Below are 288,358 nucleotides of genomic sequence, written 5' to 3'. Positions count from 1 at the left end.
AGGGAAAGGGGGGATACCTAGTCAGTTGTATAGGGAAAGGGGGATACCTAGTCAGTTGTATAGGGAAACGGGGATACCTCGTCAGTTGAATATGGAAAGGGGGATACCTAGTCAGTTGAATATGGAAAGGGGGATACCTAGTCAGTTGTATAGGGAAAGGGGGATACCTAGTCAGTTGTATAGGGAAAGGGGGATACCTAGTCAGTTGTATAGGGAAAGGGGGATACCTAGTCAGTTGAATATGGAAAGGGGGATACCTAGTCAGTTGTATAGGGAAAGGGGATACCTAGTCAGTTGAATATGGAAAGGGGGATACCTAGTCAGTTGTATAGGGAAAGGGGGATACCTAGTCAGTTGAATATGGAAAGGGGGATACCTAGTCAGTTGAATATGGAAAGGGGGATACCTAGTCAGTTGAATATGGAAAGGGGGATACCAAGTCAGTTGAATATGGAAAGGGGGATACCTAGTCAGTTGCACAACTGAATGCATTCAACAAAATGTGTCTTCCGCATTTAACCCAACCCCTCTGAATCAGAGAAATGCGTTGCCTTAATCAACGTCATCGGCACAGTTGTTGTTAGGGGTTAACCTCCTTGCTCAAGAGAACAACAGCCAATTTTTCCACCTTGCCGGCTCAGCGAGTCAAACCAGCGACCTTTCGGTTACTGGCCCATCGCTGTTAACCGCTAAGCTACCTTATCTCAGGGAGAACAGCAGTGTCTTTGTGTTACAGTCAAAACGGCAGTAAAGAGGGCTTTATTTTTTAGCAAGATGCCAGAGAGAAAGAGAGGAATAAGAGCAGAGAGAGTGTATGAATGAAAGGGATAGGGAGAGAGAGATAGTGAGAGATAGTGAGAGAGAGCGAGAGGGCGCGAGAGAGAATGAAAGGGATAGGGAGTGTGAGAGATAGTGTGTGAGAGAGAGAGAGAGAGAGAGAGAGAGAGAGAGAGAGAGAGAGAGCAGCATGTCAGAAATCAGCTCAATGTAATTGAAGAATCCACAGACTCTAACCACCACTGGGAAAATTGGAAAACACTAAACAAACAACAACACAAAGAATTATCTATCCAAAATGGAGATGTATGGGTAAACCACTTCTCCAATCAAAACGGCAGTAAAGAGGGCTTTATTTTTTAGCAAGATGCCAGGGAGAAAGAGAGGAGTAAGAGCTTTGTTGATTTCAAAAAAGCCTTAGACTCAATTTGGCATGAGGGTCTGCTATACAAATTGATGGAAAGTGGTGTTGGGGGTAAAACATACGACATTATAAAATCCATGTACACAAACAACAAGTGTGCGTTAAAATTGGCAAAAAACACACACATTTCTTCACACAGGGTCGTGGGGTGAGACAGGGATGCAGCTTAAGCCCCACCCTCTTCAACATATATATCAACGAATTGGCGTGGGCACTAGAAAATTCTGCAGCACCCGGCCTCACCCTACTAGAATCCGAAGTCAAATGTCTACTGTTTGCTGATGATCTGGTGCTTCTGTCACCAACCAAGGAGGGCCTACAGCAGCACCTAGATCTTCTGCACAGATTCTATCAGACCTGGGCCCTGACAGTAAATCTCAGTAAGACCAAAATAATGGTGTTCCAAAAAAGGTCCAGTTGCCAGGACCACAAATACAAATTCCATCTAGACACTGTTGCCCTAGAACACACAACAAAACGATACATACCTTGGCTTAAACATCAGCACCACAGGTAACTTCCACAAAGCTGTGAACGATCTGAGAGACAAGGTAAGAAGGGCATTCTATGCCATCAAAAGGAACATACATTTCAACATACCAATTAGGATCTGGCTAAAAATACTTGAATCAGTCATTGCCCTTTATGGTTGGGAGGTCTGGGGTCCGCTCACCAACCAAGACTTTACAAAATGGGACAAACACCAAATTGAGACTCTGCATGCAGAATTCTGCAAAAATATTATCAGTGTACAACGTAGAACACCAAATAATGCATTCAGAGCAGAATTAGGCCGATACCCACTAATTATCAAAATCCAGAAAAGAGCCGTTAAATTCTACAACCACCTAAAAGGAAGCGATTCCCAAACCTTCCATAACAAAGCCATCACCCACAGAGAGATGAACCTGGAGAAGAGTCCCCTAAGCAAGCTGGTCCTGGGGCTCTGTTCACAAACACAAACACACCCCACAGAGCCCCAGGACAGCAGCACAATTAGACCCAACCAAATCATGAGAAAACAAAAAGATAATTACTTGACACATTGGAAAGAATTAACAAAAAAAACTAACTAGAATGCTAGCAAACTAGAATGCTATTTGGCCCTAAACAGAGAGTACACAGTGGCAGAATACCTGACCACTGTGACTGACCCAAACTTAAGGAAAGCTCTATGTACAGACTTAGTGAGCATAGCCTTGCTATGAGAAAGGCCGCCGTAGGCAGACCTGGCTCTCAAGAGAAGACAGGCTATGTGCTCACTGCCCACAAAAGGAGGTGGAAACTGAGCTGCACTTCCTAACCTCCTGCCCAATGTATGACCATATTAGAGAGACATATTTCACTCAGATTACACAGATCCACAATGAATTCGAAAACAAATCCAATTTTGATAAACTCCCATATCTACTGGGTGAAATTCCACATTGTGCCATCACAGCAGCAAGATATGTGACCTGTTGCCACAAGAAAAGGGCAACCAGTGAAGAACAAACACCATTGTAAATACAACCCATATTTATGCTTATTTATTTTCCCTTGTGTACTTTAACAATGTGTACATTGTTACAACACTGTATATATATATAATATTACTTTTGTAATGTCTTTATTGTTTGAAACTTCTGTACGTGTAATGTTTACTGTTAAATTTGATTGTTTTTTTTCACTTTTGTATATTATCTACCTCACTTGCTTTGGCAATGTTAACATATGTTTCCCATGCCAATAAAGCCCCTTGAATTGAATTGAGAGGGAGAGAGAGAGAGAGAGAGAGAGAGAGAGAGAGAGAGAGAGAGAGAGAGAGAGAGAGAGAGAGAGAAGAGAGAGAGAGAGAGAGAGAGAGAGAGAGAGAGAGAGAGAGAGAGAGAGAGAGAGAGAGAGAGAGAGAGAGAGAGAGAGAGAGAGAGAGAGAGAGAGAGAGAGAGAGAATGAATGAATGAAAGGGATAGGAAGAGAAACAGAGGGAATGAGAGATTGGTGTAGTATAATGTAGATCCAAACTAAGCACAGCTACACAGCCTCTAAGGCAGGGCTTCCCAACTGGCGGCCCGTGGGCGGAAACTTGGCCCCCCAAGTTTTCTGACCAAATCAACATGTAATTGTTGGTTATAAAAGACTGTCAAAACACCAGGAAATCTGTTCCCAAGTATTCACCAGCATTATAGAGAGATGTGTGATTGTACACAAATAATACAAGTGTATAATAATTGATTGGATTTATTTAGCACTTTTCTACCAACTGACTCACTCAAAGCACTTTAGAGAGAAACTCAGCTGATCCACCACCAATGAGCTGCACCCAACTCAGTGATGCACAGAGACCATTTCTGTGCCAGAACACTCACCACACATCAGCTATCAGGTGGAGAGGTGCGGAGTGATATATGCCCATTAGGAATGAGGGGGGATGATTAGATGGCCATGATGGAATGTGGCCAAATTGTGAATTTAGCCAGCACCCCCGGGGTGAACACCCCTACTCCTACAATAAGCGCCATGGGATTTTGAATGACCACAGAGACAGGACACCCCGAAAGACGACACCCTACGCAGGACAATATTCCCAAATGTAATCAAGGTTTGAAATTATGATGTTTTAGTCAAATATTATATCTGTTTAGGCTTCTTGTGGTCAATTGGCAGTTGGCAAAAAAAATATTTTTCCATTATGTTCTGGCCCCCCGACCATCTGCTCAATAAAAAATTGACCCACAGCTGAATCTAGTTGATGATCCCTGCTCTAAGGCCAAGCAAGGAGAAGCAAGGAGCAATGAGAAGAAGAACAGAAAACACTGTTCAATGCCAGTCAGATCGATAAGGACAAAACGGACTACATCAAAGAAAAACGTCAATATCTACAAGCACATTTTTAGAGAATAGAGAACAATGAGCAGATTTCAGTGTAATGTTCCAGAAGCTAAGAGAAAACAGAGAGATTGATCCTGTCTACAGCCCTGGTCTCAGAACTATTCAACTATCCCACATTAAGAAACCTATTAAAAAGTTTAAGAGCACAAGACAGCTGAAAGTGGAACACTAGGCAAAACACGCCGATGCTGATTCTGACCTAAATACAGCAGAGAGAGAGAGAGAGAGAGAGAGAGAAAGAAAGAAAGAGAGAAAGAGGGTGAGAGAGAGGGAGAGGGAAAGAGAGGGGATATAGATTGAGAGAGATGGGGAGAGAAATAGAGAGAGAGAGGGAGAGAGAGTGGGAGAGAGGGGAGAGAGAGAGGAAAAGACAGCGAGTTGGGGTGAGAGAGCGAGAGAGAGAGCGAGAGAGAGAGCGAGAGAGAGCGCGCGAGAGAGAGAGAGAGAGAGAGAGAGAGAGAGAGAGAGAGAGAGAGAGAGAGAGAGAGAGAGAGAGAGAGAGAGAGAGAGAGAGAGAGAGAGAGAGAAAGAAAGAAAGAAGTCGCTCTGGATAAGAGCGTCTGCTAAATGACTTAAATGTTAAATGTTAAAGAAAGAAAGAAAGAAAGAAAGAAAGAAAGAAAGAAAGAAAGAAAGAAAAAGAAAGAAAGAGGGTGAGAGAGAGGGTGAGAGAGGGGAGAGAGAGAGGAAAAGACAGCGAGAGGAGGAGAGAGAGGGGGGGAGGAGGAAAGAGAGAGTGAGAGAGAGCGGGAGAGAGCGAGAGAGATCGAGAGAGAGCGAGCGAGAGTGTGAGAGAGAGAGGGAGAGAGGAGAGACTGAGCAAGAGAGCGAGCGAGAGAGAGAGAGAGAGAGAGAGAGAGAGAGAGAGAGAGAGAGAGAGAGAGAGCAAGAGCCAGAGAGAGAGCCAGAGAGAGAGAGAGAGAGAGAGAGAGAAAGAGAGAGAGAGGGTGAGAGAGGGGAGAGAGAGAGGAAAAGACAGCGAGAGCAGGAAAGAGAGAGGGGGGGAGGAGGAAAGAGAGAGTGAGCGAGAGCGGGAGAGAGCGAGAGAGATCGAGAGAGAGAGCGAGAGTGTGAGAGAGAGAGGGAGAGAGGAGAGACGGAGCGAGCGAGCGAGAGAGAGAGAGAGAGAGAGAGAGAGAGAGAGAGAGAGAGAGAGAGAGAGAGAGAGAGAGAGAGAAAGAGAGAGCAAGAGCCAGAGAGAGAGCCAGAGCGAGAGCGAGAGAGAGAGAGAGAGAGAGAGAGAGAGAGAGAGAGAGAGAGAGAGAGAGAGAGAGAGACAGTCTTGAAAGGTTGTTTCAGAAATAACTTGCTACTTAGCCCCGAGGACAGCTAGTAACCTCAATGCAAACTGGCTTCACTTTAACCACATCATCGATCGCAACTGTTCACATAACCTCATCCCTCATCCGTTACTCTGGACCCTGATCTCTCTTTTGAAGAACATATCAAGACCATTTCAAGGACAGCTTTTTTCCATCTATGTAACATTGCAAAAATCAGAAACTTTCTGTCCAAAAATGATGCAGAAAAATTAATCCATGCTTTTGTCACTTCTAGGTTAGACTACTGCAATGCTCTACTTTCCGGCTACCTGGATAAAGCACTAAATAAACTTCAGTTAGTGCTAAATACAGCTGCTAGACTCCTGACGAGAACCAAAAAATTTGATCATATTACTCCAGTGCTAGCTTCCCTACACTGGCTTCCTGTCAAAGCAAGGGCCGATTTCAAGGTTTTACTGCTAACCTACAAAGCATTAAATGGGCTTGCTCCTACCTATCTCTCTGATTTGGTCCTGCTGTACATACCTACACGTACGCTACGGTCACAAGACGCAGGCCTCCTAATTGTCCCTAGAATTTCTAAGCAAACATCTGGAGGCAGGGCTTTCTCCTATAGAGCTCCATTTTTATGGAACGGTCTGCCTACCCATGTCAGAGACACATACTCGGTCTCAACCTTTAAGTCTTTACTGAAGACTCATCTCTTCAGTGGGTCATATGATTGAGTGTAGTCTGGCCCAGGAGTGGGAAGGTGAACGGAAAGGCTCTGGAGCAACGAACCGCCCTTGCTGTTTCTGCCTGGCCGGTTCCCCTCTTTCCACTGGGATTCTCTGCCTATTACAGGGGCTGAGTCACTGGCTTACTGGGGCTCTCTCATACCGTTCCTGGGAGGGGTGCGTCTCCTGAGTGGGTTGAGTCACTGATGTGATCATCCTGTCTGGGTTGGCGCCCTAGGACCATGCCTCAGGACTACCTGACATGATGACTCCTTGCTGTCCCCAGTCCACCTGGCCGTGCTGCTGCTCCAGTTTCAACTGTTCTGCCTTATTATTATTGGACCATGCTGGTCATTTATGAACATTTGAACATCTTGGCCATGTTCTGTTATAATCTCCACCGGGCACAGCCAGAAGAGGACTGGTCACCCCACATTGCCTGGTTCCTCTCTAGGTTTCTTCCTAGGTTTTGGCCTTTCTAGGGAGTTTTTCCTAGCCACCATGCTTCTACACCTGCATCGCTTGCTGTTTGGGGTTTTAGGCTGGGTTTCTGTACAGCACTTTGATATATCAGCTGATGTACGAAGGGCTATATAAATACATTTGATTTGATTTGATCCATCCACATACAGTAGCCTTGTCACCCATAATGTAAAACCTCATCTGTTCACATAACCTCATTCCTCCACATACAGTAACATTGTCTTCCATAATGTAAAACCTCATCTGTTCACATAACCTTGTCCACATTATCTACATGCCATGATCTGAAATCTCATCCACGTTGAGAAAGTAGTGAGTAGCACACCTGCAGGTCTGCTTACTTCAACACTCATTACATGTTTACTACAGTGGGATGAAACAGCTCACTGAGCCACAAGCCCTGTCTGAGTAATGCCACACGGCCACAATACCATTTCTACTATAAACATGACAGAACTGTGTTAGAGCCACGTAGTTCAAAACACAGAAAACAGAGGCCAAGACAAGAATATGTGTACACAACTATCATCCATATCTCACACAAGTAAACACTGTAGTAGATGCTGAATACAAGTGTGTGTGTGTGTGTGTGTGTGTGTGTGTGTGTGTGTGTGTGTGTGTGTGTGTGTGTGTGTGTGTGTGTGTGTGTGTGTGTGTGTGTGTGTGTGTGTGTGTGTGTGTGTGTGTGTGTGTGTGTGTGTGTGTGTGTGTGTGTGTGTGTGTGTGTGTGTGTGTGTGTGTGTGTGTGTGTGTGTGTGTGTGTGTGTGTGTGTGTGTGTGTGTGTGTGTGTGTGTGTGTGTGTGTGTGTGTGTGTGTGTGTGTGTGTGTGTGTGTGTGTGTGTGTGTGTGTGTGTGTGTGTGTGTGTGTGTGTGTGTGTGTGTGTGTGTGTGTGTGTGTGTGTGTGTGTGTGTGTGTGTGTGTGTGTGTGTGTGTGTGAGTGAGTGAGTGTGTGAGAGAGTGAGAGAGTGAGTGGTGAGTGGTGAGAGATCCAGACTCACCCTCAGGGCTTCTATGACCAGGTCCCGGGCCTCCAGCTCCCCCTCCATGATGCTGAGCAGGGTCAGGAGCTCCGGCTTGCTCAGATTATCCATGTTAAACTCACATTTCTACAACACACACACACACAAATAAATACATCTTACTTATCACATATTAACAGTGAGAGATGTATTAAAAAGTTTATTTTTAAATGTAACTGGGACACACATTTTTATACAATATTATACTCTCTTCTTAGAAAACACTCATAAATATGCATGTTTGTAATCAAATCCAAGGGAAATGACAGATGTTTTGGCAAAGAGGGACATGAAACTTCAGAGCACCAACTTACTGAAAACTGCATCAACAGCAACAAAACAGTAGAGTTAGAAATGTGCATGATGACTAACAACACTCCTCAGATGGGTCTCATTAAGGTTTGTTATAATGAAGCTGAATGTCTGGCTGTACATTGAGGCCATTAAGGTCAAAATACATTTAGCCACATCATTAAAAGCTGATTTGGCCATTTGGACTCACAGGGACAACGGACAGATGGATTGGGATGGAGGATAAGAGGTAATTGTGAGTGACCAGACCACTTTCTGCTTTTGCATCATCAATCAATTAAAAGCTTTTCCAACCTCTCTGAGAAATGGCTGGCTATACATTCCTGGGTTTACCGGTAGAGTTTTTGGCGAGGAGAGAGAACATTGGAACGGTGGCTGCTTCTGGTTCGTCTACATTCCATGATAGAGACGACACTATCAAATTGACTGACAGATGACAGACTGACGACTCGTTGTTCTGATTGAATAAGACTAACTTGTCTGTCATCCTCCTTCCACAATTTAAGATGATATTGGGAGCTTAACTAAATTCATATAGGTGTACAATGAAAATGATGCAACCTCACAGGCTGAGAGGTGCACTGAGATAAGATTGGAGGTGATAAAGTTACTTGGCAAGAACATCTGCAGAGAAACCCTCTCTTATAGCACTAGATACAGGGGTGGGCAACTCCAGTCCTCTGATTGGTGTCACAGTTTTGCCCCAGCTAACACACCTGACTCCAATAATCACCTAATCATGCTCTTCAGTTTAGAATGACATTTGATTAATCAGCTGTGTTTGTTAGGGGATGGAGATAGAAGAACATCCAATTCCATTTTTCATTCTAATTTCTTTCAGCTGAGCTTTTGTTTTTGCACAGCTATTTGTTCAATAAACCAATAAACGAAAATAAAAATCTGGAGAGGGAGGGAGAGACGAGCTCCTAGCCTCTAGTCACAAGCGCTCTATTTTATCTCTGCTAAGGCAGATGCGTTTGTACCTGTTCAATTTGGTGACATTCAATCACCCTGCCACAGATACGTGATTGTCTATCATAATTCTGAATCCCTGCCAATGTTTCTCCATGTTCATCATCGATCCAGCAGCCTCCTTCATAAAGATCCATTAAATCACAGACAGAATATATAACCTATGAAACCAGCCTGGTCTTTCAGCAGGCTGCTGGAGTTCAAAGTGTTCCTAAATACTAGGCGTCCCAATACTGTGTCTGGATAACAAGACATCGTAAGACTCTTATGGCTTGAGATTAGAGGTCGACCGATTAATCTGAATGGCCGATTAATTAGGGCCGATTTTCAGTTTTCATAACAATCGGTAATCGGTATTTTTGGACACCGATTTGCCAATTTTTAAATATATATATTTTAAATGTTATATTGCTTTTTGTTTTTTTTACACCTTTATTTAAGTAGGAAAATCAGTTAAGAACACATTCTTATTTTCAATGACGGCCTAAGAACAGTGGGTTAACTGCCTTGTTCAGGGGCAGATCGACAGATTTTTACCTTGTCAGCTCGGGGATTCATTTTTGCAACCTGGTTACTAGTCCAACGCTCTAACCACCTGCCTTACATTGCACTCCACGAGGAGCCTGCCTGGCAGACTGACTACCTGTTATTATTATTCGACCATGCTGGTCATTTATGAATATTTGAACATCTTGGCCATGTTCTGTTATAATCTCCACCCAGCACAGCCAGAAGAGGACTGGCCACCCCACATAGCCTGGTTCCTCTCTAGGTTTCTTCCTAGGTTTTGGCCTTTCTAGGGAGTTTTTCCTAGCGACCGTGCTTCTACACCTGCATTGCTTGCTGTTTGGGGTTTTAGGCTGGGTTTCTGTACAGCACTTTGAGATATCAGCTGATGTACGAAGGGCTATATAAATACATTTGATTTGATTAGATTTTACGCGAGGGCAGCAAGAAGCCAAGGTAAGTTGCTAGCTAGCATTAAACTTATCTTATAAAAAACAATCAATCTTAACATAATCACTAGTTAACTACACATGGTTGATGATATTACTAGTTTACCTAGAGTGTCCTGCGTTTCATATAATCGATGCGGTGTCTATTAATTTCTCATTGAATCACAGCCTACTTCGCCAAACGGGTGATGATTTGCGAAAAACGGGTGAGCGCATTTGCGAAAAAAGCACTGTCGTTGCACCAATGTACCTAACCATAAACATCAATGCCTTTCTTTAAAATCAATACACGAGTATATATTTTTAAACTTGCATATTTAGTTAATATTGCCTGCTAACATGAATTTCTTATAATTAGGGAAATTGTGTCACTCCTCTTGCGATCCGTGCAAGTGTGAAGTCCATTTATTCCTAACAAAGGCCGTAATGAATTTGCCAGAATTGTACATAATTATGACATAACATTGAAGGTGGTACAATGTAATAGCAATATTTAGTCTTAGGGATGCCATCCGTTAGATAAAATACGGAACGGTTCAGTATTTCACTGAAAGAATAAACGTTTTGTTTTCGAATTGATAGTTTCCGGAATCGACCATTTTAATGGCCAAAGGCTCATATTTCTTTGTGTTATGTTATAATTAAGTCTATGATTTGACAGAGCAGTCTGACTGAGCGATGGTAGGCACCAGCAGGCTCGTAAGCATTCATTCAAACAGCACGTTTGTGCGTTTTGCCAGCAGCTCTTCCCTGTGCTTCAAGCATTGCGCTGTTTATGACTTCAAGCCTATCAACTCCCGAGATGAGGCTGGTGTAACCGATGTGAAATGGCTAGCTAGTTAGCGGGGTGCACACTAATAGCGTTTCAATCGGTGACGTCACTCGCTCTGAGATGGGTAACGCTGCTTCGAGGGTGGCTGTTGTCGATGTGTTCCTGGTTCGAGCCCAGGTAGGAGCGAGGGGAGGAAGCTATACTGTTACAATGGCAATACTAAAGTGCCTATCAGAAAATCCAATAGTCAAAGGTATATGAAATACAAATGGTATAGAGATAAATAGTCCTATAATTCCTATAATAACTACAACCTAAAACTTCTTACCTGGGAATATTTAAGACTCATGTTAAATGGAACCACCAGCTTTCATATGTTCTCATGTTCTGAGCAAGGAACTTAAACGGTAGCTTTTTTACATGGCACATATTGCACTTTTACTTTCTTCTCCAACACTTTGTTTTTGCATTATTTAAACCAAATTGAACATGTTTCATTATTTATTTGAGGCTAAATTGATTTTATTGATGTATGTTAAAATACGTGTTCATTCAGTGTTGTTGTAATTGTCATTATGTGGTCCTTCTGTAGCTCAGTTGGTAGAGCATGGCGCTTGTAACGCCAGGGTAGTGGGTTTGATTCCCGGGACCACCCATACGTAGAATGTATGCACACGTGACTGTAAGTCGCTTTGGATAAAAGCGTCTGCTAAATGGCATATATTATTATTATATATATATTATTACAAATACATTTTAATACATTTTAAAAAACGGCCGATGAATCGGTATCGGGCTTTTTTGGTCCTCCAATAATCGGTATCGGTGATGAAAAAGCATAATCGGTCGACCTCTACTTGAGATACTGTAAAATCATTTTAGTCATGCAAGCAAGTAAACCAAGTTACAGTAAGATTGAAGCCCTTAGAAAGTATGGCAAGGGTAGCGGGCGGCAGGGTAGCCTAGTGGTTAGAGCGTTGGACTAGTTACCGAAAGGTTGCAAGTTCGAATCCCCGAGCTGAGAAGGTACAAATCTGTCATTCTGCCCCTGAACAGGCAGTTAACCCACTGTTCCTAGGCCGTCATTGAAAATAATAATTTGTTCATAACTGACTTGCCTAGTAAAGGTAAAAAAAAAGGAAAAGAAAAAAAATCTATTTCCTTCAGAACAGCCCCAACCAAGCTAGGATGGGGTTAAAAGTGAAGAATCCAGCAATTGATTCACTCTGTTTCAAGCTTTCAAATGAATTCCCAACCCCTACGCAGCATTCTCCCCATGCTGTGCTGCTGCCAGTGAGCCATTTGGAGAATTGGAAGTCTTTGAAGGCTTGCATGACACTATCCCAACCAAAGCCTGTACGTGATGCTGTCATGTGGGCCCCCGGTCTTCATCAATGTACTCGTTTGGCATTTCTGCACAGTGAGCAGGTGAGGGAAGCTAAGGCTAATTTGTTCCAAGAGTGAGTTGAGTTCCTAATGGTAGCCTATTCCCTATATAGTGCACTACTTTTGACCAGAGCCCTAGTAGTTCACTACATAAGGAATAGGGGGTCATTTGGGAAGCAGACGTGGTGTGCTGTGCTGCCTGCAAAATGGCAGGAGCCTGGCTAGTATTCAGCTAACTCCTCACTGTACTGGAGTTAATCAGGACTATGTCACTTCCCATTGGGACACACAGAAGAGGACAAGACTGAAGACCAGCTTCAAGCTTTAAGGCCTCGTGGTTTTGTTACATTGAAAAATGTTACTGCATATGCTTAGAAACTAGGGCTGTGATGATACCAGTATCACTGACCAGTGTGGCCCTACCACCACCATTCATCAACCTCTGACCCCTCACTAAACCAAGTGAACCGGTCCTCAAGGGCCCTTCAGAAAAGAAACTCCCTGACCAAGGGCCAACAAAAGAGGGTGTTGCAGGCAGGACTCTATAATGCGACTAAATATTTTGCTGTGCCACCAGGAGATGTACTTTGGGAGCACGATGAGCCTAGAAAAAATTATTCCAGATAATAATTGTTGTAATCATAAGGCTTCGCTGTACCATTGTTTCCGAGTCCCTAGAGAAAAACAAGAGTGCATATTCGTTAGCATCATGGTTGCACCATTACTACAGAGAAAACGGCTTGCTTCTAGCCCAAACAGGTCAAATGATCTGACCCATATTACTGGAGAGGACGGATGGTTGGTTGATGTGCTGTCCTCGAGGCACCTGTTCAGCTGAATGCTAAGTGTAAACTAGCCTCCGGGCCGTAAAAGCAAGGGAAGGAGTGCAGTGTGCACTGAACACGCTCAGTAGAGCTGGGCTGGCGGGCTGGCTTGGCTGACACTGACACGGTACTCTGAGCTATGCCAGCTGAATCACTGAAATTAAGACCAATTTAGAAACGTCTCCGGTGTACATACCCCCTCCCCCTCTCCTTCTCTCACTGCTCTGGCCTCCTTCCTTTCGTCTCTCTCTCTCTTGCTTTTTTTTCTGCCCCCTTCCATTACTTTCTTACTTTCTCTTGCTTTTCTTGCCTTCTGAGTCGTTCCATGTCATTTCAGAAAGCCATGACACCCACCATCTCAGATGGTCCTTCTGTAGCTCAGTTGGTAGAGCATGGCGCTTGTAACGCCAGGGTAGTGGGTTCGATCCCCGGGACCACCCATACGTAGAATGTATGCACACATGACTGTAAGTCGCTTTGGATAAAAGCGTCTGCTAAATGGCATATATTATTATTATTATTATATATTATGGTTCTGAAATTGTTTCTGTAGTTGGAAACAGGTAAGATTGGCATTCCTGAAACATACTTTTGTTTCAATTTAAGCTAATTAATTACACCCAAATTTACCATTTTAATTTATAGGATTCAGACCCTATTCAATAAATATATTACCCAACATCAGATGTGTACCAAACATCTTCCTACCAAAGAGTAAGACATTTTTTGTCAAAAACCACCAACGGACCCTCCACACCCCACGCCAATCCCACCCCAACCACCAGTATACAGTATCAGCTCTCTATGTTTGACATAGAGTATAAAATAAAGCTGTGACTTGGAGCATTGCTTCTTCATACTATGTAATATATTCCCTGTGAATCTGGTGATGTTTTTTTTGCCCTGTTCAGAGATTAGTCATTGAAGTTACCATAAAGAAGTGTGGAAGTACCCGATTTTGACCACTGGATGCCCCTGTTCCTGCTATACCATCACACTCTATTATCCATTTTAGTGTGCTACTTTGGGTAGAAAACCAATAGATTTTGCTCATATTGAAAATAAACTGTGTGGTCATCCTCACAAGTCAAGTCAGTCCTCCATGAAAGCAATTCACTTTGTCCGTCTCTTAGCAACCTAATACTTCAACCCAACTCCCGTTGAATGGTCCAACAGTGGCGGCTCACTGAGAGGGCTATCACTTTGACTTTTCCTACAAGCCCAAAACTTTGATGGAGAAATGGGCTAGGGACTACCCTAACAAAACAATACATTGCATGGCAGTATTGTGTTTTTCAACTAAAATATATATCATGAATCAGCTATATCAGCTATACAGTATATATTTTGATATTTACCATTAAACCCAACCCAATACCATTACCATTATAAAACACTATACAGTGTGTGTTGGGACTTTTACCATTAAAGACCATCACATGGAAACCATTAACTGCTGTAGCCCAATGGTTTGCTTGTCCACCAGGAATAGTCTAACAGTAACTAATCCAGACCTTTTATGATGGGAAAAAACATACACAAAGGGGACGTTTCTTGGACACAGATTAAAGGAAACTGTCAAATATTTTTCAACTTCATATTCATTATCTCCAACGCAACTCCAACGTCAACATCAACATAACCAACATAAACATTTTTTAAAAGTCCTCTCACTGTCAACTGCATTTATTTTCAGCAAACTTAACATGTGTAAATATTTGTATGAACATAACAAGATTCAACAACTGAGACATAAACTGAACAAGTTCCATAGACATGTGACTAACAGAAATTAAATAATGTGTCCTTGAAAAAAGGGGGGGTCAAAATCAAAAGTAATAGTTAGTATCTGGTGTGGCCACCAGCTGCATTAAGTACTGTCGTGCATCTCCTCGTGGACTGCACCAGATTTGCCAGTTCTTGCTGTGAGATGTTACCCCACTCTTCCACCAAGGCACCTGCAAGTTCCCGGACATTTCTGGGGGGAATGGCCCTAGCCCTCACCAGCCCCCAACAGGTCACAGACATGCTCAATGGGATTGAGATCTGGGCTCTTCGCTGGCCATGTCAGAACCCTAACCCTAACCCTCTTTAGTGTCCTAAGTTTTCATAACTGTGACCTTAATTGCCTACCGTCTGTAAGCTGTTAGTGTCTTAACGACCGTTCCACAGGTGCATGTTCATTAATTGTTTATGGTTCATTGAACAAGCATGGGAAACAGTGTTAAAACCCTTTACTATGAAGATCTGTGAAGTTATTTGGATTTTTACGAATTATCTTTGAAAGACAGGGTCCTGAAAAAGGGACGTTTCTTTTTTTTTAGTTTATGTGAAAATTGCACGTTTCTGTGTTAGATAGAGGAACATACGTATTTCTAATGAAATCATCGGTGTACATCATGTGATTTAAACTAATTATGAGTAGGCAATGCCTACTAATTGCATACTAATTGTCTATTAATTTGAATTGTGAAGACTTGAATTGTGAGGACGATCACACAATTTACTTTCATCATGTGCCAAATGTATTGGTTTTCGACCCAAAGCTGCAAAGGAAATGTTGCACTCTTGAGTGCTAATGTTTGGAGGATATATTGGCATGCGTGTTGTTAGAGGGCTGGAAAACTGTGCCAATATATCCTCTAAACACCGGCTTCGAGGGGATTATCACTTTTATACAACGGGTTACCAACATATTACAATAATGATTGACATATTTTCATTAAATGGACGTATCAATGGACGCGACCAAGTGGTTCAGTCTTTTTGTTCTGTATCTATGGACGCGACCAAGTGGTTCAGTCTTTTTGTTCTGTATCTATGGACTCAACCAAGTGGTTCAGTCTTTTTGTTCTGTGTCTATGGACGCGACCAAGTGGTTCAGTCTTTTTGTTCTGTATCTATGGACTCAACCAAGTGGTTCAGTCTTTTTGTTCTGTCTATGGACGCGACCAAGTCGTTCAGTCTTTTTGTTCTGTATCAATGGACGTGATCCAGTCGTTAGCTCTAAATGTTCCATTGCCATGCTGCCTGGCAACGTTCTTATCCCTTGCTTGCTAGCCAACTATGCCTAACTTACAGTCACGTCAAAAAGTGTAGCCAGAATAACAGCAAAGTAGCTGCATTTGCATTTGTTAAAGCTTTTTTCTAGAGACATTTATTTGGATAGATCCATAACAATGAGCTAATGAGGTGCAATTTTGCCTGGCATAGAAAATGTGCTCACTTGTCAGGACACTGTTGTTCAGAGGAGCTAGCCAACAACACAGCTACAGTAACAAAATCACTTCAAACTCAAATCAAATCTTATTAGTCACGTGCGCCGATTACAACAGTGAAATGCTTACTTACGAGCCCCCAACCAACAATGAAGTTTTAAAAAATACAGACAAGAATAAGAGATAAAGGTAACAAGTAATTAAAGCGCAGCAGTAAAACAATAATAGCGAGACTATACACAGGGGGGGTACCGGTACAGAGTCAATGTGCGGGGGTACCGGTACAGAGTCAATGTGCAGGGGTACCAGTACAGAGTCAATGTGCAGGGGTACCGGTACAGAGTCAATGTGCAGGGGTACCGGTACAGAGTCAATGTGCGGGGGTACCGGTACAGAGTCAATGTGCGGGGGTACTGGTACAGAGTCAATGTGCGGGGGTACCGGTACAGAGTCAATGTGCGGGGGTACCGGTACAGAGTCAATGTGCGGGGGTACCGGTACAGAGTCAATGTGCGGGGGTACCGGTACAGAGTCAATGTGCGGGGTACCGGTACAGAGTCAATGTGGGGGTCAATGTGCACCGGTACAGAGTCAATGTGCGGGGTACCGGTACAGAGTCAATGTGCAGGGGTACCGGTACAGAGTCAATGTGCGGGGGTACCGGTACAGAGTCAATGTGCAGGGGTACCGGTACAGAGTCAATGTGCGGGGGTACTGGTACAGAGTCAATGTGCAGGGGTACCGGTACAGAGTCAATGTGCGGGGTACCGGTACAGAGTCAATGTGCAGGGGTACCAGTACAGAGTCAATGTGCAGGGGTACCGGTACAGAGTCAATGTGCAGGGGTACCGGTACAGAGTCAATGTGCAGGGGTACCGGTACAGAGTCAATGTGCGGGGGTACCGGTACAGAGTCAATGTGCGGGGGTACCGGTACAGAGTCAATGTGCGGGGGTACCGGTACAGAGTCAATGTGCAGGGGTACCGGTACAGAGTCAATGTGCAGGGGTACCAGTACAGAGTCAATGTGCAGGGGTACCGGTACAGAGTCAATGTGCAGGGGTACCGGTACAGAGTCAATGTGCAGGGGTACCGGTACAGAGTCAATGTGCAGGGGTACCGGTACAGAGTCAATGTGCGGGGGTACCGGTACAGAGTCAATGTGCAGGGGCACCGGTGAGTTGAGGTAATATGTACATGTAGGTAGAGTTATTAAAGTGACTATAAATAGATGATAACAACAGAGAGTAGTAGCGGTGTAAAGAGGGGGGCGGGGCGGAGGGGCAATGCAAATAGGCTGAGTAGCCATTTGAGTAGATGTTCTGGATTCTGTTTAAAAGCGTCTTGGACCAAGACTTGGCGCTCCGGTCCCGCTTCCCGTGCGGTAGCAGAATTGAAAAGCTGGAAAAACTGCAAATTAGCTGCATTTCGTTTGACCTTCTTTCAATAAATATGTTTTTGTATATATCCATTCAAATTATGACAGCTGATTCATGATTTCGACTGGCTGAGAAGCGCTGCGTGTCTGTCTCATTCTGACTCCCGGCAGGTTCATTACTATGGGACAGCAGGAGATTGAATTTGAATATTGAAACAATGTTGTAAATGTCAGAGAGACAGACAGCAAGTTTTATACAAATCTCCGCTGTTGAAAACTAGATGTTATTCTAAAAGAAATGTGAGATAATGTCAAGATGCTTTTTATAGTGGAGATCGAGTTTATAAAGTACCTGGCTGCGTTGATGAGACAGAGGATTGCGCAGTCAGATGGAACAGAGTAAATAGGCATTTTAACATCATAGATTTAGCCGGTGGCAACTTGTGGAATAGACACCGTCTGGAATGCGGTTATAACCAATCAGTATTCAGGATTAGACCCACCCGTTGTATAATATGTAATAAACACAAGAGACCAGCAAAATGGATAAAATGGTGAGGCGGTATAGCAGGAACAACAAATCAAATCAAATGTAATTTATTTGTGACATGCTTTGTAAACAACAGGTGTAGACTAACAGTGAAATGCTTACTTGCGGGCCCTTCCCAACAATGCTGCTACTCTCTGTTATTATCTTTGCATAGCCACTTTAATAACTCTTACCCACGTGTAGATAATTACCTAAATTACCTCGACACAGGTGCCCCCACACATAGCCCTGCTATTGTTATTCACTGCTGCTCTTTAATTATTTCTTGTTCTTATCTCTTACTTTTTAAGGTATTTTCTTAAAACTGCATCGTTGGTTAAGGGCTTGTAAGCATTTCACTGTAAGGTCTACACTTGTTGTATTCGGCGCATGTGACAAATAAAATTTGATGTAATTTTGATTGGTGTGGGGTGTCCGTAGCTGGGTTTAATTTGTTTGTCTTACTCATTGGTAGGAAGAAGTTTGGTCCAAATCGGATGTTGGGTACTATATTTATTGAATATTATCTAAATACTATACATTAAAATGGCCAATTTGGGTGCAATCAACACACAAAAATATATATAGAATAGGTGGAGTTCATGGTAAAGTCAAGTGGCTAATGGGAGACTGGCCAGTCCAGTGCCTATTCTGCATGAATTGACTGACTGGTCGATAGACAGCAATGGTCTGACTGAACAGAGCACATGGAACCATCCAAGCATACCACAACCAGGGAAAGGTACCACGGACCCCTCCCGCGGGGCAAAATATTGATTAATTTGCACAGAGGGGTAGCAAGCTGCTGCCCTGGCACATATGTATGTTGTAACCTGCCTGTCTGCAAGACGAGGGGCCAGTGTGAGAAGTCCCAGATAGATGAGTGTAAACAAGTGCAACTCAGCCTGATTAGTCAGGAGACTGCAGACAAACAAACACTTTCACTAAGATTCAACATGTCTAATACTGTTCTATTGGTCACAGGTCAAATCTAAAGTATTAGTAGGCCTACAGAATACGGAAAAGGTTTTTTGAGTGCAAATAGCCAAAAATGCTTTATGTTCAGACAAGTGCTGCTGAATATTGGATTGTAGTGGTGTGGTTTGGCGGTCCTCATAGGATAGCCTATATAGGCTTTTCTTTTCTAACCATAAAGGCAATATTTTTCAAATGCAAATTTGCATGTAGGCTACATCAGATAACAATATATTCACATTAAAGCCACAATGACACAAAGCACAAACCAACCATTAACATATTTTGTTTCAACTTAGAGCTTTTGATGTATAGAGAATAATTACAGCATTGTGCATTGAACAGCCATCTCAAAAGCAGCGTCCTATCTCGTAGCCTATTCAGAAGACGAGCCAGCGCAAACCTATAGCCTAAATTGTGGTTCAAATGTAAGTTGCCTACACATTGAAACCACCGTTTTAACCACACTGTACCAACTGTATTTACAACACCGCAAATCAGTGCTTTATAGCCAACTACGCTTCCCCATATCGGTCGTGCCAACAGACTGAGCTTTTTGAGGTGTGAGAAATATATTAACCCAATTCCTTTGATTTTAATTCTCATAACAGACTTGGATCATATGTATATAGTCTATTTGGAAAAAAATCTGAGAACCTTTGTTTTGCTGTTCGCTACATTGTCACAAGAATAACATCTTGCTGTTGCTTCAAGATGAACACTCAGGTTCATAGAGAAATTCACCGTCTTTCTGTATTCATTATTCCTGTGCCCGGTGCCTTTATTCCAAAACGAATCATGCAAATATAGAAACATATAGACCTGGCTATAATATGAAAAGGTCTTACCGCTTCGACACTTCCAAGGACTGTTGTTGCCAGTGTTTGTATCGGAGGACGCTGTTCCCCGCTCGCTCCCTCCGACGCCATCTTCCTACTGTAGCGGTCTGCTGGAGTGCGGGCACCACACAGAACATAAAACAACGCATTCAGTACCACTTTAACTACTACGCTGCTGAATGCAAATTTCACATACGACTGTAGCCTCAAATTGTAAAAACACTCGAGAGAAAAATGTGTCTCCGCGGATGAGACAGTCTAGACTAGACCAGACCATGGCATTTCGGGGAGCGCAGGTTGGTTAAGGGCAGTAGGCGTGGACCCTAGGCGTATTCCAGATGATAATGCGTTCTCAATTTGAAAGGAGGTGCGTTGCGCGGTGGCTAAAGAGTGACAAAAAAAAATTGTGGTGAGGACAATTGTGGTGGGGACAAGTGTCGCCAAGGCTGTGTCCTATTTCTGCCTAAACCCACCATGCCAAGGCTTACAACCGAGGCTACCTCTTACCCTTCCTATGACTATGTGGAATCGGTGGATGTGTGAATAACATAGCCTGATGAAGGATGGTCTTCATGTTGTGTTGTCATGAGTTATTTTAACATGCCGACAGTCAGAGTAGCGGTTTCGGCCTATTGGGATAACGTATGCCTAAGAATGGAGCATAGATACAGTAGCCTATATCATTCACTGTTTTGTATAATTATATCAAATATTCCAAGTGCCTAATGTCAGCTAAAATATCCAGGATATACACATTTTTTACAGGTTAGATTGTCCTGTAATTATTACCTCATAGCCTAAACGTTTTTATTAAATGTAGGCCCAAAGACCTATAGGCTTGTAATCTAGATCTGCGGCCTGAGATATGCCTTTGGATCGATAGATCATGTATCATTTCTGGTACCATTTATTTCAATGCTGTCAATAATGGCTCTGCAGTCTCGACAGATGATCGACCATTGATATGAATTAGTTATACTGGGGTTTCCAGATGTACCATTTAGGATTACAGAGTTGATCCCCGCTGCCTATTTATTGCCTTGATACACTATTTGGGTCAAATAGCATTGTGGTGATGTACAGTAGGCCTGCGATAATTACTGACGGGCGTTTGTGTTTGGACTGTTTTATAGCTGGTGCCATTGCTGCTTTGAAATTACACGCACAGTGAAATACCTTGGTGTGTCCCATTTCTCTGTTCCACAGACTCTCTTAGCTTCATACTGTATGTCATAGTTAGAATTAAGTGTGTATAGTACAGTACTGGGTTGTCTCAATTACCACACCTACAGGTGGACAGTGGACAGCTGCCAGTCAGTCTGTGCACTGTTCATTTAAGATGTGGCCCAGGCCCTTGGCTCGCAGACACAGCCTATTATTGTCCTGGCTCCTGTCATGCGTCAAATCCAAAACTCATGTCTAAATCAGATGCAGATCGCTGGACATTGCTGGAGATGTCATGCAGAGATAATCTTTTCCATCCATCCCCTTTCTCAATCAGGGTTCTGAAGGGAAACGTGTCATTAGTTGGAGATTATGGGGACTGTTGATGAAAGGGGCTCAGTGCCTTCAGAAAGTATCTACACCCCTGGACTTTTCCACATTTTTGTGTTAAAGCCTGAATTCAAAATATATTATGTTTAACAATACCCCACAACACCTTATAATGTCAAAGTGGAATGATGTTTTTCAATTGAATTATAAATGAAAGCTGAAAAGTATTGAAAAAATTAATATTCAACCCCTTTGTTATGGCAAGTCTAAATAAATTCAAGAGTAAATCTGTGCTTAATAAGTCACATAATAAGTTGGACTCACTCCGTGTGCAATAATAGTGTTTAGCAAGATTTTTCATGCACATTGAACACATTGAATATCCCTTTGAGCATGAAGTTATTTACACTTGGGAGGGTGTATCAGTACACCCCAGTCATTACAAAGATACAGGTGTCCTTCCTAACTAATTTGCCAGAGAAGAAGGAGACCGCTCAGGGATTTCACCATAAGGCCAAGAGTGACTTTAAAACAGTTACAGAGTTTAATGGCTGTGGTAGGAGAAAACTGAGGATAGAGCAACAATATTGTAGTTACTCCACAATACTAACCTACAGTAAATGACAGAGAGAAAAGAACCAAGCATTTACAGAATACAAATATTCCATAACATGCATCCTGTTTCCAACAAGGTACTAAAGTAATACTGTAAAAAATGTGGCAAAGCAATTCCATTTTTGCCCTGAATACAAAATGTTATGTTTCTGGCAAATCCAACACATTACTGAGTACCACGCTCCATATTTTCAAGCACAGTGGTGGCTGCATCATATTATGGGTATGCTTGTAATCGTTAAGGAATGGGGAGTTTTTCAGGACAAAAAATAAATAAAATGGAGCTAAGCACAGGAAAAATCCTAGAGGAAAACCTGATTGTCTTCTTTCCACCAGACACTGGGATATTAATTCCCCTTTCAGCAGGACAATAACCTTAAACACAAGGCCAAATGGACACTGGAGCTGCTTGCCAAGAAGACAGTGAATATTCTTGAGTGGCCGATTTACAGTTGTTGTGTCTGGACTATCATTAAATGTCAAGACTTATATATATCAAATCAGTTCGCTAGGTTTAATTATTACGTGATTAAACTAATCATGTAAACATTAATTAACTAGGAAGTCAGGGCACCAAGGAAAATGTTGAGATTTACAGAGTTGTAATTTTCCGAATATAACTCTCTATTCAACATCTGATCAATTAGTCATTCTCATTAATGTATTATTATTACCTCATCAGTTCTCATTACTGAACGTCACAAACCCTTGGATATCTGCATGAACCCTAGCCTAAATCATGAATCGGCTTAATTATTTATTAACTAACTAAATAAGCACTCAAAATTACATAACAAACAGACAGTAGAGGGTTAGTAGGGTTACTACATGATATAAAGAAAAAGTCCCTAGTGGACAAAGCCGATAGGACGGCTTGGTAGACTAAGGAAAGGGGTGGGGACTGAGAAAGAGCGGGAAATATAATCATTGAAATGTCGGTTGTTGGTATTCTCATACTAGACTTACGTAATTTCTAGCTGCAGACTAGTAATTATACGTCTAAGATTTGCTCTTATTCTGTAGTGATCGATAGTCTCAGAGTTGAACTATTTCCAGCAGTGTAGCCAAAACTACAGCTGTATGGTCTAATGGTGTATAGAATTGTAGCCATTCCAACATGGGGACTCGCTCGCTGACTTAATGTATATTTTGTAGGAAGTGGGTTTTATACTCTGTGGAAAAATGGGCGGTTCTATGACGCCTAATGTGATGTCTGGGCTCACGGGGGTGTGGCCACTGACTAGTTCATCTTTGTATGAAAATGCATACTCTCATTTAGAAGGTTAACATCACATTACATCTTTTCCCACGTAGTTTGATGTTTAATCACATACGTTTCACAATATTTAGATGTAAACCTGACAGCTGGGAAATTGTACACTTTAAGAGTTATAGTTATGTGTGTTTCCTGTCCTTCATGAGGTCACTAAATGAAACACACTCGTCATAACTGTCCCTTAAGTGTCCACGGACCATTCCCACATTCTCTAAAGTAGAAACATTGTTTAGTTCTCTCATTTTGGAGATTAGGAGTTTTGAAGAAAGAGAAACTCTTTGTTCTGGTAGACTCTCTCCCTGCATGGCAGTTTCTACCAGGTATTTATGACCATTGTAAAACCTGATGTGTGAGAGAGAAAGAGAGACAAGGAGGGGGGAGCCACGATATACACCCAAAAGGCCATGTTGTGACAGTTCCCCTCTGGTGGGTTCAATCTTGTGATTATCCTGAAAGTTGCAAACCAACATAAAAATAACGTGATGTCCGGTTGGTGATCGCCGTTGCAGGCCCCCTCTGGTGGTTGACCTTGGTAGGCTGTCTGAAAGTGGAGCAGTTCACCACAAGGATGGGCAGTGGATGTCCGGTTGGTGATCGCCGTTGCAGGCCCCCTCTGGTGGTCGACCCGGGTAGGATTTCTACAAGCGGAACAGGCCGACACAAGGATGGGCAGCAGATGTCCAGATTTGGATTGCCGTTCCGGACCCGTCGTCTGGTTGTCCAGACTGGAAGATCTGGGAAATAACTTAAGCAGATGTTAACAACGCACACACGCACACTCACAAAATATATAATTGCATTTCTTTCCAAATGAGCGGTGTGGTGATGGTGTGGTGTGGTGATGGTTGAATGGTTGTATGATGGTGATGGTTGTATGGGGACTTTGTTTATGGCTCTATTGCTTCCTAAGTGTCAAAGGAACTGAAACGTAAAGGTGTGAAAGCATAAACAAAAGATACACAAAATATAGTTATCACAACAATAATCTAATTGGACTGTATTCTACATACTTTCAAGATCTTGGCAAAATGACCCTATGCATTGTCTAATGATCAAAGTTGGGGCTGAAAATGTGTTCTCATTTGTTACTGACAGTTACCCTCTGTGTGTAACTTACTGTGTGTAAACTGTGAACTCCGGCGCTGCTGTAAGATATACAAAACAGCTATTTTTAAACCGCTGAAGGGGGCTACTATTCCTGTTGACTTGGCCTAATTGAAAACTGACTCGGGGCCAAATCTGACTAATCATGTTTAGGCTAATTGGCCGTCCAGTGTTCCCAGGGCCAGGCGGAGGCTAGGCTTAGGCGGGGGCAAGGAGGGGGCCAGGGGCATCACAGCATAAACTATTGATATGGGACTGGCCAGGTCTGGATAGTGGGGGTTAGGGAACAGTAGACCTGAGCTGCATCCCAAATGGCTCATTATTCACTTTAGAGTGCACTACCTTTGAAATAGGATGCCATTTGCGAGAAGTAGACCTACCCTACCTCCCATGGAGGACCCCATGTGAATGGTAATCTAACGAAGCCTTATTTTACATGACGCTCATACAATATGCATCATGCAATGTACTGCAGAACTATTAGCCTTAAGCTGAGGTAAACCACAGCACAGGGGCTTATCTCAATATTTTAACAATATAGAAAGTTGTTATGGGATGCTTGTCATTTTTTGCAGAGCAATATTATGATGGAGATAAATGCATCATAGGAAATGTGTTGTCGTACACGTTATATGCAGTAAACCAAAACTGGTCCTTAGGCCCCACAGGCTTTAAGCCTTGTGTAATTGATATCCTACCTAAAAGAGGTGATTAAAAGAAGTCCTCATGCATGCCCCTACATATTGACCCAAGATCAGTGTTGCGTTACTAAGGTAAGTATTCAAGGAGGGTAAATCTGATCCTATGTATGATTCTATGTATGATATGATTCTACCACACATTATAAGGAGTGTCTTCCCTGGGGGATGTGAGGACACTCAGGACAGCCCACAGAGGAAGTAGCAATCAGAAAGAGAGAGAGAGATAGGGAAAGAGGGAGAAAGAGAGAAAGAGAGAGAGAGAGATAGAGGCCTCTGTAACTGGAGGTGTGTGGACTGGACTGATAGTGATAGATGAGGCCAGCTATGGGGAACTGACCTGAGGCTAGGCTACATGCCCCCCCAACCCTCTTTTGGGACTTGGCTCACAGTGACTTGTTCTTGGTCGGGACACACGGTAGGCACAATAGTTTCCTGTTTGCGACGAGGTGGGAAGGAGTGGGAGGAGGGGTACCAGTGTGCTTGTGCGTTTGGGTCATTCGGCAGACAGACCAGACGGCTTAGATAAAATGACTCTGTCCCGGATTAATCGCATGTCCTGGCGAGACCTTCAAATGGGGAGACACAGAAGGTCCGGATAGTGACTAGTGACCAACAGAAAGAGAGAGAGAGAGAGAGAGAGAGAGAGAGAGAGAGAGAGAGAGAGAGAGAGAGAGAGAGAGAAGAGAGGTGATGTAGGGAGAAGAGGAGGAGGAGATGGAGAACGGAACTGGGCCACATCTCTTCCTGATTGTCCTGAGTGGATGCCAATGGCTGAAGCAGACCTCTCTGTTGCGTCACCACTGCGGCCCGCGGCTGAACAACAATCACCACTGTCTTCTCTGCCCGTGCTTTTTCCTCTCCCTCTAAAACTTTGGGCCAGCATCTTCTGTTTGAGGAGCAGGAGGAGCAGGAGGAGCAGGCGGAGCAGGTGGATTAGGTCGAACAAGTGGAGCAGGAGTGTGTTTACCCATAATAGTGCATTTTGTAAATAAGAAATAGTATTTGTCATAGCAATTACCCATTGCAAGATCTACATATACTTCTACCGATCAAAACACAAACTGTTTTGAAATGATATGACAAACCACAAAGGAATAGACAATGAAGACAGGTTGCTAGGGAGATAAACGTGTGAGGCATGCAGCAAGACTGTCAGGGAGAGATCCCAGCATATATTCTGTTTGGAAGGAGGTGTGGAAAACGTTAGGTCTGGACTATGGCAAGTATGGGCTAAAAAAAATATGCATACTGTCACATTCACCAGATTCACCAATAGAACAATGAGCCAGATGTTAAATCGGATGTATAAATTTGAAGGATCCGGTTGGCATTTCCACGCACCACCAAATATGGTGATGAGAGGAAGCACAGGGGCCGGCAGTGGGAGAAGATGGAGCGAGATGGATTTTTTCTGACATTCAGCAAATTTTCTCCTCGATGAAACATTTTATCTCAATACAGTTTTCTGTTACCAAAGCTAGAATCTGTTATGAACAGACTTGAATATGTTTTGGACACTTTACCCTTTGCAAAAGTTTCAAATGATTAAAAACATTTTTTTTTAGAAGTGCAAGGTCGAATTGAATTATTGTACAAGAGCACTTCACAGAGTAGGCGTTGCCTAACAGAAATATGCAAATACATGCTAGAATGCGCCAATAGGATCTCGCTTGCTTGTGCTTGGCTCTGCCCACCTCCTTGCTTGGTCTGCCCACTATGATTAATTTTCTCTTATTGGAAACAACAGGCTGTGGTCTATCTTGGGTTAGTTTAAAAAACCTTTGCCGAATAGGTGCGGTGAAATGTGACGTTGTACAGGGTCAACCATAGTAGTAGGCACCCCTGAAGCAAATTAGGTTTAAGTGCCTCACTCAAGGGCACATCAACAGATTTTTCAGTTACTGGGCCACAGCTCTAACTGCTAGGCTACCTGCCGTACATACATGAACTTGAGAGGGTTTCCCCCCCCCCCCAACCACCCACTCAGGCTTTCATATTGACTCCGTCAAACTCTCATTTGTAATTACAGTAGCCCTATAACCTATACTTTCACAGAAAGTGATAACCTATATTTGGCTTAGGCAGGTAAAGAAGATATACTGATCCATCTAGTCAGCTCTTCATCACAACCACACACTTACTGGTTAGTCTCTCTAGACATCCGCCTTCCACAATTTAAAAACGCTCCGACCTAGGGTCTGGTTATCCAGACTACTTACTGTGTGTGTGCTTGAAGTGCAAACAACTCTGTGCTTACATTAAGTAATACAGATAGTAGGTTCTCTGCCGTACAAACATTTAAACAGTTTTAGCATTTAAAATCCGGGATGGTGATGTGTTCTGTTGAATATTTATTCAACCTTTATTTAACTAGGCAAGTCAGTTATGAACAAATTCTTATTTTACAATGACGGCCTACCCCGGCAAAACCCTCCCCTAACCCGGTCTACGCTGGACCAATTGTGTGCCGCCCTATGGGACTCCCGATCAAGGCTGGTTGTGATACAGCCTGGGATCAAACCAGGGTCTGTAGTGACACCTCTAGCACTAAGATGCAGTGCCTTAGACACCTGTCACTCTGGAGCCTGGGAAAATAGTGTCTAAAATGTTCATGCATTAAAACATAATCTGGATTCAAATTCATTCTAATGTGGGAGATGGAGTCTGATGACACAGTAGTATACTCATCCATGGGATCAATAGTGGACGGCCGGGGTAGGGAATGGGAATGGGGGCGTGCTCGGTCCGCTTTTTCCTGTAGTCCACAATCAAGACAAAGGAGATGATTGTGGACTACAGGAAAAAGAGGACCGAGCACGCCCCCATTCTCATCGATGGGGCTGAGGTGGAGCAGGTTGAGAGCTTCAAGTTCCTTGGTGTCCACATCACCAAACAAACTAACATGGTCCAAGTACACCAAGACAGTCGTAAAGAGGGCACGACAAAACCTATTCCCCCTCAGGAGACTGAAAAGATTTGTCATGGGTCCTCAGATCCTCAAGAGGTTCTACAGCTGCACTATTGGGAGCATCCTGACTGGTTGCATCACTGCCTGGTATGGCAACTGCTCGCACTACATAGGGTAGTGCGAACAGCCCAGTACATCACTGGGGCCAAGCTTCCTGCCATCCAGGACCTCTATACAAGGCGGTGTAAGAGGAAGGCCCTAAAAATTGTCAAAGACTCCAGCCACCCTAGTCATAGACTGTTCTCTCTGCTACTGCACGGCAAGCAGTACTGGAGGGCCAAGTCTAGGTCCAAGAGGCTTCTAAACAGCTTCTACCCCATAGCTATAAGACTCCTGAACACCTAATCAAATAGCTACCCAGACTATTTGCATTGCCCCCCTCTCTCCTCTACACCACTGCTACTCTCTGTTGTTATCATCTATGCATAGTCACTTTCATAACTCTACCTACATGTACATATTACCTCAACTAACCGGTACCCCTGCACATTGACTCTGTACCGGTACCCCCCCCTGTACATAGTCTCGCTATTGTTATTGTTTACTTGTTACTTTTATTTCTTACTCTTATACATATTTAACTATGGGGCTTGTAAGCATTTTACTGTTGTATTTGATGCATTTGATGAATACAATTTGATTTGATTTGAATAGACAGTTACTGCCAAAGCTCTGTGGTAATGTGTTGCCTGCCCCCTTTTGGTCAGCATTGGGTGTGACTGCATTTGGGACCTCAGCAGGGCTAGTGATAGAGCAGGGCTAGTGATAGAGCAGGGCTAGTGTCCAACAGTTTGATTGGTGCAAACAGCTGTATCTACCAGTCCTCTGGGTTCAAATACTATTTAAAATGTTTCAAATGCTTTGAGTGTTTTCTCTAGCCTCCCAACTGTCCCAGGTGGGCGGGGTTTACAGTTTGGAGACTATTTCCTTGGTTCCATTGGGCCACGCATGCTCAATCAAGCCCAGGTAAAGTAGGCTATTTAATATGATTTCAAATAAGATTTTAACCCAGGACTTTAATCCACACTGTAGAAAAATATATTAAGACTTTAAAATGATGAAACAAAAATAGTGTATATTTTTGCTGGTTTATTGAACTTTACTCTGATATCAACACTGAGTCATTGACACAACCTTGTGAGAGGACAGAAACACAAGGTGTCTGTTTAACAGTTGTACAGCCTGTTGAGACGGGTGATGTCGCTCTGGCTCATCTGGGAGGCGTTGCCAATCTCCACGTTCTGGTTGGGGATGGGAACCATGGTGGGCTGGTTGTTCTTGGAGAAGGCGTACCTGCAATCACATCACACCATCATGAACACTTGGGATGAGTGGGGGTAGGCTTACCATATTATTATATTTTTGGAAATGGTTTTACGCTTATCTAGACAGGTTAGAAGTAGAATCGGTCAGATAGATGAATGGGACACAGTAGGAAGGGCGGAACATAAAGTTAAATTCCACATAAATAACATGTGCTAGGAGCCGGGTGTCTTACTGTTAAACCACAGGCTCTGTACAGAATTAGAATTCTATGAGGCTGGTTAGGCAATTATTCAACTGGCTAAGCATCTACTGGTGTGAAAGTGGTAAAACAATGGTGACTAACCTGTGGTACTGCATGACGGAGTTGTAGTCATAGGCCGTTCCCTGGTTCAGGGTGGCGATCTTGTTGAAGTTGTGCTCCATGCCTGGAAGAGAGAGAATATGTATAGATTTTGTATAGAATATGTATAGAACTTGCCCTAATAAATAAATGCAACGGTTGGTGACCGATGCAACAGTGTGTGTGTTTGCCCGCATATGTAATGTACATGTTTGTGTGTGGACATTCAACGAATATAATAGACTGTCTGTGTATGTACACATGTGAAAGGGATCCTACCGGACTGGACATTCTGGAGGAGAACGCGGATGTGATTGTCACGGTCGCTGCGGGTCTGTTCGTGGTTGAAGCCCAGGGCATGTAGGAGCTCGTGCTGGGTGGTGCCGTGGTACACACAGCCGGATCGGCTCAGAGACACAACCTGGGCATTGCCAGAACGACCAACATAGGACCAGCACCTGCCATGAATGGGTTGGACAGAGTTGTAACAGTGCAATTAGTTTTAATTGTCTCTGTCAGACCCACACAAATGTACTTAAACACACACACTGTTAACAGAAATGTGTCATGCCTTATAATGCAGTTTCATGTCTCAGACTGAACTGTCCTAACCAATGAAGTATATAAACCCTGGATGACTGACACTGGGTGCTGTATTGAAGGCTCCCGCAGCAATCTTGATACTCCTCCTCTATTGTAATTTCTTGGGGGAAGCAAAATAAATGCATTTATTAAAGATGCAACGTGCAGAAATGGCTCCTCCATTTCCTGGTTGCTAAAATTCGAATAGTTCGGCTTATTTCAGTTTGTGACAGAACAAGCACCCAGAACAAGCACCCAGAACAAGCATCCATAACAAGCACCCAGAACAAGCACCCAGAACAAGCACCCAGAACAAGCACCCAGAACAAGCACCCAGAGTGTAGAGAATCATTGTACCATCTAAACTGCTGTGACATATATTTTGTTTGAAGCTGGTGTACAAAACTGAAAGGGAAGCATAGAAATAGAGCACGTAGAATAGGTCTACTGCTTCTTAGGTTTGCTTTCAACGAGAATGACAGATCTATAACTAAAATCTCTATGTGAATTTGGTCAGATTTCCCCAAAAGTTGACACATTTATTATTTTATAGACGGCTTAATGCATCATTTTAAATTATATTGTGTGAGCTAAACATACAAATATATAAAAACATTTTCCTTGAAGTTGAGAGTACTAATGTTACTGTCCCCAGTACAAAAATACTTAAATACATGTAATTTTGTCCTTTAAATATTTAACTGAAAAAGATCCTCATGTAGAATTGTAAGACCTATGAACTATATGTAATTCCATAGTGCACGTACCCGTTCTGGGACTGGATGTGCAGGTAGTCTCTTTGGTTGGTGCGCTTGATGAAGTTGATGCAGGAGAAGCCTGCAAAGGACTGCAGACCACGCTCAATGACTTGCAGCTCCCTAGTGGCTGGCAGGACACAGATGGGACAAGAAAAACTACTGTTAAAAAACGACTACTCTATCATGAAACTTGCTACACAATACTGTTAATGTCCAGTAACATGGTTGGGGAATAATAGATTACATGTAATCCGTTACATGTAAGGGATTACAAAAACCGGTATCTGTAATCCGTTACATTGCCAGCAAAAATAGTAGTCAGATTACAGATATTTTTGAAAAACTAGATGATTACTTCGAGGATTACTTTAAATTCAGAAAGGATGTTTGTGAAAAAAAATCATTGACACTTCTCTGTTTTCTCAATGACATTCAAATCAGAGTTGAAAAAAGGCACAAGTTTAAATTTGTTCCATCTGAGCAAGTCTGACCACAAATCAGAGACCACTATGATGACACAAAATCTGTTCGATGGATCGCGGGAAAAGAGCAGGAATTGGCTTTGTAGGATAAAGTCCAAGCTATGTCTTCCAACTGCTGTCGCCATCCAAAGATTATTCAATTTGAATAAACGTTTAGAGGTAAGGATGACAGCAGTGGTGTAGTCTACGGCGATACGGATATCCCTTATTATTGATATCTACATAGCGCATTGATGTGAATCACACTGCTGCTTTCTCATTTAGCTATTTGCGCCTTACGGATTGTGGTTGTTGTGTATGGCTGTTCACAATTCTAAATATGTATTTGAACCCAATAATGGTTGAATTCAATACATTTACGGTGCCTATCAATCATTGTTTTTGAAACCAGTGAAAAATGCGCTCTTGCAACAGCTGCATAGTGCAGATCGCAGCCTATGGAATAAAGTGGGGCTTTAAGTGCTCAATTCATGTTGATCAAAAAAATCCATAGGTCTAATGGACACATGCTCAAACTCACACACTTTTGATAGACTTAAAGGGGTAATCTGTAGTTGCTACATCAATTTTTTGAACAAATAAATTATATAAATCCATTAATTCTTGAAAGATATAACTTATAAATGCCGTATGAGTTTAGTTCAACTGTCACACTCCATGAGATCCCAAAATATAATCTTGTTTTCTCCGATGTTTGTAAATATTCTAAATGTAAAGAAACACTGTATATTCTTTTAACATGGTTAAAACAATAATGTTTATATCATGGATGGTCAGTCCTTGCATCCATAGCTCTGTCTACTATCTGAGAAATTACATTTCTCCAGGCCCATCCCTCAGCTTTTTACCAAAACAGAGGCGGGGCAAGTATTTCCAAGTCATTTTCTTGAAGATCAAGGGGTATAACATGTATTTTAATGACTGGAATACTGATAGACTTAGTTTTTAATGTAAAGATATAATTCATTCGTATTATTATATGTAGTAGAAAGCGATGGGTTAGAAGAAGCCTAAATAACCAACCCCAAAATTAAAATGCAACATCCATATATGGCCAGCTATGTAAACTTTAACATAGATTTAGCCTGCAATAGATGTTGTTCAATTGGTAACATACTTTTTTGTCTTCTTCTAATGCCTCTTAAGGGGAAAGTAATCTAAAAGTAACTGAATGTAATCAGATTACGTTACTGAGTTTGGGTAATCCAAAAGTTACATTACTGATCAGAATTTTGGACAGGTAATTAGTAACTAACGGATTACATTTAGAAAGTAACCTACCCAACCCTGGCCAGTAATGATTAGTTGTTACTTATATGGCCTACTTATATAGCTTTATACGGTAGATTGGGACTCATGTACAGATGTAGGACATTAATATGTAGTGTACAAGGGCTTCTGAAGTTTATAATTTACACTTTAAAATGTAAGACTTGATTTGAGCCTTTTTTGTTTGATCAAACCCTACAAAACAAATCTATTAATGACAATCCACATTTGCTGTTGCTGCAGGATTATTTTCCTGCTCTAGCAAACTAGCTCCAGTTAATATCCAACATCGTTAAATAAGATATCATCATGACATGGTACTTACAGTACTGGTTGGCGATGACGTAGGGCACATAGACTCTGCCGTCGCTGGACTTGGGCCACATGCAGCCGCGAGATGTGCAGGGGTCAGCGTTCCTCTCAGCCTCGTTGACGTAGGCGATGTCATCCACAATCAAGGGCTCATTACGGGTATGCACTGGAGGGACGGGGACAGGACGTCAAAGTGTGACACCTTGGATCAGTTTCCCTGATACTGATTAAGCCTAGTTCTGGACTGAAAAGCAATGCGATAATGTATTGTTTTTTTTCTAATACATCTTTATTTCATATTTCATATCACTCATAATGTAATCTGAAAGTGTTGGCGGGTATTGTATATCACAATTTAAAAACTGTCTTACCAACATTCCTGTTGGCCTTCTCCAGCAGCTCAGAGACAGAGAGCTCCTATAGCACCATGCAGCAAAGACAGACAGAAATAATGTCTTTGACAAATCAGCAAACATCTTACTATGAATAGTTAGGTTGTTTCACAAAATATGCATACGTCCACACTTACATGGACGACACACACACATGCATGGATGCAGACACACAACACATACAGTAGAGAGTTTAGTAGAGTTTTACTCACCTCCTCGGCCCAGGCGGCCACGACAAGCAGGGCCAGAAGGCCCAGAGTGTACTTCAATGCAGACATGTCAACAAACAACCTGCCAGGGTTAGACACTGTCAATAACTCTGAATACCACCACAGAAAGTAATTGACTTACTGTAACTTTCCTGTAGTACAGGTGTAGGATCTTAATTTGATCACATTGTTGTTGCAGGAAATGCAAATATGTAGTATATTCAAGGCTTGCAATGCTTCTAAACTTTGTAATTTCCACTTAAAAATGTCAGACTTGATTTGCTCTAACATAAAATGCATCAACGCCTACATAAATGTCCATAAATTTAATCACCTTTCCTTTTGCCTCAGGATTATTTTCCTACTGAGAAACTGGTCAAATTAAGATCCTACACATGTAGGTGCATGACATAGCTAGAGAATGCAAAGCACACGAACAACACTCTTACCTTTCGGGAAATGAAGTGAGGTTGGTTTACTGGTCCAGACACTGCACCTTATATAGTGGAATCTACCGGAACATTATCAATTTTTGGACAAGTTTGGCAATGACATTGAAAACACCCCTTTCTGCTGATAAGATGCAGATATGTTGTCTCGATGACATATGGCTAATTCTCAGACTTATCAGAAAAAGTTAGAAAGCCTTTCCTAACTTCTCTATTCCTTGAAAATGCTATTTAATATTTTGCAAATCCCCATGGCCTGAGTTCTGTCAGTAAGATAATCACGTAACCAATAATAATCATGAAACCCCTGTGGATTACTTGTTGGCTATTGCTAGCAAAGTATTGAGGACATCTATTTCTGTAAATAGCCTAAAAGAAAGGCTTTGGCTACAATTTCTCTGGTTATTCAGCAAGTTTCCTCTATCAGCATCCAGCCCAATATCATTGTGAATAGGCTTAGAAGTTCTGATATAGGTGGCAATACTCATTTTGGGTGCCGGTACTGTTTATATTTAGGTGCAGGAGCTCCACAATATTTTTTAGCTAATATTCTATAAGAGGCACAGGAGCTCAATCAGTAGAAATTTGAGGTGCCGGTACTCAGCTCCGGTGAGCTCCTGCCCAAGTTAAACACTGCTCCTGAACTTATTTAGGCTTGCCATAACAAAGGGATGGAATACTTATAGACTCCCAATACATTTCAGCTTTTCATTTTTTATTCATTTATAAAAATGTCTAAAATCATAACTCCACTTTGGTTATTGTGTGTCGGCTAGTGACAAAAAAAATCTGAATGTAATACATGTTAATTTCAGGCTGTAACACAACAAAATGTGCAAAAAGTCAAGGGGTGTGAACACTTTCTGAAGGCACTGTAAGTAAGTAAGCCTTGTCCGAGCCAGAACTGCACCCAGTTTTACTGTACTGCTCAATAAAATGATTGATATGAGGTAAAATGAATGTACATTTAGGTTCATCGACCAATGTCAGCAAAGAGTTGAGCCTAATCTTTTTCATTTAAAACTTTGATATTGTATAGACTTAGTATACTGTATGTATATTCATATGATATGAGTCATTAGCCAAACTATGCATTTTTGTGATAAGCAGTCACAACTGTTCGCCCTTTACTGTGACAGCAACACTATGGAAGTCGGTTAATCTGCGACTTCAAGTTGTCTTGAATGTTGGCTCATGCTGTATATTTCATATACATAATATTACTTAATTTAAAAAAATAATCTCTGATCAAAATAATAATATGGCTCAAGGGTGGGAGGTGTGGCCCTTTCTGTCCAATGAGGACATTTCTGTACAATATGAACTATTAGGGGAACCAATTAGACCCTTCTGACACATCCAGAAAATACTTGGATGTTGGTGTAAATGTCAGTGTGAAGCCAAAGGCTCAGAATTACTCAACAATAACTTTTCTATTCTATAGAATTGGGACATTTGAGTGTCCTAAATCACTATTATTTGTGAAATGTTTTTTTAATCATAATACTAGCTACACCTAGTATTATTTTTCTTAATTTACTGTAGCTAAATTAATTGGTCTTATGTTTTATAAGAGCCAGAGAGGTTCTCTCTGGAGAAGCTAGCTAATACAGTTTTAAAATGAAGAAGAGAAGGCGGTATATTTCCTTGTCAATCCCACAACTCAATGAGGGGAAGATGGCGGCGGTTTTAGAAAGGAGTTTCATAGAAATAAGTCGGTTTGAGAGGGAAACCCTACCAACATTCCGGGAAATAACTGTAAACCTAGGTACATCTTCATGGATATTAAAAGAGTGACCCGCTCTTTATTTGCTCATATGAACTGTTTATATGACAAACTGTGTATAGAATATGGTCATGAGTGACCCACCATGCATGGTAACTATTGACATCATGTAGCTGGCGTGTGGCCAACAAGCTATATTGCTAGTTAGTATGATAACGGTATCCTCTGCAGGTGCATTTGTTACCTCCGAGCGCCAACCTAAACCAAAGTTAGCCAACCGTACTGTACGCCGCTTTAGCTACACCTTATGCCGAAATCATTCTCAAGTATTGGTATTCTGGTGAATGAGTTGTTTGTTAGCAGCTTTCCACAGTCTGGTTTTCCTCGTTTATTGACAGCTGTCTTTTAGTTATCGGGCAAAGAGAGCGTTGTGATGGTGCAAACCTAACAAGTGGTCAACCACCTGTCAGACCTAAACAGTTTGAGACTGTCATGTGTGGTTTCTCGACGGGTCTGAATGCTCTTCCTGGCAGTGTGATATACCCAGACAGTGTAGGAGGCTTTCACTATGAGGGAAGTGGAAAACTCCTGTCCATCACTAGCAACAGATTCATACACTGGTGAGTTTTTTTTAACCTTTATTTAACTAGGCAAGTCAGTTAAGAACAAATTCTTATTTTCACTGACAGCCTAGGAACAGTCTTAACTGCCTTGTTCAGGGGCAGAACGACAGATTTTTACATTGTCAGCTTGGGGATTCGATCATGCAACCTTTCAGTTACTAGCCCAATACTCTAATCACTAGGCTACCTGCAAGTTGTGCTTGCTATGTATGTTCTTATATACCATTGGTCATGTAGTGTATGTGGACACCAGCACGTTGAACATCTGATTCCAGATTCATGGGCATTAATGAGGTTGCCCTCCCCCCCACCCCTGCTATAACAGCCTCCACTCTTCCGGGAAGGCTTTCCACTAGATGTTGGAACATTGCTGTGGTGACTTGCTTCCATTCAGCCGCGAGGATTATTGAGGTCGGGCACTGATGTTGGGCGATTCGGCCTGGCTCGCAGTCGGTGTAACCAATTCATCCCAAAGGTGTTTGATGGGGTTGAGGTCAGGGCTCTGCAGGCCAGGCAAATTCTTCCACACCGATCTAGACAATCCATTTCTTTATGGACCTCACTTTGTGCACAGGGAAGGGCATTCCCCAAACTGTTGCCACAAAGTTGGAAGCACAGAATCGTCTAGAACAGTGGTTCCCAAACTTTTTATAGTCCCGTACCCCTTCAAATAATTAACCTTCAGCTGCACCAGGGTCAGCGCGCTCGGTATAGGTACATGGTTGCAAGGGCATCAGTGTCTTAACAGCGTGATTTGCCAAGGCAGGATACTCTGAGCATAGCCCAATCCAGAAATCTGGCAGTGGCTTCTGATTCAATTCAATTTTCACAGAACCACTTGTTGCAATTTCGATGAGGCTCACTTGTTCAGATATCGGTAAGTGGACAGGAGGCAGGGCATGAAAGGGATGACAAATCCAGTTGTTTGTGTCATCTGTTTCGGGAAAGTACCTGCGTAATTGTGCACCCAACTCACTCAGGTGCTTCGCTATATCACATATGACATTGTCAACTCAAGTTAATTTGCACACGAAAAATCATACAATGGAGTCTAGAGGTCGACCGATTATGATTTTTCAACACCGATAACAATTATTGGAGGACCAAAAAAGGCTGATACTGATTAATCGGACTATTTATATATTTATATATATATATATATATATACATACATACATACATACATACATACATACATACATACATACATACATACATACATACATACAGTGGGGAGAACAAATATTTGATACACTGCCGATTTTGCAGGTTTTCCTACTTACAAAGCATGTAGAGGTCTTTAATGTTTATCATAGGTACACTTCAACTGTGAGAGACGGAATCTAAAACAAATATCCAGAAAATCACATTGTATGATTTTTAAGTAATTAATTTGCATTCTATTGTATGACATAAGTATTTGATCACCTACCAACCAGTAAGAATTCCGTCTCTCAGAGACCTGTTAGTTTGTCTTTAAGAAGCCCTCCTGTTCCCTACTCAAGCAGCTTGGTGAGAAGGCAACAACTGTTGGCGTAATTATTAGTTTGGGAATAATAATCCTTGAGTGTAGGAAGCATTCCAATTAAATTCCATTCAAAAATCAGGTTGTAGGTTTCAATTTGGAGTGAATGTAATGTTTAGGGTAGCGTCCTGGTTATGTCCCACCAGATTTAAAAAAAAAACATGCTGAACAATTTGCTCATCACCTCTGTCTGTCAAAGGAAAATTTCAGCTCGTCTCTCAATTTTAAAAAAAATGTGTCAATACTTTGCTCCTTGATAACCAGCGCACTTCTGTATGTTGTGAAAGCGTTACATGGTCGCTGCCCATATCTTTGCATAGTGTAGAAAACACTCGAGAGTTCAGGGGCCTTGCTTTAACAAAGTTAGCCATTTTCACAAAGTGTCTAAAACATATTTCAAGCTGTCAGGCATTCCCTTGGCAGCAAGAGCCTCTCGGTGGATGCTGCAGTGTACCCAAGTGATGTCGGGATCAACTGCTTGCACGTGCGTTTCCACTCCACCTGGACTAGTCTTGAGGGAAGTAAACTGCTTAGCGATTTCGACGGTATCAAACGTAACATCACTAGGTACTGTTAGGTTCTAATGCTGAGTAAAACACTCAATGGACATTATGAAAGCTTAACAAAGTTTATTCTTCCCAGAGGATCAATACAGCTGCATTAGACAAAACATGTTTCCACCAACACAAGTGTACATACTCCAATATAGGCCCTCCTCCTCCTCTCCAATCCTTACATCAAATATGGTTTGACAGGAAGAGGGTAATACACCATAATTTCTCCCTTAAGGGGATCTGACCTGACCTCAACCCCTCATTTGCTTAATCCACAGATGTACACCCATATCCCCTATAGTAATCCTGTGACTTCCTCCCATCCACCCAGCACATACCACGGCCATCTGGCTTTGACTTGCTGTCTCATCTACGTCTTCTCTCCAGGTCCACCTCCGGGGACACAGTGCAGCTGGTGCAGCAGTCTCTGGACACCAACCTACTGAACAGTGCTGTTAAACTCAAGATCACACACTGCCCTCTGCTGCCCGGAGGCGTACACATCCAGGAGACCCTCAACAATGTCACCATCCTCATCGTCACCAACCAGACTGTGCTGCCACACCCCACACGCATGTACCGCAGTGTAAGTCCCTCTTTAGGGTGCTTCTAAACCAAAATGCATGAATCGTATGTCCGACGCAGTGGAGTGGGGAGAAATTATTTGTGTGAAACATTCTGTTTTTAATTGGTTGACATAATCAATGTTCTTACTTTTCTGACAGACAGAGCAACACAACCTTTTCCCAGCACACTGTGCTGTATACAAATATAATTTTCTCTCTCTCTTACCTCTCTACTACAGGAGCTGGTGACAGAGCTCGAGATGCAGTCCATATTTGCAGACGTGGGGAAAATGAGTCTGCAGGACCCGGCCCACAGCGGAGTCATCCCCAGCCCTGCGGGCCAGACAGTAGGCCCCACCGCCTCAGCCTGGCTCAGCCACCAGGGAGAGGCCCATTACGCCCTTGCATCACCTGCAGGGGGTATCCTGGTCATCACACTGCCCCCACACGACACACAGGCCAGGTTGACCATTCTGGAGCTGAAGACAAGCTCTGTGATTCAGAGACTGGCTGGCTGGATGCCAACTGCCATCAGGTTAAAGACATGTTTTTTACTTCATGAATAGATTGAGTCTGGGTCCGTGTAATCGCCCCATTGTGTAAACCAACCCTGGTTCTTTTGTTCGTGTGTATGTGTAACCCTCCGTGTGTGTCCTGTCCAGAGGTGAGCAGGGCCCTGGGGACCTGGCCCTGAGTCTGGCAGTAAGGAAACTGGAGTGTGTAATGGACTTGGATAGTGTAATGGACTTGTATGCCTATATATCAAGAGATGATCTCTGTAAAATTGTGAATTTAGTTTTCTGGGGGGAAATGAATATAATTTGGAGTGCTGTCCATTTCCTACTCTGCTTACCTCCATTGTGACGTCACAGTTCCACGGCAGGTCAGTGGAACCAGGTGTTTGTGCAGCCTGGCCCTGAGGAAGAGGTCCACATCGGAGCAGACCAGGACCCCAGGGTAAGACAACACCACATCATTCATCACTGATATCAAATGGGATTTGAATTAATGAATCTGAATTTAATTTATTAAATTAACTGATTAATCATAACCTGATTTGATGACGACACCCTCTATCCAAACATCATTGCAATTTATCAGTATCCTCTTTTTCCATATTGTCACTATTGTGCCTTCCCACATCAGAAAAAAATATCTATCTATTGTGTTATGACAGGAGACCTACCTGGACATGCTCTTCTCCCCCCTGAGATTCACTGCCTCTGCTATAGTCAAAGCCCTACAGATTTACAGGAGAGGCACAGAGCGAATCACTGATCTCCCATGGGAGACCCTCAAGAAAGAGGTTATTGTCGCTGTGGAGAAGGAGGTAAGCTAGACAAGGCTCCCTGCTTTCTGCGTATTCTCTCCAGCTTACTCACACAGCGTCTCCTTCTGACTTTTTTCTCAGCTTGTTTCTGCTGCGTTTCCTACATTTATGTCTCTTTCCCCCTCTAGCTGCAAAGCAGTGTGACATAGTTTGAGTTCAGCCAGGAGGAGTACAGGCAGCTACAGGTGGAGTTCTGGTCCAAGTTCTATGCCTGCTGTCTACAGTACCAGGAGGGTCTGGCCACACCACTGGGCCTGCTGCTCAACCCACATACACACATGGTTTGTGTGCTGAATAAGGTACAGATTGGAAGAGACTACATTACACTACATTCTTGCATATGTTTAGTTGATTTGGGACCATGTGACCCAAAAGGGGACAAAGGAAACCTGGTCATTTAAAACATATTTTTTTCATGTTTCATATTAAAATAATTTTGCTGGATTGCAGTGAATATGTGACTGTTTGATCCAGGGCTTTGTGTCATTCCTGGTGCCCTGCTTTGCTGTGGAGCACCTGTACCTGTATTTTGAGTACCTGTTCTCAGAGGAAGAGACACCTGTGGCTGAGGGTAAAGACCTCTCTCATTCATCTGTGTCTGAGAATGTATAGTAGCCATTTTAGATCGAGAGCTCTTTACCTACTGGGTTTTTGTCAAGTGTAGCCATTCACACTTTAAGTGTTTCAACGTGAATTTGTTTCTCCTTGTTGAAAAGGTAGACATGGTTTGCCATTTTGCCTCTGCAGGACTCCCTAACTCATCCCAGTTTCTCCTCGTACCATGTTTCCCTATGTCCAGACCCGGAGGTTGGTCGTGACGTGCTGCAGCTGGTGCAGTGTCTGAGGCTGGTGAGTGACGCGGTGCCGGGGGACATGGCCTACACGATGGAGAAAGCCCTGGAACATCTCCAGTCACCTGAGAGGGCCCGTGCGGAGATGCTGCTGGAGAACTTACTGGCCAACAGCAGGTCAGTACGCGCACACCTCAACAATTTTTGAAAATTACTATGTACTGTCTATGGAGGCCAGTTGAAAGTCAATTAATGATTTGGGGAAAAATTGTCATAGGAAAAATAATTTCAACCAACAAATATTCTTGACCTCCTATGGGTCATTCACATGCAGGCATTGCCGTGCTATGTGGAGTTTCGTGACTGACTGTTATGCATCTTTCATTCCCATCGTAGTGAGAATGTGATCGAGGACATCCATAACAAACTACAGGACGTCCGTAACCCTTTGGCAGCCATGGCCATGCTGATCAGAGAGATGGACCTGGAGACTGACTCGGAGCCAGGAGGAGAAGGGTCTCTCACCACAGGTAAGACCTATATTATACCATGCTATACCTACCACACTATACAATGGCTAATATACAGTACCAGTCAAAAGTTAACACACCTACTCATTCCATGGTTTTTATTTTGTCAAATGTTCTACATTGTAGAATAATAGTGAAAACATAATACATGATTCCATGTGTTATTTCATGTATTAAGCAAAAAAAGTGTTAAACAAATCAAAATATATTTTATATTTGAGATTTTAAATGATCCACCCTTTACTTTGACAGCTTTGCACAGTCTTGGCATTCTCTCAACCAGCTTCATGAAATAAGCCCCTGGAATGCATTTCAATTAACAGGTGTGCCTTGTTAAAAGTTAATTTGTGGAAATTCTTTCCTTAATGCATTTGGGCCACTCAGTTTTGAAGTTGGCCCTATTTGGTAAAAGACCAAGTCCATATTATGGCAAGAACAGCTCAAATAAGCAAAGAGAAATGACAGCCCATCATTACTTTAAGACATGAAGGTCAGTCAATCCGGAACATTTCAAGAAAGTTTCTTTAAGTACATTTAAAAAAAGACATCATCAAGGGCTATGATGAAGCTGGCTCTCATGAGGTCTGCCACAGGAAAGGAAGACCCAGGGTTACCTCTGCTGCAGAGGATTAGTTCACTGGCGTTACAAGCTTCAGAAATTGCAGCACAAATAAATGCTTCAGAGTTCAAGTAACACACAGCTCAGAGGCATGGTTGAATTTCTGCAAAGAAACCACTCCTAAAGGACACCAATAAGAAGAGACTTGCTTGGGCCAAGAAACACGAGCAATGGACATTAGACCGGTGGACATCTGTCCTTTGGCCTGGAATGTCCAAATGTGACATTTTTGGTTCCAACCGCCGTGTCTTTGTGAGACGCAGTGTGGGTGAATGGATCTCTGCATGTGTATTTCCCACCGTAAAGCATGGAGGAGGTGTGATGGTGCTTTGCTGGTGACACTGTCAGTGATTTTATTTAGAATTCAAGGCACACTTAACCAGCTTGGCTACCACAGCATTATGTAGCGATACGCCATCCCATCTAGTTTTCACTTAGTCCCACTATCATTTATTTTTCAACAGGACAATGAGCCAAAACACACATCCAGGCTGTGTAAGGGCTATTTGACCAAGATGGAGTGCTGCATCAGATGACCTGACCTCCACAATCCCCCAGCCTCAACCCATTCATGTACATACTACCTCAATTGGGCAGACCAACTAGTGCTCCTGCACATTACATTTACATTTACATTTAAGTCATTTAGCAGACGCACTTATCCAGAGCGACTTACAAATTGGTGCATTCACCTTATGACATCCAGTGGAACAGCCACTTTACAATAGTGCATCTAAATCTTAAAAGGGGGGGGGGGTGAGAAGGATTACTTATCCTATCCTAGGTATTCCTTAAAGAGGTGGGGTTTCAGGTGTCTCCGGAAGGTGGTGATTGACTCCGCTGTCCTGGCGTCGTGAGGGAGTTTGTTCCACCATTGGGGGGCCAGAGCAGCGAACAGTTTCGACTGGGCTGAGCGGGAACTGTACTTCCTCAGTGGTAGGGAGGCGAGCAGGCCAGAGGTGGATGAACGCAGTGCCCTTGTTTGGGTGTAGGGCCTGATCAGAGCCTGGAGGTACTGAGGTGCCGTTCCCCTCACAGCTCCGTAGGCAAGCACCATGGTCTTGTAGCGGATGCGAGCTTCAACTGGAAGCCAGTGGAGAGAGCGGAGGAGCGGGGTGACGTGAGAGAACTTGGGAAGGTTGAACACCAGACGGGCTGCGGCGTTCTGGATGAGTTGTAGGGGTTTAATGGCACAGGCAGGGAGCCCAGCCAACAGCGAGTTGCAGTAATCCAGACGGGAGATGACAAGTGCCTGGATTAGGACCTGCGCCGCTTCCTGTGTGAGGCAGGGTCGTACTCTGCGGATGTTGTAGAGCATGAACCTACAGGAACGGGCCACCGCCTTGATGTTAGTTGAGAACGACAGGGTGTTGTCCAGGATCACGCCAAGGTTCTTAGCGCTCTGGGAGGAGGACACAATGGAGTTGTCAACCGTGATGGCGAGATCATGGAACGGGCAGTCCTTCCCCGGGAGGAAGAGCAGCTCCGTCTTGCCGAGGTTCAGCTTGAGGTGGTGATCCGTCATCCACACTGATATGTCTGCCAGACATGCAGAGATGCGATTCGCCACCTGGTCATCAGAAGGGGAAAGGAGAAGATTAATTGTGTGTCGTCTGCATAGCAATGATAGGAGAGACCATGTGAGGTTATGACAGAGCCAAGTGACTTGGTGTATAGCGAGAATAGGAGAGGGCCTAGAACAGAGCCCTGGGGGACACCAGTGGTGAGAGCGCGTGGTGAGGAGACAGATTCTCGCCACGCCACCTGGTAGGAGCGACCTGTCAGGTAGGACGCAATCCAAGCGTGGGCCGCGCCGGAGATGCCCAACTCGGAGAGGGTGGAGAGGAGGATCTGATGGTTCACAGTATCGAAGGCAGCCGATAGGTCTAGAAGGATGAGAGCAGAGGAGAGAGAGTTAGCTTTAGCAGTGCGGAGCCTATCTGCATTGTGTCCTGCCAACCCCTCTTTAACGCTACTGCTGCTCTCTGTTCATCTTACATGCATAGTCGCTTTAACCATATCTACATGTACATACTACCTCAATCAGCCTGACTAACCGGTGTCTGTATGTAGCCTCGCTACTGTATTTAGCCCCGCTATTGTTTTTCAGTCTTTTTACTATTGTTTTTATTTCTTTACGCCACCTATTCACCAAATACCTTTTTTTGCACTATTTTTAGCTACTTTTATAGCCTCGCTACTGTATATAGCCTGTCTTCTTACTGTTTTATTTCTTTACTTACCTATTGGTGAGAGTCTGTAAGTAAGCATTTCACTGTTGTATTCGGCGCACGTGACAAATACATTTTTGATTTGAATTGGGATGACTTGGACCGCACAGTGAAGAGAGAACAGCCAACAAGTGCACAGCATATGTGGGAACTCCTTCAAGACTGTTGGAAAAGCATTACAGGTGAAGCTGGTTGAGAGAATGCCAAGTGTGCAAAATTGTCAAGGGTGTCTTTGAAGAATCTAAAATTATATTTTGATTGAACTTCGCTTACCTCATGATTTCATAGTTTGTCTTCACTATTATTCTACAATGTAGAAAATGGTAAAAATAAATAAAAATCCTTGAATGAGTAGGTGTCCAAACTTATGACTGGTACTGTAAATCAACACAGATTTGCCCTAGATAATTCTATATGGTGTCATTTATTGACCGGTAAGTTTAGTTTTTATTATTATTTGAATAGGAAGTTAAACTGAATGTTTTGAGCTTAGTCTGTGTGAAAATGGACCGGTTTAAACTGATGTGTGCCCCCCAGCAGGCCAGTCCCTGTCGTGGCGGAGCAGTCTGTCCCAGCTGTATGGTAGCAGTGTGGCCGTAGCTGTGGTGTGTCAGGCTGTCTGTCAGATGGCCATGACCAGAGCCCTGTTCTGTAGGGACCTGCTCATACTGCAGCAGCTCTACGTCTAGGAGACAATGTAAGTAGTAGTAGTACACACACACTGAGACAGAAATACAAACACATCACACTAGGGCTGACCCCCAACAAAAACAAATCTTGGTTGACTGAGAGAAGACTGTTCTTTCGACCAATCGGAATCGTACAACTTATTTTTGTAGACACAGCCTGTGTTTTAATCAAACCAACTATATGCACTGAGCTTGTCTAATTCTAAGCGCACTGTTTGAAATAATTAAGACACATTAATGACCAGAGACTGTCAATTGCAGACAGACCGCAATTGCAGACTTGCTTTGCTGTGGTAAGAATTAGTGAGTGACCGTGTGACTAGCACCCATTGTCTCTCTCCTCCATGCTGCAGCTAACACTACAAAACGTCAAGTGTTTATCACGCTGTCCATGTTGCTGAAGCTGCAACATAATTACAGCCATTTCTGACTGAATTTTTGTTACCAAAATCCCTCATTTGTTTAGGAAAAGCATTCCCTATTCCCTCAACCTTTGCTTTCTTTACTTGACACGTATGCATTGCATGCACGGGACCAATGGGGCCTGACCTATAGCATATCATAATCCCATTAATAAATTGGTTATAAGAAACTCTGAACACATGTGACAGCAAAATGAATACAAAGGACGTGACGAACCAACTCGAAACGGGAATCTTTACTGGTTGTTCAGGGGGTAAAGGGAAAGTCAGATGTGTGGAATAAATGACTAGTTGTGGAAAATACTGGGTAAGGAGCAAGCACTGCATGCATATGATGTGTGCCAAACAGGTGCTGTTGGATTACAATATAATTTTTACAATATAAACCTTTATTTAACTAGGCAAGTCAGTTAAGAACAAATTCTTATTTACAATGCCGGCCAAACCCGGACGATGCTGGGCCAATTGTGCGCTGCCCTATGGGACTCCCAATCACAGCCGGATGTGATAGACTGGATTTGAACCAGGGACTGTAGTGACGCCTTTTGCACTGAGATGCAGTGCCTTAGACTGCTGCGTCCGTGTTAACTATTTAACTGTACTAGAATACTTAAGGCCGCTAAAATATTAAGTATTGGTATCAGTTTTTTTTTGGCAAGGAAAATATTGGACATCGGTATTGGCCGAAAATGTCATATCGGTGCATCACTAATTGAAATGCATGCCTAAGTTACAGTATTAACAATAAACAGGATGCGCTCTTTGGCCTACAGCTCGATGGTTGTCATACAAGGCTGCTATACTAAGCCTATTGATGACATTACTTATTATAATGATGACCATGACAATAATATCAAGAAAAAGGAGGGTTAGTATAAATATTTCGAAGTGTAAACAACACTAAATAAATTGTAAGTAATACCAGAGGCTGTTCTAATGGGGGAAAAAAGTTTAAAGGCTTTATTACAGCATGGCAAAGATTTTAAAACAGCCACATTTGTGAAATTGTTTGACCAACATGTAGTGGCTGAGGCTTGGTGCTCACGGAATCAGTAGGCTATTAAACAAACAGAAGCAGGATCTGTCTTATTTCTGTTTATATGTATGATTTATAAAGCCAGGTGTGTTTAAGTTAAGCCATTCATTATAGACCTAATTAAGTTGGCTTTTTCTCTTCTGCTAACTCCAACTGCAGCCTCCGCCGCATTGTTCTCAACACCAATATGCTGGTTAACTTTGATATTATGCACACAGCAACATGGTCTAGGAAAAGGCGCCAATTCAACAGCACATTGATGTTTCAGAACCGTGGAGAGCGACCACTATCCAACGCGGGAGAAAGTGCATTTTTTTATAAAATATTTGTATTAGTGTTGCACCATTGTTCTTAGGTAATATAACCATATACAATTTCAATAGCGCATGTCTTAGTGAATGACTGCCATCCTCACGGCCTCCACAATGGATTAGTCCACATAGACAGGTGCACTATCAGACGGGTGTCTTGTACACCATGATAAAATATATTTTTTTGTTACTGCTGACTGAATGAATCTTGGTCGACCAACAAACAATTCACCAGTCGACTAAATATGGCCCGTCAGTCTGCTCTTTTGACTAAACTGTGTGTGTGTTCCCGGGTGGAGGGCCTCCGTTGCTCCAGCTACAACAGGACCTGATCCCCCCCGCTTCTCTCCTCAAACACATCACCCAGAGCCTGACCACCACAGAGCCTCTTGACATCATGTACGCACGCACACAAACACACATTCCATCGCAACACAACACACAGTATTGAATTCAGTGAATTCTGCCTGGTTGACATTGTGTTCTCCCTCCAGAGATGTCAACCTACAGCACCTGTCAGTCCTGGAGCTGTCTGATTCTCCAGCTATGGCTAGCAACAGATCAGGTCAGGTCCTATGTGTAGCCTCCGTCTCTCTAAGAAATTACTTTTTTTCCTGTTTTAATCAGGAATTCCTGCTTTTCTGACATTGCCCTCTATTCATACATCATTGCAATATGCCTAGATAACCCAAACCAATATCATACTTTTGTCTGAATTTTCCTGATCAGATCCCTATATCCAACTCCGTTTTCTTTTCCCCTTAGTCCGGAGCCCCCAGACGGTGGTGGAGCTGTTCTACCAGAGCGTAGCGCGGAAGGCCATCATTACCCAAATCTACTCCAAGCAGCACAGCCCTGCTCCACTGGCCCCACATGGTCTCCAGCATGGTCACCCTGCTGGCTCGGCAACTGTATCCTACCACACACAGGACTGTGCTTGGCTAATCAAAAGTTGGTGTTTCCCTAGGAAAGGTTATCTACACAGCTGGCATATTTTTAAGCTGGGCGAGCCCCAAAATGGATATTTAGGCAATGTTATTTCTGTCCTCATACACTGCTAGGCTAGTCGAGGCTAGAGTTAATATGCTTTACGCAAGGTTATTACACACCACATGGCTAGCACATGCTATGCTATTAAAGTGAGGCGAAGCTACATTTGATGTGCTTTAGGCAAAGATTTGACTTTAGCCTTAGAGGGTTGCAATGAGGTGCACTGTAAATAATGTCAAGGTTGGCCCTTAACACTATCTTTATAGCTGGCCCAACAACCTTAGCTTCCAGTTCCCTGAGTGTCTGATGGACAACTGCCAGTACGCACAACTACAGGTGAGACGCTTCCCACGGACTCAACTCTCTAACACACTATTTGTGTTGCATCATGTTTTAATTTTTTTTTTTTGTTACCTTGACTGCATAACCAATGTCCTAATTGGGACAATAAATATGTATTTATTGATTTAGGCAGATTTAATTAATTAGCCAACTGATGCATTTTTAAATATAATATTTTCTTAAGCTCTCCTTTTCTCTCCCTTCAGGAGTATATGCGTCTCATTGGGCCGTGGTGTCAGGTTAACGTGGGCTCCTGCCGCTTCATGCTGGGCCAATGTTACCTGGCCAACGGAGAGGGACAGGAGGTGTGTGGTTTTAAAGTGGAACTAACAGCGTTTTTAACTTCTTTTCACATATGGAACAAACAGACAATCATATCAGTCAAAAACTTTAAGATAGAACCTTTTTTTTGATTTGCCTCAACATTCCATAGGTGGGCCTAGGAGGGCATAGACCCATCCACTTGGGAGCCAGGCCCTGCCAATCAGGAGTTTTTCCCCACGAAAGGGCTTTATTACATACAGAAATACTACTGTTTTATCAGCTGTCCGGGTGGCTGGTCTCAGACGATCCCGCAGGTAAAGAATCCAGATGTGGAGGTTCTGGGCTGGCTTGATTACACATGGTCTGCAGTTGAGGCCGGTTCAACGTACTGCCAAATTCTCTAAAACTACATTGGATGCGGCTTATGTTAGAGAAATTAATATTAAATTGTCAGGCAAAATTTCTGGTGGAGAACTTGAGAAATCTGTGGCATTGTTGTGACACAACTGTACATTTTAGTGGCCTTTTATTGCCCCCAGCACAAGGTGCCCCTGTGTAATGAAGATTCCGTTTAATCAGCTTCTTGATATGCCACCTGTCAGGTGGATGGATTTTCCTGGCAAAGGAGAAATGCTCACTAACATTGATGTAAACACTTATGCACAATTTGAAAATGTTTTTTTTTTTTGTGTGTATGGAACATTTCTGAGATCTTTTATTTCAGGTCATGAAACATGGGACCAACACATGGTGTGTGTTATTTTTGTTCAGTGTATATAATTCACCAGTACATTTCTTGGTAGTTAAAAATGATTGCTATCAGGTAAATCACAGCTGGCCTGGTACAATGTTTTGCTGCCTTCATTCAGGGATGCAGTGTTTCAATGTCTAATTTTGTACAAAAACAGATGAATGTAACAAAGGCTGGGAATGACAATACAATCAAACTAACAACGGCGATGATCACAAGTCGGTCATAATGTGGCTAATAGGCAACAAGCTAAAAACACGGAGCGTAATGTTAGCTAGCTGCTAGGAAGATGTCATGTCATTGGAGGAGTGGGTCGAATGACTTTTTCCCCTCATATCGTTTTCCGGTGGCTATACACAGCTAGAGATGCAGGTGTCATTTGGTTAGCTAGCAAGAACTTGAACGACTGTTATCCAGTTAGCATATCTCAGAGCACTCATCTGAGTATGCCAGAGCTCAGAATAACTGATGAATTTACAAACATCAACACCTGCTGAATGTGGCTGGTGTCAGTAAACGTAGGCAAAGTCATGAATGCTCTGGATAACCTGTAAACAGCCTAACCAGCTCTGTTAGGTTGAGTAAAATGGTCAGAGTAAGGCATTCTCTCATTTGTGTCTGGAGCTAGCTAGCTAGCAAGCCAGCCAAACTATTGCTATCAGGTTGTAAATCACAGCTGTCCTGGTACAATGTTTGCTACCTACATTCGGGATGCACCGTTTCAGTTTCAAAGGCTCAATATTTTGGATTAAAAAAAGGACGAATGTAACAAAGGCTGGGAATGACAATACAATCAGTTAACTTTGGGTGCTTGGTTGGGACAAGCATGCGTTGTTAGCAGGTAAGCTGCAGAAGAACGAAAAGGCTACAATTCCCTATCATTTATCAGTGCAATTTTGACGGCCAACTAGTTGAAGTTTTGGTTTATCTAATGTTCCTTCGTTAATGTTAGCTCATCTTTCTCTGGCTAGCATTAATTGTTGATCTTTATGTTGATGTCCATAACTGAGGGAGAGAGAGCCTACCTTTTCATGTTTGTTTGATCAATAGGACTGTAAAGTTCCCAAATGTAAGAGGACTCCCAAGTGGTATTGACATATTTGCAGAAATCCATGCAGGTGTATTTTGAGGCTTTTGGCGACTGCGTTCTATTGATCAAAAGTCGTACTACTGTAATTGCCTGAAAACACACAGTCCAGTTCACTGTGAACGATTGCAGGCCTGAGGCAAATAAAGGCCTACTGTAGCTCCGATTTGGCTATGGCGCACCGGCCTGCGTAGACGCTGGTCCTGGATGAGGGATGTTATATTTACTGCAGTTAATTGTCCAAACGCATGGCTGCTTTCCCACTCTATATTGCTATAGAACTTTCACAAATGCCTTAGATCTGGTCATTTAAGTTTACGTATACTAAGTGCTCACTTGTCAGAATGTTTTAAAGTGTCATGCTTCCTGGGGGTTCACATTAACATATGTTAATCAGATATCATGTTGCTCAAATGGAGTCAGTTCCACTTTAAGGGTCGCGGTTGCATTTCAACGTGTCATTATGACCATGGGAAGAGTTGTTGCGATAGTACAGAAGGTGTAGTGGCTGAAAGTTGTTGCTTCACAGGTGTGACAGAGCAGCACCAGTAGCTGTTTTCTGACCCCCATTTGTGGCATTTTGTGTCCAGGCACTGCAGTGTTTCCAGGAGGCGGCGGCAGAGGTGGAGAGGGAGGAGTTTCTTTTGAGATTGACAGGAGCCGAGGAGGAAGCTGCGGCTGCACCGAGACTACAGTACTACAACAAGGTTACTATGGGAACACGTTCTTTAAATAATATATTATTGGATTATTTATTAAATGTAGTTGGGTGCTCGTGCCCTACGAACCCTTTCAATCTGGATGTGTGTGTGGAATTAGTTTTTTTTCTTTTTTTGTAGTGTTTTTACTTATTCTCAAGTGTGTGTTAGGTGCTGCGGTTGCTGGAGGACATTGGTCTGCCAGAGCTGGTCATCCATCTAGCCACTCTGGCCGTCACGGAGGCCGTCAATGACCCAGTGAGTCAGGCTGCCCTGTGGACCCGCATCATCTGGACACAACAGCCAAGCCTACGAAGCCCTCACACAGAACCCTGACTCCAGCAGCCAGTTAGACTGTTTGCGTCAGCTTGTTGTGGTTCTGTGTAAGCGTTCTCAACTTCAGGACCTGGTCCAGTTCTCCTACGTCAACCTGCACGATGAGGTAGACACAAATACAGTAGTGGGCAAATGTTTTGAGAATGACAAAAATATTCATTTTCACAAAGTCTGCTGCCTCAGTTTGTATGATGGTAATTTGCATATACTCCAGAATGTTATGAAGAGCGATCAGATGAATTGCAATTAATTACAAAGTCCCTCTTTGCCATGCAAATGAACCCCCCAAAAAAATGTTCACTGCATTTCAGCCCTGCCACAAAAGGACCAGCTGACATCATGTCAGTAATTCTCTCGTTAACACAGGTGAGTGTTGACGAGGAGGCTGGAGATCACTCTGTCATGCTGATTGAGTTCGAATAACAGACTGGAAGCTTCAAAAGGAGGGTGGTGCTTGGAATCATTGTTCTTCTCTGTTAACCATGGTTGCCTGCACGGAAAAACACGTGCCGTCATCATTGCTTTGCACAAAGGGCTTCACAGGCAAGGATATTGCTGCCAGTAAGATTGCACCTAAATCAACCATTTATCGGATCATCAAGAACTTCAAGGAGAGCGGTTCAATTGTTGTGAAGGCTTCAGGGCGCCCAAGAAACTCCAGCAAGCTCCAGGACCATCTCCTAAAGTTGCTTCAGCTGCGGGATCAGGGTACCACCAGTACAGAGCTTGCACAGGAATCGCAGCAGGCAGGTGTGAGGTGAAGACTTTTGGAGGATGGCCTGGTGTCAAGAAGGGCAGCAAAGAAGCCACTTCTCTCCAGGAAAAACAACAGGGACAGACTGATACTCTGCAACAGGTACAGGGATTGGACTGGGGTAAAGTCATTTTCTCTGAATCCCCTTTCCGATTGAGGCATCTGGAAAAAAGCTTGTCTGGAGAAGACAGGGTGACTGCTACCATCAGTCCTGTGTCATGCCAACAGTAAAGCATCCTGAGACCATTCATGTGTGGGGTTGCTTCTCAACCAAGGGAGAGGGCTCACAATTCTGCCTAAGAACACAGCCACGAATAAAGCATGGTATCAACACATCCTCAGAGAGCAACTTCTCCCAACCATCCAGGAAGTTTGGTGACGAACAATGCCTTTTCCAGCATGATGGAGCACTTTGCCATACGGCAAAAGTGATAACTAAGTGGCTCGGGGAACAAAACATCAATATTTTGGGTCCATGGCCAGGAAACCCCCCAGACCTTAATCCCATTGAGAACTTGTGGTCAATCCTCAAGAGGCGAGTGGACAAACAAAACCCCACAAATTCTGACAAGCTACAAGCATTGATTATGCAAGAATGGGCTGCCATTAGTCAGCATGCCAGGGCGGATTGCAGAGGTCTTGAAAAAGAAGGGTCAACACTGCAAATATTGACTCTGCATCAACTTCATGTAATTGTCAATAAAAGCCTTTGACACTTATGAAATGCTTGTAATTATACTTCAGTTTTCCATAGTAACTTCTGACAAATATCTAGACACCGAAGCAGCAAATTTTGTGGAATTTAATATTTGTCATTCTTAAAACTTTTGGCCACGACTGTACATTCTCTTTACATTTGGTTAGAGCGCATTATGGACTATATAAATGTATTAGATTAATCAGATCAAGTTTTGGACCTTGTTTCTTTTCTGGCTGCAGGTGGTCAGCATCAAGAGTCCAGAGCAGTGGACCTGATGTCCCACAACTACTACGAGCTGCTCTACGCCTTCCACATCAACAGACACAACTACAGGGAAGGTGAGAAGAGCCTGGGACTCTGTCAGATATTAGCACTTAGTTTAGAAATGAGGCTGGCGGTATTTCTTTCTGATGTGTTTTGCCCAATCTGTGTCCTCCAGCGGGTAGGGTGATGTTTGAGTACGGCATGCGTCTGGGCCGGGAGGTGACTCAACTGGGTCTACTGTTGCCTGGCCTCCCTCAACTGTCTACGCCTGGATTGTCCAACCCACCTCTAGAGCGGTGTATGAGAGGCCCGCTGCATTCACCAAAGAGGAACTACGATGGAGAGTTTACGACTGGTCCAGGTGAGATACGATAGGCATTGATAACTATTTGTGGTGATTATAATTTACTGCTATAAATGTTCCTTTTTGGTCATTACCATCTTTACACCACTATGTTTGGGACATGGTGGGAAGTGTGTATGATAACATGCTCTTTAAATTCTACAGTATTGTAATTGTTTGTCCGTTAAGTTAATGTTTTAAGTATCTCTATATTTCTGTTATTACGGGGCTATCACTGTTAGTGTGCCCGTGTCTCGTAGTTGATGCTCCTGGCCTGAGTGCAATGGCAACCGTGTATTGTGCTAATACGGTTGCTTAAACCTTGTTAAACTGGAACCTTGTTGTTGTGTCATTTTGAGTTAACATCCGTGTCCCTGCAGTGAGTGGTCAGAGACATCCTGGTGCTAAAGGACCTTCAGAAGGAGTACGCCCTTGCCCGTAGCCGCCTCACCCTGGCTCAGCATCACCCTCCACTGCCATTGCAGGTACAAACAACACTGATAACATATTCCCAAAAGTGAATGGAAAGTGACTTGTCAGTAAGCCATCGCCAATGATGTTTTGCCTTGATACCTCTTAATGTGATCATTTAGAGGGGGGAACATTATTCCTGTAAGGAAACGAAACCCCTAATCGAACACCAGAAATGTAACACAGTTCTGTGTGTGGTGTTGCAGGCAGCGCCTCTGCAGTGGAGATGGTGTCCCTACTGGTCCAATGTATTTATATTGCCCTAAATGCAAGACATATTTTCTGAGAAGGACCCCTAGATATGAATTAAATGGAAGAGTCCGTAAATGTACCTTTTTGTAGTTGTATTTGCTCCCCATGTATGATAAAACAAGCTTGTTTTGTTTAGGGGGTGGATGCTGCAGCGTTGTTACGGCTCTACCTGAACTACGACCTGCTGAAGGCAGCAGCTGAGCTGGTGTTGGAGTATGTAGATGCCCTCCTGGGGAAGGGACACCAGTACTTTGGCATCGAGGTACACTATACACTGAGTGTATAAAATATTAGGAACAGCTGCTCTTTACATGACTGACCAGGTGAAAGCTATGATGTCACTTGTTAAATCCACTTCAATCGGTGTAGATGAAGGAGAGGAGACGGGTTAAAGAAGGATTGTTAAGCCTTGAGTCATGGAATATTTGTGTCCCATTCAGCGGGTGACTAGGCAGGACAAAGAACGGTATGGTAGGTGTCTGGTGCACCTGTGTCAATAACTAAAAAGCTGCTAGGTTTTTAACACTCAACAGTTTCCTGCGTATCAAGAACGATCCACCATCCAAATGACATCTACACAAGTGTGGGAAGCATTGGAGTCAATATGGACCAGCATCCCTGTGGAACGCTTTCGACACCTTAGAGTCCATGCCCCAATGAATTGAGGCTGTTGAGGACAAAAGGGGATGCGACTCAATAATTAGGAAGGTGTTCCTAATGTTTTGTACACTCGGTGTACGTCACTTCCCATGTTTATGATGCATGGTTGCTTTACCCATCTTAGTTGAACACACTTGATTCTTATCTCTAGAGAAGGGTCTAAAATGTCAATATAATGGATTGAAAAGTCAAATGTTTGTCCTTTAATTGTTTCTCTCTGGTAATGGTGTTGTACAGAGGCCCCTCTCAGCCACAGCGCCATTGGTGTGGCTCCCATACACATCCATCGACCAGCTCCTCCAGTCGCTCAACAAGACCCAGACCAACGCCAGAGTAAGTTGTTTCGAGATACTGTTTTTGAAATCTGTTTGACAACCTGTGCTGACTTGACATCAAACCTGACATGACTGTCCTCAGTTTAAAAGTTAACATGCACCACCATACTCCTCATTACTTGTCCTCTCCATCTCAGATGTACAAGAAACTGCAGGACAAGCTGAATGACTACCACAAACAGGTGGACCAGAGGACAGCTCCAGGCCCAGTAGAAGCACCGTCTGTCAGTCAAAACACACCACTGCTTGCATCTAAATTCTACTCTGCTACCAAAGTGTGCACTTGCACACTCAGTCATCGATTTCAAAGCATTGGATTGGTGTAAGAATTGGCTGGGGGATGTTTCCACCATTGCTAATTCCATGACAGGGAAGATGGAGGTGCACACTTTAGGAGGTGGGTGGAGAATCGGGTACAGCCTGGCCCCACTGCCCCTCCAGGTGCTGTCACTATGGCCATGCCTCTGTGGAACACAAAAGACTCAATGGAAGGGGAAATGCATGTATTTTTGTATTACGGGTATATTAAACTGACTTATTCGTATGCACTTTGCCAGATTGTTTTGTGGTAGACATTTTGTGTTGTCTAATTTCTGGCTAACATTGAGAATGAGGGCTCAAGAATATGGAAAAGAGGAATGAGGAAAAAGTGACGAGTCTTACCTGCTTGCTGCATTTACATCTACTGTATACACTAACTTGCCAGTTAACTAGGTACTGGGTCAGACCACTCTTTGCCTCCAGAACAGCCTGAATTCTTTGGGCATGGGTTCTACAAGGTTTCAAATGTTTGTTGCTCAGTTGGTATCAAGGGACCTAACGTGTTCCAGGAAAACAGTCCCCATACTCGTACACCACTGCCAGCAGGATGGGTCCATGGATTAATACTGTTTACTCCAAATCTTGACTGCTGTCAGCATGGTGCAACGGGAACCAGGATTTTTTTTTTTGTGCCCAGATGATAGGAGTGGGTGTCTGCTGCAATAGCCCATCCGTGACGAGGATCGATGAGTTGTGCGTTCCGAGATACGACGTTATGTCTGTGGCCCTCCTGTCTTGCATCGACATCTCCATCGACATCTCATCAACAACCTGTTTTTCACCCACAGGCATGACTGCTGCTGACTGGATGCTTTTTTGTTTGTTGCACCATTCTCTGTAAATCCTAGACCCTGTCGTGTGTGAAAAGCCCAAGAGGTTGGCAGATACTGGATCCAGCTTGCCTGGCACCCATGGTCATACTATGCTCAGTCACTTAGTTAAATCAAACAGTAACTGAATGCGTTGATGCCTCTGCCTGCTTAATGTGGCTATAGGAGCCATCCATTTTTGTGAACGGGTGGTGTACCTAATAAACTGGCCGTTGAGTGTAGATTGAGTTCCAACTAACAATTTTTTAAAACATTTTTTATGGCGGTACATTGTGATATGTTTTGTACTTTACTGCCTGAACGTTTACAATGCAAGTCAAGTTTCTTAGTATAAGTTGTCTTTTTGGTCATAGGAAACGATGGCAGAAACATTATGTTGAAGACAAAATAGCAGAATTGGTCAGGAGCCTGTAAAACACCCGCTAAAGATTGAGTCATTTAGCAGAACGATTTACAGTAGTGAGTGACTCTCATACTAGTCCCCTGTGGGGATCAAACCCACAACTCTGATTTTGCAAGCACCATTCTGAGCCACACAGGACAATTACATTCCAGCGCCAAGATAGAAGCCAAACATGAGTTGGCTTGGGTGTGTCTTTGCCACCACCAAGACACACCCATCTGTCAGAACCTTTCCCAAAGTGGTTTCCCCCTTCTCAATCACAACATATCAACCTCTTGCAGGTTCAGTTCAATAACTACAGGCAGATGTATGGTGAGATGCCGGAGGAAGCTTTGAATAGGTCCGTAGCCTACAGAGTAATATCAGAATGCAATTTATGAAGATAATCTATACTAAGCGTTTTGATAACTTTCAAATGTAGAATAAACAACCCTTTACATATTACCATAGAAGCAGTGTTCTAATATACCAATGTGCATCTTTCATCGTCATTCCCAGCCGATACTGTGACTATCGGCATTTTGTCTGGTGGTAATAGGCTACCGTGGCAAACATCTGTGGTGTCCTGTAATCAACGAGTTTCCTGATCCTGGTTGCAGAATACACAGGGTTTCTTCCTCCCCATATTGACTGATACCATTCAATTAAATATTTTTTTGTCTAAAATGTTCATGCAGAATGCCAGATCAGTATCCAGACGACTTCATCTTGCAAGTGTCCATGTACTGGTGCCACACATACACAGTCACTATTCTATTACCAATGGCACAAACCGGTACTATGGCCTCCCAAGGCACTGCACCTCAGTGCTAGAGGAGTCACTACAGACCCTGGTTTGATTCCAGGCTGTATCATAACCGGAAGTCCTATAGGGTCGCGCACAATTGGCCCAGTGTCGTTAGAGTTTGGCCATCATTTGTTCTCAACTGACTTGCCTAGTTAAGGTTAAATGGATAAAAAATGTTGAGGTTTGAACAAGTCAAGACTACACTTCACAATTACTACTAGTATCTGCTTGGCTGGGTAATTAACCTACTCTCATCAAGCCGGGTATTTACTAATGCAACTTTTCACGTAATACATTTCTGTTGTTGACGAAGCCGTCTGTGTCAGAAACCTTATGATGGCGTGTCCTTTTCATTGGAGTCGAGGGATACAACGGAGGTGTCACAAGGGTACTTGTGGTATTCTGAGGTAACTGACAACCTTTGAAAATAGCAAGTGAACAGTGAAGGAAATTGTTTTTGGCGGTGACTAAACCATTGCAATCACATTGCTGGACATTTTACAGATATTTAAAAAATAAACCGTGTGCAGGTTTTAGAGCTTAAATAAATACCTCACCACAAAACTAGATACAAAAATAGAAGGTTAGTTAAAACACTAATCAAATGTACAAATGACCTGAAAGAATCACAAAATAAACACATGTTTTGTTTACATGTGTGTGTGTGAGTTGGGCTATATGAAGGAGATTACTGAGTAGTTTGGTTCAGCAGGCTGACCCAGTCTTCGCTTGAAGTTATTGAGGGATGATGAGGTTTTGGCAATGTGAAAATAAGAATTCCAGAGTATGGTTGGTACCCCCAGTGTCTGATTAGAGAATTGACTACATGAGGTGGGGGGGGTGAATGTTATCGCAGTGTCTTGTGTTATATAGGGAATGGAAATGTCCCTTAACGTAATCCACAAACCCTCAATTACAGTGCCTTGTGAAAGTATTCGGCCCCCTTGAACTTTGCGACCTTTTGCCACATTTCAGGCTTCAAACATAAAGATATAAAACTATTTTTTTTTGTGAAGAATCAACAACAAGTGGGACACAATCATGAAGTGGAATGACATTTATTGGATATTTCAAACTTTTTTAACAAATCAAAAACTGAAAAATTGGGCAGGCAAAATTATTCAGCCCCTTTACTTTCAGTGCAGAAAACTCTCTCCAGAAGTTCAGTGAGGATCTCTGAATGATCCAATGTTGACCTAAATGACTAATGATGATAAATACAATCCACCTGTGTGTAATCAACTCTCCGTATAAATGCACCTGCACTGTGATAGTCTCAGAGGTCCGTTAAAAGTGCAGAGAGCATCATGAAGAACAAGGAACACACCAGGCAGGTCCGAGATACTGTTGTGAAGAAGTTTAAAGCTGGATTTGGATACAAAAAGATTTCCCAAGCTTTAAACATCCCAAGGAGCACTGTGCAAGCGATAATATTGAAATGGAAGGAGTATCAGACCACTGCAAATCTACCAAGACCTGGCTGTCCCTCAACTTTCAGCTCATACAAGGAGAATACTGATCAGAGATGCAGCCAAGAGGCCCATGATCACTCTGGATGAACTGCAGAGATCTACAGCTGAGGTGGGAGACTCTGTCCATAGGACAACAATCAGTCGTATATTGCACAAATCTGGCCTTTATGGAAGAGTGGCAAGAAGAAAGCCATTTCTTAAAGATATCCATAAAAAGTGTTGTTTAAAGTTTGCCACAAGCCACCTGGGAGACACACCAAACATGTGGAAGAAGGTGCTCTGGTCAGATGAAACCAAAATTGAACTTTTTGGCAACAATGCAAAACATTATGTTTGGCGTAAAAGCAACACAGCTCATCACCCTGAACACACCATCCCCACTGTCAAACATGGTGGTGGCAGCATCATGGTTTGGGCCTGCTTTTCTTCAGCAGGGACAGGGAAGATGGTTAAAATTGATGGATGGAGAAAAATACAGGACCATTCTGGAAGAAAACCTGATGGAGTCTGCAAAAGACCTGAGACTGGGACGGAGATTTTTCTTCCAACAAGACAATGACCAAAACATAAAGCAAAATCTACAATGGATTGGTTCAAAAATAAACATATCCAGGTGTTAGAATGGCCAAGTCAAAGTCCAGACCTGAATCCAATCGAGAATCTGTGGAAAGAACTGAAAACTGCTGTTCACAAATGCTCTCCATCCAACCTCACTGAGCTCGAGCTGTTTTGCAAGGAGGAATGGGAAAAAATGTCAGTCTCTCCATGTGCAAAACTGATAGACATACCCCAAGCGATTTACAGCTGTAATCGCAGCAAAAGGTGGCGCTACAAAGTATTAACTTAAGGGGGCTGAATAATTTTGCACGCCCAATTTTTCAGTTTTTGATTTGTTAAAAAAGTTTGAAATATGCAATAAATGTCATTCCACTTCATGATTGTGTACCACTTGTTGATTCTTCACAAAAAAAATAGTTTTATATCTTTATGTTTGAAGCCTGAAATGTGGCAAAAGGTCACAAAGTTCAAGGGGGCCGAATACTTTCGCAAGGCACTGTATAAACATAGCTCGAGAAATAACGTAATCTCATATGGAAACGAGACGGATTGGCTCCAGACCGGTGGCGCAGTCATACTATGCAACCAACTGTGTGTGACATGTTGCTAGTTAGTACACTGTTGTGGTCATACATTAGTTAGCTAGTACCACCAGTTGCATTCATAATTTTTGTGCCCAAGACATGGATTGCACCTCGAAGGATAATGTAATAGTGGCATGGAAATACGATGACACTGCTAAATAATTAGTATGAAACAACTTTGCCATGTCAAATTTACTTTAGAGAAGTTGCCATTGACGTTAATGTTACTAGCTAAATAAATAGCTAAAATATGGTGGTCCCCTCAATTTGAGTAAACTGGGTAAAGTTACAATGCATCTAAAGTCAATCTGGCAACATCACAATCACGACAAAAATGGGTGTCCTACTAATGATTTGCCTTCTTTTGAAACGTTTGTGTTTCCAAGCCAAATCGGAGTGGTATTGAGGCAGAATAACGTTCGTCGGCTAGTTAGCAATAATGACCATCAGTCTATGGTCTAGCTACATGTATATAATACTCACCACCACTGGGGACCAACGAACTCCAACCACATATTCCGCATGATAGCTTCCTTCTCAGGGGACTCAAACTTGTGGTGCGGGTCAGCTGCTTGTTCACCTACACCCGCGCAAATGCTAATAATGAGCGGTCCGGCGGTGTCCCAAACGCCGTTTTAAAGGGGACTGACTTTGTCAAAAATGATCTCAGTTACTATTTTGACACTAATACATGTTTCTGGTCGTTTTCAAATCGATTAGTTGGTTTTTATCGGCAGTAGCTCTTCAAAGCTTGCTGAATTGTTACAAATAGCGTAATAGCAATGTAAAGGTAATTTCTAATTGAGCAGACATATGCAGCTTTGACGTTAAATGCAGAAACATTGCTTTGAAGTTTCAATCACACTAACGTCGAACTTCCGCGATACATAATCGAACAGAGCCCTAAACGTCATATTGTAAAAAAACATTTTTTTAAAGGCACCCTGTTGTGCCTAGCTCCTTCACTCTTGAACAATCAGTTAGCTAGTGAGTTGACTGGCTCAAAAAAACATTGATGGGATAGTTCCACTATAAATACCCACAAAAAGAACCTTGTCGCTAAAGAATATCATAAATTGAAGGGCTGACAGCCAAATTAGAACTGCACAGATATCAGATGGCATAATCACATCCTGTCATTTACACATCGACTCATACCCAATACCAAGTCTCAAAACTGCATCAAAACTTGGGTTGCGTTCCCCGCTCCATGCATCAACCAATAGTGGCGTGCCGTCGTGCACCAGATTGTTAGAACCTATGTGTTTTACCAATACGTGAAATACCTATCCGGGCGTTATAAGATCTGGCATGCGTTAGCAATGCCACGACAGAGAAACATTCCGTATATTCATACCTGGCTTCCAGTTGAAGCTCGCATCCGCTACAAGACCATGGTGCTTGCCTACGGAGCTGTGAGGGGAACGGCACCTCAGTACCTCCAGGCTCTGATCAGGCCCTACACCCAAACAAGGGCACTGCGTTCATCCACCTCTGGCCTGCTCGCCTCCCTACCACTGAGGAAGTACAGTTCCCGCTCAGCCCAGTCAAAACTGTTCGCTGCTCTGGCCCCCCAATGGTGGAACAAACTCCCTCACGACGCCAGGACAGCGGAGTCAATCACCACCTTCCGGAGACACCTGAAACCCCACCTCTTTAAGGAATACCTAGGATAGGATAAGTAATCCTTCTCACCCCCCCCCCTTTAAGATTTAGATGCACTATTGTAGTGACTGTTCCACTGGATCTCATAAGGTGAATGCACCAATTTGTAAGTCGCTCTGGATAAGAGCGTCTGCTAAATGACTTAAATGTAAATGTACCTAGTTTAGTACTAGAATCAGTGCTAGGTCATCTAGGACTAGAGTTGGGGGGGGGGCAATTGATGAGTTGAATACATACAACAGAACAGACATTTATTGTGCCAGGATCTAGTGTACATAGTCAGAAACATGTAGTGTACCATGTAATCCTCAGATACTGAAATTACAGCAGCAATGCATGTAGTGAATCATATCATTCAAAATGGCTAAATGGAATGCTTTGTTCAATAATTCTGATTTGTACCAGAGGGGGGGGTGGGTGAGGAGGAATGCAGTCCAGTCTTATTAACATAATAAACAACCCAAATGCACTGTAGAATGAGTGAAGGAGAAGAGGTATTATATTACCATAGGAATAAATTGGTATATCGCAAGTAAGTACCTACTTTGGTAACCAACCACACACAACAGAAAGTCTGTTTAAATCTCATTTAAGACCGATTTCTGGAGTCTCTTTGAATACATTTCCAATGTTTCCATGGCCTGTGTTTATTAAGAAAGTCCCCTGTGTGGACTGCCTTCACATTTTTTATCTAAAGGGGTTCATAGTAGAAAAAGGTGCCAGGAGGATCCGTTCAGTCAGACAGTGCTTTTGGTGGGCAGCTCCGTGCTATTGTGCCGCGTTTTCCTCGACATTCCGTCGTCGCGCGGCCGAGCCTTCTGCAGGCTTGACATGGCGGCGGTGCGCTCGATGTCAATGAAGGCGTAGAGCTCGGTGCGGCGCGTGGGGGTGGTAGGTGGCAGCGGCGAGGTGGGGGTGCGGGGTGTGTGGGGATTGCTGGTGTCTGAGGAGGCACCCTTGGCAGCTGCGGATGAAGAGGTGGTGGTAGATTCCATCTCCACCTCGATGTAGTTGAGCGTCTTGGGAGTCTCCTGACACAGCAGCCCCGACGGCCGGCGGAAGTCAAAGTTGAAGATGGTGGGTCCGTCGGTGCGGCGGCGTACCATGTCGGGGGCACAGCGGGCACTGAGAGGAGCCGTCACGTTCTCTGTGTTGACGTAGTTGTGGGAGGGTTCCATGGCTGAAAGAGAGGGGTAGGCTGACAGGGGTTGGGAGTAGGAGTGGTGGTGGTGGTTGTAGCCGTTGAGGGATGGCGTCTTCAGCCCCCCCTGGCCGCCTCCATTGTTCTCCACCTCCTCGTTGCTGGGCTTGCGGGTCTCCCAGACGGGCGGCAGGGACGGGAGGTTCTCATAGTCCAAGAGGGCCGTGCGTCGCTGGGCTGAGTTGTTGACATTCTGCAGGGTGTCGGGGGGCGTGCGGTGGAGGCGGGGAGCTGTTATTGGGGCAGTAACCCCGACAGAGGTGCCGTTGGAGTGTGTGTGGGGCGGCTGAGACTGGCCCTCCAGTAGGGCTGGGGCCTCTGTGGCACAGTGTGTGTCGGTGTGGCTGTTAGTCTCCCCCTCTCCGAGATCTGGGGACTCTGGGTCCTCCTCTGCCTCCTCTCCATCTCCACCCCCAGTAGACTGCTTCCCCTTGGCCATCTTCTTCTGCACAGGGGTGGGTCCCAGCACGAAGCGCACCCCCAGGGGCTCGAGCAGTACCTGGGGCTCTTCCTGGAGCTGGGGCATGGGGGGCAGAGGCTCTGGTCTGGCTACCCGTGGAGGGGGGGGTGTAGGGGAACACTGGGACTGGCCTGAGTCGGGGCTGTCCAGGGGGGCTGGAACAGTCAGAGGGCTAGGCTGGTCATCCAGCAGACCTGTGGTGTTCACATAGGTGTGGATCTGTAGACGGATCAGGAGACGGGGTTAATATAACATCGTCATCACACCAACTCGGCAGCTTTTACATATTACCCATCAATGTCACAGTGGATGTTCTCTTTAGTCTAGGACAAGGTTCTCAATTTAAATTAACATTATTTTGGCCAAGGGATCCATGGAATAAGTTTAGTGGGTGTAATACAACACAATGTAATCAGAGTCCAACATTATGGCCGGGGCCAGTAAAAACAATAACCAGTAACTTCTCCGCACATTTTAACATTCCAGTTCCACATTTACCTGCTCTGTCACAGTCGACCATTGAAGACTAGACTACACACGGAAAAGTCATGCTATTTGTATTTTAACAATATGATTGGCCATTCATTGACGCACCACCACGCTCCCACGAGTCACAACTTCTCAAGCACTCAAACAGTACATGAGTTGGATTCCTTGACACAGCACACGCGAGCTGTCCAGAACAAAAATAATCACCCATCAATCTACCTACTGATATTATTTTAGGGAAAGTGATTTATAGAAGTAAACCTTCAGTAGTGGCTACTGTTGATAGTCTGCCAAAAGAAAGCTACAAAGACACCTAGCATTTGTCTTGGCTAGCCTACTGTAGCAAGGTCCATATCTTGTTTGGAAAGCAGAACAGCTTAATGGGAATTTCATATTCATCATCTCCAGCACCACCCCAGCAGCAACATATGTGCAAATAGTGTGTTTCTATGTTAGATAGAGGAAGATAAGTGTTTCCAATGACATCCATGTGCATCGTGTGATTTGAACCAATTATGAGTAAAAATGGCCTACTAATTGGTTCATGTCATTGGAAACACTTATACTCTATTTTTTACTAGGAAACAGAAACGGGCCATTTTCACATACAGCGCATTTGGAAAGTATTCAGACCCTTTAACTTTTTCCATATTTTGTTACATTACAGACTTATTGTAAAATAGTTTTTTTTAAACAAAAACAAAAGGGTTTTCAAAATGTTTGCAAATATATTTTAAAAAATACAAATAATTATATCAAATTTACATAAGTATTCAGACACTTTAGTCAGTACTTTGTCAGTGATTACAGACTCGAGTCTTCTTGGGTATTACACTACAGGCTTGGCACACCTGTATTTGGGGAGTTTCTCCCATTCTTCTCTGCAGATCCTCTCAAGCTGTGTTTGTACTTTGCTCGATCCCTGCCTCTGAAAAAGATCTCCATAGCATGATGCTGCCACCACCATGCTTCACCGTAGGGATAGTGCCAGGTTTCCATTAGACATGACGCTTGGCATTCAGGCCAAAGAGTTCAATCTTCGATTCATCAGACCAGAGAATCTCCAAGTGGGCTGTCACGTGCCTTTTACTGAGGAGTGGCTTCCGTCTGGCCACTTTAACATAAAGCCCTGATTGGTGGAGTGCTGCAGAGATGGTTGTTCTTCTGGAAGGTTCTCCCATTTCCACAGAGGAAATCTGAAGCTCTGTCAGTGACCATCGGGTTCTTGGTCACCTCCCTGACAAAGGCCCTTCTCCCACAATTGCTCAGTTTGGCAGGGCGGCCAGCTCTAGGAAGATTATTTCGGACATTCCAAACATCTTCCATTTAAAAATGATATGGGCCCCTGTGTTCTTGGGGACCTTCAATGCGGCAGAATTATTTTGGTACCCTTTCCCAGATCTGTGCCTCGATACAATCCTGTCTCGGAGCTCTACCGACAATTCCTTTGACCTCATAGATCGGTTTTTGCTGACATGCACTGTCAACTGTGGGACCTTATATAGACAAGTGTGTGCCTTTCCAAATCATGTCCAATAGATTGAATTTCCCACAGGTGGATTCCAATCAGGTTGTAGAATCATACTTTCCAAATGCACTGAGTCATTATAACCAAATCTAGCCTATTAATAGATTAATATAGAGAGGCCCTGCATTTAAAAACTAAACCCTGTCTGGGACAGTAGATATCCCGTTCAAAGTGCCTTTGAACGGGGTATGGTAGTAGGTGCCAAGCGCACCGGTTTGAGTGTGTCAAGAATTTCAACACAGATGGGGTTTTTCACGCTCAACAGTTTGCCAGGTGTATCAAGAATGGTCCACCACCCTAAGGACATCCAACCAACCTGACACAACTTTGGGAAGCATTGGTGTCAACATGGGCCAGCATCTCTGTGGAACACTTGACACCATGTAGAGTCCATGCCCAGATGAATTGAGGCTGTTGTGAGGGCAAAAGGGGCTGCAACACAATATAAGGAAGATGTCCCTAATGTTTTGTACACTCAGTATATAAAGCTATAGGGGCTGGAGTATTTCAGTGTGCTGGCCTTATTCTATTCCCTCAGATGTTAATGTGTTTGAAGGGAGTTTTCTGCCATTACATGTTTTGTGCGGGCTGCCTAAGTGTTATTTCAGGTCGCTTAAGTCCAAACAGTGTAACAAAAATAATAAATCAACGACTAAATCCAGTTATAAAGTATGCAGAAAGATAATGAACCTATATATCTTTTACAATATCTTTGAGAATAAAAAGGGGCTCCTGAGTGGTGCAGCGGTGTAAGGCACTGTATCTCAATGCTAGAGGCGTCACTACAGACCCTGGATCGATTCCAGACTATCACACCCGGCTGAGATTGGCCCAACGTCGTTCGGGTTTATTTTAAGTAATTTTTTTATTTAACCTTTATTTAACCAGGTAAGCCAGTTGAGAACAAGTTCTCATTTACAACTGCAACCTGGCCAAGATAAAGTGCGACAAAAACAACAGAGTTACACATGGAATAAACAGACATACAGTCAATTACACAATAGAAAAATCTATATACAGTGTGTGCAAATGTAGTAAGATTAGGGAAATAAGGCAATAAATAGGCCATAGTGGCGAAATAATTACAAATTAGCATTAAGACTAGAATGATAGATGTGCAAGTGGAGATAATGTGGTGCAAAAGAACAAAAATAAATAACAATATGGGGATGAGGTAGTTAGGTGTGCTATTTACAGATGGGCGGTGTACAGGTGCAGTGATTGGTAAGCTGCTCTGACAGCTGATTATTAAATTATTAGTGAGGGAGATAAGTCTCCAGCTTTAGTGATTGTTGCAATTCGTTCCAGTCATTGGCAACAGAGAACTGGAAGGAAAGGAGGCCAAAGTAGGAGTTGGGGGATGACCAGTGAAATAAACCTGCTGGAGCACGTGCTACAAGTGGGAGTTGCTATGGTGACCAGTGAGCTGACATAAGGTGGGGCTTAACCTAGCAAAGACTTATAGATGACCTGCGGCCAGTGGGTTTGGCGACGAATATGAAGTGAGGGCCAGTCAAAGAGAGCATACAGGTCGCAGTGGTGGGTAGTATATGGGGCTTTGGTGACAAAACAGATTGCACTGTGATAAACTACACCCAATTAGCTGAGTAGAGTGTTGGAGGCTATTTTGTAAATGACATCGCCAAAGTCAAGGATCGGTAGGATTTGAGTGTAGCAGCAGCAAGAGCGACATCATTGATATACACAGAGAAAATAGTTGGCCCGAGAATTTAACCCTGCGGCACCCCTATAGAGACTGCCAAAGGTCGGGACAACAGGCCCTCCGATTTGACACACTGAACTCTGAGAAGTAGTTGGTGAACCAGGCGAGGCAGTCATTTGAGAAATCAAGGCTGTTGAGTCTGCCGATAAGAATGCGGTGATTGACAGAGTCGAAAGCCTTGGCCAGGGTGATGAATACGGCTGCATAGTATCGTCTTTTATCGATGGCGGTTATATCATTTAGGATCTTGAGCGCAGCTGCGGGGCACCCATGACCAGCTCGGAAACCAGATTGCATAACGGAGAAGGAATGGTGGGATTCGAAATGGTCGGTGATCTGTTTTGTTAACTTGGCTTTCGAAGACTTTAGAAAGGCAGGACAGGATGGATATACAGTTGAAGTCGGAAGTTTACACACACCTTAGCCAAATACATTTAAACTCAGTTTCACACAATTCCTGACATTTAATTGCAGTAAAAATTCCCTGTCTTAGGCCAGTTGGGATCACCACTTATTTTAAGAATGTGAAAAGAATAATAGTACAAAAAAATTATTTCAGCTTTTATTTCTTTCACCACATTCCCAGTGGGTCAGAAGTTTACATACTAAAAACTAATTTAGTGTAGCATTAACTTGGGTCAAATGTTTCAGGTAGCCTTCCACAAGCTTCCCACAATAATTTGGGTGAATTTTGGCCCTTTCCTCCTGACAGAGCTGGTGGAACATTCAGGTTTGTAGGCCTCCTTGCTCACACACACTTTTTCAGTTCTGCCCACACATTTTCTATAGGATTGAGGTCAGGGCTTTGTGATGGCCACTCCCAATACCTTGACATTGTTGTCCTTAAGCCATTTTGCAAAAACTTTGGAAGTATGCTTGGGGTCATTGTCCATTTGGAAGACCCATTTGCGACCAAGCTTTAACTTCCTGACTGATGTGTTGAGATGTTGCTTCAATATACCCACATTTTCCTCCCTCATGTTGCCATCTATTTTGTGAAGTGCACCAGTCCCTCCTGCAGCAAAGCACCCTCACAACATGATGCTGCCACCCCCATTCTTCACGGTTGGGATGGTGTTCTTCGGCTTGCAAGCCTCCCCCTTTTTCCTCCAAACATAACGATGGTCATTATGGCCAAACAATTCACCAGACCAGAGGTCATTTCTCCAAGAAGTACGATCCTTGTCCCCATGTGCAGTTGCAAACTGTAGTCTTGCTTTTTTATGGCGGTTTTGGAGCAGTGGCTTCTACCTTGCTGAGTGGCCTTTCAGGTTATGTCAATATAGGACTCGTTTTACTGTGGATATAGATACTTTTGTACCCGTTTCCTCCAGCATCTTCACAAGGGCCTTTGCTGTTGTTCTGGGATTAATTTGCACTTTTCACACCAAAGTACGTTCATCTCTAGGAGACAGAACGTGTATCCTCCCTGAGCGGTCTGAAGGCTGCGTGGTCCCATGGTGTTTATACTTACTATTGTTTGTACAGATGAACGTGGTACCGTCAGGAATTTGGAAATTGCTCTCAAGGATGAACCAGACTTGTGGAGGTCTACAATTTGTTTTTCTGAGGTCTTGGCTGATTTCTTTTGATTTTCCCATGATGTCAAGCAAAGAGGCACTGAGTTTGAAGGTAGGCCTTGAAATACATCAACAAGTACAACTCCAATTGACTCAAATTATGTCAATTCGCCTATCAGAAGCATCTAAAGCCATGACATAATTTTCTGGAATTTTCCAAGCTGTTTAAAGGCAGTCAACTTAGTGTATGTAAACTTCTGACCCACTGGAATTGTGATACTATGAATTATAAGTGAAATCATCTCTAAACAATTGTTGCAAAAATTACTTGTGTCATGCACAAAGTAGATGTTCTAACCGATTTGCCAAAACTATATTTTGTTCAGCAAAAAACTGTGGAGTGGTTGAAAAATGAGTTTTAATGACTCCAACTTAAGTGTATGTAAACTTTCGACTTCAACTGTAGGTCTATAACAGTTTGGGTCTAGAGTTTCTCCCCCTTTGAAGAGGGGGATGACCGCGGCAGCTTTCCAATCGCTAGGGATCTCAGACGATACGAAAGTGAGGTTGAGCAGGCTAGTAATTGCGGCTGCAACAATTGCAGAGGATCATTTTAGAAAGAGAGGGTTCAGATTGTCTAGCCTAGATGATTTGTAAGGGGTCCACATTTTGCAGCTCTTTCAGAACATCAGCTATCTGGATTTGGGTGAAGGAAAAGCGGGTGGGGGCTTGTGTTGGCCGGGGTAGGGGTAGCCAGGTGGAAAGCATGGTCAGCCCTAGAAAAATGCTTCTTGAAATGATCGATTATCGTGGATTTATCGGTGAATGACATTGCTTCCTAGCCTCAGTGCAGTGGGAAGCTGGGAGGAGGTGCTCTTATTCTCCATGGACTTTACAGTGTCCCAGAACATTTTGGAGTTTGTGCTGCAGGATGCTAATTTCTGTTTGAAAAAGCTAGCCTTTGCTTTCCTAACTGTCTGTATATTGGTTCCCAACGTCTCTGAAAAGTTGCATATCACCGGGGCTATTCGATGCTAATGCAGTACGCCACAGGATGTTTTTGTGCTGGTCAAGGGCAGTCTGGAGTGAACCAAGGGCTATATCTGTTCTTAGTTCTTTTTTGAACGGGGCATGCTTATTGAAGATGGTGATGAAAGCACTTTTAAAGAATAACCAGGCATCCTCCACTGATGGGATGAGGTCAGTATCCTTCCAGGATACCCAGGCCAGGTCGATTTACAGACGCAGGCAATGAGGCTGAGATCCTGGTTGAAGACAGCAGAGGTGTATTTAGAGGGCAGGTTGGTCAGGATGATATCTATGAGGGTGCCCATGTTTACGGATTTGGGGTTGTACCTGGTAGTTTCATTGATAATTTGTGTGAGATTGAGCGCATCTAGCTTAAGAGTGTAGGACGGCCGGGTGTTAAGCATATCCCAGTTTAGGAAATTTCAGGATATTTGGTGGCCTTCCTAAGGATTCAGACACGATTAGGACATCAGGGTTGGCGGAGTGTGCTAAAGCAGTGAGTAAAACAAACTTAGGGAGGAGGCTTCTGATGTTAACATGCATGAAACCAAGGCTTTTACAGTTACAGAAGTCAACAAATGATAGCGCCTGGGGAATAGGTGTGGTACTGGGGTCTACATGGCCTGGGTTAACCTCTACATCACCAGAGGAACAGAGGAGGAGTAGGATAAGGATACAGCTAAAGGCTATAAGAACTGGTCATCTAATGCATTGGGAACAGAGAATAAAAGGAGCAGATTTCTGGGCGTGGTAGAATAGATTCAGGGCATAATGTACAGACAAGGGTATGGTAGGATGTGAGTACAGTGGAGGTAAACCTAGGCCTCCACCTAAGCCCCTTTTATCCATAAAAAAAAAATAGTTTGGTGTTGAGTTGCTCTCTCACCGCATCGTCAGCCACTAGCAGGGGGTGTGAGGACTCCTCTCCCACCGAGGGCAGGCGGGTGCTGGCCACAGACGGGTGGCGCGTGGAGGGGGTGTCGCCCACCGAAGGGATCCGGGTGACACCATTGGGCACGGTGGGGACAGAGTAGCCCAGAGCTAGATAGACATAGAGAAGGGAAGAACTGGGTGGGGTCAGTTGGGACAATGTCCCAGAGACTATTTGGAACAGGCCATTTCTTTGTCGACAAGCTAAACAAAAGAGTAGGTAGCCTAAACTTTTCAAATATAGTAGATTGACATATTCTAGTGATTGGCGGCAGGGTAGCCTAGTGGTTAGAGCGTTGGACTAGTAACCGGAAGGTTGCAAGTTCGAATCCCCCAGCTGACAAGTTACAAATCTGTCGTTCTGCCCTGAACAAGGCAGAATGAACCCACTTTTCCTAGGCCGTCATTGAAAATAAGAATTTGTTCTTAACTGACTTGCCTAGATAAATTTAGATAAAATAAAATGTTAAAAAATGTTTTTTTTAAAATGGCTGAGGAAAAGTAAACGTGGACAGTTATTCTAACATGTTCAAAGAGCACATCAGAATTGGGTAAGAAGGACCGGACCGCACATTGTTGCATCCTAGACTTGCATGTTCTGCTAATATGAATTACCTTATTCTAAATGCGATTTCTGTCATTCTGAGCACTGGGGTGGGGGGGATACCGTAATCAGGTTACGCACCCAATGCAGGTCCAGTACATTTCTCAAATGTCCGGCAACATGGAAATCATATATATTTCCGTGTTGTATATATGGCAATGGGCATTTCAGGTCATTGCAAGTATGGGAAGAAGTATTCATAATTGGGCCAGTTCTAGTTGTAGGATGAATAAGGTCTTACCAGACTGGTGGTTGGCCTCCAGCACGGCCTCCTCCACCACACTGATGCTGTGGCTGTGCATTACCTCCTGCAGCATATTGAAGATCTCCTCTGCCCGCACACACTTGAAGGCAAAGATCCCTAAAAACACACAAACAAATGCAAAGGCAAGAAACAAATAAAACACAGTCAAACTGCAGTCAAAACAGTGAAATTGCAGTCAAAAAACAACCTAGGAATCACATATGGGCGCACGACCGCAATACAGACAATTGAGACGCACAACCACTATCAGCACTGCTTAGACCTTCATGTTTACAAAAGGTTTGTACATTTATCGGGTCTTCGAACCTATGCCCTTGTCTACCTTGTGATCACTGATCTAAATGGACTAGGTAGGGGAAGGCAACAGAGTGGTAGAGATAAAGGACAAGGAAAAGATAGCAAAATATCAATAAGGAACACATTCTTTATCCCTTTACTAGAAGCACAAGCATTTCGCTACACTCGCATTATCATCTGCTAACCATGTGTATGTGTGACAAATAAAATTTGATTTGATTAGGAACTACCATAAGTACAGCATAACGCACAAAGAGAAAACACAGAACACACAGCTATGCTCTACTTGTGCAACAAAACAAACAAAAAAATTCCCTCTCACAGCACAACACCACACAGAGTCAGACACAGGCATCAATACTGTAACCACAGAAATAGAATCAGTAAAACGGACATCCAATCCATACTTAAGTCAACGATGCCATAATGATTATATTTCTGACTAATATTTCTGGTAATCACAGTATTATGTCATTCATCATCACAGCATGAGGTGGGAACACAAGGAGTGTGACTTACCGGAACCCATAGTAACCACCCCCCTGTCACAACCCCCACCCCTCCCTCTCTCTCACCACCAGTCCTCATCCTTTTGAAAGCATGGATAGAGTCCAAAAATAACCACACAGACATATGTGTCATTGGCATTGCAGCATAATCAACGACAGGTCCAAGTCAATATATCAACAACAAAGCTGATGTTGTTGGGGCCTAATGGACCTAGTTGCAGATGTGATTCAATGTATTCTGATGTTTACCATGGTTCATGTTAGATCCACAACACTGTGTATAACATTTTCAACATTATTACACAGTTGTATGTATACTCCTGCCCAGGCAGCTGAGGCACCACATACGTTAGTTAGCTTTGGAGTGACAAATAAAGAATCAACAAATAAAATAAGTTAAAACAATAATTGTGTGGAATGGAAATCTCTATTAGTTGACCTGGTCCCGTCTTGCAGCGGTGGCCGCTCTCGAATGAGAAGAGGTTGGAGTCGTAGCCATAGCGACGCAGGCACATGTAAGGCCACCTAACATCGTCACGGCGATGGGTGTGGAGGACCAGCTCTGCCTCTGTCAGCTCCATCACGCCCGAGCCCAGCTCGTTCCCATCATCATCCACATTTATCACCTGGGAACAGAACTATAACTTTAGACAACACTCTGTCAGTCAACACAAACATGTCTACACTGCAATGCACTGAAGATGGTATTCATTGTGAAAACAATATTTCCCATTAATTCAAGTGGGAAGTCCACAGATTGTTTTTTACATGTTGCGAAATCTGTCATACCTAGAATTCGGGTTGACTTAGCTCGGCAATGGCCCACCATTGAAGTAGGATTGTTGTAACAGATCAAGAGACCAACCTTAAATTTGGTTTGATGATTATCTGGGATTGACTCCTTCTCTGGACAGCTCAAGCAGCTTCCCATGGCTTCTTCAGAGCACCATCTGATGTCTGGAGGATAAGGAATGTGAAACCATTAGAGCCAATACAGTGTCAGTGAGTGAATGAACATCATGGAGTTGTAGTTAGCTACATGTGATTGATGTGAAAGAGACAAAGTGACAAACTTTATTAACAGAGGGTTTCTTTCTTACCTAGATCCAGCCACCAGTATCCCTGGTTCTTTCCTCCGAGGCTGAGGAGGAGCAGTCATGATGCTTTATCTGCTATGCCAACATAAAATGTGGGCCTGCCCTGCACACATTTAGTTTACTGTCAGCCAAGTTAGGTAGCTAGCTGGACGAATACATTTGACAACTGATGATCTAGCAAGCTAGTGTGTGATACAATTGGAGTTAGCTAGCTCGTTAGCCTTTGTGTCTTCCAATTTTTTTTTAAATATAACGTTCGCTAGCTCGGAAAGCTCATTAGCTAGCTACGGTGGCTAACTCCATTGTAGTAGCATGGGCCAAAGCTTTTTTAAATTAGATTTGATTACAGATTTTTGACTTAGTTACCTTATTGATATGAAACGGTATGACTAATAGAATTGTTAATTAAGCGATAGTGTCCTCATCTTTTGGTTAGACGTGGTGTGGACAAACTAGCGTAGCACCTTCACGTGTAGCTTTCTGGCTAACTAGTTAGCTAGCTCTCCGGACTCGTGAGGACGGTGGTTACCTAACTTTACTAGCCAAGATAACTAACGTTAGCTAGCTAATTAGTAATTGGTCAAAAACTAAGCTGAATCAAATGCATCTCTTTGCTAATACATTAACGGATACATACGAGTCCCTGGCAAATGGATGGGGTAATTCTTCCAAACGTTTCAGACACAAACGATCGCAACTAAGCGAGCTAGCTCTGCTATAGCATATTAAGCTAGCGTTAGCCTGTTGTGTTAGCTCAACTCCACCATCCTTCCTCTGGGTTGCTAAAGCGCCAAAAAAAACAATCACAACTTCTTCCAAAGGTGGCTACCATTCTTGTTTTCGAACGCAAATTGGTGTAATTCCATGTATAATCCGTTATGTCTCGATATAGAGTTGAACAATAAAATAAGCTATTTTACCTTAGTCGCACCGTCTTTTAACTAACGTTGTTATGTATGTAGCTAGCTAGCTGGCCAGCTACATCACAGCAACTTGGCTAAACTTCCTAGAGTTTGAGGCAATCATTTTCGATGTGGTGAACTGCGCACGCGCGGGGATGAGGTTTGTTACTCTTGGTGGCATCCCACCAAATCATGACTCCAGCATACATCAATATTGACAATGAATCATAGATACATTAATAATATGAATAAAACATTAAAGCAATTATATTTTTTTCAGTTATGTAAGTATTTTATTGAAACACTTGAAGAATATATTAATTCCCTCATCTTGATATTATTACAGGCTTACATTGATTGCAACATGGGAAAACTGCATTCAGTAACTACTATAATTTGTGTAACGATTCACAGAATCCAATCATTCACTCATATGATTACAGTCATGTTGACAATGTAGGGTTGTGGATTTGCAGATGTGTGATTTGTAGTTCCATGACATGATGATAAAATACATCATTCTTATTTTACATAGGCTACACACAAATGTGGATTACACAACATACACGGTGTGCTTTCATAACGCATATGATAATCCTTTTTTATATTCAAGCGATATATATCACAGTTATACAATATCTACAAATACATGTATAATGTATTCATCTACATACATATATCATATATTTATGTATGTTCCTCAGTGCTTATGAAAATAAGTGTAACTTCAAACAGAAATAATTTTTGTCTAACATTTCAGAAAAGTGACTTGTGAAAGTTACAGTAGCCTATACACTTATTGAATATGTGAATACTGTTATATGAATTTGATTGATGTATTATTAGATTTTTTACAGTTTTCGGTGTATAATGTTTTTTGGTCTGTGCCACATAATAATGTGCAAATGATAGCTTAACAAAAAAAATGAAAAAACTGTGTACAAATGCCAACAATGCAAATGTAAAGCATATACACAAACACACAGATATAAGACATGTATATACAATTCAGTTAAACTTCATATCTGATATAATTAAATAGCTATACATTTTATTATATTTCATAATATCTGGAAAGAACAATCAACAAAAATAGTAGAAAAATAAAATTGCCACGTATCCCTGCAGTGCTATACTTGTGAAAGTACAAACTGTTTTCTTTTTTTCTCTCCTTCAGTAGTCCTTACAATCTTTAATAACTGGCATATACCATATCTGTAGGCAAAAAAAACAAACAAAAAATATAATTTGTGATGACAGCCAACTACCAAACCTCATAGATATGTGCTACCATAGCTGCATTGTGTGTTTGAAAGAGTTGCTTATTAAGTAACCTGGTCTTATACACTGTATGCGTTGTAGCCATCTCTACTATCTTTGCCATGTCATACACATTTGCTACACTAGGATAGTGGGTTTGATTCCCGGGACCACCCATACATACAATGTATACAAGCATAACTGTAAGTCGCTTTGGATAAAAGCATTTGCTAAATGGCGTATATTATATTACTAACACAGACAGGAGTTGGCTAAGCACAAACCGACTGGACCATGCACCAGGCTAATATTTGAAAGAATAGATCATCTGTGATGTCTTCCAATTATGAACTACAATACAGAGAGTTCTAAGGAATGTGAGGGCTTACCTCGTTGGGGGTCAGGGTTCACATTCTCATAGATAGGGTAGAGGGGGTTCTCCTGCTCACTGCGAAGCTTCCTGGCTCGGAGGACGTCCCTCACACACTGGTGCAGGTAAGCATACTGGCACTGGAAAGAAAATGACCACATCCAGAAATATAACTGTTATTACAGGATATGTTATTACATAACATGGGTTCTGGGGTTCACACACACACACAGCCAGTGGACCCCAACAGACAGTCTCACCTCAGTCTGAACCATGTGTGAGCGGTGGAGGCGCAGGTCGAAGACAGCTCCGTAGATGTCCACTGTGTCCTTGGTGTCCAGCTGCTGCAGCACTCTGTCCAGGGATATGAAGGTGCCTGTGCGGCCCACGCCAGCACTGTCATAGGGAGGAGAGGGAGACAGAGAGAGAAAGAAAGAGAGAGAGGGTCGGAGGCCAGATACATTTTAGTCACACTACCCAAACGGAGAGGGTAAATATAATTTGACTACATAATTTCAGTAAATTTGAACTGACCTCAACGTTGGTCATTACTGCATGCTGTAGCTATAACCGTTTCTTCAGGGAAGACAATACACTATATCTCAGTGTGTCCTAGAGTGTTGTTTTGTGTTGAATGGGTGACCTAGGGAGTTGGGGACCCACCTGCAGTGAGCCACGGTAGCCCCAGACTCGGAGGTCCTGTTGATGTAGTCCCTGACAGTCCTGACAAACTGGATGAGTGACTGGGTGGTCTCTGGGACGCCGTGGTCAGGCCACACCGTGTAGTGGAACTGACGCACCACCCTGGAGTAGTTCAACTGGTCCTCCTGCATGGAAGACAGGACACAGCTGGAAAGAGAGACTTACTAGGGGCTGACTACACCTTAAAGGGTTCTTCAGCTGTCCCCATAGGATAACCCTTTGAAGAACCATTTTTGGTTCAATTTAGAACCCTTTCCACAGAGGGTTCTACATGGAGCCCAAAATAGTTCTACCTGGAACAAAATAGGGTTCTTCCTGGAACCAAAAAGGGCTCTCCTATGTGGACAGCCGAAGATCCCTTTTGGAACCCTTTTTTCTAAGAGTGTACACACAGCTAGCTACTTATTCAACACCATAGTGCCCTCAAAGGACCCTGGAACTAAACACCTCCCTCTGCAACTGGATCCTGGACTTCCTGACGGGCCGCCCCCAGGTGGTAAAGGTAGGTAACAACACATCCGCCACGCTGATCCTCAACACAGGGGCCCCTCAGGCGTGCGTGCTCAGCCCCTCCTGTATTCCCTGTTCACTCATGACTGCACGGCCAGGCACGAGTCCAACACCATCATTAAATTTGACGATGACACAACAGTGGTAGGCCTAATCACCGACAACAACGAGCCCGCCTATAGGAAGGAGGTCAGAGACAGGGCCGTGTGGTGCCAGGCCAACAATCTCTCCCTCAATGTGATCAAGACAAAGGAGATGATTGTGGACTACAGAAAAAGAGGACCAAACACCCATTCTCATCGACGGGGCTGCAGTGGAGCAGGTTGAGAGCTTCAAGTTCCTTTGTGTCCACATCACCAACAAACTAACATGGTCCATGCACACCAAGACAGTCGTGAAGCAGACACAACAAAACCTATTCCCCAGGAGATTGAAAATATTTGTCATGGGTCCTCAGATCCTCAAATGGTTCTGCAGCTGCACTATTGGGAGCATCCTGACGGGTTGCATCACTGCCTGGTATGGCAACCGCAAGGCACTACAGAGGGTAGTGCGAACGGCCCAGTACATCACTGGGGCCAAGCTTCCTGCCATCCAGGACCTCTATACAAGGCGGTGTCAGAGGAAGGCCCTAAAAATTGTCAAAGACTACAGCCACCCTAGTCATAGACTGTTCTCTCTGCTACTGCACGGCAAGCGGTACCGGAGCACCAAGTCTAGGTCCAAGAGGCTTCTAAACAACTTCTACTCCCAAGCCATAAGACTCCTGAACATCTAGTCAAATGGCTATCCAGACTATTTGCATTGTTCCACCTCCCCTCTCCACATCCCTGCCACTCTCTGTTGTCATCTATGCATAGTCACTTTAATAACTCTACCTACATGTACAAATTACCTCAACTAACCGGTGCCCCTGCACATTGACTCTGTACCGGCACACCCCTGTATATATTGTTATTTTTTACTGCTGCTCTTGAATTACTTGTTCATTTTATCTCTTATTCTTATCCATTTTTTTGAACTGCACTGTTGGTTGGGGCTCGTAAGCATTTCACTGTATTCTGCACATGTGACTAATAAAATTTGATTTGATTTTTGATTTGATTTACTATACTGTAGTCTGTCACATATGATACATCAAGACAGCATTAGGTGAAGACAATTATGGTCATATTTCAATATGTTAAAATCCAATCACTACTATGTATGAAACTGTATATAAGGCCAACACACAATATATAACTTTCTACATAACAACCTGGTATTTTTTTAAATCAGTGAGTGTCATCCACACTCACGCTACAGATCTTGAATTCCCGGATAGTCCATTCTGGCAGCACAGATTCAGACAACATCTGAACTATGAGGTCTCCGTAATACAGAGGGTCCTGGTCGAAGGGCCAGTAGTGATCACACTTCACCTGGAAACACATGGATAATAACATTGTAATTACACTAGTAACAATCTTCTAATAACATGTTGTTTCATAGAACATGATAGCAGCTACTCCCACTGGACAACTACTCCCACTGGACAACTACTCCCACTGGACAACTACTCCCACTGGACAACTACTCCCACTGGACAGCTACTCCCACTGGACAACTACTCCCACTGGACAACTACTCCCACTGGACAGCTACTCCCACTGGACAGCTACTCCCACTGGACAGCTACTCCCACTGGACAACTACTCCCACTGGACAACTACTCCCACTGGACAGCTACTCCCAAATGGACAGCTACTCCCACTGGACAACTACTCCCACTGGACAACTACTCCCACTGGACAGCTACTCCCACTGGACAGCTACTCCCACTGGACAGCTACTCCCAAATGGACAGCTACTCCCACTGGACAACTACTCCCACTGGACAACTACTCCCACTGGACAGCTACTCCCAGTGGACAGCTACTCCCACTGGACAACTACTCCCACTGGACAACTACTCCCACTGGACAGCTACTCCCACTGGACAGCTACTCCCACTGGACAGCTACTCCCACTGGACAACTACTCCCACTGGACAACTACTCCCACTGGACAGCTACTCCCACTGGACAGCTACTCCCAAATGGACAGCTACTCCCACTGGACAGCTACTCCCACTGGACAGCTACTCCCACTGGACAGCTACTCCCAAATGGACAGCTACTCCCACTGGACAACTACTCCCACTGGACAACTACTCCCACTGGACAGCTACTCCCACTGGACAGCTACTCCCACTGGACAGCTACTCCCACTGGACAACTACTCCCACTGGACAACTACTCCCACTGGACAACTACTCCCACTGGACAACTACTCCCACTGGACAGCTACTCCCACTGGACAGCTACTCCCACTGGACAACTACTCCCACTGGACAGCTACTCCCACTGGACAGCTACTCCCAAATGGACAGCTACTCCCACTGGACAGCTACTCCCACCGGACAGCTACTCCCACTGGACAACTACTCCCACTGGACAGCTACTCCCAAATGGACAGCTACTCCCACTGGACAACTATTCCCACTGGACAGCTACTCCCACTGGACAGCTACTCCCACTGGACAGCTACTCCCACTGGACAACTACTCCCACTGGACAGCTACTCCCAAATGGACAGCTACTCCCACTGGACAGCTACTCCCAAATGGACAGCTACTCCCACTGGACAACTACTCCCACTGGACAGCTACTCCCACTGGACAGCTACTCCCACTGGACAGCTACTCCCACTGGACAACTACTCCCACTGGACAACTACTCCCACTGGACAGCTACTCCCACTGGACAGCTACTGCCACTGGACAACTACTCCCACTGGACAACTACTCCCACTGGACAGCTACTCCCACTGGACAGCTACTCCCACTGGACAGCTACTCCCACTGGACAACACTGGCCCGGACGAAGCAAAATGACTGCTCCTTCTACACACCCTGCCTTTCTCCACACACTGGGTCACCATGACAACATTATGGACGTTCTGCTCCCACACCATCTTCCAGAAGTCATCTTTGGTTCCAGGAAGTGGGCCCTGAGTGGCGATGTACTCCCTACGGAAGTTGTTCCCCTGAAAGAAGAAGAGATTTAATTTACATTTTGTTTTTCATCTGACCTTTATTACACTAGGAAAGTTTGGGGAGAAGATGAAAAAGCTGCTTAGGACTGTAGGCTTGTTGTAGCCTTATGCTCGACAGGGAGCAAAGTAAGTAGCTCATCCCAGGTATACTAACTGAGGAATAAGGCTGAGAATTAAACAATCAATCCTGCCATGACTAACTGAGTTCATGCAGTACTGTCTTTGTTCACATTATACCCCACCCCCTCCAATGCTCCACCCCGACCCCAACCAACCACCTCCAGCGCCCCATCCCCGACACCACGCAACAGAGGGGATTTGACCAGAGTGGCAGTTGGTTCGGATTTGTCTGTGTGTTTGGATAACTTACAGGAATGTAGCTGGCATTGATGTAGTCAGAGCACGGATCATCATCCACATAGGACAGCTTCACACGGGTCGAATCGTCTACACAACACAGGCCGTGTACAAAGACATTGAGTTGGCATTTTAGTATGACACAGTGGATGCTGCGGGGAGGACGGCTCATAATAATGGCTGGAATGGAGTAAATGGAATGGTATCAAACACGTGTTTAGTACCATGCTGTTCACTCCATTCCAGCCATAAACTCCATTCTAGCCATTATTATGACCCATCTTCCCTCCAACAGCCTCCACTGTTATGACACATACATGACCATGTACATAATACATTTTAAAATAAGGTAAAGAGCATTACTACTGTACATGAGCCTTGTAGACAAAACTCCTTGCAGACAATAAATACATCTCTCAATCCCCTTGTCTTTTGTCTATGTATTTGAACCCTATGAAATAGCATGGTTTGTTTGACTCACAGGGCAGGATGTTGTTGTATCGGTTTTTCCCTCTGTTCTCTGGCAGCAGGGCTGTGTCCAGGGGCTGGTTCCTTCCTACGTCTTTCAGGTCCTTACACAGGAAGTGGCATGTTAGGGTTACCATAGATACCTACTGTAAGTAAATACTGTATGCATTCCATAACATTTCACAATCAATCTACCATTTCACAAATTTAAATTAAAGGAGAGTTATCAGAAAATAAATATAAATATACACATTTCTATATTGTTTTTCTTTATTAAAGTAAAGGTAATAGGAATATTCAGATTTCATCTAAATGTACTCTAATGCTAATATGTGTGAACGAGATTGCCCAACTGACAGTGAATGTGATCCAGTCTTACCTCGTACTCATCAGACAGTAGGTAATTGGAGTCAGCCTGGAGTTTAATGTAGTGGGACTCAAAGTGCATGATCTTGATGGGGCTGCAGGATCAACAGATAAAACATTTTGAGCAAAACAGAGTAGAGCAAAAGACAAACCAAAAAGGACTTACAGTAATTGGGTGAAACTAATAACAAAAGCATTTAAACATACCTTGAAATACGACGATTACTGGGGAAAAAAGGGAGATACATGTAAATGGCTGAAACTCATTAATGGTAATTTCTTTGTGAGTTTTTATCCTGCCAGAAAACACCTATTTTATTCTATATATATATAAAGTGGGGCAAAAAAGTATTTAGTCAGCCACCAATTGTGCAAGTTCTCCCACTTAAAAAGATGAGAGAGGCCTGTAATTTTTATCATAGGTACACTTCAACTATGACAGACAAAATGAGAAAATAATATCCATAAAACTACAGTGTAGGATTTGTAATGAATTTATTTGCAAATCATGGTGGAAAATAAGTATTTGGTCAATAACAAAAGTTTATCTCAAAACTTTGTTACATACCTTTTGTTGGCAATGACAGAGGTCAAACGTTTTCTGTAAGTCTTCACAAGGTTTTCACACAATGTTGCTGGTATTTTGGCCAATTCCTCCATGCAGATCTCCTCTGGAGCAGTGATGTTTTGGGGCTGTTGCTGGGCAACACAGACTTTCAACTCCCTCCAAAGATTTTCTATGGGGTTGAGATCTGGAGACTGGCTAGGCCACTCCAGGGCCTTGAAATGCTTCTTACGAAGCCACTCCATCGTTGTCCGGGCGGTGTGTTTGGGATCATTGTCATGCTGAAAGACCCAGCCACGTTTCATCTTCAATGCCCTTGCTGATGGAAGGAGGTTTTCACTCAAAATCTCACGATACATGGCCCCATTCATTCTTTCCTTTACACGGATCAGTCGTCCTGGCCCCTTTGCAGAAAAACAGCTCCAAAGCATGATGTTTCCACCCCCATGCTTCACAGTAGGTATGGTGTTCTTTGGATGCAACTCAGCATTCTTTGTCCTCCAAACACGACAAGTTAAGTTTTTACCAAAAAGTTATATTTTTGTTTCATCTGACCATATGATATTCTCCCAATCTTCTTCTGGATCATCCAAATGCTCTCTAGCAAACTTCAGACGGGCTTGGACATTGGCTTAAGCAGGGGGACACGTCTGGTACTGCAGGATTTGAGTCCCTGGCGGCGTAGTGTGTTACTGATGGTAGGCTTTGTTACTTTGGTCCCAGCTCTCTGCAGGTCATTCACTAGGTCCCCCCGTGTGGTTCTGGGATTTTTGCTCACCGTTCTTGTAATAATTTTGACCCCACAGGGGGGTCTTGCGTGGAGCCCCAGATCGAGGGAGATTATCAGTGGTCTTGTATGTCTTCCATTTCCTAATAATTGCTCCCACAGTTGATTTCTTCAAACCAAGCTGCTTACCTATTGCAGATTCCGTCTTCCCAGCCTGATGCAGATCTACAATTTTGTTTCTGGTGTCCTTTGACAGCTCTTTGGTCTTGGCCATAGTGGAGTTTGGAGTGTGACTGTTTGAGGTTGTGGACAGGTGTCTTTTATACTGATAACAAGTTCAAACAGGTGCCATTAATACAGGTAACGAGTGGAGGACAGAGGAGCCTCTTAAAGAAGAAGTTACAGGTCTGTGAGAGCCAGAAATCTTGCTTGTTTGTAGGTGACCAAATACTTATTTTCCACCATAATTTGCAAATAAAATCATTAAAAATCCTACAATGTGATTTTCTGGATTTTTTTTTCTCATTTTGTCTGTCATAGTTGAAGTGTACCTATGATGAAAATTACAGGCCTCTCGTCTTTTTAAGTGGGAGAACTTGCACAATTGGTGGCTGACTAAATACTTTTTTGCCCCACTGTATAAGACATAAAACCCCAATAGAACTGATCTCATATGGCCTCTCCTCTTACCCCCTGAGCACTCCTGAGGTGGGCCTCTCTCTCCTCATGCTCATTCGGACCACTGGCCCCTCCTGCACACTCCTGTAATCACAGTTTGGATGTCAGCATACAGGTGTAGTATGTAGAGTGCAAGCTAGAATGTAGTGTACATGACTAGATGGAACTATATTCCACATCAGGTAACTGAAGCAAGCAGTGGAATCAGATTGAATAAACAGATAAAAAATACACCTTACGGAACAGCGGGGACTGTGAAGAGAGACACACACACAGGCACAGACACACATGATAAGACACACACTCTACACACACGTACACATGGATTTTGTATTGTAGATATGTGGTAGTAGAGTAGCGGCCTGAGGGAACACACTTAATGTGATGTGAAAAGTGTTATGAAATGCAATAAGTTAAATTGTATATAACTGCCTTAATGTTGCTGGACCCCAGGAAGAGTAGCTGCTGCCTTGGCAGGAACTAATGGGATCCATAATAAATACAAAATACAAATCCAGGCCAAGCCAGGGACATGCTCGTATGCAGCGTATAGGTCAAAGTATATGAGGCAGGGAGGGCCAGGAACTGACACTTTGCGAGCCTTCTGTCTGCAGATGAGCAGTGCAGTGACTCCCACCATCATGGCAATGAGGAACATACTGGCACTGATGCCCTCGATCACACCGCTCAGGGGCTCTGTGAGAGGAAGAAGCAACCAATCAATGGTGTTTCTCACAGAGGACCCATCACTCACCAGCATTTCTCATTAACTACCAATCAAACATCAGCATCACACACCATAAACCAATCAGAGTGGTCTGTGAAAAGTGTCCCACCTGCTTCTGTTACCAGGGGAAGGGACAGGTAAGTGTCTGTGTAGAGGGGTGGGTTGTATCTGCTCTGCTCCTCGTCAAAGAGCTGGGTGAACGCACGCACACTGAGCCTAGAGAGAAGAGAGAGACAACCATGACATCTCATTATCGTCGCACTGCATGACAACAACAGAGTTGAATTACAGGTCACATTTTATTTAGATAGTCCCATATAGATGATCTACAGATGGTCTTACTATTAACAAACTATCTGTTCATAATCAACTGTTTGCTAAGATTACGGTTAGGATTAGGTTTAGAATGAGGGTTAGAGCAACGGTTAGGGTTAGTTATTGGATAGTTAGTTGAAATGTTGTTGAATTATTGAACATCTACTGAAAATCTGCATACCAACTACTTGGAACTATCCAATTCGATCAACTACAGATAAAGGAAAATTTCACTATTAACCTTTATTTAACTGGACAAGTCAGTTAACAAGAAATTCTTATTTACAATGACGGCCTACCCCGTCCAACCCCTGGCCAACCCCTGGACGACGCTGGGCCAATTGTGCCCTGCCCTATGGGACTCCCAATCACAGCCGGTTGTGATACAGCCTGGAATCGAACCAGGGTCTGTAGCGACTCCCCTAGCACTGAGATGCAGTGCCTTAGACCGCTGCGGCACTTGGGAGAAGCGGTCTAACATCTAGCTGTCCAGCAGCGGTATGACATCATCATACACAACAGGGAGAAATCCTGCTGGCAGAAATCAGCAACAAAGAAACTACAGATCTGCCCAGACTGCGGGAGAATACTTGATTGATTTGGGAGGAACCCTGTACTCTACCTGTATGCAGTTTTGGGTTTTAGTGGGCCATCACAGAATGGGTTGTGGTCTCTGTGTGTGTCTGGGTTCTGCTCCCTGTCCTGGGCCTGTAGGTGGTCACAGCCACCCCCGAGGGTGTCCATGCCTGTACCCAGGCTGATCTCAAAGCTCTGAGTCCCGCTGTCTCCTGGCCCCTCTGTGCAGCGGCTAGGGAAGTAGCTGGTCTGGTAGGCCTTGATGGAACTGTTGGATTTGTAGTCCAGATAAGAGGGCAGAGGGTGGTGCTGCTCTGGTTGAAGGTTTCCATCGTCTGGAGGGAGAAAACACACATATGAGGAGGTTTAGTAACAGACTCAGACCTATTGCTGTGGAAAGTCCTTTTGAGGGAGAATAAACATCATCCACCCATCCATCCACTGACATACTGACACTTGTACAATGTTTGTTCTAACTTCAGTCCCCTTACCTTCAGACTCGGTCACCACCACTGTGAAGAACTTGACGGCTCCATTGACATCACTGAACCAGCTGCAGTTAAACTTGAACAAGATGGTGTTTTTGGTGACAAGAGCAGCCCTGTCGTTAACCCGAGTGGTCAGGGAAGGAAGGGGTGGACCTAAAAGGATAAGTATCATGATTACAATCAGTCATGATGACTGTAGAATGACCAGAGGGACATACATACACACTGTAACAGCTAATGGCAATGACGTTGACCATATCATGTGCTCATCATCACACGGTCACCCCGACCACATGGCAATCACAAGTCCGTCGGAACTCACGGTCGATCATGGTGACCACGCTGTCCTCGGCGGCCTCGCTGGTCATGCTGTCGGAGATGGCCTTGACGGAGACGGTGTAGCGCTTGTGTGGCTCCAGCTGGGTGATGTGGTAGAGGGTTCTGTCGCGGCCTGTCCGCTGGGAGTACACCAGGGCGTGGGAGTCCTGGAGGCACTCAATAGTGTATGAGTCAAAGTCGGCCTCCGGAGGGGCCCAGGAGCAGGAGATGGAGGTGGAGTTCTGGGGGCGGCAGTGCAGGTACTGGACACGCTCTGGCTCTATGGACGGGATAAACGGTAGAGGACGCCAGAGGTAAGAACAGAGATCAAAATGCCACAGTCACACTATATTCTCTCTAGTGCAGAGGTCAGAGCCGTACCGTGCACAGGATTTTGTTCCAGCCAAGCAACAACTTTAGTTACCTCGCCTCAGTCTTGCACTACTTGAACAATGTACAGTATAGCCTACTTGTTCGAATGCTCTTATAGATGGGTGGGCTGTAGGCAGAGCTCCCACCACCACCAACACCACCACCACCAGCCCCACTGACGGTACGCAGGATGAAGCTGTACAGGCGTCCTGGGTATAGCCCCTTCAGAATGCGGCTCCCGGAGGTCCGGGTGTGGTAGGGGTTGAATACAGACAGGTGGTCCCTGGGGGCCCACTGCAGGTCAAAGTCGTCATAGTCGCTGCCTGCAGGACCACTCCACGTCAACTCCAGGGAGGTGTTGGTGACTCCACCAAATGATACAGAGGTAGGGGGTCTGGGGGCTGAGGAGGAGAAGATGGACACACAAAGGAAGGCAGATCAGCAACTTCAAGCAAATACTGTCAAACCCAGGCTCTATTTTACCTTAAAAACGACCCTCAAACTGATTTTAGAATAGTGTATGTCGTAATTGTGTTGGAAACCATGTGTTTGATGTATTTGATACCATTCCACTAATTCCACAAGCCCATTCTCCCCAATTAAGGTGCATGTGCAATGTCCTTTAAATAAACATGACTTGTCCTAATGTCTTACCGGTACGTCCATGAGCGGTGGCCCTGTTGGTGAGCTCTCCGCTGCGTGTGAGGATGACAGCATGGTAGAGACGCCCGGGGATCAGCGCGGGGAAGACGTGCTCCATGGTGTCTGGCCCTAACGTCTCCTCTGCCTGCTGGGAGCCATCTGGGTTGTAGAGGGAGAGCAGGTAGCCATTTAGCTCCCCCACCGCCCGCTTCCATGACACCCACAACATCTCCGACTGGTTACGACTCTGTGCCTGGAGGGAGGTCACTGCAGCCGGGACTGAAGAGGCGGAACGGACAATTGGACTGTGTCAAATCATGATGTAAAGTCAGTGAGACATACAGTTAGTTCTCCAGTTAGTTCTCCAGTTAGTTCTCCAGTTAGTTATCTAGTTAGTTATCCAGTTAGTTCTCCAGTTAGTTCTCCAGTTAGTTCTCCAGTTAGTTCTCCAGTTAGTTCTCCAGTTAGTTATCTAGTTAGTTATCCAGTTAGTTCTCCAGTTAGTTCTCCAGTTAGTTCTCCAGTTAGTTCTCCAGTTAGTTCTCCAGTTAGTTCTCCAGTTAGTTATCTAGTTAGTTCTCCAGTTAGTTCTCCAGTTAGTTCTCCAGTTAGTTATCTAGTTAGTTCTCCAGTTAGTTATCTAGTTAGTTCTCCAGTTAGTTCTCCAGTTAGTTCTCCAGTTAGTTCTCCAGTTAGTTCTCCAGTTAGTTCTCCAGTTAGTTCTCCAGTTAGTTCTCCAGTTAGTTATCTAGTTAGTTCTCCAGTTAGTTCTCCAGTTAGTTATCCAGTTAGTTCTCCAGTTAGTTCTCCAGTTAGTTCTCCAGTTAGTTCTCCAGTTAGTTCTCCAGTTAGTTCTCCAGTTAGTTATCTAGTTAGTTCTCCAGTTAGTTCTCCAGTTAGTTCTCCAGTTAGTTATCTAGTTAGTTATCCAGTTAGTTCTCCAGTTAGTTCTCCAGTTAGTTCTCCAGTTAGTTCTCCAGTTAGTTCTCCAGTTAGTTATCTAGTTAGTTCTCCAGTTAGTTCTCCAGTTAGTTCTCCAGTTAGTTCTCCAGTTAGTTCTCCAGTTAGTTATCTAGTTAGTTCTCCAGTTAGTTATCTAGTTAGTTCTCCAGTTAGTTCTCCAGTTAGTTCTCCAGTTAGTTCTCCAGTTAGTTCTCCAGTTAGTTCTCCAGTTAGTTCTCCAGTTAGTTATCTAGTTAGTTCTCCAGTTAGTTATCTAGTTAGTTCTCCAGTTAGTTATCTAGTTAGTTCTCCAGTTAGTTCTCTAGTTAGTTCTCCAGTTAGTTCTCCAGTTAGTTCTCCAGTTAGTTATCTAGTTAGTTCTCTAGTTAGTTCTCTAGTTAGTTCTCCAGTTAGTTCTCCAGTTAGTTATCTAGTTAGTTCTCCAGTTAGTTCTCCAGTTAGTTCTCCAGTTAGTTATCTAGTTAGTTCTCTAGTTAGTTCTCCAGTTAGTTCTCCAGTTAGTTCTCCAGTTAGTTATCTAGTTAGTTCTCTAGTTAGTTCTCTAGTTAGTTCTCCAGTTAGTTCTCCAGTTAGTTATCTAGTTAGTTCTCCAGTTAGTTCTCCAGTTAGTTATCTAGTTAGTTCTCTAGTTAGTTCTCTAGTTAGTTCTCCAGTTAGTTCTCCAGTTAGTTATCTAGTTAGTTCTCCAGTTAGTTCTCCAGTTAGTTCTCCAGTTAGTTCTCCAGTTAGTTATCTAGTTAGTTCTCCAGTTAGTTATCTAGTTAGTTCTCCAGTTAGTTCTCTAGTTAGTTCTCCAGTTAGTTCTCCAGTTAGTTCTCCAGTTAGTTATCTAGTTAGTTCTCTAGTTAGTTCTCTAGTTAGTTCTCCAGTTAGTTCTCCAGTTAGTTATCTAGTTAGTTCTCCAGTTAGTTCTCCAGTTAGTTATCTAGTTAGTTCTCCAGTTAGTTATCTAGTTAGTTCTCCAGTTAGTTCTCCAGTTAGTTCTCCAGTTAGTTCTCTAGTTAGTTCTCCAGTTAGTTCTCCAGTTAGTTCTCCAGTTAGTTCTCTAGTTAGTTCTCCAGTTAGTTATCCAGTTAGTTCTCCAGTTAGTTCTCCAGTTAGTTATCTAGTTAGTTCTCCAGTTAGTTCTCCAGTTAGTTATCTAGTTAGTTCTCCAGTTAGTTCTCTAGTTAGTTCTTTGTTACCACGTCATTTCTGTGAGAGAAACACATTATGCGTTATGTTTTGAGGACATTCAGTAGTGATCCAAATCAATTTTTCAAGTACTGCCCAACCCTTTTCACACCCCTGCCCTCAACATCTCAGTACCCCCCAACACTTCTCATACCCCTGCCCTCAGCATCTCAGTACCCCCAACACTTCTCCCCCAACACCCATACCCTGCCCTCAGCATCTCAGTACCCCCCAACACTTCTCATACCCCTGCCCTCAGCATCTCAGTACCCCCCAACACTTCTCATACCCCTGCCCTCAGCATCTCAGTACCCCCAACCCTTTTCACACCCCTGCCCTCAACATCTCAGTACCCCCAACCCTTCTCATACCCCTGCCCTCAACATCTCAGTAACCCCCAACACTTCTCATACCCCTGCCCTCAGCATCTTAGTACCCCCATCTCAGCCCTCAGCATCTCAGTACCCCCAACACTTCTCATACCCCTGCCCTCAGCATCTCAGTACCCCCAACCCTTTTCACTTCTCAGTAACCCCCAACACTTCTCATACCCCTGCCCTCAGCATCTCAGTACCCCCCAACACTTCTCATACCCCTGCCCTCAGCATCTCAGTACCCCCCAACACTTCTCATACCCCTGCCCTCAGCATCTCAGTACCCCCCAACCCTTTTCACACCCCTGCCCTCAACATCTCAGTACCCCCCAACCCTTCTCATACCCCTGCCCTCAACATCTCAGTAACCCCCAACACTTCTCATACCCCTGCCCTCAGCATCTCAGTACCCCCCAACACTTCTCATACCCCTGCCCTCAGCATCTCAGTACCCCCCAACACTTCTCATACCCCTGCCCTCAGCATCTCAGTACCCCCCAACCCTTTTCACACCCCTGCCCTCAACATCTCAGTAACCCCCAACACTTCTCATACCCCTGCCCTCAGCATCTCAGTACCCCCCAACACTTCTCATACCCCTGCCCTCAGCATCTCAGTACCCCCCAACACTTCTCATACCCCTGCCCTCAGCATCTCAGTACCCCCCAACACTTCTCATACCCCTGCCCTCAGCATCTCAGTACCCCCCAACCCTTTTCACACCCCTGCCCTCAACATCTCAGTAACCCCCAACACTTCTCATACCCCTGCCCTCAGCATCTCAGTACCCCCCAACACTTCTCATACCCCTGCCCTCAGCATCTCAGTACCCCCCAACACTTCTCATACCCCTGCCCACAGCATCTCAGTACCCCCCAACCCTTTTCACACCCCTGCCCTCAACATCTCAGTAACCCCCAACCCTTTTCACACCCCTGCCCTCAGCATCTCAGTACCCCCCAACACTTCTCATACCCCTGCCCTCAGCATCTCAGTACCCCCCAACACTTCTCATACCCCTGCCCTCAACATCTCAGTACCCCCAACCCTTCTCATACCCCTGCCCTCAGCATCTCAGTAACCCCCAACCCTTCTCATACCCCTGCCCTCAGCATCTCAGTACCCCCCAACCCTTCTCATACCCCTGCCCTCAACATCTCAGTACCCCCCAACACTTCTCATACCCCTGCCCTCAACATCTCAGTACCCCCCAACACTTCTCATACCCCTGCCCTCAACATCTCAGTACCCCCAACACTTCTCATACCCCTGCCCTCAGCATCTCAGTACCCCCCAACCCTTCTCATACCCCTGCCCTCAACATCTCAGTACCCCCAACACTTCTCATACCCCTGCCCTCAGCATCTTAGTACCCCCCAACCCTTCTCATACCCCTGCCCTCAACATCTCAGTACCCCCCAACACTTCTCATACCCCTGCCCTCAGCATCTTAGTACCCCCAACACTTCTCATACCCCTGCCCTCAGCATCTCAGTACCCCCCAACACTTCTCATACCCCTGCCCTCAACATCTCAGTACCCCCCAACACTTCTCATACCCCTGCCCTCAGCATCTCAGTACCCCCCAACACTTCTCATACCCCTGCCCACAGCATCTCAGTACCCCCCAAGCCTTCTCATACCCCTGCCCACAGCATCTCAGTACCCCCCAAGCCTTCTCATACCCCTGCCCACAGCATCTCAGTAACCCCCAACCCTTCTCATACCCCTGCCCACAGCATCTCAGTACCCCCCAACCCTTCTCATACCCCTGCCCACAGCATCTCAGTACCCCCAACCCTTCTCATACCCCTGCCCACAGCATCTCAGTACCCCCAACCCTTCTCATACCCCTGCCCACAGCATCTCAGTACCCCCAACCCTTCTCATACCCCTGCCCACAGCATCTCAGTACCCCCCACCCTTCTCATACCCCTGCCCACAGCATCTCAGTACCCCCAACCCTTCTCATACCACTGCCCACAGCATCTCAGTACCCCCAACCCTTCTCATACCCCTGCCCACAGCATCTCAGTAACCCCCAACCCTTCTCATACCGCTGCCCACAGCATCTCAGTAACCCCCAACCCTTCTCATACTGCTGCCCACAGCATCTCAGTACCCCCAACCCTTCTCATACCCCTGTCCACAGCATCTCAGTACCCCCCAACCCTTCTCATACCCCTGCCCACAGCATCTCAGTAACCCCCAACCCTTCTCATACCCCTGCCCACAGTATCTCAGTACCCCCCAACCCTTCTCATACCGCTGCCCACAGCATCTCAGTACCCCAGGAGCAGTACAGCTCACTCACTAGTCCTGGCCCAGATAGCTGAGTCGTTGGTCTGCTCCCCGCTGCGTGTCAACACCACCATCCTGTAGGGGGCACCAGGCCTCAGGCCCTGGAAGGAGACCTGCAGTGTGCTGGGCTGGCCGCTACGCCGGTCGTACAGCGTGTCATCCCCGTTGTACAGGTAGAGGTCATAACCTTCGAACTCTCCCTGCGGGGGAGACCAGTGGAAGGACAGGCTGCTGCTGCTGTTGGCCTGGATGGAGAGGTCGCTGACCGCCGCCGGACCTGGGAGCACAACACTACTCAGGTCCACATATATCTTCCTTCCATATTGCCTCTATACATCTTCACAGTGACTCTGATTCTCTATTCCCTGTTTTACTAAGACTTCCTGTATTATTTGTGTAATCTTACAATAAAGCCTACATAACCGATTGTTCTCCAGGAGGAGGCTTGGACAACCTGCACTACACATATTAATACCACTTGACGAACTTGTGTGGGACATAGTGAAGATGAATCCATGCAGTCTTACGTGTACGTGCTTCAGCAGTGACGCCCTCGCTGTGGACCCCTCCGCTGGTGGTGTGAACCAGGACGCGGTACCTCTTCCCTGGGGTGAGGCCTTCGAAGCGATGCTGGAGCGGCATGGAGCCGGAGGATGCCTGGGAGCTGTTGGTTACGAAAATGAGTACTGTGTTGTCTGTGCATTATATTTGTTACACTTTTTTAGGCACCATTTCGTTACTGCAATTGAACCAATGGAATAGTCCCAAAATGGCAAACACTGCCCATCTGGCCCAAGAGGTAGGAGGCTTAATCAAGCCTCAAAGTATTGACCATTTGAATCTGGCTGTGTTGGTGAACCCAGCTGTCTTGGTGAACCCAGGTGTGTTGGTGAACCCAGGTGTTGGTTACCTGTTGGTGACCAGGTGTGTTTGTGAACTCAGGTGTGTTTGTGAACTCAGGTGTGTTGGTGAACCCAGGTGTGTTGGTGAACCCAGGTGTTGGTGAACCCAGGTGTTGGTTACCTGTTGGTGACCAGGTGTGTTGGTGAACCCAGGTATTGGTGAATCCAGGTGTGTTGGTTACCTGTTGGTGACCAGGTGTGTTGGTGAACCCAGGTGTGTTGGTGAACCCAGGTGTTGGTGAACCCAGGTGTTGGTTACCTGTTGGTGACCAGGTGTGTTGGTGATCCCAGGTATTGGTGAATCCAGGTGTGTTGGTTACCTGTTGGTGACCAGGTGTGTTGGTGAACCCAGGTGTTGGTGAACCCAGGTGTTGGTTACCTGTTGGTGACCAGGTGTGTTGGTGAACCCAGGTGTGTTGGTGAACCCAGGTGTTGGTGAACCCAGGTGTTGGTTACCTGTTGGTGACCAGGTGTGTTGGTGAACCCAGGTGTTGGTTACCTGTTGGTGACCAGGTGTGTTGGTGAACCCAGGTGTTGGTTACCTGTTGGTGACCAGGTGTGTTGGTGAATCCAGGTGTTGGTTACCTGTTGGTGACCAGGTGTGTTGGTGAACCCAGGTGTTGGTTACCTGTTGGTGACCAGGTGTGTTGGTGAACCCAGGTGTTGGTGAACCCAGGTGTGTTGGTGAACCCAGGTGTTGGTGAACCCAGGTGTTGGTTACCTGTTGGTGACCAGGTGTGTTGGTGAACCCAGGTGTTGGTGAACCCAGGTGTTGGTTACCTGTTGGTGACCAGGTGTGTTGGTGAACCCAGGTGTTGGTGAACCCAGGTGTGTTGGTGAACCCAGGTGTTGGTGAACCCAGGTGTGTTGGTTACCTGTTGGTGACCAGGTGTGTTTGTGAACTCAGGTGTGTTGGTGAACTCAGGTGTGTTGGTGAACCCAGGTGTGTTGGTGAACCCAGGTGTGTTGGTTACCTGTTGGTGACCAGGTGTCCCCTGTCGTCCAGGAGCTGCAGGCTGTATCCGTCTGCCACGCCCCGGGCCTCCTGCCAGCTCACCTGTATAGTGCAGGTGGTGTGTCTGTTGTCAGCCTGCAGCCCCGTCACTGCAGAAGGGACTGAGGGGAGAGGGGACACAGAATTAGATAGAGTAGACTATCATACAGTATTGTATCTCCATGTAGGGGACAATGTCACACATCATTTTACCAGCCAATCACTATCTGTTAATTACCCTTCAAAAGTTGATTAAGTAAGAAAACAGAACAAATCAGTTCCATCAAATATACTGATTTCAAACTGCAGATATATAATCAAATCAAACAAAATCAAATAAAAGATAGCCAGACGCAGTGAGACTGACACCCAAATATAGAGTATGAAATGCCAATGCACTGCTTATGAATGCAGTATGTATGGGTTATGAACGTGTTATGAAGTCCTTATCTAGCCTCCTCACCGGTGCGTCCGCTGGCCGTGTTGTTATTCAACAGTATGCCACTGATAGATCTAATGGTCACACTGTACAGCTGCCCAGGCTGCAAGGAGCTGAACCCTAGTTCATTCTGGTGTTTGGGTACAGGCCGCGTCTCCAGCCTGCGTGCCTCTGGTCCACCCAGCAATAGGGACACGGAGTAGCTGTCCACGTCACCCTGCCCCGGGGTCCAGCTGATTTTCAGACTGCTGCTCTGGCCATTGTTACTCACGTGGATATTCTTGACTTTGCTGGGGACTGCAGACAGGAGGAGAAACGAAAAGAGGGAGAAATAGCAGGAGAGGGAGAAAGAGGGGTGGAAGTGGGACGGACATTGTTGTTAGTTTATGTTTTGTTTGTGTTAGATTATGTGGCATTTTGTTCTATTTTGCTACCCCAATTCAATGGAGAAGTTCCAAAAGTGCAAACAAATTCTGCCCATCGGGCACCCCAGGCAGACTTGAATCAAACAGAAGTATTTGAAAGAAAACAAATGTAACCTAGTATTTGAACACAGCAAGTCTGTTGTTTTGGTTTACCTGTCCTGCCCTCTATGAACTGGGCCCTCTGGTTGGGACCGCTAAAGGTAGAAACATGGATCTTATAGAGGCGTCCCGGGGTGAGGGAGGAGAGGAGACACACCCCCACGCTGCTGCCCAGGGTGATGGGCGGGAACACCTACATAATAATAATACATAATACATTGATTATACATTGATTATTAATACATTTTGCAAAATTCAAGTAATACATTTTGCTTTTAAAAACACCCAAATTCACAAATAGAAATAAAGCAACAATGAAATATAAAAACATCACACAAGGAAATATGACGAATATAAAAGTACTGTAAACATGAAGACAGGCTAACCAGGTACTGGACTGGACCAGGAAGACTAACCTTCATGTCGTTGAAGAGGAGCTGCACCTGGTAGTGGTCAACGTCCCCCGGAGCAGCCAACCAGGTGACACGCAGGTCCTCCGTTCCCCGCTCAGCTAGGGCTAGTGACCTCACCGCCGCAGGGACTGTCACAGACAGATTCCAGATAGAATAGAAAAACTTTAATATTCTCAGAGAGGCTCTTAATTTTGCATACAAAGGAACAGAATGTAGGGAGACAGGATAAAAAGAAGCATTTACCACAACTAGTTATTACCTGAATGTAGCTAGCCAAATTATTATTACAGACAAATACCACTCTGGTATCTACATATTGTACATTGAAACAACAGAAGAGATATAACAGATGACTATTCGTTTCACTCACAGGTCCTTCCATCCGTAGACACGCTGGTCTCATACTTCCCGCTCCAGGTGCTGACGATGACAGTGTACAGCCTCCCGGGCACCAGGCCGTTGAACACACACTCGTTCTGGCTCTTCATAACCGTCTTGTTCTGGTGGAAGATGTTGTTGTGCTTGATGACCACCTGGTAGTAGTCAAAGTCCCCAGCCGCATGGCGCCAGTACACCTTCAGGTAGTCATCCCTGGCCGAGTGGATCGCTGTGGGGTTCTGGACACTAGAGGGCTCTGGGGAGAGAAATTCAATTGAATTGAACTTTGAGACATTGACCAGTGTATTATCATGTCTAACTAGACACTTCATGACTAAAACCACGAAATGGAAAACTGAAGCAGAGGAGCCCCATTTCAGACAGACAGACATGGTAGACCTACGTGTGCGTTCCTGTACGATGGTGTGATTCTCATAGGCACCACTCCTGGAGGTGATGGAGATGTTATAGAGCCGTCCAGACACCAGGGACTTGAACACACACTCTGGGCTGGATTTGGACACGGCTAGGGTGTGGACCGTCTTCTCCTGGTCCCCCAGAGTGACCAGATAACTGTCCACGTCACCTTTGGCCGGACGCCATGACACGCTGAGGAAGTCCATACGACCGTTGTTGCTGACCGTCACCTCGCCTACGGCAGCAGGGACTGGAAGACAGAGAGAGAGCGAGAGAGAGAGAGAGATGGGAACTGAGTCAGTCATTCTGTGTATCACTGTTCATATTTGCAGCTGGGAAGCCTGAATAAAAAATGTATGTGAATAAAATTAAAGTAAAAACTTGTCTAATAGCTTATTTTTCTTGTAAATACTGGAACATTAACAGTTGTTCATGTTTTCTGTTCAGTAATACTGTGGGATATGTAAGGAACATAACTTAAAAGCTACAACACAACATTAAGTTGGTAGTAATCACAAAGTTGTCTACCTGTGCGTCCCTCTGCCACGCTCTGCCTGGAGACTTGTCCTGCTCTGATGGTGGTTACTACCACCCTGTAGAGGGCTCCAGGCTTCAGGGCCAGGAAGCTGTAGGCCATGGTGTGGGCTGGGGCGCTCTCGTTCTTGATCACGCTGCTGTCATGGATGAGCAGCACGTGGTATGAGTCCAGCTCTCCGGTTGCCCGCTCCCACTGGGTCTGGAGGCTGTCCGTGCTGCCACCGTTGGTCACACAAAGACTGGTCACCTGCGCTGGGGCTGGGAGTAGACAGAGAGAGATAGAGAGGCCATCAGAGATGTGAGACATTACAGAGAAATTGAGATCATAAAGAGTCATTGAGTCAGAGACACAGCATCAGTTCTGTCAATGGGGAAAAAGCTCATTATTATATGACTACAACAACTCTGTTACAGTATATGACTACAAAACTTGTATGGAGCAATGGAGCAGTGCAAGAATGTTCAACTCTTACCCTACGAGGTCTGGAGCCTGCTGGTTTTCTCTTCTACCTGATAATTAATTGCATTCACCTGGTTCCAGGTCGAAATCTGTCCCTGATTAGAGGGTAACAATTTGGGCTCCCGAGTGTAACAATTTGGGCTCCCGAGTGGCACAACGGTCTAAGGCACTGCATCTCCGTGCTAGAGGCGTCACTAGGGGAAAGGGGGATACCTAGTCAGTGGTCCAACTGAAAGTATTCAACTGAAATGTGTCTTCCGCATTTAACCCAATCCCTCTGAATCAGAGAGGTACAGGAGGCTGCATTAATGGTCATCCGCGTCTTCGGCGCCAGGGGAACAGTGGGTTAACTGCCTTGCTCAGGGGCAGAACGACAGATTTGACCTTATCAGCACGGGGATTCGATCCAGCAACCTAACCTTCCGTTTACTGGCCTAACGCTCTAACCACTAGGCTACCTGCCGCCCATACAGACCCTGGTTCGATTCCAGGCTGTATCACAACTGGCCGTGATTGGGAGTCCCATAGGGCGGCGCACAATTGGCCCAGCGTCATCCGGTCTAGGGTTTGGCCGCGGTAGGCCGTCATTGTAAACTAGGCTTGCCTAGTTAAATAAAGAAAATAATAATACTAAATAATGAAAAAACGCTGTGGAATTGACTTCGAGGTCCAGAGTTGAGTTTGAGAGTTCTAGTGTCTAGTCTAGAACATAACCATACTGGGGCAAAAACATCATTATTCATATCCCTTGGGAAACGTGACTCACTGGTTCGTCCAATCACTGAAGTTGAGCTGTTTAGGCCCCCACTGTTGGTCGTGACAGTGATGGCGTACTGGTGTCCGGGCATGAGGACGTTGAAGGTGCACTCCCTGGCGTCACGGGACAGTGTCCTCTGGGACACGACAGTGTTCCCCTGTCTCAGGACCACAGTGTACCCGTCCCACTCCCCTACAGGGAGAGACCACAGCACGCTCAGAGACGTCTCATCACTGTGACAGACGACCAGCTGCTGGACAGGCCGAGGTGCTGAGAGAGGGGGAGAGAATGAGTAAATAAGTAGGGGGGAGAAAGGGGACAGAAAGGGGGGTGAGAGAAAAGGGGGAAGGAGATGTGAACAAGTAAAGAGAGAGGGCAAAAAATGATCAACTTCAGGAGCCATGACAATTTCATTTTAAGAGCCATCCTACATGGATATAATTTGACCCATAAAAACATTCCACATATACACCAAGCTTAGCATCAAAATATTTGTAATGTAACTTACCTAGCATTCCCTGGCAGTGAGCAATGTTGCCAAATGGGCCAGCCTTCACCATGATCTGAGCTGTGTAAAGCCTGCCAGGCACCAGCCCCAGGGAAGCCCCAGAGAAGGAGTACTGTCTCACTGGCCTGCTTAGTGTCTTATTGACCAGAGCCACTGTGGCATTCATTAGCAGGATGCGGTAGTTCTCCCATTCCCCTCTAGGCGGTGACCATGTCATCTTCAGAGTGCTGCCGTCACTGAGGCCCAACATAGTCAATTGAGACACCTTGTCTGGCACTAAGGAAGGGAGAAAGGAGGCAATGTAAAGGGAGGAGGGAGAGAGGAGGCAGTGTAAAGGGAGGAGGGAGAGAGGAGGCAGTGTAAAGGGAGGAGGGAGAGAGGAGGCAGTGTAAAGGGAGGAGGGAGAGAGGAGGCAGCGTAAAGGGAGGAGGGAGAGAGGAGGCAGTGTAAAGGGAGAAGGGAGAGAGGAGGCAGTGTAAAGGGAGGAGGGAGAGAGGAGGCAGTGTAAAGGGAGGAGGGAGAGAGGAGGCAGTGTAAAGGGAGGAGGGAGAGAGGAGGCAGCGTAAAGGGAGGAGGGAGAGAGGAGGCAGTGTAAAGGGAGAAGGGAGAGAGGAGGCAGTGTAAAGGGAGGAGGGAGAGAGGAGGCAGTGTAAAGGGAGGAGGGAGAGCGGAGGCAGCGTAAAGGGAGGAGGGAGAGAGGAGGCAGCGTAAAGGGAGGAGGGAGAGAGGAGGCAGCGTAAAGGGAGGAGGGAGAGAGGAGGCAGCGTAAAGGGAGGAGGGAGAGCGGAGGCAGCGTAAAGGGAGGAGGGAGAGAGGAGGCAGCGTAAAGGGAGGAGGGAGAGAGGAGGCAGTGTAAAGGGAGGAGGGAGAGAGGAGCCAGTGTAAAGGGAGGAGGGAGAGAGGAAGCAGTATAAAGGGATGAGGGAGAGAGGAGGCAGCGTAAAGGGAGGAGGGAGAGAGGAGGCAGTGTAAAGAGAGGAGGGAGAGAGGAGGCAGCGTAAAGGGAGGAGGGAGAGAGGAGGCAGCGTAAAGGGAGGAGGGAGAGAGGAGGCAGTGTAAAGGGAGGAGGGAGAGAGGAGGCAGTGTAAAGGGAGGAGGGAGAGAGGAGGCAACGTAAAGGGAGGAGGGAGAGAGGAGGCAGTGTAAAGGGAGGAGGGAGAGAGGAGGCAGTGTAAAGGGAGGAGGGAGAGAGGAGGCAGTGTAAAGGGAGGAGGGAGAGAGGAGGCAGTGTAAAGGGAGGAGGGAGAGAGAGGTTAATGGAGGTGTTCCTGCAGCCAGATCTTCATTGAAGATCCAGAGGTGAAGTTAAGGATTATGGTGCACATTAGTATTTCCTGGCTTTTGTGGCTTTTGACCAGCCCTAATTTTTCACTCAAAACAGTTTTGATATGGAACTAGATAGGCATAAACTTAATCTGAGGTGTGACATTGACATTGACCCTCCAGAACAATTTACCAGTTCTACCCATGGTCACAGCCTCAGTCATCTGGTCTCCGACCTTTGACCTCATAGACAACTGATAGGATCGTCCAGGGGTCAGGCCGCGGAAGACCACCTCTGTGGCATTGGGTGGCAGCGTCCTGTCCTGATCGGCTGAACCCAGGGTTGCAAGGGAGACCAGGTATGTGTCCACGCTGCCCATAGCTGTGACCCAGGAGGCCCTCAATGAGTCCAGACTGCCGTTGTTCTCCAAGAGGAGGTCTGACACCGCCGCGGGGACTAGGGGAAGAAAAACAACACGTGTCAGAGTCTGGACTAGTGGGAGCACTGCTGAATGATGGGCTACACATCCCTCTTAGCCATTTCCATTTGAGGGGGAGTTTCAGAAACCTGAAAAGAGGGACTTTTTTTATTCTGTTTTTTTAAAGTTGATTGAGAGGGATGTATTTGAGGGAGGTGACAGCAGGTCTTTTTGGACACTGACACCTTTCCAGGACACTTGTTCCTGTCCAACTCGAAGGACCATAAAAAATGACAAAATCTAGTATTGTGTTCAGTGGCTGTGCAGTGTGTTACTGGCTAGCCGTATTTGTGTGGTGGGTTGGGAGGGGAAGGAAGGCCTCGATTGGCAAGCCAGCTGCAGACAGAGGAAGGGAAGGGTGGGATAGAGAAGCCTAAAATATCTTGGAAACAACGACCGACAGAGAGCAAGGCCATGGTGGTGGTAGGGACTGTATAAAGAGAAGGGTGCAGTGTTGGAAAGTTAAACAAAGCCCTGCAAACTAAGCCAGATAAATGTGTGAGAAACATTCCACCCTGAACCTGTATTGAATTCACTGACATTGAAGCCCTAGGACTCTACTCCTCTTTGCTGGATAACAAAATCTAAGCAGGAGTAGACTTGGTTAGTGGTTGGATGGGTGAACACTTCAACCAAAAAAAGTATCATTCTTACTATTCCAACAGGTGAATTTCAGAGTCCCTACCATAATACATGTGAGGACTGTCACCACTGTTACCTTACCCCCCAAACAGAACTAGCATGACATTTCCTCTGTGACTGTTACCTTACCCCCCAAACAGAACTAGCATGACATTTCCTCTGTGACTGTTACCTTACCTCCCAAACAGAACTAGCATGACATTTCCTCTGTGACTGTTACCTTACCCCCCAAACAGAACTAGCATGACATTTCCTCTGTGACTGTTACCTTACCCCCCAAACAGAACTAGCATGACATTTCCTTTGTGACTGTTACCTTACCTCCCAAACAGAACTAGCATGACATTTCCTCTGTGACTGTTACCTTACCTCCCAAACAGAACTAGCATGACATTTCCTCTGTGACTGTTACCTTACCTCCCAAACAGAACTAGCATGACATTTCCTCTGTGACTGCTACCTTACCTCCCAAACAGAACTAGCATGACATTTCCTCTGTGACTGTTACCTTACCTCCCAAACAGAACTAGCATGACATTTCCTCTGTGACTGTTACCTTACCTCCCAAACAGAACTAGCATGACATTTCCTCTGTGACTGCTACCTTACCTCCCAAACAGAACTATCATGACATTTCCTCTGTGACTGTTACCTTACCTCCCAAACAGAACTAGCATGACATTTCCTCTGTGACTGTTACCTTACCTCCCAAACAGAACTAGCATGACATTTCCTCTGTGACTGTTACCTTACCACCAAAACATAACAGGCATGACACATTTCCTCTGTGACTGTTACCTTACCTCCCAAACAGAACTAGCATGACATTTCCTCTGTGACTGTTACCTTACCACCAAAACATAACAGGCATGACACATTTCCTTTGTGACTGTTACCTTACCCCCCAAACAGAACTAGCATGACATTTCCTCTGTGACTGTTACCTTACCTCCCAAACAGAACTAGCATGACATTTCCTCTGTGACTGTTACCTTACCTCCCAAACAGAACTAGCATGACATTTCCTCTGTGACTGTTACCTTACCACCAAAACATAACAGGCATGACACATTTCCTCTGTGACTGTTACCTTACCTCCCAAACAGAACTAGCATGACATTTCCTCTGTGACTGTTACCTTACCACCAAAACATAACAGGCATGACACATTTCCTTTGTGACTGTTACCTTACCCCCCAAACAGAACTAGCATGACATTTCCTCTGTGACTGTTACCTTACCTCCCAAACAGAACTAGCATGACATTTCCTCTGTGACTGTTACCTTACCTCCCAAACAGAACTAGCATGACATTTCCTCTGTGACTGTTACCTTACCACCAAAACATAACAGGCATGACACATTTCCTTTGTGACTGTTACCTTACCTCCCAAACAGAACTAGCATGACATTTCCTCTGTGACTGTTACCTTACCTCCCAAACAGAACTAGCATGACATTTCCTCTGTGACTGTTACCTTACCTCCCAAACAGAACTAGCATGACATTTCCTCTGTGACTGCTACCTTACCTCCCAAACAGAACTAGCATGACACATTTCCTCTGTGACTGTTACCTTACCTCCCAAACAGAACTAGCATGACATTTCCTCTGTGACTGTTACCTTACCTCCCAAACAGAACTAGCATGACATTTCCTCTGTGACTGCTACCTTACCTCCCAAACAGAACTAGCATGACATTTCCTCTGTGACTGTTACCTTACCTCCCAAACAGAACTAGCATGACATTTCCTCTGTGACTGTTACCTTACCTCCCAAACAGAACTAGCATGACATTTCCTCTGTGACTGTTACCTTACCACCAAAACATAACAGGCATGACACATTTCCTCTGTGACTGTTACCTTACCTCCCAAACAGAACTAGCATGACATTTCCTCTGTGACTGTTACCTTACCACCAAAACATAACAGGCATGACACATTTCCTTTGTGACTGTTACCTTACCGCCCAAACAGAACTAGCATGACATTTCCTCTGTGACTGTTACCTTACCTCCCAAACAGAACTAGCATGACATTTCCTCTGTGACTGTTACCTTACCTCCCAAACAGAACTAGCATGACATTTCCTCTGTGACTGTTACCTTACCTCCCAAACAGAACTAGCATGACATTTCCTCTGTGACTGTTACCTTACCACCAAAACATAACAGGCATGACACATTTCCTTTGTGACTGTTACCTTACCTCCCAAACAGAACTAGCATGACATTTCCTCTGTGACTGTTACCTTACCACCAAAACATAACAGGCATGACACATTTCCTTTGTGACTGTTACCTTACCTCCCAAACAGAACTAGCATGACATTTCCTCTGTGACTGTTACCTTACCACCAAAACATAACAGGCATGACACATTTCCTTTGTGACTGCTACCTTACCTGTGACTGCTTGTTTGAAGACAGCATTCTGAAGGCCTCCAGCCTCAGTCACCACAGTGACAGTGTACAGTGTCCCAGGCAACAGGTCATTAAGGATGTGGGAGGTGACGCTACTCTTCAGGGTGACGTTCCTGACCAGGCTGCCCTGCCGCTCCCTCAGCAGCACTCTGAAACGCTCTCTCCTGCCTGGGCCGGGCTGCCAAGAAACCCTCAGGCTGTTGGAGGAGGCCAAGAGCTGGAGGCTGCTGATGGCTGAGGGAGCTGGGGGAAAAATACAAAGTGGTCAATGCCAGTGAGCAGCTTGTTGAAGTCTAACAAAGTAACAAAGTAGATCAGTGATTTCTATGTTATCCAAGTCAAACAAACATGGAGGCACTGAAGTGAGTATAGGAATAGGGGTACGGTAGAATGGCAGTAGAGCCGACAGTAGAATATCATACACAATTTGTTTATCATAAATATCAGGTGATCAGCACATTGGGTGTAGAAATCCTGAAAATTACATGCAAATAGAGGACCAGTGAAACCACATAACAACAGCAAGATGGTCCCTCACCTGTGGTTGCAGTGGCCAGCACTGGTGGGGCAGTTTTATTCCCAGCTATTGCCACCAGGCTGAGGCCATAGAGGGTGCCAGGGGTGAGGGTGGTAAAGCCTGACTGAGGGACGGCAGTGCCCATGATGCGAGTATTGCGGCTCTCTCCTGTTTTAGTGTCCTGTAGTGTGAGCTCATACCAGTCGACCAGCCCGCGAGAGCGAGGCCAGGATACATGCAGGCCTGGGGAGCCACCGTGACCCTGACTCTTATACTGAGCTGCCTGGACCTGGTCTGGTAGGACGTCCAACCTGGATGGACTAACCGGATCTAGGGGAGGGAGGGAGGGAGAGAGGGAGAGAGAGAGAGAGAGAGAGAGAGAGAGAGAGAGAGAATGTGTTAGTATTTTTGCTATAAATACAGTGCCTTGCGAAAGTATTCGGCCCCCTTGAACTTTGCGACCTTTTGCCACATTTCAGGCTTCAAACATAAAGATATAAAACTCTATTTTTTTGTGAAGAATCAACAACAAGTGGGACACAATCATGAAGTGGAACAACATTTATTGGATATTTCAAACTTTTTTAACAAATCAAAAACTGAAAAATTGGGCGTGCAAAATTATTCAGCCCCTTTACTTTCAGTGCAGAAAACTCTCTCCAGAAGTTCAATGAGGATCTCTGAATGATCCAATGTTGACCTAAATGACTAATGATGATAAATACAATCCACCTGTGTGTAATCAAGTCTCTGTATAAATGCACCTGCACTGTGATAGTCTCAGAGGTCCGTTAAAAGCGCAGAGAGCATCATGAAGAACAAAGAACACACCAGGCATGTCCGAGATACTGTTGTGAAGAAGTTTAAAGCCGGATTTGGATGCAAAAAGATTTCCCAAGCTTTAAACATCCCAAGGAGCACTGTGCAAGCGATAATATTGAAATGGAAGGAGTATCAGACCACTGCAAATCTACCAAGACCTGGCCATCCCTCTAAACTTTCAGCTCATACAAGGAGAAGACTGATCAGAGAATGATCCAAGAGGCCCATGATCACTCTGGATGAACTGCAGAGATCTACAGCTGAGGTGGGAGACTCTGTCCATAGGACAACAATCAGTCGTATATTGCACAATTCTGGCCTTTATGGAAGAGTGGCAAGAAGAAAGCCATTTCTTAAAGATATCCATAAAAAGTGTTGTTTAAAGTTTGCCACAAGCCACCTGGGAGACACACCAAACATGTGGAAGAAGGTACTCTGGTCAGATGAAACCAAAATTGAACTTTTTGGCAACAATGCAAAACGTTATGTTTGGTATAGAAGCAACACAGCTCATCACCCTGAACACACCATCCCCACTGTCAAACATGGTGGTGGCAGCATCATGGTTTGGGCCTGCTTTTCTTCAGCAGGGACAGGGAAGATGGTTAAAATTGATGGGAAGATGGATGGAGCCAAATACAGGACCATTCTGGAAGAAAACCTGATGGAGTCTGCAAAAGACCTGAGACTGGGACGGAGATTTGTCTTCCAACAAGACAATGATCCAAAACATAAAGCAAAATCTACAATGGAATGGTTCAAAAATAAACATATCCAGGTGTTAGAATGGCCAAGTCAAAGTCCAGACCTGAATCCAATCGAGAATCTGTGGAAAGAACTGAAAACTGCTGTTCACAAATGCTCTCCATCCAACCTCACTGAGCTCGAGCTGTTTTGCAAGGAGGAATGGGAAAAAATTTCAGTCTCTCGATGTGCAAAACTGATAGCGACATACCCCAAGCGACTTACAGCTGTAATCGCAGCAAAAGGTGGCGCTACAAAGTATTAACTTAAGGGGGCTGAATAATTTAGCACGCCCAATTTTTCAGTTTTTTATTTGTTAAAAAAGTTTGAAATATCCTATAAATGTCATTCCACTTCATGATTGTGTCCCACTTGTTGTTGATTCTTCACAAAAAAATGTGGTCCTTCTGTAGCTCAGTTGGTAGAGCATGGCGCTTGTAACGCCAGGGTAGTGGGTTCGATCCCCGGGACCACCCATACGTAGAATGTATGCACACATGACTGTAAGTCGCTTTGGATAAAAGCGTCTGCTAAATGGCATATATTATTATTATTATATTATTAAATACAGTTTTATATCTTTATGTTTGAAGCCTGAAATGTGGCAAAAGGTCGCAAAGTTCAAGGGGGCCGAATACTTTCGCAAGGCACTGTAATATGATAGACAACAAAGACATCCTTTAAACAAGTGGCCAAGGGGCCAGCATCTTGCCGATATTATATAAACCTCAATTAAACATCTTGATATTATACAACTAGGAGAAAAGGTCATGAAGAATATCTGGATCCTGTCTTTGTGCTTCACTGAAAGCCAGTGGTGGCTGCCTGCGATGGAGCAGAGCGATAAGATTGTTTTGGTTCTTTAAAGAATGTGGCGATTCGCTGGGAGACCTGCATGCGTCTTGAGTGAGAGAGCGAGCCTTGACAGGAAACGACAAAAACAAAGACCAAATGGAGAGAGAGGAGCAGAACAGGGTAAGTGGTGCCCCCCACAGCTCAGCAATTAACTTTGACCCTTTCTTCATAATGCTTCCCCTCTGAGGGCTCTTCAGAGCAACCCCAGGAATCACATTAGCTAATCAGCAAGGACATTGTCCATCCAATCCTAGAGCCACATTGGGGCACTTTACAAGACCACTACTGTATTACACAGTAACTACATTGTATCTGTAAATATAAAAACAGTACTGGATAAAGTCCAAGTGATTTGGAAGTCCAAGTGATTTGAACTGTTAATCTTGAGGATTTCATCCTTTGTAGGCTACTGTCAAATATTGACATTTCAAAGTCCACACACAAAGACCCAAGAAAAAAAATCTCGGCCACACTTTGAATGCAAAGTTCTGGAGTGCACTGTAGTCTAATCTATTTGTCCCATGAAAACAAAACATGGAGGCCTCCTGTATCCGTTAGTACAAAGAAACAATGCTTGGCGGGAAGTGGCTCTGGGGAGAAGGAGATCTGTCTGGAAACAAACACTTAAGATTAGATGCTCTGCATTGTTACTGACCTCTACTGTTACAACCTTAGGTGATTTGAGCAGCAGTGTGTTCCAGAACTTCCCTGGTTCTAATCTAGAGCTGTGAGACCAATGACCAGAGGGCTGGCTCCAAGTTCTTGGCAGGACATTCTAAGGTTGTGGCCTTGACAATGTTCAAAGGATTTTACAAAGGATAAAGTGTACTGGACTTCAGCGGTGTTGGCACAATAGTTCTCTATTCTCCATGTTCTTCATTATCAAAGCGATGCACAGAATCTATTCAGTGCAACATGGTTCAATACTGGGCAGAACAAAGGCTTGACTACTGTAAGAATAAATCAAATAATACAAAAGGATATGAATGAACATACACAATTTCAAGCCATTTCACAATACATCAAATATTACAGTAAAATTATATGAAAGCTAAATTCTAAATGTTGCTACATACAATTTAAGTATCAACGTTTGTGCAATAAAACACTAACAGAAAGACAACCAAAAGGAGCTGTTGAAATAAATTAGATGTTTACAATATATTAGAATCTAAGATGTCCTAATATGATATCATATGTGTTAGATATATTTAATGATGGCGAGTTTATGATAACAGAGGAGTCATGCCACTACTAACTGTTTGCAGTGGTTCTGACTGCCAAATTCGATATCTTTGAATTAATCAGGTGTAAAACTTAATCTTTAACGAAATATAATCATTCGAATATCATGATCAACAATAGAAATAGACTAAAATCAACAGAAAACATATATAGTGCATGATACTGGGGGAGGGGGGGTTCTGATATTGTAGGACGTTTAAGATGAATTAAAGTCAATTTAACAGTCTAAAATACATTTAGAATAGAATACCATTAAATAGGTTAAAATATAACAGAAACGAATTTTACTTTATAACACGTAGCTTACCTGTTCGCACTGATACGTTTCTCCTCTCTCCATCAGTCTTCGGTATTACTTCAAAGTGGTGTAACGTCCCAGGTTCTAAATCCCTTATATCGCAGATATACACATCACTATACTGCCCATATAGATCACAATCCGTTATATCGGAACGACTATTCTCATAAAACACGGTGAAATTACAAGCTTCTCCTGTTGTTATTAATTTGAGTACAATAGAATCCGTCCTGGCGATGGTCTCTGTCAGGTTGACTGAACATTTGACAGCATTAGTGGTATCGGCCTGAAAGGAACACAGAAGTGGCAACATGTAACCAAAAGATAGGCTAAGCAACAGTAGGCAGCAAGTGGAAAATAATCCAGGTTAAATTGACTTTAACCATGACTCACCTCGACACAACACCACCATAAACAAACGATCAAAATAATAGTTGCACATCTGAACATTGCGCTCGTTGATTTAAATCCGTTAGGTCAATAAATAAAAATAAATAAAAATCAAATATATTCCAACATTGGTTGTCATAATCGGTCCATAAAATAACAATGTATATTTATTTTCTGAATTTCACAATGGCATGTTGGAGGCGGCTACAGGGGTGGCACGTGCCTAACCAAGCATGGCATCTCGTTGTGATTTTGTGGTTGCCCAAAATCTGTGCAAAGTAGACCACGCACAGTCTCTTCCCACGCTATCATCTCGTCACTTTCAATCTCTAGTCCACATTATTTTCCTACACCCTTCCTCAATGCTCAGGCGGCTGAACCATCACCGGTGTCAGGTAGACAGACTGCTCAGGAAATTGATTCCATATCAGCATCTACTTCCGCCCTCTATATACACTTTTTCTAACACCTACAGTAGCCTAAGTTCCTATCAAATAGTCTGTCTACTTGCTCACAGCCTTAACCTTCACTTGAGTCTGGACAGCAGCACCTTGAGTAGCCTCCTTCTCTCCCCGTGATACCCCACCCTACTTTCCTTCCTGCCTGTCTGTCTCTCTGCCTTCTCTGTCTGAAGAACTTTAGGTCCACTTAAACTAACACCCATAGGATACAGTAGGTTAAAAGGGCATGACATGGGTGTAATTCATAGCCTACTATTGTGATTGCAGAATTTACTCTGTTGAAAGACTATTTGAATATGACTAATATATTCTATATGACTATTTGCCATTACTATAGCCCCTCTTTCAGAAGGTCTGTTCCAAGCTTCACTACCTTTAACGTTCCTTGTACAAATATGCATGCAAATATGATTTTGAGTTTTCTTTATGGAATTTCACAAAATCAAAATCGATTGAAATGTTAATTTCCTGTGACTGTCGTCATCACGCACCTGTGGGATGGAGGTCAACTCTGTGGTTGTAGTCGGTACTGTAGTAGTTGTTGTTGGAGCTGTAGTTGCTGTGGGTGTGGTTGTGGATGTGGTTGTAGTACTTCTGGGTGGAGCTGTAGTAGTTGTGGATGTGGTTGTGGTAGGTGGGTTTGTTATAGTTATGGGTGGTGTGGTATATGTTGTCGGCGGGGCTGTTGTAGATGTGATTGGAGTGGTATTGGGTGGAGTTGAAGAGGCAGTAGGTGGGGCTGTAGAGGTTGTGGGCAGGGCTATTTTCATTGTGGGTTTTGCTATAGTCTTTACTGTTGAAAAGGTTGTGGGTGAAATTGAGGATGTTGTGAGCTGAGTTGAAAATGTTGTGGGTGGGGCTGTGGCAGCATTGGGTGTGGCTACTTTCCTTGTGAATTTTGCTGTACTCTTTGTTGTTTTGACAACAGTAGGAGATGTAGGGGCAGCGGTTTTTGTAGTCGGCACAGTTGTGGTTTTGGTTGTAGATGGAACCACAAACTTTCTGGGGGGTACTTTCCTAGTTTTGGGGAAAGCTGTGGTACTGGTAGGTGTGATGGTAGAATCAGAGTTAGTGGTTGAAACAGAGGACAAGATAAATAGAGCAGCAGAAGTTGTGACTTTAGCATCAGAGGTAACGACCACTACCGTAGAAGTAGCTGCTGAGTCTGCTTTAGAACTTGTCTTGGGCACTGAGGAAATTGTAGAGGAAACCACAGTCATAGTGGTAGCTGCAGTTGACACCATCTCATCTACATTAGGTGTGGTGGAACTGGAAGTTGGTTGGTTTACTGATGGAGTCTTGGCTTCGTTCCTCGAGTCGAGGAGGGCATTTTCGGTGGCAGCACTCACCGTTTGGTCCATGGCAGAGTCAGTTGTGGACAAAGCAGGACTGGACGAGAGAACATCATGGCTGTGGTTGAGAACTGCCCGTGATGTTGTGACGGCCGTTGGGATGGAACTTGGAATGAGACCCATCGTGGCCGTCCTTGTCCGAGGCTTGACGATGTAATTAGTGTGAGTCGCCACCACAGACGTATATGTCGCCACCCTATTGGTCGATGTAACCGGGACTCTTAATTTAGAGATCTGCCGGGTGGTCCTACTATGGGTCCTCATAGTGTTTGACGAGGAGTGTGTGTTTATTATTGTTATAGGGGCTGTTCTGATGGCGTGGGTGTATGCCAAAGGTTGGTGTGTGGATGAACACATTGTGGGGGTTGAGGTTGAGATGGTGGTGAAACCTAGAAGAAAGAGGGGTTATTGTGACTAGACGTAAACACATGGTTGTAATATTATTGGATAACATTGAAATAAATTCAAGATACTGTATGTGTTCCATAAGTAATAACGCTAACCCAGCCCAAGTGTTCTTACATGGGAAATTAAAGAATTTGACCGTAAGTTCCAGACAACGCTGTGCTTTGATGTGGGTGTTTCCTCCTAAAAGAAACACACTGCATGCTCACAACGCCTTATCAATATGTTAATAACATGGTAATAAATGGTTTATTGTCATGTTATTCATCTTTTTAACAAAAAAGTTAAATTAGGTGAAATAAATAGCTAGGTATTGGTTTTATTGGTCACATTTTACTTGGATAGTCCATCTGTAGATGCTGTACAGACAAACTATCTGTTGATAAGCAAGTGACTATGTTTATAGGCAACTGCTTGCTAAGGTTATGGTTAAGGTAAGGGTTAAGGTTAGAGTTAGGGCTAGGGCTAGCGTTAGTAGGACCACCCGCTAGGAGGAAACACCCACATCAAAGCACAAGTTTAAGTTACGGCTAGCGTTAGGGTAAGGGTTCAAGTTACGGCTAGCGTTAGGGTAAGGGTTCAAGTTTAAGTTACGGCTAGCGTTAGCGTAAGGGTTCAAGTTTAAGTTGCGGCTAGCGTTAGGGTAAGGGTTCAAGTTTAAGTTACGGCTAGCGCTAGGGTAAGGGTTCAAGTTTAAGTTACGGCTAGTGTAACGGATGTGAAACGGCTAGCTTAGTTAGCGGCGTGTGCTAAATAGCGTTTCGATCGGTTACGTCACTTGCTCTGAGACCTTGAATTAGTAGTTCCCCTTGCTCTGCAAGGGCCGCGGCTGTTGTGGAGCGATGGATAACGAGGCTTCGTAGGTGACTGTTGTTGATGTGTGCAGAAGGTCCCTGGTTCGCGCCCGGGTATGGGCGAGGGGAAGGTTTAAAATTATACTGTTACACTAGCGTTAAGGTAAGGGTTCAAGTTTAAGTTACGGCTAGCATTCGGGTAAGGGTTCAAGTTTAAGTTACGGGTAGCGTTAGGGTAAGGGTTCAAGTTTAAGTTACGGCTAGCGTTAGGGTAAGGGTTCAAGTTTAAGTTACGGCTAGCTTTAGGGTAAGGGTTCAAGTTTAAGTTACGGCTAGCGTTAGGGTAAGGGTTCAAGTTTAAGTTACGGCTAGCTTTAGGGTAAGGGTTAAGTTTCGGGTTAGGATAAGGGTTAGGGTTAGTAGATGGTTAGTTGAAATGTTACTGATTGTCTGTAGATCATCTACAGATGGACTATCAAAAAAATTAAGTGTTACCATTTTATTATATGTGATAACAGGTGGCCTGAATAAACATTTAGTGTAAATTAACATTAAACAATACCAGTTAGGCTTACATTGTAGCATGTGTAGTTTTTTTATTTCAAGTGTGAAATTAATAGCCTCTTCTATGTCCCCTGTATGGTCATTAAGTTCACAGGAAGAACACTGCTGACGTTCTTCCTGACTGAGTGAGTGGGCTGATAAAACACTTGACAACAATGTGCAGGAAAGTCAGTACCAAGAGTGTCATCCTCTGCTTTCCTCAAGCATTCACACCATACCAATGTCAGACAAGTCCAAAGCTGACATGGTGCAAGTCATTTAGATGCAGATCTTATCTGTGTGATAATTCTGCTTTTTAAAAATGACAATCCGTTGCATTACTGTAAACTAGGTAAATTATGTCATAACGAGTTTGTTGGGTCCATGTAGAGATACTGTTGGCTACTAATTCTGTAGTTGGGCCTTATCATTTTACAAGACGTTCTCTTCTCAAACTTCAGATGAGGAAATACAAAATATCCATAATGTTCAAGGCTACTAAATCGGCATGCCTACTTATAATTGATGTATGGTAGTTGAATGCACAGATATATATTATTATCTGAATGCAAACGAACAGAAGACTTGCAGCCCATTTCCTCAGTAGAACACTCACCTTTAAGCGGGCATAAATGGGTAATCACCTGTCTCCCTCCAGAGTAGATTTCCTCATACTTAGTCCAGTTGGAATACCTCTGGTCTCCTCGGATCACAACCCGTATACCTTGTTTCTTCAGGTACATGGGCTTCTCCGCTAACCCGAAAGTTCCTCGTTTGTCGTAGCATTTCCAAGCAGGTGCGCTGTCACAGTCGCTGATCGTGGCCAGGCGCGCGTGCCGAGGTATTGCACTGCTCGGGTTGGCCCAGAGACACTTGGCTGATTGTGTGTGATGCAACTTCATATCTTTCGTCCATTCCCATTGTTGATAGGGACTGGTGACATTGCATCTGCCGAGGATCACAGTCGTTTTGTGGGTTGACAGGCACAGTTTCTTTGGTGTGTGCGCAATAAGGAAACCGTCTAAATGGGAGATACAAAGAGATGGTCAATAGTGGGGGACTAACAATCATCGAAAGGATGAAGAACTAATGCCAAATTAATAATATTTTGAAAGCAATTTAGTAATATAATGTTTGAAATGCATAAGGCCCAACATTTCTTGTAGCCTACGGGCTACAAAAAACTACAGTCTTACAGAAATAGTTTATAAACGTTTCCCATTATTATGTTAAATCAGTTCTCAAAAGGCAACAGTTTTATTCGATTACAACTAGTACTTTTCTTTGGTTGTAGCTGAATAAAATAGGTAAAATTGACGTTATTGTTATTAACGAATAATTCCTTATCTCAAACCTGAGTGAATATATTAGGTTAAAGCTGTCCGTTAAATACGATCACGGTCAATATGAGATCAAATAAATATTTTCTTTGACAAAGAATGAACTCTTTATTGTTACAGTGAGATAACCTACTTGGGTCATAATATTTGGAATAACCTCAATCAAAAAATTCGTTCACTGACTGACCCTTCCCTGTATAGACAAGGATGAACTAAAGTTTCCGTTGTTGACTATCTTCACGCAAAATAAATGTGGTTATTAGACTACTGTAATAATCAGCAAGTTAATTAACCAACCTCTTCACACTTTAAAAGACAGACTACTTACTTGTCAAAGAGCATCGAAAAAGTATAAAGATAACGAAAAACAAAGTATCCATTTTAGTCTACAAGTTGTAACGGTTTGACGCGTCTGCTGGATTCAGATGAGTTGAGGCGTCGAAGGGAAGTTGCCTTCTGGGAAGGACAAAGTCAGTGACCAGCGCTTCCTTCTATTCAATTGTTTTTGTGGTTTCATATTAAAGTACCCTTCAGTACTGGACATCGACAGGGAAATGCTCTTCTATCGGAAATACCAAAGAACATCGCAGATGTTTAAGTGTTCAGATGGCAGGCAAACAGATGCAATGTGGGGACAGGTTTCTATACCCTGGATAGATGGTATACGATGCGATGGGCGTGATGCGTAGCTGCCCAAGTTTGGAATACTGACAACATAAGAAAAAATGACAAGAACATTATTTTATATTTTTCAGTGTTGACATTTTATTATTTAGTGTAAAGCCAACAGCAAACCCAACCAAACCCAGTTATTATCATATTCAAAATTCCATTTAATTTCATATAGGTCAATTATTTGTTAATGTCACAATTTCCCAAAATGCTAAACTTAGACCTAATTCATAACAAATCTGGAAGACAATTGGAGTTATTTTATTTTTAATGCATTGCATTATTGTTGCTGTAACAGATGTGTTAGAAGTCAACTTACCTGGTAAAGTAATTAACAGAGTAAATCATTACATAATACAGCTATTTACAACTGTAAATGTACCAGTTATTTTTCTGGTATGAGTGACAATGTCAAATGATTACCAACACTAGCTCAACCCAATGTGCCCACAGTGTTCATCTGGCCTCCTCCAGCTGACAGACAGTGATGAACCTCATGGCTTCACAGAGTTGATTTATCTATTATTTTACCAGGTAAGTTGACTGAGAACACATTCTCATTTGCAGCAACGATCTGGGGAATAGTTACAGGGGAGAGGAGGGGGATTAATGAGCCAATTGTAAACTGGGGATTATTAGGTGACCAGATTGGGAATTTAGCCAGGAGACTGGGGTTAACACTCCGACTCTTACCATAAGTGCCAGTGTCCCCAATCACTGCCCTGGGGCATTGGGATATTTTTTTTAGACCAGAGGAAAGAGTGCCCCCTACTGGCACTCCAACACCACTTCCAGCAGCATCTGGTCTCCCATCCAGGAACTGACCAGGACCAACCCTGCTTAGCTTCAGAAGCAAGCCAGTAGTGGTATGCAGGGTGGTATGCTGCTGGCATGCTGCTGACTTAAATCATGCCAGCCCTACACACAAACACAAACTAATACATATTACCATTGGCCTATGAGCATTAAAATACAAGGCAGTTGAAACATTGGTAAGGTATCTCTATGGGTGACAACACAAAACTGAGGAAACGAAACTGCATATGCTTCCATATTTTGTTTACATGCACAAAATAATTGATTGTGAAAGGGTAATAGAGAAAGGGATGGACTGGGAAGTGGTAGAGAAAGAGCGAAAGAATGAGAAACTCACAATAAGGGCTACAACACTTGGAGAGCCCCAGAGAATCTCCTGGGCCAGCAGAGTTTTGGGGCCTTCGCTCAGGCTCTGCTCTTTTTTCCTGGTCTTATCTCCAGTAAGAGTGGGTCCTTTGTGGGACAAGGGCCCTCAATCAACCCCCTCTTTCTGACCCCCCATCTCTTTCCCCTGCGGAACACTCTCCCCCCTCCCTAACATCCTGTGCTAGTCAGGGGAGAGATCTCTCTCTCTCTCTCTCTCTCTCTCTCTCTCTCTCTCTCTCTCTCTCTCTCTCTCTCTCTCTCTCTCTCTCTCTCTCTCTCTCTCTCTCTCTCTCTCTCTCTCTCTCTCTCTCTCTCTCTCTCTCTCTCTCTCTCTCTCTCTCTCTCTCTCTCTCTCTCTCTCTCTCTTAGCAGGACATCTCCTCCACCCTTCCTCTACATCCTCCTGTCAGCCTCCATACCTTCAACCTTCAAATGTCACCGACACATGAAGCACTAACTTGTCCTGGACCTTTACTCATTGGCACGTTGTTAGAAAGCTCACGTTTGTTGATTTAAATAAAATCTAATTTTGTATCCAATTTAAAGGTGAACAGTTAGTCTGTGAGACTTTTTTGTTGTCGTTGCTTATTATAGGGTCCAACACAGAAAAAGTTAGTAAGCAGTGATTCTTACAGAAAATACTGCTGTTAAATATCTGACCTAAACCGCAACAACCCACAGACACCCAGCACTGCAGAGCCGATTTCTGCTTCACAACTTTTTAAAAGAACCTCAGAAACTCAATCAGATCCGCTTTAGCCAACATCTGCATAGCGGTTGTTTTGGTGGTGTCGGAGGTGGAACTGTGTTTAGAGCTGTCAAATCATTTACATTACATTTAAGTCATTTAGCAGACGCTCTTATCCAGAGCGACTTACAAATTGGTGCATTCACCTTATGACATCCAGTGGAACAGCCACTTTACAATAGTGCATCTAAATCTTTTAGGGGGGGTGAGAAGGATTACTTATCCTATCCTAGGTATTCCTTAAAGAGGTGGGGTTTCAGGTGTCTCCGGAAGGTGGTGATTGACTCCGCTGTCCACAAGCAATCCCGACTATAATCCAACAAATCCCATGCAATCCCATGAAGTTTCAACACTCAAATTAGACTGACAGGCTACAATCTCCTCATCGAAATTAACATGAAAACATGCATTAGCCTCACATGAATGGTTTGACATTTGAGAGTCATTATTTCTACCATGGATAGAGCCTACACTGTCTAGTACCATTTTGAACTAACGCAGGAGGGATAATAAGGAAGGGAGTGGTTTGTGACACACAACAGCAGCCGCTCCCCGATTCATCAGCTCATAACACGGGGCGTTAGGTAGCCTAGTGGTTAGAGCGTTGGACTCTAACCGAAAGGCTGCAAGTTCAAATCCCCAAGCTGACAAGGTACACATCTGTCGTTCTCCCCCCGAACAGGCACTTAACCCACTGTTCCTAGGCCGTCATTGAAAATAAGAATTTGTTCTTAACTGACTTGCCTAGTAAAATAAAGGTTAAAAAAACAAACACCTCAAACACCGTCAAAACATCAGCTATATGGATCTGGCCAACGCTAGTTAACGCTCAATCTGATTGAATCCAGGTCTAAAGGCTGTCACTCCTCTAAAACAACATCCACAAACCAACCAGTATACAAAGACAGCTTCTATTGTTTCAGTGAACTAGTCGGACATCATTTCAAACCGAAAATCTTTACCCTTACCATCTCACTCACACTCACTGTAACACAAGGTCACAAATCTGGACCTACATGGCATCTGTCTGTCTGTGATTTTACCAGTTATTTGTGTGTCCTCCCTTTTCCGGTATGTTCTGGTCGGGTCCCTAAAGTCCCACTATGGTTTCCTGCTCATCTCTGTATCTCATCCCTGTGTCTCATCTCTGTGTCTCATCTCTGTGTCTCATCCCTATATCTCATCTCTGTGTCTCATCCCTGTGTCTCATCTCTGTGTCTCATCCCTATATCTCATCTCTGTGTCTCATCACTGTGTCTCATCTCTGTGTCTCATCTCCCTGTCTCATCTCCCTGTCTCATCTCTGTATCTCATCCCTGTGTCTCATCCCTGTGTCTCATCCCTGTGTCTGATCTCTGTGTCTCATCCCTGTGTCTCATCCCTGTGTCTGATCTCTGTGTCTCATCCCCCTATCTCATCACTGTGTCTCATCTCCCTATCTCATCACTGTGTCTCATCTCCCTGTCTCATCCCTGTGTCTCATCTCTGTGTCTCATTTTCCTGTCTCATCTCTGTGTCTCATCTCCCTGTCTCATCCCTGTGTCTCATCTCTGTGTCTCATCTCTGTGTCTCATCCCTGTGTCTCATCCCTGTGTCTCATCCCTGTGTCTGATCTCTGTGTCTCATCCCTGTGTCTCATCCCTGTGTCTCATCTCTGTGTCTCATCTCTGTGTCTCATCTCCCTATCTCATCACTGTGTCTCATCTCCCTGTCTCATCCCTGTGTCTCATCCCTGTGTCTCATCTCTGTGTCTCATCTCCCTATCTCATCACTGTGTCTCATCTCCCTGTCTCATCCCTGTGTCTCATCCCTGTGTCTCATCACTGTGCCTCATCTCCCTGTCTCATCCCTATGTCTCATCTCTGTGTCTCATCCCTGTGTCTCATCTCTGTGTCTCATCTCTGTGTCTCATCTCTGTGTCTCATCCCTGTGTCTCATCTCTGTGTCTCATTTTCCTGTCTCATCCCTGTGTCTCATCTCTGTGTCTCATCTCTGTGTCTCATCTCTGTGTCTCATCCCTGTGTCTCATCTCTGTGTCTCATCCCTGTGTCTCATCCCTGTGTCTCATCTCTGTGTCTCATCTCCCTGTCTCATCCCTGTGTCTCATCCCTGTGTCTCATCTCCCTGTCTCATCCCTGTGTCTCATCCCTGTGTCTCATCTCTGTGTCTCATTTTCCTGTCTCATCCCTGTGTCTCATCTCTGTGTCTCATTTTCCTGTCTCATCCCTGTCCCCCCCAACACACAACAAAAAGCACCATTCTGCACTAACTGTAATTTTTATTCAGATATTTGGAACAACCCAAATAAATAATCATAACATTTAAAACTATATAAATAGAAATATATATACAGAAATAAGACTCATTCATATCAAAAAGAAATAACAAATTGTATTACATACATACAAATAAAGAGAATCTAATTATTATATCAGGTAATAGTGTAATAATTCAATTATCTTTATTTGTATTTATATGCTACAATTTGTTTATAGTTGTCTTTGTTATTTATTTTTGATACTTATGAGTATTATGTTTGAATATATATTTCTATTCTATTTATTTTTAACAAAAAAACACAAAAAAACTAAACTAAATTGCACACATCCTATATCACACAATACACAAATAGAATAACACATTTATAAAGAAGAGAACCTGATTATTACACTATTGCACTTCAAACAAGAAACACACAAACTCAATTCCACAACTAATTGTATTAGTACTGTACAAAGTTAGAGGTGCGCTATTTGATAGATTCTCCCGCTCCCTCTACCCCGGGCTTCCAGTGGGGAGACCTGAGGTCAACCTACCACCGCCCCCTCTCAATCTCGTACTTCTGAGTGGGAGACCTTCCCAGGCAGTAGCCTGCAAAGCTCACAAACTAGAATCCGGGCGCCCACTCCAACAAGGTTAATTGACCCACAGTCCCACACAGTGACATGATATCATTGACGTGACGTGCAAATGTCACCATTCAGATTTGTTTTGTTTTGTTGTGCAGGCACCCCATGCCGGCTCGGCAAGATGCCGCCCTGGGCGGCTGCCTAAGTCGCCTATGCCTAATTCCACCACTGCTTGTGTCTCATCCCTGTGTCCAGACTGACACAAAATCACCCTTCTGGCAGGTATGCAGCTCAGTTTAGTCAATCATAACATGCTGTTAATGACAGTGAGCAAGACTGTAGTATTGGTTTCAATAGAGGGATGACAGTACAGTAACAGAGAGAATGTTGTACGATAGCAAACCTTGACTCATGATGGTGATGCGTTTGTAAGGTACTCTTATCCGCCTATCCCTTATGCTGCAAAGGGAGAAGCACCTGTAAAAAATAAAATCATATGGTTATTGTTACAACTAAAGTCCTTTGTAAAACACATTTTCAAATGATTTCCAAAAGTAAGATAAAGCAACATACCTAATTCTTGATGTGCGTCTTGACAGTGGCTGGTGTGGGATATTGGCTGATCTGGTCTCTCCAGGTCTCATGCTACTTGTCTCCTCTCTGTCGACGCATTGGGTTCTGCCTGGGAGAGCAGAGAGCTAAGAGGTCAAAGAGACTGTGGTGGGTCCCGGTCCCACGGGGTGGAAGGGTGTTGGTGCACTCCTATGCTGAGCCAGGGCGGTCCCTGGGTGCCCCCCTTCTCGCTCCCTCGCGCTTTCTCTTTATTTCACCCTCTCTTTTGTACCCAGCCTTGCCAGTCTGTTCCTGCCACTCTAGTGCCAAGGTCTCGATAAAGGGCGGGATAATAGCATGCTGTTCCAGAGCACAGAAGGCTGCAAGATATAAGCACAATGAGTTAGATTAAAATGACATGCTTTTATCCGGCTCAGTGTTGAAGCATGAGTAGAATTTATATTCATCTTACTTCTCTAGCTAGGGCCTTTCACTACACTCCCTCTGCACAAAATGGATGGATGGGAAGATTTAGTACCATTTCGAGTGAGCTTGTATACTTAACCCCACAAGAAACGACCCTGCTGCTGATTGATCGGAAGTTCCACCCTCTACAGGAAGACATGCTGTGTAACCCTGGTCTGTCTACATAGACCCCCAGAGCTCTGGACTCACAGACCCCCAGCACACCAGCTCTAGACAGACAGACAGACAGACAGACAGACAGACAGACAGACAGACAGACAGACAGACAGACAGACAGACAGACAGACAGACAGACAGACAGACAGACAGACAGACAGACAGACAGACAGACAGACAGACAGACAGACAGACAGACAGACAGACAGACAGACAGACAGACAGACAGACAGACAGACAGACAGACAGACAGACAGACAGACAGACAGACAGACAGACAGACAGACAGAGAACCCAGACTACACTATTCATGTTGTGTCTACAGTTTTCCAACTTGGTCCTCAACCCCCAGGTGTTGTACGTGAGTGATGGTACAGAGCAGCATAGGCAAGATACAGTAGATGGTATCGAGTACAGTATATACATATGAGATGAGTATGTAAACAAAGTGGCATAGTTAAAGTGGCTAGTGATACATGTATTACATAAGGATGCAGTCGATGATATAGAGTACAGTATATACGTATGCATATGAGATGAATAATGTAGGGTAAGTAACGTTATATAAGGTAGCATTGTTTAAAGTGGCTAGTGATATATTTACATAATTTCCCATCAATTCCCATTATTAAAGTGGCTGGAGTTGAGTCAGTGTCAGTGTGTTGGCAGCAGCCACTCAATGTTAGTAGTGGCTGTTTAACAGTCTGATGGCCTTGAGATAGAAGCTGTTTTTCAGTCTCTAGGTCCCAGGTTTGATGCACCTGTACTGACCTCGCCTTCTGGATAATAGCGGGGTGAACAGGCAGTGGTTCGGGTGGTTGATGTCCTTGATGATCTTTATGGCCTTCCTGTAACATCGGGTGGTGTAGGTGTCCTGGAGGGCAGGTAGTTTGCCCCCGGTGATGCGTTGTGCAGACCTCACTACCCTCTGGAGAGCCTTATGGTTGAGGGCGGAGCAGTTGCCGTACCAGACAGTGATACAGCCCGCCAGGATGCTCTCGATTGTGCATCTGTAGAAGTTTGTGAGTGCTTTTGGTGACAAGCCGAATTTCTTCAGCCTCCTGAGGTTGAAGAGGCGCTGCTGCGCCTTCTTCACGATGCTGTCTGTGTGAGTGGACCAATTCAGTTTGTCTGTGATGTGTATGCCGAGGAACTTAAAACTTGCTACCCTCTCCACTACTGTTCCATTGATGTGGATAGGGGGGTGTTCCCTCTGCTGTTTCCTGAAGTCCACAATCATCTCCTTAGTTTTGTTGACGTTGAGTGTGAGGTTATTTTCCTGACACCACACTCCGTGGGCCCTCACCTCCTCCCTGTAGGCCGTCTCGTCGTTGTTGGTAATCAAGCCTACCACTAATGTGTCGTCCGCAAACTTGATGATTGAGTTGGAGGCGTGCGTGGCCACACAGTCGTGGGTGAACAGGGAGTACAGGAGAGGGCTCAGAACGCAACCTTGTGGGGCCCCTGTGTTGAGGATCAGCGGGGAGGAGATGTTGTTGCCTACCCTCACCACCTGGGGGCGGCCCGTCAGGAAGTCCAGTACCCAGTTGCACAGGGCGGGGTCGAGACCCAGGGTCTCGAGCTTGATGACGAGCTTGGAGGGTACTATGGTGTTGAATGCCGAGCTGTAGTCGATGAACAGCATTCTCACATAGGTATTCCTCTTGTCCAGATGGGTTAGGGCAGTGTGCAGTGTGGTTGAGATTGCATCGTCTGTGGACCTATTTGGGCGGTAAGCAAATTGGAGTGGGTCTAGGGTGTCAGGTAGGGTGGAGGTGATATGGTCCTTGACTAGTCTCTCAAAGCACTTCATGATGACGGAAGTGAGTGCTACGGGGCGGTAGTCGTTTAGCTCAGTTACCTTAGCTTTCTTGGGAACAGGAACAATGGTGGCCCTCTTGTTTGTATTCGGTCATGTTACCAGACACCTTGCCCTGATTAAAAGCAGTGGTTCGCGCTTTCAGTTTCACGCGAATGCTGCCATCAATCCACGGTTTCTGGTTAGGGAATGTTTTAATCGTTGCTATGGGAACGACATCTTCAATGCACGTTCTAATGAACTCGCACACCGAATCAGCGTATTCGTCAATATTGTTATCTGACGCAATACGAAACATATCCCAGTCCACATGATGGAAGCAGTCTTGGAGTGTGGAGTCAGCTTGGTCGGACCAGCGTTGGACAGACCTCAGCGTGGGAGCCTCTTGTTTTCATTTTTGTCTGTAGGCAGGGATCAACAAAATGGAGTCGTGGTCAGCTTTTCCGAAAGGGGGGCGGGGCAGGGCCTTATATGCGTCGCGGAAGTGACGCTGAACAGTAGATTCAGTAGTTCTTCTCGACTGTATGTAATGACACCTAAGATGACCTGGGGTACTAATGTAAGAAATAACACGTAAAAAAAACTGCATAGTTTCCTAGGAACGCGAAGCGAGGCGGCCATCTCTGTCGGCGCCGGAAGTTAGCAGGTGATTATGTACAACAACTGGAGGTCCCAAATGGAGGTCTCTAAGGACTGGGATTGGAAACACTGTCCGCATACAATGCTTTGGTTGTCCAATAACAAAACTGTCTGCAGCTGTCTGATTACATAAGTGATCAGGCTATCAGGGCCCTGTGATTGGGCAGACCGTCTCTTCTCACTCCATGTTATTTCAACTTGCTCACACCCACCCACCCACCCACCCACCCACCCACCCACCCACCCACACACACACACACACACACACACACACACACACACACACACACACACACACACACACACACACACACACACACACACACACACACACCCACACACACACACACACACACACACACACACACACACACACACACACACACACACACACACACACACACACGTTTGCTTTAATGGGAGTCATAAAGTGCTTCCTCTTTGTCATTCAGTCTGGCCCAGGCAGGGTTTGGCTGCTAATGCTAGCAGCTCAGGAAATCTCCTTTCCTCTGCAATTAGCCATTTCCTGGTTCAATCAGAGCCTGGTGACCTTGTGCACACACCCTGACCTATGACCCCTGAGGAGGGCTGGAGAGAGATGGATGAACCAAACTGTCTGTTTCTGTGATGGTGGGGCAGAGATCCCACATAGTACAGCTATACAGGCAGCTTGCTATGTGAAATACAAATGTGCCTTAGTTCTAATGATAATGTGTATATTGTGAAGTACTTGACATGTTGTCACTGCTGAGGAGCTGTTGAGGTACATTACCTGCCAAAAGTTTGGACACCGATTCATTCCAGGGTTTTTCTTTATTTTCTACATTGTAGAATAATAGTGAAGACATCAAAACTATGAAATAACACATATGGATTCATGTAGTAACCAAAAAGGCATTAAACAACTAATAAAATAGTTGATATTTGAAATTCTTCCAATAGCCACCCTTTGCCTTGATGACAGCTTTGCACACTCTTGCAATTCTCTCAACCAGCTTCACCTAAAATGCTTTCCCAACAGTCTTGAAGGAGTTCCCACATATGCTGAGCACTTGTTGGCTACTTTTCCTTCACTCTGCGGTCCGACTCATCTCAAACCATCTTAATTTGGTAGGCCAGTTCATCTGATGCAGCACTCCATCACTCTTTCTTGTTCAAATAGCCCTTACACAGCCTGGAGGTTTGTGGGTCATTGTCCTGTTGAACAAATGATAGTCCCATTAAGCCCCAACCAGATGAATGGCGTATCGCTGAAGAATGCTCTGGTCGCCATGCTGATTAAGTGTGCCTTGAATTCTAAATAAATAACTGACAGTGTCACCAGCAAAACACCCCCACACCATAACACCTCCTCCTCCATGCTTTATGTTGGGAAAAACACATGCAGAGATCATCCATTCACCCACACTGCATCTCACAAAGACACGGTGGTTGGAAAAAAAAAATCTCAAATTTGGACTCCAGACCAAAGGACAGATTTCCACCTGTCTAATATCCATTGCTCGTGTTTCTTGGCCCAAGCAAGTCTCTTCTTCTTATTGGTGTCCTTTAGTAGTGGTTTCTTTGCAGCAAATCAACCATAAAGGCCTAATTCACACAGTCTCCTTTGAACAGTTGATGTTGAGATGTGTCTGTTACTTGAACTCTGAAGCATTTATTTGGGCTGCAATTTCTGAGGCTTGTAACTCTGCAGCAGAGGTAACTCTGGGTCTTCCTTTCCTGTGGCGTTCCTAATAAGAGCCAGTTTCATAATAGCGCTTGATGGTTTTTGCGACTGCACTTGAAGAAACTTTCAAAGTTTTTCTTTGCTTATTTAAGCTGTTCTTGCCATACTATGGACTTGGTCTTTTACCAAGTAGGTTTATCTTCTGTATAACCCCCCTACGTTGTCACAACACAACTGATCGGCTCAAACGCATTAAGAAGGAAAGAAATTCCACAAATGAACTTTTATGGAGGCACACCTGTTAATTTAAATGCATTCCAGGTGACTACATCATGAAGCTGGTTGAGAGAATGCCAAGAGTGTGCAAAGCTGTCATCAAGGCAAAGGGTGGCTATTTGATGAATCTCACATATAAAATATATTTTCATTTGTTTAACACTTTTTTGGTTACTACATGATTCCATGTGTTATTTCATAGTTTTGATGTCTTCACTATTATTCTACAATGTATAACTTTTGACAGGTAGTGTATATTGCATTATAAGTGAGAATACAACTTCATTACTTGTCAATAAAACATTCCATGTATTCTCTGTTGGTAGAAGAAGGGAGGGGAGAGGAGGAGGAAGGAGGTGGGGAGAGGCGACTGGGAAAGGAGGTGACCCCTCTCCTCTGGCCAACCAGACTGATGATTGAAACAGAACACACAGATCACACCTTACATCCTGGTCAGGAAACAACCTGACACGCACTCCTGTCCCAGCATTTCCCCTTTTATAATCAGGCAGAATTACACAAGCATGTCTAGGGATCCTGATAACATCCCTGTGAGTATGCAGGTCATCCCTTGGTTCATATCCACAGGCCAAATTTTCTTCCTCTTATTGACCATTCATGTGAAAGGTTGAGGTTAATCTTAAATGGATTTAAAAAAAAACGTAATATTAAAACATACAATCTACTTCTTGCAGTAAAGCCGCTCAACATTTACATTACATTCAGTCATCTAACAGACTCCTTCCAGAGCGACCCATGGAAGCAACCAGGGTCAACACCCTGCTCAAGGGCATGTTGACAGATCTCCCACAAGGTCAAAAATGGGGACCTGAATCAGCGACCAATTAGCCACAGGCCCAAGCACTTAACCTCCAGGCCACCAGCCCTCCAAGATCTCCCCCACCCACAGTTCCCAGAGAGCTGCTCCTCAACCATCCGAGACCTTACCTCCACAGCCCCGCCCTCCGAAAAAAAGTAATACAGTAAAATAAATCCATCACCCACCCAAGACCCCACCCCCCCAACAACCCAAAAAATGAACAAAAGAGAAAAAAGAGAAAGACAAAGGAAAAGAGAAAACAATAATGCAAAAAACAAAAGACATCAAGGACAACAAAACTTTTCAATTAATCGAAAATGAGACATGGCAATCTGCATAAAGGAAAAAAGGCCATTTTTAAACAATGCTTAACATTACTTTGACCCATTTTAAAAGAGAGTCACCGAATTCTTACTTTATCAAAGACCTTTTCAAAATTTGCTGTGAATACCAGACTGTTAGCATACAAGGACAGAGAGGACAACTTCAGACAGTTGAGTGGAAAGACCAGCCCAAGGTAGACCACAGATTTAGGATCAAATTACTCAAATCCTAACCTTAACCATAAAGAAATATAATCTACATGACCCTGGACAACTTCCATGAAGTTGCTGTGGTAGTAGACGATGAACTTTATGTACCAGTTAAATGATCAAGTTCCTCACTGGACACAGTCACAAGGACACATGACCAACTATGGACATCACTCGTCCATCCTGACACAAAGGTCAGAACTATTCAGGAAACTCTCTGAGGTAATGAGGAAATTCAGTTGAAGTTTACTGAATGATGAAAGTTTCTTTACAGTAAATGGGGAACAATATTTCCTCCCAACTTTGAGAGATCAGTCTCTTAGTCATCTCACTCAAGATTAACCCACAGAGATGCATGTAATGGAATCCGGAGTGACAGATATTACCACAGGGGGTCCCATTTTCACAATGGGCAATAGTTGTGCCTTACAGAGTGGTCATCCAGAGCAACTGTGTGGTTTACAGACAGGTGGGTGGTGTGCATAGCCACAGGAAGTAGTTTGGGGTGGGGGTGCTGCAATTTGGGGAAGGGGGATGCAGAAAAAATATTTGCCCGCGCTGAAGATGTTTATATCAGTCTGCTAATACAGGATTATAGTAAAGGCCCAATGTATTTGAGTGTTAACAGCATTTGTAACTTGCGTCTAATAATTATCTGTACAAAACAGATAATCTCATAATACTTGTGGAATATAAAAATACTTGCTTGATATGTTTTCCAGTTTCTTGAAATACTTTGCAAATGCAACTTATTTCTATGTGAAAACTGAAATGGTCTATTCATTCCTTTTCCATTGTAATAGACGCTCTTATCCAGAGCAACTTACAGTAGTGAGTGCATACATTTTCATACTTTTGTACTATCCCCGTGGGAATTCGAACGCACAACCCTAGCATTGGAAGCACCATGCTCTACCAACTGAGCTACAGTACATCATCACATCACAAACCACTTGATGTCTCAATGTACTCTACTGTACTGTGCTTTGTTTTCATTAACGTCGATGGAAAGTCACAGGTATAAACCTCGATGACCAGCCTATGTACATTACAGTAATGTACATTTACATTAAGTGGTTTGTAAGGATGGTAAATAAATACTGCACAAAAAGAGCTTGTTTTTTATGTTATTTGATCAAGAAAAATATTTAATTTGATGTGGATGTTTTGTATCTTTGCCCCTAACTTTGCACATTTTGATGTAAATGTTTGAGGACAGGGTTTTGTTCTTTCTAGACTCCATTAGAATGTAAATTTCAGAGAAAAGGGCAGGGCAACAACTCCAACTATTGAATCCTGAAAGATACAGTTCTTAGTTCTACAACTACCTTTTGGAGATGCTGGAAAAAAATGTTTTTGCTGCGCTACAGAGTCTATATCGGGCCGCTAATACTAATAAAGGCCCAGTGCACTACTTTTGTGAAACACCTTTTACAGTGGGGCAAAAAAGTATTTAGTCAGCCACCAATTGTGCAAGTTCTCCCACTTACAAAGATGAGAGAAGCCTGTAATTTTCATCATTAGGTACACTTCAACTATGACAGACAAAATGAGAAAGAAAAATCCAGAAAATCACATTGTAGGATTTTTTATGAATTAATAAGCAAATTATGGTGGAAAATAAGTATTTGGTCAATAACAAAAGTTTATCTCAATACTTTGTTATATACCATTTGTTGGCAATGACAGAGGTCAAACATTTTCTGTAAGTCTTCACAAGGTTTTCACACACTGTTGCTGGTATTTTGGCCCATTCCTCCATGCAGATCTCCTCTAGAGCAGTGATGTTTTGGGGCTGTTTCTGGGCAACACGGACTTTCAACTCCCTCCAAAGATATTCTATGGGGTTGAGATCTGGAGACTGGCTAGGCCACTCCAGGACCTTGAAATGCTTCTTACGAAGCCACTCCTTCGTTGCCCGGGCGGTGTGTTTGGGATCATTGTCATGCTGAAAGACTCAGCTACGTTTCATCTTCAATGCCCTTGCTGATGGACTCAAAATCTCACGATACATGGCCCCATTCATTTTTTCCTTTACACGGATCAGTCGTCCTGGTCCCAGAAAAACAGCCCCAAAGCATGATGTTTCCACCCCCATGCTTCACAGTAGGTATGGTGTTCTTTGGATGCGACTCAGCATTCTTTGTCCTCCAAACACGACAAGTTGAGTTTTTACCAAAAAGTTATATTTTGGTTTCATCTGACCATATGACATTCTCCCAATCTTCTTCTGGATCATCCAAATGCTCTCTAGCAAACTTCAGACAGGCCTGGACATGTACTGGCTTAAACAGGGGGACACGTCTGGCACTGCAGAATTTGAGTCCCTGGCGGCGTAGTGTGTTACTGATGGTAGGCTTTGTTACTTTGGTCCCAGCTCTCTGCATGTCATTCACTAGGTCCCCCCGTGTGGTTCTGGAATTTTTGCTCACGCTCACCATTCTTGTGATCATTTTGACACCACGGGGTGTGAGATCTTGCGTGGAGCCCCAGATCGAGGGAGATTATCAGTGGTCTTGTATGTCTTCCATTTCCTAATAATTGCTCCACAGTTGATTTATTCAAACCAAGCTGCTTACCTATTGCAGATTCCGTCTTCCCAGCCTGGTGCAGGTCTACAATTTTGTTTCTGGTGTCCTTTGACAGCTCTTTGGTCTTGGCCATAGTGGATTTTGGAGTGTGACTGTTTGAGGTTGTGGACAGGTGTCTTTTATACTGATAACAAGTTCAAACAGGTGCCATTAATACAGGTAACGAGTGGAGGACAGTGAAGCCTCTTAAAAGAAGAAGTTACAGGTCTGTGAGAGCCAGAAATCCTGCTTGTTTATAGGTGATCAAATAAATATTTTCCACCATAATTTGCAAATAAATTAATTAAAAATCCTACAATGTGATTTTCTGGATTTTTTTTCTCTCATTTTCTCTGTCATAGTTGCAGTGTACCTATGATGAAAATTACAGGCTTCTCTCATCTTTTTAAGTGGGAGAACTTTTTATTTATTTTTTTATTTCACCTTTATTTAACCAGGTAGGCTAGTTGAGAACAAGTTCTCATTTGCAACTGCGACCTGGCCAAGATAAAGCATAGCAGTGTGAACAGACAACACAGAGTTACACATGGAGTAAACAAATTAGCAAGTCAATAACACAGTAGAAAAAATGGGCAGTCTATATACAATGTGTGCAAAAGGCATGAGGAGGTAGGCGAATAATACAATTTTGCAGATTAACACTGGAGTGATAAATGATCAAATGGTCATGTACAGGTAGAGATATTGGTGTGCAAAAGAGCAGAAAAGTAAATAAATAAAAACAGTATAAAAACAGTATGGGAATGAGGTAGGTGAAAATGGGTGAGCTATTTACCTATAGACTATGTACAGCTGCAGCGATCGGTTAGCTGCTCGGATAGCTGATGTTTGAAGTTGGTGAGGGAGAAAAAAGTCTCCAACTTCAGCGATTTTTGCAATTCGTTCCAGTCACAGGCAGCAGAGTACTGGAATGAAAGGCGGCCAAATGAGGTGTTGGCTTTAGGGATGATCAGTGAGATACACCTGCTGGAGCGCGTGCTACGGATGGGTGTTGCCATCGTGACCAGTGAGCTGAGATAAGGCGGAGCTTTACCTAGCATGGACTTGTAGATGACCTGGAGCCAGTGGGTCTGGCGACGAATATGTAGTGAGGGCCAGCCGACTAGAGCATACAAGTCGCAGTGGTGGGTGGTATAAGGTGCTTTAGTGACAAAACGGATGGCACTGTGATAGACTGCATCCAGTTTGCTGAGTAGAGTGTTGGAAGCCATTTTGTAGATGACATCGCCGAAGTCGAGGATCGGTAGGATAGTCAGTTTTACTAGGGTAAGCTTGGCAGCGTGAGTGAAGGAGGCTTTGTTGCGGAATAGAAAGCCGACTCTTGATTTGATTTTTGATTGGAGATGTTTGATGTGAGTCTGGAAGGAGAGTTTGCAGTCTAGCCAGACACCTAGGTACTTATAGATGTCCACATATTCAAGGTCGGAACCATCCAGGGTGGTGATGCTAGTCGGGCATGCGGGTGCAGGCAGCGATCGGTTGAAAAGTATGCATTTGGTTTTACTCGCGTTTAAGAGCAGTTGGAGGCCACGGAAGGAGTGCTGTATGGCATTGAAGCTCGTTTGGAGGTTTGATAGCACAGTGTCCAATGACGGGCCGAAAGTATATAGAATGGTGTCGTCTGCGTAGAGGTGGATCAGGGAATCGCCCGCAGCAAGAGCAACATCATTGATATATACAGAGAAAAGAGTCGGCCCGAGAATTGAACCCTGTGGCACCCCCATAGAGACTGCCAGAGGACCGGACAGCATGCCCTCCGATTTGACACACTGAACTCTGTCTGCAAAGTAATTGGTGAACCAGGCAAGGCAGTCATCCGAAAACCGAGGCTGTTGAGTCTGCCGATAAGAATATGGTGATTGACAGAGTCGAAAGCCTTGGCGAGGTCGATGAAGACGGCTGCACAGTACTGTCTTTTATCGATGGCGGTTATGATATCGTTTAGTACCTTGAGTGTGGCTGAGGTGCACCCGTGACCGGCTCGGAAACCAGATTGCACAGCGGAGAAGGTACGGTGGGATTCGAGATGGTCAGTGACCTGTTTGTTGACTTGGCTTTCAAGACCTTAGATAGGCAGGGCAGGATGGATATAGGTCTATAGCAGTTTGGGTCCAGGGTGTCTCCCCCTTTGAAGAGGGGGATGACTGCGGCAGCTTTCAATCCTTGGGGATCTCAGACGATATGAAAGAGAGGTTGAACAGGCTGGTAATAGGGGTTGCGACAATGGCGGCAGATAGTTTCAGAAATAGCGGGTCCAGATTGTCAAGCCCAGCTGATTTGTACGGGTCCAGGTTTTGCAGCTCTTTCAGAACATCTGCTATCTGGATTTGGGTAAAGGAGAACCTGGAGAGGCTTGGGTGAGGAACTACGGGGCGGAGCTGTTGGCCGAGGTTGGAGTAGCCAGGCGGAAGGCATGGCCAGCCGTTGAGAAGTGCTTATTGAAGTTTTCGATAATCATGGATTTATCGGTGGAGACCGTGTTTCCTAGCCTCAGTGCAGTGGGCAGCTGGGAGGAGGTGCTCTTGTTCTCCATGGACTTCACAGTGTCCCAGAACTTTTTGGAGTTGGAGCTACAGGATGCAAACTTCTGCCTGAAGAAGCTGGCCTTAGCTTTCCTGACTGACTGCGTGTATTGGTTCCTGACTTCCCTGAAAAGTTGCATATCACGGGGGCTATTCGATGCTATTGCAGTCCGCCACAGGATGTTTTTGTGCTGGTCGAGGGCAGTCAGGTCTGGAGTGAACCAAGGGCTGTATCTGTTCTTGGTTCTGCATTTTTTGAACGGAGCATGCTTATATAAAATGGTGAGGAAGTTACTTTTAAAGAATGACCATGCATCCTCAACTGACGGGATGAGGTCAATGTCCTTCCAGGATACCCGGGCCAGGTCGATTAGAAAGGCCTGCTCACAGAAGTGTTTTAGGGAGCGTTTGACAGTGATGAGGGGTGGTCGTTTGACTGCGGCTCCGTGGCGGATACAGGCGATGAGGCAGTGATCGCTGAGATCCTGGTTGAAGACAGCGGAGGTATATTTGGAGGGCCAGTTGGTCAGGATGACGTCTATGAGGGTGCCCTTGTTTACAGAGTTAGGGTTGTACCTGGTGGGTTCCTTGATGATTTGAGTGAGATTGAGGGCATCTAGCTTAGATTGTAGGACTGCCGGGGTGTTAAGCATATCCCAGTTTAGGTCACCTAACAGAACAAACTCTGAAGCTAGATGGGGGCGATCAATTCATAAATGGTGTCCAGGGCACAGCTGGGAGCTGACGGGGTCGGTAGCAGGCGGCAACAGTGAGAGACTTGTTTCTGGAGAGAGTAATTTTCAAAATTAGTAGTTCAAACTGTTTGGGTATGGACCTGGAAAGTATGACATTACTTTGCAGGCTATCTCTGCAGTAGACTGCGACTCCGCCCCCTTTGGCAGTTCTATCTTGACGGAAGATGTTATAGTTGGGTATGGAAATCTCTGAATTTTTGGTGGCCTTCCTGAGCCAGGATTCAGACACGGCAAGGACATCAGGGTTAGCAGAGTGTGCTAAAGCAGTGAGTAAAACAAACTTAGGGAGGAGGCTTCTGATGTTGACATGCATAAAACCAAGGCTTTTTCGATCACAGAAGTCAACAAATGAGGGTACCTGGGGGCATGCAGGGCCTGGGTTTACCTCCACATCACCCGCGGAACAGAGAAGGAGTAGTATGAGGGTGCGGCTAAAGGCTATCAAAACTGGTCGCCTAGAGCGTTGGGGGCAGAGGATAAGAGGAGCAGGTTTCTGGGCATGGTAGAATATATTCAGGGCATAATGCGCAGACAGGGGTATGGTGGGGTGCGGGTACAGCGGAGGTAAGCCCAGGCACTGGGTGATGATGAGAGAGGTTGTATCTCTGGACATGCTGGTTGTAATGGGTGAGGTCACCGCATGTGTGGGGGGTGGGACAAAGGAGGTAACAGGGGTATGCAGAGTGGATCTAGGGGCTCCATTGTGAACTAAAACAATGATAACTAACCTGAACAACAGTATACAAGGCATATTGACATTTGAGAGAGCAATTGGTGGCTGACTAAATACTTTTTTGCCCCACTGTATTTTCAAAAAATAAAGATATTTTTAATTCATATATTTTTTTTTATTCTGATTTTTCAGGACCCCTACTTCCCGCGGCTATGGTGGTGGGTGGCATTAGCTGCTGTAACATCACTTCCGGGGCATCATGCACCCATTGTTATATAGGGGGCACGAAGTACATGAGGACGGAGGGTCTGTATTGAGCTGTCTGTATCCTCCTGACTGGTGTTTCTTTTTTTTAAGAAGCTGAATATGCTTCTTTGCATCTCTGCAAAAATCTGGGTAAAAGATTGAAAGGAAAGGGAGTCTTATTCATGACATGTTGTCATTTCTAGGGGAAGTCGTGAAGAGGGCATGACAAAGCCTATTCCCCCTCAGGAAACTAAAAATACTTGTCATGGGTCCTGAGATCCTCAAAAGGTTCTACAGCTGCGACATCGAGAGCATCCTGAGTGGTTGCATCACTGCTCGGCCTCCGACCGCAAGGTACTTCAGAGGGTAATGCGTAAAGCCCAGTACATCACTGGGGCAAAGCTGCCTGCCATCCAGGACCTCTACACCAGGTGGTGCCAGAGGAAGGCCCTAAAAATTGTCAAAGACCCCAGCCATAGACTGTTCTCTCTACTCCTGCATGGCAAGCGGTACCGGAGTGCCAAGTCTAGGACAAAATGTCTTCTGAACAGTTTTTACCCCCAAGCCATAAGACTCCTGAACAGGTAACCAAATGGTTACCTGGACAATTTGCATTGTGTGCCCCGCCCCCAACCCCTCTTTTACGCTACTGCTACTCTCTGTTTATCTTATATGCATAGTCACTTTAACTATACGTTCATGTACATACTACCTCAATACTACCTCCCGCACATTGGCTAACCGGGCTATCTGCATTGTGTCCCACCCACCACCCGACAACCCCTCTTTTTACGCTACTGCTACTCTCTGTGCATCATATATGCACTTTAACCATACCTACATGTACATACCACCTCACTAACCGGTGTCTGTATGTAGCCTTGCTACTGTTATTTTCAAATGTCTTTTTACATTTTTTAAATGTATTTTCTCTCTCTCTCTCTCTCTCTCTCTCTCTCTCTCTCTCTCTCTCTCTCTCTCTCTCTCTCTCTCTCTCTCTCTCTCTCTCTCTCTCTCTCTCTCTCTCTCTCTCTCTCTCTCTCTCTCTCTCTCTCTCTCTCTCTCTCTCTCTCTCTCTCTCTCTCTCTCTCTCTCTCTCTCTCTCTCTCTCTCTCTCTCTCTCTCTCTCTCTCTCACACACACACCACACACATACACATACACACACACCTTTTTTCCCCTGCACTACTGGTTAGAGCCTGTAAGTAAAGCATTTCACTTTAGGTTCTACACCTGTTGTATTCGGGGGCACGTGACAAATAAACTTTGATTTGATCTGAAGTCTAACAACCTTTTGGTTTTTGTCTAGATAGTTAGACAAGCTACTCTAACTTGATTGATAGCTGGAAATGGCTTGGTAGCTAGTTAAAATGCTGGGAAATTGGGAACCTAGCTAGCTGGCTAGCTAAAGCCAACGCTGTAAAGGTGCTAGGTGGTTAGTATTACAGAGAAACAACAAAACATTTTCGTTTCAACCTAGTCCTTGCCGATGACAAGCATACCCATAACAAGATGAAGCCACCACCATGCTTGAAAATATGAAGAGTAGTACTCAGTGATGTGTTGTGTTGGATTTGCCCCCAACGTAACACTTTGTATTCAGGACAAAAAGGTATTTTCTTTGCTACATTTTTTGTAGTTTTACTTTAGTGCTTTGTTGCAAACAGCATGCATGTTTTGGAATATTTTTATTGCGTCGAGGCTTCCTTCTTTACACTCTGTCATTTAGGTTAGTATTGTGGAGTAACTACAATATTGTTGATCCATCCTCCGTTCTCTCCTATCACAGCCATTAAACTATAACTGTTTTAAAGTCACCATTGGCCTCATGGTGAAATCCCTGAGCAGTTTTCTTCCTCACCAGCAACTGAGTTAGGAAGGATGCCTGTATCTTTGTAGTGACTGGGTGTATTGATACACCATCCAAAGTGTAATTAATAACTTCACCGTGCTCAAAGGGTCTTACAGATAATTGTATGTGTGGCGTCCAGAGATGAGGTAGTCATTTAAAAATAATTGAATATACTATTATTGGACAAAGAGTGAGTCCATGCCACTTACAGGCAGTTAACCCACTGTTCCTAGGCCGTCATTGAAAATAAGAATTTGTTCTTAACTGACTTGCCTAGTTAAATAAAGGTAAAATAAAATTAAAATTACAAAAATTCTGTGACTTGTTAAACACATTTTTAATCCTGAATTTATTTAGACATGTCATAACAAATGGGTTGAATATTTATTGATGCAAGTCATTTCAGCTTTTCATTTTTTATTATTTTCAAAAATATTCTAAAAAACATAATTCGACTTTGACATTATGGGGTATTGTGTGTAGATCAGATACACAAAATCTCAATTTTATCAATTTAAAATTCTGTCTGTAACGCAACAAAATGTGTGAAAAGTCAAGGGGTGTGAATACTTTCTGAAGGCACTTCAATCGGATTATTTAAAAAAAGAGTTAAGTATAATCAGTTACATTATCAGCTAAAATATTATTATCTGATTACAGATACTTTTGAAAAACAAGATGATTTCTTCTAGCCTACTTTAAATTCAGAAAGCATGTTTGCGAGAAAAAAAATGCATTATGACACCTTTCAGTTTTTTTCAATTACATTCAATTCAGCACTGAATAAAGGCCACGTTTAGGTCTGTTCCACCGGAGCGAGTCTGACCTGAAGTCAGACCATTATGATGACACACCAAATCAAATGTTATTGGTCATATCCACATATTTAGCAGATGTTATTGTGGGTGTAGCGAAATGATTGTGTTCCTAGCTCCAACCAAATGAGTTTGATGGATTAGTAACTGTAACGGATTACATTCAGAAAGTAACCTTGGTGTTGAGGAGGATGTAGAGTGCAATCTCAGACTCACCTCCAGGCAGCTCTGCTTCCATCAGGCTCTACAATTCTTTGAGAAAGAAGGCCTGCAATAAGAGTGGGATATTTTAATACACCACGAGATGGTAGCAATCTACAGAAGTCTACAGTAACCCACACTGACACATGGTATTAATACTGTATGGTAATAACAATACAATGTGGGCTCCTCCTCCCTACTCCGGCTTTTGTCCACATCTGTCTATTATTGTTGACTTTGTCATGATGCGCGGTGCCATGAATGTTGCTTTCCTCTAGCCAGGCAAGCCATTGCAAAGAAACCAAGAGGGGACAAGTCCAACACTAGTTAAACAATTGCAAAGTGTTATCTGAAAAACATTTCTGTGGATGGTTATTATGTGTTTTCTTGAAATTATTATGCTCACTTTTCTGCTTGGAGTGGCGGACTGCGCGGGCACAGAACGGACCGGGGTTCTTGACACCGACACCCCGTCGCTTTGTAATTGTGTAGACGACGGCATGCTTCTGCGCGTGGACTGTGTGGACCTCGGTCTCGCGGAGTTGCCGTCAAAATTGAGCGTATTTACTTCCTACCTGTAAGTTTAAATTATATTCATAACTTATTCGTGTGCTGGCAACTGTTGAGTGTAACATTTACTGTATTATGGATGCTCTCCATACACGTTTGCACCTGTCTTTTCAGCAGGGGATAAAACACTAAATACCAACGCTAAAACAAGCAACCCTGCAGGTTCTCTCAGAAGTCTGTAGAGTTCTACTGTGAGGACACTCTGACCCTATCAGTACCAGCCTTGAGTAGGATTACTGTAATGGTTCTTGACAAGAGTTGAAAGACCAAAGGACTGACCTCTTTCTGAGCCAGGTCACAGACATGACATCCAAATATCAGAACATTCACGACATACTTTTGATTGTTGATGTTTGTGTGTGTGTGTGTGTGTGTGTGTCAGTGGCGATTTTAGCATGTCATTTTTGGTGGGATTTTTTTTTAGATGCATGCCAGCAAAGACACTACACAACACTAAACAATACATGAATTGAACTATAATGAAGACAGGCGATGCCCACAAACTGTTAGGGCCTACATAAAGCTTTCCCAGCAGAGCTTTCTTTCTAGCACAATGAAGTGAATCCTTACCATGACTACACCTGGCTATCAGCGGAGCCTTGTCGGGCAGCTAAACAATTATTCAGCCTTGTTTATTGCCTTAAAACTGCTGATATGGCTGACTTACTTAAACAAATGTGGTTTCTACTGACAGTTGAGATGTACAAACTATGGCATAAGATAATGATGAGTGGATAAGAGGCATTCCGTAATTTCGATTAAGACATTAATGAGCGAGCGGCGATATACAGTGCCTTGCGAAAGTATTCGGCCCCCTTGAACTTTGCGACCTTTTGCCACTTTTGCCACTTTTTTTTCACTTCAAACATAAAGCTATAAAACTGTATTTTTTTGTGAAGAATCAACAACAAGTGGGACACAATCATGAAGTGGAATGACATTTATTGGATTTTTCAAACTTTTTTAACAAATCAAAAACTGAAAAATTGGGCGTGCAAAATTATTCAGCCCCCTTAAGTTAATACTTTGTAGCGCCACCTTTTGCTGCGATTACAGCTGTAAGTCGTTTGGGGTATGTCTCTATCAGTTTTGCACATCGAGAGACTGAATTTTTTTCCCCATTCCTCCTTGCAAAACAGCTCGAGCTCAGTGAGGTTGGATGGAGAGCATTTGTGAACAGCAGTTTTCAGTTCTTTCCACAGATTCTCGATTGGATTCAGGTCTGGACTTTGACTTGGCCATTCTAACACCTGGATATGTTTATTTTTGAACCATTCCATTGTAGATTTTGCTTTATGTTTTGGATCATTGTCTTTTTGGAAGACAAATCTCCGTCCCAGTCTCAGGTCTTTTGCAGACTCCATCAGGTTTTCTTCCAGAATGGTCCTGTATTTGGCTCCATCCATCTTCCCATCAATTTTAACCATCTTCCCTGTCCCTGCTGAAGAAAAGCAGGCCCAAACCATGATACTGCCACCACCATGTTTGACAGTGGGGATGGTGTGTTCAGGGTGATGAGCTGTGTTGCTTTTACGCCAAACATAACATTTTGTATTGTTGCCAAAAAGTTCAATTTTGGTTTCATCTGACCAGAGCACCTTCTTCCACATGTTTGGTGTGTCTCCCAAGTGGCTTGTGGCAAACTTTAAACGACACTTTGTATGGATATCTTTGAGAAATGGCTTTCTTCTTGCCACTCTTCCATAAAGGCCAGATTTGTGCAATATACGACTGATTGTTGTCCTATGGACAGAGTCTCCCACCTCAGCTGTAGATCTCTGCAGTTCATCCAGAGTGATCATGGGCCTCTTGGCTGCATCTCTGATCAGTCTTCTCCTTGTATGAGCTGAAAGTTTAGAGGGACGGCCAGGTCTTGGTAGATTTGTAGTGGTCTGATACTCCTTCCATTTCAATATTATCGCTTGCACAGTGCTCCTTGGGATGTTTATCCAAATCCGGCTTTAAACTTCTTCACAACAGTATCTCGGACCTGCCTGGTGTGTTCCTTGTTCTTCATGATGCTCTCTGCGCTTTTAACGGACCTCTGAGACTATCACAGTGCAGGTGCATTTATACGGAGACTTTTACACACAGGTGGATTGTATTTATCATCATTAGTCATTTAGGTCAACATTGGATCATTCAGAGATCCTCACTGAACTTCTGGAGAGAGTTTGCTGCACTGAAAGTAAAGGGTCTGAATAATTTTGCACGCTCAATGTTTCAGTTTTTGATTTGTTAAAAAAGTTTGAAATATCCAATAAATGTCATTCCACTTCATGATTGTGTCCCACTTGTTGTTGATTCTTCACAAAAAAATACAGTTTTATATCTTTATGTTTGAAGCCTGAAATGTGGCAAAAGGTCGCAAAGTTCAAGGGGGTCGAATACTTTCGCAAGGCACTGTAACTATGTGTTCAGCACTTTTGAGATGTACAGGGACAGAATGCAGAACATGGCCTGATCTTACAGTATTTTCCCTGTACACCAGATCAGAACCATTGGATAAATAAAGGGGGCATATAAGCAGACAATGAAAAGCAGGCTACTGGTTGCTTTGCACTGCTTGCAGTTAGCCACTGATTCCTTCCAAACAACTCATTGTTGAATTTGCGATTTCCAAATAGTTGTGTAATCTTTATGTCCAATGGCCGATGAGCACCGATATGTTTTATCTATAATTTCTCAAAATTATTTCTCTTCATATGACAAGGATTAAAAAGGATTTGCCAGTAGATTGTCGACTTTATTCATGATAATGATTGCTAGCTTAGACTTTGAAAGTAAGATGTTGACAGTCCAATCAAAGCTACTGTACATATGACGTGATCTGATGTCATTTTATCTGTGACCAATGATTTTTAACCTTATTGGAAGAGCACTTGTAATCTAGCTCTATGGCAGGACCCAAAGGGCTGACATTTTGGATGTCTGCCCTTACTAAGGGCATAACCTTCGCAATGACGTAGTGTCCCCATGAATGACAGAACACTGAACCAATCACGGCGCAATGCTCCTATTTTTTGCTGTCTCGCCCCACCACCACAGATGCACTGAGCTAGGTTGAAACACCTGCATTTTGGGCCATGTGTAAAGTGTCTGTGTGTAGCCGGTGAGATGAGTCAGGCGCAGGACAGCAGACATGAGTAATGAAAGCAATTTTACTAAAATATATCACAATACACAAATACGGACCGCAATACAAAAAACAATTACTCACAAACAAACATGGGGGAACAGAGGGTTAAATAATGAACAAGTAATTGGGGGATTGAAACCAGGTGTGTAAGACAAAGACAAAAAAAATGGAAAATGAAAAGTGGAGGCTAGAAGGCTAGAAGACCTCCGAACGCCGCCCGAACAAGGAGAGGGACAGACTGAGGCAGAAGTCATTACACCATGTGTGTATGCAGCTTTATTAACTCAAAGATATATATATATATATTTACATTGTTTGCAAACTGATATGTGACATATATTAATGCCAAAATAACATGCAAAACAGTCAAGCCCCCCCAAACAAATATATTTTTATATATAATATATGCCATTTAGCAGACGTTTTTATCCAAAGCGACTTACAGTCATGTGTGCATACATTCTACGTATGGGTGGTCCCGGGGATCGAACCCACTACCCTGGCGTTACAAGCGCCATGCTCTACCAACTGAGCTACAGAAGGACCACTTTATATAAACATAAGATTCAAAAACTGAGACATAAACTGAACAAGTTCCACAGACATGTGACTAACAGAAATGGAATAATGTGTCCCTGAACAAAGGGGGAGGGTCTAAATTAGAGGTTGACCGAATAATCGGAATGGCTGATTAATTAGGGCCGATTTCAAGTTTTCATAATAATCGGAAATCGGTATTTTTGGACTCCGATTTGGCCGATAAAAAAAATATATATATTTTATTTTTACATCTTTATTCAATCTTTATGTAACTAGGAAAGTCAGTTAAGAACACATTATTACTTTCAATGACAGCCTAGGAACGGTGGGTTAACTGCCTTGTTCAGGGGCAGAATGACAGATTTTTACCTTGTCAGCTCGGGGATTCAATCTTGCAACCTTACAGTTAACTAGTCCAACGATCTAACCAACTGATTACATTACACTCCACGAGGAGCCTGCCTGTTACGCGAATGCAGTAAACCATGGTAAGTTGCTAGCTAGCATTAAACTTATCTTATAAAAAACAATCAATCAATCATAATCACTAGTTAACTACACATGGTTGATGATATTACTAGTTTATCTAGCGTGTCCTGCGTTGCATATAATCGATGCGGTGCGTATTCGTGAAAAAGGTCTGTCGTTGCTTCAATGTGTACCTAACCATAAACATCAATGCCTTTCTTAAAATCAATACACAGATGTATATATTTTTAAACCTGCATATTTAGCTAAAAGAAATCCAGGTTAGCAGGTAATATTAATCAGGTGAAATTGTGTCACTTCTCTTGCATTCATTGCACGCAGAGTCAGTGTATATGCAACAGTTTGGGCAGCCTAATTTGCCAGAATTTTACGTAATTATGACATAACATTGAAGGTTGTGCAATGTAACAGGAATATTTAGACTTATGGATGTCACCCGTTAGATAAAATACGGAATGGTTCCGTATTTCACTGAAAGAATAAACGTCTTGTTTTCGAGATGAAAGTTTCCGGATTCGACCATATTAATGACCAAAGGCTCGTATTTCTGTGTGTTATTATGTTATAATTAAGTCTATGATTTGATAGAGCAGTCTGACTGAGCGGTAGTAGGCACCAGCAGGTTCGTAAGCAATCATTCAAACAGCACTTTCGTGCGTTTGACAGCAGCTCTTCGCCAATGCTTCAATCATTGCGCTGTTTATGACTTCAAGCCTATCAACTCCCAAGATTAGGCTGGTGTAGCCGATGTGAAATGGCTAGCTAGTTAGCGGGGTGCGCGCTAATAGCTTTTCAAACGTCACTTGCTCTGAGACTTGGAGTAGTTGTTCCCATTGCTCTGCAAGGGCTGTGGCTTTTGTGGAGCGATGGGTAACGCTGCTTCGTGGGTGGCTGTTGTCGATGTGTTCCTGGTTCGAGCCCAGGTAGGGGCGAGGAGAGGGACGGAAGCTATACTGTTACACTGGCAATACTAAAGTGCCTATAAGAACATCCAATAGTCAAAGGTTAATGAAATACAAATGGTATAGAGAGAAATAGTCCTAAAATTCAATTAATAACTACAACCTAAAATTTCTTACCTGGGAATATTGAAGACTCATGTTAAAAGGAACCACCAGATTTCATATGTTCTCATGTTCTGAGCAATGAATTTAAACGTTAGCTTTCTTACATGGCAGATATTGCACTTTTACTTTCTTCTCCAACACTTTGTTTTTGCATTATTTAAACCAAATGTATTTGAGGCTAAATTGATTTTATTGATGTATTATATTAAGTTAAAATAAGTGTTCAAAATAAAAAAAAATGGTATCGGCTTTTATTGGTCCTCCAATAATCGGTATCGGTATTGGCGTTGAAAAATCATAATCGGCCGACCTCTATTCTAAACCAAAAGTAACAGTCAGTATCTGGTGTGGCCACCAGATGTATTAAATACTGCAGTGCATCCCCTCCTCATGGACTGCACCAGATTTGCCAGTTCTTGCTGTGAGATGTTACCCCACTATTCCACCAAGGCACCTGCAAGTTCCGGGACATTTCTGGGGGGAATGGCCCTAGCCCTCACCCTCCGATCAAATAGATCCCAGACGTGCTCAATGGAATTGAGATCCGGGCTCTTCGCTGGCCATGGCAGAACATTGACATTCCTGTCTTGCAGGAAATCACGCACAGAATGAGCAGTATGACTGGTGGCATTGTCATGTGGGAGGGTCATGTCATGATGAGCTTGCAGGAAGGGTATCGCATGAGGAGGATGTCTTCCCTGTAACGCACAGCATTGAGATTGCCTGCAATAACAACAAGCTCAGTCCGATGATGCTGTGACACATCGCCCCAGACCATGACGGACCCTTCACCTCCAAATCGATCCCCTCCAGAGTACAGGCCTCGGTGTAACGCTCATTCCTTCGACGATAAAAGCGAATCCGACCATCACCCCTGGTGAGACAAAACCGCGACTCGTCAATGAAGAGCACTTTTTGCCAGTCCTGTCTGGTCCAGTGACGGTGGATTTGTTCCCATAGGCGACTTTGTTGCCAGTGATGTCTGGTGAGGACCTGCCTTACAATAGGCCTACAAGCCCTCAGTGCAGCCTCTTTCAGCCTATTGTGGACAGTCTGAGCACTGATGGAGGGATTGTGCGTTCCTGGTGTAACTCGGGCAGTTGTTTTTGCCATCCTGTACCTGTCCCGCAGATGTGATGTTCAGATGTTCGGATGTGCAGGTGTTGTTACACGTGGTCTGCCACTCCGCAGACGATCTGCTGTCCGTCCTGTCTCCCTGTAGCGCTGTCTTAGGCGTCTCACAGTACGGACATTGCAATTTATTGCCCTGGCCACATCTGCAGTCCTCATGCTTCCTTGCAGCATGCCTAAAGCACGTTCACTCAGATGAGCAGGGACCCTAGGCATCTTTCTTTTGGTGTTTTTCAGAGTCAGTAGAAAGGCCTCTTTACTATCCTAAGTTTTCATACGTGTGACATTAATTGCCTACCATCTATAAGCTGTTAGTGTCTTAACGACCGTTCCACAGGTGCCTGTTCATTAATTGTTTATGGTTCATTGAACAAGCATGGGAAACAGTGTTTAAACCCTTTACTATGAAGATCTGTGAAGTTATTTGGATTTGTACAACTTATATTTGAAAGACAGAGTCCTGAAAAAGGGATGTTCTTTTTTTGATGAGTTTATATATATTACGGGTCGCCACTGGTGTGTGTGTGTGTGTAAATACACACATTCTGATCTGTACGTGCTGCTTCATACATACTGTGCTTGTCCATAATAAAGGGATGAAAAAGGACAGCTCATTAACCCATTCCCTGCTGGAGACAGCCATGCAGGAACTGGGGGATTTTCATAGAAAATGCTATGGATTCCTGACATACGTACAACATAGCAGATGGTTAACTGAAAGTTTAAGGAAAAGGGGGTCTTTGTTAGGGACCAGAGGGAACTATGTGGAGAGAGAAGAGAGAGAAAGAAAGAGGGGGAGATAAAAATAGAGAGGAAAGAAAGAAAGAGAGGGGGAGAGCGAAAGAGAGAGAAAATGGGAGAGAGAGAGCAAAAAGGGATAGACATCATCCGCCACATGCCTCTCTGTCACCACTAAAAGCCTGCGAACAGAATGATTTTGTCAGTCATGTTGCCTGCTTCCCACATTTCACCCTTAGCAGCACTAATGCAATGTTCCTCCAGTGCACATCCAACCATTTTGATGTACAGTAGTTCAATTCATACAAATGATACGCCATCAAGTTTAAGATTGAAGAATTACATTCTTTCAGTTCAGACCTGTATAGATTCTTGGTATTTGATGTACATTTTTTACAGATACCTTGGCTTCTTTACATCGCACAGTACAGCATTACATGTACGGCTGTGCCTAAAGCAGACAGATTATCTCTATCTGTGACAGCCTATCTAAATCGATCCATCCTCTCTGGTCCCAGACCATAAGTGTACTGGGGTACTGGCTCATTATGTTAGCTTTCTGTTTTTTGAATGTGCGCATGCATGATAGTACATTTAAAGAACATTCTGGGTTTATGTGTTTTATACTTGCGACTATTTGAAAAAGCTTGAAAAGAGATACATTGTAGTTCTAAAAGTTAGGTTCCAGATTTGAGAAGTCTAAAACATTACAACTGTCTAGGGAGGAAGGGGTTAACAGGGACACAGTGGTACTGTAGTAGCATGCTTTGTACCATGACACCCTTGCTAATGTCAGAGGGTCTTACTTGTGAAATGTTAAGGACTCCACACAGAATCAACGCCTCATCAACATCGTCCATCCTTTATCTAGAAAAGGGGGACAAATCCCTCCTTAAATCTTTACACAGACACTGTCAGCCCTCATCCCCATGTCCAAATCTTTAGAGATAGTATATGCCTGCTGGACTGTAACTTCCAAAGACCACTCCACTGGTGTTGCAGTGTTTTATTACAACACATTATAATACAAGGAATTGAACAGAGAACTTTCTTTCTGCTGACATTCCTCTGCAGTATCTACTATTTTCCTAAGTGGTCCCAATTTCTAGAGCTCGTTCCTTAAATACACCATGGAAATATCACATTTTATGACCAATTCATACCAGATATTGATCAAATTATTATTACCATGAAATACATGAGAGGACACTGTGCAAATTGTCTTTAGAGGTCAGGGTCACTGATCAAGGTCCCAAGGCTGCAAGGCCTGACAGCCAAAGGGACCCACAACAAAGTACTCAGCCTAGGGCTGGCCCCTACTAAAAAAAATCTTGGTCGACCAAAAGTTGTTTGTTCTTTTTACCAGTCAATTGGCCGAAATGTTTAGACATGAATTTTACCATATATAGACACACCCTATGTGTTTTAATAAAATCAACTATATGCATTGAGCTTGTCTGATGCTTAAAGCTTAGGGTTTGATGAAGTAAGACAAATGCCCCAAGAGGGCGCTAGAGATCTAGAAAACCAGAAGAAAAAGAACGGAACTTGACCCAACTACTCTCCTACCACCGAGGCTGGCTTTTGCAGATTCTGCCATTACTCTCCTGAGGTTGACAGTAATAGGCTACAGGAGTCGGCAACCTTTCTCATATGGAATTACAATTTATCTTACAATTTCTACCGATCTGCATGCCATCTTTCCCTCGATCCTGACTAGTCTCCCAGTCCCTGCCTCTGAAAAATATCCCCACAACATGATGGTGCCACTATCATGCTTCACCGTAGGGATGGTGATGGAATGTTGATGAGCGGTGCCTGGTTTCCTCCAGACGTGAAGCTTGGCATTCAGGCCAAAGAGTTCAATCTTGGTTTCGACCTCATGGCTTGGTCAAATGTGGTAACTTACATAGACAGGTATGTTCATGTCCAGTCAATTGAATTTACTACAGATGGACTCCAATCAAGTTGTAGAAACATCTCAAGGATGCTCAATGGAAACAGGATGTTTTTTATTTTTTATTCACTTGCTAAAATTTCTCAACCTGTTTTCGGTTTGTCATTATGGGGTATTGTGTGTAGATTGATGAGAATGTTTTTAAAAAATCCATTTTAGAATACGTCTGTATTCTAAATACTTTCCGAATGCACTGTATCAAATATATATATATATTTTATTTTTGAATTACACATCTCAAAAGTGGTGTTGAATTTCAGATCAAGAATCCTTCATCAAGGGTTTTGAGAATTATGTACAGTATATGGTGGGGTGTTCTAATGTTTTCTGTATGTCTCCCCCAATATCAGTCAGGAAGTATGATGGCTTTTACTATGTGTGGAATGGACAGCTGGAGAGCCCAGTTGTGGCACTAACAAACCCATGTCATGCTAACACACTGCTACTGTGTAACAAACTGTTACTGTTCTGTGTTCCTCCATCAGTGATCTGAGTATGAACAACCTCACCCTGCTGCCCAACAGAGCCCTCTCCAACCTACACTTCCTTCAAGAGCTGTGAGTATTAGTCTAGGACAGATGGTACCCCTCTTTAGTAGGAGTTTAAGCTTTGTCCTTCCTGGAGATTAGATTTCTCTGTTGGAAAATGTCTCTGGTCTGATGCTGACTGCTGAATAGTATTACACTGGTCCCCAAATTGTCTGTAATAAATCCCCAAGTAAAGAACCCAGAGTTAGTGTTTGCTCACTGCTGAAAACCCCCTCTCTAGTCTACATGTAGTTTGAACCAGACAGTAAATATGGAGTAAGAGACAAACACAAAACAGACGGATCAATGTGGCTCGATAGATGTGCTATCAGAATGGACCGGGATTCAGAAGCAGTAATGATGTTAACATTAGACTCCATTCTCTATACTTGCCCATGTATGAAACAGCTTTCAGAAAATTGAAATTCAGCAACAACAGGCTCAGGTTACAGTTTTGATGGCTGGTTGGCTTATTAATGAAATAAACTGGTGCCGGGGGAATCAGTGGAAGTTTAGTTGTTAACAAATAATAATCTGTAATGTAGTACAGTATGAATATGTGTGCACGTGTATTTCCCACAACCATATCATCATTTGTATCTTTCGTCTGCTTCTCACCCTGCAGACGACTAGCAGGAAACTACCTAACAGTTATTCCTGAAGGGGCTTTCTCTGGCCTCTTCAATCTCAAAGTACTGTAAGTCATATTTTACTAGCTCACACATACATGATCAATTCCTAAACACCTGCATCTTTGTGAATTAATACCTTCTGTCTTTCTGAACAGAATGCTACAGAACAATCACCTAAAGCAGGTTCCCAGCAAGGCTCTTGAGAACCTGAGGAACCTACAGTCTCTGTGAGTATATCTGAACAACTGAAAACATGCACAAGATGCTAGCTAATTCAAGACCCAGTTAGTTTTCTCTGTATGATGCCCCCCTGCAGCGCAGTTCGAGAAGGAGCTGAGCAGGAAATAGAGGAAGGAGAGGAGGAGAAAAATGACTCCATATTGAGTCTTTACCATAGACATTGGATAGACATCGCATCATTGTCTGTGAGAGCACGGGCAGCACCATTGAGTCCATCTCCATTTCTAATTAGTCCATTTTCTTCTACTACTTCTATGAGTTGGTAAACAAACTGAAATGGTCCACACTGCCACATAGAGTGTGTTTGAACAGGTATAAAGACATTTTTTTACCACCTGCCGTTCTGGAATGTTTCCTCATGAGTATAATTCATTGGCTGATCCCTCCTGGTGACCTGGATGGAATTATGTGATCGTCCCTTAACCCATAGGATGTCCCACCCAGTTGACGACTTAAAATTGTCCTCAAGGGCGCTGCCTATGTCTGTCCTCTAACTCTATAGTCTTGGTACATCTGTCCACAGTCTTAGCCTTCGCCAATAGCTTATTTTGTGTCATTCCATCTGAAAAAAGGGGCTCCTTGTATTTAGGAATTTTGACAGTCACTGATGATAGACGGACCTTATTTGACGCTAAGCTGAATTTTCAGGTTTATTTCATATGTTTGGAAGTATTATTCTCCAGAGACAGAAAACAACATTCAAGGAAAAATTTGTGGTTTAGGCCACTTAGAGAGCCACAAATGTAATTGTCCATGTCATTTGTAAACATGGCACAATGTTGGGAATGTTTTCTCTCTGCCACACACATCCACACCGACCTTCAGTTACACTTAATATTGAAAGTTCAGTAGCTTTAATATGTTATAATCGAAATTATATAGAACCACGAAAAGTCTAATGGATTATAGCCACATACACATTTTAGCAGATGCTCTTATCCAGGGGGACTAGGGTTAAGTGTCTCGCTCAAGGTCACATTGACAGATTTTTCACCTCGTTGGCTCGGGAATTCGAACCACCGACCTTTCGGTCACTGGCCTAATGCTCTTAACCAGGCTACCTGCCGCCCCACACACACACGAAACTCACTCCGTCATTATCCTCTTACAAAATGAACTGTTGTTACACTGAGCCATCCCTAAACATGTTGACCTGATCCTCTGTCCTCCACATCTCAATCAGGCTCGTGTTTGAACGCTCTAGCTGGAGTAAATAGCTATCCATGTTGTTTAGACATACCAATCTGAAGTTCACATGTTAGACAGACAGACAAAGGATGACCTCAAGTAAGCTCTCTGCTTGTGGTGGTGCCAGGACCCTTTGTCAAACAGCTAAGTCCCTACAGCGAATGTCAACACCAGAAATGACTACCATGCACCCAAAGAATGCACAGACCTCCCTGATCGAGGATGTCTCTCTGGAATAAAAAGCAGCTTGGAGATGCTGTTTAATATGAGAAATTAATTAAAGCACAAGGTCTACATTTATTTTGTGTTTTCCAAACAACTTTATTTTCTACCTTTTCAATATAAATGTTTTACATTAATGTACTGGACATGCATGCGCCATGTAAAACCATGTATTTATAGAAGAAGTAGATGGTGCATGAATTTGTTTGTGAAATTAATCTAAATTAACAGATAAATGTTAATGAATAAACATGTACGCTCCAAAGAAATAACTTGAGAATTCTTAAAAATGCACTTTGAATGTAATTGATTACTGTATTTTCAAGGAAAATCTGAATGTATGGGACACTGTCTGCAACACTCTTCCTCTCTGTCAGGCGGTTGGATGCCAACCAAATTGCCAGTGTTCCTGAGAGCTCCTTTAGGGGCCTGGCGTCCTTACGCCACCTGTGGCTGGATGATAATACCCTAACGGAGGTGCCCATCCATGCACTGGCCATCCTGCCAACCCTGCAGGCAGTGACCCTGGCCCTCAACAGCATCACCCACATCCCAGACCACGCTTTCGCCAATCTCACCAGTCTGGTGGTCCTGTGAGTAGCATGGTTGGATTGACCAACGGTTGGTTGTTATATAATTTGTTTTTGTTGTTTAAGGGGAAGCCTTGTTCTCTCCATCTTTCAATGTTCTTTGTTTTCTACCTTCTCTCTCTTTTGCTCCTACGCATACCTACTTCCTTTCTACCAATGTGTAGAACCCTGCAGGGCGTTATTGGGTCTTCACACTTTTTTGATATCTTTCCATGCATCTCTTCCTAGGCATCTCCATAACAACCAAATCCAGTCGTTGGGTGATATGTGTTTTGATGGGCTTCTCAGCCTGGAGACTCTGTGAGTTCACCTCTACCTCAAATGTACCTTCATCGCCTTATGACTTGATTGACACAATTCTTTACAGTACAGAAATTACCAGGTATTTACTGAGACATTAGATTATAAAAAGCTAATTAACTAATAACCTACTAATTAATTATTTGATTCAAGATGACACACATCATCATATGTTTTTGCAAGTCTGGGCGCCAGTCTCTCTTTGCTTCAGCCAACGTTTTGTTGTTGAACACATAGACACTCAGGTACCCAAGCTAGACACTGAGGTACCCAGGCTAGACACTGGGGTACCCAGGCTAGACACTGAGGTACCCAGGCTAGACACTGGGGTACCCAGGCTAGACACTGGGGTACCCAGGCTAGACACTGGGGTACCCAGGCTAGACACGCAGGTACCCAGGCTAGACACTGGGGTACCCAGGCTATGGATTTGCATGCCAGAACAGAACTCTGAATTTGCCTTTTTTACAAGACAGCCACCACTGCGGTTCACACGATCACAACGATTTGGTGCATTTCAGTGTGTGGCCGCATGATGCAGCACTCTACCAATTACCCTGAATCTAGCAGCACATGTTTCCTGAGTGTTAGCAGGGTAATAGCCAAACAACATGCAGGCTACCAGTACTGTATACTAACAACCCCCATTATACTACTGACCAGAGAAAACAGAGTCATGTTGGAAGATACAGCAGTAGTTCACAAGTTACTGCTATCAAAAAGACAAACATTTGAAACATGATATGTATTTGTACTATATTTACAGTACTGACTACTGTATTTACAATGCGGGGGGGTCTGCTTTAAATGTGTCAGGCAGAGATCTGAAATATTGCTAGATTGGCCCATTATTGTAGCCTTATAACACAGAACCACTTGCGGTCTGTGCACACATGAGATGAGCCCTGTATGAGTCAACTGAAGTAAATACTGTACCACCGACTCTATAACGACTGTAATGTACAGTACAAGAGCCCCAGACTGCTATTCTGTTGCAATATTTTGTTTGTAGTTATTTTTGTCTCCCCCAGTGCCTTCAGAATGTATTCACACCCCTTGACTTTTTCAACATTTTGTTGTTACAGCATGCATTTAAAATGATTTACATTTACATTTTGACAAATTAATTAAAAATAAAAAGCTGAAATGTCTTGCGTCAATAAGCATTCATCCCCTTTGTTATGGCAAGCCTAAATAAGTTCAGGAGTAAAAATGTGCTTAAAAAGTCACTTAAGTTGCATGGCCTGTTTGCAATAATAGTGTTTAACATGATTTTTGAATGACTACCTCATCTCTGTACCCCACACATACAATTATCTGTAAGGTCCCTCCGTCGAACAGTGCATTTCAAACACAGCTTCGTTGAGGGATTTCACCATGAGGCAAGGGTGACTTTAAAACAGTTACAGAGTTCAATGGCTGTGATAGGAGAAAACTGAGGATGGATCAACAACATTGTAGTTACTCCACAATACTAACCTAAATGACAGTGTGAAAAGAAGGAAGCCTGTACAGAATAACAAAATATTCCAAAACATGCATCCTGTTTGCAAACAGGATGCATGTTTTGCAGTATTACTTTAGTGCCTTGTTGCAAACAGGATGCATGTTTTGCAGTATTACTTTAGTGCCTTGTTGCAAACAGGATGCATGTTTTGCAGTATTACTTTAGTGCCTTGTTGCAAACAGGATGCATGTTTTGCAGTATTACTTTAGTGCCTTGTTGCAAACAGGATACATGTTTTGCAGTATTACTTTAGTGCCTTGTTGCAAACAGGATGCATGTTTTGCAGTATTACTTTAGTGCCTTGTTGCAAACAGGATGCATGTTTTGCAGTATTACTTTAGTGCCTTGTTGCAACAAGGCACTAAAGTAAAACTGCAAAACTTGTGGCAAAGCACCTTTCTGAGCTGAATACAAAGTGTTATGTTTGGGGCAAATCCAACACAACACATTACTGAGAACCACTCTCCATATTTTCAAGCATAGTGGTAGTGGCATCGTGTTAAGGGAATGCTTGTAATCGTTAAGGACTGGGGAGTTTTTCAGGATAAAAATAAACGGAATGGAGCTAAGCACAGGTACCAACCTTTTCTGAGTTAAGATCACCTTCACAGTCAAAAAGCAAGCCACATTTTTTTAAATATGACTAAAATGTAACATTAACCTAATATAACAGTTTTGTAGGAATGTGGTTTGTGCAGTAAGCCTAATACTTTATCAGAGTATATTGGCTATATGCCTGAACTGACAACATTCTTTTTCTCAGACCATTATTATATTTAAAAACTGAAGCTTTGATTTTTTTAAAAATCAGTTGGTGTAGCACTTGCGAGGCAGAGCTGAGCATATGTTGAAATCATTAGCTTTTTTTATTTGACTGAACTGATGGTACCTGCATCTAATGGTCATGGAGCTTTTATGACAGCTGGGAACTCTGAACGAGATCAAGTCATGACGTCAGTGATGTTCAGGTAGAGAAAGTAGGCGCTCTAGAAAGATGCCCATGTTTCCGACTTGACTGAGATGGATGACTCTTCAAAATGATTTTTCAGAGTTTCCAGTTGTCATGAACGCACTGAAGTCGGAGATTTCCAAGTACCCAGTTGTTTTGAACACAGCATTAGTCTCAGCGGAGGTAGGGAGAGAGCAGCAGAGGGTCTGCCCATCACGGTCCCTGCTCTCTCCTTCCTTTCCTCTGGTGAGACTGACCAGAGAGAGGGGTTCATGTTGTTCTCCTATGACCAGAGAAAGTTAAATATTCCTAGATATTAAAATAGACACAACAAGCTGCTAATAATAATACAATTAACTGATACACTTGGCTACTCATTCATTGCACCCGCAGCGCGAGTGTAACTAGTGTGAAGCGCGTTTTATGTTTTGTAATAAATAGTGTTGAATAAAAACAGTGTTGGCAGTGCTGAATAAATACTTAGACATCAACTGACTCTTAAAAACAGAATCACTCGGCTGTATTCTTTGACAGTCTCTCTGGTCGGTAATGGTTTTTAAAGTTATGAAATCTCAAGTAGACCAGCATCAAACTTTGATGTAGCTGGGGTCGTGGACGCTGTAGGCATGGTGATTTGAGCTATCCAATTAGCCAGTGCAGTAGGCGTACTCGATTTAGCTACAGATCTCCAGGTCTGCCGGGTAGGCGTATTGGATTTAACCACAGACCTCCCGGTCTGCCAGGTAGGCGTACTCCATTTAGCCACAGACCTCCCGGTCTGCCGGGTAGGCGTACTGGATTTAACCACAGACCTCCCGGTCTGCCGGGTAGGCGTACTGGATTTAACCACAGACCTCCCGGTCTGCCGGGTAGGCGTATTGGTCTTTTCAGACAAATAAAATGGTTCAAAATGGGAACACTGTTCGCCACACACACAAAAGGAGTGCAAGCCTTTATGCCTTTATCTTTGGCTTTTCAACATATTTGGTGATCGACTAGGAATGCCCTGTGGTCGACTGGTTGGTGATCATTGTCCTCGAGAAAAACTTGCTTCAGTCTGCCTTCCACCAGACACTGGGAGATGAATTCACCTTTCAACAGGACAATAGCCTAAAACACAAGGCCAAATCTACACTGAAGTTGCTTACCAAGAAGACAGTGAATGTTCCTGAGTGGCAGAGTTAGTTTTCATTTAAATCTACTTGAAAATCTATGACAAGACCTGAAAATGGTTGCCTTGCAATGATCAACAATCAATTTGACAGAGCTTGTAGAATTTCTAAAAGAATAATGGGCAAATGTTGCACAATCTAGGTGTTGAAAGCTCTTAGAGACTTACCCACAAAGAGTCACAGCTGTAATCACTGCCAAAGTTGCTTCTACAAAGTATTGACTCAGCGGTGTGAATACTTATGTAAATGAGATATTTCATTATCAATACATTTGCAAAAATGTCAAATAAATATGTTTTCCCTGTGTCATTATGGGGTATTAAAAAGATTAAAAATCTATTTAATTCATTTTTAATTCAGGCTGTAAGACAACAAAATGTGGAATAAGTCAAGAGGTATGAATACTTTCTGAAGGCACTTCATGTCCTCACATGGTTCCTCACATGGTTCCAGGAAACCCCCCCTGTACTTGATGTGTGTAAATCATGTTAAGCAGTACAATAGTCCCCTGCCCACGAAGGAGCAGGCAGGTTGTGAACTACTGTAAATCCTCCTCACCCTCTGCCTGGGAGCCAATCCAGACCTGACAGTTCTTAGCATAGTCCTATAGGTTCCTAGGCATCTAGTTTGGACAAACAGGAAGCAGCCTCATGTGAGAAAGAGGCTCTAATATGAGTGGTATAAACTCTGGACAGAGATAGAGGGTCTGGAACCTTTCTGTACTTCGCTGCAGCCATGAATTCTTGACAGGAAAGTAGAGTAAGGGAAGTTACTGTATCATTGCAGACAACTGTAATAATTAATGTGTTCCTTTTTTCCCCCACCCTCAGAGATTTGAACTACAACAACCTTGCCATGTTTCCCACGGCCATCAGAGCCCTCCCTAAACTCAAAGAGCTGTGAGTGAAACTCATTACACTCCAGTGCTGCCACTTATAGAACAAATCACATTTTCAGTTATCTTAAATCTGAAATATTTGTCCCCAAGGAGTTTCCATAGCAACAACATCAGATCTGTCCCAGAGGAAGCCTTCGTGGGAAACCCGTCCCTCGACACAATGTAGGTGCTCTTGCGTCAACGTCCTGATGTAAAGTTGATTGTGAATAAGTAATCAATCATTATGATCGATTCACAATGATTCGATGAGTGAGGTCATTTTGATCCCGCGGACAATCGCGCTCTATTTCCTCTCTAACAGATACTTCTACAACAATCCCATCCAGTTTGTAGGCAAATCAGCTTTCCAGCATTTACCAGCGCTACGGATGCTGTAAGTCTCCATTATCCCTCTTCATTCTGTCCTACCTCATTTGAGAAGAAGTAGATGAAAATTGAAGAAAGCTAAGCAGGTGTGATTTTCACATTTTTGTCCGTCTTTTTTGTTATTGTATAGATCACTTATTGTATAGATCACTCAACGGAGCCACAGATATCACAGTTTCCAGACCTCACTGGCACAAACAGTTTGGAAACCCTGTAAGTCTCAGTCCTCAAAAGTCCCTAAATTACACCCCAGCTCTCATGAATCAGATTCAGCACATTAGCTAGGTTTCCATCCAATTGCAGACAGATTTTCATGCGAATATTCCAGAATCCACATAAAATAAAAAATGTGCAGTTTCCACCAAATGGACCTGGATAAAAACCAGTGCGTTATGAAGTAATGCACACTTAATGCACTTTTTTCACTTCTGGATTTTGGCAATGAGGCCCTTTACCTACTTCCCCAAGGTCAGATGAACTTGTGGATACCATTTTTGTCTTTGTGTGCAGTTTGAAGGAACTTGTTAACTAGCATGTTAGCAGATACCAATAGACTCCATTAATTGTGCTAATGCTAGTTAGCATTGGCTTACAAAACTACCTCAAACTTATTTCATACTGGACACAGGGACATAAAAATGGTATCCATGAGTTCATCTGACTCTTGGGAAGCAGACAAAGGGCCTCCTTGCCAAAATCACAAAGTATCCCTTTTAGTTTTAATGTACCAAAAAAAAGAAAAACGTTCAATGTATTTCCATTTCTCACAAAACCTGTTGCGTTAAATAGCAAATGTGCCAACTCTGGTCTTGGCACGTGTGCTAACAGCTCGCAGATACAGTGCGGGTTGGCTAGTCTACATGAATAAATTATTATGGATAAATTGCAGTCAAGCTTCGATCAACATGTCACCAGAATAAGACCCCCGAAAACAAAAACTGAAAATAGTAAAACAATAAATAAAAAATAAAAAATGATAAGACCATCAATAGTTATTGGAAAGGAGCGTCAAGCTCATCACTGTGCAAGTTCATCCTAACTTATTTAATCTTTAGCCTAATAAACTGCATGGTTTCCCGAGTTGTAGTGGGAGGACCACACATCATATTATTGTCTGACTCCAAATTTACTTTGATGTGATGGCTATTATATACAAATTTGCGCATAAAGTTGTGTCCACCGCCATTTCCCGCATAATTCATTTTACAGACATAAAAAGATCTCACCATGTCGAACGAAGAAATGATCTGTAGACATTTATAAAATTACACCAAAATGTCCTGTTTACATCACAGCTCTTGTGATATAAAACACATGTCAATATGACTTTATTCGCATAAAAACTGTGGATGTAAACGTGGTTTGAGTCTGTCCTTTCTGTGACCAAATTCTCTGTCTATTCAGAGCTGTCACAGGTACACACATCTCATCACTGCCAGGTACCCTCTGTGACCAGTTACCCAACCTGATACAGCTGTAAGTCCCTATGCTGATTGACCAAATATCTCTTGATACTATCATATCTCTTGGTACTATAATATCTCTTGGTTCAGTATCTTAGAAATTAAATGTTGTGTTATCCTAAACATAATTTTAAATAAACAATAATGAACACTGTACCTGCAGGGATCTCTCCCATAACCGGATCCAGCATCTTCCCAGCTTCAGTGGCTGCAGAAAGATCCAGAAAATGTGAGTGGTTTCGTTACCATTATTGTTAGTCCTCAACCCAGCCATAAATACAATCCAGGGGACATTTGTGATGTGTGTTGTTGTATTTAGTCACCTCCATCAAAACCATATCCACAAGGTTCCAGCAGACACTTTCCTAGAGCTGACTGAACTCAGAACCCTGAGTAACCTTTTAGATTCTTCAAAGTAGCCAGCCTTTGCTTTGATGACAGCTTTGTACATGTAACATTGTTGCTTCCGTCCCTCTCCTCGCCCCAACAAAAGCCCTTGCAGAGCATGGGAAACAACTACGTCAAGGTCTCAGAGCGAGTGACGTCACCGATTGAAACGCTATTAGCGCACACCCTGCTAACTAGTGAGCCATTTCACACTGGTTACACACACTCTTGGCATTCTCTCAACCAGCTTTATGAGGTAGTCACCTGCAATGCATTTCAATTAACTGTACTGCCTTGTTAAAAGTTAATGTGGAATTTCTTTACTTCTTAATGCGTTTGAGCCAGTCAGTTGAGTTGTGATAAGATAGCCCTATATGGTAAAATACCAAGTCCATATTCTGTCAAGAACAGCTCAAATAAGCAAAGAGAAACAACCGTCCATCATTACTTTAAGACATGAAAGTCAGTCAATCCGGAAAATTTCAAGCAATGTTTAAGTGTCTTCAAGTGCAGTCGCAAACACCATCAAGCGCTATGATGAAACTGTCTCTCCTGAGGACCACCACAGGAAAGGAAGACCCAGAGTTACCTCTGCTGCAGAGGATAAGTTAAATAGAGTTAACTGCACCTTCAAGGCACACTTAACCAGCATTGGCTACCATAGCATTCGGCAACGATATGCCATCCCTGTTGGTTTGCGCTTAGTGGCACTATCATTTGTTTTTCAACAGGACAATGACCCAAAACCCACCTCCAGGCTGTGTAAGGGCAATTTGACCAAGAAGGAGGGTGATGCATCAATCAATCACATTTATTTATAAAGCCCTTTTTACATCAGCCGATGTCACAAAGTACTGTACAGAAACCTAGCGTAAAACCCCAAACAGCAAGCAATGCAGATGTAAAAGCATGGATGACCTGGCCTCCACAATCACCCGACCTCAACCCAAATGAGATGGATTGGGATGAGTTGGACCGCAGAGTGAAGGAAAAGCAGCCAACAAGTGCTCAGCATATGTGGGAACTCCTTCAAGACTGTTGGAAAAGCATTCCAGGTGAAGCTGGTTGAGAGAATGCCAAGAGTGTGCAAGGCTGTCATCAAAGCAAAGGGTGGCTACTTTGAAGAATCTAAAATAGAAAATATATTTTGATTTGTTATTGTGAAGTGAAAACGTCTAGGAGTGGTCCTTCTGTAGCTCAGTTGGTAGAGCATGGCGCTTGTAACGCCAGGGTAGTGGGTTCGATTCCCGGGACCACCCATACGTAGAATGTATGCACACATGACTGTAAGTCGCTTTGGATAAAAGCGTCCGCTAAATGGCATATATTATTATTATTAATTATTATTATTATTATTATTATTATTATTATTATTATTATTATTATTATTATTATTATTATTATTAACAATGGCTCAGCCGAAGGGGTAGGCCACACAAGCTCAAAGAACGGGACTTCCGCGTGCTGAAGCACGTAAAAATCCTCTGTCCTCAGTTGCAATACTCACTACGAGTTCCAAACTGTATCTGGAAGCAGTGTCAGCGCAGTAACTGCTCGTCAATAGTTTCATGACATGGGTTTCCATGGCCGAGCAGTTGCACACAAGCCTAAGATCACCATGCGTAATGCCAAGCGTCAGCTGGAGTGGTTTTAAGCTCGCCGCCATTGGACTCTGGAGCAGTGGAAATGCGTTCTCTGGAGTGATGAATTACACTTCACCATCTGGCAGTCCAACGGATTAATCTGGGTTTGGCGCATGCCAAAACGCAACAGCATACAATGACAATCTAAACAATTCTGTGCTTCCAACTTTGTGGCAACAGTTTGGGGAAGGCCCTTTCCTGTTTCAGCATCACAATGTCCCTGTGCACAAAGCGAGGTCCATACAAAAATGGTTTGTCGAGATCGGTGTGAAAGAACTTGACTGGCCTGCACAGAGCTCGGACCTCAACCCCATTGAACACCTTTGTGATGAATTGGAACGCCGATTGCGTGCCAAGTCTAATTGCCCTACATCAGTGCCCAACCTCACTAATGCTGGTGGCTGAATGGAACAAAGTCCCCGCAGCAATGTTCCAACATCTAGTGGAAAGCCTTCACAGAAGAGTGGAGGCAGTAGAGTGCAGAAAAGGGGGGACCAACTCCATATTAATGTCCATGATTTTTGAATGAGATGCTCGACGAGCAGATGTCCACATAATTTTGGTGATGTTTGATTGACCAAGATGGCTCCAACAGAGATGGTTGCCTCGCTTCGAGTCCTAAGGAAACTACGCAGTATTTTGTTTTTTTAATGTATTATTTCTTACATTGTTACCCCAGGAAATCTTAAGTCTTATTACATACAACCGGGAAGAACTATTGGCTATAAGTGCGACGTCAACTTACCAACATTACGACCAGGAATACGACTTTCCTGAAGCAGATCCTCTGTTTGGACCACCACCCAGGACAATGGATCTAATCCCAGAAGCCAACCCAAAACAACAGTGCCGCAGATGGAGCGGCCTCCTGGTCAGGTTCCATAGACCTGCACATCGCTCACCGCTTCCGAGTATAGTACTCGCCAATGTACAGACTCTTGACAACAAGGTAGATGAAATTCAAGCAAGGGTTGCCTTCCAGAGAGACATCAGAGATTATAACATCCTCTGTGTCACGGAAACATGGATGCCTCTGGATATGTTGTCAGGAATCAGTTCAGCCACCGGGCTTCTCCATGCATCACGCTGACAGAGATAAACACCACTCTAGGAACGTCGGTAATGTATGCTTCAGGATTAATGACTCATGGTGTAATCATGACAGCCTTACTCAAGTCCTTCTGCTCACCCGACCTAGAATTCCTCACAATCAAATGCCGGCCATATTACCTCCCAAGAGAATAATAGTCAGTTATCATCACAGCTGTGTACATTCACCCTCAAGCAGACACCACGATGACCCTCAAGGAACTTCACTGGACTCTATGTAAACTGGAAACCATATATCCTGATGCTGCATTTATTGTAGCTGGGGATTTTAACAAAGCAAATTAGAGAACAAGGCTACCTAAATTATATCAGCAGATTGATTGTAGTACTCGTGGGGATAATACACTTGATCACTGCTGCTCCGAATTCTGTCGATGCATATAAAGACCTCTTATTTTACGAGGCAAGTCAGTTAAGAACAAATTCTTATTTTCAATGACGGCCTAGGAACAGTGGGTTAACTGCCTGTTCAGGGGCAGAACGACAGATTTGTACCTTGTCAGCTCGGGGATTTGAACTTGCAACCTTCCGGTTACTAGTCCAACGCTCTAACCACTAGGCTGCCGTTGTACCCACTGTGACTATTAAAACCTACCCTAACCAGAAACCGTGGATGGATGGCGGCATTCGCGCGAACCACCGCATTTAACCATGGAAAGAGGTCTGGGAATACTGCTGAATATAAACAGTGCAGTTATTCCCTCCGCAAGGCAATCAAACAAGCGAAATGCCGGTTCAGGGACAAAGTGGAGTCGCAATTCAACGGCTCAGACACGAGACAAATGTGGCAGGGTCTACAGGAAACCACGGACTACAAAAAGAAAACAAGCCACGTCACGGACACCGAAGTCCCGCTTCCAGACAAACTAAACACCTTCTTTGCCTGTTTTGAGGACAATACAGTGCCACTGTCACGCCCCACTAACAAGGACTGCGCCCCCCCCTAACAATTCCAAAACTACTGTCTTATACACAGTGTAAGGGGATAAGGAATATGTACATAAGGATATATGAATGAGTGATGGTACAGAGCAGCATACACATATGAGATGAGTATGTAGACAAAGTAAACAAAGTGGCATAGTTAAAGTGGCTAGTGATACATGTATTACATAAGGATGCAGTAGATGATATAGAGTACAGTATATACATATGAGATGAGTATGTAGACAAAGTAAACAAAGTGGCATAGTTAAAGTGGCTAGTGATACATGTATTACATAAGGATGTCAAAGATCATATCACCTCCACCTTACCGGCCACCCTAAACCCACTTCAGTTTGCATACCGCCCCAACAGGTTCACAGACCATGCAATCGCCATCACACTGCCCTAGCCCATCTGGACAAGAGGAATACTTATGTAAGAATGCTGTTCATTGACTACAGCTCAGCATTCAACACCATAGTACCCTCCAAGCTCATCATCAAGCTGGAGGCCCTGGGTGTCAACCCCACCCTGTGTAATTGGGTCCTGGACTTTGACAGGCCACCCCCAGGTGGTGAAGGTAGGAAACAACATCTCCACTTCGCTGACCCTCACACCCCCAACTCAATCATCAAGTTTTCAGATGACACAACAGTAGTGGGATTGATTAACAACAATGATGAGACAGCCTACAGGGAGGAGATGAGGGCACTCGGAGTGTGGTGGCAGGAAAACAACCTCTCACTTAACTTCAACATAACAAAGGAGATGATTGTGTACTTAAGGAAACAGCAGAGGCAGCACCCTCCTATCCACATTGAAGGGACATTAGTGGAGAAGGTGGAAAGTTTTAAGTTCCTCGGCATACACATCACAGACAAACTGAAATGGTTCACCCACAAAGACAGTGTGGTGAAGAAGGCACAACAGCGCCTCTTCAACCTCAGGCGGCTGAAGAAATTTGTCTTGTCACTCAAAACCCTGACAAACGTTTACTGATGCACAATCGAGAGCATCCTGTCGGGCTGTATCACAATATGTTAGGGAAACTGCACCGCCCTCAACCGCAAGGCTCTCCAGAGGGTGTTGCGGTCTGCACAACGCATCACCGGGGGCACTACCTGCCCTCCATGACACCTACAACATCCGATGTCACAGAAAGGCCAAAAAGATGATCAAGGACAACAACCACCCGAGCCACTACCTGTTCACACCGCTATCATCCAGAAAGTGAGGTCAGTACAGGTGCATCAAAGCTGGGACAGAGAGAATGAAAAACAGCTTCTATGTCAAGGTCATCAGACTGCTAAATATCAATCACTAACTCAGAGAGGCTGCTGCCTACATTGAGACCCAATCACTGGCCACTTTAATAAATGGATCACTAGTCACTTTAAGCAATGCCACTTTAAATGTTTACATATCTTGCGTTACCCATATCATACAGGAAGTACATGTATATACTGTATTTTATACCATCTATTGCACCTTGCCTGTGCCGCTCGGCTATCACTCATCCATATATTTATATGTGCATATTCTCATTCACCCCTTTAGATTTGTGTGTATTAGGTAGTTGATGGGGAATTGTTCAATTACTTGTTAGATATTACTGCACTGTCGGAACTAGAAGCACAAGCATTTCACTAAACTCACAATGACATCTGCTAACCATGTGTATGTGACCCCCAAAAATTGCTTTGATATAGTGTATGTTCACCTGTCCAGGGACTGCAGATGTAAATTAACTGTCAGCTAAATCTGGTGAAACACATCACTTATTCTGAGATTTGTTTTGTTGTACATTGTCCCTGACAAATAAATGTAATAAATAAATACTACATATTGCCTATTCAGCTCAAGTGAAACAATCCTGAACCAAAGATTTCATATGTAGTACAAGTTATGATAGATTGACTCTCAAATCCAAATCCAAAATGTACTCAAATTAGCCTGGTTTGATGGTTTGCCATGTGAACAGCATCAACACTTATGATGTAGGACCATAATGAAAGACAGAATGAAATAATGTGCCCATTTTAATGTGAGATATTCATCTCACAATGTACAGCCCAAACAGAATGGCATTTGGTGTATACATGAGGAGGTATTGGAGGTCTTGGAAGGGTGTCATGATGTTATGTCAATGTTATCATCATGACTAAACCAGTTGGACATTACAAGCATCTCTGCCTAATCTGAATCCTAAAGAAACCCACCCTTCTTAGCAGACCTCTTTTTCTACACTTGACATTTCTGACAATACAATGTACTAATTCTAGCTTGGCAACAGGACAATAATGAAAGCCAGAAATAAATCATTAATGAGGCCTCTTTACTGTGTGATATTTCTTGCATTTCCATAACTGATCAAAACGTGTTTTATCATGGCGCTCTCGTCCCTCTGCAGCAGACACATAGTGAGCAAAATGTTTGTAACATCGAATCACAGTATCGAATTCGCATTTTTTGCAAGAACTACTCTAAAAGATGGGCATTGTTGTGTGTCTGTGTGTATTCCCTCTAAATGTAAATGATATTAAAGAACAGTCTTTAAAACAGCCAGAACACTACACAGCTAATTCGAACAATCTTTGATTATGTGAATCCGCTGTGTAATGCTAGGGCAAAAACCTAAATGTGCACCCAGGGGGGCCCCAGGACAGAGTTTGAGAAACTCTGACATAGACATGCAGACATACAATTGAAATAAAGTATCTTCTCTTTATCTGTGTTTCTTAATCCATTCCCTCAGTGACCTCAGCTCCAACCTGCTGTCCTCCGTCCCTATGGAAGGCTTTCAGGGCCTCACACACCTCAGACTGGCTGGCAACACTGCCCTGAGACACACACTGCCTGTCCAGAGACTACCTAAACTCAGGTAGGGGACAGAGTTAACGATTAAACTGGGCCCCTTAAAAATGATTTCAAGTCAAGGTGAGACAGTGTGTGAGTGAATGTAGTGCAGTAAGTGTTATGGGGTTGCGTGCAGCTGTCTTACCATAAGCTATGCATTGTTCTCAGGGTAGTGGTGATGCCTTCCAGTGCTGTGCCTTTGTACCCGGAGAAAACTCAAAGTCCCCCTACATCTGGGAAACGGAGAACATCAGTAAAGATCTCGTCACTGGAAAGGAAATACACATCATAGCCAACCAAGGGACATACCTTCAAAAACCATCCTTGAAATATGTTTTGTGTTTTGGTTGGTGTATTAAGTGAAAGTAATGATTACTTACCATTTGCTTATAAAGGAGGCTAGAGACCAGAATTACTTCCTGGTGGAGAGTGAGGTAGACGCCAGACCCCAGCACTCTGTCCACTGTTCCCCAGCCCAAGGTAGGTCTGTGATTGGTTCAATATTAAGCTGGAACAAAAGCCTGCACACTCTGTACCTATGGACAAAGAGTGAGTCCATGCCACTTACAGGCAGTTAACCCACTGTTCCTAGGCCGTCATTGAAAATAAGAATTTGTTCTTAACTGACTTGCCTAGCTAAATAATTGCCTAGCTAAAAAATTAAAACAAAAAATTTGACATTGTCACAAATCTAATACTGGGGTAGTTCATTGACAACTGTTTGTCCCCAGGTCCGTTCCAGTCATGTCAGAGTTTATTTGGGAGCTGGCTGGTGAGAGGCGCTGTTTGGATTATCGTCATCCTCTCCTTGGTGTCCAACTCCCTGGTCCTGGTATCCATCGCCCTCTCCTCAAAGTCCCCGATCTCTCCTACCCAGCATCTACTGGGAGTCCTGGCCTGGGTCCACCTCCTCAATGGCGTCTCTAGCGCAGCCCTGTTAGTACTAGACGGCATTTCATTTGACCACTATACTGATTATGGTGCGTGGTGGGAGGGTGGGCCAGGTTGTCTTCTCCTCAGAGGCCAGTGTCTTCCTGTTGACGGCAGTTGTCTTATATCGTGGATGTACTGTCCGTGGCTCACAGTGGTCTGAGACTGAGACCAGGAGGATTCCATTGGGATGGGGGTGTGCTCAAGGTATCTCAGCTCTGTGTTGCTTCCTGGCTGGAGCCATTGCCGCCTTACCTCTCCTCACTATGGGTGAGTATGGGGTCTCCTCTCTCTGCATGGCCTCTCCCTACGGACACTCTTCCCGTTTGGGCTACAGCTATGCCACGGCCCTGGTACTGCTCAATTCCCTGTGTTACCTCCTGATGACAGCCATCTATACCAGACACTACTGTCACATGGACAGAGACACAGCAGAGAAAGAGGGAGTCACTGTCCAGGACTACTCTGTGACCAAACTTATGGCCTGCCTCCTCTTCACCAACTACCTCCTCTCTTTCCCTGTGACACTTCCCTCCTTCTCCTCCCCCCTCCTGCTCTCCAGCCCTAAGGTGGCTAAGACCCTCCTGCTGTTCGTGGGGCCCCTGCCCTCCTGTCTGGACCCCTTGCTCTACATGCTCCTCAGCCCTCATTTCAGGGAAGATCTCAGCAGGCTTCTCTATTGGACAACACACAGGCTAAAGAAAGGGCAGCGCCACACTCGTTTTTCCTCAGTGAACTCCAAAGACATGGAGAAACAGTCATGTGACTCCATGCAAGCCCTTGTCTCTCTCACACTGTAAGTGGAAGAGAACGCTTAACTCCTTGCTGGTGCTAGTCCCCCTGCCCACTCCCATGTGGAGTACACCTCTCTCCAGACTCTAACCTAGGTGACAAGCGGTGTCACATCAGCACCAGTCACGGGGACCCACACTGAAACAGTGATGGTTATAGTGACACTGTTGACAGGTTGGGGGATGGGTAAGTCATGAGGTATAGATAACATTGAGGTGACCCTCGGATACATATACATGGAAGTGGTCTGTAACAGTGTTATTTTTAAGCAACTCTCAAGTACTTGAAATATCAGCACACACACAGTAACTGTCACCATACTTTGACAATTATATGACCTCTGGAATAGTTTAATGAATTATAATTGTTCATATTTTTGTTGCATCCCTTTTTTCTAGGTGAAAATATATATATTTATTAAGTATTTAGAAAGATTGGACCTACTAGTTGATCTATGGTTTGTGAATTATCAGTTGGCCAATAGAGGAAATGTAATATTGTCAAGTCGTTTACCAAAAATAATATAAAGCAAACACTAATGTAAGGGCATGTTTGTTTATTGCTACAAGTTGAATGATATTACCAAATGTCACAGTAAGGTCAAATAAGTTAAATGTAGAGTGTTTGAAATGTGGAACGTATAAAGCAAATTATTTGGATCATGTTTGTTATTTATGGTCTGACTCCTATGTGCTTGATGGAACATATTCAACATCTGTTTTCACTCCAGTTGACAAGGTTCCCTCTTCGCCCAAACCCAACCAAATCTTACAAAGCAAATGAAGACAGAACAGAATAAATTAATTAGAAAATAATTTAATATAAACACATTCAATTTCAACATTCAAAAACAGTTGAAATACTTTCATCCTTGGCTCCTCCTCTCAAATACTCTTAACCATTATAATATATTTTTTACAAAACCAAATTGCACATGAGAACATTTAAACTAGTAAATGTTTGTGACTATCCTCGCCTAGTGATGCGTTTAAAGGATCTTCCCCGCTGGTCGACTGGCGGAGAGGAGATCACAGCATTCAGCAGTCTGTGGCTGGCAGTCTCAAAAATAAAGGTGTCAGTGATGATAGAGGCCAAATAGAAATACTTATGTAGGCAGCCATTTTGTTGTCACCATGGCAGGCCATTTCATTTTCATGTGGTTACTTGTTTTATTTATTTTGATCACTTAAAACAAATATCGAAATAAACGAGTAATTTATCTCTTCCCTTGGAAGACACTGGAAAACAAAAAGTGACATACTGTATGTAGATAGCAGCAGCGAGCGTTACTATTGGGGGAAAACATCCTTTAAAAAACACTGAAGACAGACGTATGTCAACATCCCTGTCAGGATGTCATAATCTGTCAACTCCTCCAACCCCGTACATAAAGGTCAAAATAAAAAGATAATTCAAATTGACAGTACGAGAGAAAAAAAAACATGTAAATGAAAAACAGAACAGCAAAGATGTCACTTAGTTAGCAGGTCTATACTTACGTACATGATGTTAGGGGATAGAACCCTGAGTGCGTGGCCCAGAGTTTGGACAGGGAGGAGGGAGTTCATTCATTGGCTTCAGGGATGACCGAACAACCGTCCTGCTAGGGGCGGACACCTCCCGACCGCCCAGGGACTGCGCTACTGCGGGAGGGCTGCTAAGACAGCTAGCAGCAGAGTCTGCCCCTATCTGGCTAAACTTGGCAGTGGTCTGGTCTGATAGATTGAATCTAGTTTTTTTTGATCCTCAGTGCTCCTCTCCCTCCGTTTTGCTCGAGCATAAATTTAGGGGCTCACTTAGACTCACTCCCACCTCTTGACACTTGTCAACAAGTTTCCTCAGTTTATCAGTTTTACCTCCCTCCGCAGCTTCAAACAGCAGGCGCTGGAAAGGGACAGAGAGGAGAGGGAAGGGGAAGGGGGGGTAGTTGAACATGCGTGCATTATCTGCCAGGTGGAACAAAAAAGTAAAAAAATGTTTTTTTGTTGCTGAGGTGTGTGTGTTAGAGAGATAGTAACTGAATGGAGAATTACATCTTTCCATAGGGTGGCACACAGTGGAAGGTTTTGCAGGGCTTGCTGATAAAGAAGCCGGACCTACAACAAAGGAAAACACCAAGAGGGAGCCACATGTCAGATTAGCGGAGGACAAGGACAAAACAGGACAGACAGCATGGAATAAGGTCAGTGGTTTTAGTGACTAGTATAGTTTTTACTCTAATACAACATCCAACCATTCCATTTAGTCACCGTGGTCAGATGTAAGCCTTTTAACTGTCATACATTACATTGTGGCGAACACTGATAATAGCCTGTAGGGAAGAAATAGATTACAACAAAATGAAGGGAAGATCATGGGAGAGCTGGGTCAAGGTAAATATGCAAAGTGAAACACCAACACACAAGAGGTTGTGACAGCAACACAGAATCATCAACAGACCAACATGCATAATTTACTTTCCCCTGCTGATTTACAATCCTCTCTCCCTCCATGTCAATATCCCTCTCCCTAAACTATTACCTTCATCCATCCACTCCTTTACTCAATCGTCTCACTGCCCCTACACACTTCTTTCATTCCCCCCTGCCCACCCACCCCTACTAACTCACCTCGGAGCGCTCCTTTAGTTCCCTCTCCACAGCGATCACTCTGCCGAAAAACACACAGCACAAAAGCCTGTCAGCACTTGGATAGCAGGAATTGCCTGCCTGCTTTTCAAAGCTGCGATTGAAGTCGGACAGAAGCCACATTTTGTATGTGAAAAAGGGCATTTGATAAGTGCAATAGAACAGTGAGAATCCATCTAGAATAATATTCACCTTGTTGCCATACCAGCAGCACAAGTGCTGTTCAGCAAAGAGGAGAGAGTTGGACTTACATTTTCCAGTTGGCCAGACAGTTTGGAACGCTACTGCTCAACATTCTGGCTTGGAATTTCAGATGTTCTATGTTTCCATCCTGCCATTCTTGATGCAGCAACCTATACAACAACAAATCAAACCGTCTGCATATTACAGGCCCAAGACAAGAAATATTAAACCCAGCCATAACACTAACCTATTCCGCAGACATAACCATACAGTGACTAATATACCCAGCAGTCTACAGTTTAATAATTTGCCAAAACATCATTCCAACTGGAACAGATTTCAACCTCTATAACCCTCTGTCCATGTCCAAGCAAGCCAAACTAGTTAGCATACAATTAGCTCCTGGTTTGTCTGCTGTGTCTATCGGGTGCTTTGGGTACCTCAGGGCAAGTTCAGCATTGGTGGGCATGGTGTATCGTAGTCTCTCCAGGACGTGGGGGTGCTGGGTATGAGGCAGACAGCTCAGGTAGTGGGAGACAACCTGCCGAGCACAAGTCCAGGGGTTTGCAAATATGAACACGTTTAAATTAAAGACGCAAACAATGCCACTAACTGACGAAAGTGAAATGCGATCAATTCAAGGAGAGTCAATTCCTGACAAACATAGGACCTGAGGGGTTAGGTGGATTTCTGGCAGTGGAAGCTGGTGGGGGGGCGGGACTATTGGACAGGCTCATTGTAATGTCTGGAATGGAATCAACGGAACGGATGTGGTTTCCATATGTTTGATACCATTCCATTCTAGTCATTACAATGAGCATATCCTCCTATAGCTCATCCCACTGATTTCTGCCATCTGGAGTGATCTGGTCCATGGCATACGGTTAATGTAGGTGGACAAGTACAGGGAAGATAAAGCCCATAGGCAAACTTTGCAAATCGAAATGAGCTGACATGATTGCTTATTTTACATTTCAGAGAGGCATGTTTGTCCTACATTGTACACTGAGTGTACAAAACATTACGAACACCTTTCTAATATATTGCACCCCACATTTTGCCCATAAAACTGTCTCAATTCATCAGGGCATGAACTCTACAAGGTGTCAAACATTCTACAGGGATGCTGGCTTATGATGACTCCAATGCTTCCCACAATTGTGTCAAGTTGGCTGGATGTCCTTTTGGGTGGTGGACCATTACTGATACACACGGGAAACGGTTGTGTGAAAAACCCAGCAGCGTTGCAGTTCTTTACACACTCAAACCGGTGCGCCTGGCACCTACTACCATACGCCGTTCAAAGGCACTTAACTTTTGTCTGGCCCATTCACCCTCTGAATGGCACACATCCAATCCATGTCTCAATGCTTACAAATCCTTCTTTAACCTGTCTCCTCCCATTCACCTACACTGACTGAAGTGGATTTAACAGGTTACATCAATAAGAGATCATAGCTTTCACCTGGTCAGTCTATGTCATGAAAATATTTTTTTGTACACTGTGTATATTTCTATCAGGACGTTCACAATGTTATTCCCTGCTGAACATGACCCAGTTACCTACCTTGTTGTGAAATCTGAAGCAGCTCCAGTACTGGGCCGAGCTGAACGGAACCTCAAGCCTAGACGGGACAGTTACTAGGCAACGCTGAACCAAGGCTGAAAACACCCGGAGCTCTCTGCTGTTGGAGGGGCTCCCAGCTAGCTTACTGCTGGTAAAGAGGAGATAACTGGAGAGAGAACAGTTAGACTGTTAGTTGGGTTAAGTCTCTGGGGCCTCCTCCACCTGGATGTGTGGACATGACATTCCTATGGCAGCCCCTCAGAGGCTAGCTGCTAACCAACCACACTGTGGTCTGATTAGATTGTCATCCTGATTAAAGCTTGTACTACCTCCAGGTCCTTTTATTTTAAGTGTGCCTGCTATCATTGCTATAAGGATCTTCCAATCTGGCTGGTTAAGTATGGCTTGAACCTCTTCAGACGTTGTCCCGTTAACCCCATGGAATGATAGTACTATCCTTATGGATGACAATGGTGGGTGAGAGGCTGAATGCAACGATCACATGCTGAAGACTTGTTGCAAGACAAGACTCACTCTATCCACAGCTTGTGAAGAACGTCTAGCGGCATTACGGCTCCGAGGGCTCTCTCAAACGTATCCATCGCCTCTCCAACGTTACCGTGCACCCACTGCCACAGACTGCAAGACAAGACACCAAAAAATGAAATATTGTCTCACTGTAAAACATGATTATGATCAGGAAGCCCAACCGTCGTCGTGTCTTCTTGTATTTCTACATTTTTAATCATCTAATTATAACCTTATTGTAAACTGTTACCGATAAATGTTAATGACAGTGCATTGAACTGCCATATAAGGATAAGAGCTGGGCTTCCGCGTAGTGCAGGGTCAGTCGGGATATCACGTCACAATAATTACCAATGGACCAGGTTTAGGTAAGGCATCTGGTGGCTAAGCTGCTCTTTAAGTTGTTTTTTGATAACTGGGCCTCTTAGGATGTCCACTGTTGGAATACCAATGATGTACCTTGAAAAGAAGTGGAGATCACATTAATTCAAGGAAGCAACTTCAATTGCAAAAAGTCAGGTTGTTTCTGACGTTTTAGGAGTTAGGACATTCATTTCTTCTTAAGTTTGAGGAGAAAATGACTAACCGTAGCACATCCACAGGTTGCTGGTCACTTCTCTCCTTGTCACAGAAAGACAGGACGAACCCCCGGAACAGAGGAGCGATGCAACTGGACTTCTCCTGTTCAGAGATACATCAGACAGGCTAGCTAGGTCATGCTAGAAACTGTGTACAAGCAACATGAGACATTCAAGCGCAAAAATTGAAAGGATTCAGCTCTTAAACAGTACGGTAAAATTTCTTGTCATTTCAAAAATCTTCTTTTGAATCCTGTGGAGAATGTTGGTTGAGATGACACAGAATGACAGTTAAATGTAAATTGACCATACCTTGCTTAAATGGCCCAAAGGGATGGATACATAAAGTTGTATTAAAAGGGAGCTCCACACAGCCCACTGACAGGGAGACTGACCTGAGCCATGAGGAACTTGCAGGTGTGGTAGAAGACCTCTGCGTTGTGTGGACACTGGGACAGTGCCCGTAGCCACACCCCAACACCCTGCTCACCATCCCCCTTCCCCACATACAGGCCTGACAGGGCATCCAACAGGGCACATGAATGCGGGCACAGCGCCAACAGGGACTCACACAGCTCCAGGCCTGCATCGTACCTACAGGGTGCAAGTCAGTTTTATTACATTTTAGTTAAGACTAGCAGAAACATTAATAGAGTTTAATGACAACCATAAAAATGCACACACACACACCAACCTTTTACCCTCGTTGGAATTTGCCTATATGGATAGTGGTAAATTGAAATGTTTCTTACAGAAGAAATATGAGCAATTGAAGGAGAACAGTTTGGAGCTATTGGGAACATGATTAGACCAAAAGGTGAGTACACAGTTTGCCTGACAAGACTGAATCTAAACATAACACTTGATTTTATGTGCATTTTAAAGCACGCACTTTTTGCCACGTTTGTTGATAACAAAAATCAGAAAATATTCTGGATACATTGATTAACATGAGAATATTCCTGGAAAATGTGGGGTAGGTGCAACATAACACACCAAGGTTGAGGGAGAGGACTAACTGGTGTCTACACCTGGCCACACACCTCTCCAAAGTGTTCCCAGTTCCTAAGCAATTTCAATGCGCTTATGACAAAGAGCCATTACACTATAAGGTGCTTTGATAAGCTTGCCTAGCCGTGCCATTGAGGAACTAGAACAAGCCATCACACAATTACTGTCGTTTACGCAATCCAGAAAAACGGCAGTATGATTTTTATTTTTTCTCCCCAACTTCATCATATCCAATTGGTAGTTAGTCTTGTCCCATCGCTGCAACTCCCGTATGGATTCGGGAGAGGCGAAGGTCGAGAGCCATGCGTCCTCCAAAACACAACCCTGCCAAGTCGCACTGCTACTTGACACAAAGCACGCTTAACCCAGAAGCCAGCCACACCAATGTGTCAGAGGAAATGCCGTACACCTGGCGACCGTGTCAGCGTGCGCAATTGGAGAAGAACATCCTGGCTGGCCAAACCCTCCCCTGCGTCACCTCATCGGTCTCCCAATTGCGGCCGGCTGCGACAGCCCAATATCGAACCAGGATCTGTAGCGATGCAGTGCTTTAGACTACCAATATGAGTTTTATAAGTTATAAAATACTATGAGGCAATTCAGAGAAACAGATCGCAATTCTGGTGCGCAAAGAAATGAGTCCTGAGCTCATTCAGATGCGTGTGACATGCCAAATGTTCATCACAATAAACAAACAAGCTTATTCTGTTCAGAACAACCCAGGGTATGACACCATGTCATCTTGACACTGTATATGACATGAGTTTTATGATGTGAAGTGCACATTTGGACTCACGGGTGTTTGTCTTGCTTGTATGACATCAAATCAGTATTTATTATAATCCTCAACGTCTCATCTTTCAAAATACATTGAGTCCTCTTATTTTACAGCATTTCCCTCACTCAGACAACAAAAACATTTTCTAAAGTTGCCCAATTAGTCAGAGGGATCAGGGAAACTTCTTGTCATGTGCAGTGCTCAAGTTCAGAACGGTGAAGCACAGAGACTGAGCTCTGATGTCATTTATAGCATGTTACTGTACAGCCACTACGTTCCAATTTAGATGCTTATCAGTGTCAAAATCTGCCATTTTTAACCCGTATAAGGGTACGAATGTAAAGGGTTAACAACTTGCATGCCCAATAGTTTAGACAAGCCTGATTTTATTAGGTTCGACACGCACACACACAGCTATCAGAATGCCAGCGTTGAGCTTACCTTCCCAGCAGGCTATAGGTAGTGATGAGGTTAGTGTGTAGAGGCAGACAGGCCAGGGTTCTCTCACTGGGAGGCAGAGTCTGGTCTGTGCACTGTCGCAGTGCATCTAAAGGGTTGAACAAACCAGTATGAAATCAATGCCCCTCTCTCTCAGCTGTCCACTACATTTACAGATCTACTGTGCCAGAAAAAAATGAAGCCTAGTGACTGAGCGGAAATAGCACAACTACAAATAAACTACCATGAGCAGCTGTGGAAAAAGTCTACATAATTGTGTGAAAAAACTAAGTAGGAGACCTGGGAAAAGCATGGACAGTTTCTATGTGGGTGTCGTTGAACCCCGTGTCGATGGTGATGGCTCACCTTCGAACACAGCGATTAGTGTGTCAGGCTCTGTGCGGACGTCGAGCGGTGTTCTCCAGGGGAGGGCGAAGGCCTCGATGCTGACCATCCTGGAGGGGTTGGAGTTAGCCGGGTCGTACAGACTGGCCGGCAGGCGGTCAAACTCAGTCAGGTGGATGAAGGACAGCCAGACCAGGCAACGGTCACTTATGGTCAGGTAATCAGCAATGCACCGCTCAGTGACTGACTTCAAGGCATTCTGAAATTAACAGGTTATCGTTCACCCTTGAGCATCTTGGGAACCTTGTGCATTTTGTATAGCAGTAGCTAATCTAAGAGGTATGAGTTTGTTTGGCCTGATTGCAGCAGTAAGGTGTCATATGGCTTGGAACAGAATATTGATGTAGCAGCTATATTGGTGGCGCTCAAGACAGACTTTTTTTGCAGTCTCTTACCTGTAGGATGGCCAGGGCATTCTGTAGCCGGCCTGTGAACACACTGAGTTGGACCCTGTAGAGTAGAGACTCTAATAGCTGGAAGGACAGCCTCTCAGAGAGACCACTAGTCCCCACACAGTCCAGCAGGTACTGCAGCAGACGACCACACACATAGTCCTTCCCCTCAAACAAGCTCTCCGTGGTTAGGTACTAAAGGGGAAAAGACAGCGGTTACATACAGTCCTGCTGATATTCGTCTGTGCTATTTAACAAGGGACTCACTTCTACCTGGAAAACCAGGTGTGGTCATCTTCTGCCAAACATTTACATCAAGTGTCCAAGGGAAATAAAAACCATCAGGACTGCGAAACCAAAGGTCCTGAACTATGCGCTCTACAACCAGGCCTCAGAGTTGGACACACAAAGCCCTGTAGAGGAAATGCCCCACAGTAGGTCGACAGAGGGTTGGTTGGACATGAGAACTTACACTCCACCAGACTTGGTAGTCGGGGGCGTGCTCCACAGCCATCTCACACATCTCCTGCACCTCATCCCTCTTCCCTCGACGGGAGAACAGAGACAGGTAATAGCACCAGATCTCTGGGTTGTCCCGGTTATCTTCCAGGGCCCGAGACAGAGTGTTCAACGAAGCATCCAGGCACTCAGCCGCTGACCTACAAGGAAGCAACATAACACATTATGTTGCATATCACATCATATATGCATATGCATGTCAATCTCTCCTGGCTGAAAGTGGAGGAGAGATTGACTTCATCACTACTTGTATTTATGAGAGGTATTGTCATGTTGAATGCACCGAGTTGACTGTCTAAACTATTAGCACACAGCTCAGACACCCATGCATACCCCACAAGACATGCCACAAGAGGTCTCTTCACAGTCCCCAGAACAGACTATGGGAGGCACAGAGCCATGACTACATGGAACTCTATCCGCATCAAGTAACTGACGCAAGCAGTAAAATTATATTTTAAAAAACGGATAAAAAAAAACACACCTTATGGAACAGCAGGGACTGTGAAGCAACACAAACATTGGCACACACACACACACACGCACAATAACATATGCACTATACATACACATGGATTTAGTACTGTACATTTCTGGTAGTGGTAGAGTAGGAGCCTGAATGTGAATGTATTGTAATGTTTTGAAAATGTTATAAACTGCCTTAATTTTGCTAGACCCCAAGAAGAGTAGCTGCTGCTTGGCAGCTAATGGGGATCCATAATAAATACAAAAAATACAAATACAAATCTATTTGCATTTTTCATTCAGGTTAAAAATACACTCAGTGACACAACTTAACACTCCGGAGGCTCAGTATTTGAGGGGCATCCACTTACACTTCTTTCTGGCTGAGGTATTTGAAGGCCAGTTTGATCCAGAGCTGTGCGTTGCGTGGGCTCTCTAGGACACTGGTCTCCAGGTTAGATATGTCGTCAGTTTCACTAATGAAGTAGCGCTTGTCGTCAGGGGTCACACACACATCCATGGTAGAAGACAGACTTCTCTTGGAACAACCGTCTGTGACAAGGAAGGAAACAGACAAACAGCAGAGGGTTAAGGTCAGATCTCCAGTTCTGCACAACTGAAGAGAGGCAATCACTGTTAGTGCTACTTCCATTATTTACACTGTGCTTCAGATAAGTTGTAATTCTGCTTGGAAGACTGGTTTGTTGCTAGGAGATGAGCCTACTGACTAACCAGTTCTCACCGTATTTAACTGGACCAGTGTCTCTACTCTCGTCCCAGCTGTCGTCCCCTGTGTTTGGGCTAGCCTGGTAAGCGGGCTGAGGCCTCCACCTCCTGAGATCCTTACACGTGGTGAAGGGAGGGACTAGACAAAACACAAGTTGAACAAGTCAGAAGGGTTCTATTCTTGAACATTTCTAAAAAAGAGATCAACTGCTAAATAGTGTGTTCAACCATAGCTGCTTAGTGTAAGGATAGAGTATGAATGGTATGGAAATCTCACCATGTCTTTTGCTTTCGTTCACTTTGCTGACGAGTAGAACAGCCTTCTGGTCCATCCCCATGCGATCGTTGTTAGCCCCAAACAGCTGTTTTATATACTTCTCTGAAAATAGGACAACAAATCAACCATTGTCAGTAAAAGCCTCATGTATTTCTCATGGAATAGTGAACTTTTTGGAATCTATCGATCACCAATACATACATTCTAAGCTCAATGGTATTTAAATATTGCCAGATCGCAGTGTGGTTCTATCACCTGTGGCAACATTGATGACATCACCAGTACTGCTCTCAGAGCAGCCAATCAGGGCCAAGTTGTACGACAGGATATCCTGGAACAGCTGGTTTCCACCAAAAGTGCAGTTTCTCATGTGCTGCCTAGAAACATAGACCAGATCACCCAAAGGGAGAGGTTGGTTGGTTATAATGAAACAGACATGAGTCTATATTCACATGCCTGTTTACACACACACACACACACACACACACTAGGAGGAATGACTTACCACGGGCAGTCATCGTCATTGCATGTGCCCGTGAGGTCAAAGCCACAGAAACACTTTTTGGGAGCTACAACATTGCTGTAAGACACAGAACTGAGTGATAACTTCTCCTTGGTTCGAAAGTATGGACTGAACCTGAAGAAAGGGACAAGATGGAAAGGTTTGATTGATGGCAGGGTGTTGTTCTTGGCACTAGCAATTGGGAGCAACCCTAGCAGTGAATCAGCCACCTACCGATAAGACTTGAAGACCAGGAGAGGGCTGCGATATGGTCCAAACGGGACAGGCTTCAGCTCGGCATGGCCTGATTGGGCAGCCATGGTGTCCACATCCTCCGATATCACCTGCACATCAAAGTAATGAACACAAACCTTTCAGTCTCCCAACCATGGAGGATAAATGAAAAACATAGTTTCAGACACGTGTGCTGTATTGTATTATACAGTAACTGCACATATCAACCAAATAAGAAAACTGTCGAGAGCAATTTTTAAAACACACAAAAAAAGGGAATTTGAATTCTGTGTTTGCGAGGCCAGTTAGTGATATATTATGGGTTACCTTCCCAGAAGGGGGTTTCTCCACAGCGCCTCCTAGCGCCCGTAGTTCCCCCAGCAGCAGCTCTCCCAGCCTGGCCTGCTGCTGGTCCCTCCTCTGCAGGGCCTCCACCTCTAGCCCCAGGAACAGCTCCCCGGGCCCCGAGGCCTTAACCACAACTGGCTTGGCTGGACTATCCTTGACCAGCCCAGTCCCACCAGAGTCCAGCTTAGGCTTGGTGAAGGAGCCGGTCTCTCTGAAGGAGCGTCTACGAACACTCTGGGCTGAGGGCCTGGCTGTGGCGGCAGGTTCCAAGTCGCTCTCCTCCGTCTCGGTAGGGTCTTCGCTGCTGACCAGGGTGAGTTTATCCTGGGTGAGGTCATGCAGGGAGGGCTGGGGCAGGGGGAAGGGGCTGGTGGGGGGAATGCTGGGGTGGCGAGCCCTGGGGAGAGGGGTGGAGGTGGCCTGGGGTAGAGGGGGTTCAGGGACCGCCCCTCTGTTGTGGAGAGCCTGGGCCTCCTTTAGTTTCTGGATCTTGAGGGCGTATTCTGACTCCAGCTGCTGCAGACGCTGCTTCTGGGCAAGGAGGTCGGCGAAGTGCCTTTCTGAGCCGCGGGGAGCGACGGAGACTTCCACACACAGACGTTTCACAGGCTGAAGAATGGAGGGTGGGCAGAAAGATGCTTTAGAGAACTTTGGCCTTTACTTACGACTGGTTGGTGTTTGGTAGAAAGGAAACAGGACTATACATTTTGAAACAGAGGAAGTGTTAGAACAATAAGTCCAATAATTTTCCACTTCAAAGCAATTTATGCTGTTCCCTAGTGGACATGTCCTTGTTGAACACATTTTTGTGCTTTATCAATCAACAAGGGCCCCGGCATGGTATAGTGTGGGTCGGTAAGGTGTGGTACGGTGCTCACCGAGGAGTGGCTGATGTCCGTGCGTCGTTTCTGACCACTTGGCTTTCTGCCTGCGGCGGCCTGGGCTTGGACCAGCACCTCCTCCAGCTTCAGGCTGTGGTTCTTCTTCACTGACACGCGGTGCTGAACACGATGAACCTACAGGGTGGGAACATACATGACAGATTTTAAAAGGGTGGTAATAAATTAGATACATACACACACACACATATCTCATCAGAACCTTGGTTAGCTGAATCAGGTGTGGAGTAAAAGCCAGCACACCCAGTAGCTCTCCAAGGAGGAGGGTTGGCATGACCACACCTGCTATATACACTTCCAAAGGCAATGGAAAAAAGAACGGAATGAAATGTCTTGTCCTTTACAGACATTCCTTTAGCTTGGCATTTTCCCAAACATTACCAGGAGAAACAACTCCTATTCCATCATTCAGCTTCCAATGACTAAAACCCTCAGCCATCCGACTCATTGCTATAAACATGGCCACCCAGGCGCAAATACCTCAGCTAGGAATTTACTTCACAGCTCATTCCCATTGAGTTTCATTCCCTCTGGGTTCCTTCCTGGCTCTTAACTCCCACCTGTTCCTGGAGTCTGTTGAGGAGAGTCTTGTTGGCACTGACTATCTTCTCTGAGGCCAGGAGCTGTTCTTTGACCTTGGCCACTTTGGCCTCAGCTGCCTTCAATGCCTCCTCCTTCTTCTGCTCCTGCTGTAAGAGCTGCCTCAGGATGGCCTCATCCTTCAGGAGCAGGTTCCTGAGAGGAGGAGGGGTAGAGTGAGCGGAAGGGAGAGAGATGGAAAAAATTACTAAAATTACTAAGTCCAAGTAATTCCCTAATGTGAGACAATTACTTAAAATACCATTGTGTTTGGGCATCAGCCTTCATCTAGGTTTTTTTTCCTTCTGGTGTTTGAGGGCCTCACCCGTGTTTGGTCAGCCTAGTCTCTGCCTCGGTCAGCTGCAGCTCGACCGCTGCCTTTGCAGCAAAGTCCACATCAGGATCAGAGCCTGCAGGAGAGGGCACACCTTGGGGACTGTGGTCCTTCAGAATCTTCTGCTTCTCCCTACTTACATCAGACAACAAAAGAAACAGATTGTTTAGATTTCATTGAGTGTCATCCACTCTGTTCCATCATTGACATTTTAAAGAAATACCCTCTCACTTTGGTGCCATTAATATTGCACTGAATGTTAATTAATCGTTAATGAATTTCATATCCATAGACAATGCTTGGGAGGAAAAATTATACCTCACTTTGTCAGACCATTCTCTTCAAAAAAATATACCTGGCTATTTCTTCTTTGAGCAGCTGATACTCAGTCTTCTTCTCTTCAGATAGCGCCTCCGGGGTTCTGCCTGGCTTGTTCTCCTTCTCAGGTCCTGAAGTCGGTTTGGGTTTCGCTGCCTGGAAGTTTAGAGAGAAAGAGCATTACAGCCCATCACCCTTTAACCACATACAATTATCACACATCTCAAATTAGGATTCTGCTATTCATATATAAACTGACAGGTCATCCTCAGAGGCCAAACTGTTGGGACACACACACGTACGTACCTCTGCGTTCCTGCGTGCCTCCTTGATCATGAACTCCAGGCCTCCAAAGACAGAATGTGTCTGTGTAGAGCTGCTGCAGGCCTCCATGTCTGAGTCACTGTCGTCTGAACCGTTCAGTTGTACCACCACCGCCTTGTGCCGTGGGAGCTGGGGAAACAATATGATGATTTGAATTGGCCATTGTGATGAATGGGCACTGACTTCACAACTCAAAATCCATTAATCTCAAAATAGTAGTGCCAATCAGGTCACCTCTGTCTTATTATGATCTGAAAGGCAAAATGTATCCTATATCAGCCCTCCTACTCTGAGAAGCTTTGGGATGCAGTCTAAGTTGAACTTATTGTTCATGGGTGAGAAACCAGAGTGCTCTGGGAACATAGCTGAGGCCGGATGTCATTGGGCACACGTGCTGCTATAATGTACTGTCTATGGGACCCCACCCGTGTTTCCTATGGCAGTATCAGAGTGAGTGCCAACTCATTGTTCTCATAAGACAACACTACATGGAGTTACTGAGCACAAAGACACCCACGGCCTCCAATTTTCTGTTTTACACAGTTCAGCTGGGGGATAAAAAGTAGAACTTCATTGTTGGAAATATGACTTTGAAGTTAAAATATTTCAAAAGAGCATATTTTAAAGCATGTTTCAGCACATGCAAGACAAGACAGTTTTCCCATTCAGAGAATTATCATTCACAAATCCACTGACATTTTCTGCATATTTCAATGAGTGTATGAAACGGTTTGGAATATAGGTCAACAAATGGCACCAAATGAACAAAATTGTGGTTGAAAGAGTGAAAGCGCTGTAGGACGTTAAAAAACGTGAACTACTTGAATCTCTATGGTTTCTTCACCTGGCTAGGAGGGTAGATATGTGGCCATCACTCAATGTTTTGATTTCCTCCTATGGTATTATCCTTACCATCAGTGGTAGCCTGGGAAGGTGGTGCCCTCGGCTGAACTTGTTGCTCCATGGCTGGGGTGCAGTGTTGAGGCTGACCACACTAGGGTTGCTCCTGGGCACTGGTTGGACCAGACTGACCAGGAGGGAGGGAGAGAGGGGGCTGCTGTCAAGGGTCATATCCTACAGGGGAGAAATACATTTTTAAAGCCAGATTCACCAAGTCCACTTTTCAAAGACAAAGTGCTGCTGTAGAATTGGAAAATGATATGACAGAGTTGCCCATCTGATATAGCAGGGTACCGAGATAAGTTTGAACATTGTTTAACACTTGTAAATTAACAGAAGAGTGAAACATATGCATCTTCTGTTGAGACTCATTAACTTTCCAGAGGATGACTAGGACCTAATGGAACCCTCCTCTACTCCTATCACAATACAGATAACACAGGCATGGCACTTGGTCCTCCTGTGGAGCCATCGAGCGTTATACCTCGAGTAGTGGAACCTTCTTGTTGGCCATGGACATGAGGCAGGTCTCTCTGAGCAACATCTCCTCTTCCTCTTCCTCGTCAGCAAAAGGCGGCTTTGGGGGAGGCTCCAGCTCATCTGGGGGTGGGGGCATTGGGGGTAAGGGTGGAGGGGGCGCAGACGGAATGACGGACAGGAAACGCGGCTGTCCCAAAACCTGGAAAGAAAGAGGAAGCTTGTTAGTTACCCCTTTAAGAGATGCATAGAACAGTCCTTGTTTAGAGTTTGGGGTGGAACGTACCATTCTGCATTGTGTGGGGGAATCCATAGGGAAAGGCATGGGCATGTGACTGAAGCATCCTGGGACCTCAAATGGATCATGTACTGGAGAAGACGCTAAAAGAGAAAATAACTGAATTTTAGACAAATCAGATTCAGTCGTAGAAATAAAACTGTCAAACATTGCAATAAGAGGCCTGAATTGATGGCCATGTCCTTGGCTATAAACAATCCTTTCAGCATGTTGGATGGGTTCTATAAAATCCCTTTGGATATGTTCAATAGTGCATTGGCAGGTGAGCTGGTTGCTCACCTGGGGAATTGGTCTCACTATCAGTATCCATGGCAACCTCGTCATAGTTGTCGTACTGGTAGAGGTTCCCTGAGGTGTCCAATCCCTGTTTGCCAGAAGACTTCCTGGTGTGGTCTCGGTCCTTGGACTGAGATTGAAATGTGTCATTTGTCTGTCTCTCACATGCTCTCTTTTTCAATCATGTTGCATGTTCATGCTACTAACAGTAATGTAGGAGAGCTCTAATTCCAATAGAGTTAAGAGAAAGAACCCCACATACCACATTGCAGGTGTTAAGCAGAGACTATAGTTTAAAAAAGGTTCACATATAATTGAAGGAATCAGATAAGCTACAAGGAAATGCCTTGGGAGTGGGGCAAGGTCTTTCTCTCCCTGTCCGTCTTACCTTGCTCCGGTTGCGCGGTGGCTTGGACCCGCCCACCAGCTTCATGAAGCGGTTGTACTGCTCGTCCTGATTGGAAAGGTCCCGGATCTTGCGGATCTCTTCCTCCCTCCTGCGGCGCTCCTCCTCCTCCTGTCTACGCTGCTCCTCCTCCCGTCTACGCTGCTCCTCCTGATCTCTCTCCTGTTGGAGCTTCCACGTCCTTAGCTGCTGCTTTCGGAAAGCCTGTTTGGCTGCTGAGCCTAGGGGATCAAAACCCATTTACTTGACTTAATGGCAATCACTTTACATCACTAAAATACAAATATTCACAGAGATAAAATGCATTATTAAAATACACAAGAACCAAGATGTAACCAACATTTCCAAAACCAGAATGTCATTGTGATGGAACGCTTGGAACCAACATAGAGGACAGTTTGGATCTGAATAAGCAGAAAGGCCCTGCTCACCTGGGCTGACTGTCTTCCTCCCTGGATACCCCTTAACCGGAGCTTTGCCCTTCTCCGCTGGAGGCTTTGCCCCAACCTTGGTCTTCTCCTGGGGCTTGTTGGCCAGAGCTTTGGCCTTCTCCGAGGCAGCAGAGGCAGACCTGGTGGTGACTCTGCCCCTCTCTGGTGGTTTGGCACTGGAGGTGGAGGAGCTCTTCTCCTGGGAGGGCTTGGCCTTGGTGATCTTATCTTTGCTCTCCTTCATCACTTGCTGTTCTTTCTGCTGCCACTTCCTGCTGGCTGACTGCAGGGCCAGGAGACGCAGCTGCAGCTCAGACAGGTCCTCATCTTCATTACTCCCTTTCACTTCAGGCTGCAGAGAGACAAGAGGGCCGGACAACCCAGATTCTAACTTGACATTGACACAACTCAGACATTATGTCAGTGGACATTTTGGACAAACTTTCAAAAGAGCTGCAAACACACATCTCAAGTTAATATTTGTGCCTTGAATCACTTACTCTTGATCCATGCCTTAAGGGGATAGTTTGAGATTTTGGCTATTAAACCATTATTTTTTTTACTTACCTAGAGTCAGATGAACTCATTAATCACGTTTCGATTCACAGTTTTTATGCGAGTAAAGTCATACTGTATAAAAAAAACAATCACGACAGCTGTAATGGAAACATGAAGTGTCGGTCCAATTTTAACAATGACAACCGATCAGTTGTTTGTTCGAAATGGTAGGATTTATGTCGGTAAAATGTATTTAGCAAGAAATGGCGGTGGAAATGCCTATATGCACAAATATTGATATAATAACCATCCTATCGAAGTCAACATGGAGTCACACGATGATATGGCGTGAGGCCCTAACACTACATCTCGGAAACAATGCAGTTTATTATTATTTTAGAATCGTCGCATAAACATCTGTCGCCAATTGGATGGTTACCTAGCTACAGACGCCATTTTCTACCTCTGTGTGTAGTTTGAAGGAAGTTGAAGTTAGTAATTCCAGAAACTAACTAGATTTAGCGCAATGACTGGAAGTCTATGGGATCTGCTAACATTAGCACAATCAGCTAGCTGATCCCATAGACTTCCAGTCATTGCACTAACGCTACTTAGCAATGGCTTCAGAAACTAACTTCAACTTAATTCAAACTGCATGCAGAGACATAAAAACGATATCCACAAGTTCACTTGACTCTGGGTAAGGAGAAAACGTATTTGCCTTTTTTAAATATATTCATACCTTGACAGGGGATTTAGTGGAGTCCTCTGATGATTTGCTGCAGCACACACAGCAGACTTTTGTATCCTTCTCACCTTCTTTCTCCAGGTAATCTGATTCCCTGCCACAGCAAACACAACATATTTTTGCATCCTTCTCCCCCTCTTTTTTGTCTGCCTCTTTCTCCACACCATCTTTTTCCTCATCTCCTGAAAAGACAGAACACAACACACACAGGGTGTTAACACTGTGGCAAATAAAACAATACATTATTGATTATAGTTTGTGTTCCCACATTGCTGCAGTGTTGTGTTATATAGTGGTTGTTACAAACCTTTGGGAGTAGCAGCCGGGATAGCAGCTGGTTCAACTTGACCTTTTTCCATGTCACTGTCCTCCTTCTCTGAGTCTTTCTTTTCCGTTTTTGTTTTGAGCGCGTCAATTTCTGCAGGAGTGAGGAGTTTCTGACGTAGAGGTTTGAGATTGAACGCCTGAAAAACCCTTTTCTCCTCCGTCTTCTCTGGGCCTGGCGGGTCCTCTGCTGCGGCTTCATTGGGAATACTGTTAGCGTCGAGTAATGGCTCGGTTTGGGGAATACTTGCAGAGACCTCAGACTCGTTCTGAGCTGGCAGGTCTTTGGGCTTCAGAACCAGGTTCTCTTCTTTTCTAATACATTCCAGCTCCAGCTGAATCTGCTTGTACTTGGTGAGCAGATCCTCAAAACTCTCGTCAAGCCCATTCTCGACTTTGGCAACATTGTTGTTGTGCATCATCTGTTGGTTTCTTACCTGATTCCTCCCCATCATTACCTTCTCTATGGTCAGGGAGTGAAGGAAAGGCACGATTATGAGTTTGATGACATGGTTAGACTACAAACTTAGACCCTAATAGCAAAATGTATTTCAATCAAAAACTCATTTCCAGCTCAATAACACTGGGTATTTTGTTTTTGATTAACTGTTTATTTTTTTATTCATCAATTGAGTCTTGATGATAGGGAGGGGAATACTGTGTAATGACCAAAAGTCATTATAAATGGCAGATCTATTGTTAGTTAGATGCATTATGACTACAATGAAATCGAAGGCCTATATGACTACACTTAAATGAAGGCATATTCAAGGCTAGAAGCTACAACCAGCCAAACAAATGTTATAATGTGTAGTTACAATGTTAAGGTAATAGTCTAACAAATGTATCACACTTTACAATCACATAGATGTCGTGAGATAAATGCCAAAGGATACGTTTGTTTCTCGAGGGAGATTCTTTCTTGTTACTGTGATTCTCCCCGGGCCCATAACGACCAGTGGGGGGCCTACCAGCCTCTCTCCCTCCCCCACACCCGTCTCCCCAGCCTCCTCGTCCCCAATCCCCGCGACCGTCATCTAGTTTCCCCCGGTGCCTCAATCGATCCAGGGCTGTGTGACTTCGTTCCCAGAAACTGGAACGCGGGCTCTGGTCACAGCGTGGTCCCAGTGGCGGCCGGTCGGGTCCACTTGGTCCGCCTTGCTGTCTGTGGTTTGCGGTAAAGCCGGAACTGTGCGAATGAGGTCCTCGGTTGTATGGAATTAAAAGTCGAAAATCTGTAGGCTGGCTACCCACGACAGGTAGTAAAGTTCGTGCCGGTTGTTTCGATTTTCGTGTATTCCGTGAGAAGTTGCTGTTATTCATGCTACTAGGCCTCTTTTTACCCTGCTGCTGCGCAAACATCTTTTCCTCGGTGTCATCATCGCAGATCTCTCCGTCTTCGAGCTCCCCTTCTTCTCTCGGAGACAGATTGATTGACTTTGAATCCATTGTGTAGTCTAATCGAGTGTGACAGTAGTTCGATTAATACTTAGACTCTCAACATATGTTTATAATTCCAAAATTGGATTTATAAATCGGATGTTATGTAAATATTAACGAATATAAAGCTTATTCGCTAACTAGCTACGCTCTTCCGCTTTCCCCTTCTGCCCCGCTGCTCTCGCGATACTTCCCATTGCACTTGAACAAAGATTCTTCTTCTATGAGATCATTTGCAGTCCACAAACAATCGTTTATGTGCATTGCCGCCACCTATTGTGCTGGAAAGTACGATCAATCATGATCTGCCCAATTCTGTTCTACCATGAAAAAAAAAAAAAAAAATCAATACTAACTCCTACCACATCCTCAAAAATAAATAAACCTACCCCATTAAACGTTATCTACATCATGCTGAAACACACCATCCTTAGGATTGTCATCATCCATTTCAACAGTAAACATTTTTTTGTTTTAGTTTTATTTAACTAGGCAAGTCTTATTTACAATGACGGGCCTACACCAGCCAAACCCAGACGACGCCGGGCCAATTGTGCGCCGCACTATGGGACTTCCAATCACTGCCAGTTGTGATACAGCCTGGAATCAAACCAGGGTCTGTAGTGACGCCTCTAGCACTGAGATGCAGTGCCTTCGACCACTGTGCCACTCAGGAGCCCATCTGTTACCCCCAATATCTCTTTTGCTGTCTCGGTGGAGGCACCTCAGAGGAGGAAGGGGAGGAATAAAAATGGTAAAACCTTTAAAGTTGTCCTTTTCAGATTAAACTATACTAAATATAAATCACATGGCACCAAATAATTAATTAAATCACACTATTTTGAAAAGGTCTACAGTAGCCTCAACAGCACTCAGTAGGGTAGCACCATGGTGTAGCCGGAGAACAGCCAGCTTCCGTCCTCCTCTGGGTACATTGACTTCAATACAAAACCTAGGAGGCTCATGGTTCTCACCCCATACCATAGACTTACACAGTAATTATGATAACTTACAGAGGACATCCTCCCATCTATCAGAGCTCTTGCAGCGTGAACTGACATGTTGTCCACCCAATCAAAGGATCAGAGAATACATCTAGTACTGAAAGCATAAACTACAGCTAGCTAGCACTGCAGTGCGTAAAAAGTTGTTGAGTAGTTGAACAATTTAATTTATTCCAAAATGAAGGAGAAGCAAGAGAGAAATAAAGTGTATTTTTTTAAAACTGTCAGTTTGACTTACTTAGCTAACAAATGCAGCTAGCTAGTTTAGCCTACTGAAAAACCCTGCTCAAACAGAGGGATGCTATGTTAGCTAGCTGGCTATGACTTTCCAACAACACTGGAGCTCTTCCAAGTTAAGGTAAGCTTTTGGTTTGATTAATGATTTGCCACCGGGGCTCGCCGGTGTAACTGCTTACTGACTGTACACTAACATTACTGCATGATTGTGGCGGGTTTAATAATGAGTTAGTTCTATTAGCTATGCTGAACTATGACGTTACTTTAGCTAATATGGTGACAACGATGTAGGCTGTGTGTGGTGGTTTTCCTCGGTTTGGCATTTTTATCTGGTCACATGGAGCTGATGTGTTGTGCATTGAAGTCCACAAGTGAAGGGACAAAGTGAGAGGAAGAAAGCGCATAGATGTGAGAAGTAAAACAACGTGGCTGCTATGAAAGTGAACTGTGTTAACTCGTGATCAGGGGTGTATTCATTACTCCAATTCTGTTGAAAAACATTTCTGAAATGGAAGCAAACGAAACAAAACAGGGATAAAAATACCGGAATTTGTCCAATAGAAACTTGTTTGCAAATGTTGGACCAATGATAGGGGAAATTTGAGAATCATGTAGTAGCCTAACCTTATCGCTTTTACATTGAACTGGGTGAATGAAATATGAATCCAATATGCCGTAATAGAAATAAGGCCATGCTCATGAAAAAAAATGTTTTTTCTTCCCTCACCTTAAACGGCACTGACCACCACTGGTCTCCACAATAACCTTCAACCTGGCATTTCTGCTTTCCACAACACGAGTAATATTGTTAACACCAGCCCGACATTAGGTCCACTTACTACAGAAGCAGCCATGGAAGCTACATCATTCCACACTGTAGTTCCACCAATCTGTTTTACAGCCTCTGCATACAATACATCATGTATTACGGCTCAGGAAAAGACCCAGATGCAGACAGTTCAAATAATGGACGATTATTATATAAACAGGGGGCAGGCAAAGGACAGGTCAAGGGCAGGCAGGGGTCGGTAGTCCAGGGCAGAGTCCCTAAAGTACAGAGCGGCAGGCAGGCTCAGAGTCCGTCAGAGGTCAGTAATCCAGGGTAGAGGTCGACAGATTAATCGGAATGGCTGATTAATTAGGGCCGATTTCAAGTTTTCATAACAATCGGAAATAGGTATTTTTGGGCGCCGATTTTTTAAATTTTTTTATACCTTTATTTAACTAGGCAAGTCAGTTAATTAAGAACACATTCTTATTTTCAATGACGGCCTAGGTACAGTGGGTTATAGAGGGAAAGACCTGATTGGTGGAGTGCTGCAGAGATTGTTGTCCTTCTGGAAGGTTCTCCCATCTCCACAGAAGAACTGTAGAGCTCTGTCAGAGTGACCAGTGGGTTCTTGTTCACCTCCCTGACCAAGGTCCTTTTCCCCCCTATTTGCTCAGTTTGGCCGGGAAGCCAACTCTGGGAAGAGTTTTGGTGGTTCCAAACATCTTCGATTTAAGAATGATGGAGGCCACTGTGTTCTTGGGGACCTTCAATGCTGCATAAATGTTTTGGTACCCTTCTCCAGATCTGTGCCTCGACACAATCCTGTCTCAGAGCTCTGCGGACAATTCCTTCGACCTCATTGCTTCTTTTTTTATCTGACATTCACTGTCAATTGTGTGACCTTATTTAGACAGGTGTGTGTCTTTCCAAATCATGTCTAATCAAGTTGTAGAAACATCTCAAGGATGATCAATGGAAAACAGGATGTACCTGAGATCAATTCGAGTCTCACAGCAAAGGGTCTAAGTACTTATGCAAATAAGTTATTTCTATTTTTGAATTTCTGTGCAAAAATTTCTCAACCTGATTTGGCTTTGTAATTATGGGGTATTGTGTGCAGATTGCTGAGGAAATGTTTTTATTTCATACATTTTAGAATAAGGCTGTAATGTAAAAAAAAAATGCTGAAAAAGTAAAGGGGTCTGAATATTTTCCAAAAGCACTGTATAATCCAGAAAATGGAGCAGGAGATGTTTATGATGAAGACAATAGATGAGGAGAGGGAGAACCACAGGGTCAGAATACATGAAACTGTGGAAAAAGAGGTGGAGAAAAAATGTACAAAGATGCAGAGCGCAGGTGAGAAGGGATATAACAGTGAGGAGCAATTGACAGAAAGTAGATATCAAGGAAGAGAAAAACTGGAAGATAACAAATTGATAGAACAGATGAAGGAAAGTCATAAATGTCTAGATGAAATTAAGATAAAACAGGCTGAGGGATTTAAGATTGGCGGAGACATTTGACAAAGATAGAAAGGAAGAGAGGATGATATTCATGGAGAAGGAAAAGAAAAGGAGGAAAGACTCAGGTTGGAGGAAGAAAAAAGAAAGACGATTAAGAACCTGGAGAATGAGAGGAAATAAACAGAAGAGGAGAAATGTAAATTGGAAGAAGAGAAAAAAAGAGAAAAGGAGATATTGAAGATCCTTGAGAATGAGATTAAGGAACAACTGGATGAGAAACTTGTGTTTGAAGCAGAAAAGGAGAGAATAAAGAACCCGGAGAAGGAGAAATTAAAAGAAAAGGAGAAGATAAGTTTGACTGAAGCAGAACAAGATGAGAAGAAGCGCCTGGAGAAAGAGAAGAAGGATAACGAAAAAGCTGAGAAAAGGTTGGCTGAAACTGAGAAAAGGTTGGCTGAAGCTGAGAAAAGGTTGGCTGAAGCTGAGAAAAGGTTGGCTGAAGCTGAGAAAAAGGTACAAAAGCAAGAGGAAAAAATAGAGCGCTTAAACTAAGGAAATTAAAAAGGAGCAGGAAAAGAGAGGAAAGAAAAGGAGAAGGAAGTGAAAATGAAACTGACAGAGAAGAGAATGATAGAGATGATGCGAAGAGGAGGAAGAGACAAACAGACATCAGAGGAGGATTCAGACTGGCAGATATGGAATGAGTCTGACTGATGGTGAGTGTTGAACCAAGCCTTAGAATCTGAATAGAACCAGGTTGACAAGGTAAAAATCTGTCATTCTGCCCCTGAGCAAGGTACTCTTCCCCGGGCTTCGAAGACGTGGATCTCGATTAAGGCAGCCCCTCCACACCTCTCTAATTCAGAGGTTGGGTTAAATGCAAAAGACACATTTCAGTTGAATGTATTCAGTTGTACAACTGACTAGATGCCCCCTTTAACTTTCCCTTTAGCTACCAATAAAATCTGAGTAGAGGTTGCTATGGAGTCATGTCAACATGCACCTGCTGTTCCAGATTTGTTGTATATCTCTCAGGTTATTTAGATATGCCAGGCTCATAACCTTATTAAACATGACTTCGGAACTAGAATAGATATGACAGAACAGTATAGCTTTGCATCTGAAAATGATCTGTTTCCACCTCCCTTGGTATTATTCCTATGCCAGATCAGCCACAGCTGTCTCAGAAGTTATAATAATAAGTGTTGAATTCTGATACATGAACTGATAAGTGTCTTAGAACCAAAGCTAACGGCTGTGTTTATGTTTCAGTGATTTGGACTGAACTTCCCAGACATGTTGGATGATGTCGCAAGGAGAAAAGGAAATAAGAAGGCAGAGGGGGAGAAAAGTAAATAATAAAGAGGAGTAAATGGTGGGATGTGGGGAGGTGCAGGGGGAAGTACATTTTTAAAGAAGAACCTAGGGGATTCAGAGGGAATAAAAATGTAAAAAGCACAACCACTACCAGTTCATGCCATTGGCTCGTTGCTTCCTTCTATACATATTCTCATTTAGTTTGATGCCAAGTTTCACGGTTATTTGCCATGGGCTTCCAATGGCTATTCTGCTGCAGCTCCTCGTCCTTCTGCCTCTTTTTGAGCTGAACCATCTTGGCTTCCTGAACGCTCAAGGACTTTGATGACATTGTCCATCAGAGTCACTTTCTCTCTGAGGAGAACCACATTCTGAGACTCGGTGGGCTGCCTCTGAACAAAATGTATGGAAGGAGATGACCTTGTCAAAAAGTAAAATAAATTAACTTTTGAACCAAATATTGTTACATACAATTGCACAATGATGATGAAGCTCAGAGCTTATGAAATGTATATATAGCAATTCATTCTACATCAAATTAAATTCTGTGAAAAATTAAGTTACTACTGACAGTAAGGAGGCCTTGGACCAGGCATACACTCTCTCCTGGGACCAGTTCGTCCTGTATGTGGACAACCTGTTGAGGCAAAATAAAACAATCAATATATAGCCAAAATAATTTATTTTACGATATATTAGACAGATGTTGTTTGAGACAAAGCATCTAAAGATTTAACTTACTTATTCAAAATGCCAAATAATTCACAGTTAGTTAAACTTCTTGAACAGCTGTATGCAGGGCTGGCCCTAGCCTTTTGGGAGCCCAAAGCTAACATTTTAGTGGCCCCCCTCTTGACAGCGGAGAGAAAAAACAAATACGTTTAAGAGTTAATTTCCTGCAATTCTACACATTTTGCCATGACTTTCCCAGTGTAATATGATATCTGAGTGAGTGTTAATTAACCAAATTGATAGGGTCCCCCTGGCGCTCAGGACCCCTGGGCACATACCCTGTGTGCCCGGTCAGTAATTAGACCATGATTACTACAACTTTAGATAGCTGGCTAGGCTAATTTACCAATCTAAAATGTTTTAGCTGACATGGGCCAATTGAGTGACTGACATACAAGTAACAAGACAGAAACTGCTGATGCACACCCACATTTAAACATTTTACTTTATGTATTCTACCATTATAACTCCGACTGAGCCCGACTGAGCCCCCCCCCCCCCAAAAAAAAATATGGTTGAGCATGTGGGGCCTTAAGTGGGGCCTTATGTTGCTTATGCCTAGGACCGGTCCTGGCTGTGTCACAACTACTTTTCTTCTGAAAAGCCTCATCTTTTTGCAATCAGACACAACATGATGGAACAGCATCATGTTGATTATTTTTTGTCCTTTCATTATGACAGGACACAAATACACGGAACAAAAATATAAATGCAACATTATCAAAGATTTACCGAGTTACAGTTCATATAAGGAATAAGTCAATTGAAGTAAATTGTTCATCCGGCTATTGATTGTGGTCTGTGGAATGTTGTCCCACTCCTCTTCAATGGCTGAGCGAAGTTGCTGGACATTGGAGGGAACTGGAACACGCTGTCATACACGCCGATCCAGAGGATCCCAAACATGCTCAAATCAAAGTTTATTTGTCACATGCGCCAAATACAACAGGTGTAGGTAGACCTTACAGTGAAATGCCCTAACCAACAGTGCAATTTTTAAGTAAAAAAATAGGTATTAGGTAAACAATAGATAAGTAAAGAAATAAAAATAAAGAACAGTAAAATGACAGTGAAATTAACAGTAGCGAGGCTATATACAGGTGGTACTGGTACACAGTGAATGTGCGGGGGCACCGGTTAGTCGGGCTACTTGAGGTAATATGTAGGTACAGTGCCTTGCAGAAGTATTCATCTCCCCTTGGTGTTTTTTGTTGCATTACAACCTGTAATTTAAATGAATTTATATTTGGATTTCATGTAATGGACATACACAAAATAGTCAATTTGTGAAGTGAAATGAAAAAAAGGAATTGTTTAAAGAAATTCTAAAAAAATAACCAAATGTAGAGATGGTGTGCACATGTATTCACCCCCTTTGCTATAAATCCCCTAAATAAGATCTGTGCAACCAATTACCTTCAGAAGTCACATAATTAGTTAAATAAAGTCCACCTGTGTGCAATCTAAGTGTCACATGATGTGTCTCAGTTTATATACACCTGTTCTGAAAGTCCCCAGAGTCTGCAACACCGCTAAGCAAGTGGCACCACCAAGCAAGTGGCACCATGAAGACCAAGGAGCTCGCCAAACAGGTCAGGGACAAAGTTGTGGAGAAGTACAGATCAGGTCTGAGTTATAAAAAAATATCAGAAACTTTGAACATCCCACGGAGCACCATTAAATATATTATTAAAAAATGGAAAGAATATGGCACCACAACAAACCTGCCAATTGAGGGCTGCCCACCAAAACTCACAGACCAGGCAAGGAGGGCATTAATCAGAGAAGCAACAAAGAACCCTGAAGGAGCTGCAAAGCTCCACAGAGGAGATTGGAGTATCTGTCCATAGGACCACTTTAAGCTGTACACTCCACAGAGCTGGGCTTTACAGAAGAGTGGCCAGAAAAAAGCAAGCAAACACATTTGGTTTTGGCCAAAAGGCATATGGGAGACTCCCCAAACATATGGAAGAAGGTACTCTGGTCAGATGAGACTAAAATTGAGCTTTTTGGCCATCAAGGAAAACTATGTATGGTGCAAACCCAGTACCTCTCGTCACCCTGAGAATATCATCCCACAGTGAAGCATGGTGGTGGTAGCATCATTCTGTGGGAATGTTTTTCATCGGCAGGGACTGGGAAACTGGTCAGAATTGAAGTAATGATGGATGGCGCTAAATACAGGGAAATTCTTGAGGGAAACCTGTTTCAGTCTTCCAGAGATTTGAGACTGGGACGGAGGTTCACCTTCCAGCAGGACAATGACCCTAAGCATACTGCTAAAGCAACACTTGAGTGGTTTAAGGGGAAACATTTAAATGTCTTGGAATGGCCTAGTAAAATCCCAGACCTCAAAAGTGACTGCATAGATGATAAACAGAGTAGCAGCAGCATGAAAGAGGGGGTTGGTGGGTGGGTGGTGGGACACAATGCAAATAGTCTGGGTAGCCAATGTGCGGGGGCTCCGGTTAGTGGGTGACATGTCTGGTGAGTATGCAGGCCATGGAAGAACAGGGACATTTTCAGCTTCCAGGAATTGTGTACAGATCCTTGTGACATGGGCTGTGTATTATCATGCTGAAACATGAGGTGATAGCGGGTGAATGGCAAGACAATGGGCCTCAGGATCTCGTCACGGTATCTCTGTGCATTCAAATTGCCATCGATAAAATGCAACTGTGTTCGTTGTCCTAGCTTACGCCTGCCAATACCATTAACCCCAACGCTACCATGGGGCACTCTTAATAACATTGACATCAGTAAACCACTCACCAACATGACGCCATTCATGCTGTCTGCCATCTGCCCGGTACAGTTGAAACCAGGATTTAATCTTGAAGAGCAAACTTCTCCAGTGTGCCAGTTTTCATCGAAGGTGAGCATTTGCCCACTGAAGTCAGTTACGATACCGAACTGCAGTCAGGTCAAGACCCTGGTGAGAACGATGAACAGAGATAAGCTTCCCAGAAACGGTTTTTCGGTTGTGCAAACCCACAGCTGTCTGGGTGGCTGGTTTCAGATGATCCCAGAGGTGAAGAAGCCAGATGTGGAGGTCCTGGGCTGTCGTAGTTACACATGGTCTGCGGGTGTGAGGCTGGTTGGACGTACTGCCAAATTCTCTAAAACAACGTTGGAGGTAACTTGTGGAAATGAACATTCAATTATTTGGCAACAGCTCTGGTGGACATTCCTGCAGTCAGCATGCCAATTGCACACTGCCTCAACTTGATACATTTGTGGCATTGTGATGTGTGGCGGAACTCCACATATTAGAGTGGCCTTTTATTGTCCACAGCACAAGGTCCACCTGTGTAATGATCAGCTTCTTAATATGCCACACCTGTCAGGTAGCTGAATAATCTTGGCAAAGGAGAAATGCTCCCTAACAGGGATGTAAATACATTTGTGGACAAAATTTGAGAGAAATAATATTTTTGTGCAAATAGAACATTTCTGGGATATTTTATATTTCAGCTCATGAAAGATGGGACCAACACTTTACATGCTGCATTTATATTTTTGTTCAGTATATGGTCCTGTTCCATGACATATCCAACACTTTAAAGGTTTTGACCATTTTATGGCCAATGGTTGTAACTGACCAAGTTTAAGGCAGTGGAGGCTGGTGGGAGGAGCTATATGAGGACTGGCTCATTGTAATGGCTGGAATACATGGAACAGAGTCAAACATGTGGTTTCCATGTTTGATGCCGTTCCATGTTTTCCCATTCCAGCCATTACAATGAGCCCAACCTCCTATAGCTCCTCCCACCACAGCATCCCTTGGTTTAGGGTAAACCAGAGTTTCATATTCCCAAGGCTCTCTCTGGGGTACAGGCTATATTCAATGCACCTGCCTCTACATCTAATCAAGAAAAATCTGAATAAAACGGGCACTTTTTAGATGGTCCCTTATTTGGGAATTCCGCCTGCGTGGTCACACCCAAGCCGTTACTGCGCATGCGCTGGTACGGAAATGCGGAAGATGACTTGTCACTGTTGTTGTGGAAGCTGTCAGGCACGTGAGCTGTGCTACGTCGTCGTAAGTGGTAATAGGCGATATGTCGGCTGATACTCCTCCCAAGGTACTGAAAATGCACAACTTGTGGAATATCTTTGCGTCAGTTTTTTCGTATTTAGATGGATCTATCAATACATGTGAATATAACTGGATGGAGTAGAGTCCGTTGATACAGACGCTTGATCTTCCCCACTGTTGGTGGTTTCCATCAGCTGTTTTTCTTTCTTGCTAGCTAACGTATGTGTGTGGCTTACCGCCCACAATGCCACGGAAACATATCAATATACCTCGGTAGTTGAATTTATGACCTCGCCTGTGTTGTACTATCAGTTTCCGGTTGCAAAAAACATCAATTCATCGGCCGAGTGTTTGCTCAATTAGCATCTTACTAACGTTACCTAGCTAGCTCATTGCTGGTCTATAACACTAACTAGTTACAGTAACTTCGCTTGTTAGCTAAACTGGCTGGCTATTTGGTTCAGTTATGGATTCCCTAGCTAGCCATCTAGCTACCCTCCCACTAAAATTGCTCTTAGTAGTACATCTTATACCGCGCTGTTCTTTCTGAGATCGCTACCTCTCTGTCACATGAGAGCCTAACTGACCAATGAACGCAAATGTCAATAATGATGTTTCAGTGGACAGTAGTTGGCAAGTGCACATGGATGTAACGTGTTACAATACTGCTAGACAGTGGCGGATAAATGACCCAATTGTCATACTTGAGTAAAAGTAAAGAAACTACTTGAGTAAAATGATTTGGTTTTAAATATACTTAAGTATCAAAAGTATAGATCATTTAAAGTTCCTTATTAAGCAAACCAGGCAGCAGCATTTTCTTGTTTTTATATTTACAGATAGCCAGGGTCACACTCCAACGCGGACATTATTTAAGCAATAAAGCACGAGGGGGTGTGGTATATCACGGCTAAGGGCTGTTGTTATGTACAACGCATTGCGGAGTGCCTGGACACAACCCGTAGTCATGGTATATTGGTCATATACCACACCCCCTCGTGCCTTATCGCTTAAATAATGGCTGAGTGTTGGAGTGTGACCTGGCAATCTGTAAATAAATGGCTGTCAGTTAAAATACATATTTTGTCATACCCGTGGTATATGGGTAGGGCTGTTCTTAGACACTACGCATATGGTCTGATATACCACGGCTGTCACCCAATCAGCAATTATAAACTGGGTGGTTCGAACCCTGACTGCTGATTGTCTGAAAGTCGTGTTATATTGCACCTTATATCATGCGTTGAGTCTGCCTAAGAACAGCCCTTAGCCATGGTCTATTGGCCATATACCACACCCCCTCGGGCCTTACTGCTTAAAGCATGTGTGTTTAGTGAGTCCACCAGATCAGAGGCAGTAGGGATGACCAGGGATGTTCTCTTGATAAATGTGTGAATTTAAAAATGTTCCTGTCCTGCAAAGCATTCAAAATGTAACAAGTTATTTTGGGTGTCAAGGAAAATGGAGTAAAAAAGTACATTATTTTCTTCAGGTATGTAAGTGAAGTAAAAGTTGTCAAAAACTATGAACAGTAAAGTACAGATACCCCAGAAAACTACTTAAGTACTTTAAAGTATTTTTAATTGAGTACTTTACACCACTGCCAAATATTGTTGGCCAATATTCTTAGTAATAGTGAGGAAGAATAACATGTAGAATGTCAATGGTAGGCTTTTAAGGCAACATAAAAACACATAGATAGCTAAGCTGTTTGGAAATAATGTCACCTATTCATGTTCCTGCTGTATTGTCTTTTTCTTCAGGTGTTATTTGAGCATGAAGGTGTTTTCATTCACTCAAACACTGAAGACAGTGAAGACCAAGATCTGCTTGTTTCTGGGTTCCTACGGATTATTGATAAGGTATCAGTTGATTGTATTTATGATATTTAATTGTTGGTTGCATGATTGCTTATTGTGTTTTTAATATTTACCAGGATGGTGAAATCATTGTGGAATACAAACCCTTGGAGGACACTGTTGATCCATCCAACATGCTCTGTGCTGGCAAGGTTTGACTTTTTAAAATGTTTATTATAAAAAATGTTTTACTTGCTGAAATGCTACCCAGTTGTTCAGCAGCAGTGTACATTTACCACCATGTAAATTGTATGGAAAACCAGTAATGTGTTTCAGATCACAAGTGTTAAGGGTATTATCTGATGCATCTTTATAGAAGATTTGTGTGTATTTGTCAAAGTCTTCAACGATGGCGGATAGGGATAGGCTTCACAAACAGCCGCCTTTCAATAACTATTCCATTAACATTCTTTACGATTCAGCAAATTCCAGAACTCCAACAGTTAGCAGCACCTCTCACACATCTGTTTTAAAATTCTATAATTTGAATGATAATGATAGGTAAAGGCTTGAATCATGTTATTAACGAGGCATATCCATTCCATTCCCCCAGGATTCCAGCTCAGTGATGGAGTGGGCCTATTGTCCTGGGGAGGAGAGGTCGTCACCTCAGCAGGCCGTGGTGCTGGAGCAGCAGCAGAGCTACGAGACCGAGTGGGACATGATCAACGCAGTCTCCTTTCCCAAGAGGAAACCCTGCTCCAACGGAGAGGGTGGGTGGACAATTGGGTGCATTCGTTGTAGCTCGCCCGGTACCACGGATGGAATGCAATGCATCCTACATGTAACATGAGCTTTGTTGCTGAGGCTTCGTTCAGACTTATTCACTCAATACATGAGTTAATTTACAGCAGAAGTTGTCTAAGTAGTGTGAAGTGGGATTGAAATGATATGATATTAAAGTAATTTGGGGTTTGCTTATATTTGTCCTGTAATAGTGTCACTCGGTAAACAACTACTTGAGTAAAAGTCCAAAAACATTTGTTTTTAAATATACTTAAGTATCAAAAGTAAAAGTATAAATCATTTAAAATTCCTTATATTAAGCAAATCAGGCAGCATAGTTAAAAAAAAACATTTTATTCTATTTTTTACAGATGGCCAGGGTCATACCCCAACCCTCATACACTATTTACAATTATAAACTGTGGTTCCTTTGCCAATCTCCACTTTTGGTTTATTAAAGACTGAACTTGAATTGCATGTTGACTTAACAGATAAGGTCAGAATGAAACTGGATTCATTCCTTTGCTTTCTTCCAGGTGCATTGAACCACACGCATGAGAAAAGCAAATGGTCCTTCACCTTCAGTGTGTGGGACTTGAGGTCTATCACAGTGAAGGAGGAGGGCTGGTCCCGTCTGGTGTTCGGAATGAAGGAGCCACCCACCTCACTGCCATCCCTCCACTTCCACCAGGGGGGCAGTGAAGGCTTCCTTGACTGCCTGAGGAGATACATCATAATCACAGAGTGAGTCTCTGTGTCTGGTCTGCTAAACTAGTTTGCATGGTCCAACTGGCTCTGAAATGGAAAATAGTGGTTTGACGATTAATCAATCAAATTGATTTATCAGCAGTTTATCAGCAGCACAAAGTGCTGTATAGTAAGACGCCAAAGAGCCAGCAGGAGCAGACGTGGTCAGTGAAAAGTTGTTCGAAAAAAGAGACCTAGAGAGGAACAAGGATCAGACGTTGATATATTCTGATTCCATCCAATACCGTGGTTATTGCAGGAGTACAATTTTGTTTCTAAGTAGAATCGCGGATGCTAAATGATCTCTGACAATGTTACGTAGGCCAGGTAATGTTACCGTAGTGGATGCAGTGTAGTGTATCACCAGCAGAGGGAGCCTCTGAGCCCATTTGAATCACAGGTTGATTATGTTCTTTATTACTACTCCAAAGGACAGTGAATGAGTGTCAGTGTGGACAATGACTCAGTATAAAGACACTGTATGAGTGTGTATGTTTACAGACAGTCTAAGAAAACAGTAGTTACACAGTAGCGTCAAACCTATTTGTGAGACTTTCTTGGACTGGATTACAAAAAGAAAACCAGCCCCGTCGCGGATGTTGACGTCTTGCTGCCAGACAAATGAAACAACTTCTTTGAGAACAATACAGCGCCACCGACGCGGCCCGCTACCAAGGACTGTGGGCTCTCCTTCTCCGTGGCCAACGTGAGTAAAACATTTAAACGTGTTAACCCTCGCAAGACTGCCGGCCCCGACGGCATCCCTAGCCGCGTCCTCAGAGCATGCGCATACCAGCTGGCTGGTGTGTTTACGGACATAGTCAACCAATCCCTATCCCAGTCTGCTGTCCCCACATGCTTCAAGATGGCCACCATTGTTCCTGTTCCCAAGAAAGATAAGGTACCTGAACTAAATGACTACCTCTCCGTAGCAATCACTTCTATCATCATGAAGTGCTTTGAGAAACTAGTCAAGGATCAGATCACCTCCACTCTATCTGTCACCCTAGACCCACTTCAGTTTGCATACCGCACACAGGTCCACAGACGATGCAATCGCCATCACACTACACACTGCCCTAGCCCATCTGGACAAGAGGAATACATATGTATGAATGCTATTCATTGACTACAGCTCAGCATTCAACACCATAGTACCCTCAACTTATCATTAAGCTTGAGACCCTGCTTCTTGACCCTGCACTGTGCAACTGGGTCCTGGACTTCCTGACGGGCCACCCCCTCAGGTGGTGATGGTAGGAAACAACCTCTCCACTCCGCTGATCCTCAACACTGGTGCCCCACAAGGGTGCATGCTCAGCCCTCTCCTGTACTCCCTGTTCACCCATGACTGCGTGGCTATGCACGCCTCCAACTCAATCATCAAGTTTGTAGACGACCCTACAGTGGTAGGCTTGATTACCAACAACGACAGAGAGGGAGGAGGTGAGGGCCCTCAACGTTGACAAAACAAAAGAGATGATTGTGGACTTCAGGAAACAGAAAAGGGAGCATCCCCCTATCCACATTGATGGGACAGCAGTGGAGAAGATGGACTGTGTTCATATCACCGACAAACTGAAATGGTCCATGCACACAAACAGTGTGGTGAAGAAGGCGCAACAGAGCATCTTCAATCTCAGGAGGCCAAAAAATGTGTCTTGTCACCAGAGGGTGGTGAGGTCTGCTTAACGCATCACCGGGGGCAAACTACCTGCCCTCCAGGACACCTACAACCCGATGTCACAGGAAGGCCAAAAAGATCATCAAGGTCAATAACCACCTGAGCCACGGCCTGTTCACCCCACTTTCATCCAGAAGGCGAGGTCGGTACAGGTGCATCAATGCTGGGACAGAGAGATTGAAAAACAACTTCTATCTCAAGGCCATCAGATTTGTTAAACAGTCATCGCTAGCACAGAGAGGCTGTTGCCTATCCACAGACTTGATATCATTGTCCACTTTAATAAATGGAACACTAGTCACTTTAATAACGCCACTTTAACAAGGTTTACATATCTCTCATTACGCATCTCATATGTATATACTGTATCCTTCACTATCTATTCTTTATCTATTGCATCTTAGCCACTCTGTCACTGCTCATCCATATATTTGATACTTATATATTCTCATCCCATTCCTCTTACTAGATTGTGTGTATTAGGTTTTGTTGTGGAATTTTTCAGATATTAGGTTTTGTTGTGGAATTGTTAGATATTACTTGTTAGATACTTCTTCACGGTCGGATCTAGAAGCATAAGCATTTCGATACACATGGTTAGCAGATGTTATTGTGAGTGTATGTGACCAATAAAATGTTATTTGATTTTGAGGAATAAATGCCAAATTCTACCTCTTGTAGCAATGCCCAACATTAGACCAGGAGTTAATTGGTAGGTACAATTGGTAAGCTACCTGTGTTTTTCCTCTTTTTGGCTCTCACAGTGTTGTTTTTTTATCAGCTGAAACACTGTTGGACTTTTCATGGTGTTTCTTATCTATATGCTAATGCTAGTGATTTGCATAAGATGTATAGCAAACACTTGGTTTCCCTCTCCTGGTCCCCTCTTCTGTCTGACTGATGTTGGGGTTAGCGGGCAGTTTCTCCTCATGAAAGAGTCTGGTTTTCTGTTTGAGGCAAATATCACAACAGATAATTCCTCCTATATAGAGGCACTGTGCTCCTCTATCGCAGTCAGAGCAGATAGCTGTTATTAAAGTTCTTATCGTGGCTTTTCATAATGAAATTGTTTGGATTAAGTGCCGGCTGGCCATTTTCAGCCAGGCGTCTGGTTAGAACTGAAAACAGGCGATGATTGACATCACATCCTGTTCCATGCCTTGTCTCACATTGTATATCTTATTTTTGTATGATTAATCCTCTATTAATTGATGTGAATTTGAATAATATTGAGGCTTTCATGGGCTTTGCATGACAAAGAAACCCCTCACGTTTTTGAGGTATAGGGTATATGTTGTGTTCTGTCCCTCCCCTCATATAGAATGCCTAATAGAGCTCACTTGATAGGGATGGATCTCTACTTATAGGCTGATGACAACAAATACGTATTTTTAAAATTCTCTATTTCCTCTATTTCCTTTCTCCCATATGTTTTCAGGGCCCCAGATGATGAAACCTGCCTGCTGGTCAGCACTCCCAACCGAGCTCTCTCTCAGTCCTTCGAGAACCTTCTGGACGACAACAACTACGGCCTTGTTACTGTAATGTCATGCAATATACCTGTTATACGAATGGCACTTACCTGTATGGAAAAAACGTACTTTAGCAAAACGGTTTGCACAGAAGTTAGTTTATGTTATTGGATAAATTCAGGTAGTACATCTCTGTTTCAGTGAGTTTTTTTTTCACCTGGTTTTGGTTGCCTAATTATTTTGACCCTGTTTCCCCATCAGAAGCTGAAGAAGGATCCCTATGTGACGACGTTGGGCGGCTTCTCCAAGGTCACCAACTACATCTTCGATGCGTTCCGCGGCCCAGAGCTGGAGCAGCAGCAGCGGAAGCCCCATGAGGAGGTAGCTGACCTGGACATCCTGGGACTGGGAGAGGACATCCCGGGACTGGGAGAGGTCATCCCCGGCCTGGAGATCAACCAGCAGGAGGAACCTGGCTTTGAGGTTATCACCAGGGTGAGTAGTACATAAAAACTACATTATCTTTATTTCATGACTTTACTTGTGTCTTGCACCTGGACGTTGCTGTATGTGCGTACACTACATCTGATGTGATTAGTGAGTAGGGGATCCCCTGGTCTGACTATGGCTTTATCTTCCGAGGCAAGCCAGCAGCTGGATGCAGGGTGTAATGATAACGGCTGCTGGCACAATGGGTGTCTGGTCTTCAGCTGGGGTTTGACTTTTAACGTGGTTACAGTGCAGAAGAATGCATGGTCTTATTGGTTGGTGTCTCTCAGATGGACCTCGGCGCCAGGCCAGAGGTAACAAGGAGGGAGCCACTGTCTGCAGAGGACTGGGCTAAGCACCAGGACCAGGAAGGAAGGGTGGAAAATGTCCCTCAACTCAAGAAAATCATATTCAAAGGCGTACGTTGAGTTTTGTAAAATTACCAGAATGATGAAGCACCTTCTCTAGTAAATCTCCAGCCAAACTCTCTGGGGCAGTTTCCCAGACATAGAATAAGCCTAGTACGGGACTAAAAGGCACTTTAAATGGAGAATCTCTATTGAACATGCTGTTTAGCCCAGGGCTAGGCTTATTTTGTGTCCGCCAAACTGACCTTCTATATACATTGGTGTGGTAACTAACTATCCATAAAAATTCTGGGTATGTCTGTAAAGTGATTCCTGTCAATGTTGTGCTGATTCTGCAGGGCTTGTGCCATGCGGTGAGGAAAGAGGCCTGGAAGTTTCTGCTGGGGTATTACACCTGGGACAGCACCTACGACGAGCGGAAAGGCCAACAGAGGAGGAAAACGTATGTGTGCTTTACTAAGACAGGCATTCTATATGAAACTGACATGTCTTTCTTATAAGACAGGAATAGTCAAATGCAGATTTTGAGCGGTTTCATTACCATCAAAGTGGCTGTTACCATGAAGGTCATAAGGTCTTTGTTGACATTTTCCTTTGTTAACCAGCAGAGCCATATGAGATTGTGAATATCAGCAAAGTAAAATGTAATTCTGAAGATATTCTCTTCCCTCTCTTGCTTCCCCCTGGTGAATAAGGGATGAGTACTTCAGGATGAAGCTCCAGTGGAAGTCGGTGAGTGAGGAGCAGGAAAGGAGAAACTCCAGGTTAAGAGACTGCAGGAGCCTGATAGGTAATATATATATCTACCCTGCTGTCTTAGGAGAGTTGTTGTTGATGATTCATTTCAAATAAAATGTTATTGGTCACATACACGTGTTTAGCAGATGTTATTGCGAGTGTAGTGTAATGCTTGTGCTTCATTACTGCATTGTCGGAACATCTACAAGTAGTATCTAACAATTTCACAACATATACCCAATGCACACAAATCTAAGTCATTTTAAGCCTTTTGGCTTTTGTTTCATCACTTGTGTTGTTTTTACTGTTAAATGTGTTGTGATTTTAAATGCACTTTTAGATCAATTTTGTTCATGGATGCATCTGTAATGACTGCCTTAGCATGGTGTACCTTTCCTGAACGAGGCGGAGTATGGTTCTTTATTTATCATCTGTGAATGTGTTGTCTTCTCAGAGAAGGACGTGAACAGAACAGACAGAACCAACAGGTTCTATGAAGGCATAGACAACCCAGGCCTGGTGTTACTACATGACGTCTTGATGACGTACTGCATGTATGATTTTGATCTGGGTAAGTTATAGCATTATTGCCAAGAAGTACAGCAGAGATAATTTATGTGAATGAAAATGTAATCTGATTGGCATAGATGCAATCGATGTCCCTTAGGAAATTATTGTAATTTACCTGTGGTAACGGCAATCATGAGCTTACAACTGCATATCAGTGCGATTTTTGTTAAGTTCACCTTATTTAACGTTGTGGGAATGTTTCCTTGTACTTGTCTCCAGGTTATGTTCAGGGTATGAGTGACCTTCTCTCCCCAATCCTCTATGTGATGGACAACGAGGTGGATGCCTTCTGGTGTTTTGTCTCCTTCATGGATCAAATGGTGAGTAATCAGATTAGCTTTGTTTTGTCTGCTGCTGTTAGTTTGACGAAACAAAACTAATGTTAACTTTGATATGCCTGAGTGTGACTCTTTCATGACTCAACCATAACGTGCGTGCGTACGCAGCACCAGAACTTCGAAGAGCCGATGCAGGGCATGAAGACTCAGCTGATCCAGCTCAGTACTCTGTTGAGGCTGCTGGACCTGGCCTTCTGGAACTACCTCGGTACGTAACACACCTCAAACATTCACCTGTTTAGGATCAACTTACAAAAGTATATACTTCTTTTATATATTTTTATTTTGCATGAAGCCATAAAGATTGAGGCAAATCCTGAAAAGAAAACTAAGCAAATATGCAGATTATCAACCAATACCAATAGTATTTTATAGTTTTAATTTAGTTAAAGTTAAAAACAACAACCTATCTTTGAAAAGGAAGTAGCGACTGGCTACCATCCTTGGTCCCATTTGATTTCTCCTCATCAGTGTTTTGTTTTGGTTCCTCCAGAGTCACAGGATTCAGGTTACCTGTATTTCTGTTTCCGGTGGTTACTGATCCGCTTCAAGAGGGAGCTCAGTTATCCAGATGTCCTTCGTCTGTGGGAGGTGAGTGCTGTTCATGCATCGACCTATCAGCGTAAGTGTCTCCCTTGTAATTTAGGGGGAAGCCAATCTGTCAGTCTCGTGCTTATGAGATTTATTTAATGATTCTAGTTGATGCTTTTATTACTTTTCTTTTTGACTTCATGGTTTATCTTTATGCTTTCTGATGGTTCTTGTTAATAAGACTTCCGGGTTCTGCTCAGGTCATGTGGACTGGCCTCCCCTGCCAAAACTTCCATCTGCTGGTGTGCTGTGCCATCCTAGACTCTGAGAAAAGGAAAATCATGGAGGAAAACTATGGCTTCAATGAGATCCTCAAGGTAACAGCTGTTATTTGCAAGTTTCAACTGGTTTGTCAGTTTAATTCTTTTTTTTTAATCAGACATATTTTCAAGGTGGGTTGTTTGGAGTGTTTTCTAAGTTATTTAGTTTTAAATGTCATTGTTTTGTATGTTATCACAGCACATCAATGAACTATCAATGAAGCTGGACATTGAAGAAATCCTTCACAAATCAGAGGCTATTTGTATGCAGATCAGAAGTTGTAAGGTACAGTATGTTCAAGGATTGCTATTTATTTATACTTTCAATTAAGTCAATAACCTGCAGATTCATAATTACATATTGGTTGTTTATAATCTACATTTTCTTATTTCATTTCCTTTCAGGATTTGCCTTATTCAATAAGTGAGATCCTGGGATTCAACACAGAAAGCAAATTTCCCAGATTAGAAGGGAGGGAGTTTGGAACTCTTGATTCCCCTCAGTCCCCCAGACCCACACAGAGACAGGAGGTCTTCTCTAATGGTCACAACAGACATTACAGAGAACCCCCTACTCACAATGGCTGCAAAGTCTCCTTCATATCATAGTGAACAATATCATTCACACAGACTTTTGCAATGTCCACATACCAGAAAGAGTATTTTGGATTCAGTTATTGGATAAGTTGGTAACTGAAACCAGTTTATCAAGTACCTATAAGAAGAAATTTGAAGAGAAAAGAATGTAAAAAATGATTTAAAATGTTCAAATGGTATTGTTTTTGTAATTTCTTGTACCATATTGTCTTTCATTGAAATGGTAAGTCATTCCTTCAATCCTTGCTAAGGATATTTTGTAAAGACGGGCAAGGTGAGTTTGCATTGTAAAGTTATAATGTGCTGTTTTTTATTTAAACTATAACCTTTTTCTTGAGTCATGCGCACAAGTATTAAAATCTAGTCCTGGGATTTCAATGTTTATTGATTCAAATTTTGAGAAGTTAAGGAAAGGCCTACAGAGTTAAGATTTGTCCAACTATTAATTTGATAGGAAATGACAAAAGGCTGTACAATATGTGTTGTCTTGACGCTCTGTGATAATAAGACACTTTTGAAGATTAAAATATTTAGAACAAAGCAAAAACCAAAATGTATGTTACTCAGCTTTCCCAGTGAATAAAAATATAGCCTTTGATTGTGTACTCAAACATCAGTACTAATGCGTTTATTTAGGTCCATAAGATTGGACCTTTTGTTAGTGATGAAAGATTTAATTTTATCTCTCATTTCATATGTATCTGGTACTGTATTGATAAAGCCTCTTGAGTAGAAGGATCCGGTCCCACCTCAGAGACGTGGCCCAAAAATACTATCTGAGCAAGGTTGGGTCCAGTCCACCCACATCACTTGTATGTAACATTTTCCTTTGACCATATTTGGCAAAAACTCAAATTGATTTTTGGGCTCCAAAATATCAATGGTATTACAATTTTGTTGACTGTTTATACCATAGTATTAAAAAAATGTTTTGCTTGTTTTCCAACTATTTTAATTGTGGACTGTATCTGGCCCAGGAGGAAAACAGTAGTGAGTTCTTCAGAACTCATTGAGTTGTGGACTATTACTTAAGGCAATAAAAGCAATCCTTTTAAGATTAATTTCAATTTATCCTGTTGAATATGTGACTGATCCTGTTACATGTGTTGTCATTTCCCAACTTTCTTAGCCAAATTACTAAGAATAGGATGTATTTCTACTGTTTCGAAATACTCTTTAGTGATTTGGCTACAAATTTGTCATCTCATAGTTTGATAATGCACTTGACCTCGGATGAAGAATACGTCTCTCTTCCCTTAAATGAATAGTTCAGTTAACATGAATGTACGGTAGGTAGTGTGTGCACTGATAACCGATCCGTAGATAACAGATCTGTATTTACAATAACTGTTTCCTGTCACTTTAGGTATTGTCCTAATTCACATGGGGATATAGCTTTTGTGTTCTCGGTGTGTTGCAAGAACCTTAACCTGTTGGATTTTTTTTGTGCAATTTTCCGTAATGTCAGACATCTGTATTAGCCTTTTGTCTCCAATATTTACATGGTATACACCCTTTTTTTATTCAAATGACCAGTCATTCAGGAAGTTGTGCAGAAATATCACACTGAGTCATTTCACTGCTGCTTGAAGTATCAGACTAACTCACGTCTTCCCCCATAATTCCACTTAAAATGCAGGCCATGCACCGCTTCCAAGTGGCATTTTGCCCTTTCAAGTCTGATAGACGTCAGGATGTGACGTTCTTCAGCCTTGGTGACAGTTCACAGCGATGCCTGTGTCTTTGATGGAAGACATTTGGAGATGTCTCATACATAGATTGAGGGTCTCAGACTGGGAGGGAACGGGAAGAGTGAGGTGGAGGTAGCCTGCCTATCACAACGATCTGCTCATAATGGGCAGCCAGTTAGAACAAAGCAGCAGCACCCCGGCCTCGGCTCCTGTCTCCCAACGCTCTTTCATTTCCTGTCCCACAGGAAATTGCCTCAGTCAGCCGATAGGTTATTGCCCACAACTATGATTTATTTATCTGTCATCTCCCTGGGTTTTCATTAAAGAAGAGGCTCAGGCTGCTTTGTGTTGACTGACAGGTGCTTACTCACCTATCTGTAAACATTGGGGTTGATAATGACTGAACGGCAGAAAGAGTCTGAATATTCAGAATGGACAGCACAATTTGTTGGGAAGCCAAACACACCCAGTCTCATCAGTTTCTGTGTGAGGATACACAATATTAGTTCATCCAATTGTCACCATAGCTCATGTAAATTGCATATGTACATGAGAATTTTGTCCATTACATTCACCGTCCATGATTGTCTCCATGATGTCATTTCCAGGGGTATGATGGAAGACCACACCTTATTGGATGGGGACAACGGATGTTAAACAGTATCTGAAGTACTCCATTCTCTTTTTCCTTTGATCGAATGCCAATCATGGTTTTGTAGATCAGGTTTAAAGTACAGTAGGCCAATACCAGAAAAGGCTGGTGGTAGGAGTTATAGAAGGACAGGCTCATTGTAATGGCTAGAATGGCAGACATGAAATTGTATCAGGACCACAATGGAAATACATCCCAGATTTACTGCTGGTGTCCTTTTACAAAGAAGGAGAGCTGTTCTACGAGTGATCTAATAAAAAGTCAACAAAAGTCTATCGAGGGGCCGTTACTGCATCAATGCTCGCTACAATAGGGTGCCCTGGAGGTTTTGTAACATTGTGTAATTTCGGCAAAGTTTAAAAAGTGGCAATTTTAGGGTGTTGAATAGCTAAAAAGTTGTTCTTTTTTGGTTATCTGACCAGAACTTAAATACCCATCTAGGACAGGAAAGATTGTGTTCTGAAATTGGGCAGTGGGGTCACTTCTGAGTTTCTTGTAAAAGGTGTTGTCAAACTGTTGTCTGTGACACTCATTTACATAAACAGTCCTATCCATGAGTACAACCGACCCACCCTTATCAGCAGGGTGGGTAAGGACTGACATATCGGATTGTAAATCAAGCTGAGCTTGTTTTTCATCCTTGGGTAAATTATGGAAAGATATGTACTCCTGTTTGTTCTTAAGGAGATGAACAACATATTTTTCAACAAGTCTGCAATATGTCTCAATAGACTGATTGCGATTGGTTGGAGGTACAAAATAACTTGTACTTCTAAAAGGAGTCGGAGTATGTGCAGGTGAGCAACCTACATGTTCAGTAGAAATATCACGATTAGGGGAGCTAAAGTATTCCCTCAAACGGATGTTTCTAAAAACTTAAACATGTCTACCTTAACATCAACATTTTTGCACTGGTTTGTAGGCCCAAAAGATAACACTTTATTAAGCAAGAAGATATGGGCAGGGCTCAATGTCTTGCTTGATAAATTAAAAACACTCAGTCCCGTATCCTCCATGATTTAACAATGGAAACACGTCCCAGACTGTATTGTGTGTTATCCTCCATGATTTAACAATGGAAACACGTCCCAGACTGTATTGTGTGTTATCCTCCATGATTTAACAATGGAAACACGTCCCAGACTGTATTGTGTGTTATCCTCCATGATTTAACAATGGAAACACGTCCCAGACTGTATTGTGTGTTATCCTCCATGATTTAACAATGGAAACCCGTCCCAGACTGTATTGTGTGTTATCCTCCAAGATTTAACAATGGAAACACGTCCCAGACTGTATTGTGTGTTATCCTCCATGATTTAACAATGGAAACCCGTCCCAGACTGTATTGTGTGTTATCCTCCAGACTGATTTAACAATGGAAATACGTCCCAGACTGTATTGTGTGTTATCCTCCATGATTTAACAATGGAAATACGTCCCAGACTGTATTGTGTGTTATCCTCCATGATTTAACAATGGAAATACGTCCCAGACTGTATTGTGTGTTATCCTCCATGATTTAACAATGGAAATACGTCCCAGACTGTATTGTGTGTTATCCTCCATGATTTAACAATGGAAATACGTCCCAGACTGTATTGTGTGTTATCCTCCATGATTTAACAATGGAAACACGTCCCAGACTGTATTGTGTGTTATCCTCCATGATTTAACAATGGAAACACGTCCCAGACTGTATTGTGTGTTATCCTCCATGATTTAACAATGGAAATACGTCTCAGACTGTATTGTGTGTTATCCTCCATGATTTAACAATGGAAATGCGTCTCAGACTGTATTGTGTGTTATCCTCCATGATTTAACAATGGAAATACGTCCCAGACTGTATTGTGTGTTATCCTCCATGATTTAACAATGGAAACACGTCCCAGACTGTATTGTGTGTTATCCTCCATGATTTAACAATGGAAACACGTCCCAGACTGTATTGTGTGTTATCCTCCATGATTTAACAATGGAAACACGTCCCAGACTGTATTGTGTGTTATCCTCCATGATTTAACAATGGAAACACGTCCCAGACTGTATTGTGTGTTATCCTCCATGATTTAACAATGGAAACACGTCCCAGACTGTATTGTGTGTTATCCTCCAATGATTTAATCCTCCAATGGAAACACGTCCCAGACTGTATTGTGTGTTATCCTCCATGATTTAACAATGGAAATACGTCCCAGACTGTATTGTGTGTTATCCTCCATGATTTAACAATGGAAATACGTCCCAGACTGTATTGTGTGTTATCCTCCATGATTTAACAATGGAAATACGTCCCAGACTGTATTGTGTGTTATCCTCCATGATTTAACAATGGAAACACGTCCCAGACTGTATTGTGTGTTATCCTCCATGATTTAACAATGGAAACACGTCCCAGACTGTATTGTGTGTTATCCTCCATGATTTAACAATGGAAATGTCTGACTGTATTGTGTGTTATCCTCCATGATTTAACAATGGAAACACGTCCCAGACTGTATTGTGTGTTATCCTCCATGATTTAACAATGGAAACACGTCCCAGACTGTATTGTGTGTTATCCTCCATGATTTAACAATGGAAATACGTCCCAGACTGTATTGTGTGTTATCCTCCATGATTTAACAATGGAAATACGTCCCAGACTGTATTGTGTGTTATCCTCCATGATTTAACAATGGAAATACGTCCCAGACTGTATTGTGTGTTATCCTCCATGATTTAACAATGGAAACACGTCCCAGACTGTATTGTGTGTTATCCTCCATGATTTAACAATGGAAACACGTCCCAGACTGTATTGTGTGTTATCCTCCATGATTTAACAATGGAAACACGTCCCAGACTGTATTGTGTGTTATCCTCCATGATTTAACAATGGAAACACGTCCCAGACTGTATTGTGTGTTATCCTCCATGATTTAACAATGGAAACACGTCCCAGACTGTATTGTGTGTTATCCTCCATGATTTAACAATGGAAACACGTCCCAGACTGTATTGTGTGTTATCCTCCATGATTTAACAATGGAAATACGTCCCAGACTGTATTGTGTGTTATCCTCCATGATTTAACAATGGAAACACGTCCCAGACTGTATTGTGTGTTATCCTCCATGATTTAACAATGGAAACACGTCCCAGACTGTATTGTGTGTTATCCTCCATGATTTAACAATGGAAACACGTCCCAGACTGTATTGTGTGTTATCCTCCATGATTTAACAATGGAAACACGTCCCAGACTGTATTGTGTGTTATCCTCCATGATTTAACAATGGAAACACGTCCCAGACTGTATTGTGTGTTATCCTCCATGATTTAACAATGGAAATACGTCCCAGACTGTATTGTGTGTTATCCTCCATGATTTAACAATGGAAATACGTCCCAGACTGTATTGTGTGTTATCCTCCATGATTTAACAATGGAAATACGTCCCAGACTGTATTGTGTGTTATCCTCCATGATTTAACAATGGAAATACGTCCCAGACTGTATTGTGTGTTATCCTCCATGATTTAACAATGGAAACACGTCCCAGACTGTATTGTGTGTTATCCTCCATGATTTAACAATGGAAACACGTCCCAGACTGTATTGTGTGTTATCCTCCATGATTTAACAATGGAAACACGTCCCAGACTGTATTGTGTGTTATCCTCCATGATTTAACAATGGAAATACGTCCCAGACTGTATTGTGTGTTATCCTCCATGATTTAACAATGGAAATACGTCCCAGACTGTATTGTGTGATTTAACAATGGAAATACCCCAGACTGTATTGTGTGTTATCCTCCATGATTTAACAATGGAAATACGTCCCAGACTGTATTGTGTGTTATCCTCCATGATTTAACAATGGAAACACGTCCCAGACTGTATTGTGTGTTATCCTCCATGATTTAACAATGGAAACACGTCCCAGACTGTATTGTGTGTTATCCTCCATGATTTAACAATGGAAACACGTCCCAGACTGTATTGTGTGTTATCCTCCATGATTTAACAATGGAAACACGTCCCAGACTGTATTGTGTGTTATCCTCCATGATTTAACAATGGAAACACGTCCCAGACTGTATTGTGTGTTATCCTCCATGATTTAACAATGGAAACACGTCCCAGACTGTATTGTGTGTTATCCTCCATGATTTAACAATGGAAATACGTCCCAGACTGTATTGTGTGTTATCCTCCATGATTTAACAATGGAAATACCTCCCAGACTGTATTGTGTGTTATCCTCCATGATTTAACAATGGAAACACGTCCCAGACTGTATTGTGTGTTATCCTCCTTGATTTAACAATGGAAACATGTCCCAGACTGTATTGTGTGTTATCCTCCTTGATTTAACAATGGAAATACGTCTCAGACTGTATTGTGTGTTATCCTCCATGATTTAACAATGGAAATACGTCCCAGACTGTATTGTGTGTTATCCTCCATGATTTAACAATGGAAACACGTCCCAGACTGTATTGTGTGTTATCCTCCATGATTTAACAATGGAAACACGTCCCAGACTGTATTGTGTGTTATCCTCCATGATTTAACAATGGAAATACGTCCCAGACTGTATTGTGTGTTATCCTCCATGATTTAACAATGGAAACACGTCCCAGACTGTATTGTGTGTTATCCTCCATGATTTAACAATGGAAACACGTCCCAGACTGTATTGTGTGTTATCCTCCATGATGTTACTCATGTGCATGTATGGCTTTTTCAAGTTTGATGTGTGCTTGTTTTTTAAAAAGGTCAAATTAATAAACTAAAACAAGAACAAGAACTAAAAACAAATGGAAATCACGTTTGACTGTTCCATTTATTCCATCCCTGCCATAACAATAAGCCCATCCTCCTATAGCGCCTCCCACCAGCCTCCTCTGGCCAATACAATTATGATATACAATCTGATATGTCACTTAAATTGAGGATTCCTATGTATGGTTTGGCTCCTCTCTCTGGTGTGAATGAGTGTATATTGAGAGTCCCTCTATTATGTTAGCATATTTGACTAGTGGATTTGCATTCAGAAAGGTGGATTAATACAGTGAATGCCGTAGGCTGCATTTAGAGACTCACATCTCCCTCACTAGCTTTAAGCACCAGCTGTCAGAGCAGTTTACAGATCACTGCACCTGTACATAGCCTATCTGTAAACAGCCCATCTATCTACCTACCTCATCTCCATACTGGTGTTTATTTATTTTGCTCCTTTGCACCCCAGTATCTCTACCTGCACATTCATCTTCTGCCGATCTACCATTCCAGTGTTTAATTGCTATATTGTAATTACTTCGCCACCATGGCCTATTTATTTCCTTAACTTACCTCATTTGCACTCACTGTATATAGACTTTTTGTTTTCTTTTGTTCTACTGTATTATTGACTGTATGTTTTGTTTATTCCATGTGTAACTCTGTTTTGTTGTATGTGTTGAATTGCTATGCTTTATCTTGGCCAGGTCGCAGTTGCAAATGAGAACTGTTCTCAACTAGCCTACCTGGTTAAATAAAGGTGAAATAAAATAAAAATACAATAAAATGTATACATAGGCTGTATTTATAATCTTTTTTTTCACTAATTGGTCTTTTGACCAATTACATCAGATATTTTTCCGAGCTGATCTTATTGGTCAGATTAATGGGTTCACCATAAAATGTATTTCCTAATGTATTCCCATGGAGTTTCCTGCCTCTCCAATAAAGGGAAGAAATGGCTCTTCACACACACCCCTGCCTGGTCTATATGCATGTCAACAGCAGAGAGAGGGAGGGGATGCCTTACCCCCTCTGCCTCCATCACACTATTTAAAGGAGGTTCAGTGGTGCTGGCTGGCAGAAGACGAGCCTAGTGTAGCTCAGTGGAGGAGGCAGTAGTAGTAGTAGTAGTAGCTATTGTAGAGAGTAGAGACAGGGTAGTACTGTAATAGTAATTATAGTAGACACCAAATAGGAACTCTGGATCCGGAACATCCTCTCCAGTGCATTGGGAGGTAACGCGTGACTCTCCATTTTAATGTTTAGTAGAAATCAAATATTGAAAACATACTGTGATGTTTGGGTCTACAAAGAGACCGTCATCAACCTTCAACTTGAATTTGATCAGAACATTCTCTCCATACAGGCAGCCCATGGTGATGGCGTCGTCCCAGCTGAGGAAGCGGGGCGGCGGCCCGGAGAAGAGGGGTGGCCCAGAGCCAGTGCCAAGAATGCAGCCTGCCATGATGATGTTCTCCAGTAAGTACTGGTCCCGGCGGGGGCTCTCTCTGGACTCGGCCATGTTCGACCAGCAGAAACAACACCATACTGGGGGACAGATGGTAAGTGAAAGACTGCATGGAATGAGATCTAGTGTCCTCTGCAATGGAGGGTTTGGATTGTTTGTTAGTTGGTTGGTTGGTTGGTTGGTTGGTTGGTTGATTCATTAATTTAAACTGTCTGCAATACATGGGTGGCTTGAGGAATGGGTTGATTGATTGGTTGTTTGAGGTTTGAGGCTCTCCTGATAATTATTTAGTGCACACCATTTTATTTATTTTTCCACTGGACTGTATATTGCTATGGACTTTCTTTTCTGTGTGAAGCACACTTAATCTGTTTTCTAGGCAACCATATCTTAGTGTCCATCACAGGGGGAGGAAATCCTCTTTCTCATGACATGTTCTTATGGCTAGCTAGCTCATCTCTCTGGTCATGTCAAAGATAAGGCGTGTTAGTGGAACGGATGGTTTCAGGCACTGAGTGAGACTATAGATTGAAATACTCAGGCTGGTTTTAATGTGGCCTACACTTGGGAAATGGTTTGGTAATCAACATTCTATCTTCATGCATCAATAACCTATCAGATCTTGTATGTGCTGTGTTGACTTGTTTATTGTGTATTAATAATTGTGTTAACAGGTGGACATGTGCTGGTGTAGCGACGGTGGTTCAGTGACCTCCGCTCACATGATGAGTAACCTTGCCTGAGACCCGAAGACTGTTTCTGTCTGAGCTTATGCCTAGCTAGGGTTTAGCTCAGTGGGTAATTCTGTTTGAACCTGATCAGTCACATTGGGTTACATCTGGTCATCTGTATCGACATGTCTGTGTCACTTTCTGTTCCCTGTCCGACAGTCGCGCCGGCCCTCCTTCTGTCCAATAGATGAGAACCCAACCGACAAAGAGATCAGGGAGAGCAGGGAGTCGGGGAAGACGGCTGTTGTTTTCTCTCTGAAGAACGAGGTTGGCTGCCTGGTCAAAGCCCTACGCCTTTTTCAGGTGAGTATCTACTGTCCTGCTCCACCCCATCTGCCCCAACGACATTCTCTCCTCTCCTCATTGTCTATTCTCTGCTCTTCCAGGAGAAGCATGTGAACCTGGCTCACATTGAGTCGCGGATGTCCAAGCGCATCGCTACAGAGGTGGAGATCTACGCTGACTGCAGCTGCAGCAAGAAGGAGTTTAATGAGCTGCTGGAGCACCTCAAAGACCACGTCAATATCATCTCCTTCAACACGCCCCAAAACCAGTGGTCTACAGAAGCAGGTATGACCCAGGAGTTTTGTAGGCTTTCAGTTTGATAGTTTTTCAGGACATATTCAGGACATAAGCCACAGCTTATTAAGGTCTCAGTTCAACATTCACATCTGTATGGGCATATGTGGAATACTGAGTGACTTACAGCAAGAACATGAAGACGTTTACCTTTTGTTCATGGTTCAGAGTGAATGTACACATCTTATCCATATCATCTTATGTTCTGTTTGTTGTCTCATCTTGTAGGAGTATAAATGTATCTGAATGGAGATATGTGAGTACTGAGTGACTTTTAACCAGACAAAATGTGCTTTTGTTGACCATTTCTTCTTTGTACAATTTAGTGCTAGTGAAAACTATTTTGACATTTTATTGAATGAGTGTTCATCAATGACTATTTGCTGTATGTGAAATTCTCAGAGTAGGTAGTGCTTCAGTTGAATGTGTGTAATGCTTTACCCTGTGTATATATGATGTGTGTGTAATGCTTTATCCTATGTATATATGCCTATGTATATATGATGTGTGTGTGTGTGTAATGCTTTATCTTGCGTATACATGATGTGTGTGTGTGATGTGATGTGTGTGTGTGTGCTTTATCCTGTGTATACATGATGTGTGTGTGTGTAATGCTTTATCCTGCGTATTCATGATGTGTGTGTAATGCTTTATCCTGTGTGTGTGTGTGTGTGTGTGTGTGTGTGTGTGTGTGTGTGTGTGTGTGTGTGTGTGTGTGTGTGTGTGTGTGTGTGTGTGTGTGTGTGTGTGTGAGATGCTTTATCCTGTGTGTACATGATGTGTGTGTGTGTGTGTGTGTGTGTAATGCTTTATCGTGTGTGTGTGTGTGTGTGTGTGTGTGTGTGTGTGATGCTTTATCCTGTGTATAGATGACGTGTGTGTGTTATGCTTTATCCTGTGTATAGATGACGTGTGTGTGTTATGCTTTATCCTGTGTATAGATGATGTGTGTGTGTTATGCTTTATCCTGTGTATAGATGATGTGTGTGTGTTATGCTTTATCCTGTGTATAGATGATGTGTGTGTGTTATGCTTTATCCTGTGTATAGATGATGTGTGTGTGTTATGCTTTATCCTGTGTATAGATGATGTGTGTGTGTGTTATGCTTTATCCTGTGTATAGATGATGTGTGTGTGTTATGCTTTATCCTGTGTGTAGATGACGTGTGTGTGTGTGTTATGCTTTATCCTGTGTGTAGATGACGTGTGTGTGTGTGTTATGCTTTATCCTGTGTGTAGATGACGTGTGTGTGTGTGTTATGCTTTATCCTGTGTATAGATGACGTGTGTGTGTGTTATGCTTTATCCTGTGTATAGATGATGTGTGTGTGTTATGCTTTATCCTGTGTGTAGATGACGTGTGTGTGTTATGCTTTATCCTGTGTGTAGATGACGTGTGTGTGTTATGCTTTATCCTGTGTATAGATGACGTGTGTGTGTGTGTGTGTTATGCTTTATCCTGTGTATAGATGACGTGTGTGTGTGTTATGCTTTATCCTGTGTATAGATGATGTGTGTGTGTTATGCTTTATCCTGTGTGTAGATGACGTGTGTGTGTTATGCTTTATCCTGTGTGTAGATGACGTGTGTGTGTGTGTGTGTTATGCTTTATCCTGTGTGTAGATGACGTGTGTGTGTGTGTGTGTTATGCTTTATCCTGTGTATAGATGACGTGTGTGTGTGTGTTATGCTTTATCCTGTGTATAGATGATGTGTGTGTGTGTGTGTTATGCTTTATCCTGTGTACACTAACGTTCAAAAGTTTAGGGTCACTTGGAAATGTCCTTGTTTTGAAAGAAAAGCACATGTTTTGTCCATTAAAATAACATCATATTGATCAGAAATACAGTGGAGACATTGTTAATGTTGTAAATGACAGACCCTCAAAACACCAGTCTCAACGTCAACAGTGAAGAGGTGACTCCGGGATGGTGGCCTTCTTGGCAGAGTTAAAAAGAAAAAGCCATATCTCAGACTGGCCAATAAAAATTAAAGATTAAGATGGGCAAAAGAACACAGACACAGGACAGAGGAACTCTGCCTAGAAGGCCAGCATCCCGGAGTCACCTCTTCACTGTTGACGTTGAGACTGGTGTTTTGCAGGTACTATTTAATGACGCTGTCAGTTGAAGACTTGTGAGGTGTCTGTTTCTCAAACTAGACACTCTAATGTACTTGTCCTCTTGCTCAGTTGTGCACCGGGACCTCCCACTCCTCTTTCTATTCTGGTTAGGGCCAGTTTGTGCTGTTCTGTGAAGACAGCGTTGTACAAGATCTTCAGTTTCTTGCCAATTTCTCATATGGAATAGCCTTCATTTCTCAGAACAAGAATAGACTGACGAGTTTCAGAAGAAAGTTATATGTTTCTGGCCATTTTGAGCCTGTAATCGAACCCACAAATGCTGATGCTCCAGATACTCAACTAGTCTAAAGAAGGCCAGTTTTATTGCTTCTTTAATCATAACAACAGTTTTCAGCTGTGCTAACATAATTGCAAAAGGGTTTTATATTGATCAATTAGCCTTTTAAAATGATACAGTTGGATTAGCTAACACAACGTGCCATTGGAACACAGGAGTGATGGTTGCTGATAATGGCCTCTGCACGCCAATGTAGATATTCCATTAAAAATCTGCCTTTTCCAGCTACAATAGTCATTTACAACATTAACAATGTCTACACTGTATTTCCAATCAATTTGATGTTATTTTAATGGACAAAAAAAATTGCTTTTCTTTCAAAAAACAAGGACATTTCTAAGTGACCCCAAACTTTTGAATGGTAGTGTATATATGATGTGTGTGTGTGTGTGTGTAATGCTTAATTTTGCATATATATGATGTTTGCATCCTTAGATGGGGAGGAAGTTCCTTGGTTCCCCCAGAAGATTGCAGAGCTCGACCAGTGTTCTCACAGAGTGCTGATGTATGGATCAGAGCTTGATGCAGATCACCCAGTAAGTTAGTGTGTTCACTGCTTGGCCGGGTCATCGTCGCAAAATTAGAATTTTCTCTCAACTGAATGACCAAAGGAAGTAAATAAGACTTAGACACATAGTGTTTTAATATACACTGAGTATACAAAACATTAAGACCTGCTCTTTCCATGACGTAGACTGACCGGGCAAATCCAGGTGAAAGCTATGATCCCTCAGTGTAGATGAAGGAGAGGAGACAGGTTAAAGAAGGATTGTTAAGCCTTCAGAAATGAAGACATGGATTGTGTATGTGTGCCATGAATGGGCCAGACAAAAGTTTTAAGTGGTGCCTTTGAACGGGGTGTGATAGTAGGCGTGTGTCAAAAACTGCAACACTGGACCATCAAGGATGGTCCACCACCCAAAGGACATCCAGCCAACTTGACACAATTGTGGGGAAGCAGTGGAGTCAACATAGGCCAGCATCCCTGTGGAACGCTTTTGACAACTTGTAGAGTTATTATTCGACCATGCTGGTCATTTATGAACATTTGAACATCTTGGCCATGTTCTGTTATAATCTCCACCCGGCACAGCCAGAAGAGGACTGGCCACCCCACATAGCCTGGTTCCTCTCTAGGTTTCTTCCTAGGTTTTGGCCTTTCTAGGGAGTTTTTCCTAGCCACTGTGCTTCTACACCTGCATTGCTTGCTGTTTGGGGTTTTAGGCTGGGTTTCTGTACAGCACTTTGAGATATCAGCTGATGTACGAAGGGCTATATAAATAAAATTTGATTGATTGATTGATAGAGTCCATGCTCCTACGAATTGAGGCTGTTCTGAGTCATTAGGTGTTCCTAATGTTTGGTATACTCAGTGTAGAACTAATGATCATAATTCCATGGTTATATATATAAAAATATATGTATATTTGTGCTGATAATAATTCACAGGAACTACAGTATATCACCACTGTTGGCTGGGTGACTTGATAGATAACTCTGTGATCCTGTTCCTTATCTAACTTCTGGTCCCCTGCTCTGACTCCAGGGCTTCAAAGATAACGTATACCGCCAGAGGAGGAAGTACTTTGTGGAAATGGCCATGAATTACAAATAGTATGAGTAGTCTCTTCTCTTCTCTTTCTTTACTGTGGAATCACTCTGGTAACCTGTTATTAGTACTGTTATACCAATTGCAGTGTTAGCACACCATTTAGTTGGTATTACAATGTAAATACAGATAACAAGTAACAGCTCAGTGTGCATATGATATAAGAAAAGAGTGTAATATAAGTGTGGTTATATCCTTATCTGCATCCACCTCCATTCCCCAGTGGCCAGCCTATCCCCCACATCAAGTACACCCTAGAGGAGGTGAGGACCTGGGGTGTGGTGTACAGGGAGCTCACCAAGCTCTACCCCACACACGCCTGTAGAGAGTACCTGAAGAACCTCCCCCTGCTCACTAAGCATTGTGGGTATCGGGAGGACAACATCCCCCAACTGGAGGACGTGTCCCTGTTCTTGAAAGGTATAGGCTGATGAATACCTCTAACAACCCTGATGACTGTAACAGCACATTGTTGTCACGATTATCAGTGTACAGTAGAACCATAACACATTCACTCATAACAGCAAGACTGAATCAGCCTCAGGTAGTTTGGTAACACGTTCATCCTCACTAACACTGTCAGTCTCACCTGTGTAACCTCAGGCTGACCCTGAAAAAACACATCTGTCATTGAAACTTCAGGTCCAAAGAAGAAGACATTTCCTTCCTTCAAAGTTCCTTAAAGGCATTGGCCATAATTATCATATATTGATCCTGTTGTTTGTGTGTGACTGTTTCAGAGACGTCTGGGTTCACAGTGAGGCCCGTGGCAGGATACCTGTCTCCTCGGGACTTCCTGGCCGGTCTGGCTTACCGGGTGTTTAACTGCACTCAATATGTCAGGCACAGCACTGACCCGCTCTACACACCCGAACCGTGAGTACATCATCACCAGAGGTATAACATGTTTCGAGTTTCACAGCACTTGGCATCGCATTTCTTGTTCAAACTGAAGCACTCAACATCAAAGTAAAATAAACGATTGTATGATTATTCGAGAGGGAGAGAGAGAGATGGATAACGATAACAGGAGAGAAAGAGAGAGGGGATAACGATAATGTGGAGTTTAGTCTGTAGCATATTCTTAGTTTCGATAGATGCCGTTTGCATTTCAATAGCCCATATCTAATGATATCAGAATATTATCTGATATCTGGATACAGGGACACGTGTCATGAGCTGCTCGGTCATGTTCCGCTCCTGGCCGATCCCAAGTTCGCCCAGTTCTCCCAGGAGATAGGCCTGGCATCTCTAGGGGCATCTGACGAGGACGTACAGAAACTAGCCACCGTGAGTACAACACCCTGATAATGCACCTAATGCAGGATGATTTGTAAAAAATATAATACAAAAATAAGCGTGATTTGGATTTTGTTACTTTGATATTTAAAAAAATAAATAAAGGCTTACTGACTGTTTTGTTCTATGCTGTTGACAGTGTTATTTCTTCACCATTGAGTTTGGCTTGTGCAAACAAGACGGCCAGCTGAGGGCCTATGGTGCAGGTTTGCTGTCATCTATTGGAGAGCTGAAGGTAAAACACACACACACACACACACACACACACACACACACACACACACACACACACACACACACACACACACACACACACACACACACACACACACACACACACACACACACACACACACACACACACAGAGTGACACCTCAGTGACAGGCTGATTATTTCCTCACAGCATGCCCTGTCTGACAAAGCCTCAGTGAAGATGTTTGACCCTGGGACCACCTGCTACCAGGAGTGCCTCATCACAACCTTCCAGGAGGTCTACTTTGTCTCTGACAGCTTTGAAGAAGCCAAAGAGAAGATGAGGTAAAACTAAGGGCAACCCAATGGCTTAATGGATAACAGTTTATTTTTAAGGATTGGGGCAGTGCCACTCCTCTCACAATTATTTGTTTGAAACCCATTTTGCAGCAGTATATGTGTTCTGGAGGCAGCGACTTAAACCGCTAGGCCAGATCATCCTCGGACATGAAGGTTGTGTGTTTGATTCCCACATGGGCCACATATACTGACTATGAGAGTCTAGGAATCAGCACAAAGTTATTCAAATTGCTGCTAAAAACTGCATGCTCGGATTTAGTAGGTTTCGTGCTGACAATACAGGAGTCCACTGGTTTAGTAGGTTACATGCTGACAATACAGGAGTCCACTGGTTTAGTAGGTTACATGCTTACAAGACAGGAGTCCACTGGTTTAGTAGGTTACATGCTGACAAGACAGGAGTCCACTGGTTTAGTAGGTTACATGCTGACAAGACAGGAGTCCACTGGTTTAGTAGGTTACATGCTGACAAGACAGGAGTCCACTGGTTTAGTAGGTTACATGCTGACAAGACAGGAGTCCACTGGTTTAGTAGGTTACATGCTGACAAGACAGGAGTCCACTGGTTTAGTAGGTTACATGCTGACGAGACAGGAGTCCACTGGTTTAGTAGGTTACATGCTGACGAGACAGGAGTCCACTGGTTTAGTAGGTTACATGCTGACAATACAGGAGTCCACTGGTTTAGTAGGTTACATGCTGACAAGACAGGAGTCCACTGGTTTAGTAGGTTACATGCTGACAATACAGGAGTCCACTGGTTTAGTAGGTTACATGCTGACAAGACAGGAGTCCACTGGCTTAGTAGGTTACATGCTGACAAGACAGGAGTCCACTGGAGTAACTCCTCTTTGCAGTCAGGTATATTCCTTCTACCAACAGGGAGTTTGCCAAGACGATCAAGAGGCCGTTCTCTGTGTACTACAACCCCTACACCCAGAGCATAGACCTGCTGAAGGACACCAGGAGCATCGAGAATGTGGTGCAGGACCTTCGCAGTGACCTCACCACCGTGTGTGATGCCCTGGGCAAGATGAACACATACCTGGGAATATAGCAGTTGTGTATCTTGGGCATACTTATCTTGGAAATATGTTACTTATCTTGTTGAATATAACATCTTTGTGGAAATGAAACAGACATGACCTGTACAGTGCACAGATATCTCTTAAAATAAAAATAGATAAAATAGTAAGTTACACTTAAAACATAAATAACATGTTTGAAGTGACATGAAAAATAAATCAGATCTATTTTCCACTCAGTTTATTGTATAGAGCAGGGGTATTCAACTCTGACCCTACGAGGTCCGGAGGCTGCTGGTTTTCTGTTTACCTGATAATTACACCCGTCTAAATCAGTCCCTGATTAGAGGGGAACAAATATAAAAAATGCAGTGGAACTGGCTTCACGTTCAGAGTTGAGTTTAAGAGGGATAGAGTATAATACAGAAAATAATATATGGATATGTTATACTTGAAATATATAGTATTTGAAATTGTTGGGGGAAATTCAGAGATATTTTTTGACTTATTCTGTACAGTGCATCAAATGTGAAGAATACAACAGGATATTCATAAGTATTGCATTGTTATGCAGTCGAAATGTGTCGCAAATGTGTCAAATGTAACTCGGCTGCCATTTGCTTTGAAATAAAGAAATGTCCCAAATGTAATTCAAATATAATACAAACATTAGGAAAAGAGAATCACCGTTGTAATATTTTTAATGTCAGGCTTCTTTGGCCTTAATGTTGTAAGTATATGTATACATGTTATGCTAGGACTGGAATGGTTTATTCTCTCTGATGAGGTAACTGATGTAATGTTCCATTTGGAATCTCTGTGCTTTTGCTTTCATGTATCGTTCTACTATACTGTTTTCATTGCAAATGTATAGTCTTCATTCACAGCTTTACAAAGAGGAAGACAATTATATTCAAAAGAATACAAATGAATGACTATTAAATGACAAAATAAATCTTTAATTCCTTTATGGTATCAAATCATTTGTACTTTATCACAGTAACACCACTGAAATAGCAACATATCCCACTAACACGACTTTGTTGTAATATAAAAAAAACTGTTTGTGGGATAGACAATTTCCTAAGTTCATACACAATTTCCAAAATTAACAATCTAAAGATGATTATTGTTACTTTCATCACATACTGGCTGCAGAAATGTATTAACCATTAGATTTATCCCCACCATTTCAAGGCAATTCATTGATAATCCACACTGAGCAGTTCATTCATAAATCACAGGTTCAATGTCATTTTAGAGGTTAAGATAAACCCAAACATCTTGAAAGCTATACATTCAGTATAGGCCCTAATATTTAAAAACTTCAGATAAGGTGACTTAACATGGACTTGTCAATAAAAAAAATACTTTAGTCCATGTTTTAACGACTCAAGTCCATGTTAAGTCTGTTTATTTCAAGTCTAAATTGGGACCAATGTTCAGTATCTAACAGTACATAACTTTTGAAGGATCTCTTTAACATGAACAAAATGTAGTCAGTTTCACTAAGAAACAGCCTTATTCATGTAAGTACAGTAAGTGAATCCATAGTTTTAGGAGCAAATTAAACATGTAATATTCAGCTAAATGTAAATGGGTTCCCATGGCTGGTTGAAGCAGCTGAAATGCCTGGCAGGTCTAATCAGTGTCTTCACTGTCAAACACGTTATTCTGGAAGGAAGAAAAGACAGAATTACAGAATGTAGAAAACAATACATTGTTTTCCCCTGTTCATTTTTCTATCTTTTCTCTCATTTAGGAATATCATCCACTTTAAGCTGCTATTCCCCTTACACTCTCCTGACAGACGACCCTGCTCTGGTTCTGCAGTACTCACCCAGCCCCCGTGTTTCTTCACCCAGGCCGTGTGGTGCTCCTGGAGGTAGCGTGTCCCAAAGCCCATGGCCCGGCTCATGGGGTGGAGGTCCAGGGCAGATAGCTTGCTAGTCACCTCGCAGGCCAAGGCAATCTTCTCCCTCTGGACCCTCTCCTCCTTCTCAGGGGCAGGGCAGCCTGTCCGGGCTACAGGACCATCACTCTCTACCCCCGTCACTCCCTGGAGCAGGGTGGAGGTCACCGTCTCAAACAGACTGTAAGTGAAGGAAGTCTGGAGGTGCCTCTGCAAGATGTGGTTATTCATGATCTGAGATGGGGGAGGGTGGAGGGAGGGTGAAAGGACGGGGAAGGAGGGTGCCGGGAGGGTGAGGTCAGCAAGAGTTTGGGTAGAGGGAGTTGAGAGGAAGGGAGACATTTGAACACATAATTGTGAAAGAAGAGTGTACTGTACCTGGTCTTGGACAGAGCCTTATACCGTATTTGGTATTTTTGCATTCGTAACATATAGTGTACTATATACTGTTAATGAGAGTCAAGGGATGTTTGACTATCGAACAAGGACATCTTGTGGTGATAAATGGAGCTGATCGTGGACTACAGGAAAAGGAGGGTCAAACAGGCCCGCATTAACATCAACAGGGCTGTAGTGGAGCAGGTCGAGAGTTTCAAGTTCCTTGGTGTCCACATCACCAACGAACTATCATGGTCCAAACACATCAAGACAGTTGTGAAGCAGGCATGACAACACCTTTTCCCCTCAGGAGACTGAAAAGATTTGGCATGGGTCCCCAGATCCTCAAAAAGGTATACAGCTGCACCATTGAGAGCATCCTGACCGGTTGCATCACCACCTGGTATGGCATCTAAGGCGCTACAGAGGGTAGTGCGTACGGCCCAGTACATCACTTTTGCATTTTTTATTTATTTCACCTTTATTTAACCAGGTAGGCCAGTTGAGAACAAGTTCTCAATTACAACTGCGACCTGGTCAAAATAAAGCAAAGCAGTGTGACAAAAACAACAACACAGAGTAACACATAAACAAATACAGTCAATAACACAATAGAAAAATCTATGTACAGTGTTCGCAAATGTAGAAGAGTAGGGAGGTAAGGCAATAAATAGGCCATGGAAGCGAAATAATTACAATCTAGCATTAACACTGGAGTGATAGATGTGCAGATGACGATGTGCAAGTAGAGATACTGGGGTGCAAAAGAGCAAGAGGATAAGTAACAATATGGGGATGAGGTAGTTGGGTGTGCTATTTACAGATTGGATGTGTACAGGTACAGTGATCGGTAAACTGCTCTGACAGCTGATGCTTAAAGTTATAGAGGGAGATATAAGACTCCAGCTCCAGTGATTTTTTTCAATTCATTCCAGTCATTGGCAACAGAGAACTGGAAGGAAAGGCGGCCAAAGGAAGTGTTGGCTTTGGGGATGACCAGTGAAATACACCTGCTGGAGCGCGTGCTACGGGTGGGTGTTGCTATGGTGACCAGTGAGCTGAGATAAGGTGGGGCTTTACCTAACATAGACTTATAGATGACCTGGAGCCAGTGGGTTTGGCGACGAATATGCAGTGAGGGCCAGCCAACGTGAGCATACAGGTCGTAGTGGTGGGTAGTATATGGGGCTTTGGTGACAAAACGGATTTCACTGTGATAGACTACACCCAATTTTCTGAGTAGAGTGTTGGAGGCTATTTTGTAAATGACATCGCCGAAGTCAGGGATCGGTAGGATAGTCAGTTTTACGAGGGTATGTTTGACAGCATGAGTGAAGGAGGCTTTGTTGCGAAATAGGAAGCCGATTCTAGGTTTAATTTTGGATTGGAGATGCTTAATGTGAGTTTACAGTCTAACCAGACACCTAGGTATTTGTAGTTTTCCACATATTCTAAGTCAGAACTGTCCAGAGTAGTGATGCTAGTCGGGTGGGAGGGTGCGGGCAGAGCGGTTGAAGAGCATGCATTTAGTTTTACTAAAGCAGTTGGAGGCCATGGAAGGAGTGTTGTATGGCATTGAAGCTCGTTTGGAGGTTTGTTAGCACAGTGTCCAAATAAGGGTCAGATGTATACAGAATGGTGTCATCTGCGTAGAGGTGGATCAGAGAATCACCAGCAGCAAGAGCGACATCACTGATATATACAGAGAAAAGAGTCGGCGCGAGAATCGAACCCTGTGGCACCCCACACCCCCATAGAGACTGCCAGAGGTCCACCAATTTGACACACTGAACTCTATCAGAGAAGTAGTTGGTGAACCAGTCGAAGCAGTCATTTGAGAAGCGAAGGCTATTGAGTCTGCCAATAAGAATGCAGTGATTGACAGAGTCGAAAGCCTTGGCCAGGTCGAAGAAGGCTGCTGCTCAGTACTGTCTTTTATCGATGGCGGTTATGATATTGTTTAGGACCTTGAGCGTGGCTGAGGTGCACCCATGGCCAACTCGGAAACCATATTGCATAGTGGAGAAGGTACGGTGGGATTCGAAATGGTCGGTGATCTGTTTGTTAACTTGGCTTTCAAAGATTTTAGGTCTATAACAGTTTGGGTCTAGAGTGTCTCCCCCTTTGAAGAGGGGGTTGACCGCGGGATGACCGCGGCAGCTTTCCAATCATTGGGGATCTCAGACAATACAAAAGAGAGGTTGAGCAGGCTAGTAATAGGGGTTGCAACAATTTCGACTGATTATTTTAGAAAGAGAGGGTCCAGATTGTCTAGCCCAGCTGATTTGTAGGGATCCAGATTTTGCAGCTCTTTCAGAACATCAGCTATGTGGATTTGGGTGAATGAGAAGCGGGGTGGGGCTTGGGCAAGTTGCTGCAGAAGGTGCTGAGATGTTGGCCGGGGTAGGGGTAGCCAGGTGGCCAGCCGTAGAAAAATGCTTGTTGAAATTCTCGATTATCGTAGATTTATCGCTGGTAACAAAGTTTCCTATCCTCAGTGCAGTGGGCAGCTGGGAGGAGGTGCTCTTATTCTCCATGTGTCCCAAACTTTTGGGAATTCGTGCTACAGGATGCACATTTTAAAAAAAAAGCTAGCCTTCGCTTTCCTAACTGACTGAGTATATTGGTTCCTGACTTCCCTGAAAAGGTGCATATCGCGGGGCTATTCGATGCTAAATGCAGAACGCCACAGGATGTTTTTATGCCGGTCAAGGGAGTTCAGGTCTGGAGTGAACCAAGAGCTATATCTGTTCTAAGTTCTACATTTTTTTTTATCTGTGCATGCTTTTTTTAAGATGGAGAGGAAAGCACTTTTAAAGAGCAACCAGGCATCCTCTACTGATGGGATGAGGTCAATATCTTACCCGGGCCAGGTCGATTAGAAAGGCCTGCTCGCTGAAGTGTTTTAGGGAGCGTTTGACAGCGGACCAAATACACACGCAGGCAATGAGGCAATGATCGTTGAGATCCTGGTTGAAGACAGCAGAGGTGTATTTAGAGGGCAAGTTGGTCAGGATGATATCTAAGATGGTGCCCATGGTTACAGATTTAGGGTTGTACCTAGTAGGTTCACTGATAATTTGTGTGAGATTGAGGGCATCTAGCTTAGATTGTAGGACGCCCGGGGTGTTAAGCATGTCCCAGTTTAGGTCACCTAACAGTACGAACTCTGAAGATAGATGGGGGCAATCAATTCACATATGGTGTCCAGGTCACAGCTGGGGGCTGAAGGGGGTCTATAACAAGCGGCAATGGTGAGAGACTTGTTTGTGGAAAGGTGGATTTTTAAAAGTAGAAGCTCGAATTGTTTGGGCACAGACCTGGATAGTATGACAGAACTCTGCAGGCTATCTCTGCAGTAGATTGCAACTTCACCCCCCTTGGCAGTTCTATCTTGTCGGAAAATGTTATAGTTAGGGATGGAAATGTCAGGATTTTTGGTGGCCTTCCTAAGCCAGGATTCAGACAAGCCTAGGACATCCGGGTTGACGGAGTGTGCTAAAGTGTGCTAATAAAACAAAGTTAGGGAGGATGCTTCTAATGTTAACATGCATGAAACCAAGGCTTTTACGGTTACAGAAGTCAACAAATGAGAGCAGAGCGCCTGTGGAATGGGAGTGGAGCTAGGTGCTGCAGGGCCTGGGTTAACCTCTAGGATGAGGATAAGGGTATGGCTAAAGGCTATAAGAACTGGTCGTCTAGTGCATTCAGGAAAAAAGAGTAAAAGGAGAAGATTTCTGGGCGTGGAAGAATAGATTTACGGCATAATGTACATACAAGGGTATGGTAGGATGTGAATACAGTGGAGGTAAACCTAGGCATTGAGTGACGATGAGAGGTTTTGTCTCTAGAGGCACCATTTAAACCAGGTGAGGTCACCACATGTGTGGGGGGTGGAACAAAAGGGCTAGAGATAAGGCAAAGCCCCGTCCTATTTCAGCTCGCTGGTCACCATAGCAGCACCCACTTGTAGCACACGCTCCAGCAGGTATATCTCACTGGCCACCCCCAAAGCCAATTCCTCCTTTGGTTGCCTTTCCTTCCAGTTCTCTGCTGCCACTGACTGGAACGAACTGCAAAAAAAATCACTGAAGCTGGAGATTCCCATCTCTCACTAGCTTTAAGAACCAGCTGTCAGAGCAGCTCACAGATCACTGCACCTGTTCATAGCCCATCTGTATACAACCCATCTATCTACCTCATTCCCATACTGTATTTATTTATTTTGCTCCTTTTGCACCACAGTATCTCTACTTGCACATCCATATTTTGCACATCTACCATTCCAGTGTTTAATTGCCATATTGTAATTACTTCGCCACCATGGCCTATTTATTGCCTTAACTCCGTTATTTGCACTCATTGTATATAGACTTTTTTTCCTACTGTATGTTTTGTTCATTCCATGTGTAACTCTGTGTTGTTGTATGTATCGAACTGCTATGCTTTATCTTGGCCAGGTCGCAGTTGCAAATAAGAACGTGTTCTCAACTGGCTTACCTGGTTAAATAAAGGTGAATTTTAAAAATAGTTTTATATATATATGGAGTTCCCTTAATTTTTTTTGAGCAGTATATATATTTATATATATATATATATATATATATATATATACAGTGCCTTGCGAAAGTATTCGGCCCCCTTGAACTTTGCAACCTTTTGCCACATTTCAGGCTTCAAACATGATATAAAACTGTATTTTTTTGTGAAGAATCAACAACAAGTGGGAGACAATCATGAAGTGGAACGACATTTATTGGATATTTCAAACTTTTTTAACAAATCAAAAACTGAAAAATTGGGCGTGCAAAGGCAAAGCTTCCTGACGGAGGCAAAGCTTCCTGACAACCTGGACCTATATACTAGGCAGTGTCAGAGGAAGGCCCCCAAAAATTGTCAAAGTAATCAAAGTCATAGACTGTTGTCTCTGCTACCGCACGGCAAGCGGTACTGGAGCGCCAAGTCTAGGACCAAAAGGCTCCTTTTAACAGCTAGAACTCCAAAGCCATAAGACTGCTGAACAACTAATCAAATGGCCACTGGACTATTTACATTGCATCCCTTTGTTTTTACACGGCTGCTACTCGCTGTTCATTATCTATGCACAGTCACTTTACAAATGACCTCGACTAAACCTGTACCCCCGCACACTGACTCGGTACCGGTGCCCCCTGTATATAGCCTGAGTATTGTTTTGTAAATATCTTGTGTTACTTTTTGATTTAAAAAAAAACCTTTAGTTTATTTAGTCAATAGTTTCTTAGCTCTATTTCTTGAACAGCATTGTTGGTAAAGGGTTTGTAAGTAAGCATTTCACTGTAAGGTCTACACCAGTTGTATTCCGCGCATGTGACAAATAAGATTTTATTTGTAATGGGTAGTCCAATTGCATTTGAAACCCTTCCCCTTTCTCCCCATGAAAAGACACACACACCTCCTCATTCAGCTTGTCTCCAGACACCTTCAGCAACTCCACTAGTCTTCGGATGACATCTGCAGGGAGACAAAACCAATCCGTAACTGTCCATTCACATCTGCGGCATCAGAAAGGCACTAAGTTCAAGGTCAACTTTATGCAAATAATTGCATTGCAGTACTTTGAAAGCTACAACTGTAAGGAAAATCACTTAAAGGTGCTTCATTTCTCAGAATGTCTCCCCTATGTGGAAGCTAGGTAAATTGCAACAGCACTTGGCTGCATTCAAAACACATCTCCCCCTACCCACATCCTATTTCCCCGTAACATGGTAGAAACTCACGCTTGAGCCTTTTACTTTCGGTTTCGGTCCACCAGCTTCAAACAGCTATAAAAATATATTTTTTGTTATTGAAAAATATATTTCTCAGCGATTTAGATGGTACAATGATTCCCTACACGACTCCGTGCTTGATTTCTCACATAAACTGAAATGGAACAGTGTAGAATTTTTGCAACCAGGAAATGACAGAGTGACTTCTACATTGGCCGCTTGAACCATTTTCCACTAGATAACACAGCCCCACAGCCATCCCATTTTGACAACAGATGCCGCTCCGGCGGGAGAAATCAATAGTCGAATATCACAGCCAATCACAACACTGGCTGGTAAGTAATACTGTGAAACACTATAATTCCACTATTACTGCACATATATTACGGCCATTTTCTGAAATTACAATGCATCTTTAATAGCACCTTTAATAGCACCTTTAATAAATCGAATCCATTTATCATCATAAACGTTTTGTTGTAAGTGTGAAAGAGACCCACCATGTTGATCGTCTGTCCCGTCTGACTCTATGTCGTCTGTTGTGATCTGCACAGAGTCTGCAATCTGAGTCAACCTGTCTGCTACTCCATTCAAGGTACTGTCCTCTCCTCCTGCAGCTCCAGTAGCTGCTTTACACACACACCACCCACACGCACGCACACACCACCCACCCACACACACACACACCACCCACCCACCCACACGCACGCACACCACCCACACACACCACCCACCCACACGCACACACACACCACCCACACACCCACACACGCACACCACCCACACACACACCACCCACCCACCCACACACACACCACTCACACACCCACCCACACGCACCCACACCACCCACACACCACCCACACACATACCACCCACACACACACACACACACACCACCCACACACACCACACACCACCCACACACAGTGTTTTTAGTTGCAGGGGTTACATAAATGTGTATGTTCTAAGTAGCACAATATTCTGTGATCAATCCATATATTTGACATATAATATTCTATGGTTCCTCACCAGAGGAGGCTGGTGAGAATATCTATAGGAGGCCGGGATAATTGTAACGGTTGGAATGGAATCAAAAGAACGGTATCAAACATAAGGAAACCACAGGTTCTATTCCATTCCAGCCATTATAATGAGTGTGTCCTCCTATAGCTCCACAGAATGTTCCAGTGCACAGAAACATACCTGTAACTGTATAGATACTAGGTGTGGATACACCCCCCCCCCCGTCTTTGTTGCTCCCTTTTCCACCACCACTGTTTTCAACTACCTCTTACCTGCCACTGGGCCATGTCTGGACGGAGCACAACCTTGAAATTTGTCGTGTATGGGACCGGTGTCATAAAGTCTAGCATTATGTCTGGATGTGGGAGGACCTTCTTTTTGAATGAGGCCTTGACATTGAGGCATTGGGCCAGACCGCTGCCTCTTCCTTTTGCCACAGTAAGCCATGAGCAGTCGATACTCATCGCTACGTTGGTCCACTCCGCATGCATCCACGGCAGCCCCTGCTGTTGCATGGTTCTCCATCACACTGCCACGCCACACACAACCTGACAGCCTGGAACACTGCAGGATCTGCAGAATTAAATAAAACATTAAGAAATGTAATGTTGACTTACGTTGGTCGCTAACCATTTTAAAACAATAATCTCTAGTATAAAACAGGCGCCGTTTCCCTCTTCAATAATCATTCTGGGGGACCCACAGACAGTGCACGGTTTTGTTCCAGCACAGCAGGGTAGGCTATTAACATCTGATTCAAATAATAAAGTGGAATCAGGTGTGACATATTACTGGGCTGGAACAAAATATTACACAGCATGTGGGTCCCCAGGACCGAACAAAACCAAACACTTAGGCCTACAGTGCAAAATTAGCCTCCCTGAAGGCTGTGGTGGACAGTGGCAGCGCGTGGGCAAAATCACTAGGGAAGCCAAGCCGAGCCAGCAAAAAAAAAATCCATATTACAACCTATGTGGTGATAATAGCTTTGTTCTCCCTATAACCCATTCATTCATACACCGCCGTGATGTACAGTACAATAAGGTCGAGACAACAAAAAGACAACACACAGTGGCAGAATAACTACAACTATGGTTGTTTCATCACAAAACTGGAGAGCAACATCTATCCACAAAGCAAATATTGCATTAAACAGTTACATGACCTGCAGCATGGTCAAGAAAGTTAATGTTTTCGACAGTTTACTAAACTACTACTGATCAGGGAGTTACCGCAAGTCAGAACAAAGACAACAGGAGCACTGCTTCCACTATCCAGCAACGTTTCAACTTAAACATCATCAAATCAACTAGGCTACATATGCTTAAGTTTAATACACTGAAAACAAACTTAAGGATACCAAAAACAATTTAGTTAAATCGATGTTCTTAAATATCACGTGGCTGTCCATGGTAGGCCTACTGATTTCGGGCTGTGTGTGTGTGTGTGTCAGGGGAGGACAGCTCATAGTAATGAGTATCAAACATGTGGTTTCCATGTGTTTGATAATGTTACATTGACTCCATCCCAGCCATTACTATAAGCCGTCCTCCCCTCAGCAGCCTCCACTGGTGTGTGCGCAGGGTAACCTAGTGGTTAGAGCGTTGCACTAGTAACCGGAAGGTTGCAAGTTCAAACCACCGAGCTGACAAGGTACAAATCTGTCGTTCTGCTCTTGAACAGGCAGTTAACCCACTGTTCCTAGGACGTCATTGAAAATAAGAATTTGTTCCTAACTGACTTGCCTAGTTAAATAAAGGTTAAAAAAAAAATGTTATTAAAAAATAAATAATTGTTTCTGATACCACCCTCATGGAGACTTGTTTCTGACCGTTTGAGCAGACACATTTTTGCACATTTGTGGCCTGCTGGAGGTCATTTTGCAGGGCTCTGGCAGTGCTCCTCCTGCTCCTCCTTGCACAAAGGCGGAGGTAGCGGTCCTGCCGCTGGGTTGTTGCCCTCCTACGGCCTCCTCCACGTCTCCTGATGTACTGGCCTGTCTCCTAGTTGTAGACTAGTTGAACTCCAATACCATCCTCCTCTCTGTCATGTTGGCCAAACGGTCTATGGCGCTGTCATACAGTACACTTTTAGTTTCTGTTTTCATAGGCTACCAAGCAAAAATGCTTGCTAGCCTAACTAGCTAGCTAGTTAACGTGAGTCTACTAGGCTACATATTGAACTTCAATCGTCTCAGGCCAGTGGCACAATATATTAATTTATGGTTAGATTTGAACATCTTGGTCATCTTGGTCATGTTCTGTTATAATCTCTACCCGGCACAGCCAGAAGAGGACTGGCCACCCCACATAGCCCGGTTCCTCTCTAGGTTTCTTCCTAGGTTTTGGCCTTTCTAGGGAGTTTTTCCTAGCCACCGTGCTTTTACACCTGCATTGTTTGCTGTTTGGGGTTTTAGGCTGGGTTTCTGTACAGCACTTTGAGATATCAGCTGATGTACGAAGGGCTATATAAATAAATTTGATTTGATTTGATTTGATTGGTGTGAAGCCAAATTCAAACTGGCCTCCCTTACGGGGAGTTTTTCTGCGCCAGGACAACCCACAGTTGAGCTCACCTCAACGCTGATTGTCTAATTCCTTTATATTTTATTTATCAAGGGAGGCCAAATCAAGTGCTTCACCGGCAACATGTCATACTCTTTTGGTCCAGACAGCATCAGATACGTGGGCTACCCATACTGAGACAGAGGGGCGCTGTTTCCCTCGCTCGGGTGATTTTTCCGGTGAAAATTGTGAAAACACAGAGACCAAAGATAGATAATTTTATAGGTCAAATATTTGGGGAAGCCGGTTATGCAAGAATACACGCCACTGGTGGTGGACAAACTTTATTTTATGTTATTTTATTTGTTTGACCTTCGTTTTCTCATTTTGGTCCACCATACTACCAGCTTCAGGGAGTTATGAAAGGTTTCGGTATTGTTTCACATCAAGTTAGTTTCACTTTCATGGTGAAATTCAAATAGCGCATAAACTTTACATGTGATTGCTTATGCAAAAATATACTTACTGTAGCCATACAGTATGCCACGTAGACTAAATAATTTGCAGCTCGGTTACAGACAGCGAACGTGGGTTACCTACTTGAGTAAATAAGGTTACTTTCACTGTAATAATGGAGAAATCACTTTCTCGTTTTCAAAGTTCTTTGACTGAAAAATCGATGTGGCTGTAGGACAGTCTACACAAATAACATCGACAGAAAACCAAAAGCATACAAATAGTAGGCTAAAACGTAAACACTTACCTATAAATTCTTTCAGCAAATATATGATGATGCTTTCACCTTGAATAAGGAACCATAACTAGATTTGAGATTCATAACGGGACATTCTACTTCCTCCTACATTTTTCTGGTGAAAACTACTCTGTACTGCCACCCCCTGGATGTGATGAACTATATTTTTTGGGCGCGTTCCTCTAGTCTGGCTAACACCGAACTCTCATGTCCTCCAGACTTTAGAGTCTGGTATGGCTCTTCGATGATTTTCCTCTTCTATGTTATATTGGCGTTCACAGAATTTCATGTGCACCTACTGTGCGGGGTGGAAACAGGATTTTCCCCCCAAAACGGAACAAACTACCAAAAACAAATAAAATAAAAATATACTAAATCAAACAACCTTTCTGTTAAAAATAGGTTATATCAGATCCCTCCACAGGCTCAAGGGGAGCCTGGGAGGGCGGGCCGTATTCCGGCGCTTGTACCCCTTGCAAGTCTTTAGATGTGAAATCGTTAACTCCCAAAAACGTTTGCCCTCTGGATGGTTACAACAATTGAGAGGCACACAGCGATGCGGTACTGAGCTCAACTTGGCCTCTGCATGCCTCCAGAGGCTCTACAATTGCATCACACCCTCTGTAACAGTACAACTTTACGTCCGTCCCCTCGCCCATACCCGGGCGCGAACCAGGGACCTTCTGCACACAACGACAACAGTCACCCTCGAAGTATCGTTACCCATCGCTCCACAAAAGCCACGGCCCTTGCAGAGCAAGGGGAACTACTACTTCAAGGTCTCAGAGCAAGTGACGTAACCGATTGAAACGCTATTTAGCGCACACCGCTAACTAAGCTAGCCGTTTCACATCCGTTACACCTCCATACGGAGCCTCCGACCACATTTTCAGATCAAGCATAAATAGGCTTTTACAGGGCACTCCAGGATCTCGTGATCATGATCCCCACCACACTTGCAACACTGTAGTCCTTCTACACACCGTTCTTCAGTATACTCCATCCATCTGCACACACTTTAAATTCTTTACAATTTTTACACTGCTTTGGTTTGGGGAAAAAAGCTCTTAGTATCTTAGTATCTTATCTTAGTATCATCTAAAATAAGGAGGCACGACAATAAGGTTCTAGCTTCAGCATGTTTACTAGCCTAGTCTGCGCATGTCATACATAGGTACGGATACCCACAAGGGCCATCCTATTAAGTCCTCCCTCTCAAATTGACAAGAATTCAACATTCATAACTACAGGAGCATAACTGAATTGGAAGCCAGTGTTATTCTCTTTAACAATTACACAGTCTGAACTCCTATGCATTAACTTAGGTACAGTCTGTTTTTGCTGGGTATGGTCCCCAACAGTATTTCAGCCACTCTGGTGGCTTCACATCCCCTTTTGGGTGAGCTTGTGGCTCTGTGAGTGTAACGGATGTGAAACGGCTAGCTTAGTTAGCGGTGCGCACTAAATAGCGTTTCAATCGGTTACGTCACTTGCTCTGAGACCTTGAAGTAGTAGTTCCCCTTGCTCTGCAAGGGCCGCGGCTTTTGTGGAGCGATGGGTAACGATGCTTCGTGGATGACTGTTGTTGATGTGTGCAGAGGGTCCCTGGTTCGCGCCCGGGTATGGGCGAGGGGACGGTTTAAAATTATACTGTTACATTGATGCTGTTGACCCGGATTACTGGTTGCTGCGGAAAAAGGAGGAAGGTTAAAAGGGGGGTGAGTGTAACGGATGTGAAACGGCTAGCTTAGTTAGCGGTGCGCACTAAATAGCGTTTCAATAGGTTACGTCACTTGCTCTGAGACCTTGAAGTAGTAGTTCCCCTTGCTCTGCAAGGGCCGCGGCTTTTGTGGAGCGATGGGTAACGATGCTTCGAGGGTGACTGTTGTCGTTGTGTGCAGAAGGTCCCTGGTTCGCGCCCGGGTATGGGCGAGGGGACGGTTTAAAAAAAAATTATACTGTTACATGAGAATGCTCTCTCCTTCCCCCTATTTTTGTGCATTGTCTGTGGCCTCCTCAGTCTGTGTGGCTGGTAGATCTGGAAGAGCTCTGAGGTGTGTTTTGTTCCTTCGTACCTCCTCTGAGCCTGTGTCCACCACATAGGAGCGTGGGACATCTGCTTTCCTCAGCACTATTGCTGGTGTCTTTGAGTTTGTAATCCACACACGGTGTTGCTCCTCCACACAATGTGGATTAGCACGGTGTCTCTGATTAAAGTCTCCAGTTTGTGTTTGTTTCAGTCATTTGTCCCTCTCAGCGAAGACCTTCCTGTTAGGCCATTTTGGTTTCAACTGAGCCAGCGAGACAGGTAATGGAGAGCGCAGCCTCCTGCCCATCAGGAGCTCGGCAGGCAACAGCCCATGATGCAGTGGTCTAACTCTGTAAGCTAACAGAGCCCTGTAAGGATCCATGTTCTTTTTCAGCAGTCCCTTGACTGTTTTCACAGTTCCCTCTGCCTCACCATTACTCTGTGCATGGTAGGGGCTACTGGTCAGATGTGTGAAGCAGAAAATAAGCTATTGGAAAACTGGTGAGCGTTACCTGTAACCAGAGCCTCAGCGACCCCTTGCCTGGAAAAAATGGACTTTAATCCATTGACTTTAATCCAACACCAGCTGATGTGGTTATGGGTGTCTTTGCTATTTCAATGTATCTTGAAAAGTAATCTACCACTAGCGATAAGTGTAATTTTTCCAATAGAACATATCTGCCCCTACCTTTTGCCATGGCTGTTTTGGCAACTTCATTGACATCATTGGTTCAGGATGACAATATTGACATTATGCACACACCTCACACTGGACCACCAGCTTGGCAATCTGAGTACTCAGACCAAGCCACCAAGCCAGACTATTGAGCCCTCAGTCTGCATTTGGTTATCCCCATGTGTCCCTCATGTTTTCCTTTCATGAGAAGGTCTCCATGACAGTGGAAGTCACTTTGGTGCACCCAATAGGGCTTCAGCAGCTGAGGCAGTTCCTCCTGCCTGGGCCATCCCTTTTTGCACTGCTGCACTATCTGTCGGCAGATGTGGTCTTGTTGTTGCTCCTCTGCAATCTGCTGCAGTTTGGTCTGAGATACAGGTAGACTGTCTCTTACTGCATTAATGGACACCTGTACCTCACCCTCCAGACATTGCTCCTCCTCTGTTAATGGACATTTAATTGGGGCATAGAGAGTGTGTCTGCTGTGATCAGTACCTTCCTTGGGACATACACCATCTTTTAGGCGAACCTCCGCAATCTGAGGCAGAAGCGCAGAACTCTGGGAGGCAAGTCATACAGTGCTTTAGTCACTAACAGAGCCAACAGTGGTTTGTGGTATGTCTCTGCTGTAATCTGCAGGCCAATAAGATATTGGCATAGCCTTTCACATTGCCATGTAATAGCCAACGCCTCCTTCTCCACTTGCATACCTTTGCTCCGTGTTGGATAAGCTTTGTGAGATATATCGTGCCATTGGACACCACTCTATGTTGTCCTGCATCTGTGTGAGTACCGCCCCTAGCCCAAAGGATGATGCATCTGCTGACACCTTTGTCTTAGCGTGGGGACGGTACTGGGCCAGCACTCTCTGTGAGGCCAGGTCTCCTTTGATTTTGTCAAATTACAACTGTTGCATGTAACCCCATGACCAGTCATTCTCTTTGGCTATTAAGTCTCTCAGGGGTTTGGTTGTATCTGAAAACTGTGGGAGGAACCCAAATATGTGGCCATTCCTAAGAAGGTCCTGACTTCAGCCACGTTCTGGGGGATGGCCATATCTGTGATGGCGCTGATCTCCTCCCGGGTATGGCTCTATTCCAGCTGCACTGATTTTATGTCCCAAGAACAATACCTTTGACTGTGCATAGCAGCACTTTTCATTAAGTGTCAGGCCAGTTTCCTGGAGTCTGGTCTGAACTGCTGTGAGCATTTCATCATGTTCTGCTCTATCCCGTCTATCCTCTATCCTCTAGCACGTCGTCCGCGTGGACTATGTTGCCACTCAGCCCATCCATCAGCTGGGACGTGTGGACTATGTTGCCACTCAGCCCATCCATCAGCTGGGACGTGTGGACTATGTTGCCACTCAGCCCATCCATCAGCTGGGACGTGTGGACTATGTTGCCACTCAGCCCATCCATCAGCTGGGACGTGTGGACTATGTTGCCACTCAGCCCATCCATCAGCTGGGAAATGTGGACTATGTTGCCACACAGCCCATCCATCAGCTGGGACGTGTGGACTATGTTGCCACTCAGCCCATCCATCAGCTGGGACATGTGGATTATGACGCCACTCAGCCCATCCATCAGCTGGGACATGTGGATTATGACGCCACTCAGCCCATCCATCAGCTGGGACATGTGGACTATGTTGCCACTCAGCCCATCCATCAGCTGGGACAGCAACGGTCTGGCTAGAGAGTCAATGACAAAGACAGGCTGGATAGTACTTTTGTCTTTACTCACCAACTGCCCTACCACTGGTAATATCTTATTACTTGGCCCGTACAGTTTTTTGTTTGTAGGGAGTAAAGGGCCTGCACACAAGGGGCCATCCTTCTACACTTACAGTGTGTTTTACATAACCAAGCTAGGTAGGTGCTCTTTATAAAAAAACAACAGGACTGACTATCAGACCTCAGGATAAGACCCAGATGTAGACAGTTCGAAATAACAAAAGGTATTTACAAAACGACAGGTCAAGGGCAGGCAGAGGTCAGTAATCCATGGCTGAGTCCGTAAGGTACAGAACTGCAGGCAGGCTCAGGGCAGGCAGGGGTCAGTATTCCAGGACAATGTCAAGAGGTACAGAATGGCAGGCAGGCACAGGGTCAGGGCATGCAGAATGGTCAAAAACCAGGAGAACTAGAAAACTGGAACTACCGCGAAACAGGAGTATGGGGGGAAACACTTGTAGGCTCGACAAGACAAGACGAACTGGCAACAGACAACAGAAAACACAGGTATAAATGCACAGGGATAATGAGGAAGATGGGCGACACCTGGAGGGAGGTGGAGACAAGCACAAGACGGGTGAAACAGATCAGGGTGTGACACCGACAGACTTTCTTATTTTTCTCCATTCACCCAGAGGGTCACAAAACTTCTGTTCTCCGGATTCTTTTGAGGCCCACTGCAATCTTCCTCTGTTCTTCAGAAATACAATTAAACAAAATAAGACCATGAGCATTCCACTGTCATTGAGGTTTCTTGTATCAGTACAGGTGTTGATCTACGCATTGAGGAAAGTTGTCTTTGTCTTCATACACATAAAAACAGGGAGGCTTCAAACACTGAATTCTGCTAGTCTCTCTAGACAGACAGGTTGCCTCACAAAATGTACCCACAATATACCACTGTTCCAACCGTAGGTCTCCGCTGGGCCTCGGCCTACATATATCAAGTTTTATTTGAAGTTTTCAATTATTTTAATAAATAATAAAAAAGTAGCCAACCTTATGAAGTCTACGTTTTGGACGATAGATTAAACATAGCTTAATTTGAAACGTTGGGGATGTTTTGAGTGAGAGGATAGTAGGCCTACAGGAGAGAGTCAGGTAGCCTAGGCTGTCAATTCAACTTGACATTTAATGATCACAGCCTCAATGATTTGGCCTGATGAATAATAAAGTATTATTCCATTCTATTTGACGTTATGCTGACAATTACATTGAATTGTTTGATAAATAACACAACCATAGGTTTAATTGGAGTTTGTTTATTTGACAGTGGGAATTGGTCAGATGTTCCTCAACATTGGAGGCAGATCAGTAAAAAATTGGCATGTACTGTCCAGTTCTTGTCAAGCCCATCATCATCACCAGTACCTCTCTGCTATGCCCTCCATCCACCGGGGTAAGGGTGGCCGGGGCCGCATGAAGTCAAGCCGCAGAGAGAACACGGGCTCCCCATGCTTCGTGAAGTCTGTCACCGTCCAACTGGCCTCCACGTCTTCATCCATCCTAGGCTTGATCCGGGACAGGACCCGCACGTAGCGCCGCCCTTTGAACTCCACCGACAACAGCTCATTACTGTCACTATGATCTTCGCTGGTCGGTGTGGAGCTAGGCAGGTTTGGTGATGACCCTGACCCATAATGCAGGGACATGGCGGCTGACGCCCAATGAGCACTCCAAGGGGACTGAACGGAGTCCAGAGAGGCTGCAGACGGACATGTGTAGAAATTCTCTGAACCGCTGCACAGAGACTGCTTGTCACTGCCTCTCAAATCTGGAGAGTCTATTACTGGAGAATCTTCAGGTTGTACTGCTGAATAGAAGCAGTCACCCTCCGGTGATACAGAGTTTGAGAAAATCCCAGAGGGCGCATCATCTCGTGCTGAGCCCTGAACCTCTCCACCGTCCTCTCCCAAATAAAAGCAGCTCAATGGAGGAGCGAGGGACACCCCACTGTCTTTGTCTGGTTTGTCGGCAGGCACCGATGGCAGGTTGTACACCAGTAAATGGCCATAGTGAAACAGGCCTACATGTTCCAGTGTTGTGTTGAGTCGTGTGTGAAGGCCTGGAATGCTGAAGGAAAGCGACTGCAAGTTGTCTGGTGTCAGCGGGACCCGCAGGCGGTTCGTCACGCGCACATCCACTCCCTTGCCCCAGGCGAAGCTTATATCTTTGCCTGGCAGGAAAGAGAATAGGTTGATGTTACTGTATGTGATAAAAACTTAGTACGTGTTTTAATCAAGGGCTCAGCATGAGCTCATAGGTCAGCATGCAACAAGACCCCTACGTGCTCTTGCACCATACCTGCAGAATCATCATTTGAGTCAAGCATTGTTGTGTAGGTCAAGGTCATCAAATATCTATCTGGGCAGGGTGTTAAATAATCCATTTTTTTGGCTAAAGACCCTGCCCCACCACCTTTACCGGCTTTGGAAACGTCCCGAGCGCAATTACCCAATCAAAAATAATAGAGTGTATGGGGATGGGGACTTAGTTCAGCAGTCAGGTGTCCCAAGAGGACAAGTGGTATGTTTCCTACATTCCAAAAAAGAATTCTGTGCATGGTAGCCAAATATGACATCATAAAGACAAATAACTCAATCTTCTATTTAAAGCGTTAATCTGCGCTAAAATAAAAATCTGAGGGATGGGGCTGGAGAAATGGAGCCACTCTCAAATTCATAGACAGAGCAAAAGATCCAAATGTATAGTTTTAACCACGTTTTGAGGCTATATAGTCTACTGCTTGTTTACATTTTATTTGTTTACAAACATTGGTGTAAAACAAGATTATATTTGGTCTGATGGGAAACAACAGTTGAACTAAGCTCATTAGGCATTTGTAAGTAGTATTCTTCAAGAATCAATGGGTACATATCATTCATTTGTCAAAAAATGGATGTAGCAACTGCTGATTGCCACTTTAAAGGTCCAATGCGGCCATTTTTTATCTCAATATCAAATCATTTCTGGGTAACAATTAAGTATCTTACTGTTATTGTTTTAAATTAAAATGGTCAAAAAGAAATAAAAATAGCTTCTTAGCAAAGAGCAATTTCTCAAGCTGTTATTGGCAGAGAGGTTTGGAACTCTCGATCTTATTGGTCTATTAACTAATTTTCCATCTGGTGATGTCACCCAGCAGGCTGAAATTTCAGGCCGTTTTCCCAAACAACTCTTACATTAAAAAGGGCTTATCATAATAATCACAATTTCGTTATAGTGTGGAAATATACATAAAACACAGGAAAATCACGTTTTGACTCCACTGGGCCTTTAAAAACTGACAGACTCTAGGGTTAGGCTATTCACATGGAAACTGCATGCCTGTCAGAATTCAGTAAGTGTGAATGAATGCCGACATACAGTAGTGCAAAATAACTTACCTACAGCAGAGCCAAGACTACGACCTTCAATACAATGGGCCATAAGTACAATGGGCCATCATCAACTAGCAAACATTATCTTGTGTTTGTATATGGCCTACACTTCTGTATTCTGTGATATCAGACCAACAATATGCATTGATCTACGTCCTAGTGATATACCTATTGAGCAACTCCCTTTGTATCTGTGGTATTATGGTGGTTCCCCTGGAGTTGCAACATGATGAGAGCCATACAAAGATAAAGTAAGGTGAAGGATGAACGGAAAGGCGAAGAAGTTACCAACCCACATTGTTTCTGTGTTTCAGGGGATATTTGCATGGTGTAGTTTTAGTCAGGTTCAAAATACAAAACCGAGGAGAAGAAAAGCCCTATACCTGTCCTGACCCCTCCTGGGTCTAGCACCTTTTCCACAAGTCCATCCCAGGAATATTCTCTCTCTCTCTCTGACAAATTACAAATGCAAAGGATGAGGGGGAGGGTTAGAAAACAGACAACCACCGTAGTTACATCACAGAGTCCTCATCAGCTATCCACCTTCATCTATCTGATCAGGTTAGTTCCCTCTTTTGTAAACTAAATCGCAAGTCTTCACTTTTCAATTACAAGAGATAAGATAGTACTTATTAATCCCCAAAGGTGGGAATTTGTATGTATCAACTGGTATAAACAAATTTCTCCTTTGGGGATTACAGATGTAGGATCTTAATTTGTTTCTAAGAATTTTCCAGTACAGCAGGAAATGAAAACCTGTAGTGTATTCAAGGTTTTAAAAGTATTATACATTTTGTAATTTCCACTTTATCAGACTTGATTTGCCAGAACAGAAAATGTATCAACCCTTGTATATTTCCCTATTTATTATACCCACAAAGTACTGTCTTATAATGTAATTATGATGTATAGGGTTTATTACTTTGGTATCATAAGTTATATTGTTCAATGGCCCAGTGGAGTCAAGTAGATTTTTGTGAACAATTAAGATGTTCTGTAAATGGATTTCATTATTTTACATTTTGAAATCTAATCTCAGGTGTAAATGTCAGGATTGATAAACCTTATTTGTTAAATCTCAATGTAGTGGAGGGGAGTGTTTGAGACTTACGTCAAAATGATTGAGATGCAACCTATACATAAGAGATTGATGACTTCTTGAGTGTTAATTGATTGTAAATAATAGTAATGATATCCCATTACCACAGGTGTTTCACTTTGAATGGTTGGTAGTACTTTTCTTTATCAACATTCATTATTATGTAAATAAGGATTTGCTTTTGTCTACTGCAGAGTCTTCTGATACGTTTCCTCAGAAGAGACACCATGGGCATCAATAGCACTTCCTCCTATGGGGGTAGCCCTACGCCACCACCCTGCAACATAAGCAACACTTTTTTTTGCGGGGACCAAAACTCCAATGGCACCAATAGTTTTGCCACATCATCATTTGTTGAAATGTTCTGGTCATTCTATGGCGTAGATAGCAGCATAGATGAGGTGATGCAACAGTGTCACATACTTGCCGATTCTATTGTGTGGTTGAGCATCAAGATCTTCACCCTGCTGACAGGTCTCCCAGCCAACGTGGGCCTGCTGTGGCTGTTGATGAGCAGCAAGAAGGCCCTGTCAGCCTCTAAGGTCTTGGGCCTCAACCTGTCCATCCTGGACATCCTCTACTGCCTCTGCCTGCCCATGGACATCTACATTGCCATGCACCACGATGCGTCCCAACAGATGCTCACGGCAGCCGAAGCCCTCTACGCCCTCAACATCTTCGGATGTCCTCTCCTGCTGGCCTGCATGTGTGTGGAGCGCTACCTGGCAGCAGCCCACCCCATGACCTACATACGGCTGGGGAAGTGGCAGTACCGCGCCGGGGTTTGTGTCCTGGCCTGGCTTCTCACCCTGGTGGTGATGCTGCTGGCCTACTTCCAGGGGGTGTTCTCCATGGCTTTGTACTTGGCCCTCACCACTTCACTCCTGTTCCTGATCATGCTGATGTGTCTGGTGGGCATTGTGTGGGTGCTGTGCAAGAGTAGGCCTGGAGAGGGCTCAGGATCTGGGGGAAGTATGAACCTGAAGAGGAGAGCTCTGAAGAACATCTTAGCTGTGCTGGTACCCTCCGTGGTGGCCTACACTCCTCTGGTGGCCCTGGTGCCCTTCATGTCCATGTGGCACCTGGAGGAGGAGGACCAGGAGGCTAACAGCATACACTGCCGCATCCTCCAGCTTCTCCTGGCCTTCCCTAACTTCGGCCTGTTCATTGGACCCCTGTTCTACCTGGCCCGCATCAGGCTGCTGCTCCCCTGCTGCAGGAAGGGAAATAATAAAGCGCTAGCAGACTCCAAGACACAGGCAGAATAGGCTATATTTCAGGTGTCTTTAGATACACAGTAAATAGTTCAATATTCCTGTGCTCCAGTATGAAATGTATATTTATGACAGTTACCAAGGTAAAGTTGTTTTAATTACATTGATATTTTTCTAGCCTGGGCACCAGTCTGTTTGTGTCATCATGCCACTCCTTGTTATGAAAAACATGACGAGGAGTTGACATGATAGCACAAACAGATCTGAGACCAGGCTAATATATTTACAAGTTTAATGATATGAAATTTGATATGATATGGAATGTTTTATTTAGCGCTGTCATCCAATTTAGTAAAAAATTATGATAAAAACAGATGTTTTGTTGCCTCACGACCTCCCTCTCCACTTCCTCCAGGCGCCATTCAACAGAGTTGAAAAGGTTTGCGTAATATTTTCTTGTGACGCACCAAGGACTCATCCTCATCTTTTTCCATTCAGTGTGAAACTGAACCATGCAAATATCTAAGGAATGATCAACATTTGGGTCTGCCGTTTCACTCTCAACTCACAGAAACTGAGACCAATTTGCCTGCTGTATAATGAGCAGTGTGCTTTTTCTCTGTATAGTGCTTTCATAGAGTTAGTAGATAAAAACACCACATGTACAATTCTACAGAGGTTACTTCATGTCATAAAGTAATATGAGCCAATCTGTATGAATCATCATGCCCATAGGAAATCAATTGCTAATTGTAGGATAAAGTTGTCGGCTCATCAAAGATAGCCAGTGTTTGTCCTTGTTACTACATGACCTGATGCATTGTGATGATTACAAAGCCAAGACATCAGATGAGGGTATGTTGAAATTCAATTGAATATATTAAAATGAGAAAATACAGAGTGACTGTGTGTGGCTCTACTACCAACCCTCAGACTTGAGGCTTGAGGCCTAACCTTGGGATAAAACGTTTCTATAACCTCCACACAACCGTCTTCGAGGACCACCTCCTTAAGCTTTGGTCTGTCCAGCAGTCTCTCCTTTAAGTCTACCGTATGCCTTGGGCGTGACTATATGATGACAATGCCCTAGCAGTACTAGCGAAGGGCTCCACCACTGTGTTGTAGACGGCCTGGTACTCATTGACACTCAGACCATGGATGAGCGGAGACGGTCAGTTGGCTTGGTTGGCTTAGTGCACACTTCAGATAGCAGTAGAGTTCTATATCTCCTTTGGGATACGGAGGGTAGACACTTTACACTGCTTTAATGGAATTGTATATACTCCCCTTCTCATTATTCATCCCCCACCCCCTCTTTCCTTCTTCAGTTTCTGTACAAGAAGAAGAGTCAACAGAATGTGAACAGATGGAATAGAGTACTATTCAAGTTGTCAGTACAGAGGAAGAGAAACTGCAATCCCTCTGGGACAGATTTATTAAGCATTTGCATCAAGTGCAAAGTTGGGACCAAGCTAGTACAGTAGTTTGCATCATAGAAAGAGTCATTTGGGTCGGGTGTTTTTAGCACTGATAACCTAGTCTCAGATTTGTTTTTAGCTTTCTTGTCAACTTTGGTATGACAATGATTGACCGTAGGAGTTCACAATACATCATAAACAGATCTGGGACCAGGCTCATCAAAGTGTAGTCAGTGTAGCTCATAGAATTAGGAATTGGAAATTGGTGTAGTTTACCTGTCTTTGGGGATGGATGGCAGCCTGGTCTACAGCCTCCTCTGGTCTCCCGGTGGTTGGATTCAGAGCCAGGCATGGCTGTGTACCAACACTGACCCCCAGCTCTACTAACCCCTGGCCTGTGTGGCACTGCCTTGTTTGAACCCTGGCTTAACCTTAGTGTCTGCTTCTGCCAAAGAGATAATGAGAAAACATATGATTATCCATATGACTTCATAATCCATCATTTGAAATGTTTTATTTTGTCTGGGGCTACTAACTGTAGCTCGGCCAAAGCAATATTTAAATCTGTCCAATACCAATAGATATTATGAAAAATGCATTTGATTTAGAATGAGAAATTCATTTGACTTCATTAACAAGCTACTAACTTGCTACTGTAGCCTTTTCTAACTCAAGCTCTAATTATTTATTCAATATATCAATATAAACCATAAGAATAAAACATGTTTCAAATGCACAGCAGCAAATTATGCTTCTTTGTGAGACTAATTGCGTTGTAAAACACCAGTACAATAGAACAGTTTGTTTTCCCTACCTCAACCATTTCAAGTTATTTCAGTGAAGAGAGCGCCAACTGTTTCACACTGTTATTTTTCCAGTGACTTGTTTTTTCTTAACAAACAAAAACACATTCAAACGCTTGCATGTTCTAGAATTTGTGGGCTGATATAGAATTCTAGTCTTGTGCAATGAATGTAGGAGCACATAATAAAAGTGTCATGTCAACAACATGCACCCCCGTCTCACAATGAAATCCCATAAGAATGAGGAATTAAAGGGGCTATAAAACCAAAAGTGCATAATTCAGACAGACAGAAAAATAGACAGAAAGTGGGTGTATTTTCCTCCCTACAGCGAAGGACATTAAGTCACAATCAAACAGAGTAGATTGTGAAAAGCAAAAACTGCCCAAAGACCCTTCAGCTCATGTCAATTTGCCTGAATGTTTATGAATACGTTCATTGTGATCCATTACACCACAACAATCTTAATACTAATATAGACATATACTTTTATTTCTTCAAACATGCATACAACATTGTGTGAAAGAATCATGAAATCTAAAAATGTTGAATTACCCACAATCCTAAAAATAGAGTCACGTTCCAAGATGGGAAATTCAAGGTGATTAAAACCAAAGGCATCTAATTAGTTAAATTACTCTATCGTCTCTCTCTTTGTCTATCCTCATGAAAGATACTTACATTTTGAGCAAAATATTAAAGATGTACTATACAGAAATCGCTCTGCCATTTCCTGGTTGCTAAAATTCTAATAGTTCTCCTCATTTTAGTTTATGTGACAAAACAAGCAATGTATAGTGTAGAGAATCATTGACCCATCTAAACGGCTGTGAAATATATTTTCAATAAAGAAAAATATTGTATTTTCAGCTGTTTGAAGCTGGTGACAAAATCAAAAGAAGCAAAAACTAAATGTAAGAACAGGAAGCATAGAAATACAGCACATAGTACAGATCTACCGCTTCTTAGACATGCTTTCAATGAGAGGGATAGATCTATAACACACATTTCTACATATTGCAGCTTTAAGTTTGATTTACATTATCTTGGTAAAATTAAATGAACAAATCATTGAAAACACTTGCATACATACATTTCTTTTTTATTTTGGGGTATTTTTACACTTTATTAAGACTGTTATGAAATGACAGAGGAATTACAGATATGGGAGAAACAGATTGAGGGGTTGGAGCGGGGGTCTTCGGTGGGAAGAGAGGTGACGTGTCTAAGCCGGGTGCGTTACCACTCGACCAGGGGCTCTGCACGACTTGCATTCATTTTTATTCATTATATGTATTGTTATTTTTTCAATTTCAATTCACCCCAGAATAATTTCTGACAGTGTGGCTGTGTGGTTGAGTGGGTAAAATTTAATGTAACATCTTCCTTGCCCTTTCTTTATAAACTTTCAGAATAAAGCATATCTTTTTTGGGGGGTGGGGGGGATTCCACATAAAACAATCTCTCTATTTGCATTTCTAAACCATTGATTGTATGGGAAACACCGTTTTTGTGTTTTGATGCTGCCTTTTACATGCACTGAAACCCCAAGAAGTGTTTACTGCACTCTCCTAAAAACACCAATATTCAGGGTGAAGAACCAATTTGGGTGTTTCAGAGTGCTACATTTCTGTTTTAAAACACTTACTTTGGGTTTACATTCAATCACCCTTCAAACACCAGATCTCAGTTCAGATGCACTACTGTTCACGGTTTCATTACACAATCATGGTGTTTTGACACTTTTTATTTATACAGTAGGCCCAGAATGTACCCAACTAAAACAGCAGAGGGTGATCAAATGCAGTGTGTTGTTGTCTGTTTCTGAAATACTGCTTTCCCATAGGATTTACCGTATTTTGCCTGTAAAATAAATTGGGCAATGTTTATGACCCCCTTACACACAAGCCAATTTTTACCACATTCTTGCCTGCATAGGCCTTTTATACCTCGCATGTGCATGCCGGCATGCAGGTGGGGCGTGGTAGAAGTGATGTGCAGATTTGGGTGGGAATCTATTTTAATAAATCCATAACAAATAAACCATTGTTAATTTGCTTAGGCAGGTCCTAAGAAACATAATACGCATAATAAAATGTATTTCCAAACCAATAGAATGGCCTATTTATAGTTCAATTATGTTACTTCCAAATGAATGAGATCAATAGTTAATTATTTTTTAAAAATCATTAAACAGACAAGACACACCCACCCCATCACAGTCAACACATAGTAAGAATAAAATGGAATTTTAAGAACAGAATACATATAATACAAATAATATATTTCCCACACAACTTGTGTCATGGGAATATTTTGAAACAGAGGCAAACACCATGCTTGTTTGTATCCAGGTTTCATCTCTTTCCTACCCTCACTCCACTTTGTTAGGGAGTAGCCGTCGGGTTTTATATTGAGTGTGTCTTCATCAAGATACCGATAGAACATAATAGCAATCCTATTTTCAAAAGCATGTGAGTCTGGTGTTTATATTTCACAACCTCTGCGGGATTTAGGACTTGCCTATACACAATCTAGCAAAATAATAAACCTACACTGGGCTACATTATTATATGTTAAACGTTTCTGATCAGTGATAGATGAGCGAACGAGACGAGCTTTACCACAGTCACTAATTTGCCCATCCATAAACCAATTAACCAAATAGGCCTAGTCTATTTGCTAGAGATGGAGATTCAGTGATACAAAATGACATTGATTTAGACAAATCAGTGAAGTCACAGGCTTTTGTTCAGGATTAGACCTAGATGCTAAACAACTGCGAGTGAAGAGTAAAGTAATGTACTTGGTAAACTACATGACATGCAATCAAAATGTTTTGATAAATGATCCAACTAACCAAGATGATCATGAGCAGCACTCACTTAAATGTAGCTAGCATTTCCCTAGCCTTATTGTAACCTAACCGATTGATTTATCAGGAGGAGTACCCATGCTTGTCTCAAAGCAGCGCGATGGCGCTGTCCCAATCAAAACGGCGCTGAAATTATCATCTAGTTGACCACACGCGGGTAGGCTATTGCTTCAAATGTATTACATAGAATGGATGATTTTGGGAGTTCCAGTAAACAACAATTTGATAGATGCCTTCAATTGTATTAACCTACTTTATTTCAAAATGTCCGTCAATCAGTGATATTTATTCCCACAGTAATTCTTTATGGGACCCATCAAATTGTTTATAAGAAAACAGTGCATGCTGGCGGGGCTCTGCGAAGATGGGAGAAGTAACATGCCTTGCAAAATTAAGAACTGGCAGGATGGTTAACTCGCGCTGCCTGGCGACCATCAAAGCTTTAAGAGCGTAGTGCGTGACAATGTCGCCTCAGCATTGTGGCTACATTTCATACTAAACCCGTGGGCAGAAGTTTACCGAAATGATTTAGGCTACTATGGTCGTTAGGCGGAAATAAAAGTTTCGGCTATGATACCATCGATACCTTTCAGATATAAGGAAAAGGTGGAAAAAAGTTGGAGGTATAGTAAAGTTGACAGAAATACGTATTGGTATGAAAGGGATAACATGTGTCAATATGCACTCTGATATAGGCCTATAGTAGCTCTATGCCCTAATGACATTTACCGGGTGTTCTGTTTCAACAACAAATGCTGGATTGCTTTAAACAAAGTGTTAATCTCCTTCTGCATCTTGTATAAAGCAAAAGGATGACAGACAATAGGGTTTGTTCGTCAAGGTAGCCTATAAAAAAATAAAACTCAAACAAAGGACACAGCACTCATTCATGCAGGCCATTCCAAAGGTCAATGTGGAAAATCAACAATATAGTTTTCTAGTGTATTATTTTACTTTCCACAATACATTTGAAATGAAAGACAACAACTTGTCATGTTTAAAAGATTTATGCTCCTGTTAAATTGACACTTGATACATTAGTCATGGACAGAGAGCAGGGAGATCGAATCGTGGGGAGTCGCCACATATGTTATGCAAACAAACACACACATATACACAAGTTGGCACAACTGTAGGTCTTGCGGTTTCCAGACCTTTGAAGCACAAACTATTATTGTAGCGGTTGCCTGGCAGTGTCGGCAGTATCAGCTGCATCGCTTTCCCATGGGATTGCCAGAGATTTAGAGAGCAAGAAATAGAAGCAGGGAGATGCCGCGCTGCGCTCCACTCACACATTTGGCAAACCGCCCTTGTAGGCTAGCCTACTTCTCTCACCCTCGAGCTACTCTCCAATCCTCGCTAGACCTAATAAGTGAATTCAACAGACAACCAAGAACGTGACTGCGTTAATGGAACGCATGGCAAGAAGCAGTAAGGTTCGTTTTTTAAACATTTTGCAAACATATGCGAAAGCTGAGTTTTCAGTCGTGATGCTGAGAGACATTGTTGTAAATCAACAACCTCGAGCGAGAGGAAATTGACTTTCGACGGACAGGCGTAAACTCTTCTCAGCTTCAAAGACTGATGGTTATTGCTACAGAGGTGAGTAGATAAATCACGCCTTATAATTATGTTATTAATATGTTATATACAATGTTATACGACCTTACCTTTGTATGCTGAAATTGTAGGGGTATATTTTTGGTAACTATGTGGTACTATCTGAATGAGAAAATAATTCGCTTTTATTTTGTTTGAATTTCGACATAATTTCACAAAAGGGGAAATTACATGTTTTTGCATTCAAACCAAACACTGCGCTGTGTCCTGGCTTCTATGTGATGAAACTCTATCTTTAGGCTGCTTTATTCATCTATTCCTGAATGGTTATCCCATCACGTGGAATGGCATTGTGCATACGTTCTCCGGAGGTATGGGAGATATGTTAAATACATACATTCATTCAAATTCATTTTACAGACTCCATTGCAGTCCCCTGAAATCCATATGTTATGAAAAACACCCAGTTGACATAAACCTTGCAAGCTAAGCCATATACTGTCAAATCAAGTTTCATTAATTGGCAGTAGGTTAAGATGAATAAATATCATGATTATTGGCCAGACTTTGGCTGTGCTGTGCTATTCAGAGGAAGAAGACATCCATATCTCCAGTGTCTCCCTTGACAGCTCACAGAAAGGACTGGGGATTGAGCCATAACGCTTCTAACAGATATCATATCCCCACTGTCATGAATGGAGAATAGTGGTGGAGAGATAGGAAATAACCCCACTGTCATGAATGGAGAATAGTGGTAGAGAGATAGGACATATCCCCACTGTCGTGAACGAAGACTGATAGAGTGGTAGAGAGAGGAGAAGGGATGTTCGTCTTTTGCCTGTCTCCTGTGTGAAAAGAAGATTTGACCTGAATGGAGAGTAGATAGAGGAGACAGAGGGGATTCAAACAGATATCACCCCTTTCATTAATGGGGAGTAGAGGTAGAGAGGGGAACGAGAGGAGAGGGGATGTTCGTCTTTTCACTTCTCTCTGTCTCCTCTGTGAAAAGAAGACTTGAATGACCTGCACTTTGATCACACTGAATTATTTCTCTTCTCCTGGCTATAAATAGTCTCATCCTGTCTGTGCTCAGAGCACCTCACAGCCCCTGGCCGGGGAATCTGTGCACTACAGGCAGGGCTAGGAATCTGTATAGACACACACACACACACACACACACACACACACACACACACACACACACACACACACACACACACACACACACACACACACACACACACACACACACACACACACACACACACACACACTAACACATACACACACACACGCACACTGCAGTACAGTTCACTGTAGGAGCAGTCAACTGTGCCGGCTAGTATAGAGATGACCGTTCTTTAAAAAACATCGAAAACGTATGTCATATGTCATGACAGTTTGTCATGAACTGATATATGTTATGGTTCCTTAATAACCTAATAAAATCTACTGGAAAGTATCTTAGAGATTACTGATAGCATAGAGCTTTCTAAATGGCATTACATTCACTTAAGCTCCAAAGCATGAGCTGGAAATATCAAGCCTAATTTCAGACCCACTTTCTGAATTAGGATTCAGTTCCCATAAAGACATTTAAAAGGCTGGCATATTACATCCCCTCTCACAGAGAAAATAGTATCCTTCCACTTTCTTCTAATGAGGAAAGCTACATGTCTTGATTATTCATCCGGATGTCAAATACCCCCCCCAAATAACTATTTATATAAAGGTTGAGAGCCATTAATAATACTTTTTGAAGGATCCCCTTATTTCGGTCTCAGATAGAAAGGGGGCAGATCTCTGCTTGTTTTGTTCCCTCTCCAGGTCAACATATCCCCCAGAGAGTAGCAGCAGCAGCGTCATCCCACAATGACCTTTGCTGCCACTGCTAGGTTGTGGTTGTGTGGTCCCTTGGGACAGGACAGAGGTAATCCGGATGGGTTCATAGTGTGCGTCCCAAATGCTCCCTACATAGTGCACACATTTTGACCAGGACCCATAGGGCATCTCGCCAAAAGTTGTGCATTGGACCCTAGTCAAAAGTGATACACTATATAGGGAATAGGATGCCATTTGGGACGCAACCATGGTGGTTAGGTATGGGAGGGTTTCGATGGCTGCCTTCCATTTAAAGGAAACAAGACTCCCCAGGGATCCCTGATGCATCTTATAGCGCTATGCTAATGGCTGCTAAGCATCTTCACAGAGCTGTGATGTTTTACACAAAGTCAGTGCTTTTATGTGGAGTGAAGTTACTTTAACTCTCCTCCTCTCAAGTTGTCTGTTTTTTTGGTTGACTATGTGCCCATGAGTTCCTTTGAAGGGTTCCAATAGAACTCTCTGGAAACCCAAATGAATTATATTTCAGGGGAAGGAGGAAGCTGATGTGTGTGTAGTTCTATGCTTTGTGTAATTTCAGTTAGACCAGTATATGAGTGACTGAGAGTAAATGTACATAGGCTGGATTGTTGTGTAATCACTTTAGTTCCATTTCAGTCATGGGAATATTTTATTGGTTGAAAGCATCAATTGCTTTTCATCTGATAATCCATCTGATGAGGGCCACTGAGTGTGAGGTGACCTTATTCTGTTGAGACCATTAGCAGGTAGCCTAGCGGTTAAGAGCGTTGGGTCAGTAACCAAAATGTTTCCCCCGAGCCGACTAGGTGAAAATCTGTCGATGTGCCTTGAAGCAAATGCGCTTGTAAATTGCTGTGGATAAGAGTGTCTGCTAAATGACACTTTAAAAAAAACTATTGTTATTGGAAAGATTGCCTTATTGCAAGAATAATGTGACTGTATTCAGTAGCTTATAGTTTGATGTAAGGATGAATCTGTGAAATGACTTTTGCAGTTTTCTAATCATGGATCTTTGTCTGATCCTGACACTTTTACAGCAATATCCCTGACACGTTTACAACAATATCCCTGACATGTTTACAGCAATATCCCTGACACGTTTACAGCAATATCCCTGACACGTTTACAGCAATATCCCTGACACGTTTACAACAATATCCCTGAAACATTTACAGAAATATCCCTGAAACGTTTACAGCAAAATCCCTGACACGTTTACAGCAATATCCCTGAAACGTTTACAGAAATATCCCTGAAACATTTACAGCAAAATCCCTGACACGTTTACAACAATATCCCTGACACGTTTACAGCAAAATCCCTGACACGTTTACAGCAATATCCCTGAAACATTTACAGAAATATCCCTGAAACGTGTACGGCAATATCCGTGAAAGGTTTACAGCAACATCCTCATGATCAGGAAGAGCTGTGGTGTTTTGTGATAGAAGAAAGTGCATCCATTCTTTCTCTCCTCTCCTCCATAAAGGGTGTTCATATGGTGGCAACAAAGCAATAAAGGAAAAATGTGTCATATGTACTCATGCTGGAATACACTATATAACTTACAAAGGAAAAGCTTGGATGAAATTATTCATTCTTCAGAGTTAATGAAAGGGGCAAATACAGTTTCGTTCAGATCAGGACTCTATACTAGAATATGGAACTTGAGTGCAAGAGAAGGTGATGTTGAAATAGGGTTTCCCAAAGCAGTTTGATAACTGTGCGGCTTTCAATTTCCGCGCTCCCTTGGGTGCATGACATTTCGTTAATTCACACCAATTTATTCCCATGCTCATACTCTAACCCCTTTTTAGCATGGGTAAAGTTTTTCCAAAATCACATGTAATGACTGAAATAATATGAGAGCTCACAGAAAGAATACCAATAGAGCTGCAAGCAGCATTAAAACGTGGTGCTGGCTTCAGAGTGGGCTGAAAGACAGTTGCTCTGCAGCATTATACATCCTCCCTCGTGTACATGTAACAATTGAAAACACTTTAGGTGCACGTTTCAAGTTGATAGAGCGAAGAACAGTGGAGTTATTAGGGTTAATTGAGGACGCAATATATATTTTTTTACAAAGATGCCATGCAAATGTGTTCCTTATGATGAGCAAAACTGACAATCTGCTAATCTGCCAAGGCTGACCTCGTTACTCTGGTGTACGTTCTGGTATTACCTGGCCCTTAAAATGACTCCAAAACACTACAACAACCTTTACAACAGCTTTTCAAGTTTTGTGTTACACTCATGCTAACGTCAAACCATAGGGCAGAGCTAACATATTTCATTATCCTGTCTAAGTGATATACACTGAATTGGTTCACCAATTACTTTGCAGACAGAGTTCAGTGTGTCAAATCGGAGGGCATGCTGTCCGGTCCTCTGGCAGTCTCTATGGGGGTGCCACAGGGTTCAATTCTCGGGCCGACTCTTTTCTCTGTATATATCAATGATGTTGCTCTTGCTGCGGGCGATTCCCTGATCCACCTCTACGCAGACAACACCATTCTATATACTTTCGGCCCGTCATTGGACACTGTGCTATCTAACCTCCAAACGAGCTTCAATGCCATACAGCACTCCTTCCGTGGCCTCCAACTGCTCTTAAACGCGAGTAAAACCAAATGCATGCTTTTCAACCGATCGCTGCCTGCACCCGCATGCCCGACTAGCATCACCACCCTGGATGGTTCCGACCTTGAATATGTGGACATCTATAAGTACCTAGGTGTCTGGCTAGACTGCAAACTCTCCTTCCAGACTCACATCAAACATCTCCAATCGAAAATCAAATCAAGAGTCGGCTTTCTATTCCGCAACAAAGCCTCCTTCACTCACGCTGCCAAGCTTACCCTAGTAAAACTGACTATCCTACCGATCCTCGACTTCGGCGATGTCATCTACAAAATGGCTTCCAACACTCTACTCAGCAAACTGGATGCAGTCTATCACAGTGCCATCCGTTTTGTCACTAAAGCACCTTATACCACCCACCACTGCGACTTGTATGCTCTAGTCGGCTGGCCCTCACTACATATTCGTCGCCAGACCCACTGGCTCCAGGTCATCTACAAGTCCATGCTAGGTAAAGCTCCACCTTACCTCAGTTCACTGGTCACGATGGCAACTCCCATCCGTAGCACGCGCTCCAGCAGGTGTATCTCACTGATCATCCCTAAAGCCAACACCTAATTTGGCCGCCTTTCGTTCCAGTACTCTGCTGCCTGTGACTGGAACGAATTGCAAAAATCGCTGAAGTTGGAGACTTTTATCTCCCTCACCAATTTCAAACATCAGCTATCTGAGCAGCTAACCGATCGCTGCAGCTGTACATAGTCTATATGTAAATAGCCCACCCATTTTCACCTACCTCATTCCCATACTGTTTTTATACTGTTTTTTTATTTATTTACTTTTCTGCTCTTTTGCACACCAATATCTCTACCTGTACATGACCATCTGATCATTTATCACTCCAGTGTTAATCTGCAAAATTGTATTATTCGCCTACCTCCTCATGCCTTTTGCACACATTGTATATAGACTGCCCATTTTTTTCTACTGTGTTATTGACTTGTTAATTGTCTCCTCCATGTGTAACTCTGTGTTGTCTGTTCACACTGCTATGCTTTATCTTGGCCAGGTCGCAGTTGCAAATGAGAACTTGTTCTCAACTAGCCTACCTGGTTAAATAAAGGTGAAATATATATATATATTTTTTTTAATTACAGAACATTATGAACACCTGCTCTTTCCATCACATAGACCGACCAGGTGAATCCAGGCGAAAGCTGTGATCCCTTATTGATGTCACCTGTTAAATCCACTTAAATCGGTGTAGTTGAAGGGGAAGATACAGGCTAAAGAATGATTTTTAAGCCTTGAGACAATTGAGACATGGATTGGGCGCACCGGTTTGAGTCACCAGTTTGAGTGTGTCAAGAACTGCCATGCTGCAGGGTTTTTCACGCTCAACAGTTTCCTGTGTGTATCAAGAATGGTCCACCACCCAAAGGACATCCAGCCAGCTTGACACAACTGTGGGAAGCATTGGAGTCATCATGGGCCAGCATCCCTGTGGAACTCTTTCGACATCTTGTAGAGTCCATGCCCATGTTGCCGATGCGAAATGGCTAGCTAGTTAGCGGTGGTGCGCGCTGGTAGCGTTTCAATCGGTTACGTCACTCGCTCTGAGACCTTGAAGTAGGGGGTCCCCTTGCACTGCAAGGGCCGCGGCTTTTGTGGAGCGATGGGTAACGATGCTTCGAGGGTGACTGTTGACGTATGCAGAGCATCCCTGGTTCGCGCCCAGGTCGGGGCGAGGGGACGGACGTAAAGTCTATACTGTTTCACCCAGACGAATTGAGGCTGTTGTGAGGGCAAAAGGGGGTGCAACTCAATATTAGGATGATGTTCCTAGTGTTTTGTACACTCAGTGTACTTCGATATTGGAAAAATTGCAATTGGGCAATGAGATATTGCAACGTGTGGAAGAATAATAATAAGAAAGAAAAATTCCATCAAAAACAATAGGTTTGCTTAAATATCGGAGTCAGTGCAGATAGAAAGATCAATTCACAGATACTAGGAAATGTAGATCATGATATCAGCAGTATAATCTGCTAATGTTATGGGTGAAGACCTCCTCCTCCTCCTCCTCCGCAGTATAAAAATGCCTTCCATGTCAGTTTAGGAGATTATTAATCCCTCTTCATACTCTGATTAAACATATCATCTTGTACTAAATGATGTGGAGCCAGCTACAAACGACAGTACAGTACAGTAAATCGTGCTCTGTAGCATCTCTGTGTATGTTTATCCAACAATATGTTTGTTTGGACCACTAACTGAACTGAGGTAAGGTAAAGGTTACATTATGGCCAAGAACAGCAGAACACAGAACTGTGGATAAGCATCTAAACTGCAATTGTATAACGTTTATTTTTGTCCTTTATGACCGGTTAACTCTTAAAGGACAACTACAACCACAAACTGGACTGGGAGATATGGTCTAGTACAGGGCTATTCAACTCTTACCCTACGAGGTCCAGAGCTTGCTGCTTTTCTGTTCTACCCGATAATTCATTACACCCGCCAGGTCTAATTCAGTCCCTGATTAGAGGAGAGCAATTAAAAAAAGCAGTGGAACTGGCTTTGAGGTCTGGAGTTGAGTTTGATGGGTTGTTTTGCCGAAAAGCAGACTTCAAATCGCTACTTTCGAGCAGTTTGTCTGAATTGTCAATGGTGAATCACACAGGTTTGTCTTTTTTTATTCCTCGTCTGAATTGTCAATGGTGAATCACACAGGTTTGTCTTTTTTTATTCCTCGTCTGAATTGTCAATGGTGAATCACACAGGTTTGTCTTTTTTTATTCCTCGTCTGAATTGTCAATGGTGAATCACACAGGTTTGTCTTTTTTTATTCCTCGTCTGAATTGTCAATGGTGAATCACACAGGTTTGTCTTTTTTTATTCCTCGTGTTTTCTTTCCAGTAGAGCTTTGTACCAGGATCTAAACCAATAAGTCACTAGTAGTATTGCAGCAGCAGACAGCACCGGCTGCTCTCAAAGGACCCACTTCATCCATTCTTGAAATCATAACAGCTAGAGTCACAATATTGATACAGCAAACAGGTTCTGAACGGTTCAATTTTACCAATCGTTTCCAATTTCAGAGTGCTGATGATCCACCTTGGGGATAAATTGTGTGGTGATCAGCTGTGTGATGGATGGATGGTTGCAATCGTTGTCTCTCTGTCCATTCTGCGGATAGAGCTATTGTCTGTAGGTTATCATCAGACAGCTCCAGACCTGGGTTCAAATACTATTGTAAAGTCATTTAAAATACTTTATCTGGGCTTGATTAAGCTTGCTTGGCGCACTGGAACCAATATAACAGTCCAGTATAACAATGTGCAAACCCCACCCATCTAGCACTCCAGTCAGGCTAAAGCATACTTTATAAGTATTTGAAAGATTTAGAATAGTATTTGAACCCAGGTCTGGATTGCTCATACAGTGGGATTGAGATCACCATGTACTGTCGACAGTTATTGATCTGAGTGAGAGTTCTCCATCTGTCACGTTAATCTGTGTACCGTGGTAGATCTATAGACCTCTATAGCATACAGTCTTCTCAGCTCCAGATCTGATAAAAGTAGCTTCCGTTCCGCCGCCTGAGAGTTATGACTCAAAGAGGTCATAGGTCAGCAGGGAATTTACTGTAGTTAAGTCTCTATCCTCCTCCAAGCATTTGTTTTTGTGTTTCAAGTTTTAATGTCACATGCACAAGAAATGCCTTTCTTGCAAGCTCTAAACCCAACAATGCAGTAATTAATAACCGTAATACAACAAAAATAACACAAGGTAGAACAACAACACAGGAGAAATAAGAACACTAGAAAGTAAGTAAACTATACAGGGTCAGTCAGTTCCAGACCATATTTACAATGTGCAGTGATACTGGCGTGAAAGTGGTTGACTTATTCCACATTGTTGTGTTACAGCCTGAATTCAAAATGTATTAAATTAAATGTTTTTCTCAACCATGTACACACAATAGTGTGTACAAAGTGAAAACATGCTTTTAGACATTTTTGTAAATTGACAGTTTTCTTATATCGCTTTGGTACTATTTTCACAAGTTTGAGTTTGAGTTTAAATTTTGTATTTTTACAGGGAGTCAACATTTCAATAAAAGTGCTGGTTTTAGCCAGCCGGCACATTTTCAACCGCAGTCCCTAGGCAGGTTATTAAAAACAATTACAATAATAATACAGACAATCAATGAGCAGTGAGCACACGCAGTGCAACATAGGACAAGCAACACATAGCATGCGGACAGAGAAACTTATAGGAAGCAGACCATCGGTAAATAGCCCACCCAATTTACCTACCTCATCCCCATACTGTTTTTATTGATTTACCTTTCTGCTCTTTTGCACACCAGTATCTCTACCTGCGCATGACCATCTGATCATTTATCACTCCAGTGTTAATCTGCAAAATTGTAATTATTCGCCTACCTCCTCATGCCTTTTGCACACAATGTATATAGACTCCCCTTTTTTTCTATTGTGTTATTGACTTGTTAAATGTTTACTCCATGTGTAACTCTGTGTTGTCTGTTCACACTGCTATGCTTTATCTTGGCCAGGTCGCAGTTGCAAATGAGAACTTGTTCTCAACTAGCCTACCTGGTTAAATAAAGGTGGGGAAAAAAATTGTCCTGCTGAAAGGTGAATTAATCTCCCAGTGTCTGTTGGAAAGCAGACTGAACCAGGTTTTCCTCTAAGATTTTGCTTGTGCTTAGCTCCATTCTAGTTATTTTTTTTATCCTGAAAAACTCCCCAGTCCTTAACGATTACAAGCATACCCATAACACGATGCAGACACCACTATGCTTGAAAATATGGAGAGTGGTACTCAGTAATGTGTTGTATTGGATTTTCCTCAAACATAACACTTTGTTTTCAGGACAATTTTTTTGTTGTTGCAATATTACTTTAGTGCTTTGTTGCAAACAGGATGCATATTCTGTGCAGGCTTCCTTCTTTTCACTCTGTCAATTAGGTTAGTATTGTAGAGTAACTACAACGTTGTTGATCAATCCTCAGTTTTCTCCTATCACAGCCAGTAACCTCTGTAACTGTTTTAAAGTCACCGTTGGCCTCATAGTGAAATACCTTAGCAGTTTCCTTCCTCTACGGCAACTGAGTTAGGAAGGACGCCTGTATCTTTGTAGTGACTGGGTGTATTTATACACCATCCAAACTGTAATTAATAACATCAGCAGCTCAAAAGGATATTCAATGTCTGCTTTTTTGTTTTTGTTTACCCATCTACCAATAGGTGCCCTTTGCGAGGCATTGGAAAACCTCCCTGGTCTTTGTGGTAAATCTATGTTTGAAATTCCCTGCTCGACTGACCTTACAGATATGTGTGGGGTACAGAGATGAGGAAGTCGTTCAAAAATCATGTTAAACACCATTACACACAAATTCCATGCAACTTTTTAACTTGCACAGTTTTACTCCTGAACTTATTTAGGGGTTGTATACTTATTAGCTCAAGACATTTCAGCTTTTCATTTTTTATTAATTTGCAAAAATGTCTAGAAACCTAATTCCACTTGGACATTATGGGGTATTGTGTGTAGGCCAGTGACACAATCTCAATTTCATAAATGTTAAATTCAGGCTGTAACACAACAAAATGTGGAAAAAGTCAAGTGGTGTGAATACTTTCTGAAGGCCCTGTATATGATAAACAGCGGAGCAGCAGCATATATGATGATTGTATGTGAGTGGGTGTGCGTGTGTGTAGAGTCAGTATAAATGTATGTGTATTACGTGCATGAGCAAATTATGAAGTAAGTGTGTGTGTGTGTGTGTGTGTGTGTGTGTGTGTGTATGTGTGTGTGTGTGTGTGTGTGTGTGTGTGTGTGTGTGTGTGTGTGTGTGTGTGTGTGTGTGTGTGTATGTGTGTATGTGTGTGTGTGTGTGTGTGTGTTTGTGTGTGTTGGGAGTGTCAGTGTGCGTGAGTGTGTGTGTTTGTGTGTGTGTGTGTGTGTGTGTGTGTGTGTGTGTGTGTGTGTGTGTGTGTGTGTGTGTGTGTGTGTGTGTGTGTGTGTGTGTGTGTGTGTGTGTGTGTGTGTGTTGGGAGTGTCAGTGTGCGTGAGTGTGTATGGCCCTGTGAGTGTGCACAGAGAATAAAAACATAAATGAATAAAGTGAAAGGGTCAACTTAGATAGTCCTGGTAGCCATTTTGTTAGCTATTTAGCAGTCTTATGGCTTGGGGATGGAAGCTGTTCAGGAACCTGTTGGTGTCAGACTTGATGCACCTGTGCCGCTTGCGGAAGCCTATGGCTTGGGTGGCTGAAGTCTTTAACAACTTCCGGGGCCTTCCTTTTACACCATCTGGTATAAAGTTCCTGGATGGCTGGGAGCTCGGCCCCAGTGATGCACCGGACTGTCCGCACCACCCTCTATAGCGCCATGCGATCGAGGGCGGTGCTATTGCCATACCCATACCAAGCAGTGATGCAGCCAGTCAAGATGTTATCAATGGTACAGCTGTAGAACTTTTTGAGGATTTGAGGGCCCATGCCAAACCATTTTTATCATTGTGTGTGTGTGGGAGGGTGGGGGGTCATTGTGGGGCGGCAGGTAGAGCGTTGGACTAATAACTGGAACCTTGCAAGATCGAATCCCCGAGCTGACAAGGTAAAAATCTGTCGTTCTGCCCCTTTAACCCACTGTTCCTAGGCCGTCATTGAAAATAAGAATTTGTTCTTAACTGACTTGCCTAGTTAAATTAAAGTCTTAGAGTTCTTGGCAACGGGAATGCTGGTGGTCATCTTAAAATGTGTGGATTACAGACTGGAACAAGGAGAAGTTGAAAATGACTGTAAACATGCCTGCCAGCTGTTCTGTGCATGCTCTGAGAATGCACCCTGGAATACCGTCGGGCCTTCTGGGTATTGAACGGTTTAAAGACCTTTCTCACGTTGACCTCAAAGAGCGAGATCACCCAGTCCTCTGGGTCAGTGACGGCCCTCACACCCAGCACGATGTTGTTATTGTCGAAGCGTGCATGAAATGCATTGAGTTCGTCTTTTACATTTTTTTTTAAATTTCACCTTTATTTAACCAGGTAGGCTAGTTGAGAACAAGTTCTCATTTGCAACTGCGACCTGGCCAAAATAAAGCAAAGCAGTGTGACACAGTCAACAACACAGAGTTACACATGGAGTAAACAATAAACAAGCCAATAACACAATAAACAAGTCAATGACACAGTAGTAAAAAGAAAGTCTATATACAGTGTGTGCAAAAGGCATGAGGAGGTAGGCAATAAATAGGCCATAGGAGCGAATAGTTACAATTTAGCAGATTAACACTGGAGTGATAAATGAGCAGATGATGATGTGCAAGTAGAGATACTGGTGTGCAAAAGAGCAGAAAAGTAAATTAAATAAAAACAGTATGGGGATGAGGTAGGTAAATTGGGTGGGCTATTTACAGATGGACTATGTACAGCTGCAGCGATCGGTTAGCTGCTCAGAAAGTTGGTGAGGGAAATAAAGGTCTCCAACTTCAGCAATTTTTGCAATTCGTTCCAGTCACTTGCACCAGATAACTGGAAGGAAAGACGGCCAAATGAGGTGTTGGCCTTGGGGATGATCAGTGAGATATACCTGCTGGAACGTGTGCTACGGGCGGGTGTTGTTATCATGACCAGAGAACTGAGATAAGGCGGAGCTTTACCTAGCATAGACTTATAGATGACCTGGAGCCAGTGGGTCTGGCGACGAATATGTAGCGAGGGCCAGCCGACTAGAGCATACAGGTCGCAGTGGTGGGTGGTATAAGGTTATTTGGTAACAAAACTGATTGCAGTGTGATAGACTGCATCCAGTTTGCTGAGTAGAGTGTTGGAAGCTATTTTGTAGATGACATTGCCGAAGTCAAGGATCGGTAGGATAGTCAGTTTTACTAGGGTAAGTTTGGTGGCGTGAGTGAAGGAGCCTTTGTTGCGAAATAGAAAGCCGATTCTATATTTTATTTTTTGATTGGAGATGTTTAATATGAGTCTGTAAGGAGAGTTTACAGTCTAGCCAGACACCTGGGTATTTATAGTTGTCCACATATTCTAGGTTGGGGTGGTGATGCTAGTCGGGCAGGCGGGTGCGGGCAGCGAACGGTTCAATAGCATGCATTTGGTTTTACTAGCGTTTAAGAGCAGTTGGAGGCCACGGAAGGAGTGTTGTATGGCATTGAAGCTCTCTTTTATCAATGGCGGTTATGATATCGTTTAGTACCTTGAGCGTGGCTGAGGTACACCCGTGACCGGCTCGGAAGCCGGATTGCACAGCGGAGAAGGTACGGTGGGATTCAAAATGGTCAGTGATCTGTTTATTAACTTGGCTTTCAAAGACTTTAGATAGGCAGGGCAGGATGGATATAGGTCTGTAACAGTTTGGGTCTAGGGTGTCACCCCTTTGAAGAGGGGGATGACCGCGGCAGCTTTCCAATCTTTAGGAATCTCGGACGATACGAAAGAAAGGTTGAACAGGCTGGTAATAGGGGTTGCAACAATGGCGGCGGATATTTTTAGAAAGAGAAGGTCCAGATTGTCTGGTAGAGGCATCGTTGGGCAGATCACGGCTGGGTCTTCATTTGTAGTCCGTAATAGACTGTAGCCTCTGCCACATGCTGCGGGCATCAGAGCCTATGTAATATTATTCCACTTTATTCCTATATTGTTATTTTCCTCGTTTGACGTCTCTGTACTTGTTCCTGTTCTCCGCCGTAGCCTCAGGGTTGTCTGTGATAGCTCTGTGTGCGGTAGCCCTGTCCTTTAGTTTAGCTCCATCCTCAGTGTTAATCCAGGGCTTTTGATTGGGGAAGCAGCAAGCCTTCACTGTTGGGATAATGTCGCAAATTCATTTCCTAATGAAGCCAGTGACGGAGGTGGGTAGCTCGTCAATGTTTTTGGCATATTCCAATCAAAACATATCCCAATCAGCTCTAGCAAAGCAGTCCTGTAGCACAATCTCTGATTCTGGTGACCATTTCTTAATGGAGTGAGTCACGGGTACTTCCGGTTTGAGATTCTGCTTGTAAACAGGGAGCAGGAGTACGTAGTCATGATCTGATTTGACGAATAGAACAGCAGCATTACCTGTGTAAGTTTGTGTAAGTTTTGAGTGTGTGTGTTAACCCTAGCTGTCTCCCTGCACAGACCTGCACCTTAGAGACTATCTGCACTTTAAGGATGATTTGCACTGACTACCCAAATATCCAACCCTTACACACAAATGTACACATACTGTAAACACACAAGTACACACACTCAGAACTCTCCCATAAATGTTCCATACACACAAAGAAATTCTTTCTCTCCAATTTTGGCCACAAATTTATGAGCATATCTATTTTGCCAAGATAATCCATCCACTTGACAGGTGTGGCATATCAAGAAGCTGATTAAACAGCATGATCATTACAAAGGTGCACCTTGTGATGGGTACAATAATAGGCCACTTTAAAATGTCCAGTTTTGTCACACAACACAATGCCACAGATGTCTCAAGTTTTGAGGGAACTTGCAATTAGCATACTGACTGCAGGAATGTCCACCAGAGCTGTTGCCAGATAATTGAATGTTAATTTTTCTACCATAAGCCGCCTCCAATGTCATTTTTGAGAATTTGGCAGTGCGTCCAACAGGCCTCACAATCGCGGACCACGTGTAACCACACCAGCCCAGGACCATCACACCTGGCTTCTTCATAGGCAGGATCTTCTGAGACCAGCCACCCGAACAGCTGATGAAACTGAGGAGTGTTTCTGTCTGTAATAAAGCCCTTTTGTGGTGAAAAACAAATTCTGAATGGCTGGGTGGGCCTTGCTCCCAAGTGGTTGGGCCTATGCCCTCCCAGGCCTAATGGACCTAATTAATTTATTTCAATTGACTGATTTCCTTAAATGAACTGAAATTGTTGCATGTTGCCTCTATATGTTTGCTCAGTATATTTATTCTACTGCGTGACGAAGTCCCTACCCACTTTATAGTATATTTGTAAATACAGTCTATTATTACTATGCAAATCACCTGTAACTTATACGCCAGGAGTCAAGAAGCAGGTGCAGAAGGTCAGTTTAATAATGAAAGGATAAACAAGAACAAACATAAGCAGTGTACTGAAGGTGATAGAGAACAATATCACCTAATGACTGATGACAACTTCAATCAAATCACATTTTATTTGTCACATGCGCAGAACACAACAGGTAGACCTTACAGTGAAATGCTTACTTACAAGCCCTTAAACAACAATTCAGTTTTAAGAAAAATAAGTGTTAAGTAAAAAATAGATAAGTAAAAAATAAAAGAAAATAATTAAAGAGCAGCAGTAAAATAACAGTAGCGAGGCTATATACAGGGGATACCGGTACAGAGTCAATGTGCGGGGGCACAGGTTAGTCGAGGTAATTGAGGTAATATGTACATGTAGGTAGAGTTCAAATCAAATCAAATTTTATTTGTCACATAAACATGGTTAGCAGATGTTAATGCGAGTGTAGCGAAATGCTTGTGCTTCTAGTTCCGACAATGCAGTGATAACCAACAAGTAATCTAACTAACAATTCCAAAACTACTGTCTTATACACAGTGTAAGGGGATAAAGAATATGTACATAAGGATATATGAATGAGTGATGGTACAGGGCAGCATACAGTAGATGGTATCGAGTACAGTATATACATATGAGATGAGTATGTAGACAAAGTAAACAAAGTGGCATAGTTAAAGTGGCTAGTGATACATGTACTACATAAGGATGCAGTCGATGATATAGAGTACAGTATATACGTATGCATATGAGATGAATAATGTAGGGTAAGTAACATTATATAAGGTAGCATTGTTTAAAGTGGCTAGTGATATATTTACATCAATTCCCATTATTAAAGTGGCTGGAGTTGGGTCAGTGTCAATGACAGTGTGTTGGCAGCAGCCACTCAATGTTAGTGGTGGCTGTTTAACAGTCTGATGGCCTTGAGATAGAAGCTGTTTTTCAGTCTCTCGGTCCCAGCTTTGATGCAACTGTACTGACCTCGCCTTCTGGATGATAGCGGGGTGAACAGGCAGTGGCTTGGGTGGTTGATGTCCTTGATGATCTTTATGGCCTTCCTGTAACATCGGGTGGTGTAGGTGTCCTGGAGGGCAGGTAGTTTGCCCCCGGTGATGCGTTGTGCAGACCTCACTACCCTCTGGAGAGCCTTACGGTTGAGGGCGGAGCCGTTGCCGTACCAGGCAGTGATACAGCCCGCCAGGATGCTCTCGATTGTGCATCTGTAGAAGTTTGTGAGTGCTTTTGGTGACAAGCCAAATTTCTTCAGCCTCCTGAGGTTGAAGAGGCGCTGCTGCGCCTTCTTCATGACGCTGTCCGTGTGAGTGGACCAATTCAGTTTGTCTGTGATGTGTATGCCGAGGAACTTAAAACTTGCTACCCTCTCCACTACTGTTCCATCGATGTGGATAGGGGGGTGTTCCCTCTGCTGTTTCCTGAAGTCCACAATCATCTCCTTAGTTTTGTTGACGTTGAGTGTGAGGTTATTTTCCTGACACCACACTCCGAGGGCCCTCACCTCCTCCCTGTAGGCCGTCTCGTCGTTGTTGGTAATCAAGCCTACCACTGTTGTGTCGTCCGCAAACTTGATGATTGAGTTGGAGGCGTGCGTGGCCACGCAGTCGTGGGTGAACAGGGAGTACAGGAAAGGGCTCAGAACGCACCCTTGTGGGGCCCCCGTGTTGAGGATCAGCGGGGAGGAGATGTTGTTGCCTACCCTCACCACCTGGGGGCGGCCCGTCAGGAAGTCCAGTACCCAGTTGCACAGGGCGGGGTCGAGACCCAGGGTCTCGAGCTTGATGACGAGCTTGGAGGGTACTATGGTGTTGAATGCCGAGCTGTAGCCGATGAACAGCATTCTCACATAGGTATTCCTCTTGTCCAGGTGGGTTCGGGCAGTGTGCAGTGTGGTTGAGATTGCATCGTCTGTGGACCTATTTGGGCGGTAAGCAAATTGGAGTGGGTCTAGGGTGTCAGGTAGGGTGGAGGTGATATGGTCCTTGACTAGTCTCTCGAAGCACTTCATGATGACGGAAGTGAGTGCTACGGGGCGGTAGTCGTTTAGCTCAGTTACCTTAGCTTTCTTGGGAACAGGAACAATGGTGGCCCTCTTGAAGCATGTGGGAACAGCAGACTGGTATAGGGATTGATTGAATATGTCCGTAAACACACCGGCCAGCTGGTCTGCGCATGCTCTGAGGGCGCGGCTGGGGATGCCGTCTGGGCCTGCAGCCTTGCGAGGGTTAACACGTTTAAATGTCTTACTCACCTCGGCTGCAGTGAAGGAGAGACCGCATGTTTTCGTTGCAGGCCGTGTCAGTGGCACTGTATTGTCCTCAAAGCGGGCAAAAAAGTTATTTAGTCTGCCTGGGAGCAAGACATCCTGGTCCGTGACTGGGCTGGGTTTCTTCTTGTAGTCCGTGATTGACTGTAGACCCTGCCACATGCCTCTTGTGTCTGAGCCGTTGAATTGAGATTCTACTTTGTCTCTGTACTGACGCTTAGCTTGTTTGATAGCCTTGCGGAGGGAATAGCTGCACTGTTTGTATTCGGTCATGTTACCAGACACCTTGCCCTGATTAAAAGCAGTGGTTCACACTTTCAGTTTCACGCGAATGCTGCCATCAATCCACGGTTTCTGGTTAGGGAATGTTTTTATCGTTGCTATGGGAACGACATCTTCAACGCACGTTCTAATAAACTCGCACACCGAATCAGCGTATTCGTCAATATTTTTATCTGACGCAATACGAAACATGTCCCAGTCCATGTGATGGAAGCAGTCTTGGAGTGTGGAGTCAGCTTGGTCGGACCAGCGTTGGACAGACCTCAGCGTGGGAGCCTCTTGTTTAAGTTTCTGTCTGTCGGCAGGGATCAACAAAATGGAGTCGTGGTCAGCTTTTCCGAAAGGGGGGCGGGGCAGGGCCTTATATGCGTCGCGGAAGTTAGAGTAACAATGATCCAAGGTTTTACCACCCCTGGTTGCGCAATCGATATGCTGATAAAATTTAGGGAGTCTTGTTTTCAGATTAGCTTTGTTAAAATCCCCAGCTACAATGAATGCAGCCTCCGGATAAATGGTTTCCAGTTTGCAAAGAGTTAAATAAAGTTCGTTCAGAGCCATCGATGTGTCTGCTTGGGGGATATATACGGCTGTGATTATAATCGAAGAGAATTCTCTTGGTAGATAATGCGGTCTACATTTGATTGTGAGGAATTCTAAATCAGGTGAACAGAAGGATTTGAGTTCCTGTATGTTTATTTCATCACACCATGTCTCGTTAGTCATGAGGCATACGCCCCCGCCACTCTTCTTACCAGAAAGATGTTTGTTTCTGTCGGCGCGATGCGTGGAGAAACCCGTTGGCTGCACCGCCCCGGATAGCGTCTTCCCAGTGAGCCATGTTTCCGTGAAGCAGAGGACGTTACAGTCTCTGATGTCCCTCTGGAATGCTACCCTTGCTCGGATTTCATCAACCTTGTTGTCAAGAGACTGGACATTGGCAAGAAGAATGCTAGGGAGTGGTGCGCGATGTGCCCGTGTCCGGAGTCTGACCAGAAGACCGCTACGTTCCCCTCTTTTACGAAGTCGTTTTTTTTGGGGGGGTCGCTGCATGGAATCAATTCCGTTGACCTGTTCGTAAGGCAGAACACAGGATCCGCGTTGCGGAAAACATATTCTTGGTCGTACTGATGGTGAGTTGACGCTGATCTTATATTCAGTAGTTCTTCTCGACTGTATGTAATGAAACCTAAGATGACCTGGGGTACTAATGTAAGAAATAACACGTAAAAAAACAAATAACTGCATAGTTTCCTAGGAACGCGAAGCGAGGCGGCCATCTCTGTCGGCGCCGGAAGTACAGTGACTATGCATAGATAATAAACAGGGGTTAAATAAAGGGCTAAATAAAGGCTGAGAAATCAAGGAGAAAATGATGAGCAGGTGTGCATAATGATGGGGAGCAGGTGTGCACAATGATGGTTGCCAGGTGTGCGCAATGTGGGTTGCCAGGACCAGTGGTTAGTAGACTGGTGACTTCGAGGGCCGGAGGGAGGGAGCAGGATTAAGCGTGACACCACATCTCTTATTGCTTAAAATAGTTTATATTTTGGACTCTTATTGTTATTATTGATTAATGTACTGCATTGTTCTGGGAGATAACACATAAGCATTTCACTGCACAATTTACACCGGCTTTATACAGTGTATGTGACGATTGCAATTTGATTTAATTTGAGTGTGGGTGTGGAGCTGCAGGCTGGATTGTGTTTCTCTGTCTGTCAGAACCTTCTTAGTCTAACTTTGTTAGACTGTTAGCCATTCATCACTCCCCCCCCTCATCTGAGCTCAAATGTTTCTAATCACAGTTCATTATCATGCATCATTCTTTTTATATCATCATAATTATTAAACAATGCAGTCAAAATAACACCAGAGTTCAACTCAGTCACGTTTCAATATCATTTCCATTTATATTATTTTATTAGACCCTCTTTATATTGATATATTATGAGGTCAGGTTGCTGTCTGATTATTGAAAATGAACTACACAACCTACTGCTGGGAAGAATATGAGACGGTTCACAGGTGCTACTTAATTAGCAGGAGGAGATAGTACGTGTATTTTCCTCGTCAAAGCCTTCCTCTCGACGACAAGGCTGTGAGGGGTAAGTGCACTATGCAAATTTCATTTGAATGAACAAAATAATTGAAAAATAGCTTGAATGTATTGTGAGGAAATTATGAAATAGAATTATAACATTTGTGTGCCACACCATAACCTGGTGAACAAAAAGTCTAATTTTAATTCTAAGAATATATATTTTCTAGGCATACAACATATGGTCTTAGTGGCTTGAACCATAGCGTTTGAAATCATATAATGTTTTAGTATGTTTATAACTATATAAGTGGATTATCAGTAGTGACTAATGTGTTATGGGTTAGATGGAATGATTTATGTGCAAATGTATTCCATCTGAAATGTCATTAACAGTTGTCCGACGAGAGATGGAAATAAGAGTGTGCACAGTGTGATTTATAGATCCGAGGCCATAAGTCTCGGAGGTGTAAATTGACAAATCAACTGTGAATGTCAATCATGTTTTATTTTTTGTTCATTTATAAGTAATTTCAAAGTTTATGTGATGTTAAACAGTATGGAATTACTATTCAAATAGGGTTGTATTGGGTTGTAATTTGAAATACTTGCTACACCAGAAGTGAATGTTTATATATAGGAGGAATATATATGGTGGGGTCAATTAAGGGTGGATATGAGCCATGGGCTTGGAGAGTTACTAAGTGAGGGAAAAGGCAATCACGCAATCATAAATACTTGTGCTGGTGGGAACATGTCTTTGTCTGTTCAGCTGTCTGACCCATTGGGTGAAAAAACTTGGTTTGAGCTTTTCCTAGTTGTCCGTTAGTTTTTACTCTGTTTTTTTGTTTTTTTTAACTTAACAGATGTAATTGCCAAACGCAACACCAAATGGCTGCAGGTACCTCCACCATGAAAGGAACATTGATATGAATCAGAATGCCTATTTTATCTCTTTTAATCTATGGGCTAGACCAGAGGGAAAAGCAATCACCACAAGAGAAAGAGGGTAGTTGGATTTCAGGGAAAAGCAATCAACACCCAATACAACAACAAGAAATGATGAAGCATGGGGGTAGGTGTAGTGGGTGTATTTCTTACCTGGTATTGTCTTGTTTTAGGAGATATCCAAATCACCCATAGCTGAACGATTGTTTGTGTGTGAGTGCATGCTTGCTTCCATAGGTATGTCTGTGTATTTGTGTGTGTGTGGACACCTGATTTGTGAAGCTTGCCACACCTGCTGAGTGCTATTCTTTGAGCATGCTCCAGAGAGACAGATGTACTCCACATGGCCTCTTGGGAACAGAAAGCCTGCAGTCAGCAGGACGCTCCTCCTCAGGACTCCTGGAGAGTACACACACACACACACACACACACACACACACACACACACACACACACACACACACACACACACACACACACACACACACACACACACACACACACACACACACACACACACACGTGCCAGTAATGACAACATTCACGCAACAGCTCCTCTAACCACCTCTTCTCTCTGCAGACTCCATCCTCACTGCTTCCGACACCAATCCGTGAAAATACTCACAATATTCACACTGCCACTCTGTTTGTCGCAAATAAATATTTTTTACCATCTAAGTTGTGTTTAAATTGGATCTCTGGTTTATTAGCATATTTCACCACTACCTTACTGTACACTCTGCTTTTAAAGGCTCTCTACTGTTATAAACCATTTATTTGAAACATTTTGTACAGTCTTTTGCCTCTCGTCATCTCTGGTGTAATTCACTACACTCTTTTTGTAATCTGTAAACACGGTGTTATTCATTTGTTACCTATTACGTATTTATTATGACTAGTCCATTTGTTTTTCTGCTGTTTTCTTGTTGTCATTTCTTTTTAAAAACAGTATGCCGCAAGTAAATTAACTCTAACTCCCCCCTACAGCAGGTTCCCGTGGCAGGGCTGAGGAGGGATGCTCTTGGGGGAGTGCAGTAGTACCAGTAGGTTGCTGGAGGCTCTGTGTGGCAAGAGAAGGGTGGTTGTGTCGGCCATGAAGCTGCCCTGCTCCTTCTACTGTTCCCTCTGGTTCCTCCTGCTCCTGGGGGCCGCGTCCTTACTCCTCCTAGTCCACCTCCAGGGCCTCTCAGACATGCTCCAGCAACAGACCCCAGGTCAGTGTACTAGTCTACAGCGCTTTTCAAAGAGGTGTACACACATCCAGTAACTTGCATGATGAAGACCTTTGAGTTGAAGTGTTGCACAACAACACTGCAGGAGCATTCAACAGTATACTGGTATCTACCTATCTAGTTTTTGTGTTGGTGTGGTAATTGTAGTTTTACTGATGTCAAATAATGTGGGTTGTTTTGTTTTCTTTGTTGTTGTGAATGTCCAATAAATGAAAGCTTCTGGCCAATAAGAATACAGTAGTAGTAATCATGATTGAAAAGCCATTTAAAATGTCATGAGTTTTGAGAGAACCCTTGAGACACCCAGTAAAACTGTCATCTTTATTAAGCCTATCTGTGAGGAGATCTTTGTATTTGTCTAGAGCTGTACTGTGCTGTACTATACTGCTGTGCTGTACTGTGTCTACAACCTGGTGTGAGTGGATGCTATGATCTCTGTGGCAACAGTGTCTCTACTGATAACAGCTATGAACTGGGAGACAGCAGAGATTTCCAGAGCTGTTATATTCTACTCGTGGTCTGATACAAACCTGTGACATAAAACACAGACAGAGTGGATATACTGTAACTCTCTGGTATTGGATTTGGCTCACTGTTGTGCTTTGTGACTTTGCATTTATCCTCTCATTGTTGGGATTTATGTGGAGTAATGAAGAGAATATGTTTTAAAATACGTTCTCTTTTCAATTAGACTAAACCCGTTCTAGACGTTTTTTATTGAACACTCAGCATTTTTATCATCGAGGTTGTTGAAATGACACACCTCGTTTGTGGAATAGAAAGAAGAAAAAAAAAGCTGGGCAGAAAAAGCTGAAAAGCAGTTCAGTGGAGAGAACATGTTTTGGAAATGGCCGAGTTAGTAAATTACATTTCACAGATCAATATAGCGGCATAGAATAAGCAACACATCAGAGGCCATGTTTAAATTGCCTCTGTTTGAGAATCATCAGTGAGAAACGCACAGTACCCTGAAATTGGTTTGTAATGCCTTTATTGGAAATTGCTTTTGAAATCCTTCACAGACAAAATACATTAAACAAATGTAGATGTTCAATAATTATATAACCCCATGTAAGGAAATGTATGTAATTGTCAAAGTTAGAGCACAGTGCGGTTCCACTGTCGGAGTTGTTATGCTTCTGTTGTTGACTCATGAAATACTAAAGAAACAAATCAAATTACCCAGACGTAAACAAACTTGGAGACTAAATGTGCTCGTTTGCAAATAAATGATTAGCATGCCACTAGCTGATTTACCTAACGTTAAATAATTACTGCCTGTCCACCTCAGACTGTAAATCCAGTGAGTAAATTCAGCGTCTTTCTAGCACACATAGTTGCATAGTCAAGTTTAACAGATCACCACGTCTTTAGTGTTACTTAGAACACTTCTCAATGATCTTGGCAGACCTTCACCTTTACAGTCTTCTGCTGTCTGACTCCTGTGCAGTAAGGAAAGGGGCCAGGGAGTGTCCTACTCATTAAACACATACTGTAATCAGTCCAGTGGCAGTACAGTACGGCCTCACTCTCTCACTCACAGCTGAGTCAACTGTCAATGTGGGCTGCCCAAAATATCATCCCCAAAACATCTGTTTGGCTCCTGTGCCCATATGGTGAGGGTTGAGGGGAGGTAAGGGGAGGCAGAGGAGGGGGGATAAGGGGAGGTGAGGGGAGGAAGAGGAGTGGGGGCTGAGGAGAGGTAAGGGGAGGAAGAGGAGTCTGGGCTAAGGAGAGGTGAGGGGAGGAAGAGGAGTGGGGGCTGAGGAGAGGTATGGGGAGGAAGAGGAGTCTGGGCTAAGGAGAGATGAGGGGAGGAAGAGGAGGGGACTAAAGGGAGGTGAGGAAGAGGAGGGGGGCTAAGGGGAGGTGAGGAAGAGGAGGGGGCTTAGGGGAGGTGAGGAAGAGGAGTGGGGGTTGAGGAGAGGTGAGGTGAGATGACAGTGATGAGACGGTCTAGAGAGGGATCAATACAATATTCAGCAGGTTAACTCATACCTGAGCCTGCCACTCCCTCAGCCTTCATCAGACATTGGCCCTCTTGAAATACCACAGCTAGTGGTTCTACACAGGTATGAGAGCAACTCCACCCTATTAGTGAATACTCAAACCAACAATAATTCAGTTCATTGTCTATCTACCACTATCCTTTATTAATCTATATTGACTTCAAGGTTGGGAGCTAAAAGTATAGTTGTCTCCTCTCAATGATTGTTACAGTGTTACTCTGGTATTACACATTAATTTATCTGATATTTAGGCTTAGGCTACTTGAATAGGTTATAGGAAAAGCTTGGATATCCTCTAGCCCCAAACTCTAATTGATTAGCACATCATTGATTGCACTGCTCTCAGGAAGGGAAGAAAGTGCACAATGAGACTACAGAGAGTGATAATAACTCACATGCCGTTTCGGATGATTGTTCCTCTTTAATTGAATCAATGCACATCTCAATTTCAGAGATGCTTGTAAAAACAGCCCTGTGCAGAATTTATAATCCAACTGGCATTTTGAAGTACCACTATTTCTTTTCTCACTTTCACTCTTTCTTTCCCCTCTATTTTCTCCAAAGGAGGCCTACTCAGTATCCTATTTTTAAAAATTGCAACTCTCAGCACACAAATTCTGCTGCTAATTCAAATGAATATACTAAGCTACTGAGGTGCATCTCTTTCAAATGATCTCTTCATTTTACACTGATAGCTTTTTATTCAATAGCCCTCATCCAGAGCATATGCTATTAATTTATTTTGCCAGGCTTTCTATATTTTTTTGTTGTCTAATGAGAGACTACCTCGGGTAGCTAACTGGTAGTTAGTTACCTTATCAATGGCGCTGAAAAATTTGTGAAGGGCTCTTGTTCAGAAATTGGGGCTTTTCAAACAGAAGGTCTGAACAGTGGGTATGGCTGCATTCAGCTGAGGTGAGCCCGAGACAGTAAAGCTCGTTATTAAATCACATCAAAGCTTTCTTGGCTTCTTTTTTTCCTTCTCTTTCTCCCTCTCCCTCCACATCTCCCTCCACATCTCCCTCCACATCTCCCTCCACATCTCCCTCCACATCTCACTCTCTCCCTCCACATCTCCCTCCACATCTCACTCTCTCCCTCCACATCTCCCTCCACATCTCACTCTCTCCCTCCCCATCTCCCTCCCCATCTCACTCTCTCCCTCCCCATCTCCCTCCCCATCTCACTCTCTCCTTCCACATCTCCCTCCCCATCTCACTCTCTCCCTCCACATCTCCCTCCCCATCTCACTCTCTCCCTCCACATCTCCCTCCCCATCTCACTCTCTCCCTCCACATCTCCCTCCACATTTCTCTCTCCCTCCACATCTCTCTCCTTCCACATTTCCCTCTCTCCCTCCCCATATCACTCTCTCCCTTCCCATCTCACTCTCTCCCTCCCCATCTCACTCTCTCCCTCCACATCTCCCTCCACATCTCCCTCCCCATCTCACTCTCTCCCTGCACATCACTCTGTCCATTTCTCTCTCTCCCTCCCTCTATTCTCCCTGTGCAACAAATTGAATTCTCTCCCTGAAGTGACCTAATGCAATTTGAAAGTTTAGCTATGGGTGTGTGAGACGTGTGATGTGTGTCCTATTTGAGTCAAAACAAAAAACATGTCACAGCAAGCTAAACCCTAATTTGAAAGGCAAGATTTAATGAATGTTCATCGGGGGTGGTCCAACAGCAGCCTACCCAATACATTTTCATTGGCAGCCACCCTGCTCTTCAAGATAAGAACATTGAAATGCATATTTATTCTAGTCTGTTTGAATATCTTTAGTGACATTCCCATTATTTTCTTTTGCCATTGTTATGCCGTTCTCGGGATAAGCCGTGAGTTTACATCCAGGGTATCAATTGTCAATTCTGCTGCTGTGTCTTGAGCAAATGCAAACTCTCTCACATTGACAAGACATGTGAGCATTTCTATGCCTGTCCGCCTGTTAGAAAATGTCTCTGTAACAATACGTTGAGAATAAACTCAGTTTTGTTTAGAACTAAACCCACCTCGATCCAGGGATTTGTGAGCCCACACAATGGAGGTAGTCTTTTCAATCCACACAGTTCAAGATTGAGGCTAATGGTTGCTTGGCAGTAACCATTCCACACAGGGATTCAAAAGGGTTCTTCGACTGCCTACAGACTTTATCTCCCTGCTTGGCCCACCCCCCCTCAGATGACCATTCCGCTACCCAAGAAAAGCAAAGGACCCTTTACAGGCTCAAACAGCTGGCCTGTCACCAACCCTTATTACACTTTTGGAAAAAAGTATGTTTGACAAAGTACAATGCTATTTCACAGTAAACAAATTAACAGATATTCAGTACGCATATAGGGAAGGGCATTCAACATGTCCGGCACTTACACAAATGACTGATGATTGGCTGAGAGCAACTGATAATATTAAGATTGTGGTTCACTTGCCTCATGAGGTTAGGCCAAAAAAAGTGTGTATAGTAGGACACTTTGTTTTTTCGATACTGTGTCATGACCTGTCTTTGCAAGGAGATCTCATTAAAAGAAATGGACAAACAGACAGTGAGGGAGCGTTGTATGGAATGGGCCTGTTGCACCAGGTTAGCAAGGTCATGACTCGGTGTGCTGCCTTTCTGGAGGCACCGTAGGGAGGACACTCAACAGCCCTGGGGAACACAGACAGCAGTGACTTACTGCCTGCCTGGCTACTGTGACTAGTGGCTGTACACTCTTAGCATAAAAGGTGCCATCTAGAACCTAAAAGGGTTCTTTGGCTGTACCCATAGGAGAACCCTTTGGTTCCAATTCGAACTGTTTTTGTAAAACTTCTGACCCACTGGGAATGTGATGAAATAAATAAAAGCTGAAACAAATCATTCTCCCTACTAATTATTCTGACATTTCACATTCTTAAAATAATGTCAAGCAAAGAGGCACTAAGTTTGATGGTCAGCCTTGAAATACATTCACAGGTAGACCTCCAATTTACGCAAATGATGTCAATTTGCCTGTCAGAAGCTTCTAAAGCCATGACATAATTTTCTGGAATTTTCCAAGCTGTTTATTAAAGGCACAGTCAACTTAGTGTATGTAAACTTCTGACCCACTGGAAATGTGATACAGTGAATTATAAGTGAAATAATCTGTCTGTAAACAATTGTTCAACCGATGAGCAGCAGGTGTTTCTAATCAGGGTTGCCACTCATCTGCCAATCAGGGATGTTGCTTTTCTGGTCTACCTGTATAGAAATTAGTCACAAAGAATTATAATGTCTGGGAGCAGGCAAGACGGGCAACTCACAAATCAACCGCCAAGGTGTCTGCTCACCTGAACTGGGGGGCCCTTCCTTGTTTGGGTAACTGATTATCAACTTAAAAAAAAAAAAACTGCATACTAAATAAATGTGACTGGTCAATTGTGTGAGTCGGGGGCTGGGCCCAAGCCCGTAGGGGGCCCAAGATGCAAAACAAATTAAATTAGAAATAATGTAATTTTTGTATTATTATAATTTTTATCCAACCACGGGAGTCCGCTCTCAATGTTCAAAATACACCAGAGAGCATAATTAAGCCACAGAGGATCAATAGATTACAAAAAATAACTGGAGTAAGTTTTATCACAAGCACATACAAGTACTGTATCTGCCAAAATGAAGGAAACACCAACATAAAGTGTCTTAAAAGCTCTGCCACCACGAGCTGCCAGAACAGCTTCCTTGATATAGATTCTGCAAGTGGACCTAAACCATGTCAGGAAAATGCACCCCATACTGTAAGGTTCTGCTTTTCTTTTCTTAGTCAACCTTGTGTTCTTTTTCTTTGTATTCTTGACCGTAGCCCTGTTTCTTTGTATTCTTGACCGTAGCCCTGTTTCTTTGTATTCTTGACCGTTCGTTTCTCACCTGGTCTCATCAGCTCCCTATTTAGTTCAGTTCTTTCTATTTGTATGGTTGTGAGGTATTGTTTGTTTTTGACTACCTACCTGTGTTTGTCCATTGCCTGTGACCACGATTCCTGCCTTCTGCGAAGGCTTAATAGACATCTGCCGCGCTCTGCGCATGGACCTACAACTTTTCTCCCTGAATATTCATTACAGAATACCTCACCTAAAAACAGAATGGATTCAGCGGAGCTTACAGCGGTGCCTAACCCAGCAAGAGGAGAATATGGAGGAAATCTGCCATCTTCTCCGCCAGCCTATCCCTACTCCTCCGATACCAGGAATCATAACCCATAGCCCCCCTTCGTTCATACCCATGCCTGGAAAATATGACGTTTCGCCTGGGAAATGTCAGGGATTTCTGATACAATGCAGCAAATATGCTGCTGGAAGTGGTGTTGGAGGGCCAGTGGGAGGCACTCTTTCCTCTGGTCTAAAAATGATCCCAATGCCCCAGCGATTGGGGACACTGCCCTGTGTAGGGTGCAGTCTTTCGCATGGGATGTTAAACGGATGTCCTAACTCTCTGAGGTCATTAAAGATCCCATGGCACTTATCGTAAGAGTAGGGGTGTTAACCCCGGTGTCCTGGCTAAATTCCCAATCTGGCCCTCAAACCATCATGGTCACCTAATAATCCCCAGTTTACAATTGGCTCATTCATCCCCCTCCTCTCCCCTGTAACTATTCCCCAGGTTGTTGCTGTAAATGAGAACGTGTTCTCAGTCAACTTACCTGGTAAAATAACGGAGAAATAAAAATACAGTGAGCACAACCCCCCGAACTTCGCCACCGACAAGAACAGGGTGGATTTTGTTGTCTCTACTCTGCACAGAACTCAGATCCGAGACCCATTTCCACACCCTCTTCAAAGTGGTATTCGATCACTCTCCTTCCGGTAGTCCTAGAGGAGATCTCCTCATAGAACTTCAACAAGGATGCAATTCAGCTGCCGACTATGCCCTCGCCTTCCGCACCAAGGCTGCAGGGAGTAGATGGAGTGAGGCTGCCGACTATGCCCTCGCGTTCCGCACCAAGGCTGCAGGGAGTGGATGGAGTGAGGCTGCTTTATTTACCGTTTACTGAAGAGGACTCAACAGGGAACTTCAGGCGGAGCTGGCCTGTAGAGGTGACCTTCAGGATTTAAATCAATACATTCTTATGTCCATCTCCATTGACCACCTCATCGCCGACCGCTGAAGAACTCTGCCACCCAGGAACCCGACACCTTCTCTTTTCATGATTCCGTCATCCCGTCCGAGTCTTCCAGAGCCCATGCAGTTGGGCCAAGCTCTTCTCCCGTGTATCGAACATCAAGCGCATCCAAGGAGGGCTCTGCCTATACTGTGGTGGGAAAGATCATCTACTCAGCCATTGCCCTGGTCGCCCCCCACAGAGAGATGAGAAAGGTCCCTCCGCTGCCATGCAGGTAGGTGTGTCCTTATTTCTAAATATCTCACAGAAGCAATTCTCCATCCCAGTATTGATAACCTTGAAGCGGGTTACCAAGTACGTAGAAGGCTTGATAGATTTGTGAACAGCAGGTCATTTTATAAGATCACCAGCTAGTACAAGAGTTTGACATTGATCTGACACCTGTCACCCCTCCCTTAAGGATTAACACCCTGGACAGGCAGCCATTGGGCACAAGCTCCATTACGCACCTGATACTGAGCGTTATCCTCCAGATTGGAGTCTTTCACACCAAAACCATTCAACTCATGGAACTCTCATCCCCCAAACGACCCTGCCATCTCGTGGAAACAAGGTGAACTACTGTCCTGGTCTTTTACCTGCTTCTCCAGTTGTCTCAGCCTACCCTGCAGAGCCACCACCATTGAGGACTCTCTGCAGTGCCACCCACCATACCATCTGAATTCCCCCAGAACAGCAATGTCTTCAGCAAAATCAAGGCCTCCACTCTGCCACCACATCGCCCAGGAGACTGTGCTGTTGACTTACTCCCTGGAATGTCCCCACAGACGGGCCGTGTTTACCCCCTATCTATCCCGGGAAAATGAGGCAATGGAGAACTACATTGATGAATCACTCAAAAGGTTTCATCCGTTCTTCTTCCCCGGCTGCGTCTAGCTTCTTCTTCGTTGGAAAAAAGGACAGTGGTGTCCGTCCATGTATTGATTATCGTTCCCTGAATGACGTCACGGTCAATAACTATTTCCCTCTGATCCAGTGACCCTTGAACAAGTGGGCCCAGCCAACATCTATCCTATACTAAACTCGACCTGTGGAGTGCATATAACCTTGTCTGCATACGTGAAGGCGACGAATGGAAGACGGCCTTTATCACCGCTCGAGGGCAATACGAATACCTGGTGATGCCTTACGAGCGCCCCCTGCCGTCTTCCAATCCTTTATGAATGAGGTTTTCTAGGATATGATCAACCGCTTTCTCATCGTCTACATTGACAACATCTTGATTTACTCCTACTCCCTGAATGAACACATACAGCATGTGCAAAAGCTTCTTCAACGGCTCCTTGACATAACATTTATGTGAAGACTGAAAAGAGTGCCTTCCATGTAACCTCGGTAAACCTCCTCGGTTTCGTACTGACACCTGGAGGGGTCAGCATGGATGAGAACAAAGTCACCGCCGTAAGTAACTGGCCCAAACCCACCACCGTTAAGGAACTCCAACGTTTCAATTGGTTCTCCAACTACTATCGCCGGTTCATTCAGAACTTTAGTTCTACTGCCGCCCCCCTCACTGCCCTTACCAGCCAAAAGACCCAGACCCTTCAATGGACTGATACCGTCCTGACTGTGTTCCACAACTTGAAATGCCTCTTCACCTCAGCTCCTGTCCTTCGCCAACCTGATCAGACCCTTCCTTTCACCCCTGGAGGTGAATGCCTCCAAAGTAGGAATAGAAGCCATACTCTCTCAGCAGGTGGGAACCCCTCCCACATCACATCCCTGTGCCTTCTTCTTCAGGAAGTTATCCCCCACTGAGAGGAATTACGATGTGAGGCACAGAACTCCTCGCCATCAAGCTAGCCCTTGAGGAGTGGCGCCACTGGTTGAAGGGCGCATAACATCCCTTTCTTGTCCTAACATCATCGTAATCTGGACTATATCAGAGGGGCCAAGAGGTTAAACTCCAGACAAGCCCGCTGGGCTCTCTTCACATGCTTCCATTTTCATGTTACTTACATCCCTGGAAGGAATTGTAAAAGCTGATACTCTCTCCCGCCAGTATGACCTTCCGACCAGTAACTCAGACCCTACACCCATCCTTCCTCTTGCATTATGGGACCAGTACAGTGAGAGGTTCACTCTGCCATACAAGAAGCCCAAACCTCAGACCCGGCTCCTTCTGAGACACCAGCTGGGAAGAGTTACTTACCAGCAGCTGTTAGACCCCAACTGATGCAATGGTGTCACACGTCCTTGGGGTCAGGACATCTGGGCATTACACGAACCACCGAACTTCTGGTGGTCCTCACTGGCATCTGACATAAGTGCCCAAACCAAAAGCCCTTGTCATCTCCCTTCGGGAAGCTTCAGCCTTTGCCAAACCCTCACAGACCCTGGTCCCACATAGACGTTGACTTCATCACAGACCTTCCTGAATCCTCTGGTAACACCACTATCCTTGTCATAGTAGGCCATTTTTCAAATATGTGTCTGGTTCCTCTTTCTCATCAAACCTACTGCATGGAATTCGTGGAGTGTATGTTCCAGCAGGTTTTCCTTATGTATGGGATTCCTACGAACACCTACTAATTCAAGGATTTTTCTTTATTTGTACTATTTTCTACATTGTAGAATAATAGTGAAGACATCCACTATGAAATGACACATGGAATCATGTAGTAACCAAAAAAGTGTTAAACAAATCCAAATAGATTTTAGATTCTTCAAAGTAGTCACCCTTTTACCTTGATGACAGCTTTGCACAATCTTGGCATTCTCTCAACCAGCTTCATGAGGTAGGCACCTGGAATGCATTTCAATTAACAGGTGTGCTTGTTAAGTTAATTTGTGGAGTTTCCTTCCTTCTTAATGTGTTTGTTTAACACTTTTTTTGTTTACATGATTCCATATGTGTTATTTCATAGTTTATGTCTTCACTATTATTCTGAAATGTAGAAAGTAGTAAAAATAAAGAAACCCTGGAATGAGTCGGTATGTCCAAAGCTTTGACTGTTACTGTATGTCATATCACAAACTAGTTTTAAATTATTACATTTTTTAGTTTTTTTTAAATGAACTTAGTTTCAAGTAGACTGTGACAGGGTTGTGTTGACAACCCAGTCTGGGTGGGAGATTATACAATTCCTTCAACATTTTTCACATCAGTCATTAATTCAATCATTTAGACATTCAGAAAATCTCCAGGCAGACTGGAAGAGTTGGCATAGTTTACATCAAAATGTCAGTTTGATGTCTCTGTTGACATGCTGCTCTAGTCTAGGGAAAGATGCATATACATGCTACTTCCCTTATGCTGCTTTTATTCCAGACAAGTTTGATCATGACATCTGCTCCAGACTACTTATTAGCGACACAGCGTTAGCAGCAATGTCTGGGACAAGCCACCCACAGAGAGAGAATAGAACATCAGGATGCCAGTGGGCAAATAGTCTCCACCACTCCCCTCCCCCCTTTTAACTACATGAAATACAAGGGAGAGTGGCAGTTGCACAAAGAGAAAGGAGAGGTGACAATAAAATGTCCCAAACATTTACATTTACATTTAAGTCATTTAGCAGACGCTCTTATCCAGAGCGACTTACAAATTGGTGCATTCACCTTGACATCCAGTGGAACAGCCACTTTACAATAGTGCATCTAAATCTTTTAAGGGGGGGGGGGTGAGAAGGATTACTTTATCCTATCCTAGGTATTCCTTAAAGAGGTGGGGTTTCAGGTGTCTCCGGAAGGTGGTGATTGACTCCGCTGTCCTGGCGTCGTGAGGGAGTTTGTTCCACCATTGGGGGGCCAGAGCAGCGAACAGTTTTGACTGGGCTGAGCGGGAACTGTACTTCCTCAGTGGTAGGGAGGCGAGCAGGCCAGAGGTGGATGAACGCAGTGCCCTTGTTTGGGTGTAGGGCCTGATCAGAGCCTGGAGGTACTGAGGTGCCGTTCCCCTCACAGCTCCGTAGGCAAGCACCATGGTCTTGTAGCGGATGCGAGCTTCAACTGGAAGCCAGTGGAGAGAGCGGAGGAGCGGGGTGACGTGAGAGAACTTGGGAAGGTTGAACACCAGACGGGCTGTGGCGTTCTGGATGAGTTGTAGGGGTTTAATGGCACAGGCAGGGAGCCCAGCCAACAGCGAGTTGCAGTAATCCAGACGGGAGATGACAAGTGTCTGGATTAGGACCTGCGCCGCTTCCTGTGTGAGGCAGGGTCGTACTCTGCGGATGTTGTAGAGCATGAACCTACAGGAACGGGCCACCGCCTTGATGTTAGTTGAGAACGACAGGGTGTTGTCCTGGAACACACAATGGAGTTGTCAACCGTGATGGCGAGATCATGGAACGGGCAGTCCTTCCCCGGGAGGAAGAGCAGCTCCGTCTTGCCGAGGTTCAGCTTGAGGTGGTGATCCGTCATCCACACTGATATGTCTGCCAGACATGCAGAGATGCGATTCGCCACCTGGTCATCAGAAGGGGGAAAGGAGAAGATTAATTGTGTGTCGTCTGCATAGCAATGATAGGAGAGACCATGTGAGGTTATGACAGAGCCAAGTGACTTGGTGTATAGCGAGAATAGGAGAGGGCCTAGAACAGAGCCCTGGGGGACACCAGTGGTGAGAGCGCGTGGTGAGGAGACAGATTCTCGCCACGCCACCTGGTAGGAGCGACCTGTCAGGTAGGACGCAATCCAAGCGTGGGCCGTGCCGGAGATGCCCAACTCGGAGAGGGTGGAGAGGAGGATCTGATGGTTCACAGTATCGAAGGCAGCCGATAGGTCTAGAAGGATGAGAGCAGAGGAGAGAGAGTTAGCTTTAGCAGTGCGGAGCGCCTCCGTGATACAGAGAAGAGCAGTCTCAGTTGAATGACTAGTCTTGAAACCTGACTGATTTGGATCAAGAAGGTCATTCTGAGAGAGATAGCGGGAGAGCTGGCCAAGGACGGCACGTTCAAGAGTTTTGGAGAGAAAAGAAAGAAGGGATACTGGTCTGTAGTTGTTGACATCGGAGGGATCGAGTGTAGGTTTTTTCAGAAGGGGTGCAACTCTCGCTCTCTTGAAGACGGAAGGGACGTAGCCAGCGGTCAGGGATGAGTTGATGAGCGAGGTGAGGTAAGGGAGAAGGTCTCCGGAAATGGTCTGGAGAAGAGAGGAGGGGATAGGGTCAAGCGGGCAGGTTGTTGGGCGGCCGGCCGTCACAAGACGCGAGATTTCATCTGGAGAGAGAGGGGAGAAAGAGGTCAGAGCACAGGGTAGGGCAGTGTGAGCAGAACCAGCGGTGTCGTTTGACTTAGCAAACGAGGATCGGATGTCGTCGACCTTCTTTTCAAAATGGTTGACGAAGTCATCTGCAGAGAGGGAGGAGGGGGGAGGAGGATTCAGGAGGGAGGAGAAGGTGGCAAAGAGCTTCCTAGGGTTAGAGGCAGATGCTTGGAATTTAGAGTGGTAGAAAGTGGCTTTAGCAGCAGAGACAGAGGAGGAAAATGTAGAGAGGAGGGAGTGAAAGGATGCCAGGTCCGCAGGGAGGCGAGTTTTCCTCCATTTCCGCTCGGCTGCCCGGAGCCCTGTTCTGTGAGCTCGCAATGAGTCGTCGAGCCACGGAGCGGGAGGGGAGGACCGAGCCGGCCTGGAGGATAGGGGACATAGAGAGTCAAAGGATGCAGAAAGGGAGGAGAGGAGGGTTGAGGAGGCAGAATCAGGAGATAGGTTGGAGAAGGTTTGAGCAGAGGGAAGAGATGATAGGATGGAAGAGGAGAGAGTAGCGGGGGAGAGAGAGCGAAGGTTGGGACGGCGCGATACCATCCGAGTAGGGGCAGTGTGGGAAGTGTTGGATGAGAGCGAGAGGGAAAAGGATACAAGGTAGTGGTCGGAGACTTGGAGGGGAGTTGCAATGAGGTTAGTGGAAGAACAGCATCTAGTAAAGATGAGGTCGAGCGTATTGCCTGCCTTGTGAGTAGGGGGAGGTGAGAGGGTGAGGTCAAAAGAGGAGAGGAGTGGAAAGAAGGAGGCAGAGAGGAATGAGTCAAAGGTAGACGTGGGGAGGTTAAAGTCGCCCAGAACTGTGAGAGGTGAGCCGTCCTCAGGAAAGGAGCTTATCAAGACATCAAGCTCATTGATGAACTCTCCGAGGGAACCTGGAGGGCGATAAATGATAAGGATGTTAAGCTTGAAAGGGCTGGTAACTGTGACAGCATGGAATTCAAAGGAGGCGATAGACAGATGGGTAAGGGGAGGAAGAGAGAATGACCACTTGGGAGAGATGAGGATCCCGGTGCCACCACCCCGCTGACCAGAAGCTCTCGGGGTGTGCGAGAACAGGTGGGCGGACGAAGAGAGAGCAGTAGGAGTAGCAGTGTTATCTGTGGTGATCCATGTTTCCGTCAGTGCCAAGAAGTCGAGGGACTGGAGGGAGGCATAGGCTGAGATGAACTCTGCCTTGTTGGCCGCAGATCGGCAGTTCCAGAGGCTACCGGAGACCTGGAACTCCACGTGGGTCGTGCGCGCTGGGACCACCAGATTAGGGTGGCCGCGGCCACGCGGTGTGGAGCGTTTGTATGGTCTGTGCAGAGAGGAGAGAACAGGGATAGACAGACACATAGTTGACAGGCTACAGAAGAGGCTACGCTAATGCAAGGAGATTGGAATGACAAGTGGACTACACGTCTCGAATGTTCAGAAAGTTAAGCTTACGTAGCAAGAATCTTATTGACTAAAATGATTAAAATGATACAGTACTGCTGAAGTAGGCTAGCTGGCAGTGGCTGCGTTGTTGACTTTGTAGGCTAGCTGGCAGTGGCTGCGTTGTTGACACTACACTAATCAAGTCGTTCCGTTGAGTGTAATAGTTTCTACAGTGCTGCTATTCGGGGCTAGCTGGCTAGCTAGCAGTGTTGATTACGTTACGTTGCGTTAAAAGAACGACAATAGCTGGCTAGCTAACCTAGAAAATCGCTCTAGACTACACAATTATCTTTGATACAAAGACGGCTATGTAGCTAGCTATGTAGCTAGCTACGATCAAACAAATCAAACCGTTGTGCTGTAATGAAATGAAATGAAAATGTGATACTACCTGTGGAGCGAAGCGGAATGCGACCGGGTTGTTGAGTGCGGAAGTTCTATTCGGTAGACATTGGCTAGCTGTTGGCTAGCTAGCAGTGTCTCCTACGTTAAGGACGACAAATAGCTGGCTAGCTAACCTCGGTAAATTAAGATAATCACTCTAAGACTACACACTCTAAACTACACAATTATCTTGGATACGAAGACAGCAAAGACAACTATGTAGCTAGCTAACACTACACTAATCAAGTCGTTCAGTTGAGTGTAATAGTTTCTACAGTGCTGCTATTCGGTAGACGGTGGACGTTTGCTAGCTGGCTAGCTGCTGGGCAGATAGCAGTGTAGACTACGTTAGGACGACGAAATACGATAATTACGCAATTATCTTTGATACAAAGACGGCTATGTAGCTAGCTAAGAAGAAATTGCTAAGATTAGACAAATCAAACCGTTGTACTATAATGAAATGTAATGAAATGTAATGAAAAGTTATACTACCTGCGGACCGAAGTGCGGATGCGACCGCTCGCTCCAACCCAAACATAGTTACACTGAACAGCAATGACAGAGAAAGAGATGTTTTTATTAACACTCCCTATCCGTTTTGCAGAAGAGACACAGATCACAGAACTAAATCCTATTCCCAGCTCACATAGGTGCAACACCTAACTTCTACTTAAATCACATTTTTACTTAGTCATCCATTGACATCAATGACATCATTTCAGACAATTTTTGTGACCTTAGAACTCAGGTTTCTTAATTTTTTTGTGTAGTGTGAACACTCCAAAAGAACTCAGACCCTCAAAAGAGCCCCCAAAGCGACCCGAACTGAGACCATCTTGAGAGGTGGTCTAAGTTCGGTTTGCTTGAATTCCGTGGTCCGGTTCCTTTTAAGGCAATGTGAACGCAAAGCTCCCTAGGTTCGCTTGTCATTATTCCCACACCACAGACTAGACTACTGCCTCACTGTTTCCCCTGCCATAAACCCTCACATTGGTGCCGCAAAAGAGAGACGATGATGTGCAGGTTCGTGGAAAAAAATGTGTGCTGTTTTTGGATATTGATTGGTGATTTTCAAGGACGCACAGAAACTCCATAATGTGTGGTTTTTAGTTCAGATTATTTCAATACATTTTTCAATCAAATGTATTTATATAGCCCTTCTTACTTCAGCTGATGTCACAAAGTGCTGTACAGAAACCCAGCCTAAAACCCTAAACAGCAAGCAATGCAGGTGTAGAAGCACGGTGGCTAGGTAAAACTCCCTAGAAAGGCCAGAACCTAGGAAGAAACCTAGAGAGGAACCAGGCTATGAGAAGTGGCCAGTCCTCTTCTGGCTGGGCCGGGTGGAGATTATAACAGAACTTGGCCAAGATGTTCAAATGTTCATAGATGACCAGCAGGGTCAAATAATAATAATCACAGTGGTTGTCGAAGGTGCAACAGGTCAGCACCTCAGGAGTAAATGTCAGTTGGCTTTTCATAGCCAATCATTCAGAGTATCTCTACCGCTCCTGCTGTGTCTAGAGAGTTGAAAACAGCAAGTCTGGGACAAGATAGCACGTCCAGTGAACAGGTCAGGGTTCCATAGCCTCAGGCAGAACAGTTGAAACTGGAGCAGCAGCACGGCCAGGTGGACTGGGGACAGCAAGGAGTCATCAGGCCAGATAGTCCTGAGGCATGGTCCTAGGGCTCAGGTCCTCTGAGAGAAAGAAAAAAAGAGAGAAAGAAAAATAGAAAAAGATTTAGAGAGAGCATACTTAAATTCACACAGGACACCGGATAAGACAGGAGAAATACTCCATATACTGCAGCATAAATACTGGAGGCTGAGACAGGAGGGGTCGGGAGACACCGTTTGTTTGCAATAAGTGACCTATATGCTAAGAGAGAGTCATAAGTGGTTTATTGATTGTGGGGTTCGAAAAGTGTGAGAAGACAATATACAGTGCCTTCAGAAAGTGTTCAGACCCCTTGACTTTTTCCACATTTTGTTATGATACAGCCTTATTCTAAAATGGATTACATTTTTTTTTATCGTCAGCAATCGACACACAATAGCCCTAATGACAAAGCAGAATTTCTTTTGTTGAAATTTTTACAAATGTATTGAAAAAAATATATATATATCCTTATTTACGTAAGTATTCAGAACCTTTGTTATGAGACTCAAAATTGAGCTCATGTGAATCCTGTTTCCATTGATCTTTTACATTTATTTAACTAGGTAAGTCAGTTAAGAATAATTCCTTATATTCAATGACAGCCTAGGAACAGTGGGTTAACTGCTTTGTTCCAGGGCAGAATGGCAGATTTTTACATTGTCAGCTCCGGGATTTGATCTAGCAATCTTTTGGTTACTGGCCCAACTCTCTAACCACTGGGCTACCCGACATTATCTTTGAGCTGTTTTTACAACTTCATTGGAGTCCATCTGTGGTAAATCCAATTGATTGGACATGATTTGGAAAGGCACACAACTGTTCAAATAAGATCCCACTGTTGACAGTGCATGTCAGAGGAAAAACAAAGCCATGAGTTGTCCATAGAGAAGCGAGACAGGATTGTGTCGAGGCACAGATCTGGGAAAGGGTACCAAAACATTTCTGTAGCATTGGAGGTCCCCAAGAACAATGGCCTACATCATTATTAAATGGAAGAAGTTTGGAACCACCAAGACTTTTCCTAGAGCTGGCCGCCTGGCCAAATTGGGCAATCTGGGGAGAAGGTCACCTCCCAGACCAAGGCCCAAGAACCGATGGTCACTCTGACAGAGCTCTAGAGTTCCTCTGTGGAGATGGGAGAACCTTCCAGAAGGACAATCATCTCTGCAGCACTCCGCCAATCAGGCATTTATGGTAGAATGGCCAGACAGAAGTCACTACTCAGTAAAAGGCACATGACAGCCAGCTTGAAGTTTGCCAAAAGGCACATAAAGTCTCTCAGACTATGAGAAACAAGATTCTCTGGTCTGATGAAACCAAGATGGAACTCTTTGGCCTGAATGCCAAGTGTCACTTCTAGAGGAAACATGGCACCATCCCTGCGGTGAATCATGGTGGTGGCATTATCTCACTGTGTGGATGTTTTTCAGTGGCCCGGGCTGGGAGATTAGTCAGGATCGAGGCAAAGTGGAACGGAGCGAAGTACAGAGAGAACCTTGATGAAAATCTGCTCCAGAGCACTCAGGACCTTATACTGGGACGAAGGTTCACCTTCCAACAGGACAACGACCCTAAGCACACAGCCAAGACAACGCAGGAGTGGTTTCAGGACAATTCTCTGAATGTCCTTGAGTGGCCCAGCTAGAGCCACGACTTGAACCCGATCCAACATCTCTGGAGAGACCTGAAAATATCTGTGCATCCAACCTGACAGAGCTTGAACGGATCTGCAGAGAAGAATGGGAGAAACTCCCAAAACACAGGTGTGCCAAGCTTGTAGCATCATACCCAAGAAGACCAGAGGCTGAAATCACCGCCAAAGGTCCTTCAACAAAGTACTGAGTAAAGGGTCTGAATACTTATGTAAATTAGCAAACAATTCTGAAAACCTGTTCTTGCTTTGTCATTATCCGGTAATGTATGTAGATAGATGAGAGAAAAAATATGTAATCAATTTTAGAATAATGCTGTAACCTAACAAAATCAAGAGGTCTGAATACTTTCCGAAGGCACTGTATTTGGTGAGAATCACAACATAGGGTACAAAATTGATTCTAGTTCTTAAAGGGGGAGTAGCCTACCTTGGGTGTACAATTTTAAATTACAGCATCATATATTCTGCAGTTATTCTATTGCTATTTATTCTGTTACCAATCAAATGTACATGTTAATAGTATCTTCTGACTACAATGACTATTTCTCATAGTTTAACTAAACACAATCTATTAGCTTCCAAAATGTAAGTAGGTATATCTAGCTGTCTTGTCTTGCACTTTGTAAAAAAAGAGCGCATGTTAGAAAAATACCTTTGTTCCTTTCTAAACATAGCAATGTGAATGCAAAGAGGACTTGGTCCACAGAATAAGTGAACTGGCAAAAGAGTTGAGTCCTCGTTCAAAGCCGAGTTCTTTTGCTCTTTTTTTTTACCACAGAGTTCACTTTAAAGAGGACTGAGAATGGTTATTTTCAAGAGGACTATATCATAAATCCAACTTAAGTGGAAGTGTTAGTGGAATTGTAAATTCCTATATGTTTTGTAGCCAAAACCAAATTC

At 43.6% G+C, this 288,358-nt stretch overlaps 10 protein-coding genes, 2 long non-coding RNA genes and 2 pseudogenes across 48 annotated transcripts in view; 7 read left to right on the top strand and 7 right to left on the bottom strand.

The window, feature by feature from the left end:
- LOC118395944 (cortactin-binding protein 2-like) overlaps window positions 1-20,234 on the bottom strand; it is a 121,341-nt gene extending 101,107 nt beyond the window's left edge. For 24 of the 25 annotated variants that reach the window (XM_052466240.1, XM_052466251.1, XM_052466243.1 and 21 more), the window contains exons 1-2: window positions 19,745-20,234; window positions 7,555-7,662 (exon numbers count right to left, since the gene is read on the bottom strand). In XM_052466240.1, the coding sequence (XP_052322200.1) occupies window positions 7,555-7,662; window positions 19,745-19,825 (189 nt within the window). In that variant the 5' untranslated portion in view covers window positions 19,826-20,234. The remainder of the gene's footprint in view (window positions 1-7,554; window positions 7,663-19,744) is intronic. The other variant, XM_052466262.1, reaches the window with a different exon arrangement.
- Window positions 20,235-28,967: 8,733 nt separating this feature from the next.
- LOC118395943 (high choriolytic enzyme 2-like) lies at window positions 28,968-33,978 on the bottom strand. The gene is made up of 8 exons (XM_035790044.2): window positions 33,953-33,978; window positions 33,507-33,585; window positions 33,274-33,319; window positions 32,916-33,068; window positions 30,849-30,966; window positions 29,779-29,957; window positions 29,503-29,584; window positions 28,968-29,186 (listed from the first exon to the last, which is right to left on the bottom strand). Exons 2-8 carry the CDS (start codon window positions 33,570-33,572, stop codon window positions 29,060-29,062), a joined length of 771 nt encoding a protein of 256 aa, XP_035645937.1. The 5' UTR covers window positions 33,573-33,585; window positions 33,953-33,978; the 3' UTR covers window positions 28,968-29,059.
- Window positions 33,979-35,629: 1,651 nt separating this feature from the next.
- Window positions 35,630-56,267, top strand: LOC118396050 (nuclear pore complex protein Nup160-like; annotated as a pseudogene).
- Window positions 56,268-62,006: 5,739 nt separating this feature from the next.
- Window positions 62,007-74,497, bottom strand: LOC118395941 (fibroblast growth factor receptor substrate 2-like). Of its 3 annotated transcripts, none has more exons than XM_035790042.2 (7): window positions 74,345-74,497; window positions 73,428-73,527; window positions 73,193-73,284; window positions 72,767-72,953; window positions 71,498-71,617; window positions 70,609-70,763; window positions 62,007-63,652 (listed from the first exon to the last, which is right to left on the bottom strand). In XM_035790042.2, exons 3-7 carry the CDS (start codon window positions 73,256-73,258, stop codon window positions 62,510-62,512), a joined length of 1,671 nt encoding a protein of 556 aa, XP_035645935.1. In that variant the 5' UTR covers window positions 73,259-73,284; window positions 73,428-73,527; window positions 74,345-74,497; the 3' UTR covers window positions 62,007-62,509. The 3 variants fall into 3 exon arrangements, with proteins under 3 accessions (XP_035645935.1, XP_052322198.1, XP_035645936.1); XM_052466238.1 differs by having other exon boundaries at window positions 73,428-73,522; window positions 74,345-74,455; XM_035790043.2 differs by lacking the exon at window positions 74,345-74,497 and adding an exon at window positions 73,791-74,336.
- A 105-nt stretch (window positions 74,498-74,602) lies between these two features.
- On the bottom strand, window positions 74,603-134,677 carry LOC118395939 (receptor-type tyrosine-protein phosphatase beta-like). 5 transcript variants are annotated; one of them, XM_035790034.2, is made up of 39 exons: window positions 134,626-134,677; window positions 118,582-118,940; window positions 118,412-118,485; window positions 111,834-112,238; window positions 109,998-110,063; window positions 108,615-109,864; window positions 107,282-107,558; window positions 103,330-103,638; window positions 102,774-103,034; window positions 99,439-99,702; window positions 97,983-98,258; window positions 97,484-97,744; window positions 96,249-96,515; window positions 95,707-95,970; window positions 95,296-95,559; window positions 94,929-95,053; window positions 94,567-94,705; window positions 94,013-94,285; window positions 93,530-93,671; window positions 92,181-92,317; window positions 91,667-91,930; window positions 86,855-87,121; window positions 86,299-86,601; window positions 85,833-86,108; window positions 85,514-85,663; window positions 85,069-85,357; window positions 84,241-84,347; window positions 83,995-84,100; window positions 83,417-83,488; window positions 81,642-81,659; window positions 81,448-81,529; window positions 81,082-81,172; window positions 80,614-80,690; window positions 80,100-80,234; window positions 78,467-78,589; window positions 76,620-76,783; window positions 76,217-76,352; window positions 75,976-76,096; window positions 74,603-75,541 (listed from the first exon to the last, which is right to left on the bottom strand). In XM_035790034.2, the coding sequence occupies exons 2-39, from the start codon at window positions 118,650-118,652 to the stop codon at window positions 75,519-75,521; spliced, it is 7,929 nt and encodes a 2,642-aa protein (XP_035645927.1). In that variant the 5' UTR covers window positions 118,653-118,940; window positions 134,626-134,677; the 3' UTR covers window positions 74,603-75,518. The 5 variants fall into 5 exon arrangements, with proteins under 5 accessions (XP_035645927.1, XP_035645928.1, XP_035645929.1 ...); XM_035790035.2 differs by lacking the exon at window positions 109,998-110,063; XM_035790036.2 differs by lacking the exons at window positions 118,412-118,485; window positions 118,582-118,940; window positions 134,626-134,677 and adding an exon at window positions 112,886-113,143.
- LOC127908311 (uncharacterized) lies at window positions 92,536-93,414 on the top strand. 4 transcript variants are annotated; one of them, XR_008066784.1, is made up of 4 exons: window positions 92,536-92,577; window positions 92,614-92,708; window positions 92,890-92,966; window positions 93,130-93,414. It is a non-coding gene; the product is annotated as an uncharacterized LOC127908311 (long non-coding RNA). The 4 variants fall into 4 exon arrangements; XR_008066782.1 differs by lacking the exon at window positions 92,890-92,966; XR_008066781.1 differs by lacking the exons at window positions 92,536-92,577; window positions 92,614-92,708 and adding an exon at window positions 92,712-92,828.
- Window positions 134,678-134,836: 159 nt separating the features above from the next.
- Window positions 134,837-163,855, top strand: LOC118396048 (leucine-rich repeat-containing G-protein coupled receptor 5-like; annotated as a pseudogene).
- On the bottom strand, window positions 163,741-182,962 carry LOC118395940 (zinc finger C3H1 domain-containing protein-like). 3 transcript variants are annotated; one of them, XM_035790039.2, is made up of 35 exons: window positions 182,227-182,962; window positions 181,314-181,793; window positions 181,001-181,188; window positions 179,761-180,112; window positions 179,312-179,550; window positions 178,927-179,053; window positions 178,636-178,730; window positions 178,357-178,551; window positions 177,885-178,046; window positions 176,955-177,101; window positions 176,686-176,804; window positions 176,322-176,465; window positions 175,978-176,152; window positions 175,397-175,534; window positions 174,498-175,127; window positions 174,171-174,280; window positions 173,940-174,071; window positions 173,690-173,811; window positions 173,435-173,536; window positions 173,174-173,296; window positions 172,803-172,983; window positions 171,920-172,106; window positions 171,451-171,642; window positions 171,017-171,254; window positions 170,654-170,759; window positions 168,819-169,017; window positions 168,432-168,526; window positions 168,197-168,304; window positions 167,852-167,956; window positions 167,318-167,483; window positions 166,191-166,291; window positions 165,819-165,920; window positions 165,550-165,589; window positions 164,974-165,036; window positions 163,741-164,824 (listed from the first exon to the last, which is right to left on the bottom strand). In XM_035790039.2, exons 1-35 carry the CDS (start codon window positions 182,777-182,779, stop codon window positions 164,687-164,689), a joined length of 6,354 nt encoding a protein of 2,117 aa, XP_035645932.1. In that variant the 5' UTR covers window positions 182,780-182,962; the 3' UTR covers window positions 163,741-164,686. The 3 variants fall into 3 exon arrangements, with proteins under 3 accessions (XP_035645932.1, XP_035645934.1, XP_035645933.1); XM_035790041.2 differs by having other exon boundaries at window positions 173,940-174,014; XM_035790040.2 differs by having other exon boundaries at window positions 176,322-176,462.
- A 2,990-nt stretch (window positions 182,963-185,952) lies between these two features.
- Window positions 185,953-191,542, bottom strand: LOC118396186 (uncharacterized). Its single transcript, XR_004828154.2, has 3 exons — window positions 191,071-191,542; window positions 188,138-188,203; window positions 185,953-187,958 (listed from the first exon to the last, which is right to left on the bottom strand). It is a non-coding gene; the product is annotated as an uncharacterized LOC118396186 (long non-coding RNA).
- Window positions 191,543-192,227: 685 nt separating this feature from the next.
- LOC118395938 (TBC1 domain family member 15-like) lies at window positions 192,228-203,843 on the top strand. Its single transcript, XM_035790033.2, has 17 exons — window positions 192,228-192,383; window positions 194,101-194,199; window positions 194,274-194,348; window positions 194,750-194,909; window positions 195,459-195,666; window positions 198,792-198,894; window positions 199,087-199,320; window positions 199,605-199,733; window positions 200,021-200,124; window positions 200,378-200,472; window positions 200,875-200,991; window positions 201,210-201,310; window positions 201,437-201,536; window positions 201,822-201,919; window positions 202,120-202,236; window positions 202,379-202,465; window positions 202,585-203,843. Exons 1-17 carry the CDS (start codon window positions 192,360-192,362, stop codon window positions 202,786-202,788), a joined length of 2,055 nt encoding a protein of 684 aa, XP_035645926.1. The 5' UTR covers window positions 192,228-192,359; the 3' UTR covers window positions 202,789-203,843.
- A 7,139-nt stretch (window positions 203,844-210,982) lies between these two features.
- On the top strand, window positions 210,983-220,546 carry tph2 (tryptophan hydroxylase 2 (tryptophan 5-monooxygenase)). Its single transcript, XM_052466237.1, has 12 exons — window positions 210,983-211,129; window positions 211,261-211,456; window positions 212,253-212,396; window positions 212,480-212,663; window positions 215,528-215,628; window positions 216,639-216,706; window positions 216,925-217,121; window positions 217,442-217,577; window positions 217,865-217,991; window positions 218,140-218,235; window positions 218,405-218,538; window positions 219,436-220,546. Exons 2-12 carry the CDS (start codon window positions 211,268-211,270, stop codon window positions 219,608-219,610), a joined length of 1,551 nt encoding a protein of 516 aa, XP_052322197.1. The 5' UTR covers window positions 210,983-211,129; window positions 211,261-211,267; the 3' UTR covers window positions 219,611-220,546.
- Window positions 220,517-232,040, bottom strand: LOC118395936 (apoptosis facilitator Bcl-2-like protein 14). 2 transcript variants are annotated; one of them, XM_035790030.2, is made up of 6 exons: window positions 231,912-232,040; window positions 228,917-229,217; window positions 228,119-228,247; window positions 227,303-227,361; window positions 221,419-221,724; window positions 220,517-221,252 (listed from the first exon to the last, which is right to left on the bottom strand). In XM_035790030.2, the coding sequence occupies exons 2-6, from the start codon at window positions 229,167-229,169 to the stop codon at window positions 221,220-221,222; spliced, it is 780 nt and encodes a 259-aa protein (XP_035645923.1). In that variant the 5' UTR covers window positions 229,170-229,217; window positions 231,912-232,040; the 3' UTR covers window positions 220,517-221,219. The 2 variants fall into 2 exon arrangements, with proteins under 2 accessions (XP_035645923.1, XP_035645924.1); XM_035790031.2 differs by having other exon boundaries at window positions 228,119-228,244.
- Window positions 232,041-241,051: 9,011 nt separating this feature from the next.
- LOC127908468 (G-protein coupled receptor 183-like) lies at window positions 241,052-242,092 on the top strand. The gene has a single exon (XM_052467021.1). The coding sequence runs from the start codon at window positions 241,052-241,054 to the stop codon at window positions 242,090-242,092; it is 1,041 nt and encodes a 346-aa protein (XP_052322981.1).
- Window positions 242,093-247,507: 5,415 nt separating this feature from the next.
- The window catches only part of LOC118395934 (carbohydrate sulfotransferase 8-like), a 96,409-nt gene continuing 55,558 nt past the window's right edge, over window positions 247,508-288,358 (top strand). Inside the window, exons 1-2 of the mRNA XM_035790029.2 lie at window positions 247,508-248,736; window positions 269,744-269,970. Coding sequence (XP_035645922.1) covers window positions 269,772-269,970 — 199 coding nt within the window. The 5' untranslated portion in view covers window positions 247,508-248,736; window positions 269,744-269,771. The remainder of the gene's footprint in view (window positions 248,737-269,743; window positions 269,971-288,358) is intronic.

The sequence above is a fragment of the Oncorhynchus keta genome, chromosome 17 (assembly GCF_023373465.1).
Source record: "Oncorhynchus keta strain PuntledgeMale-10-30-2019 chromosome 17, Oket_V2, whole genome shotgun sequence".
Lineage (NCBI taxonomy): Eukaryota > Metazoa > Chordata > Actinopteri > Salmoniformes > Salmonidae > Oncorhynchus > Oncorhynchus keta.
This window is presented reverse-complemented; position numbering and strand designations above follow the sequence as displayed.

Coding starts and splice junctions, on each gene's coding strand:
- LOC118395941 (XM_035790042.2), bottom strand. CDS start 73,258: ATGGGAAGCTGCTTGAGCTGTCCAGAGAAGGAGTCAATCCCAGATAAT. Junction 71,618..72,766: donor CCGCTGCAAGACGGGACCAG/GTCAACTAATAG, acceptor GTGTGTTTTTAG/GGATCTTTGCCTTCAAGTGT. Junction 63,653..70,608: donor TGCTAGTGGCTGACGATGCG/GTGAGAGAGCAA, acceptor ATCCGTCTACAG/ATCCACACCTATGTGAACAC.
- LOC118395940 (XM_035790039.2), bottom strand. CDS start 182,779: ATGGATTCAAAGTCAATCAATCTGTCTCCGAGAGAAGAAGGGGAGCTC. Junction 175,128..175,396: donor CGGACATCAGCCACTCCTCG/GTGAGCACCGTA, acceptor TCCATTCTTCAG/CCTGTGAAACGTCTGTGTGT. Junction 167,484..167,851: donor CTTCACAAGCTGTGGATAGA/GTGAGTCTTGTC, acceptor TTCTCTCTCCAG/TTATCTCCTCTTTACCAGCA.
- LOC127908468 (XM_052467021.1), top strand. CDS start 241,052: ATGGGCATCAATAGCACTTCCTCCTATGGGGGTAGCCCTACGCCACCA.
- LOC118395939 (XM_035790034.2), bottom strand. CDS start 118,652: ATGAGACCTGGAGAGACCAGATCAGCCAATATCCCACACCAGCCACTG. Junction 99,703..102,773: donor CTTCAAACAAGCAGTCACAG/GTAAGGTAGCAG, acceptor TTCTTCCCCTAG/TCCCCGCGGCGGTGTCAGAC. Junction 76,784..78,466: donor GGGAATTCAAGATCTGTAGC/GTGAGTGTGGAT, acceptor TCTTCCATGCAG/GAGGACCAGTTGAACTACTC.
- LOC118395938 (XM_035790033.2), top strand. CDS start 192,360: ATGTCGGCTGATACTCCTCCCAAG. Junction 194,910..195,458: donor ACCCTGCTCCAACGGAGAGG/GTGGGTGGACAA, acceptor GCTTTCTTCCAG/GTGCATTGAACCACACGCAT. Junction 201,920..202,119: donor ATGTCCTTCGTCTGTGGGAG/GTGAGTGCTGTT, acceptor GGTTCTGCTCAG/GTCATGTGGACTGGCCTCCC.
- LOC118395936 (XM_035790030.2), bottom strand. CDS start 229,169: ATGGAGAACCATGCAACAGCAGGGGCTGCCGTGGATGCATGCGGAGTG. Junction 227,362..228,118: donor CGGGACAGACGATCAACATG/GTGGGTCTCTTT, acceptor GTCTCCCTGCAG/ATGTCATCCGAAGACTAGTG. Junction 221,725..227,302: donor GAGACAAGCTGAATGAGGAG/GTGTGTGTGTCT, acceptor CCCCCATCTCAG/ATCATGAATAACCACATCTT.
- tph2 (XM_052466237.1), top strand. CDS start 211,268: ATGGTGATGGCGTCGTCCCAGCTGAGGAAGCGGGGCGGCGGCCCGGAG. Junction 212,664..215,527: donor CCAGTGGTCTACAGAAGCAG/GTATGACCCAGG, acceptor TTGCATCCTTAG/ATGGGGAGGAAGTTCCTTGG. Junction 215,629..216,638: donor AGCTTGATGCAGATCACCCA/GTAAGTTAGTGT, acceptor CTCTGACTCCAG/GGCTTCAAAGATAACGTATA.
- LOC118395943 (XM_035790044.2), bottom strand. CDS start 33,572: ATGTCTGCATTGAAGTACACTCTGGGCCTTCTGGCCCTGCTTGTCGTG. Junction 33,320..33,506: donor TGGCCGCCTGGGCCGAGGAG/GTGAGTAAAACT, acceptor ATGGTGCTATAG/GAGCTCTCTGTCTCTGAGCT. Junction 29,958..30,848: donor CACATCCAGTCCCAGAACGG/GTACGTGCACTA, acceptor CATTCATGGCAG/GTGCTGGTCCTATGTTGGTC.